The sequence below is a fragment of the Cinclus cinclus genome, chromosome 13, assembly GCF_963662255.1.
Source record: "Cinclus cinclus chromosome 13, bCinCin1.1, whole genome shotgun sequence".
Classification (NCBI taxonomy): domain Eukaryota; kingdom Metazoa; phylum Chordata; class Aves; order Passeriformes; family Cinclidae; genus Cinclus; species Cinclus cinclus.
This window is the reverse complement of record NC_085058.1, coordinates 830,723-1,075,339: the sequence shown is the minus strand read 5'-3', so window position 1 is coordinate 1,075,339 and position 244,617 is coordinate 830,723. Positions and strand designations below refer to the sequence as shown.

The 244,617-nt window shown below is 42.7% G+C and overlaps 4 protein-coding genes and 1 long non-coding RNA gene across 15 annotated transcripts; 3 read left to right on the top strand and 2 right to left on the bottom strand.

Annotated features, from left to right (window-relative positions):
- Positions 1-1,064: 1,064 nt before the first annotated feature.
- HERC1 (HECT and RLD domain containing E3 ubiquitin protein ligase family member 1) lies at positions 1,065-84,562 on the top strand. Of its 9 annotated transcripts, none has more exons than XM_062501617.1 (78): positions 1,065-1,194; positions 14,013-14,968; positions 16,185-16,280; positions 16,588-16,782; positions 18,361-18,672; positions 19,272-19,368; positions 20,956-21,099; positions 21,663-21,790; positions 22,617-22,761; positions 22,856-23,027; positions 24,067-24,201; positions 24,947-25,112; positions 25,657-25,782; positions 26,530-26,748; positions 27,911-28,063; positions 28,260-28,392; positions 29,633-29,824; positions 30,339-30,560; positions 31,453-31,626; positions 32,821-32,935; positions 33,030-33,150; positions 34,492-34,663; positions 36,535-36,817; positions 37,865-37,988; positions 38,244-38,295; positions 44,176-44,447; positions 44,791-45,006; positions 45,096-45,216; positions 45,744-45,981; positions 46,859-47,052; positions 47,880-48,035; positions 48,270-48,376; positions 48,611-48,721; positions 48,803-48,979; positions 49,622-49,861; positions 50,054-50,137; positions 50,588-51,108; positions 52,586-53,361; positions 54,066-54,264; positions 55,162-55,322; positions 56,453-56,569; positions 56,746-56,977; positions 57,682-57,806; positions 58,041-58,261; positions 59,441-59,709; positions 60,210-60,262; positions 61,489-61,689; positions 62,304-62,478; positions 62,663-62,933; positions 63,326-63,539; positions 64,249-64,505; positions 65,646-65,773; positions 66,794-66,921; positions 67,524-67,724; positions 68,622-68,752; positions 69,657-69,856; positions 70,344-70,458; positions 71,014-71,160; positions 71,673-71,774; positions 71,914-72,087; positions 72,372-72,665; positions 73,306-73,371; positions 73,488-73,613; positions 74,033-74,171; positions 74,619-74,800; positions 75,400-75,555; positions 76,072-76,194; positions 76,749-76,851; positions 77,531-77,700; positions 78,934-79,072; positions 79,361-79,530; positions 79,863-80,032; positions 80,199-80,364; positions 80,660-80,736; positions 81,150-81,402; positions 81,637-81,789; positions 82,694-82,999; positions 83,902-84,562. In XM_062501617.1, the coding sequence occupies exons 2-78, from the start codon at positions 14,039-14,041 to the stop codon at positions 84,085-84,087; spliced, it is 14,619 nt and encodes a 4,872-aa protein (XP_062357601.1). In that variant the 5' UTR covers positions 1,065-1,194; positions 14,013-14,038; the 3' UTR covers positions 84,088-84,562. The 9 variants fall into 9 exon arrangements, with proteins under 9 accessions (XP_062357601.1, XP_062357603.1, XP_062357595.1 ...); XM_062501619.1 differs by having other exon boundaries at positions 36,511-36,817; positions 37,868-37,988; positions 64,300-64,505; XM_062501611.1 differs by having other exon boundaries at positions 36,511-36,817; positions 37,868-37,988.
- Positions 84,563-89,824: 5,262 nt separating this feature from the next.
- Positions 89,825-97,695, bottom strand: FBXL22 (F-box and leucine rich repeat protein 22). Its single transcript, XM_062501625.1, has 2 exons — positions 96,048-97,695; positions 89,825-94,100 (listed from the first exon to the last, which is right to left on the bottom strand). The coding sequence occupies exons 1-2, from the start codon at positions 96,590-96,592 to the stop codon at positions 93,755-93,757; spliced, it is 891 nt and encodes a 296-aa protein (XP_062357609.1). The 5' UTR covers positions 96,593-97,695; the 3' UTR covers positions 89,825-93,754.
- LOC134049302 (uncharacterized) lies at positions 94,091-102,903 on the top strand. The gene is made up of 3 exons (XR_009933602.1): positions 94,091-94,508; positions 95,074-95,148; positions 102,779-102,903. It is a non-coding gene; the product is annotated as an uncharacterized LOC134049302 (long non-coding RNA).
- Positions 97,695-140,118, bottom strand: USP3 (ubiquitin specific peptidase 3). Of its 3 annotated transcripts, none has more exons than XM_062501621.1 (15): positions 140,013-140,118; positions 124,508-124,568; positions 122,634-122,765; positions 117,035-117,118; positions 115,373-115,454; positions 113,150-113,232; positions 112,476-112,589; positions 111,709-111,822; positions 106,283-106,429; positions 104,368-104,474; positions 104,117-104,197; positions 103,331-103,449; positions 103,060-103,173; positions 102,871-102,938; positions 97,695-102,085 (listed from the first exon to the last, which is right to left on the bottom strand). In XM_062501621.1, the coding sequence occupies exons 1-15, from the start codon at positions 140,101-140,103 to the stop codon at positions 101,920-101,922; spliced, it is 1,563 nt and encodes a 520-aa protein (XP_062357605.1). In that variant the 5' UTR covers positions 140,104-140,118; the 3' UTR covers positions 97,695-101,919. The 3 variants fall into 3 exon arrangements, with proteins under 3 accessions (XP_062357605.1, XP_062357608.1, XP_062357606.1); XM_062501624.1 differs by lacking the exon at positions 140,013-140,118 and adding an exon at positions 139,391-139,517; XM_062501622.1 differs by lacking the exon at positions 122,634-122,765.
- Positions 140,119-156,682: 16,564 nt separating this feature from the next.
- Positions 156,683-179,352, top strand: CA12 (carbonic anhydrase 12). Its single transcript, XM_062501350.1, has 10 exons — positions 156,683-156,773; positions 159,883-159,903; positions 166,006-166,185; positions 168,751-168,893; positions 169,765-169,860; positions 172,312-172,375; positions 172,834-172,991; positions 174,048-174,174; positions 178,520-178,604; positions 179,268-179,352. The coding sequence occupies exons 1-10, from the start codon at positions 156,683-156,685 to the stop codon at positions 179,350-179,352; spliced, it is 1,050 nt and encodes a 349-aa protein (XP_062357334.1).
- Positions 179,353-244,617: the final 65,265 nt, after the last annotated feature.

Here is a 244,617-nt window from a genome sequence, read left to right as displayed (position 1 = left end):
TTCTAGTCTCTTTTTCAGTCCATGTAAACTTCCACTACATTTTGTCCTGCATCAAGGTGTTCTACAGCTTAATTATATTGAATGAAGAAACAGTATTTTCCTTCTTCTGAATTTTTCATCTTTTTCATTTACTAGATCTTCCTGTTACCTTCTAGGTTTTCCACTGGAAGAGAGTAAACAATTATCCCCTGTTCACCTATTTCATATCACCAGTCTTTGTAAGCTTCCATATTCCTGTCTTAGGCTCATGTACTGAAAAATATGCAGTCCCTTCTTCCACAGTTTTCCTCTTGCTTCTTGTCAGTTTTCCCACTCACTTGGTTTATGAATGTTTACTGAATCAGCCATGATATTCCTAATATTGTATGGACTTTACCAACGTACGTGGGTAGAACGGAGATTTCTCATTGTGTTGTTTCTTGCCACTATGCCTCACTAATCTTGGTGTGCCATTGCTGCTGCCACTATCTAAGCCTGTAACAATGTTCACTGTATCCTTTGCCCTTCTTTAGACTTGGAATTTCGTTCCTCAGTGGAAAAATAGTTTTACTATTTGTTGTTATGTTGTTCATTTTGTTTAAGCAAACGCTTTAATATATTCCTGCTTGTCCACAGATACGATTCGTTCTGCCTTTTCGGCACTTTTTGTCCCTGCGCACAGCATCCATTTCTCTTCTTTTTCACTGACGGTCCAACACATCACTTCCATCAGGATCCCCACCTGAATCACCTGCTTCGTTTCCTTGACCCGTTTCTTCGGTTGTTTTTGTACAAAAGCGTTTGTCTGCTCTTCCTTGCGCCAGCAGAACACTGATGAACGGGGCCGTTCGGGCACAGCCTGCATTCCCAGAGCGACCAGACGCTTCCGTGAGCCATGCCGGGCTGTGCCGTGCCCAGCCTTTCCCAGCCGTGCGGGCCTTCCCCAGGTGTGCCCGCCGCGAGCTCCGCCCCGCTCCGCCCTGGGCGCGAGCCGCGCGTGCCCGCGCGCGGGGGTGGGCAGCGGCTGGCGCTCTCGCGAGAGCCGCGCGGTAGCCCCGCGAGATCGGCGGTTCCCCGCCCGCGTCATGTTTTCCCTGTGACGATCCGGGCCGGCAGGACGCGGCTCCCGGAGGGACCTCCGCGCCCGCGCTCTGCTCCCGCCGGCCCCGCGGGGCTCCCGGGCCCAGCGCCGCCGCCTGCCCCCTCTGCTGCCTGGTGAGAGCTCGGCCGCGTGGGGCTGAGGAACGCGGGCAGGGGAGGGAGGCCTGGGCGACTCCAGGCCCGGGGGGGGAGGGGGGCTTTCTCCGCGCCCTCCCCGCGCCTTCCCCGCCCGGCAGCACCGCGGGGCCGTGGCTGCAGCCGCGGGTGTCTGGGAGTGGGGGAAGGTGCGGGAGGCCGTGAGGGACAGGTGAGGCAGGTGGGGCCGGTCAGGTGTCACTGCCCTGTTGCTGAGTGTGGGAGAGAGAGGCACGTCCCCCGGCAGCTCTTCTCCTTTCGTAGGGGCTTTTTGTGCCTCTTCAAAGAGGTATAAACTGTGCCAGTTTTGCCTTGTGCTTCGGCTGAGGTCCTCGGAGCTTTTTGCCCATGAGCCTCATGAATGCGGTTGTAGTGTGGCTGTGCATTTTCCTCTCAGATATTAGATGCACCTCTGGCTACGTGCATCCCATGTGGACCCGGCAGGTGTCACAAAATTTAGTCTGAAATTTGTCATGTTTGCTTTCATCAACTGTGTGCATGACTGTGTTCCTTGTGTTTCCAGACCTGTCATCTGAATTGCATCGTCTTCCCATGGCATATTTGCTGGCTGTTGCTTGCAATACTGAAACATATGTATACTTAGAGATGATTTATATTGTATTTCAATGTGAAGTCCTAGTAGGTGTTTTGTTGTGTTTTAGGTTTTTTTTTTTTAGCTGCATATGGTTAATTTCATTGAGCTGTTGCCATACACAAGCTGCTTTTCATGTTTTTTTAAAGGGCAGAATCCTATTGTTGTGCTCTCTTCCTTTCACAGTGTGTGTAGGAGAGATTCAGTGCAGTTGAAACGTTTTCATATCTGTTGTCACATATCTAAGCAGACTTCTCCTCATGAATGGTGTAAATTGCTGTAGCTGGAACCATGTGCTCTGTATACATGTATACATATCCTGTATGTACCTGTATATGCACACATGTAGATTGTCTCGTGAGGTTGATCAGAGTTTTATAGTTGAGTGTTCTGTGCTGGTATTTCATATAAAACCTATGTGCTGAATTTAATGCTCCTTGTTAGAGACCCCATATAGACCCCATCTGCTCCATTGGGGTGTGGGACTGCGGAGGACTTGGATCTCAGGGTTAAGTCTCACATAGTTTTGGGGAAAAATGTAATAGGTATTCAATCGGGAAAGGTAGACTGTATACCTGGTCAGTCTACTACTGCTTCCCTGTTCTGAGAGGAATCTGTTTTTGGCATGAAAGATTAAACGCTGTGCAATGTTGTGCTATAGGACAGAAAGGCATTGCCAGTCTCCTGTACGCTTGCACCTATGAGGAATTTGTTAGGTGGCATTATCACAGTGGTTGTGCTTTAAAATGAAATATCTTAAAGCTTTTTGTCTCTCAGTGCAAACCTGTACTGAGGTTTTCCTCCCTGCTCCTGTGTTCTTATTTAAATATGTTGTATATGTTTTGTTCTTTGAACATTAAGACTAAACATGTTTTGTGGCTGAAAGTGTATGAGTTGAAGGGAAAGTGGGGGTGTTGAAATTTTCTTTTGGAAACTGTGTAAAGGCGGTGTTTATCTAATTATTAATTAAGTGTAGGGATGTAAGGTCCTTGACTTACTTTTGCTGAGAGACTGCTTGGCATAGTAAGAATGTGACACTGCATTTTTTTATTTATCTAATCCTTGAATTGAAAAATAGTTACCAGTGAAAACTTGTTGTTCTGCTGTTTCAGAACTGAATTCGATTGGTAGTAGTTGATTAGGAAATTGTTTGAGTGACTTGACTAAAGTAAGACCTTTGTTGGTTTTTCCCTTTAATTTACCAATCTGAGGTAGCCATAATCTTTATTTTTCAAAGAAGACAGTGCAGGGGTGGTCTGCATATTTTAATTTGTCAGTAATAGCTGGAGTAGGACAATTTTATAGATGGGGAAAACTACATGTGAAATTAGCAATAATATGTGTATTTGAGTAGTAAAATTATGTATGTTTAAGTACTTTAGTTTAAGATGCTAAGACACGCCTAATATTCCTTCTGTTTTTACTGTAATTATTCTTATAATATTTGTGGGGTAGAGATGCACTTATGCCCATTTTAAAAATAAGTAACGGAGACAGAAATTATATGTATTTCAGGTAGGCTCAGTGAAGCAGGCATTTGATTTCTGGTCATAGGTTGTTAGGAAGTCAGTAGCCTTTCAATACAACAGTCTTAGATCCTGTACAGATACTTAATCTTCCTCTGTTCATGCAGCTCAAGAGATTTTTATCTTGCACTGGTGTGTTTCAGTTTAAAGTAGGATGAAAATCTGTATGGCTGTTTTGACTTGCTGCTGTCGAAGTCATGGTAGTGAATGGTGAGTACTGTGCTGGTTGTGTTTGTGATTGGCTCTCAGAAGTACTCCAACCCTGAAATTGCTGCCAGGTTTTCTTTTTGTCTGTCTGCCTTGTAGTGACTGACACTCAAGTGGAACATTCAAATCTAGTAGGTGTTAGCTCTTTAAAAACATTTCAAGTACCCCTCAGAAATCGAAGCCGTGCTGTCACAGGGCTGCTTGAAATAACTGCCAGTGTGTTGCAGCTGCTTGCTGTGCACTAGTGTCATTCAGAGTAACCCTTGGATGTTTTTAATATCAAAACAAGAAAAGAAAGCCAGCCTGGAGCCCGGCAGATACAGGGTTTGCCCAAAAACAGCAAGCATGACTCTGACCTTGGAATGGGCCAGGTATGTTCCCAGGGCTGCCTGTTGTGATTGACCTGATGTCACCAAGCTCACTGGGAGGATGTTCAGGTGGCTCAAGCAATCATCTTCTCTGCTGGGAGCTGAAATTAATTTGCTGCTTAAAGAAGAGCCTGCAATTTGAGTCCTCCTTACTAGTAATATTTTTTCTTTTTGCTGTCAGGACTAGATAATACTGAAATTTCATCCTTAAAACATTTCCTTACAAATGCATGAATTTACACAACAGAAATTTCTTTTAAAATCAGTTGTAACAGGAATTCTGAGTCAAGAAATGCAGATATTAACAGGAAGTGTTAACAACAAAGGAACATCCACAACTTGGCTGGGCAACCTGCTCCAGTGTCCCACCACTCTCATTGAGATGTTTCTTCTTTATATCTAAGCTAAATATACCCATATTCAGTTCAAAACCATTTCCTGTTGTCCTGTCACCACAGGCCCTGTTAACAGCTATCTTTTCCATTGCTCTATACGTACCCTTTATATATATAAATGTATATATGCATATATACATATTGACATATATGCACATAGATATACATATATATACACACACATATATATATATATATATACATACACATATATCTAAAGGCAGTCCACCTTTCTGCTTACATACAGCTAAGTGGAATATGTTTGAATTTTGGCTGTCTGTGCATATTGCTCTGCTGTCCATCACTGAGTTTCTCAGTTTCAAGTCCTGATTTCTAGTGAATACATCTTCAAAATGTTTGTAGTTTATGTGTTGTGGTGGTTGAAAGTACTGTAACTATGCAGTAGAAGTGATTGTACCTTTTGGGGAGAGTGGTAGCATCAAAACCTCACCAGAGATTTTGTTCCTCTTCCAATGCAAGATCAGGCACCTTTCTTTGCTCAAACTGTTGGGGTATTTTGATGCATGGGGATTTTTGCTTCTCAGCTCCTTCACTAACTGCTTCTGATGATTGTGTATGTGGAGTGTCTTGCATTCTCAGCTTTTCTTTCAGTAACCTTAAAACATCGGAAGAGGTAATGGATTAAATTGATTTTTCTAAGTTTATCTGCTGAACAATAATAATAATTTTTATTTCTTCTCTGCTAGAGTAGATTTTGTACAGCTCCCAGAGGTTTACATTGACAAACCATGCTAAGGTTTTTGTATCACTTTCTTTTTAAACCCTAATGGCAAGTAGTTTTAGTTTTGTATTAACTTAAAAATAGCTTTGTCTTCCTTTAGTCTGTCTCCAAAAAGGTCTTTGGAGTGACCATCTGAAAGCACAGGGTTATATTGGTTTCAACACTATACCAGATAATGAATAAATAAGTAATCCCACAGGAACCTAAAATCATGTAGGAAGACTAAAACTGGAAGAATATCAAGTAGAACCTTACCATGGCTTACTTAACAAGTAGGTTAGGTGGAATTCAGTATTAGGGAAGAAACATTGTTTGCATAATTAGTCTTATTTTGAATGATTATGTCATTATTTGGTTTCCATATGCTGAGGAGCAGGTTGATGCAAGGAGGAAAGACAGTGGCCATTGTCCTCAATGGAAACAGATGTTCACATGAATTAATGCTGGTATTGCACTGCAGTGTTTCAGTGGTGAAGAACATTCTGCTGTAGCTGCTGTTCTTGCTTGCTTTTTTTGGATTAGTTCCTTGCTGTTGTTCCTCACTTCCAAGTTGTTCCTTGCTTCCCATTCCAGATTTGTAGGAGACCGCAACTCATTTTTTCTGCTGTTTTACACTCCATCTCCTGTTACCAGCACTGCTGCCTTTTTTCTTTTTTTTTGCTGCTTCTAATGACAGTTTTGTCTCTTTGCTTTCAATTCTTTGTGAATTTGTGGTAATTTTTCTGCAGTGACAGTATTTTCTAATTTGTGTTCTCTTTCCCATGACTGTTTTGGATGGAATCCATTCACCTTGCATCTTTCATGGCAGTGTGTCTAGAGTACATGGACAAACCAAAAAGAGCATTTGAAGATTCCTGCCTTGCATGGTGACCTACAGTGCTTTCTGGCACTAGTGAAACCTAAACAGATAACTCTTCTAGGCAATGTTATGTCCTGTTGGCTTCAATTGTCCCAGTGTCCCCTGGCCACGAGTCATATTAAACATCTTTGCATTTCTGTACATTTCGTATTTTCGGCATGTGGCAAGGCAGGATTTTAATTACTGTTACATTTTCTTGGTTTCTAAATCACCTTTCAAGTAAAACGCTTTAAATGTTGTTTGGAGCTCTGATACCTGCTGCTAAATCCTTTATATACAGTCCATTGCTTATGAAAAAGGGGATGCAAATCAGTTTGGTTTAGTTGTACTTTCAGATTGTAAAATTCTAATAAGGATTGCAAAAATTTCTTCATTCTACCAGCTGGCAGCATGTGAAGTGTGATTCTTACTGGGTCTTTGTGGCTTCTTTGTAAGTTGTATGAAAGACTGAAATGATAAAAATTTAAGGTAATCTGTCATTTTATGGAACGTTAGGAACTGTTACGAGTGGAGCTTGGCAAAACCAGAGAATGGGCCTTCTGTTGCACAGAATAAAGGTACAGCCATATCTTGGATTCCACATTCAGCTCTGGAGTCATGTAGGTTAGGAATTTGGCGGAATATTGAGATGATTTAGTAGGCTTGAATACAGACTGAAGACTTCGGTTTACTGGTAAGAATGTTACTTGTATTTGAATTAACCAATAATTTAGAAGGGTTCTAAGTGCATTTGCTAAGAAACTAAAATGTTGCAACTTTGGAGAGATTCCACTTGTATAATGCAGCTGTAATACTGTCATCACAGTGAGGCAGTAAATAGAAACCTATTGCATTAGATTTTCTGTCATATTTTAAGTAAATTAGCTTTTCCAGAGCAGTGATTTGCAATAAACTTGGAACGTCAACTTTATCAAAAATTGTCTGAAACAACATCCCAGAATAAAGTTCTTCAGTAGTCACTGTCACTTGCAGTGAATTAATTGAATTATATTCTTAATGAGCTCGTAGAATTATCTGAATATTCTGATTGTGAAATCTTTCCTGAGTTTTGGGTGAGCCACAAAATGCTTGATTTTTCTGGCCCATCACAGAAGTTAATCAAGAGCTGTAGTGTGATCTGGCTGCCATCTGTTTAAATACTGAATTTACTAATCCGTTTTAGAAACCACCCAGGTAACATCTTGCTGAATGGAGCCCAGGAGGTACTCTAGGAGCCCCTCCTGTTGAGAATAATAAATGGAACTGCTGTAGACCCCAGGAAGTTCACCGTCAGTGAACACCAGTGAAGAGCTCTCTATGTGTGTGTGGTACAGCACTGCAGGCAGGCTGTGAGTAGGATTCAGTTTCACAGCCAGGTGTTCATATTTAATTTTGGTCTTTCCTGCCTGTGATTTCACTGTACAGACGGACTTCTTGTGTTACAAGCTTTTCTAATTAGGTTCCCATAAAATAAATGGAGTCAGCATCTTACAAAGGTTGCTGAATTTGCTGATTGCAGAGAGGGAGAGAGTGAGTGTCTGTGAGGTTTATTTTTCCTCTGAGAAAGCTTTTGATTTTTAGTACATACAATATTTACAGCTTTATAGGTGCAGTTTTTCGAGAGCTTTGCAGAAAATAAAACTTTCAGCTACTTTTGTAGGAGTTTGAAGAGCCTGAGCCTTGGCTTCTGTCAGAATAATTGTTTTTGTGTGTGCTTGGTTTCTGCTGTAGTCAGGCTAGGTTAGAGAAAAATGTGGTAGTATGTAGCTTTGTTAAATTCCATCCTTGTTATATCTTCAATGTGGGTGCTAGTGTCGCTGATTTTAGAAAATGGATTTTCTTCATATTGATTGAAGATACTGTATATAATTTTATGTATTTTATATGTTTGAAAATCTGCATGGATTGTGAGAAGTTCTGCCTGACTTAAAGACTAGGTTAAAATACATACCCCTTGTTTGCTGTGTTCATTTGACAGCACTTTATCTAAGATCAGTTTTGCTTTTTATCCCTGTATTACCGTGTTTGCTTCCTTGGGCCTTGTACAGGGAGCAAAGCACAAAACAAGTAGGAGGATTCAGGTTTGTACAAGCAATGGGAAATCACTGTGCTTCAAGATTTACTTATATTTCTGAGCTGATTGTTCAGATTTTCCTTTTCACAACCATTGATTGCCTGCATTTGGCTGTGAGGTAGAGCCACTGTGTTGGAGATGATATTTTGGGGAAAAAAGAAAAAAAAGGCCTTAAAATCAGTTCCTCCCTTCCACATGTTTTGGTGGTTTCTGTCTGTTGATAAGTTGAGTGTATGTGCTAAGGACTGAAAAAGCAGAACTGTTTTGTGGTGAAACTGCAACTGTGCTGTTACACTCTCTGCTTAAAACAGCAAGATAATAATCCTGTCTTCTACTTTTTAAGGATCTTTTCTACAACTTTCTTCAAAACAAAACATGAACCTCTCATTTTTTTTCTTGTTGTGGCTTTCACACTTACATCCATTACTGCAGGAATTCAATGTTACCCCTCTGGCATTGCTTAGAGTTGTTCCTGATCTCCTCAAAAGGAGCTACAGAGTGTGATGTAGCTGCACTATAGAGCTTCTGCCCAATCTCTGCCTTTCTTTAAATTGTCCCAGCAATCTTTCTCTTAGATCAACACACAGCAACTTCTGAAGAGCTTTTTTAAATTCTAAGCATTTTTTAAATGTAAACCCTAGAAGGGAGCTTCCTGTTTACTTGTATTAGTTGTCTGCATGGACGTGGTTTTTGGGTGACAAATTAAAGTATCTCCCTTAATTTCCAAGCTGACATGGAAAGTGAAGACTATGGAAATTCCTTTGGGGAAGTTTGTATATTCTGTCCAGGACCTGTATTTCCTGCTGGTCTCAGAAACAGGATCTTTAGAACTTCACAGACTTTAACCTTCAACCCCATGCCAAAGTCCTTTGTGTATCATTGTCATTTCCCCCTGCCCTTGGAATGTAGGAGTATTTGGGGCAGTTTCTAAAGTCCTCGATCCTTTGACTGTGTAGAAGTTGAGAACTTCCCTTACTAACTTCTTTAGTAATGCTTTTTCTCCCTTCATGAGTTCTTATTCTCTTGCATTTGAAGATGATCAAAGCTGTCCCACTTACCTCAAAGTGAGAAGACCTAAAAAACTTGGTTTCCTGAAGCTGTAGTAAAAATCTGAAAAAAATATTTGCTCTTAGAGGTTTGACAATCTTCATGTCTGAGCCAACCAAGTGGATTTGTGAGAAATCTTTAGTGTTTGCTTTGTTCCCTTTCTAAAAAAATCTCTTTCCATAACTAATTTAGGAGATGGTGGTAAGTGGCTGGAAAATCTACTGTTGCTTCTCAGTCACATTTTACCTTCTGTATGTCACTTGATATAAACGCAAAAAAATTTCTACATAATTTTCTTGATAATTTCACTTTGATGTTAACTGAAATGCTTTGCAAGAATTATTCCCCATTTCAAAATAAATAATTGTTGCAGAAAGATTTGTGCTTCAGACACATATACATAAAACACAGATATTTTTAGTATCGAATATGAATACCAAAATACAAGTATATATTCATATATAATATAAATATATCTAAAATATCATAATGAAACATTTGTAGTGGAACACCTATTTTGTTCTGTCTTCTGGTTAGTTGTACATGAAGGTGTTAGTCATCCAGGCAGTCAGTGACTTGGTATGGTATATATAAAATAAGCAAGCTGGGATTAATGACTGGATCAAATTCCTCTTTCTTTTTCTGTTGATTAAATTGCTGTGGTGGCAGAGGAAGGAAGGAACAGCATCAATAGTTTATCTCCTCATAATTTATTTCTGCTTCATGGAAATAACTTGTAAATGTAGTTAGGTGCATCTCCAGTCTCTTATTTTATTTGTGTTTGAGATAGGGGAATCATTCTTTTTCCTTTAAAAACACGCGGTTTTTCTCAGTGAAAGAATTGTCTGTTTGGCCTATTTCATTAGTGATATAAACTTAATTTTAATATGCCCAATAGTCTGTTGTATTTAATTGTGACTTGCAACAGGCCATTCACACTTTTAATACCTATGATTTATTAGTTATTGTAGGCAAGCTTCCACCACAGGAATTAATATTTTAAGTGACCTGTAAAAATTAGCTGGTGGTTTCAGGCTGAACTGATTCCTGTTTAAGAAAAAAAAAACTCTTTAATAATGTAGTATATTTTAAGTTATTTAAAATTATTTGCTGGGCCACTGAAGACTGCCTGCTTTCCCTGAAATATGACAATTTTCCTTTTTTTCCCTATTTAAGTGTATCAGTTACTATGTTTACTCTGTCTTGGTGGCAAGCATTTGCAGGCTCTTGGTTTTGTGTTTATTTTTTTCCTTAGGTGCAGCAAACACATCTAACCCAAAACTTCTTAAAAATCATCATCTAACTAAATAGATGAAGAGAAATAAATAGATAAAAGGGTAATGAAATTTGTGATCAGCTTTCTTTCTGAGTTCTTGCCTGTGTGGAAGTGCATGCCAATAATTTAATTATTATGGTTTCACAATCATTAGGGCTGATTTCAAGTTGATTTCTTTAAATCTGAAATGCATCCTGTTGCCTCCTGTCTATGCTTATTAGTTATTGTGAGATGTGGAGACTTGCTTCATAGCTTAGAATTCCAGTAGTAGTTTGGCTGTGTAGTGTGTTTGTTTACATAATGGGGAAACCATGAACAGACCAGAAGTACCACCTGACTTTTGAGCCTGAGGAGACAGAATCTGAAACCCAGGGGATGCTTATTCAGTCTGCAGTGGGATTCAGCTTTGCAAGTTGTAGGTTCACCTTTGGGTGCATTTAAAGCAATAGACTGATAAAAGGAAAAAGAACCTTTGTCTCTGCTGCAGGTAATTTCCATGTTTCTTAGAACATTAAAAGACAGCTCTCTTAAGAATATTTTCTTCCATAATTTAAATGTTCTATTCCCCTCTTAGCTCAGGCAAAAGCCTTCTCTGTTTAAATTCCCCGTGTTTTCTGCAGGTTTACTTTTAAAATTCTTTTCCTCCCATTCCCTTTGATCTGATGTAAGGGGACAAGCAGCAGCTGGTGTCCAGTGCAGTGATGGGTAAGAGCAGCTCTGCCTGTGCTTCTGCTGTGTTCCAGTAGAGGATTCCATGAAGCTGAGCCTTCCCTTCAGGAAGCACTGAAGTTCAGTTCACCTGCGGCCCTGGCTGTGCTGCTCAGGGTGAACAAGCTCTGAAGGGAGGCTTGGTTGTCTTCACATCTCTTCCCCTGCAGCTCAAGTTACTGCCGCTGCTGTTGTGAAACAAGAATTCTGTATCCAGGATAAAAAGAACTTGACTGTTAGGGTTTGATACATACATTTCGTCCCCACTGTTCCCTGGAGCAAGCTTTTGAAATAGGTGTTACATTTGATAAGGCTGTTGGAATACTTGCTCAGCTGCGAGTTTTAGGCTCCATTTGAGTTGACTTACTGATAGGCGACAGTAAAATATATGTGAACGTTTACTCCCCCAAAATGGTGATTTCCTCAACAGGAACTGTGCTTCTAAAAGATATGACAGATGAGTTCTGTTGCACATTCTTGCTGTTTACTTTTTATTTTTTTTCCCTTGAGGATCATGAGGAGAAAGGGAGGAATAAGGGCAGGTGAGCTGTTTTTTTTTTTTTTTTTATTTGTTTGTGTGTTTTTAATGCAAATCCCAGACAGCTCTGTGTACTTTAGTTTGAAGTATTTTAAGTGTTCCAGTGTTGACATAATTTTATAAAGCTGTTGCTATACACTGATGAGGAAAGAAAAGTGGTTTTGTCCACTTGTCACATGCTTGTGGCTTCTCCCTTTGTGCTTGGCCGCATGATCAGCAGGTTCAGAAGGTGTCTGGGACTGGCCCACCCTGCACACTTGGTACTTCCACGTGTTCACCTGACCCTGCTGTAGTCAGATACAGTGAAACAGCAGTGAGTATTCACTTGAGTTTTCAAAGCTAAATGTATTTTCTTTTTGTCTGTCCTAAAAAGAACTGAGATGTCCATGTCCAGGCTCTGGAGCAATTATAAACCTTGTGTTTGTGGCAATGAACTGGAAGAAATAAACCCTACCTATACACTGTTACCTGGTTTCTGCTTAACTTCAGTGATCTGTAGCTCTTACCTGCAGAGAGAGAGAGAGAGATCATGTACATTTGTATTCAGAGAATACAGTATCAGCAGTGTCTGGTTAAAGCCTGCTGCCTGTCACATGAAACTGGATATTATTTTCAAGGTGGACCCCTGGATTTCTTCTGAAAGCTGTAGAAGGAGAATATGGCACTGCTGAGAACTCAGCTTCAAGCTTCAGTCTCTATTTTTAGAGATGCATACAAGGGCAGGAGGGAAAAAAATCTATCCGTTTTCAGGAAAAGCAGCAATATTTGCACCTTTGAAGTACATGAGCACATTTTGAAGTTTCTGAAAGATGTAGCTGGTGAAAGCATAAAGCCCATGAATGAGTCTGTTCAGGGAACATCCTAATGGAGCTACGTCCCCACGTTTTACCTCTTGAGAATGCACAAACTTCACCTAAGACCGGACTTGGGGCGTTTTCATTAGTTGGCCTTAGTTTATATTAGGATTAAGTGGTGGTTAGCAAATCCTTTCTGACAAGTGAGACAGTGTTGCCTTTCTCAGTAAACAGGGTCCTGGGTGTAAAGTACCTGTGTGTGTCACTTGGAGGCTGAGCTGCTGGGGAGCTCTGTGGTGTGAGTAGGCCAGAGGTGTGTCTATGAAATGCCAGGAATGCTTCCTGCTCTACATGGTACTTAGCAGCTGTGGCTGCAGTTTATGTGGGACAGACCTGGCTAAGGAGCTGCTGTAGTGCAGCAGAAGGTACTTGTGGAAGGCTGCTGGGGCTTACAGAAAGCTTTCTGTGAAGGTATTCATCTACCGTGGGAAAATTTGGCTGAAATAAAAGCAGGCACACAGTATGCTTTTTTGGCAGATATATTGGCAGAATAACTGTAGTAGTTTGTATTTTTAGTTTATGTTTTCTATGTGTGAAATATCAAGACAAAACAAGGAACAAGTTGCACTGCCTGCTAGCCGTTGCCCTACGAGCATGGCAGAGCAGCAGCAGCGACTTTCACTGCATGGCAGAGATTCCCTCTACCCCCAGGGCTTCAGTTTGAAATTACATCAAATAGGGCTTGCACTACCAAACAACACAAAACTCTCCTGCAGGAAATTATACTGCTTTTTGGTGAAATTGTAATGCATTAGGACTTAAAGGGTCAAAGAACAGAAAGTGATTGTTCAGAACCTATGTAACCCATGGTTAATGATTATAAAACAGGAGTTAGACAAATCTGTTTTGTACAATAGGTGGTAAAGCATTACTTGCAAGAAAATTCTTTTAAAATGAGCAGTTTGAAAACATTCACTTTGAGGAAGCCTCTTTGCATGTTAAGATATAAACTACCTTGGCAAAACTAGTCGACATCAAGAATCCTCATGAAGAAACTGAAGTTCTAAATGCTACCAGCATTCAAATTAGTAACTCAAGTGTCTCTTTGGGATCAGAATGTTCTTTTAATTTATTGATTTAAAAAAAATCTCTCAGGAGTAGACTTAGGGTTAAGTTAAGTTAACCCTAACCCTGACCCTGGACTTAACTATTTGTGGTCAGTCTGTGTGCTTGTATGGGAGAAATTTTTCAAAACTGGTATATGTTTTTGGAATTGTGATCCTTTATTCAGATAAAATAGCAAAATATCATATCATTACATGGGTGATCCTGCAGACATAAATCATCGTGGTGCTGAGGTATGCTTATCAGCCCTGCACCTTTGTGGTTCTTGAGATCTAAAGTTTAAATTGCCTTATCTGTTAAATGCTGTTTGTGTCACTTAGCAGAATTTAATTGGCTTTGTGTGAGTTTGTGTATATGGATTTAGAAAATGCAGACTGACTTACATGAAAATTCTTCTATCATGTTAAGTAAGTTGCATATACATATAGGTCAGAGTGTGAAACTGGTGATTATTGGTAGTTAATCTTTTGCTGCTTACGTTCTGCAAGGATTCTTTGGGTTTTGTCCTTCTGTAATAAGATCTGTATATAATACTGCATAACTGTTAACAGTTTTTTTCCTCATCAGGACTAATGGCAAAGAAGTAAACCAGCATGGCAGCTATGGTCCCACCTGTGAAACTGAAATGGCTTGAACACCTGAACAGCTCCTGGATCACAGAAGACAGTGAATCTATTGCCACAAGGGAGGGAGTTTCTATCTTGTATGCTAAGTTAGTTAGCAATAAAGAAGTAGTGCCATTGCCCCAGCAGGTTCTGTGCCTCAAAGGACCTCAGTTACCAGATTTTGAGCGGGAATCTCTATCTAGTGATGAGCAGGACCACTACTTGGATGCCCTTCTTAGCAGCCAGCTGGCACTGGCAAAGATGGTGTGCTCAGACTCTCCGTTTGCTGGAGCTCTTCGAAAGCGTCTCCTCGTGCTGCAGCGTGTGTTCTATGCACTTTCTAATAAATACCACGATAAGGGGAAGGTGAAGCAGCAGCAGCATTCCCCAGAAAGCAGTTCTGGATCCACAGATGTGCACTCTGTCAGCGAGCGCCCAAGGTCGAGCACAGATGCTCTGATCGAAATGGGAGTTCGGACTGGGCTGAGCTTGTTATTTGCACTGCTGAGACAGAGCTGGATGATGCCTGCAGCAGGACCTGGCCTCAGCCTCTGTAACGATGTTATCCACACTGCAATAGAAGTTGTGAGCTCTTTGCCACCTTTATCTCTAGCCAATGAAAGCAAGATTCCTCCAATGGGTTTGGATTGTTTGTCACAAGTAACAACTTTTCTTAAAGCAGTAACTATTCCAAACTCTGGGGCAGATACTCTAGGTCGTAGATTAGCTTCCGAGTTGCTTCTTGGTTTAGCTGCCCAGCGAGGTGCCTTGAGATACCTTCTTGAATGGATAGAAATGGCTTTGGGTGCTTCAGCTGTAGTGAACACCATGGAGAAAAGCAAGTTGCTGCAGAGTCCAGAAGGGATGATCAGCTTTGATTGCTTTATGAGTATATTGACCCAGATGCGACGATCTCTGGTAGGTGTAACCAGCTTTGTTTTTTCTGCACCGCACTGTAATTGCATTCTTAATGGAGTAGTTTCTCCACGTCCAATGCCAGTTTGATGGGTATGTTAGAAAGGGGGCTTTTTGTGTGAATTATTTCCCCCCACATTTCCTTTGTTACCCACCATCTCTTTCTCTCCCTTTGTGCCCACCTGTTCCCTCATAGGTAAAGATGAAACAGCAAAACAATCTCTGTGTTGTCTTTTTTGGTGTTATGCTGTAACTTCAGGGAAAGAATCAAGGACATGCTTGATCCATTTGGACTTGTACATTTAAGTTCATAGCAGAAGAAGTTAGAAAATTCAAAGTTCTGCAATACATCTTGTTTCCCGTTAGTTTCTTTAATTGCACATTGCTGTTCCCCCATTCACTTAGGCCTCTGCTTATACATCTTCAGGATGTTCATCAGTTTTGCTGATGCTCTTAATTAATGTGATAGAAAATTAGCTAAATTGGAAGTATGGCACACTGCTTTGTATATTGAGTGCTTGCTTACTGCTGGTCCTACATGAATATTGCTTTTAAAGGAAATAAGTGAAATTATTGCACCATATGCAGTTGGAAGCTGTGGCAAGCTTCTGCCTTGTGGTGCTCAGATAGAAACAGGGAATTACTTTTTCCCTCAAGTGGTCATTTTTTTTCTTTCATGCTTGTACTGCTTGTTAGTAAACAAACTTTAAAATCTAAAGAAGATTCTAATAGAGATCTGAAAAGTCTTTTCAAGAATGGGGCCCATGAGAAGAGCATGGCAGTAGCAGTATCTGAATTGGATTAAATGTTGTGATGGGCAACTTTATTTGTTGTTGGGTTTGGGATATATATACAATTAGAGACCAAGATATGAAAGATATGTAAACATAAAATTAATTATGATTAGTAGTTTTAAAATAATTATCACTTTAAACACAAATAACACTAATTTAATTACAAAATAGTATTGGAAGAAATTAACTTTGAACCCAGATAATTCACAAAACGGAATCAGTAAGAATGTTGGACTAGCACTTGTGGCAGTTTTGTTTTCCTGAAGTGTGTGCAGGTATCACAGCTCAGGAGAGAGGTGGTGTACTTCTGGAAAGAGCCATTACATTTTCCTTGGCAATAGGAACAAATCCCTGATGCATTTTGTTCAGGGCTGTTGCTGTACTGGGAGCATGTTTCTCCTAATAACAACATTTAAACCTTGTAGGGATCATCTGCTGATCGAAGTCAATGGAGAGAACCAACCAGAACATCTGATGGCTTATGTTCTCTGTATGAGGCAGCTCTGTGTTTATTTGAAGAGGTATGTCTTGACAAAAATGTGTAAGTTATTGTAGTTTACCTTCTCCTCACACATGATATTGATGTGCAGATGTGGGTGTAGTCCAGTCTGGGCCAAGTTATTCTGGGGTAGAGGAGGTGCAAAAAACATTGAAAAACTAAGATGTAGTGAGACAAAGTCCTTTGGGCAAGCTCATTATATGGTCGTGGTGATTTGTAATTTAGGCAGTTACCATGTTGAGGGGCAGTTAAGGCTGCATTAAGCATAGTGACTGTATAGGAAGAAATATAAAATTTACTACAGTGTAGTAAATCTCTGGTTGGAACAGGTTTGCCGAATGGCTTCAGACTACTCAAGGACATGTGCCAGCCCTGACAGCATTCAAACAGGAGATGCTCCCATCGTGTCAGAGACCTGTGAGGTGTATGTGTGGGGCAGTAACAGCAGCCACCAGCTGGTGGAAGGGACTCAGGAGAAAATACTGCAACCCAAGCTCGCTCCGAGCTTTTCTGATGCACAGACGGTGAGTGACATTTGGTAGTGGTACATTACGTAACATTCAGCAGCTTCCTAGTCACAGGATGAAGTTGGAAATAGTACTTGATTACTGAGTGCCAGGTTGGAATGAAGGGGTAATGCTCAGAGCTGGTTATTCCACTGAGAATATCTCACTGCTTTTACTGATGCCTCAGAAAAACATTCTGCTTTGTTTTTAATGACACACAGAGATAAATATCCATGTAACAAGAATGACTGACTGAATTATCTGACTTGCTCTGTGGAAACAAGGGAAGCTGCCTGTAGTTTTTTTTGGTGGGTTTTGGTTTTGGTGGTTTTGTTTTGTTTTTTAAAATTGTTGGTTAAAATGTGTCATAAGCACTCCATGTTATTTTCCATGGGTGGTTTTCACACCTAAGATTACAGAGTTTAAAGCTCCAGACTGGGCTAGCTCCTGACACAGCAACCTTGATTAGCTTTCTGAAAATCAGTGTACATGCTCTTTCTGCTCTCAGTCACAGATTGTGCAGTTGCAGCTGAGCACTTCTGTTGATGCGTGACCCAGACTATAATAGTTTACTTTTCTGGTACTATATTGGCTTTGCAGTGTTGACTTAAGTAAAAGCACTTTTTGGTCACTAGACAATTCAGGTGCTTTTCCTGGAATTGTTTCTATGGACATCACTGATGTATTTTATATTCCAATGGGCTGCAGGACTGGACATCATAAAACAAGTTTATGCATTCAGAAAACTTTCAAAACATTCAGAAGACTAATACACAAGAATGGAATGCATTGTCTGAATGAACAGATTACTCTTAATTGTACTGTATGCAGCTATACAACAATTTATGTGATTTTTCCACTTAGCCTTCATTGATGATTGTTGTAGAATTATCTGTAAGAAGACATTAATTCCTGTTAAATAGGGCTGTGGCCGCCTGTTTGGGGCTGTTCTATGATGTGCCTTTATGCTTCAGGTGGAGCCTGCTCTGCACTTCTGCTGTGTTAAGATTCCTATAGGGAATGATTTCTGATTTTCCTAACTGTTTGTTGGGTCATTCCTCAGCTGAGCACTGACTTCCCAACAGGGGCAAGTTCTTCTTTTCTTAAAAGCATTTAATCTATTTCTCTGATGTTCACATAGTGAGAGTTTATAGTCAAGTGAGTGAATTTTTAGTATTTGGTGTATTTCTGTAATGTTGTTGCTTGATACTGGTTAAAATAAAGCAGAACTTAGAGTGTTTTATCAAGCTGTTACTTTGTCTTTTTTGCTTTTAAAAAAATTAAGATTTCCAACTATGAGTTTTGGAGATCTGAATGCTGCACAAGTTCTGTAGTCTGTAGAGGAGATAGAAATAAATAAAATCATCACTGGTTACATGCTTTAGCCTATTATGAAAATAGATTAAATCATAACATATTTCCCAAGAATTTTAGTTTTACTGCTTACTGAAATCCAAATTATTGTTAGTTTGTACATCACATTATATGAAGAAACGTGAAATTCTGTTAAAAAATACAGACTTCTAGACCTATATGTAAATTCTGCATTTATCTCATCTCTGCATTTCTCCATTACATCCTTTTTTCTCTTTACAGATTGAAGCTGGACAGTACTGTACATTTGTCATTTCTACGGACGGCTCTGTTAGAGCCTGTGGGAAAGGCAGCTATGGGAGACTGGGACTGGGAGACTCCAACAATCAGTCCACATTGAAAAAATTGACTTTTGAGCCTCACAGGTCTATTAAAAAGGTGTCATCTTCAAAAGGATCTGATGGTCACACTTTAGCATTTACAACAGAAGGGGAAGTCTTCAGCTGGGGTGATGGTGACTATGGAAAACTGGGACATGGCAATAGTTCAACTCAGAAATATCCCAAACTTATCCAGGGTCCCCTGCAAGGGAAGGTATGTTTTGTACAGTAGAGCACCTGTTTTTCTTCTATTCAGCTGGGATGTTTCATAAAGTGTGAAATAGATAAAATCCTAAGAAAAAGTTCTGTGGGTTTTTTACAGAATTGTCTTTGAGACTGTGTATCCTTTCAGCAAAACACCAGAGCTTATAGTTGCCTGTAGTTTTGTGATTTAGGCAGTGGCTTTGTCAGGAAAGCTTCTCATAGTCTTGAGTCAGACTTGTTCAGGGGCTTTCACGGAATTGCAGTTTCAGTTTTGCTAGCTGCAGCATCAAGTCTTTCACATGTGTCTTGTTTAGTGTCTTAAGCATCTACTGATGCTGCTTTTTTCTCCTGTAAGGCTAGGATGTCATGATGCTAAAGCTGCTTAATAAATAAATCATTAGTAGTTTTACATATAAACTTTTTATGTACTTATTTTCCCTTATCAAATTAATAGAAAAGATTGGAAAGACTGTGTGTACTTGAACCATGTGAATGAACAAGTTAGCTTATGTAGACTCCTTCTGAAACTTAACTCTCCCAAGCCTTCAAACTTCCCACTTGATTGGTGTAAAAACTTCATCCATCTTTTTCCTTTTGCATGTACTGTAGGTGGTTGTGTGTGTGTCAGCAGGCTACAGACACAGTGCTGCTGTTACAGAAGATGGAGAGCTGTACACATGGGGAGAAGGAGATTTTGGAAGATTAGGTAATTTGAACATTTCATGAGATGCTTTTGGAAGAATTCCTGTGTCTAGTAAGGATTTTATACATCTCTTTTGCCTTGTTCTCTAACTGTTCCCTCCATGTACATGTACCCGTGTACTCAGATGTGTGTGTACAGCTGGCAAGGGCAGAGGCTCCTAGAGGTTTCTAATGCAGTTGATTTTACAAAGATTTTTTTTAAAAAGATTTTTCATTTCAAGGCAAGTTGCTTTTTATTCATTCATAAGACTATATGCTCGCTAATGCCACTGGAATGTAAACTGTAGACGTATTAAATAAACTGTAATTCCAGATGAACCTCATCTAGTATGATGGTAGAGTGAGTCTTTGAAGACAATAACTGGCTAATAATATCAAGGGTCTGATTCTAATAAGGATACTTCATGTTAGGTTTACCAGAATGGCTTAACATCCTTTTACCGTAATGCATCTAGAAAGTTAAATTTACCTGAAGTAAGGAATCCTCTATTATTATTTGCTTCAAGTTCACTTGGCCGTTTCATCATCTTTGCTGTAGAGCTGCTATGTCTGGTATAAAACTACCCTGCTGGTAGAAGCAGGTTCATTTGAACCAACAGGTTTTGCATAGAAAATTGTTTCAGTTGAGCTTTAGTTCCCTTCTGCTTTCTTTGGTTGTTCACAATCATGAAGCATAGAGGGGTAAAAGCAAGCAAATGGCAGGGGTGGAAGGGGATGACAGGGTTCGACAGTTACTGCTTTCAAGGGAATCAGTGGAAGTTTGGAGTGTATCCATCCCTGTTGTTAAGAGAAGAACTCTGTGTTAGAGGTTTAACTGGAATTTTGGGAACATTCTCCTTGAGTTTTAAATTATTGTGGAATTTTGATGTCCTTTGTGGGTCTGTGAGCATACAGTAGTGAGTTCCAGAAGGTAGTAACAAACAAGTAAAACATTAAAGTAACATAAAACAAGTAAACATAAAAGTAACATTTCATTATATAGGAAGTTGTTCATATTTTATCAGTTATGAATACCAGTGATACTAATTTTCCTCTCCATTTTTCTTCCATATCCACAGAATGTCTGGAGTTTAGCAGAAATGACACTTGTTGTAAAGTGTAGGTGATAGCTGTAGTGTCCCTGGCTTCTGTGGGAAGGAGCTGTAAGAGCTGTGGCTGCTGAAGGCAGCTGAGGGGCTGATGTGTTCAGTCTGTGCAGTGTGGCAGCAGTGACAGAGGGCCCCTACTGCAGCTCCCTCTGCTCTGCAGGATAACTGCTGCCCACTGCTGGTAGTCTGGCTGCCTCATCAGCTGGAATTGAAAGCACTTGTGGCAGTAGTTCATTTTACTTCTTTTCAGCTGGGTAGAGAATAATGGTGAGTTTTAGAGGCAGTGAGATAGGAACAGGTGTTCTGGAGTATGGTTTAAAGATTCAGTGTTTAACTTCACGGCAGGTATCTCCCAAACCTTATTACAAATCTTTCCAAGAAGTCAGCAGAAATCATTTGTGATGACTGCAGTGCATGCAGAATTTGCAAAATCTTAAGGTTGCAAAACAGAAATAGGACTTTAATCTTCTCAAAAAGGAAATATTTTTTCTTTTTTTCCTTAGGTCATGGTGACAGTAACAGCCGCAACATTCCAACTTTAGTAAAAGATATAAGCAATGTAGGAGAGGTTTCCTGTGGCAGCTCACACACAATAGCTCTGTCCAAAGATGGAAGAACAGTGTGGTCATTTGGAGGAGGAGACAATGGTGGGTAGAATAAATGTTTTGGTAGTAATTTTTGTCTTTTTCCATCTGCCTCATAGTTTCAGTACTCCTTGCAGTTTGGTTCTGGCTTTGATTTATTGTTTGATGGCTGTTTGAGGAAGGGATTCTTAAAAAATTTAAATAGAATATTTGAAGTTTACCTGCAAGATGATAGGGTTAAAAAAAGAGATTTTCAGCAGAGGGGGTTTCACAGAACAGTAAGGTCAGTGAATGGATGAACAATTCTGGAAAAAACGCTGTGCTGATGACTTTCAAATAAGCTCACTCATGAAACGACAGTAGCTATTTATGTCCTGCAATCTATTACATATAAACTGCCTGGGATTAGTATTTCAATTTTAAAGTAGACTATAATAAATATTTATTTCTTCAAGTCTGTAGTTACTGTAATTGAAATAGAATATGTTTTATAAAAATTATAAAATGTTTTAATTTTAAAAATCCGCTCTGACATTTTTAGAAATAATAAAAACCTCTTTTGGGATACTTTTAATTGTTGTCTGTCCATTGAAAATACCTTCCAGTTGTGTTTCCTCCTTTTGCAGGTAAACTTGGTCATGGTGATACAAATAGAGTATATAAACCTAAAGTTATAGAAGCCTTGCAAGGAATGTTTATTCGAAAGGTTTGTGCTGGAAGTCAGTCTTCGCTTGCCTTGACATCAACAGGGCAGGTAGGCAAAACCAAGTTTTCACTCAAATTGTGGGAGCTGGTGAAGAGTGTCTGGATTCACATTATCTCAGCATTTATTATTTTGACTGTTGAGAAAATGTTCAGCTAGTACTGAAGTAGAGGTGAAGTTCTTGATTAGAGGTTGAAGTACCTAATGCACAAGAGTATTTCAAAATGTGCTACGAGTCAGCTAAAACACACTCGAAGATTCTTGCTTAGTCATAGAAAACGTAGTATTTTTAGGTTAATAAATATAAGTGGCATAAAATCAAATTGGATTCAAGAAATAAACAGCAGTGAAATGCTTTTAATTTTTAATATCGTAACCAGCTCAGGTGATTGAGTGATTTAATAGTTTTTTTTAAAAGTGTATGTGTATATTAGAATATAGGCTAACTGCAAGTTTTATTTCTGATCTGAAAAATCTCAGAAGACTTTGGGGATAAATGTTGAGGTAGTAAAGGAGGGCCCTTCCTGGCATGATGGATACATGTTATGCAACAAACATTTCCACAGGTGTAACCCAGCTGGCCTCCCTACCTTCAGCTCTGTGACTCAGGAGCAGTGGGTTTTTCAGTAGGGGGTTAGGGATTTGGGCATTGTTTGTTTTCCTGCAGCAGCCTCCCTCCCCAGTGCTGTGCTCTGGGGGCACCTCCGTGGCTGGGGAAGGAGCACTGTAGGAAATGTGTGCTCAGTCAGGAGGATTCTGTGCCCGTGGTGCTGAAGGGATCGTTGCAGGAGTGTAGGTGGTTTGGTGGCATGCTTTTTGCTATGCTCAGCAGCAGCACAGCTGTGACCTGCAGCTCTTGTGTGTTGCTCTGTTCCAGGTGTACGCGTGGGGCTGTGGGGCTTGCCTTGGCTGTGGCTCCTCAGAGGCAACTGCTCTCAGACCCAAGCTCATTGAAGAGCTGGCTGCTACCAGGATTGTTGACATTTCCATTGGTGACAGTCACTGTTTGGCACTTTCTCATGGTAAGGAGAACAAGCTGTAAAAATAAACAATCCTCCTCTTGATCAAAAGCAGTTGTATTTGAGCTTTTGTTTTCTACTTTATTCGTGTTTATAGATAATGAAGTTTATGCTTGGGGTAACAATTCAATGGGGCAGTGTGGTCAGGGAAACTCTACTGGCCCCATTACTAAACCGAAGAAAGTCAGTGGTTTAGATGGAGTTGCAATTCAACAGATTTCAGCTGGAACATCCCATAGCCTTGCCTGGACAGCTCTTCCAAGGGACAGGTAACAATGACATTTGGAACAGGTATAATTTTATTCTTTTATAGAAGTCCACTATGGGATACGTTTAACTATTTCCTGAAGGTGGTCCCGCATAATGTGTGTCAGGCATTCTGGTTGTAACATTTTCTTCTGAAAAGTCTACTTCCTCTCATCTTTCCTCCCTCCTCTAATTGTGTTACAAGTGAAAATGTATCAGCACCAAAGATTTCAGTATTTCTTCTCTATATATGAATGTTTCTTACAGGTAGTTAGACGAAACCTACCTCTGTTTAAGATAATCAGTGAGAGGTGAAACAACTCAGTGTTTTTTATTTTTTTCTTCTGGGGATTTTTTATGGCTTAGGAAGTTTCTTTTAGTGTAGTAAGTAGTACACTACTCAGGAGACTTTGGGAAAGGGGAAGTTCAGGCCAATTACTGAGGTGCATTTAAAGATCTTAAAAAAAAATTTCTATATGGTTATGTGCTGAACTGAAAATAGGTACCTAAATAAGTAGTTTAGTTATTAATATACAGTAACTCAGACACCAAAGATGTTAGCAAGTGATTGAAGTGAACCAGTAAACTTCTATGTATGGACTAACAAAAGGAACAGAAAAATTTGGTATTTGGAAGACAAAGCAGGAAGAATTTCAAATGCCCTATTTCCAAGGGAGCTATCAACTAAGGAAATAGTGAGGCTCAAATAGGAGTGCTGCTTTCCCTTTTGAATTCTCCCTGCATTTGATCACTGTCTAGCCTGACATTGGTACTAAAACCAGCTTTGTGAGTACTGGTCAGAATCAGATTAAATGCATATGGCTTCAGATTTATGGTATTGAGGTGTTTTTGTCCATAAATGTGTAGTGTTTGACTGTCAAGAGTTTGACAGAAAAGAGCAGAAAATACCTGCATGGGTCAGGAGGGTGGTCTGCCATACTTGTATTAGTTTGCTCTAAGAAACTGGTGTAGTTAAGTGTGTATTCAACCTGTTTAAAGTATGAATTTCTTAAAGCAGTTAAAGATTTCCAGAAGGTAGTTTTCTTTGATGTTTGATTCCAGGCAAGTTGTGGCATGGCACAGACCCTACTGTGTCGACCTTGAAGAAAGCACCTTTTCACATCTTCGTTCTTTTCTGGAGCACTACTGTGACAAAATTAACAGTGAAATTCCTCCTCTTCCTTTTCCTTCATCAAGGTACAAACAGCACGTGCATGTTACAGGGTTTTATATTTGTTTTTTCTTTACAGCAGTGGTGCATGGCTTAGTTCTGGTTAGTCTGTTCTTTAACAAGCATAAGTTTGGTTTAGTTGCTCACTCAGACACCGTTTGTGTGGAATTGCTCTAATGCATTTGTATAACAGAGGAGCTTTACAGTGTCTCAAGTGTAGCAGGATCTTTACTCTGAAATGAAGTAAATGCTTTACTTCAGAGTTTTCCATTGAAACACATTTTTCTATGTAGTTGAAATGCATTTACTGTTTCCGTGTTGTCAGTTACTCCTGTAACCAGTGTTAAGAGGACTAGAAATTAATATCCTGACTTTTTTAACACAATTGTTGTACTTCTAAATCTTCTGAGAGAAGATTGCATTTATTGCTGCTTAAAAGTTTTTTTTTTCCTCTGTGTATCATATTATTGTTTATTTCTGTGTTTTGGGACAGTTTTGCGTCATAATTCATGGGACTACTAATCTAAAGTGAAAGCCTCTTGCAACCATTGTCCACAAAGATACTTCTTTATTTTAGTTTCAATTTTTGTTCTTTTAAGCAGGTTGGCAGTAAGTTTCTCAGAGACTTTCCTTAAACTCCCACTTGGAATTTACTTGCCTTTTTGGTATGAAAAAAATCAAAAGAGAGGTGTGAAAGCTTAGTGCACAAATAAGTGGAAGGGAGTGATGCTGGTAATAGGATAGGTTAACAGGTATTCGTTCCTTTTCTAGGGAACATCACAGTTTTCTTAAATTGTGTTTGAAGCTGCTGTCTAATCACCTTGCACTTGCACTGGCTGGAGGTGTAGCCACCAGCATTCTTGGCCGGCAGGCTGGTCCTCTTCGAAATCTCTTGTTCAGACTGATGGACTCTTCTGTCCCTGATGAAATTCAAGAAGTAAGTAATGCCTTGTTATTTACATATGAAAATTGTGCTACTCCCTTCTCTTTTTTTTTTCTGTGTACTTAGATATTTATCAGACTTGCTGAACAATTCTGACTTGCCTGTTTAACTCATGAAAATTAAAAAATATAGTCACCATCACTGTTTTATGATCTGAAAGCAGAGGAAAATGTTTGCATAAGAATTTCAAAAAACTGCTTTATTTTATAACTTTTAAATTATTCTTACCTGAAATAATGAGCCTAAAATGTTAATGTGGTGGATTGAGTAAGTAATTTTGTTGAGTATTTCTCCTAAGATGCACTGTTACAACAAATAGCAGCTTTTGTTGGTCTTGTTTTACTCCTTCGATGTTTGTGTCACAGCATGAAAGGTTAGCATGCTATTGTGTGCTAGAATTCTGATATTAAATGAAATTAAGCAGATATTTGGGATATATGATGTATACATCATACATACATGTGTGTTTCAAGGATACAGATGGGTTGATTATTTCCCTTCTCCACTGAAGAAGTATTTTTGGCTGCTCTAATTTTAGGTGGTAATTGAGACACTGTCAGTTGGAGCAACTATGCTCCTTCCTCCATTACGAGAGAGAATGGAATTGCTACATTCTCTTCTACCCCAAGGTCCTGATAGATGGGAAAGCTTATCAAAAGGACAGGTAAGATCAAGTGAAAATATGCCTGAGAGCAGCTGTGATTTGCTTTGGATTTTTCTGTGACAACGTTTTGAGCTATGAGGTGAACCTCATCTGCAGAGTGCTACCACATTTCTGGGGAGATGCAGTGCAAACCCCAGCATACCAGAATCTGTAGGGCAGCCTGGCTAGACCAGGAGGGAGTGAGGCAGGGAGCACTGCTTGTTTTCTCGAGTGAAGGTTGACTACAGAGAGTTTAGGAATTGTGTGGTAGGCAAGTTTAGAGATTTAGATAATTTAATAATTAGATTGAACAAGCCTTGGTAAGAGAAAATTAACTGTTTTCTGGGATGGATATTTGTATAATGCTTTCCCTACATGGATTTCACTCTACTTTGCAAAGATGACTGCAAGGTTCCTTTTGTACCCTTTTTCCTAGGTACAGTGTAAAGAAATTGTCTCCCAACCGTCTTCCCAAATAATCTGGTAACCAGGACATACTGGAGAAAGTGTTTGATTCAGTGTCTTACCCTCATTGCCCACCATGTGGACAATCTGGTTTCTGTCTGGTCAAGCTAATTCAATATATTTATCTAATAATACAAACCTTCAGGAAAACCTGGAGTGTTTTGGTAAAGCCCTCCATCTTATTTCTGTGTCCCATTAGCGTATTTGTATTGGTTAACTATGCCTAATGCTTCTTTTCTTCTTAGCTATTATTTTGTCTTTATTAACAAAGAGTGGTCTTTGTGTCTGAACGGTCTTCTTTAGAGAATGCAGTTGGACATCATTCTGACAAGCTTGCAGGATCACACCCATGTAGCTTCCCTGCTTGGCTATAGCTCCCCATCTGACAGCACAGAAATTTCCTCGTGCATCAGCTATGGAAACCTCTCTGATCAAGCATATGCTGTCCAGAGCAGTCATCCAGATACTCATCTAGCTGAAATCTTAATGAAGACTCTTCTAAGAAACTTGGGATTTTACACAGTACGTACAGGCTTCATATTAATTTATTTTTTAAAATTAGAATTAATTTTTGATACTATGAAGAGTCATTATTTCCCCCCCATCTTAAGGAAATGATGCTCATTTTGTTTATCTAAAGTAGCAGTGCCACATGTATTTGTCCTTAAGTGGACAAAAGTTCAGTTCAATCATCTCTAACAATATGGTTCTAATATTGCTATAGTGGTGTTTTTTATTTAAAGTGACTTACATAAATGCAGCTGGTTTCACATCAGACTATTTTATTGCTCTTGCTTTGGTTCAGAGTTTTTTGGAATAGAAAACGTAACACAAGAAGTAAATTGATTGCATGCAGTGTCTGTCAATATAGTCTCTGCCACCAGGGAGCAATAAGCAGACACCAGGAGCACTAATGTGTTGAACTTCACTGGGGTGGCAACTACCTTGTAATAGAGCAGCAAGAGCAGCTCTTGTTAAACACAGTGTATCAGCAGATTGTTGTTCTTAGAAAGCATTGGGGAGCATGAGGGCAAGTCACTGACTCAGCTTTGTATTCAACCAGCCAGCTGAATTCAACAGCCAGAAGAAGTGAGGGGTTTGTGCTTCCCTGGCATGGTGTAGAGCTACTCCATGTAGGGTGGCAGTGGTTTCAGTTCTCTCTAGACCTCCTTCAGACAGCAAGGTGGAGCTGTCTGCTTTGGATTGCCTGCTTGAAACTAACTCAGTTTTTCCAATGGATAGCAAAGGAAGTCAAGCAGCCATCTGTATTCTGCTTCTGTTGCCATCCTACATAGTGCAAGCAGGGGATTCTAGTGTGAGATATCTTATGCATCAGCCCACGACAAATCCTAAGGAATTATTCCTTATTTGAACACATTGTGCTTTGGGGGCTAGGTTAGGAAGTGAGTTTTTCTAGTTATCCTTGGTGAGGAATAAAAGCATTGCTGCACGTGACAGAAACATTTTAAGAAATGTTTGCCTGATAGCTACCATAATCACTCCTGTGACATTATAAATAATTGGAATTTCTAGTTTGGCTATCCCATGATCCACTTGACATTATCCAATTTCTCCAGTAATTACAAGTGTACATAGTAAAGATTAAAATGCTTCTTTTTAGGTGATAATAAAGTATTATAGCACTTGAAGCAGAGTTATCTTTTTCCCGCTTTTGTTTTAATAGGACCAAGCCTTTGGAGAACTGGAAAAAAACAGTGATAAATTTTTACTAGGTACATCATCATCAGAAAACAGCCAACCTGCTCATCTGCATGAGCTTTTGTGTTCCCTACAGAAACAATTGCTGGCTTATTGCCACATCAACAGTGTTACTGAGGTGTGTGTCCTTTTACTGAGGTGTGTGTCCTTCTATTTACCATTTAGGAGAGAAAAAATAATTCATTATTCATAAGCACCAGGATGTTGTAAGATTCCTTTTGAAAATCTTCAGAGTATTTGAGAACTGAAATGATTTGAATAGTGAACCCTTTAAATGTATTTACAGAGCTGTTCTTGCATTTGTTTCCTTCTAGAGTTCCAGTAGTGTGGCACTGCTTCACAAACACCTGCAACTTTTATTGCCTCATGCTACAGATATCTACTCCCGTTCTGCAGCACTGCTTAAGGAAAGCTCTTGGAATGGGAGTGTTGGGGAAAAACTGAGAGGTAACTGTCCATGGAAAAGTCAGTAATGATGGCTCTATAACCTTAGGGTACTTTTTTGCTTAGGTTTGAATTTTAAAATTCCTTATTTTTCTTATATCTGCATAACTAGGCATCCCAGGTCTCCCCCAAAGGAGGAGATGAGGTGTCTCCCCAGGAATGGCATCTGATTCATGTTTTTGATAGGATGTTTGGTGTGCGGGAATAGCACAGTTTGGAGAATGTGAATTCTCCATTCTGTTCACCTTCACTCCAGAATGTGAATGTGAACAGGATACAGAATGTGCATTATTGTTTCAGTTTCATTAGTTCTAGATTTCTCTTTTTAAAAATACAGTTATTGCCATTACTGAAAAATGTGTGACTAAAATAAGAGATGAATAATTATTAAACAAACTCATCAATTCAACCTTTATTGTTTAAGACATTCTGAGATAGCTGAGTGTCCTGGTTTGAAAGACAGGTATTTGCTAAGGAAAGGCAGAAGCCTCCCTCTGAATTGAAGAGTGTGATCCCTTCTCCCTACAAATTATTATAATTTTGGAATTAAGGGAGCTCTCAGGCAAAGATACAGGGATAGGAATAACAGTTCTTTACTAATATATCTAACAAGACAAACAAACAAACAAAAAACCCAGCAACTATGAAATAGCCACAAACAGAACAGTAACTCAGTCCCAGTCCTTTCTGGCTGCAGGCACCTTTTCCCTGAGCTGCAGTTCCCGGTGCTGGGGGCGGGCAGGTCCCGCAGAGCTGCAGGAGGGCTGGGGGTGATGGCAGAGCTGTCCCAGGGGGAGAGAGAGATGGAGAGAGAGCCCCCTGCTCACGGTGTGGGTCCTGGTGCTCAGCAGAGTGCTGGATGGTGGCAGGTTACAGCGAGAAGGCAGCAGGGCAGGGTCCCACAGCAGTGAGGATGGTCCCCAGCGCTGGGATGGCAGGGATGGGACAGAGGCGGCGATCGTCCTTCTCCTCCGAACTCCGCGGGGAAAATGGGGCCGAGCCAGAGCCTTTTGTTTTCTTTTCTGGCTGTTTGACTCTTGCGGGGTTTCCCTCTTCTCTCCCCTCTCCCCTTCCCTGTGCCACCAGGCCTTAATCAACAGGTATCTTGGCATGACAATTGAGAAAATTCCACAGAGAGAAAAGGGAAAAAACCAACCCCCAACACTGAGGTGCAATTCTTGTTAAATCGTACTTGGACAATTCCATAACTGTAACTAATTCAAATGTGTTTTTTTCTCTGCAGATGTGATTTATGTGTCAGCTGCTGGCAGTATGCTATCTCAGATCATCAACTCCCTGTTGCTGCTGCCAGTGTCAGTGGCTCGGCCTTTGCTGAGTTACCTGCTGGATCTGCTGCCACCTTTAGATCGTCTCAACAGACTCCTGCCTGCTGCAGCCCTTTTGGAAGATCAGGAATTACAGTGGCCTCTTCATGGTAAGTGTCATAACAAACGTGCTTTTAATCTGAAAAATAAACAGTGGCACCTCTTGTAGTAGAATTTAGCTCTCCCTTTTAAGATGGCTGTGTTTTTAAACTGTGTGTCTTGCTGCATCTCCTTTTCAATTTCCTTAATGCATTAATATCCCTTGCTGTGTAATACTGTTTGCTGCTCGGAGAGCTGTTTCCAGTCGTATCCTTAATCTATACATGTTTATCAGAACACAGAAGAATGTGTATTAGACAAAGAAGGTTCTTGGGCAGAGTTTAAAAGAACTTTTACTTAATGAACAGCTGTGCCAGGAATGGTGGTGGCCTCTGCTGTGCTGTAGTTTCAGTGTTCAGCGGTGGGTTTGTCCCAGCTGCTGTTTCTTCAGTCGAAAGGTTGCCGATTGAGGGGCAAATCCGCCATTAACTGGGAAATGTTAACAAGATCTGCCATAAGCTGTGGAGTTGTGGAATTGTTTGTTCCACTGGCCACGGGTGCCTAACCTGGCAATGACTATTGCAGGTGGCGCTGAGCTGGTGGAGCCTGTGGGCGTGCCCCTGCCGCAGCCAGCGCAGTCGTGGGTGTGGCTGGTGGACCTGGAGAGGACGGTGGCGCTGCTCATCGGCCGCTGCCTCGGGGGGATGCTGCAGGGACCTGCTGTGTCCTCCGAGGAGCAGGACACGGCCTACTGGCTCAAAACCCCTCTGTTCAGCGATGGGGTGGAGATGGACATTCCTCATTTGGGTGAGCTGCTCAGTGCCACTGCCTGGTGCTCCGTGTAAATGTGTCAGGGGTGGAATTTCTGATGGTCTTTGAATAAGGCTCTGCACTTAGGGTTTGTCTTTCAGCATTCTTGTCTGTTTGTGTTGTAATACTGAAAATTCCAAAATTATATTTAAGATTATGATGTAGTTTATAAAGGGTCTTGGAAATGTGTTCAGGAGAAAAAAAAAAATCGCAATTTCTCAGTGAAAGACTACAGACTTCACACAGTTAATTGGAAGCGTGTTACTCTTAGATGGTCAGCATTTAACAGGCACTCCAGGAAGGCAATTTTTCATATTAATTATTGGAAAATCTCTACTATTTTATTCTACTTGCTAAACTATTTTTTTTATTAATTAGAAACAATACTATTAATAGCAAACTTCATTCTTTGCGATCTACCAGAATTATCAACAGCTCAGCAATGGTGTTCCAGTCATCTCTTCCTATCTGAATTGGGCACTTGCTTCTTTGTGCCTTTTTCCTCTTAGTTCCCATCTCCTCCTCTCTCTAGTTCTGAGTAGGTTACTTCAAGACTTATGAGACAGGGTTTTTTGAAATGGGTCCAGGCAGTAGTTGCAAGTGTAAGCTGTGCAGTTGAGTTAGAACTAATGATACAGATTTATGCTCTTGAAGAAGAGTTGGATAATGCTTCTAAATTTCCATAGGTTTTATGTAGGTTGTCTTTAGGTCACTCCCCTATGTAAGGTGAATTTGTGGAAGGACAATGACATGACCTTTTTTTTTTTTAATGATAATGTTATGACTTTTTTTTTTTTTAAACTAAGAGTAAGATGAAAAGTTTTTAGATAGATGGTGTAATCCTCAAAATTTTCAGAGTTTAATTTCTTTGGTATTTCCCTTCTGTTAGACAAATGCATGAGCTCCTTGTTAGAAGTGGCCCTGTCTGGAAACGAGGAGCAGAAGCCCTTTGATTATAAGCTGAGACCAGAGATCACAGTCTATGTTGATTTGGCCTTGGGTTGTACAAAAGAGCCAGCAAGGAGCCTCTGGATCAGCATGCAGGACTATGCTGTCAGTAAAGGTGAGGTGTTGAAAGCAAGTTTGATGCTCCAGCTATGCTCCTAGCATAATCCTGTGTTTTCTTTGGCAAGGAGTTTTAATTCTACATGATAAACTTAATTTATTACTATGTTTTGTGATCTTTCTTTTGCTTTTTCTGTTACTTACTTTTGACACTGATTTAAGTGCTTGGCAAACATGTAGCTCTGTGTTGTTTTTCCCCTCTGAACTGGTAAGAAGAAACTCTTGTTTGCTTACTCAGTTGTTGTTTATTCTGTTTTCTGAGTAGAGCAGGGTGAAACTTACAATTAAAAAGAAAAATTAAAGGGGAGGAGATGGGGGAAGGCAAAGTAACTTGCAAAATATGTTAGGAATGGAATGAAGGGGTAACTCATCTTTTTGTTTTTCAAGTCCCTGGGAGGCTGGTCTTACAGCAGTAATAGTTTTTCATGCTTATTGCCTAAAATCTTGGTTTCCTGCTCAAGCTTCCCAGGTTCCTTTTAGTGAGATCCACTGAACATTGTGATTGTACTGTAACTGCTGTATCCAGAGATAATGTTCTGTAGCTCTGGCCGAGCTGAGGCAAATGAAGAAAAGAGCAAATGGTATTTATTGTGTGCCTGTTGAGAACAACACAGGGAGTTCTGTTACAGTATTCCCCAGAAGTGGGAGTTCCAGTTTGCAAAATCTCAGTTGGATGGACTGATCTGTATAATTTAGGCTGTGGAGCTGGGTTCCTTAGAAGTTGATATGGGTCTGCTCTGTGCAGCTGGCTGAAATTTGTGTGGTCATGTCAGCATGGCATCACAGGCAAAGTCATGGAACTTGCTGAGGAGCAGGTGTGTTAGACTAGACCTGACTCTGGCCAGGTACGTTTTGTCATTCCTACAGCAGTTCACAAGAATTTATAGATAACATGCAACAGACAAATGTATTATAAATGTATTTGTAAAGAAGGAGGACAGTAATTTTATATTTCCCTGTGGAAAATTATGGTGCTTTGTGAAGGTTTGCTTGGTAGTTCAGTTATTTCATAGTGGAGCAATGTTATTTTCCTAATGTTTCTTTTTTAAGTGGGGAAGAGTTTTTGAAATCAAAAAGTCAGTTTCTTAAAAAAAAAAGGGACTTAAATGGCTCAAGATACTGAATACAACATTGAAAAAACAAATGTTTTTGGGAGCAGTAGCCAGTCTTGATGAATCGTTTATATTTTCAGATTGGGATACTGCAACTTTAAGTAATGAATCACTCCTAGACACCGTGTCCAGATTTGTCCTTGCAGCTCTTCTGAAGCATACGAGTTTACTTAGTCAAGCTTGTGGTGAGAGCAGGCAAGTAACTTGAAGCTGCTTTTAGAAGTTCAGCTGGACTTTTTGAAAGGAAGTTTGTGTGATTGTTTTGTGGCTTGGGTGTGATTTTGTGCAGGTACCAGCCTGGCAAGGCTTTGGCAGAAGTTTACCGCTGTGTGTATAAAGTCCGGAGTCGCTTGCTTGCTTGCAAGAACATGGAGCTTATTCAGACCAGGTCATCTTCCAGAGACAGATGGGTAAGGTTCTGCATCTCTCTGCAGTTCTGCTGCCTGTACTGGCTAGTAAGAAAATGTTACCTAATTGCCAGTATTTTTTTCTATCCCATTGAAAAGCCTTAATGAGTTTCCAAATGAAAATGGACAGGGTGTAATTAGTAGTCCATTAATCTGGAGTATGTGATATAAATCAATTAAAGCAAATTATTTAGCATAAGATGATGGCATCTTTTGTCCCAAGGCCAGCCTCGAGCCTGGTTTTCCCTCTCCCCATCTCTAGAATGCTGGGCCATAGGAGCCCTACAGCTTAGCTGTAGATGGCTTAGCTGTCCTGGGCAGGCCACAGCTTTGTCTGGCTGCCATTCCTGAATCTACCTGCATTACCTGGGCCTCTGATCTCTGAACCTCTCTCTTCCCCTTCCTTGCCTACCCCTTCTTCTTTCCTTCATTGGCCACATTATCTTCTTAGTCCTAGCATTACTTTAGGACAACTTATCCTTGTCAGCCCTATGTGAATGTCTGATATGAGAGCACTAGGCCTGAAACTGGCAGCTTCTGAAAAACTTTATTAAGCCACATCAGCATTAATGATGGAAGCACTCAGTGAATTGCAGGGTTGGGGCCTGTTTGGCAATACAAAGTGGTCCTTAAAGCAGGTTTCTCTGATGGGATTTTTAATTGTGGTTTACAGTCAATAAACAAGTTAATTTTAATGAAGAAAATTCTGTTGTAACATCAGGATTAAGAGGCTTTTTCGCTCTATTGTAAAGCAGTAGTGGTGCTCTTGAAAACAGTGTAGGTATGTCTCCTGCTTCTGATTAATATTACAGGAATGTGTGTCTTGCCCACTTCCTTTCTCAGGGTAGGGGCTAACATAGCTGCAAGAGACTCAGCACTTCAGAAAGCATTGGCTGTGCATGCAGTAAGTTCTGTTACTCCCAGAAATCCTCAAAGTTACAGATGCAATACAGAAAATCTGATATATATAGTAGACTGGTTGCTTCTGATTCAATGCCATTGGGAAAAAGTACCTGGTTTGCTTTTGCAGACTATACCCAGGCTTATGGTTTTTAAGGCTTTGGTGCTGAAGTGCCAAAGTTTGACTGTAGTGTCTAAGCATTACAAAGAGACATTCTTCTGCAGATCGTCTGGGTCACAGTTACAAAAGAAAAATTACATTTTCCAACTTAAGTATGTAAAGCCTTAAATGTAAACAACTGTATTTGTTGTTTATTTCACACTCTATCAGAAGTATGTTTTGATAGGAAGAAACCTCTTATTAAATACCTGTGTCCTTGAACATTCATCTTTCATTTTGGTGCAAATTAATTTCACTTCATGTGTGTATTTTTTTAAATCAAGATGCTAGATAACCAAGAATCTGCTGATGCTGATACTCAAGAACATTCTTTTACTCGTACAATTGATGAAGAAGCAGAAATGGAGGAACAGGCAGAACGTGACAGGGAGGAAGGACACCCAGAACAAGAAGATGAAGAGGAGGAAAGAGAACATGAAATTATGACGGCTGGTAGTAAGTACTGCTTATGTGTGTCAATAATGCCATGTCCTTTGGAAGGACAGTGTCTTTTTCTCTCTGAGGTAAAATTGAAAACTATTTAAAAGATTAATGAAGATCTGTCTGCACGAACATTTTGAGAAGTTTATTTTTATACAATGATGTAGTGGTTTTTTATGGTTCAGGAAAGCTTTTAGATACAAAGGAATGTGAAAACTAAGAGAGTTCACTGCAATTCAGGGCATCTGACATATTCCAGCACTTCTATGTGCACTCTCTACAAAACTACTTGGCTTCATTTTGTTTTCTCTGAAGTTCTTGTCATTAGATCTCTGAGATTTCATCAGTATTTAGGTACAGAATTTTGGCTGTGTTTGTATGTGTTATTATATTATGTAATGAGCTTTGAAGGGTAATGTTACCCTGAACTGTTGATAATAATGGACTGTGTTGGAATTCACTTCTGTCTTTTGATATCTCTGCTCTTAAAAATGTGGAGGTTTTAGTCAGAGTTTGGTATTTTTTACACTATTTGCCATGTTTTCTCCCCGGCTTTCTAAACATCTTGTTTAATTCTTCAGAAGATAGCTTGAAGAAGGTGAATTTCACAAACTATTGTTACACTGATTGGGGCTTGCAGTCTAGCTGGATGGGGTACTGAATCCTTAATTTTTGCAGTTTCAGTAAAGCAACAGTCAGTCACGCAAGGTTGGCTTTTTTCGCTGTTGTGAATTGAGTGTTCTTCAAGACAGCATTTGTGTTAGCCTTGGAACACTTTTGTAGAATGCATGTAGCTTAAAAAATTAAATTGGCTGACTTGAGATATTTTCATTAGCTGCACAGTTTTCTTTTTCTTTTCCAAATATTGTTGCTCTCAGTACTGTTAGAATGTTAATCTTTTTCCAGTCTCTGCTGTCATCTCTTGTTTTGCTGACAGTTTCCTGTTAGGACTCCTGCATTTCTCTTTGGGACCTTATTGACCATAATGCGTGTTACACCTTTAGTTTTATAGGATGGGACAGTCCATGGACAGTGCAGTGCAGCAGAGCTGCAGAGCTGTCAAATTCCACCTGGACATGGCTTCTGGGTACAATAAAGGAAATGTATCCAGAAGGATCCAGCCAGACAGTACTGTTACATGCACAGATAAGCAGGAAGATGATGAGAAGACTCTCACTTGTGTTCTTAAGGGGTGCTGAGCCTGACATGGGGAGTTCTATTCATATCGGTAAAGGAAGTATTTAGTTTTACCTTTGCCTTTCCAAAGGAGACCTGAATCTTTCAAATTAAAACTATTAAATCAAGAGAACTTGAGTTCTTTGGACATAGATGAGAAAGTGTCTCACACATACTCTTTAGAATAATCTGACCCTTTAGACTACAGCAGAATTAAGTAAAGTGTAGGCTAAGAAATTTGATAGGATGTTCATTGAACTGCCTGAAGCTAATGAATGCCTGAAACTGTTCCAGTATTAAATTGCAGATGCTCTGGTGTCTGCAATACAGAGTTACACAAGCATTATTTTATATACATCTGCTAAAAGGCAAACATGAAATAATCTCTTCCTCTTTGATGCTATTCAGACAGGAGTTGGGTTGCAGTAAGACACTGAAAGAGTTTTGATGTTCTGTCAAAGTGCATTGTGCTTAATTTTAAAATTGATGTTGTGTAAATGCTTCATTTAACTTGTTTGCATGACCTCTCTTATAGCACTGTATTATTCTTGTAATCTTTTACTGTTAGAGAAGTATTCGTTGTTTTTTGTAGTGGGGCATGTTTTGGCCCAATATGTAGATGAATATATTATTCTCTGTAGCTGTGTCTAGAAGTTAAGATCTTCTCTTTGTGTTGCATGTTACAGAAATCTTTCAATGTTTCCTATCAGCCCGTGAAGTAGCGCGCAGTCGGGACCGGGATAGAATGAACTCGGGCACGGGGCCTAGGCTTGATGATGGCCCTGCTCAGTCCCAGCAGGAGAGAAGGATCAGCACGGATCTGACAGATGGGCAGGACGTATACACTGCTGCCTGCAACTCTGTCATCCACAGATGTGCCCTGCTGATTCTGGGCGTGAGCCCTATCATTGAGCAGCTGCAGAAGCCGAGGGAGGAGGGGCAGCTGCAGCAGCCTCCCTCTGCTGCTCCTGAGGGCATCGGGCTAATGACCAGGTGGGCTTTGCTGACTGTACCCTGCTGATTAACTCTTCTCTGCTCCTTTACAAACACCCCCAGGTTTCCTCTGAGCATTATTGCAGTTATTTTAGAAGAAGATTTCTACTGACAGCACTGTTACAATTCTGTTGAAAATAGTGATTTTTCTCAATTTTCCTTGGCCATGCTAACTAAACCTGAAGAGTTTTTGTGTGGACTCCAAGTTTCAAAGTTGGGCTTAGTGGTGAATAGTTCAGATCATGAGGTGTACGGATAGCATTGAGATACTTGGAACAATTGTTTATTTTTCCTGTAATTTGTGTGTGGATTTTTTTTTTACTGTATTTGTGGCTTTTTGAACTGCACTTATGTCCTATATAGTAGTGTTAAAAAAAGGATATGTTTTAAAAAAAAAGATTCAAAGCCTATTATGACAAAAGTGTTGTTCATGATTGATTTTTACAAATTCCTATCCTAGGCATGGATAAGACTTGCTGTTAGGTGTCCTGTTTTGATATTTTAAATTAAGATATTGATGGGAAAGATATTAAGATATTGGAGAGGAAAATTATATATATTCAGTACCCTTTTATTCTTTTTGCCTCTTTTTGGAAATCTAGTCCTTAAAGCGTGGGTGGCTGCCTCTGTCATTGTCAAAGTGGCTTTCATCTCCAACATATCAACTTTAGGATGCCTTTTATGGGTGGGTTTTTGATAAGTTCAGTGATTTTTCACCCACTTACTCTGTCTCTGTTTCTTGTCTCTCAGCTCAAAGTGTTTCTGTTTACTCTGTGTAATAGTCACCAAGGCTCTAGAGCAATCACTCATTTGAGGTTGACACTTGTTCAGTTGACCAGTAAGGCTGTTAAGAAGTAACAGAGTTTACTAATACCCTTTATAAACATAATTGAGACCATCAGACCACTATTTTCCTTTTTAATGTGGTCTTGTGATGTTCTGTGATAGCCTCCTCCCAAATGAAACTGTGGCACCTCTTAAATTTGGGTATACCTTTGTATAATATCAGCTGTTGTTTTTTTTTTCTGTGTGTGTGCGCACCTGAAGCAGGAGTGAAAGTCTTACAGCAGAAAGTCGCTCAATCCATGCCAACTCAAGCTACAGACTGATGAAGTCAAGAAGTGAATCTGATTTGTCTCAGCCAGAATCAGATGAGGAAGGTTATTCGCTGGTAAGTAAACCAGCATGATGTATTTAGGGATTGTCAGTAGAAAATTTAGATGGGAAGTACATTTGTTTAGGACTGTGTTCTGGTGCATTGATTCATCATTGATAAGAGAAAGCACTAATGGTAAAGACATGTTTGAACTAATTACAGATTTGTTAATTGTCTCACTTTTATGGGTGAGGAGTGAAATATAAATAATGTTACGTACCATGTATGACCACCTGAGGAAATGAGGCTTTTATTAATCTTTTAATATAGAGTGGAAGACGAAATGTTGATTTGGATTTGGCAGCATCGCACAGGAAAAGGGGTAAGTTCTGTTGTTTACCTAGTGAATACTAACCTGATGAATGTTAGAGTTTCTTAAGCTGAGCTATGTTTGCACTTGCATATGATTTACAGTTACATAACAGATGTTAAAACAGAGCATTTAAAAATAGCATTTAAAATAATTGTTACCTACTCTGTGTTGTGTGAGGTTTTCTTGCTTTGTGGCTTGGTTATAGTGTTTCCTTGGTTATAACTCTTCATTCTGGTTTCTGGAACTGTAGGATTGCTCTTTTGAAACAAGTAAGGTTTTCTGTTAAGTGAATCAGAAACATGCATTCTGTTGTCATTCATGTGACTTCAGAAATGAATCATTGTGAAAGAAGTTTATGTGGAACATTCTATTCTTGAGCTGACAATGAACTTTTACCATAAAATGTGCTTGAGCCCGGAGAACTTGCATTCAGAAGACACTGCTTTACTTTGCATCCTTTGAACACCAGCACATCTGCAGAACCAAACAACCACATCTTCTGTGGCTCTTTGTTGCTGCTTCATCCTGGGGAATCCCAGTGAGCTCCTTGGTAGAAGGTGCTGGAGGGACTAAAAAGTCTCACTTCCATCTGAATGATGCAGAGTCTGTCTGAGAATCACAGGTCAGGTCTGCTGTATCTGTAAAAATGTAGGACTATGCAAACAGGAATTAGGTTGAGTTATGACATGCCTCAGTGACAGAAGCCTTGATACTGTTGGATAAGGTAAGAGTTCTGGTTTAAAAGGCTTCATCATTGAGCAGAGTACTCAGAGGTTTCATGCCTTTTAAAGTCTCTTGGAATTGCAAAGGGTGCTATCAGTGGCAGCACCCATTAGATTTCAATATTTCAGTATTTAAGTGATGTGGGAAGAGATGCCTTGTCCATGCATTGAAACAGTTGAACAAATAAAGAAATGCACTAGAGCTGCTTTTACTGTGACAGCAGATGGATCATGACATTCTCAGGGTTAGAAGATCTGTCAGAAAGCCTCTGTCAGCTCCCTGATCTGTAGCACATTCTTTCAAGTTAACATTTTTAGCTTTGCCATTACTCTGACACAATTTTGTACTTGACATCCTCTGTGTCCTAAAAGTAACCTGGGCAATGATCTTGGATTAGGTCTCAGCTACAATATGTCTCATGGATTGTGGTTCCTGGGCTGTTGCTTAGGCCCATATTGCTTTGGTCACAAACCCCGTAAGTGAGGAATAGTGCAAGAGTAGACTTCATCAAGACTTTCATTACAGCAAGAAGCTTTTCTATCAGGTCTGAACACTGAGGAGAAATGGGTGAATGCGGTGAATCTGCCCAGAACTAAAAAGAAGCTCAAGCAGCTCATTTGCAAACTGAGCACTGTCACAACATGTAGAAATGCCTGTGTTTTGGTACTGGAAGACTTTCTTGGGAGTTAGCACACAGAAATGCAAGCTTGTCTGCTTGTGCTGGGTGATATATATACTAGTTTTGGTTGGTAAGGAATGCCAGAGTCAGAGAATGTAGAGTGCACCTGCAGGGAAACATTCCTCAAATGTCAAGGTCGGGAAAATATCTACAAATACTGGTGTGATAAATGGATGGACTGTTCAGCTCAGTGCTTTTTATGGTCTTTCGTCTCTTGTGACATGTCTGTTTTGTGAATCCTGGTTATCTCCTAGAACTGAACCGTGTCCCAGTGTTTGGTGAGGGTGTAGCTTGCAGCTTTTTTGGATTATCCACCCTTTGTCACATGGCCAGCACAGTGCAGTGCCAGCTGTGGATGTTTGGTGAATCCCCTTCAGTTTTATCTTTGTTCTTTTGATGTGCTGTGACTAATAGAGAAGGTAGTACTATGAATTCCTGTGGTCTTGCAGATGAGTATGGAAGGAAAAACATTCTCTTTCAAGTTAATTAACATCTTAGCCACTCAGTCCAATCTTTATTCTAATTGCCTTTTTAATTGATTCTATCTATTCAGAAAGAGGACTAGGCTACTCCTACTTCAGCCTAAGGATCCTTTGAGTATCTTGTTCCTTGCTATTACTCAGTTATTTCTGTATTAGTAAACTTTTCCTTCCATCCCTACAGAAAAAGTCTTTTTGAGGAATTTTGCAGTAAGGGATGATGAGCAGCACTGTTGTTTTCCCTTTGTATCTAAGCCCTTTGCTTTTTCTGTTGCTTAGATGAATTTTTCAGTTTTGGAGGTGCAGAGAGTGTGCCTGCAGATGTTGTAGGTGCTGTGTGCAGTGCCTGTGGGGTGCTGTGCACCATGTTAGGTACACAACAGTAAGGAAAGCACAGCCAGCAAGGCAGTCACAAACAGTTGCACATCAGTGAGAGTCCTCACTCAGGGCTTCTCATCACCTCCAGATGAACTCCCTGAGTTCCAGTATGCTTGTGTGTACTGCTGTGCCTTACTAACACAACTGGGCTACTCCAAAAAAAGCAGCAACTTAACTGAAATCCAAATGGAATTTAAGTGTTTTAGCGTACCTGCAAGAATGAATTCTGCCTTTGAAAATTGACAAATTATGCTTAAGGAAGGGACTTGAACATACAAGAATACACACATGAGTGCATGCAGCTGTGCTACAGGGGATTATTTCTTTCTTCCTTGAAGCTGGAGAGTTTAAAAAGACTGTTATCCAGGCTGTATTCATGCCAAACTAGAGTAAATATTTTTTTCCACATACCTTGCTGCTTGGTATATTGTATTGATTGAGATGAGACTGATTGTTTAAATCAGAATAATATGAGACAGAGATTTTATGAGTATGTTACCGTCTGTTTCAAATCTCTGCTTTTGTCTTATGATTCTTGTGTGGTGTAGTGTATTTACTCCTTTTTGGCCAGTTGAGCCCCAGAAAAAAGAAGAGCTTCAAGCAAGTAACTGATGGCATGTTTATTTTTTGTCTCTATAGCTTCCCTACATTTTTTTGTTTTATAAAGTGTGCATTGCAGCTGTGCCACATTCATTTAGAAAACTCATTATTACAAGCTGGCTTATAAAGACAAGTAAACTTCTTGTTTTACTGTAAACTTCAGGTTTATTGGTCCGTGCAGCTGTTCATGTGATTGTAGAGGCTTCTAGAAACGCTGTGCTGCAATCACTTCTGTGTGATTGGTGTTACACAGAACCAGGCTGAGCTCCAGTATAGTACAGATCATACGTTGGATGCTTCTGCTGGTTTGTAATATCTTCAAGTGGGAAAAAATTCCTTTCAGATCTCTGTGCCCTAATGGTTAAACATTTCTAGTTCTGAGGTATGCTCCTTTGATTTCTGACATAGTTGTGTTTAAGCTCTCTCCTTTCAATTATAACTTCTATTGTTTTACATTTAATCTGTAACTCTTAATCACTGCACTTTTCTCCAAATCAGAAACAATTCTACATTGGTCTTATATTTAAACATCCTTGCATTTTGTACTGAAACAATTAGCTGAGACCTCATTGTCTCTTCAAAAACAAAATAATTTAGGTTTTCATTAATACGTGGTTGGGTTTCTTAAAAGGTTTGTTGCCTATCAAAACTAAATTTTCTCCTGATGTTCTGTAAACCTGTGAAAGGTTTCCTTTAGCTTGTGATTTAAGGCACTGGAATTGGATTTTGTTTCTTTCCAAGTACTTTGATTGTGTGCAGTGGCATGGTGCAGTGTGGGGCGGTGGAGGGGAAGAAGCTCAAGTCCCTGTGGGCTGTGTTGAGCTCTCCTGCTGTACAAAGGCTGGAGGGCTCTTGGGGCTTTTGGGGCTTTGGAAAGACCTGTTTTGTGCACTTGGAAATGGTTTAGCTGTGCTTCATGTGACTAATCTGAAGCTTCATTTGTCCTCTCCCCTGGGCTCTGTTCACCATGCACTTGCCAGGAAACAGAATTCTAGCACCTATTTTGTTCTGTTCTGTCTTATTTATCTTATGTTTCTCACCAGCCACTTCCCCATGTAACTTGGATTTTAAAGGAAAGATTTAAAGCAACTAATCTAAGACTTGACGTTAAAATTAGAGTAAGGTGATCTGTTGTTTGTTTTAAATATTGCCAGGTATGAATTGTAAAATTGAGTAACAGAATTTCTTTAAATTTTTTCATAGTAAACGTGACCAAATGGGTTGATCTCCGTAAACCATGTAGTCTTCTGTGTTACATAAAGGAGCAGAGATTAGGAAATTAGATTGCACTTTGAAAAGAAGTGTTTTAATATGATCTTTGCATTATCCAAAATAAACTTGAGTCTGTATGCCCTAGGTACTATGATGGTTCTTTCTAAGGCCATAGCAGTCTGCTTAGTAGCAAGTGTAAGGAATACTATGGAAATGCACATTAACACTATTTACTGAAAACAAAATGGGATATGAACAGGCTTTCATAATTAATACCCCTGACAATTAAGTTTTTGGCAACTAAGTGAAGGTAACCTGGTTGAAAAAAGAGAAACAAAATTTCACAGTATTTTGAATTTTTAAATTGCACGAAGGTGCAAATTGTGAACTGCAGGTGCTGACTCGTTGTCAGAGTAATAGCATTTTACCTTTACATCAAGACAAAAGTTATGTAGGCTGCTAGGAAAGTTAGCCCAAGTTCAAAATCTGTGTCTGTCTTTGCTTGTTCCCATGAGCAGCAGGTGTAGGCAGTGTTTAAGGGAAGTCCTGAAATTTGGATCTGGCTGTTACGGTTGGAGCTCAGCCCTACTTAGGAATGCAAGCTTTGGAGAGATGAATTCCTGTGAATTTGTGTGACTTGTTGCTGAAAATGCACATGTTTAATAATGTTTGAAGCTGATAGCCTGTAGAAAGATGTTTAAAACCAAAATAATATACATATGTGCGTGTACTGTGAACAGGTTGTGATTCTCCAAATTATAACTTACTGTACACAAGGTAGATAAGTATTTAGACATTTTTTGTACATTACGTAAATAATCCAAACTAAAATTTCAAAGCAAGTTTAAGCAGATTTTAGGTTTCCACAGAGGTCTCCAGACACTGTCTGTACAGATGGGAAGTTACTCTGAGCAGGATGTGCTCTCTTGTAATCCTTTGCATGGCTCCAAGTGGTCAAACAGCACTTACAAAAGGAGGAAAATACTGACTGATGCCTATCAATTAACTGCTAATGAAGTTATGACTTGAGTGGCATGGCACTTATTTGTCCAGGGAGTGAGTTCTAGCAAAACTCTTGGAAATGAGATCAAACCCATGGTGATAAATTCCAGTGCTGAAGATTGATGCCTGATGCTCATTTGAAGAAGTCCATTTATTAGTGGCAGTAAAGTTTCAGGTAATGACATGCTGATGATAGGAAATACTTGAAAATAGACTTGTGAAACTGCCAGATGACAGAGATGTAACACTCTAGATAGTGTTTAATACACATGTATCTATCTTGAGTTGGAATAAATGTTCTCTGTCAGTCTAAAAAATTTACTGTTCTCTTCTGCAGTCATGAATTCTGTAAATATTTCATTCAAAATAACATCGTGCTTTTTCAAAATTATGAAATACAGTGGATTAAAAACACAACCCTTTTTGCTTTATGTTTAAACGTCGAAGTGAATATCCAACTGCCTAAGTTGTGTTGGTAGAAAATATTTTCTTTACCGTTTTGTCATTTAGCTGCAAAGCATTTTTATTCAGTGTTCTAGCTTTAAGCTGAGCAGTTTGAGTGGCTTCTTTTTGATTTTTTTCATGTGGCAGTTTGTTGCAATAGTGCTTAACATTTAAAAGAAATACAGCCTTTTCTTTAAGGAAATTGCTGTAAATTTAAAGCAAGTGTTTTGCTCTAAGTTGCTTAATGCATGGTATAATTAACATGAATATTCATTTTCCACCTGTGTCACTAGCAGCAGCTCAGCCTTTACCTACTGCCAAAATGTGTTACCTGAGTTGGAGTTTATGAGACTTCCCTGTGTGTATCTTTAGGAGCAATGCACAGTCAGATGGAATCTCTGAGTGACTCATGGGTTCGACTGAAATACAGCAGAGATTGGTTGTACACATCCTCCTACTCGTTTGTTGAGTCTGATTTCAATCTCTCAAGATCCCTTGGAGTTCATACTCTGATTGAAAATGCTGTCAGTTTTGTAAGTGGAGATGTGGGAAACTCCCCAGGATTTAAGGAACCAGAGGAAAGTATGTCCACCAGTCCACAAGCATCAATAATTGCAATGGAGCAGCAGCAGTTGAGGGCTGAGGTAAACTTCAGTTTAACAGCTCTTTTTAGTCCTCAGACATTATGTTTATTATAGGAATTTTTTTTGAAAGGGTATCCAAATTCTATCTATTAAAGTAATTTTTCCTTCTTTTCTGTTAAATATCTTAGCTGGAACTGGGAACGTTATGTAAATAAACTCTAAAACAAAACTGGAAGTGTTCCCTTTTTTAAAAAAATATGTGAAGGAGTAAACAGTGACCTCCTTCATCCTTGCTTACAGTTTAGTGTGATCTAATTTTAATTTCTAGGGGTACTGGCTACTTAGTTAGATAATAATATCAAGCAATTACTTAATACTGTCTTTTGACTGCCTTTATTTTTAGCTTCGTCTGGAAGCACTTCATCAGATTCTGGTGCTTCTGTCAGGAATGGAGGAGAAAGGCTGTGTGCCATTAATGGGGAGCCGCCAAGTGCCAGGATTTCAGTCTTCTTCACTGCTCACTTCTGTTAGACTGCAGTTTCTTGCGGGCTGCTTTGGCCTGGGCACTGTAGGGCATGCAGGGGCCAAGGGAGAGAGTGTAAGATTGCATCACTACCAGGTGTGTACTGCAGCACTTTCTGCTGTTTCAATAAGCCAGTGATAAAAATGTTTCAGTTTTTGTAATATTTATTTGTTTGTTTGGCCCAGGATGGTATCAGAGCAGCCAAGAGGAGTATTCAAATTGAAATCCAGGTGGCTGTGCACAAGATTTACCAGCAATTATCTGCTACATTAGAAAGAGCTCTGCAAGCTAATAAGCATCATATAGGTAAGTGAAAAGCAGATTTGCAAACCAGATGTTCTTTAATATACAGTTGAACAGCTTGTATATTTTTCAAGGCAGACTTTGATATTGGTGACCAGAATTCACTGAATTACCTATCTGACTTTTCCTATAAGACAGAAATCTTCATTTGTTGGTAGAACCCAGTGGCCATTCTTATCTGGGTCATTTTGGTATTTTACTTTGAGAAACAAGTACAAAATGAAGTATTTCACCCAGTTATCCTTACCTTAGAGAAAAGATTTTGGTTTGAGATTTAACCTCAGAACCTTTATATCACAAACTAGATCTGTGTGCTACTCTTTCTTGGACAGTTTTGACACAGTTACATCTTGAGTTAAAGAAGAATACAGTGGTTCATCAGAAAGACTACTTCCAAGTTTCTGACAAGGCTCACTTTTCTTTGATAATTTAATTACTTAAATTATATTTAAAAATAATCTGCTGATCTGGTGTCTTAATATTCTTACTCTGAACATTTTATTAATTAAAAGTGACTATTTTAATCTTAGAGGCACAGCAGCGTCTCCTGTTGGTGACAGTCTTTGCTCTCAGTGTGCACTACCAGCCCGTTGATGTCTCCTTGGCCATTTCCACGGGGCTGCTGAATGTGCTGTCTCAGCTATGTGGCACAGACACCATGTTGGGACAGCCACTGCAGCTGCTGCCCAAAACTGGCATTTCTCAGCTCAGCACGGCTTTGAAAGTAGCCAGCACGAGGCTGCTGCAGATCCTGGCTATCACCACAGGGTGAGTGTCCCTTGCTTTTGGGGAACTTTATCACTGAGCTTATCAACCACCCTTGAAAAATGCTGTCTCAGCTTTCATTAGGACAATAAATGTTGCTCAGAAATACAGAAGTGAAGGGAGGAGAAGTTGTCACCTTATTCATAGGAAAGATGCATATAAGGCTAACAAGTATTTTTCAGCTGTGAGTGTTTGAACTTGAACAGTCACAGCTTTGTGATCTATAAATGCTGTATTCTGGTAATCCCCTCTTTGCTGCTTCATCTTGGTGTGGAGGTGTGTTCAGTTGATGTGACTTTCTTTTGCTGTGTGAAAACAATACTGATAATGTGGGAGTTCCTCAGAGCAGGACATTGTGCTTCTTTCCAGAATATGAAATAATTTACTGAGCAATAGTGGTCTCTGCTAGACCATGGGACAGCATGCAAAGTCCTAGCAATACTTAAATGTTTAGTCTTACTCAGTAGAAAACACACCAGTGCAGAAAGTATTTTCTAGTTGAAGTGAGAGTATGGTTTGATATTCAGTACATGTATCTTCCTTTCAGTCTTTGTACAACACGATGCATTTACCTTCCAAATCTGTTATGGAAAAAAGCCCAATAATCCTACACCAAAAAAATCCCCTGTAGAAACAGCACTTTATCTTTAGAAATGACAGTGGAATTAGGATTAAGAGAGTTGTTCCTTTTTTCCCTAGAAAGTACTGAAAACTTATCCTTCGACTCCAAAGATTAGACCATTTTAATTTGTTTTAAAAACAGGCTTAAAGTAATAAAAATAATCTAAGCCTATAGTGAGGGATGGGGAATAGTAACTTGCTGCAATTATTGTTTGGATCAGCTCTCAAGTACTGTTACTTTGTGTGTGTGTGTGTACAGAACCTATGCAGATAAACTGAGCCCAAAGGTGGTACAGTCCTTGCTGGATTTATTATGCAGCCAGCTGAAGAACTTGCTATCACAAGCTGGTGTGATGCTGATGGCTTCCTTTGGAGAAGGGGAATGTGAGGAAGGTGAAGTGGAATCAAAAAAGGCAGATTCTAATGGGGATAATGAGAAGAGAGACTTCAGAGGTAATCATTTTACGTAATTTCTGTTACAATTCTAAAATACCAGGGAACACAATGGAAGAAACCACTGAATGCTGAGGTCTTCATCCATTCTATTGTGTATTGTTTTTTGTTGGGTCATTTTTAATTCTGTAAATTAGAGTAAAGTCATCAAATGATTTTGTGCTCAATTCAGATTTATATATAATTGATCCACAAAGCTGTAAGGATAGGACCAAGCTGAGAATAGGAATTACTTCACTGGGTTTGGAATTAGGAAGAGAATACAGTTTTCCTTGAAAAATGAGTTGGTGCTCGTCGTGTTTTTCTTATATGTGGTGATAGGAATTACGGAAATTTCAAACTACAAATAAACACAGATGTATTTAATTTATTTAAAATCTGCAACAAAAGATTTTCTGCAATACTGGTATCCTCACGTAGCTTGCAATCCCTTGGTGAGCATTTTGAATTTTGGTGGAAATTGTGTGTGAAGAACTTTTAATTGTAACTTTAAGAGTGCATATGGTTTTGTTTATGCTTTTAACTGTCGTCAGTTATAAATAATGTAGTGTCTGATGAATTGAGATAATTTATCAGGAATTAGAATATGAGGTCTTCCCACAGAGGTCTCCCTCCCTTACTCACAGAAGTTTAATGTCATTTTCTCTTGGTGTCTTGCTGAGGAGCAGGAGTGAGAGCGCACCTTGGTGGGCACCTGCCAGCCTGCCGCCATGTAATAACTGATCACTGTGCTTTGACCTGCAGTACAGGTTGTTCCCAGTAACCAGGACTGATAGTCATGGTGTAATTTAAGGCTGTAAATGAAAACTTTTGCTTTCACTTCCCAGCTGCCCTCCGAAAGCAACATGCAGCAGAATTGCACCTGGGGGACTTCCTTGTTTTCCTGCGTAGAGTTGTGTCTTCAAAAGCAATTCAGTCCAAGATGGCATCTCCAAAGTGGACAGAAGTCCTTCTAAACATTGCTTCCCAGAAGTGTTGCTCAGGTACGATCATGTCAGAATGTGCTCTGTGGTTACTTTGCATTTCTGAAGTGCAGTTCCAAACACTGAGCCCTGTTAGAACATGTTAGAACATTGGGGGTGTTCCTACTGAACAGTTCAAACCAACTGCAGTACAGGTGTACAGGGGTTAGGTCTGGGGCACTGGGGGCATGGCGCCAGGGGCAGGCCTGAGGCAGAAGACATTTTAAGATTATTGACATGTTGTTCCATCTTCAGGAGTTCCCTTGGTTGGCAATCTGAGAACTAGACTGCTCGCACTTCATGTACTAGAAGCTGTGTTACCTGCTTGTGAATCTGGCGTTGAAGATGATCAGATGGCTCAGGTCTTCATATTTTGTTATAAACTTAACACATTTTCTCACAAAAGTCTCTTAAACTTCTAAATGTTTCATAGGTTTCAAAATCCAAATCAAGCAAGGGTCAGTGTAGTTATTTTTTAATCTAAGAACACTAAATATTTTCATGTGGATACCTACAAAGCAAAGTAAAACTATATAATGTTGCTGTTGTCTTCATGTTGGAGTTACAGTGTTCTCAATTGTGTCCCAATGTATCAGGTTGTTGAACGATTGTTCTCACTTCTGTCTGACTGCATGTGGGAGACTCCCATAGCCCAGGCCAAACATGCAATTCAAATAAAGGAGAGAGAACAAGAAATGAAGCTCCAGGTAACAGTGCTTGTGCTTTGTCTCGTGACTGAATGCAGCTGAATTGCGTTTACCACAAATGTTTTGTCCTGTTTCTGGTAGAAGCAAGGAGAGTCTGAAGATGAAGATGAGAATCTTCCCATCCAGGAAGTGTCCTTTGATCCTGAGAAAGCTCAGTGCTGCATAGTGGAGAATGGGCAGATTCTGACTCATGGAAGTGGAGGCAAAGGATATGGATTGGCATCCACTGGAGTTACTTCTGGGTGTTACCAGTGGAAGGTAGGTTTTATAAAAGTGTATTTTTCACCTTCTCTCACATTTTTTTCGAAATGTGCTGTGATTTATTCACAGCAGCTGCCTGTGCTGCATGGTTTTTGAGTAAATGGCAATATGACATTTGTGGTTGGACTCAATGATCGTAAGGATCTTCTCCAACCTAAATCATTATGTGATTTTCAGTCCCAAAGGAAGAGTTTGTGGCTGCTCTAGAGTGGTGGGATTTGAGTATTTCAACACGCAGATTGGAGGCTCTGAATGTGTATTATGTATTGTTAGAGGTAATGGTACTTGTCCCTGAGGTCCATAGTCAGCCTGCATGTGCAGTTTTGCAAAACTTACCTACTGAATTACGTAGTTTAGGGGTTTTGGGTTTTTTTTTTTTTTTTGTAGAAGAGCATTTCACAAAGCATGTTGTTTTCCTGCAAAAGCCTCATCAGCCTGACTGACAACAATGGTGTTTAATACACATTTGGAGGGATTTTTAAATGGTTTTACCACTTAAATTTACTGTTTTTCTCTTTGAAACCTTCTGTGAAAACCAGTTAAAAGCAGACATATGTGTGTAAGGAAGATTTTCAGTGCTCTGCTGTGTTACAGTGTACATTCCTGGTGTTTTTCCCTGTATGTTTGTTTTGCTGCCAGTTCTACATTGTGAAGGAGAACCGGGGAAATGAAGGCACCTGTGTGGGAGTGTCTCGCTGGCCTGTGCATGACTTCAACCATCGCACTACCTCAGACATGTGGCTCTACAGAGCCTACAGTGGCAACCTCTACCACAATGGAGAGCAGACTCTGACTCTATCAAGCTTTACCCAAGGAGATTTCATCACATGTGTGTTAGATATGGAAGCAAGAACTATTTCCTTTGGGAAAAATGGAGAGGTATTAAACATCAGTTGGTGTACTGATGTTTTTTTTCAATGGTAGTATGACTTGGATAAGCATGAGAGTTAAAACATGTGGCAGTTTCAGTACTTGGAAGGTTTATAATGCAGAAATAACTTCTTCATGTTTCATATTTTTCTTGTTAAGGTTTTTTAAGATTGAGGGGATTTTGTTTTGTTTCTTCCCTAGGAGCCAAAACTAGCTTTTGAAGATGTGGATGCAGCTGAGTTATATCCTTGTGTTATGTTCTATAGCAGTAACCCAGGAGAGAAGGTAATTTAGGTGTTCATCATGTGGCTGTGTCTTGGTTTAGGCTGGTGTAAAGTCAATATTCATCATAGCAGCTTGTATGATGGTGCTTTGAATTACTGACCAAAACACTGTTGCTAATACACAGTGGTTTAAATATTGTAATCTATTGTAAATTTAAAATGCATTTTACTGTTTAGAATAGATTTAAAGGCTTGATACACAAGAAATTATATTCCCCAGAAACCAAGGAGAACATAATACTAGTATTTCTAGTCTTGTGTGAGAAACCATGAAGTACATTATGAGTCTGAAGGAGATTTTGTTCAGTGTTAAGCTGGATTTTCCAGGGATTCCAAGAGAAAAAAAAAAGGTAGTGCTAGTAATTATTTCTGCACAGCTGGCAACTCCAGTATTAATAAGCTTGTTGAGGTATGCTGAGAAGATAACTTGTAACGTGCTCTCTTCACACAGGTGAAGATCTGTGACATGCAGATGCGTGGGACACCCAGAGATTTGCTGCCTGGTGACCCCATCTGCAGCCCTGTTGCTGCAGTGCTGGCAGAAGCCACCATCCAGCTCATCCGGATCCTGCATCGCACAGACCGCTGGACACACTGCATCAATAAAAAAATGATGGAAAGGCTGAATAAAATCAAAACATGTCTTAAGGAAGCAGGTCAGAAACTGAAGAAAAGTCGTTCTGTTCAAAGCCGAGAAGAGAACGAGGTGAGAGAGGAGAAGGAAAGCAAAGAGGAGGAGAAGAGCAAGCAGAGCCGGCATGGCCTGGCGGAGCTGTCCGAGCTGCAGCTGAAGATGCTCTGTGTGGAGGTGTGGCCTGTCCTGGCAGTGATTGGTGGGGTGGATGCTGGGCTCAGAGTTGGAGGTCGATGTGTCCACAAGCAAACGGGCCGACCTGCCACCCTGCTGGGAGTGGTGAAGGAGGGCAGTACCTCTGCCAAGGTACAGTGGGATGAGGCAGAGATTACCATCAGGTATGCACATTTCCTACACTTTTCACTGTCTGCTGGTAGTGGCTTGTGGTGGAAAACCTCAGAACTAACAATCCTTTATATTGGAGTCATGCTGATTAATTACTTTCAGTGTAGACTTGCGTGGTATTGAAATGAATGTTGCCTTGAAATAGTGTTCATTCATTCTCCCACCTGCCTTCAAGGCTGGAAGGAGATGCTTCTTTTCCTACCCATCTTGCAGACAAGCCTTCAAAGGGAAAGCACCTTGGAGGGAACTGAAATGAAGCTTCTCTGAGCTTTTTGGTGCTCTCACAGCAATTGCCTGTATTTTTGTGTGGAAAAGATTGGATTAACTTAGTTTCTTGAACTCCTTCTGCCTATAGCTGAAGAAGCCTCTTGAAGAAATTGAGCAGTGATTTTTAAAATATTTTTCTTTGCCAGTTACAATTATGTTTTGAAATAGCCAAGGTCACATTACTTTTCTTCAGCAGCATTGTCTGTTTTGCCCTCACTTTGAGTAAATATGCTGAAGTGCAATTGATTAGGTCCAGATAGAAATTCTTTCAAGTATGCCTATGCGACAGCATAGCCTTAAAGTAAGAATGCCCTTAAAATAATTGGAAGCTTTATTTGTGTGATGTGGAACAGCACTTGAACATAAGCAAGCTTTTGGTAAAGCATTTAGTTAGGTTCATTTTATACCATTTTAATTAAAACCAGGCTAAAGCTTGCTTTCACATTTAGGTAGAAGCTTACATTGTAAGATGGAACAACTTTTTTAGATAATGAAATAAAAGGGAGATTTAAAAGTCATTTGTCTTCTAGATGTATGGAAAAATACAAGGTGTATGGAAATACAACCTGGTGAATTTTTGTCCTGCTTCAAGTGAAACAGTCCTAAACAGTCCCAGAAAATATCACTGAATTTAGATGGACAGACAGATAAATGTGTCTGTTAGGTTTTCTGACCTGTGCTTTTCAAAGGTCTCTGTCCTCTCCAGCTGATCTGTCCTGACCCACCAGAGATAAGAATTGTCCTGAGCTCTCAGTTGTGTGCTCGTTGTGATGAATAGCTGAGGTCAATCTAAGCTTTTCCTTAATGTTTGAAAGTTTCCTTTATAAGCTTTTATACCTGCTAAGATTTGGGTATGATGATAATATTTACCTTGAGATAATTTTTCTTAATAAAAGTCTGTTACATATTTCTGATAAATAATATATCCAGAGCCTGTGTCAGCACAGAGTGGATAACTTTTGTGGGGCTTCTGGATATCACTGCTTGTTGAAAACCTATGTATGCTTTGTTGCATTTGCTTTGAAACCATATCTCCCCGTTTTCTGATCATAACCTCATTTTCCCCTGTTTGCATTTAATTTTTAGAATCAGTTTGTTTTATTAAATATATTTTACATCTTATTTGCCTACATTATTTCATGTACTTTCCTCCTGTCTCTCCCTCACTTGCTTTTTCCTGTGTCATTCTGGTCTTTATTAAAGCTTCCCAACTTTTTGGTCGCCTAGTGATACTCCACTGTATAATCTGGAGCCCTGTGAACCACTGCCTTTTGATGTTGCAAGATTTCGTGGGCTGACAGCTACTGTGTTGCTGGACCTTACCTATCTGACTGGCATTCATGAAGATACGGGAAAGCAAAGCACCAAGAGACATGAGAAGAAACACAGACACGAATCTGAAGATAAAGGGGAAACGGACCAGAAAATGGAGGGTGACGTTGAATCAGATACACGACTGGGCCAAAGTACTGATGATAACAAAGGACACAGTGCTACAACCTCTAAGTCGGAAAATGAAATTGTTTCCTTTTCTTTAGAGCCATCAACACTAGGTATGGAATCCCAGCACCAGCCTGCTGAAGGTAGAAAAAAGAATCACGAGCACACCCCACGAAGTCACGATATAGCGCAGTCAGAAATCCGAGCCGTGCAGCTGTCTTACCTTTACCTTGGTGCCATGAAGTCGCTGAGTGTTCTTCTCAGCTGCAGCAAGTATGCTGAGCTGCTGCTGATCCCTAAGGTGCTGGCAGAGAACGGGCACAACTCGGACTGCGCGGGGTCTCCGGCAGTGGCCGAGGACGTGGAGCTGCGTGCGGCGCTGCAGTTCCTCATGCGCCACATGGTCAAACGCGCTGTCATGCGCTCGCCCATCAAGAGGGCGCTGGGGCTGCCAGACCTGGAGCGGGCACAGGCCATCATCTACAAACTGGTGGTCCATGGGCTGCTGGAGGAGCAGTTTGGCAGTAGGCTTAAACAGGGTATGTTTTCAAAATGAGATGGAAATAAACAGGAGCAATGAGAATACAATTAATATGGTCTTGTGGGTTTATAGTGGTTATACTGCAGGGGAATCTTAATCCAACAGAGGAATTTTGTAAGACTTCCTTTACTGCTCTATAGATATAACACTGATTTTTTTTTTTTTCCTTTTTCCTCATTCCTTAATTAAAAGTGAATGCGTATCAATCAGAAATAAGAGTTTTTAATGTCTTTAATACTTTTAGAAATGAGGAATACTGTATGTACTTGTCAGAAGGATTTGCACCAGTTCTAAACCAACAAAAAAACGCCTTTAAAAATACTACTTGCACACCTGAGCTAAAAATAGCTTTATAGTTAATTGGCTGTATTTTTATTTCTAAGACATCTTCCCCTTTTGTCTGTTTTGAGAATAACCCAAGCTGTTACAACCATAAATCTGAATATCATAAACTTTGGCGTAAGTAAATGGTTTGTTTGCCATTTACCTTGCATGGCTTTAAGAACAGTGAGAGCTCCTGGACTGATCTCTTTACTCAGGTCCGTGAGTTAGTGGCAGAATCTGCATACTCCTTTCTTTCTCTGGGGTGAAGTCTAATGATAGTTATTTTTGAAAGTTGGAAGTTTAGCTATAGCTACTGTTTTGTATTCTACACAATTATATTAATGTTGCTGTAACATCCTTATTTTTCCTCTGTTGCAGAAGTGGAGCAGCAAGTAGAAGAAGGTGATCAGTCTCAGCAAGCCCAAACACCAGTTACCACCAGCCCTTCTGCTTCCAGCACAACGTCTTTCATGAGCAGCTCTCTGGAGGATACCACCACTGCTACTACTCCAGTAACTGATACAGAAACAGTTCCAGCATCAGAATCACCTGGTGTTATGCCTCTCAGTCTCCTGAGGTAAAATACCCTCTCAGCATGTGTGATTCTGGAAGTGTAGTGAGCCAGCTGTGTGCTTGATGTACAATATATATCTTTAGCTGCCTAAGCCTTTGAAAATGCTGCCAGGAACTTCCCCTGCAGAGGGACACAGTTTAAATGTTACTTTGCCTTGCAGGGTTTGTGTTTTTATTAGAAAGTTGTTAAGCTTTTATTACACACTGTATATAAATGTAGTACCTGAATTCTTTAAGAAGGAGAAAATGTTCTCCCGAAGTTGTCCTTCAGTTCTGATGTTTATTTGGTATAGCTCATATTGCAAATCTCTGAAATACTGTATTTTTAATGACTGCTTGGTTCTCAAACTAGACTAGATCTTAGTAGGTAACATCCTGTAAAGTTAAGATGTTGTTTCAGCTTATCCTGACATACTGAAATGGAAGATAAACTACTGAATTTGCAGAGGCAATTTGTGCTGTTGAAGGAAATTTGCTTTACCTTGCATAGAATACTTCTTTAAGTTCATTGTTTTATAGAAGTTTTGCAAACATCTTTTGATAGAAGCCAGTGTCTTCATACTAGGACAGTGAAAGTAAAAGACTTACCTGATTTATTAGTCATCTCGAGTTCTGAACAAACCATGGAAATGAGGAAAGTGTTTATTTATCTTTTATCTCCTAGGAGAGCTCCTGGTCTCTGAGGGTTTTGTGGTTTTTTTAATGTCATGCTTACAATTTAACTGTACAGATAAAGTTGGTAGGAATGAGCTGTTGCCTCAAAGTATGTTGTGTCTTACCCTTACTAAACTCAATTGCATCAAGTGGAATTTGCCAAGTGCCCTCCAATTGGATGTTCTTGTATCAGACATCTTTTGGCATGATTCTGTTCAACATAAATGTATATTCTTCTTTTTTCTAGGCAAATGTTCTCCAGTTATCCTACTACAACTGTACTTCCCGCACGACGTGCTCAGACTCCTCCAATATCTTCTTTACCAACATCTCCTTCAGATGAAGTTGGAAGGAGACAAAGTTTGACCTCTCCAGATTCCCAGTCTGCAAGGCCTGCCAATCGCACAGGTAAACTCATCTGGGAATACAAATGGGACGAGTTAGCAAAGTCACAGGAGCTCAGGGGCTGTGTTTTAAGAGATGGAAACCCAACAGAGTTTATTCTTGAGGCAAACTAACATGCAAAGCATTGTTGAAAACCTTTTAGTCACTATCTTAGGAAAAAAAGACACAGATTATATAGCTGTAGGCTTCATCAAGCAAACAGAGGGAATTCTTAAAAGCTGTGCATTGGATACAAAAACAAAGTGTAATTGGTAGCTGCTTCAAAGTGTTCATCTTATTTGGGTTTGTTTCCTTGGTTATGTGCTGCTGGATAAGTGCAGTAATTTTCCAGCTTTTGTTAGATCACATACCACAGAAAACAAGAATTGATGTATTTTTTGGTACATTCACCAGTACTTTTTATTCTTGCCCTTATAGCTGTGCTATTTGTTGGGGGGTTTAGTGGTTTGTGTGTTGTGTAGCAACTGGTCTCCTCAGTTTCACGTCTACTTTTTCTTTCCTTTTGATTTAGTAATGAGATGACTTGCTTCTAGTCATGATAGTGTTTTCACAACAGTGTTTGATTGTTAGTGCATTTTCCTTCACTGATTAGCCATCACCTTTATGGCAAGACATAAAGAAACTGTGGATTTGGGGCAGTAACTGACATCTTTTGAGTCCCTTGAATGACTCTCTGCTCAGAAATACAGCTGTCCTCCACATAGAGGTTTTTCAGATCTGTTCTCAGCAGAGCTCTCTTTCTGTACCTTGAGAGGAATGTATAATGATCTCACCATTTGGGAATCTCAATGATTTTGACAAGGATCACTTTATCTAGGCTACCTAAATATAGATCGAGTAGATAATTTGATATAGTTCAAAATGAAAGCAATAGCAATTGCTTAAATAGTTCTTTGAATATCATCAGTATCCTACTTGATTAAACAGTCAGTTAGCACAATCTGTGTTACAAAGAAGAATGAGCTAGCTCTATCTGGTTTTGTTACAGAAACTATCTTTGTGGAAAGTAATTGAGAGAAGAGTTGAGACTAATTATTTCCTTGTTCAAACTGATAAATCAAAGTAAGCTGTAACAAAGTAACATTAGAGAAAGATTCATGTGCTTTACCGTTTATTGTTTTCTGTCTTTTAAGCTTTGTCTGATCCAAGCAGCCGACTTTCAACATCCCCTCCTCCTCCTGCCATCGCTGTTCCCTTGCTAGAAATGGGGTTCTCCCTCAGGCAAATTGCAAAAGCTATGGAAGCTACAGGTAATCTATAGCTGTAATATCAGTTTAACTGAAAGACTGGATACGCATGAAATATTTGTTTTCCAGCAGAATACTAAATTTTTAAGTTCTGTAACCATTTCTGTGGAAAAACAGAGTGCTTTTTTTGTAACCATCAATGTTAGAATAGTTCCAAAGTGTGGTTTTCCTGCTGTCAGGTGCCAGAGGAGAAGCAGATGCACAGAACATCACAGTGCTGGCCATGTGGATGATTGAGCACCCTGGAAATGAAGATGATGAGGAGCCTCAGTCAGAGGGGACTGCAGAACCACGGCACGGGACAGTCGTCCCTGGCAGTAGTGGGAAATCTGGGGATCACTGCTATTTGCAGTCTCCAGGTGATATCCCTTCTGCTGATGCCGCTGAAATGGAGGAAGGCTTTAGTGAGAGGTAAAAGAATATTCTTGTAATTGCTTGCAATCTGTTCTTGAAACTGGAAATCTCACAAATTCATTGTTGCTGACAGAGAGGTACTTTGTAATGCAGCTTTTGAACTTTGTTACAGCTTGAGGAGAAGCAAAGATACAATTAAATTATATGCACATGGGGCATTTATTTTCCAGTGCTGTTTGTATGCAGAACTGGGGAAGAATGTAACTGAGCATGTTTTCTTCACAGTAAAAAAAAAAGAAGATAATGAGGGCTTAAAGACCAAGTAGAAAAGCAAAATTCCATTAAATTCATGTTTTGCCAAATTCATGTGTAAGACCAAAGATGAATTGACTCAGCCAGGAGCAAGAGAGATTATTTTATTTCTTTGAAAGAAGAGAAAAAGCTAATTCAAGGTGATTAATTAACTATTCAAGCTACTAATTAACCTAGTATAGAATGAGTGCTCTGTCAAAATTTCTGCTGTATTTCAGCGCTCTGGAAGATCAAGTAGGTGTTGACTTTGGTGCATCTTATTTTGTTTGAAGTAACTCACAGTCAAAACAGTGTACATGCACTCCTTGAAACTGAAGATTCTTGAATTCCAAATTACTTTCTTTCCTTCCATTAAAGAAAGAAAGAAAAGCTAATAAATATGACTTAGTTACTGTATGTGGCTGTTTAAGACTCACTGTGACTGACCTGTGAGTTCTGGATTGCTGTAGCCCAGATAACCTGGACCATGCGGACAATGCAGCTGCAGCGAGCTGCCCTCCCTCCCGAAGTCGCTCGACTGTCACAAGGAGGCACAAGTTTGATTTGGCTGCCCGGACGTTGCTGGCACGTGCTGGTAAGGGAATGGAAGAATTCCAAGGGCTTTGCTTATCCAGGAAATGAATGGGAGGGAGACTGGGACTTTGAACGATATTTAGAAAACGCCTTCTTGAATGTGTGCCAATGTATATTTAAGAGTTGTATGTGGTGATAAGCAGGTTGCTTAGCAGAAGAATTGAAAACAAAAAGGAAATTGGAAGTACAGCTATGGAAAATAAAAGAATTCTTTCCTGTTTCTTCCCACCTTGAGCGGGATTGTACCGCTCAGTGCAGGCACACAGGAACCAGAGCCGCAGGGAAGGCATCTCCTTGCAGCAAGATCCTGGGGCACTCTATGACTTCAACTTGGATGAGGAGCTGGAGATTGACCTTGATGATGAAGCAATGGAAGCTATGTTTGGGCAAGACCTGGCTAGTGATAATGATATTCTGGGAATGTGGATCCCAGAGGTACTGGATTGGCCTACCTGGGTGTGTGTGACTGCAGCAGGGGCTGCTTTAACTTACTGCTTTTTGCATGCTTGGAATTTTAAATTCATAGTAACACATGTGTGCTTAAAGCCTGTTTGAAAATACCTTACTAAGTGCCAGAAGTGCTTAAAGTCATCTTGTATTCTGTTGCAGCACTTCTAGATTAAGAATAGCGATTCCTTGTGTTTCTTGCTCTGCACTTCTACATGTAGTTTTCTTGTCCCTCCCTAAAAGATGAGAACAGAGCTCATGTAGTTTTTCTGATACCAATTAGAAATCAAGTCATTTTTCCAGATGGCTTAACTGTGTGAGATAGCACATACAGTTGTAAATGTTCTTCTGCTACTGCTAATAGTATCCACTCTGTAGCAACATAATTTACACTTAAATCAGTTTTTCTTAATTTAATCATGCCATGTATTCCATTCTTTGGGAAGGATGTGGTGACAGCTCTCACTGAACCGTTGTATAGAGCACTAAAAAAAACTATTGAAGTGGAAAACAAATATAATAACAGCACTTTATTTATCTTTGGATTATCCATGTCAAATTAGACAGTCAACCCATAAGACTCAGCTTTTTGTCTCCTAATTATGATGCTGCCTAGCTCTGATATGGAAGCAAGTTGCAGGATACATGTTGAATTTTTCAGAGCACTTGTTTCACTGAAACACCTCAATAAAATAACTCACTTAGGACAGGAGTATAATTATGAGAAATGGACTTAATATTGAGATAAAACCTTGGTACTTGCTGACACAAATGGTAATTCTTGTGGCTCAGTAAATGTAAAACCTGATTGTAAGCAAAATAGGATTCTTCTCCTTTGTTAGGTCTAGTTTTAGACAAGTTCAGAGGAGATCCATATAGAGACGGGTTTGAATGTGACAGGGTTACAAATGAAAAGTTACACCATCGAGAATTTTCGAGTCAATCTAACGTGAAACAGGAAATTGTCTCCTCTGAAACTTTACTTTCAAATGTTTTTCCTGTTCTGAGATGGTCTTCATGATGTCATAAATTGCATGTTTCTGCTTTGCTTTTGTACAAGCCAACTGTATAAATACCACTGAGTGACAGAGGCATGCAGGGACACCCACCTGAGGATACTGGCATGTTCTATTATCCAAGGCACAGACATGTATTCTGTACAAATAATGTGCAAATCTTGCTGTGCAGCACGTCTGTGAATCCGAGGACAGAGAAGAGGTGGTGGTCTGTGAGCTGTGCGAATCCAGTGTGGTGAGCTTCAACCAGCACATGAAGAGGAACCACCCTGGCTGTGGGCGCAGTGCCAACCGCCAGGGCTACCGCAGCAACGGCTCCTACGTGGATGGCTGGTTCGGCGGCGAGTGTGGCAGTGGCAACCCCTACTACCTGCTGTGCGGGCTATGCAGGGACAAGTACCTAGCCCTCAAGAGCAAGTCCAAAACAGCTGCCTCCGAAAGGTGCAGGGACGGGAAACCCAACAGCTTTATAAGGCTTTGATTGAAGAGATGAGAATCCCCAGCAGGGTTTTCTGATCCTTAAAGTCATTCTCTGGTATTCGACAAATGCGTATTTAGATAAAAAAGTTGATTTGATACTTCTGGTTTTTAAATTAAGAGCAAGGAATAATTTCTTGGGATCTTGTCTCCTTCTTAGTGACTTTTGAAAACTCTTATCAGTTTTGTCTGACAATTCCAGTATTTTTTCTGTGGACCTTCTACGCATTAGTGAAGTACTTTCCCCCTCCACACACACACACACACACACACACACACACACACACACACACACTTTCATTTTACCTGTTTCTCTGTTACCAGGCTTTTCTGGAATCTTTCATAAATGCATGTAGACCTGACAGTAAAGTTAGACTAAAGAGGGAACTAAATTTAAAATTGCTGCATATATTTATCAAATATTAGAGCCACTCTGTAATTTTCTTTGTTATTTTTTCATACAGGTACAAAGGCCAAGCTCCTGATCTGATAGGTAAACAAGACAGTGTCTACGAAGGTATGTTTTTATGTTGCACAGGGTTTTGTTTTTTCTGAGAGGTACTTTCATGCAAATAAACCTGAAGGTGTATTTTAGAATCTCTTCCAGTTAGATACAGGTATTTTAATTTTGGGGATTTATTTAGTTCAAATCAGAAAAAAAAAAAAAAGCAGTGACTTCTTTCCCCTGTCTTTCATGTAAGGAGCTGAAAGGGCAAGCACCTAACTTGGGCTTGATAATGTCTTGTAAGGAGATGTTACATCCAGAACTGTACATACAAAATCTTGTGTTCAAATGTCTTTCTTCAGTTGCTTTTGTGGAAGAAATTAATTACTAAGTTAGTGTCCCATTAGTCTTGTTCTTAATTTTTCTCCCTTTGCCCAAGCTCAGAGCATCCTGAGGGTGGTTTCACTTTAAACAGATTATTTCTGATGTGTGTAGAAAACCTTTCCTGGGTTGTTCTATGATTCTGGTTCTTTCTGTAGCTCCTCCCACCACAAGTGTGTGATTTACCACATTGGTCTGAGACTAAATGAGTGCTTCAGTACTTAGGGCAAGTCTGTCTGCTGTAGATCAAAGGTTCTCTGATTCTGCTGTGTGTGGAGTGAGAAAGAGCAGACAGATCAGTCAATATAAGCTGACTTGTGTGTCAGTGGTTGGCAAGTGAAGGAAGTGTCTCACTGCATTGCAGTTAGTGTTTTCTCCTTGTTGTTTGGGGTTTTTTTTTATTCCTTGGGAATGAAAAGCAGAAGCCTAGGTGTTCAATTATAACCCATGGACTAATGCATGTTTTTTTGATAAATAGAAAGATCAGAAATTTCTGACATCTTTCTTTACCATTCAGTGCTTTGGAGTACACACTTGTTTCCATGATTTAAAGCACAGCTGTGTGCCTGCACTCTTCACTGTACTCCAGGTTTTGGGGCTGTCTTGTGCTGTATGTGGTGACCCCTAATGTCTGTGTTTTTAAAGAGCAGCTAGTTTGATACTTCAGAGAACCTTCCAGAAAACTTCCATGCAGTCTAAAGATCAAGGTGAATAGAGAGGGGCAAGAACAGGACTTTGTTTTTCTGATTTACTTCTTTGTGTCTATGTCAATATTGGGAGATGAGTTTTTAATGCTGCTGTGCTGTAGATTATAGTACACGTTTCATGCCTTCTACTGTTTGGTTTTTTTAATCAACTGAAATGATTTCATAATTGAGCTTTTGTAACCAAGTCTAATTATGTTTCTCCAATTCTAGAAGACTGGGACATGTTAGATGTGGACGAAGATGAGAAGCTGACGGGAGAAGAGGAATTTGAGCTGCTGGCTGGACCTCTGGGGTTAAACGATCGACGCATAGTACCGGAACCCGTTCAGTTCCCTGACAGTGACCCCCTGGGTGCTTCAGTTGCAATGGTGACAGCCACCAACAGTATGGAAGAAACATTGATGCAAATAGGTGCATTTGAAATCCATTTCATTTAAAGAAAGAATGATGATAGGAACAGCAGTGGCAACAACAATAATGGCAACAACCATCACCACCTCCTCCCCTTTGTAGTGGGGTTTCTCTAGAGGCAAGGCAGGAACATCCTGACAGTATTTCCCGTCTGCCACCATGAGGAAGTGGAGACCAGCTCTGAATTGTCCTTTTATTATAGGGAAACTGGGGGGGGGAAGGGGGGTGTGAGGCATTATGCATTGACAGAGTTGAATTTTCCCAATAAAACTTGTGATGGTAGTCAAACAGTAGATGCCAGTAACATGTTTTGCAGAACCCAATGAATGGATTTCAGTTGGGACTTAAAAATAGTCCCCTCTGATGAAAAAGGGAATAAGAGGAATTAAGATTGTCAGACTGTGTTCATGTCTATTTGAAAGTAAGGAATAATTAAATTATGTGGCGTATTTCAGGAGTGTATTTTCCTCTCAGTCATTATTATGGTGGTTCTGTAAGTATGAAATGCTGAAAAATGAGTGAGTAACTTAGGCTGATTTTGCTTCTGTGCTTACTGCTATACGATGTTTTGTTTTTCTTTAAACACTAATGCGCAAATCAACATTATTTCCAAGGCTGTCACGGCTCAATAGAAAAAAGTTCTTCTGGCAGGATAACCTTAGGAGAACAAGCAGCTGCCCTGGTAAATCCACATGACCGTGTCATGGCTCTCAGAAGAGTGACAGCTGCTGCCCAAGTGCTCCTGGCAAGAACAATGGTTATGAGAGCGCTCTCACTTCTGTCTGTCAGGTTTGTGCCGTCTTTGGCAGCACTTCCACCTTTCCTTTTGTAACCAGTTCTGTTTGACAAGGATGCAATTTCACACTAACCGGGGAAGAGATTCTCATGTCCGTACGTACATAATACTGCTAAGAGAAAAAGTTCTGTCAGCTCTCTTCTTTTGAACTGAGGGCTTTGATATCTGTTTCCACAGTGGTTCCAGTTGCAGCCTGGCAGCTGGCCTTGAGTCCCTGGGATTGACAGACATCCGCACTTTGGTCCGTCTGATGTGCCTGGCGGCTGCAGGCAGGGCAGGCTTGTCCACCAGCCCTTCCACAGTGTCCAGCCCCACAGAGAGATCCAGGGGCATCCACAGCAAAACCAACAAGCCCATCTCTTGCCTTGCCTACCTGAGCACTGCAGTTGGCTGCTTGGCATCAAACACTCCCAGTGCTGCAAAGCTGCTGGTGCAGTTATGTACGCAGGTAGGACTTCAGACTTACTTGAGACTTCTTGGATTATTTGTGCTTTTACATTCTCAACTGGGGTGAGACTGCCCTCAGTTTGAGAATCTCCTTAGAGTCATTTTTTATGGCTTTGTACAGGGATATGTTTGATTGTTGTTAAAAATCCAGTAACTGTATGTGTCTTTGTGGAGTATTCTTTTCAAGTGGGGAAAATGGATGTGCTTCTTCTTCTGTTCATAGGGTTTTTCTGTTAAGGTTTTGGTTTTTTTAATTGAGTCAATTCTGTGTAAAGAACAGGAAAAAAAACCTGAAAACCTGTAAAACTCTGCACAATTTCTGCTACTGAAAATGTTTCTAAATTTGATAGTTCTGTTTGTTCTGATTATTTACCATCAATTATTTCTTTTCAGAATTTGATTTCTGCAGCAACTGGTGTGAACTTGACAACAGTTGATGATCCAATTCAGAGAAAATTTTTGCCAAGTTTTTTAAGAGGAATTGCAGAAGAAAACAAACTTGTCACATCTCCAAATTTTGTGGTCACTCAAGCACTTGTAGCATTGTTGGCCGACAAAGGGGCCAAGCTGAGGCCAAGCTATGATAAAGCTGAAATTGAAAAGAAAGGTATGATACAGCTTTGTTTTAGAATATTAGTCATTAGGGTCATTAGTTCCTCATTTGTATGTAAGGGAGAGACTTGATAGAATAAAGTATAAATAGACACACTTTTAAAAATGTACAAAACTTGCTTTTATCAAAGAAATGTTATGGCTTATGACACACGGTTCACTTAAAAATACAGTTGTATTGTGTAATTGCATCTTTCACTACTTAAAAATGTAGTCTGAATGTGCATGTATTCAAAGCCATAGAGCTGAGACATTGAGCCTGTGTGTGCCTCCTGATGAAATCAAGGAACATAAGAGCTGATTGCCACTATCCAAATGCTGTCTTGTGTCTGAGGCAGAAATCTGTGCTGCCTCTGCTCTGAGAGGTCAGGGAGTCACAAAGCAGCTGTGCCTCCCCCCAGGCTGCTGCTGGGATAGGGAGGGTGACAGTGGCAGGTCTCTGTCAGAGGAGGCTTTTCCTGTTTAGAAAGCACTCACTCTTTGACCAACCATTTCTATACGGTGGGATTAAGGCTATTTGGAATTCTATTCTTTTTGTGAAAATGGAAGTGGGGTTATTTTGCTCTTAGTATCAGATGGGTGTTTTTACTGTAGTTCACATGATTGCAAGGTTCTGCTAAGATGCTCGTTGATATTTCTGGAAACGCTGGCTGTGTTCACGTGTGTACTCATGTAGGCATCATCTCACTGTTTTGTCTGAGCAGGTTTAATTGCCCATTTGTATGCCCATCCTTGCTATGATCCTTCTGCTGTAGGCCCTCTGGAGCTGGCGAACGCGCTGGCTGCGTGCTGCCTGTCATCGCGCCTGTCGTCGCAGCACCGGCAGTGGGCGGCGCAGCAGCTGGTGCGGGCGCTGGCCGCACACGACCGCGACAACCGGAGTGCGCCGCAGACCCTTGCCGACATGGGCGGCGACCTGCGCAAGTGCTCCTTCATCAAACTCGAGGCCCACCAGAACAGGGTAAGCACGGCTCCCCCCGCGTCCCAGCATAGGGCAAGGAAAACAGTATTGGTTTGCAATTCCTCTGATGTAACGGTGGTGGTGTTTTGCATCACTTAATTAGTGGTTTGTCTGGAGTCTCTTCTGTTTTTGCTCAAAGCCAGGATTCAAAAATACATGAAGGAAGAGGATTTTTTTTGTGTTCGGGCTTGGTTGTTCATTAAATCTTACCTAAAGTACAGAAAGTTCAGTAGCACTTCTATCTACCTCCTAAAAGCGAGCAAAATGGAAGTGAATCCATCTATACAGCTATATGGTCTTTTAAAGCTAAACAGTTCAATAGAAAAATAGCACCTATATTATTTATACTTTTAACCAAATAACCATGACTCTCAGTGTGACACTGACTAACCAACCAGAAACTACTGCCTGAAATCATGAAGAAGAAGACAGAAAGGAGACAACACCCAAAATCCTCCATCATGTCCCGTATCTATTACTATATTAGAAAAACCTCAAATTTAAAACCTTTCACCATGTGCAATCACACAATTCTATTTAATTACACACCTATGACTTTAACACCCAAATTTGGAAGCCTTCTCCAAGGCTTCAGGTCAAAAAGCAGTGTTCTCCAGTGGGTCAGTGTCAGAAAGCACAGAAAGCTCAAAAACCCCAAGTTTTTGGGATCCAACACACTGGCTGAAATGATTTCCAATTGAAAGTAATTTTTTGGAGAAAAAGTTATTGCTTGATTTAAGTTATGGCATTGCTGATGCACAAAAACATTCAGCTTCTTCAAGGCTTCAGCTAAAGGGGTTGTGAAAATATTCTCATGGTATACAAAGTCAGCAGGATCACTCTGAATATTTCCTTAGATCTTTATTTGCATTTACATTTCTGTCATAGTAGTTAAAATATTTGTGCAGTATTCTGTGCAATAGCTGCCTGTGGAGTATGGGGACGTATAAAATGTTACATCCCTATCAACCCTACTTACTTGCAGTAAATAATGCTGTAAAAGTAGAGAAATAAATATAGTTTGGTTTTTACAGGGTATTTCAATCACAATTTCATTGGTTAGTGTTTGATTAATATTAATGAGCAAACATACCTGAGTTCTAAATTCCAGTTTTGCAATTATTATTTTGGTATTTGTAGGTCATGACATGTGTTTGGTGCAATAGAAAGGGACTTTTGGCAACAAGTGGGAATGATGGCACCATCCGAGTGTGGAATGTGACAAAGAAACAATATTCATTGCAACAAACCTGTGTGCTCAACAAGCTGTAAGTTGATTCTTTACAACAGCCAAGTATTTAATTTAAGCTGTAATTGTGCAAGATAGTGCAGGGTTGGCTTGTTCTCATTCTCCCCTTAAAATCTCCCATTTGTTTTCTGTTGCTATGTTTATTGCATGCAAAATAGATTAAATAGCTTAGAACTGAAAAGAGAACTTAAATGCCAACCTGGTAAGAGTCTCTATAAAGAGATCATGTTAATGCTGTTTAAAAGCATTCTTAATTAGTTGATATAAGGAGACATGGGTGAATTTAAAAATTGTATGGAATTGTCATGTAGCAGAAAGGTGTCTGTCCCTTCAGTGGGCTTCAGTGAACAGCTCCAGCATATAACATGATCACTGCAAGTCTGGTCATTTGATTAGAGTGTGAAAAAATAATTTTGACTTCTGAGATACAGGAACTAAATGTAATTATGCATGAATGTCTTGGAAGTACTTTTTTTTTGGTGGTGTTTGGGTGTGTCCAAAAAACAAGAAAAAAAAGCAAAAGGAAAGAATAAAATGGAATTCTTTAGTGCAGCATAGGTGAGTTGAACTTTGAAGAATAAAGAAACAATAGTGAACTACCAGGTGGTTCTGTGACAATTTTTTTAGTGGTTGGCTTAGTTCTTGTTTGCAGGCTGCTGTTACATGTGGCCTTAAAAGTAACAACCAGAATGATATAACAATTTTATAGCCTTCATTTTTCTGGTACTAAAGGCAGTAAAAAATGAGGTTGTTGTGTATTATCTTAAGGACAATTAAAGGTATCTGCAGCCCTGTTAGAGTTAGGCAAAGCAGACTTTAAAATGGAGTTTTAGAACAGTGTAACAGGATTGTAACAGGAGGAAGAGTTTAAAGTAGAACTGATAGCAGGATGTGCCTCTTCTGTTTTTTATCCAAGCTATTGTTTCATTTCATGACTTCCCAGAAAATTTTGCCATTGCTGAAGATGTTCTGAGTTCCAGACTTTCATGTCTGCTTAAAGGAAGTGTCCTCTTAATTCCATTCTTTTATTCTATTACAGAGAAGGGGACTCTGAAGAAAGTCTGGGCTCACCCAGTGACCTTAGTTTATCTCTTGTCTGTTGGAGCATCAGTGGCAAGTACCTGGCTGGAGCTACTGAAAAGATGGTGAACATCTGGCAGGTCAATGGTATGTCCTGAGCTGCCCTGGGTGCTTCCTGCTCCAGCAGATTTCTAGGAGAGCTGCCAAGCCACTGCATGTTTGTTTGCCCTGGACAGTGGACAGTACCTAAACACTGGACAGTTTTTAACTGTCCAGTTTAAATTCCAGCTCCCACACTGTCTTGTGAACCTGTTTACTTTGAGAAAGGCACTAACCCCAAGTGGATGTGTGCTATACATCTTGGAGAGGAAGACTTTTAATTCCTGTAATTTGTAATACTGGGAGCTTCATTCTGTTGCTTTGCATTACCAAAGTCTCCAGTTACCATGCCTATGGTAATAGACAGTCCCCAAGAAAAGTATAAATGCACTGGGTACTGAAGAATTCAGCTTCCTTCCTTAAGAAAACTACCTAAATACAATGATTATTGAGATTTGTTATATAGGTTTTGTGTCTGCATAGATTAGTGAACCATTGCTTTGTGTTCTTGTAACTTAGATGAATTTGTAGTATGCCCTACCTCTCAATAAGATCTCTTGATTTTTATTTTTTTTCCCCATGGAAAGCATTTTTTCTTTTCTCTTCTTTACAAAGATGAAGTAGTTTTATCAGACTTTTTGATCTCCTAGGAGGAAAAGGCTTATTAGATCTTCAGCCTCATTGGGTGTCTGCTCTAGCCTGGCCAGAAGAAGGGCCAGCTGCAGCATGGACAGGAGATGCTCCAGAATTATTGTTAATTGGGCGCATGGATGGGTCTCTGGCTCTTATTGAAGTTGTGGATATTTCAGCCATGCACCGGCTGGAACTGGAGCACTGCTACAGAAAGGATGGTAAGATCTGCATCAGGATTTGAAATCAAAACTGTGAACACGCTCCCACTTTTCATTAAAGTAGTATATAATAATTTTTGATTACTGTTCATGGGATATGATTTCTGGTTCATGGAGGAGAAAAGTCTGTCTGAAAGGAATCTCTGTCTGCACCTTGATTCCCCCTCAGCAGAGGCAAACAGTTTGTAGTAACCTGGTAAAATCCTGCCATTCCTTGCCGTTGTGGACAGTCAGTAGAGATCCACTGCAGCGTCTCCTCTGTCTGCAGGCAGCAGGCACAGTGTCATTTAAATTTCTCAATGATTGCCATTTTTCCTTCATAGTTCCTGTCTCACAGGACATCAAGTAGCAAGTTTTCAGTGGTATTGTGTGGTTTTGCATATTGCTTCTTCAGGAAGCCTACAGTTGTGTTTGGTTTTTTTTGGTTGTTTTTTTTTTTTTTTTTTTTGGGGGGCGGGGGGGGTGGTGTTTGTTTTTTTTTTTTTTTGGCAGAATCAAGTGAAGTGATATCTACTTGCTAAGGAAGGCAAGTTGTTTTCAGAGCATTTTTTAGAGGCCTGTCTTGGATACATGTATAAGATTCAGTCTACCCTTTTTCTTTGACCTGGTATAGTTCTTCTCACTTTGCCAGGAATATAAATTCAATTATTCTCATAAACAGATGAATGAGAAAACTAGTACAAAATAATCTCAACAGCTGTCATTACAGTGACACTCAGTTTTATCTCTACTGTAGGTATTCAAGAAAATTTCCAGACCAGAATATGTTAAGTGACCTTGGTGGGGGTGGACATTGTGATGCACTTCGTAGTTTAGACAGCTGCACTGCAAAAACCTCTTTGATAGGAGTGAAGTTCAGTTTAGTTTAATGAATGTTTGTGTTGTCTGTTCACACAGTGTCTGTCACATGCCTGGCCTGGTTCAGTGAAGACAGACCATTTGCTGTTGGCTATTCAGATGGAAAATTGCTCCTGGGAACAAAGGAGCCAACTGAGAAAGGAGGAGTTGTTCTCATTGATGCACATAAGGTAGAGCTGGTCTTAAACTAATGCAGAATTTTTATAGTTAAAATCTGTTTAAGCTGTTCTCTCTTTTAAAAGCTGTTTATAAAGATAAGTGCAGATCATTTTAAAACCTCACACCTATTTCTGATATACATATTAACATAATGTACTCTAAAGGAACAGTCTACCAAGTGTAAAAATAGAAGATAAACTTGATGCCCTCTTTGCTATCAGTGACTTTGAAGTCTATGTACCTGCAATGACAGAATTGAATTAAGCAGACAGTTGTGCATTGACTGGATTTAAGACTAATTGTTTTACTTGGTAAAAATTTTCATAATAAATTTTAATTTTGATCATGTCACATGTTTTTGTTTAGCTTCCTGATTTCTGAATATGCAGTTTCAAAGGTTTAGCACCTTTGCTTGGCCAGTATGTACTTATGAGTCATTAATAGTCCATGAATTGTTAGGCTAAGAGCAGAATTCCTCAAATGTAGGTCTAGTAAGAGCATCTTGAGTGCTTCCAAGGGCTGCTCTTGGTGTGTGAGGCAGGGCAAGCACAGAAGGGAGCACTCTGTGGCAATAAATTTCTACTTGCCTTCTTACTGCAGGCTGTCTTCCTTTCCTACCTCAAACTCAAAGGTACATCTGGGGAGAAATGATCAAGAAGGGTTTGCAGTGGAAAAAAAACATCTTCTATGTTTCCCTTTTAGTTTGTTTCAGCAAACTTTTTAAAGTCTTTTTAATTTGGTAGTTCTGAAATGTATCACTGTGACTTCGTAATTGCAGCTCCCTATCTGTGATTTATGTGAGAATGAAATGTTTTTGTTACTAGTAATTAAAAGTTCCATTAGCTCTGAGAGTTAGATTTCCTCCTTGTTACTGTCTTACTTCGTACCAGCTTTTCATTTTTTGCAATCCAACAGGATATGGTTGTTAGTATGAAGTGGGATCCCAATGGTAAGATCCTCCTGACCTGTGCCAAAGAGGAAACCGTGAAGCTCTGGGGGTGTCTGGGGGGCTGCTGGAGGCGCCTGCACTCCCTGGCCCACCCAGCCCTGGTGAATGGCATTGCCTGGTGTGCTCTGCCAGGGAAAGGAGCCAAGGCTCAGCTGCTGTTGGCTACGTGAGTCATTGCTTCCTTGCTCTTTCTGAAGTTCTTTTGCAGGTCTTTTCTACCAGTCTGTAGCGTCTGTAGTAAGGAAAAGGGTTTGTTTGTTTTTTTTTTTTTTAAAGGACTATTCCTTCAGTAAGTCAGTTGTCATGAGATTCCAGAAGTTCCAGAATTCAGATAAACAGAGTGACCCTTGTTGTGTTACCAGCTGTGTTCTCCATGTCCAGTGGGTGCTGGTCCTATTGGAATTTTTTTTGCTTCATCCAAATAAGTTTTCTGAGAACATGTTGTTAGTAGAAATAGAAAAGCTACAAGGTGTGAAAAATAGGAAAAAAATGAATTTACTCATTGGGAACAGGCCTTTCTACTTTAGATTAATTGATGCCATGTAGTTTTATAGGAAGGTAGTGAAGACTATTGGTATGTAAGTTAATACACCTATATTTTGTTAAGTGAATATCTTTATTTTATTTCTCTGATGTCACCTGACATACTTTAGGGGATGCCACAATGGTTTGGTGTGTGTCTGGACTGTTCCCCAGGACATAGTGATCACACTGCAGTCCAGCTCAGCTTGCTCAGAAGGATGGTGGGAGCAAGAAACAAGTGCCAAGGTAAAAGGAGGAAACTTGGTGCATAAGAAATTCTCTTTGCTCATTGTGAAGTTGAGAGGAGAAGAATGTGAGCAAGTTACTTGAATCTCAACATTTCCTGAGAGAAGAAGTTTGCTAAAAAAAGTTTACATTGCATTTGTGTATGCATAGGCATTTTCAGAACAGGAAGTTGAAACATTGATTTAGGATTAAGGTTGAATATTATATTTTGATCTGCTTTTCTTTCCTTTAAAAGTTGATCAGTTTGTACTAAAATTTAGTGAGAGTTCAAAGTTTTTTGTAGATAAAGAGTGAAGATTATTTTCATCTATGTAAATTGTATTGCAATCTTTGATATTGATGGCATTTTGTATGGGGAGGAAAGCTGATAATGTAATCAAGATATCTATAAAATATTGTCATGGTCCTGGGGGTTTTTACACGATTTAGTGGCACTTTAGTGGCCATATGTGTGGATGCTCAGTATTTATTGCAGAATACAGACCATGCATTCTGTCATGCTGCTCCATTTCCTGGAGGTAGTGCAGTGTTCCCTGAGTGTGCAATTGGTTGCAGGATGGCTACAGGACAGCTCTGGAGGTGAAGTGTGTGTTCCAGCTGAGAGGACACATCACGCCTGTCCGCACTGTTGCCTTCAGTCCTGATGGGCTGGCACTGGTGTCTGGGGGCCTCGGGGGCCTCATGAACATCTGGTCTTTACGGGTAAGATCATCTTTGGTGTGCCTTGATTCTCCTTGGTAAGAGTATCTGAAATGGTCAGGGTATCAGACCAGCCTCCACCCCATCACGTGTTAGATACTTTAGAGAAAGCATGGTGAAAAATGATGTTATAACTTCATAAATAATAAAAAGTAGAAATTGAAATAGTACTTAGCATTGAAATGCTTTATGGTTGAGTATTGATTGACTCTATAGGTTTAGCCATGTTAGTAGTTAGGCTTTGCAGAAGCAGCCACTTCCTTTGTAGTTAAGAACAGTATTCTTTTATGTTGAGGACCCTTTAAAGAGCCAGGTAATGTGGATTATTAAACACTTCTAAATAGTTAGTTATATTATCTCCTTAATATGATAAAAGATTCTGCTTTTAGGTTAAGCAGTTCAGTTTTTCAGTAGTTACTGAAAGCTTGGGAGAGTATCATCCCTTAGGAATGTGTATGCACTTGAACAGAACTGTAGCTGTGTCTGCACCTGACTCCAAGCCCTTCTCTCCCTAGGATGGCTCAGTGTTGCAGAGTGTTGTGATAGGGTCTGGAGCTATCCAGACTGCAGTGTGGATCCCTGAGGTTGGAGTAGCTGCCTGCTCTAACAGATCAAAGGTGAGACAGAAATGTTTGGACCTGTGTGTTTTCTGGCCCCTATGGAAACCGGGATGGTTGGTGATAAATCAGTGGAGCTGAATAATCCTGCTTTGTGAATTTTGAGTTTCTAATGTGTCATGTGGCTGCTGTTGCACAGGACGTGCTGGTGGTGAACTGTACTTCGGAGTGGATCTCTTCCAACCACGTGCTGGCCACGTGCAGGACAGCGCTGAGGCAGCAGGGAGTGCTGGGGCTGAACATGGCCCCATGCATGCGCGCGTTCCTGGAGCGCCTGCCCATCATGCTGCAGGAGCAGTACGCCTACGAGAAGGTATCAGCACACCTTCAGTCTCCTGGCTGGCATGGGCTCATTCTGTACAGCTCAGCTGCTTGCAGGCTTTCACCACAGGGCCCAGAAGGCTTCCCTCCATTCTACCTGAAATATCTTTCACTATTCTGAAAGCTGGTAATCTCCTAATTTGGAAATACTTAAAAATATTAGGAAAACTTTGATTAAGCATGGAAGAACGTATTAGCTTTTAAGGACTTGTATTTTGAAGTGCTTGATGTGAGTTTCTAACTGGGTGTTGCCTTTCTCTCCCTGCTGCCCTGTAGCCCCACGTGGTGTGTGGGGACCAGCTGGTTCACAGCCCCTACATGCAGTGCTTGGCATCCCTGGCCGTGGGCCTCCACCTGGACCAGCTCCTCTGCAACCCCCCCGTGCCCCCTCACCACCAGAGCTGCCTCCCTGACCCCTCTGCCTGGAACCCCATGGAATGGGCCTGGCTCGAGTGCTTCTCCACTACCATCAAAGCTGCTGAAGCCCTGGCAAAGGGAGCTCAGTTCCCGGACTCCTTCACTGTCCCAGACCTGGAGCCTGTTCCAGAGGATGAGCTTACACTTCTGATGGTAAAAGTTGATATGCTGTGCACGTGGTATGATGCAGTGAACATCTTTGAACTGTAAACATTTCTATTTATTAACATAAGCACCAGCAGTAAGTGTTAGTTTATTTTTAAATTAACTGGCCAGAATATTCTGTCAAGATTGATCTGTGCGTGTGCGTGTAATGAGTGCAAGTCAGTTGCATATTAAAATACAAAACAACCCAAAACTGTGGCTATGAGTAATTCTCATATGTGATAGGAAGACAGGTAGAGCTTTTGTGGTGCTGTTTTAAGAGTAGCATTTTGTCACATTCCCACATCAAATTATTTTGTTAGTGCCAATCCAAAATACAAATTTTTTGATTAGGAATTTTTAATAAGCAAGCTTCTAGCCTTTCAAGCCAGTGTTTGCGATTGAAACTTCAAAAAGCCCTATGCACCAGTAAGTAGAAAAAGATGACTTCATCATGAATTTAGTTTTTCTTTCATTGATTTGGATCTCGGGTTGTGGATAACAGTGTCATTGCTACTCTGCACACATTTGCTCTTATTGCTAAATTGTTTAGAATAGTTAAAATATTGTTCTTAGGAAAACATGTATAACAGAAAAATAATGTGCATCTCTTGAGCTGAATGTGGTAAATGTGGCTTTTGCTGTGTAGGATAACAGCAAGTGGATCAATAGCATGGATGAGCAGATCATGTCTTGGGCAACATCAAGGCCAGAGGTCAGTAAAATTGACAGTTTGAAGGGTTCGGGGTGTTTTGGAGGGGTTTTTATTCTTTTGAAATACAGCAAGCTGTTGAAAGTGCTCTTTTTGTAAAGTTTCATGCTCTTCCCTAGGACTGGCACTTGGGAGGCAAATGCGAGGTGTACCTATGGGGAGCAGGGCGGCACGGGCAGCTGGCAGAGGCTGGCAGGAATGTCATGATCCCTGTGGCAGCACCCTCATTCTCCCAGGCCCAGCAGGTGATCACTTAGAGCCAGTCATAATTTCATCATTTGCCATCTATTGTTTGTACAGCTTGTCAAAATCCCTCTCTAATGTCTTTTCAACTTGTTGGTTGAATTTACTCTTACCTCAAAATGTGTGTTTCACTAGAAAGGAAATCTTAAATTACTTGACAAATTCAAACCCAGAAGCCACTGAAATCTGACAACAAAGAATTATTTTATATGAGCATGATTTGAAAATACATACACAACTTTAACATAATATATGTGGCAGTTTTGCTTCCTGAAATAACATTGACTTGGTAGAATATTGTCTTCCTATAAATGCAAAGAAAACAAATTAAAAGGAGATGATGCACTGTAATGCAAGTATTGCAGCAGTGCTGCATTTAGCTTACAACTTATTAACATTCCTTCATGTTTTTCTGACTTAGGTGGTTTGTGGCCAGAATTGTACTTTTGTCATCCAAGCCAATGGCACAGTTTTGGCTTGTGGTGAAGGGAGCTATGGGCGCCTGGGACAAGGGAATTCTGATGATCTTCATGTCTTAACTGTCATTTCAGCACTGCAAGGTAAAACTGCTGGGTTTGAGAGGAATCCAGTGATGAAGCACTAATAAGCAGTTTAGTAGTTAATATAATTGTTTCTACTGATGCTCTTGTTGCAGATTTACTCATTAAAATATTGTAGTTTTTAATTAAAAATGTGAACAGCTAAACAAGATCTTCATATTTCCTTAAGATTTAAATAGCAGTGTGTTAAAATTCCTTTTAGAAGGCTTCAGGGAGAACGGCTCAGATTAGGAACATTTAATTTCAAAGCTAATGGCAGGATAGAAGCCCAAGTTCTCCATAAGAAAACAAAGTAAAAGTAAATTGATTGCTGTAAAAAGAGGCCTTACTGTGGTTTGTTCCTTTTCCCAGACCTAATTGGCTGCCACAAGGCACCTATGGATAAATATGTTTAAGAGTCTATTCTAAGTGATGCTGAGCTTTGTTTTCTCTCTTGACTTTTGGCAGGCTTTGTAGTGACTCAGTTGGTGACCTCGTGTGGGTCCGACGGACACTCCATGGCTTTGACAGAAAGCGGGGAAGTGTTCAGCTGGGGAGATGGAGACTATGGCAAGCTGGGCCACGGGAACAGCGACCGGCAGCGTCGGCCCCGGCAGATCGAGGCTCTGCAGGGAGAGGAAGTCGTGCAGGTCTCAGACTATTCCTGTCTCCTTCCAGCTGCAGGCCTGGCAGCCCTGTGCTGTACAGTTGCATGGAAACAGCAATTGCTGCTGCTCTGGGCTTTATGAACCAGGGTGGTCATCTCCAGTGGGAGGATGTCAGTACTACACAGATACACATCCACAGCTGGAGCTACAGAGGACTGAAAATAAAGCATAGAGGAAAGGGGGAGATTTAAAGATGATCAAAGTACAGACATGATTTATAAGTTCCCCTTTGTCCTTGTCAGGACCATAACTGGCCACCAAGACCTCCTCCTAAGTACTAATGATGCAGAAAACTGTATTTGCTTTTTCTGGAGGTTTATTCATTAAAAAATTAAATAATCACACACAAAATTCTTCATACAGATATCCTCCAGTCCCCCTCCATAACATTACTGTTGAAAAGAGGTAAGAGATGAGTTTCTGGAGGAATCATTAATACTAAAATGTCTGTACTTTAGCACTTTAAAAAGGAATACGGTTTAGGGTCAAGGAAGGGGCTACATATGTACGTGTAATAGTCAATATAAACTTTGATCCAAATCTAAAATGTGTGTAAAAATTAACACTTATTTTACTTCCAGATGTCATGTGGCTTCAAACACTCAGCTGTGGTGACAGCAGATGGCAAGCTTTTTACATTTGGAAATGGTGATTATGGTCGATTGGGGCTTGGAAATACTTCCAATAAGAAACTTCCAGAAAGAGTGACAGCGCTGGAAGGTTACCAGATTGGCCAGGCATGGTTTATCTAAAATTAGCAATGTATCTTAATTTAAAGCTTGTGTTTTTACCATATTTAAGTGTTCAGTTGTGGTTTTTAACCTTGGCTTTTATTTTGATTATGATGGCAGAAGTTGACTGTGCATGATTTTTAAAATAATTATTTTTCTGACTCTTTTGATCCTCTTTGTACAAAACTGCCTAAGTTTTTAACATTCTAACATTTCAAGATGTAGGCATTTTTAAGCATGAATTAATGAGTTTTTCTGTCTTTTTAAGAAGGGAGCACGTGTGCCAAAGGATAATTTATCCTTTGGTTCTGTGAGCTGAGAGAATGCAAGTGTTGAAAACATATTGCTGTATTTTTGCAGCCCTTAGTGTCTTTAAGACACTCTAATAAGCAGTGGAAGTTTCAGTGATTTTACAGGGATAGTTCATTTTTAAAACACAGTTTTTCTTCTTCAAGGTAGTTGGTATGTTTGAGTTAGTAAGTCAGCAAAGGCAGTGGTAGTAACATTATTTCTCTCACCCAGGTGGCCTGTGGCCTCAATCACACTGTGGCTGTGTCAACAGATGGCTCAATGGTTTGGGCTTTTGGAGATGGAGATTATGGTAAACTTGGTTTGGGAAACTCCACTGCAAAGTCCTCACCACAGGTGAGATTCCAGGGGAAATTATTATTTGCTTAAACTTTCAGTGCTTTTAAAGATGTTGCACAGTATTAGGAGTGTGATTTCCAGACATTATTAATTCCATGTTGCTCTTTACACAGTCTGGCACAAATAATTCTGATGGCACGTTATGCTGAGCCTGCTGCTCTCAAGAATTTCGTGCACATCATAGTGGCTGTGTCCCAGTAGAAGTACAAACAGTGAAAATCTGAGGCTTATCTTAGAGGAGAGAGATTTTGGAAAGTGGGGAGAAGGTTGTTTATACACCCAGCTACTTCTTCCCATGTCACTCCCCCTTACTCCCTGAAAAAAAAGAGTCATCATACATAGAATAAGGTGTTCATTCCATTGGGGAAAAAAAATAGCATTTGTGTTTCCTGTATTAATTGAAGTAATCCTACAATGTGTGTGCTGCATAGTGAGAATAAAAAATTTTTTTCTTGGAAGCAGGAGTTACAGATTAAATTTGTGTTTGCTTTCTGTTCATATCCCTGTAATACTATACCTTTCACTTTTTTTCCTTTCACTTTACCCCATAGAAAGTGGATATTCTTTGTGGAATTGGAATAAAAAAAGTTGCCTGTGGAACTCAATTCTCTGTTGCATTGACAAAAGATGGTCATGTGTATACTTTTGGCCAAGGTAAGACAAACTGCTCTTTGGACATTTCCATGTATAGGCTTGTCCAGGTGAAAATGAAGAACATTAAGATATATTTCTAAGGCTGGCATAATGCTACTTCTTAGAAACACGCTGCCCTAATCTAAACTTCAAAGCTTGAACAAAGCAATTTTAACATATGCCTGAAATCCAGATTTGTAGCTCTGTCTAGTTTGATCTCGGAATAACCTTTCATTTGGGAAGCTCCAAATTTCGGAAAAACTCCCAAATTTACTTTTTGAAGAGCATTTTCCTAAAACTTCATTGAATTTCACACATCCAAAACCATTAGGTTACTTCAAAGTTTACATTGTCTAATTACATACTTGCACACCTTCAACAATCTGGGCAGGAGGATTTCAACTGAATGGGGAAAAATCTAAAGTCAGCTAATTCATGTTTGCTATAAAGCCATGCGTTTAAATCTAGAGGCCTCGGTTTGGTAGACTTTGGCCTTGTTTCAGACAGAGCATGGACACGACAGCTTTAGCGGGGTAATGAGCGCTGTAGGCAGCACAGGCTTGCAGGGAGCACCCAGCCCTTTGTGCCTTCAGGGTCCTGTCCTGTCGCAGCCCCAGGACTACAGCACAGACCTGCTTTGTGTCCCTGCACTGCAATCTGCCGGTCCTGGTGCCCCTGCAGCCTGTGCTTGCCCTTGCAGATCGGCTAATCGGGCTGCCCGAGGGCCGCGCCCGGAACCACAACCGGCCGCAGCAGGTGCCTCTGCTGGCCGGGGTGTTCATCGAGGACATCGCCGTGGGCGCTGAGCACACGCTGGCCCTGTCCTCCACGGGGGATGTCTACGCCTGGGGCAGCAACTCTGAAGGCCAGGTATGCACTTCTCTGCTCTGCCCTTTGGGGAGGAGACAGCTTTGATCTTCTTCCCTCCCTTCCTCCTTCCATTCCCCCCCCGCCCCCCCCATGATCATGTTTTAGGCAATTTCCAATATTTTCTTGTTTGCTCTCTCTGCTCTTCCGTGGTAGCAGTGTGGGAAAACACTGAAGACATGCTACCCAAATTACTATAGTCCAAGCTTTTTGAAAAAAATGCGGATTTTCTCCTAATTCTTAAGCTGTCATCAGTCTTTTCAAAGAAGTAAAATTAATGGTTGGTGTCAGTCAGAGTTTTGAACTCTTTAGATGCTTCTCATAATGGAAATATAAATGAACCTTTTTAAAGGAGTGGGTTTTTTTTTAAATCTGAAAAAAATTTAGTAAATGAGAAATTCTCCTCCTTCACCACATATATTACTCAAATTCTTCAACTGCAGGCTGCAAATTTAAGAAAGAACCTCTCGATGTATTAGCTACTGGTGTTTTAGGAAGTTTGGGCAAACTTCATTCTGTGCTGTTCTAGGATTGAGTTTTTTGAGAAGGCTGGTTGAGCAAGGTTTTTGGAATAATTTTTGAGGAACGTCTTCGAGGTGTTTTTTTTTAAATTGTTTTTATTTGGCTTTTTTTAGGATGGTACTTCATATTTTTGGAAGAGAAAAAACAGTGTTAAAATGTGGAGAAATTCATTGCTGTTTTATATGATTTTCCTTGTTCGAAATACTGGTTTTATACGAAGTGGGGAAAAAGACGCTTTGGTGATAAAAAATTTTTAACTCACACAATATGAAGTTAGGATATAAAACTCAGTGAAAAGCCACAGCAGCTTCAGTGAACGTCCTCTTTGCGCAGACTGTTTTTATAAACCAGGATTTACATTGTAGAGCAAAAATGCTGTATAAATAGCACAGAGGAGATGCAGGAGCTTTGTTGTCCATTTTTGAGAGACTGCATACAGGACTTAGCAGCATGGATCAGATACTCAGTCTGGGAAAGATTTTTCAAGAAGTCTCCAGCTGTTTTCAGGGCTCTCTTGACACCTAGATATCTTACTCCTGTTGGGTGCAGGTGCAGTATTTTGTCAAAAATGAAAGGTTAAAATATATATATATGGCAATTTATTTTTTTTTAATATATGCTGTAAACAAATAGGTTTTTTTCCCCATCTGCTCTGAATTGTTGCTTGGAGAGTTGTAGCAGTCTTATTATTTGTTGATTGTTGGCTCTTGGCAGCTGGGGCTGGGCCACACGAACCATGTGCGGGAGCCCACGCTGGTGACAGTGCTGCAGGGCAAGAACGTGCGGCAGATCTCAGCCGGGCGCTGTCACAGCGCAGCCTGGACAGCCCCGCCCGTGCCCCCTCGGGCTCCAGGTGAGCACTGAGCTTTTCTGCCTTTTTCTTCCATCCTGGGGTCTCCTGGGCTGCCAGTACCGCAAGAATTTCTGAATGTTTGGGACAAAATTGGTTTAGTTTTATGTCCGTACCTTATTTTGTTTGATATCAAAATTATCTTGCTCTCAGTTTGGCTTCTGTTGTGGTTCAAATCCAGTAGGCAGCAAAGCACCGTTGAAGCTACTGCAAGGAAAATCAGTTTCATCGCAGCCAAAGCAATACAGCTGTCCTTTCTCAAACAGTGCTTGGTTTCTGTTTCTGTGGCAGGTGTTTCAGTGCCTTTGCAGCTTGGTTTACCTGATGCCATTCCACCCCAGTATGGGGCACTGAAAGAAGTGAGCATTCATACCGTTAGAGCCAGGCTGAGGCTGCTGTATCATTTCTCTGACCTCATGTACTCTTCATGGCGATTACTCAACCTCAGTCCCAATAACCAGGTAAAATTCCATTTGAAAAACTGACTTGGCTGTGTTGTTCTGCTAGAGAGTTTCTGACGAGATCTAGATGGACCTTACTAATTTTTTGGTTAAAAAAAATTAAAAATAATTCCAGAATAAAGCCAACTTTGTGAAGGTATTGCTTTACATTTTCACTTACGCTGTCACTGGCAAGCTGATGTTCTGGTTTCCAAAAGCTTACTAGCCTCAGAACTGAAACCAGTAAGTGCTGACCTGTTTCCTGGAACACTGAAGTGACAGGTTTTTATTCTGTAAAGAATTGAATTATATCCTTTATTGATACATTGATTCTCCCTCTTGCTCTATTGCAGAACAGCACATCTCATTACAATGCTGGCATGTGGGGGATTGTGCAGGGCCAGCTGAGGCCCCTGCTGGCTCCACGGGTGTACACCCTGCCCATGGTGCGCTCCATCGGCAAAACCATGGTGCAGGGCAAGAACTACGGGCCCCAGATCACTGTGAAAAGGATCTCCACCAGGTCAGTGCTGCTCTCACAGGCCTGGGTTATACCTTGTGTGCATGCTGACATCCATACATTGCCTTCTGCTGGGCATTCTGAGCTCTCTCTGGGCAGCTTCGGTGACCGAGTGGCTCTGAGCCTCTCTGTGTGAGTTACATTTGTGGCTGTGTCTCTTTCACCAAAGGGGTCGGAAGTGCAAGCCCATTTTTGTCCAGATTGCAAGGCAAGTGGTGAAGCTGAATGCATCAGACCTTCGCTTACCCTCCCGTGCCTGGAAAGTGAAGCTGGTTGGAGAAGGAGCTGATGATGCCGGTGGAGTGTTTGATGACACCATTACAGAAATGTGTCAGGTAGGTCTGTGAATATTTTGGAAACATGTTATAGGAATGTACCACCGTACAGTCGCAGGAAAAAAACACATTGTGGCTTTATTGACATAAAGGCAGGTCCTGAAATAAACATTTCTTTTCTACTTAAAATCATCCTGCCTTATTTGCTTTCTCTCAGTGTTTTATCTTAATTTGTAAGGAGTAATCATCACTGTAGTGAAATACTCTGTTTTGTAATGCTGTAATATCTTAATAGTTCTGCCATAAGTTTGCTTTCCCTCTTTCTAAGAAGGCTGTTTTGTTGTTGAATTTTAAGGAACTGGAAACTGGAATAGTAGACCTGCTTATTCCTTCCCCAAATGCTACAGCTGAAGTAGGCTACAATAGGGATAGGTAAGTTGTCCAGGAACTTGCTTTTATTGCAGACAGTAGTGGGTGAAAATCCAAATCTTCTATTGACTGTTTTAATACCGAATGATGAGACTTCATGGCTGCCTCTAGTACATTTTTTCCTTCAGGGTAGGTGGTTACTTTGTTGTGGAGGCAGGGCATGGCTTTAACAGGGGCATGTTGGGTTGCTGATGGCAGAATTCAGAGTAACATTAAGATGCCAGGCTTTGTGCTCAGAAGTTCTGCCTCCCTCAGCTTCCACGGTTTTAACAGCTAAAGAGAACAATGATCTTATTTGGACAGCTGTTGCTGATAAGTGTGCTGGCAGTTACTGTGCTGTGCTCAGAAGTGTTTCCCATTTGCTTTTAATGAAGTAGCATAGAAATAATGGTCTTTTCACTCCTTTGTCCTTTCAGGTTTCTCTTTAACCCTTCAGCATGTTTAGATGAACATCTGATGCAGTTTAAGTTCTTGGGCATTCTCATGGGTGTAGCTATTCGTACGAAAAAGCCATTAGATCTTCATTTGGCTCCAATGGTCTGGAAGCAACTTTGTTGTATCCCACTCATCTTGGAGGATTTGGAGGAGGTAGATCTGCTCTATGTGCAGACCCTCAACAGCATTCTTCACATTGAAGACAGTGGGATTACCGAAGAGAATTTCCATGAGGTAAGATAAGAAAGCTGGCACTTTTAGATTTATTCTGAAAGCAGTTACTTACTTTATCAGATTGATCTTCATGTCACTATTTCTGTAATTTCAATCTCCATTCTTGTGATAACAAGCACTTTGTATGCATTTAGAATAGTTTGTGATCTTACTGCAACTCATCTACAACTACATATAGTAAAACGCTGTACTTGGATCACTGGAGTGACTTACTTTTCCTGTTTTGCATAACAGATGATTCCTTTAGATTCTTTTGTTGGCCAAAGTGCTGATGGCAAAATGGTTCCCATAATCCCTGGAGGGAACAGTATCCCACTTACCTTTTCAAACAGGAAAGAGTATGTGGAGAGAGCAATTGAGTACAGACTCCATGAAATGGACCGGCAGGTAAGAACCTCATTGTGACCCAGCCTTGTTAGCGGGAACGGGGTGATTTGTGCCTATTTCCATTACAGTTTAGTCAGTGATAAGGAAAGATTGGCTTTCTGCATATTTATGGGTCTCTGTGTTTTTTTATTCACCACAAACTGTTTTGGCCCTTTGTTAAAATTTAGTCTTGTTTTTTTTCTCAGTAATTGCTCAGATGGCAGAAGAGCGTTAGAAATCAGAGCTGGTCTTCCATTTCAGTAGCCCCCCTTAAGACAAAAAACCTGCAATTTTACATGCTGGGTACTCTAACTGGAATTGTGAACAGCACGGAGACTGGCTAAAGTAAATATTATTGACAAACATGTGTTTAACTTGAAACTGTTTCTCTTTTGTTATAACACAAATCCTGCAAATATTTCACGTGATGTTTTGGAAAGCGCTCATTAACTATTTGTATAGGGACCCTTGTGAAAGCAGTGTTCTATTTATAAAGTAAGGATGCCTGTGTGATATTACCTGCATTAGAGAACAGCTTCCTCATCAGAGATACCAAATACTAAGTCTTGCAGAACAACTACAGCATTCTCACCGTACATCTGAGCTGGAATAAAGTATTTTTCCTGTTAACAGTTGCTTGGTTTAGCCATTGTTATTTGTGCTGCAGACTTGTAATTTTTTTAAATAATTGTTTTGGACCAGAACGTGTTCTTTAGCGTGCAATTGCAATTAAAAACATCTGTAATATTCTCCAGGATTTTGAGAAACAGTACAGCCCTTGCAGGATCTATGTTTGGCAGACATTGGTAATTCTGTCTCTTGATGCCATTTTTCAGCTGAGAAGTCACTTTTGTCTTTGGATAGTGCAGGAAGTGGCAGAGTTTACAGCTGCACTTCAAACTTCTCTCCTGTTTTTGGCCAATAGGTGGCTGCTGTCAGGGAAGGAATGTCTTGGATTGTTCCTGTTCCTTTGCTGTCCCTTCTGACTGCTAAGCAGTTGGAGCAGATGGTCTGTGGAATGCCAGAAATATCAGTTGAGGTTCTGAAAAAAGTTGTGCGATACAGAGAAGTTGATGAGCAGCATCAGCTGGTGCAGTGGTTCTGGCACACCCTGGAAGAATTCTCAAATGAGGAGAGAGTCCTTTTCATGAGGTTTGTGTCAGGAAGATCTCGACTGCCAGCCAACACAGCTGATATCTCTCAGCGATTCCAAATAATGAAGGTTGATAGGGTAAGATACTGGTGGTATTATTATTATTATTATTATTATTATTATTATTATTATTATTATTATTTCTTCTCCAGTATACTCTAGTGCTTTGGCACTAGGAGACAATTTCCATCATTGTAAATTTACAGAAAAGGGATGGGATGCGATGCGATGGGATGTGCTCTGAGTTAATAAACTCAGGCATTTTGGTTGTGTAGAAGGACATAGACTATGTGAATTGCATCTTAATTTAAGTGGTGAAATTGGTGATTGGAGAGGAAGACAAAAACAAACCTTTGTCTACTGTAACTGTTCCAATCTCTTTTCATTTAGTAATTTTCTTTCTAAGTTTTAATTTTGTGTAAGTGGCAACATATGACCACTAGTGAGCTCTTAATGTTTTAAAACCACTGCAGTGAGTTTACGGTGTATTGTTTTACATACAGGGTGCATTCATTTGGAATTACTTGGGGTTTTGTGCAGTGAAAGCACATTCTCTGTGAACAACATGAACCAAAAACTTGAGTAAATCTCAGCTAATGGAGTTTGTGTGTCACCTTTGGTTAGGTGTCTCTCAGACTGCCTCGTGCTAAGGCACACTGTGGTATGTAATTTGAACATTGGTATCTTGCAGTGGGCTGCTGAGCAGCAGTGTGATCAGCTTTTCAAAAGGCTGAATTCAGAGGTGGGGTGAATTACTTGCAGAGTAATTCCACAGTTCTACAGAGTAATACTACAGTGGTTTTGGACATACTTAAGGATGGAACAAATGCTGTAAACAAAGGAAATCAGTCTGCTTCTTAAAAGGATTTTGAGATAGAATATGAAAATGGTAAAGGCACGGAGCAATGAAATGTGGATATGTTGCAATTTTAACTTCATTCAGAACTTACCAGTGTCCCACCTTTTATCCATTTCCACAGCCTTACGACAGCTTGCCTACCTCACAGACTTGTTTCTTTCAACTGAGGCTCCCACCTTACTCCAGTCAACTAATCATGGCAGAGCGTTTGCGCTATGCAATCAATAATTGCAGGTCTATAGACATGGACAATTACATGCTTTCCCGGAATGTGGACAATGCAGAGGGCTCAGACACAGATTATTAACATTCTGTGAACAAAATCATCTTCCTTTTACTACAAATAGTGCCCTAAGTCCGGTTCATCGTTGACATAATTTTACAGTAACCATAGATGTTTTAGGAGCATAAAACCAGATCTTAATAGACGGTGGCCACATTTTAGTTATTCTAAATGTAACAAAAAATTAGATGTTTTTATTTTTTTGTGATTGTAAAAAAGAAAAAAACGAAAAACATAACAAAAACTGTATGATTGGTAGGTTTTTTCTCCTTTTTTGGTCACTTTTGATAAGTTTGCATGGAGACATTTTGGTGCATTTTTGTTGGGAATAGTACATTTGTAAGCCCTCCCAGTGAACATGAAGAGGTGTACATTGTGTATAATTGTTCATTAGCCAGGACAGTTTTACATGAATATTCACATATTTATTTTGTTTTGAGTTGCCTGTGCAGGGTTCCTTCTGAACAGAAAAATAAAGCAAATTCAAGACTTGGTTGTATGCATTTGTGAACTGTGGTTGGTTTACTCAGGCTTCATACTTTTATATTTTGTCTCAAGAAATTACAGTGTTACTATGTTGAGACAGGGTGTGCCATATGAAGCATCTGAAAATGTTTACCCTGCTGGACTGTGCTGTGTAGCTCCCTGCTCTGTCTGCTCCTGGCCTGAGGCCCTGGCTGCTCAGGTGTTCTGCTCCTCATTCCTCGTGCTGCAGTACAACTTCATGCTTTTTGTTTAAACATTTTGCTCCTCCAGAGCAGTTGTTAACAGTAACAGCATGCTGCCACCTTGATTCAGATTTTGGGCAAAATAATAATAATTTTTAATGGACACATTGATGTAGTTGTTTCCTGCTTGGAGTACACAAAAATTAAAATAGAAGGGACAGGGTAGTACTGGAGGCTGTGGATTTTATTCACATTTTTAGTTCTGCCTTTGGTCTCATTGTTTTGCAGCTGTAATTATTAAGATCAGCATGGTTTGGCTTACACGGTGATTGATGCTTCTGTTCGGTTAGGACAGCAGTGTGCTGCACAAGGAGATCTCTGCTCTGTGCCTTAGCAAGGTGCTGGACAAGGGAGAATTGCCTATTGTCTCCATGAAGGACATGGCTGATGCCAAGCTCCAAACACTACTTGGTGCTCAGAGCAGGATGTGCCTGGGGGAGGAACAGGGGAGAGGCTGTCCCCAGGTGAGTCAGGGCAGCTCTGCCCACATTTCCTCCAGCCTCTTCCTCCCTAAGCTCCTTGGGAAGAGGCGGTGGGGACTGAAGGCTGGTGAAAATGTTCATTAGTGTCATCTCACCTGGAGCAAGACTGGTCCATCTGAGTCTGGAGTATAGGGTAGAAAATCCTGTTGTTTTCTCTCACGTGTCTGTTGTACATTGGTGAGGATTGAAGGAGAGCTTGGTGAGCTGTAAAAATTTGTAAATCTGGGTTTTGTCTGGTGAAGTTCTCTTGATTAGGAGTATTTGTTGGCTCTTGAAAAAGGCAATAGCTGTGATCAAAGACCACACTGCAGTGTGAAACATTTGAGGGGGATCAGGAGTTGCATCTCAGAGCTCTGAAATCATGCAGACTTGATATCCTGTCTCATTGTGTATTAGGTTTCAAACTGGACTGAGATGTTGGTGTCCCATCACTGTTTTGTGAGGATGTATAGTCACATCTTGGCCTAAATGCGTAGCTTTAATAGGTAAAAAATATAGTATTTAAATAAATGGGGAAACTGCAGTGTTCAATCCTGTATTATGGCCTTCTACACCTCATGGATGTGTCTGACTTAGTGGCACTGATTTGTCAGCCTGTTTTAATCAGCACAGAAAGTAACAGAACTGTGCCTGAAAATGGCAGTTCTTTATGGACTGTGTAGTTGGCTGTCCTGGTTTGAAAGACAGGTGTTTGCTAAGGAAATGATCCTTCCTTCCTACAGATTATTATGATTTTGAAATTAAGGGAGCTCTCAGGCAAAGATATGGGGATAGGAATAACAGTTCTTTACTAGTATATCTAACAAGACAAGCTAGAACAACAACAGCTATGAAATAGCCACAAACAGAACAGTAACTCAGTCCCAGTCCTTTCTGGCTACAGGCACCTTTTCCCTGAGCTGCAGTTCCCGGTGCTGGGGGCGGGCAGGTCCCGCAGAGCTGCAGGAGGGCTGGGGGTGATGGCAGCGCTGTCCCAGGGGAGAGAGAGATGGAGAGAGAGCTCTCCGCTCACGGTGTGGGTCCTGGTGCTCAGCAGAGTGCTGGATGGTGGCAGGTTACAGTGAGAAGGTAGCAGGGCAGGGTCCCACAGCAGTGAGGATGGTCCCCAGCGCTGGGATGGCAAGGATGGGACAGAGGCAGCAATCGTCCTTCTCCTCCGAACTCCGCGGGGGAAATGGGGCGAACCAGAGCCTTCCGCTTCCTCTTCTGGCTGTTTGAATCTCGCAGGGCTTCCCTCTTCCCTCTCCTCCCCCTTGTCACCAGGGCCCAGTCAACAGGTATCTTAGCATGACAGTGAGAAAAATTCCACAGAAGGAAAAGGGAAAGAACCAACCCCCAACATTATCCACCCTGAATTTTCCCCTACCATCATGCTACATCAAATTAAAATCTTCAAATTCTAGACATCCATACAGTTACAGATACAGGCACAGTATTGTAGGTAGTTCACCCTAAAACAAGGTCTCCTTGGGGTATGCATCGGGTCTTTCCATCCTTTTGCATCACCCACCAGGTACAACCTGGCCCTTGAGCGAAAACCACCCCACGAATTGGATTGTCTTTGCTGGAAGCAGAGTTCACCCAAACAGTTTTTCCCAGAATACCTCTCATATGCACCACTGGAACCTTGTCCCCATCTGGTGTTCTCAAGGGCTCAGACTGGGCAGGGCCTGCTCGATTAGTGGAACCTCGGGTGTTCACTAACCATGTGGCCTTTGGTAGATTAATCTCCCAGTTTTTGAAAGTCCCCCCACCCAGTGCCTTCAAGGTGGTTTTAAGCAGTCCATTGCACCGTTCCACATTCCCAGCCGCTGGTGCGTGATAAGGAATGTGGTACACCCACTCGATGCCATGTTCTCTGGCCCAGGTGCTTATGAGGCTGTTCTTGAAATGAGTCCCATTGTCTGACTCAATTCTCTCAGGGGTACCATGCCTCCAAAGGACTTGTTTTTCCAGGCCCAGGGTGGTGTTGCGGGCAGTGGCATGAGGCACAGGGTAGGTCTCCAACCATCCAGTGGTGGCTTCCACCATGGTCAGCACGTAGCGCTTGCCTTGGCGTGTCTGAGGCAGTGTGATGTAGTCAATCTGCCAGGCCTCCCCATACTTATATTTGGACCACCGCCCCCCATACCAGAGGGGCTTCACTCGCTTGGCTTGCTTGATGGCAGCACACGTCTCACAGTCATGGATAACCTGGGAGATACTGTCCATGGTGAGATCCACCCCTCGGTCTCGTGCCCACTTATAGGTAGCATCTCTGCCTTGATGACCTGAGGCATCGTGGGCCCATCGAGCCAGGAACAATTCTTCCTTGTGTTGCCAATCTAAGTCTATCTGTGACACCTCTATCCTTGCAGCCTGATCTACTTGCTCATTGTGTTGGTGCTCCTCATTAGCCCGACTCTTGGGGACATGGGCATCTACATGATGGACCTTTACGGGTAGCTTCTCTACCCAACTGGCAATGTCTTTCCACTCAGCAGCAGCCCAGATTGGTTTTCCCCTACGTTTCCAGTTAGCTTTTTTCCATCTTTCCAGCCAGCCCCACAGAGCATTGGCTACCATCCATGAATCAGTGTAAAGGTAGAGCTTTGGCCACTTCTCTCTTTCAGCAATGTCCAGGGTCAGCTGAATGGCTTTGAGTTCAGCAAGTTGACTTGATCCACCTTCTCCTTTAGTAGCTTGTGCAACCTGTCGTGTGGGGCTCCATACGGCTGCTTTCCACTTCCGGTTCATCCCCACAATACAACAGGAACCGTCAGTGAAAAGAGCGTAGCGAATTTCATCTGCTGGCAGTTGGTTGTATGGCGGGGCTTCATCAGCCCGGGTCACTTGTTCTTGCTCCTCTTCATCGGCAAGACCAAAATTTTCACCTTCTGGCCAGTTTGTAATTATTTCCAAAATCCCAGGGCGATTTGGGTTTCCGATACGGGCGCGCTGTGTGATGAGGGCAATCCACTTGCTCCATGTGGCACCGGTGGCGTGGTGGGTAGAGGGGACCTTCCCTTTAAACATTCACCCCAGCACTGGTAGTCGGGGTGCCAGGAGGAGCTGTGCTTCTGTGCCAATCACTTCTGAGGCAGCTTGAACTCCTTCATAAGCAGCCAAGATCTCCTTCTCTGCTGGGGTGTAGTTGGCTTCAGACCCTCTGTAACTTCGGCTCCAGAATCCCAGAGGTCGGCCTCGGGTCTCACCAGGTACCTTCTGCCAAAGGCTCCAGGACAAGCCCTTGTTCCCGGCTGCAGAGTAGAGCACATTCTTCACCTCTGGTCCCATCCTGACTGGGCCGAGGGCTACAGCATGAGCGATCTCCTGCTTGATCTGGGCAAAGGCTTGCTGCTGCTCAGGGCCCCAGTGGAATTCGTTCTTCTTCCGGGTGACCAGGTAGAGAGGGCTCACGATCTGGCTGTACTCAGGAATGTGCATTCTCCAAAAGCCTATGGCACCTAGGAAAGCTTGTGTTTCCTTCTTGTTGGTTGGTGGAGACATCGCGGTGATCTTATTGATGACCTCAGTGGGGATTTGGCGCCGCCCGTCTTGCCACTTTACTCCCAGGAACTGGATCTCTCGGGCAGGACCTTTGACTTTGCTCCTCTTGATGGCGAAACCGGCTCCCAGCAGAATCTGGATGATCTTCTCTCCTTGCTCAAATACTTCCATTGCCGTGTTCCCCCACACAATGATGTCATCAATGTATTGCAGGTGTTCTGGAGCTTCACCCTTTTCCAGTGCAGCCTGGATCAGTCCATGGCAGATGGTGGGGCTGTGTTTCCACCCCTGGGGCAATCGGTTCCAGGTGTACTGCACGCCCCTCCAGGTGAAAGCAAACTGAGGCCTGCACTCTGCTGCCAGAGGAATGGAGAAAAATGCATTGGCAATGTCAATGGTGGCGTACCACTTTGCTGCCTTGGACTCCAGCTCGTACTGGAGTTCCAGCATGTCCGGCACGGCAGCGCTCAGCGGTGGAGTCACTTCATTCAATGCACGATAGTCCACAGTCAATCTCCATTCTCCGTCAGACTTGCGCACAGGCCAGATGGGGCTGTTGAAGGGTGAGTGGGTTCTGCTGACCACCCCTTGGCCCTCCAGCTCACGGATCATCTTGTGGATGGGGATCACGGCATCTCCATTTGTCCTGTACTGCCGGTGGTGCACTGTCGAGGTGGCAATTGGCACTTGCTGCTCCTTCACCTTCAGGAGTCCCACTACAGATGGGCTCTCTGACAGTCCAAGCAAGGTGTTGAATTGCTTAATGCCTTCTGCCACTACAGCAGCTATTCCAAAAGCCCACCTGAGTCCCTTTGGGTCTTTGGAATAGCCATTCCTGAGGAAGTCTATGCCTAGAATACATGGTGCCTCTGGGCCAGTCACAATTGGAAGCTTCTGCCACTCCTTCCCAGTCAGGCTCACCTCAGCCTCCAGCAAAGTCAATTCCTGTGATCCCCCCGTCACCCCAGCAATAGAAACAGGCTCTTCCCCCACATGTTCTGATGGTATTAGGGTGCACTGTGAACCAGTATCAACTAATGCCCTATGTTTCTGTGGCTCTGATGTGCCAGGCCATCGGATCCACACCGTCCAAAAGACCCGGTTTTCCCGTGCCTCTCCCTGGCTAGAGGCAGGGCCCCTCTAGCACTGGTTATTATTTCCTTCCTGGGCATACATGTTGGAGGTTCCCTCAAGGGGATCTGACAAATCATCCTCCCTTTTGTAATACCCTGCATCTTGGTTATGGGAAGTCGAGGTTACCTTCACTTTAGTGGAGCTCCCTTGGTTAGTGTTTCCCTCCCTGAGTTGACGCACCCGTGCTGCCAGGGCAGAAGTGGGTTTCCCATCCCACCTTCTCATGTCTGGATGGTTCCTTTCTGAGGTGAGTTCTGGGGCAGAATCCTTAGTCTCTGGGGCAGAATCCGTAGTGTCTGGGGCAGGGGCAGGGTCAGGCTCTGGGGCAGAATCCCTACTTCTTGGGGGACGTATCAGGGTTGTCATCCAAGTCAATCTCCCCTCATCTCGGAATGTTAAATAGAACACGTTTACAAAGCCTATTAGCAATGTCAGCCACTGTATGATATCATTACTACTTAGAAGAGATTTGAACCCTTCAAAAGCTGGTGGAGCAGACCCAAAAAACTGTGTAAGGGGTTGGGACAAAATTTTTCCTGGTGTCATATCCTCACAGTATGTACCATTATTAAAGTAGCTCCAAAAACATACAGTTAAGAGTGTGATAGCTCTGAATCCATGTGCCCACCTTCCAGAGGAAGTTAAAAATCCATGAATTTCTCACGTTATCAGCCCACAAAAGGAACTGGATAATAGTTACAGCAGCCTGAGTGATAGGACCCATGTTCAAGTAAGGGATTGCAAATGGGAGAGATAAAGCTGTGGCCACATGGAGCCCAAACCACGGTAAGCTGGACAACATGATGCCACCTAACACAAAACTGAGGTAACTCAAGAACTATTATTCCTCTTTTACCCTTTCCTCTCAATGGTCTTGGGGCCTCACGTTGGGTGGCCAAAATCTGTCCTGGTTTGAAAGACAGTTGTTTGCTAAGGAAGTGATCCTTCCTTACTGCAGATTATTATGATTCTGAAATTAAGGGAGCTCTCAGGCAAAGATATGGGGGTAAGAATAACAGTTCTTTACTAGTATATCTAACAAGACAAGCTAGAACAACAACAGCTATGAAATTACCCACAAAGAGAACAGTAACTCAGTCCCAGTCCCTTTCTGGCTGCAGGCACCTTTTCCCTGAGCTGCAGTTCCCGGTGCTGGGGGCGGGCGGGTCCCGCAGAGCTGCAGGAGGGCTGGGGGTGATGGCAGCGCTGTCCCAGGGGGAGAGAGAGATGGAGAGAGAGCTCTCCGCTCACGGTGTGGGTCCTGGTGCTCAGCAGAGTGCTGGATGGTGGCAGGTTACAGTGAGAAGGCAGCAGGGCAGGGTCCCACAGCAGTGAGGATGGCTCCCGGCACTGGGATGGCAGGGATGGGACAGAGACAGCGATCGTCCTTCTTGTCCAAACTCCTCAGGGGAAATGGGGCGAGCCAGAGCCTTCCGCTTCCTCTTCTGGCTGTTTGAATCTTGCAGGGTTTCCCTCTTCTCTCTCCTCCCCCTTGTCACCAGGGCCCAGTCAACAGGTATCTTAGCATGACAATGGGGAAAATTCCACAGAAGGAAAAGGGAAAGAACCAACCCCCAACATTGGCTTTCTGGATAGTGAAGATCTTTTTGGAGGCAGTTTACAGTAAAATCAGGGGTGATGTTGATTAAAGGTTGGTGCTTGATTGAACTTTAATGGCTTGGAACTAAAGAAAACTATAGACCTGTTTCCATCCTTCCATAATACCCTAAGTAGTGTCATCAGTTTTCAAATTGGATTGTGAAGTAAAAAAATTAATTATTGATGCTGAAAACATGGATCAATATAATTGTGTTCAGATTTTACCATGTCATGAACAAACATCACCATTTAAGAAGGGGAAGAACGAAGTAGTAAGTTAGAGCATTGTTATACAAATAGGCAAAGAAACCAAGTGGAGAGTGTTTGAAGCCCCTTTTTAGCTCTGTAAAAGAAAATAAAAAACAAACCAAACCACAAACCTCACAAAATACCCTGGCCCACCACCCCCCAGTCCTGGTAGAAAATTGGCAAAAAGTCTTAAGTAATATGTAGACAGATGCAATTTTGCTTTCATAGCTTGTAGCTACTTGAGCTGTATTCCTGTTATTCATGCAGACTCATCTTTCAACACAGAGTGCTGGCAGAGCTGATGACACCAGGAGGGCTTTGCTTGCTGCAGTAACTGTACAAACCCCTACTTTGTGTTGGCTTATCATCAGTGTGTGGAACTGCTGTTGTGTATCCAAGGTACGGGTTGTGTCAGCTTCCCAGTTTCCACAGCACAGTAAATTTGTTCAGCTCAGCAGTCTCCTTTTGTAGCTGTCAGTGCTGCCTGAGGATTGCTGTCCTTGTCTGTACTTCCAGTTTTCTTCCTTATCTTGTGGTGCCCAAGGGCCCTACTTGAACTTTAGGAAGGAGTTAATGAAATACCGGTTTCATAGTGTCATGCTGTTAAATATCTCTAAGTAATGAAGATGCAACAAATTATTTTCCTCATTGGTTTTCTGGGCAACTGTTTCTTGCAGATGCTCATACTGATAAAGAGTTTCTCTAGAATTGCAGCATTGATTGACTGAAGTTGCTGTAATGCTTTGATTTATTTCTTATCTCAGCCAATTTAGAGAGCACCAAGGATATCTGTGGATCAATTAACCAGGATCAAAAGAAGTAAGTATATTCAGTTGTGTTGAGAACTGTAAAGTCCTCTTTGGTGTTCAGATTTTTTAGATGTAGATAGCATCAAAAACATCTAATACAAAGGTTTTACTTCCAGGTAGCAGAGCAGTGTGCAGGAAAGGGACAGCCTTGTGCTTTGGGATGAAAATAGCTGCTGGTTTTGTACTTTGCAGTGAGAAATGGGTGTCTATATAGAGCTGGTCTGTAGTGTATTCCTAATTTAGCATGTAAAGCTGAAGGCTGTCAGCCACAGTCTTTTCTTGTGGGTTTGTACTCTGGACTAGCACTTGTTTGTATTGCATTTCCTTTAATGTCTGCTTTAAAAAATAACTTGGTGCATCTTACATGATGTAAGTACATCATGCAGAGGGTCAAACTGTGTTTTGTTTGCCTTGAATCCATGCTTCCCTCATTAAATAAAAAAGCCTGGTAAATTAACTGCCACTCTCAATCACTGAGGAAGTGCTGGTGGTCAGTACTCTGCTTTTGCTTGAAAGACTTTCAGGGAGTGGTTCTCCTCCTTAGTGGATGGAATGACTCTCTGGATAACACCTTTAACAGAAATTTGTTAATCACTCTTGCCTTGAAATTTCTGAAAATCCTACAGTGACTACAGTGGCTCTCTCTGCTGTGGCTTTGTGCCCATGGCATAAAGAGTTTTGAGAGTGAAGGTCCAGTCTGAACCTCGTGACCCAGTGGGATGAAAACATTCCTTAATGTTTGTGTTCTCAGGTCCCTGTGTGATTCATTCTGCCTCAGTTCACTCTGTGTTTCTTCCATGCAGTCAGTGAACCTTGCCATCAGACTGACTGCACCATGTCAAGCTACTGTTAAACTTTCTTAAAAGTCCATAAAATTTATTGAACTCCATTTGGCCTCAATAAAGACACTACTGCACTTTCTCCTGAGTGAGAAGCATCTATAGCTGGAGGGCACCAGAATTGCCATTTTCAGCAGGTCTGGAACTTTGTGACAGCAGTGCAAGGTTTTCCAGTTTCAAGGAACAACAGAGAGCAAGTGTTTTTTTCCTGAAGCCCATCCAGGAGGAAATGCATGCCTTTTCCCAGTACACACTTCACAAAACAACCATTTGTTTTGGCCTTGACCAGAACCCATGGAACTAGCCACAGTTCATTGCTACCTCAGTGATGTAAAATACTCACAGTGATTATTTTGCTGCATTTAAAGCTGAACCAATTTTCTTGATTCTTTTTCAAGCATTAGCTTTTTTTGTGGCTTACTGTCTGGGATCATGTTAGCACTTCTGTCTGCTCTCAGCATTACTGAAGGACACTTTGCCCTGACTCTGTCCAGCCCAGCCTGTGTGATGTTGCGGCAGAAATCCACGTGGAGCGTTCGCAGCGATGCCCCGTGGAGGGTCACTGCCTCCAGGGTGAAGTCACTGATGCGCACACAGTTCTCCAGTTTGAGGCTCCTCAGGTTTGGGCAGTTCTTGAGAAGCTGTAAAATGCAGTCGTCTGTAACATGGCCACATCCAGAGAGGGTCAGAGACAGCAGATTTGGACATCTGAAAGCAGGATGGTGACAGGTGAGATGGGAGAAATAAAATCACAGAGCTTGCAGAAGCAAATAGCATCAAGAATAAATATGAAGGCTGAAAAAATGTCTCTTCTTCATCAGGAGGGGCAAGGAGGCACAAGTAGGTAAGCACACATCCTAATGTTCATCTTAACTAAAGGCAAATCTTAATCTCCTTTGCTCTTCGTGTGGTAGCAACATCTCCAGCTCAGCTGGCACAGGGCCATGTGGAGGCCTATTTAAGCTGCAGCTGCACCATTTTTTCTTAAGGAGTTGGGCGGTGGTGTGCTTCTCCAGACACAGAGTGGAGACCCAGTGAAGAGGAGATTGATTTCAGGATGAAGTGGAGGACAATAGAGAGAAGAGACTGCTGTGCAAACATGCTGAGCATAAGCAAGTAAGGCACTCCCACTCTTGGTTTTCAGTAATTACGGATATATTTTATCTCCTTGGATTTACTGAATAGGTGCCAGCTGCCTCCTGAAGAGTATTAATGTCGACCCCCACACAGCTCTTAAACTTTCTTTTGAGTCACTGAAACTGGTAGCTATTATAAACAGTGGTGCAGCAAATGAAGAAACTTTTTCTTGCTGCTTGAGTAGGCCTGGGGAAGTGCAGGAAAGGCCTGTGCCCAGTGGGGTGTTGATGATGTACAGGAGCTGTCCTAGAGCAGCTGCTGTGCTGAGCAGGGCCCTATGCAGCAGCCTGCAAACCTGTGCCATGTCTGACTCAGCCCCCTTTCAGCATCCACTTGTTCAGCTAAACAGCATCACGCACAGCTCTGTGTTCATGTTACTCTTGTGAGACCTCGAGACAGATTTTTTTTTTCTTTTAACTCTTTTCTGAGCAGTTGGAGGAAACAGCTGGCAACAAGTAGTCAAGAAAGGCTCTAACAGAATAAAATTACTTCAAACTTAGGGAGAAAAGCTGGATATTTCATTTGCATTTTTCTTTTTACACAGTACTAGGAATTTTGACTGGGAATGCTTTCAATGGGTTGCAGCAACAAGTCGCAGTACTAGCCTTTCTAGGAAAAGGTATGCTGATTCCTCCTTAATCGAGATTTTTTTATCAATTGTTCTAGAACATTTACATCAGAATTATGGAACTTGCAATTTAATCCCTGTTTTGAAGCTGCCTTTCAGTCCTTGTTTTGAGATTGCACTGCTGGTGGCTCTCACCACGACACTCTGTCCTGTCACTATCACATAATTTGTTGGATTTTTCAGTAGCTGTTCCAGAGCTGAGGGCTGGCTGTGGCACAGGGGAGGCACTGCCAGGGCCCCTTGGCTCTGCTTTGGTTCTGAGCCAGCCCTGGTATCACCCACACACAGGACTGGTTCTGCCCCGTGAGCTGCCTCCTGTCACTGCTCTGCTCCTTCCTTAGAGCTGCCTTGAAGCAGCAAAGCTGTGAAGGAAAAACTGTGCATCCAGAGCTGCTTTTTCATGGCAGCATTTCTCTTCCCTCACTGTAGTTTAGAAGCAGCTAGGAGTTTAAACTTTAGTATAATAGCAGTATTTATTTCTTAGACTGAACTAAAGCTGGCACTTAGAAACATGTTAATTGAACTTGTTTGGAATGAGGTGTGTTCACTGCTTGAAATCAGGGCTTTGCTCCAGGCACCCCCCAGACACTCCCAGAATGGTCCAATTCAGCTGAGCAGCAATGTGAGATGCAGGAGTGCATTTTCCCATACTAATAAACTAATTCTTAGAGGAAAAATAACCAAAAAAAGAAAAAAGGAAAAAAACAGGCTTAGAGGAAAATCTATATTAAGTGTACTGTAAAACAAACTTACATTACACTAAAATAGTAAAGGCAAAGGAGTCATGTGCTTCATACTCCATTTCAGGAAGGGGCTATGGAGTACTTGAAATAACTCTCACTTCACTCATCTCAAGGCAATTACTGCACACTCATACCCACAGAACATACCTGGTGCAAACGTCTAGTAAAAAATCACTGACCGTGTTCTCATGCCTCTTACAGAAGTCTTTCTGGAAACTGTTTTTCATCCAGTCCTCAGTGTTACACACCTTGACTCTCTCTGAATACCAGCAGATGGATAAGTGTTTTAAAGCAGGTCCCAGGAGAAAATTATCCTTCTTTAGTTCCGCTGGAGAATGAAACTTCAGCAAAGACCACAGTAAGGGATCCTGAAACACTTCTAGCAACTTGTGACATGTTTTTGCTAGATTTTTCCTACTGTTTTTGTCCAGAAAAGAGAAGAGATGTAGAAGGCATTCCCGGTTGAGCTGGGTTATGTGCATTGCCCAGCAGCAGTGACAGAGTCTCTTGGCCTGGTGGAGTAGCAGCAGTGCTGGAGGAGGCTGTTGCACATATAAGGTTGTGGAATGGGGTTTATTTTTGGCTAACAAATGGTGGAGGAGCTCAGAACAGGGAAAGGAAAAGAAGCATGTATGCAGTTTGTGCTTCCTTTGTCCAAGGGAATGGAATGGGCATATACAACTGACTGTCATAAAATGCTTCCTTAAAAGGGACTTTTTTTTTTTTTCCTTATAGACTCTCCTGAAGTTTAGCAAAGTTTTTGTGCTGAGTTACTGGAGTGGGGCGGGGTTGTAGCTACAGCTGCCAGGCATATCTTTCTCAGTGTTTCCCATTCAGATCTGGCTGAGCAGCACTTTGGTTTTGCAGTGTACAACACTTCTACTCTCATTGACTTTTCTGAGCTTGCATGAGTTCATGTTCAAGGACTGTTACATGGATAACAACTTTCCTAAGCAGTTCTTTATAAAGAGCTGAAATAGTCTCTGGGTGCCTTGAAGCACACAAACAGTGTGCAGTTTAGTTTACAAGCCTCAGAGGTAGGGGCAGTTTCCTGCCCACAGTTATTTGAGGCTGAGCTGTGATTCTATAAACAAAGCTGGCTGTGTCCCCACCATCTGTAGGAGGGAAGCAATGACACAGAGGCAGCATGCATGGGAACAGCAAGCCTATATTTAGTTCCTTGTGGGCTTGTGCTTTTAATAGATGTCTTCTGTTGGCTCAGGTTTTACAAGTTTGGCTGTTCTGGTTTTGTAGGTTTAGTTCTGTTACCGTAGAAACCTTTTTTCCCACCCTTTGGGGGAAAAAGGAGATATGAGAGTGCTTTTCCAGGTATAAATATTTGTACAGTAACCTGAGAAAGTGCATCAGAAAGTTGTTCCTAGAAGAAAAATAAAGCTACAGCAGGGCCAGGCTGGAATTAAAAGCAGTAAGCATCCCTTTAACTTTCCTGCTTGTGAATAAAAAATGCTTGAGATGAAGGTATTTTATAGTCATCTTCTGCCTGGTGTTAATACAAGCGAATAAGTATATTCAAACTATCCATAAAAAAGTTACAGCAAACAGCACTGGGGGAGTTTTTGAAGTGGCCTGCATGCAAATAGCAGCTGGGAGACATTAGGTACCTATGGCATTTTAATTAGGAGTGTTTTAATGCAGGAAAAGGTTGAGGTTTTACCTCTTCATTTTTACCCTGAGAATGCAGTTCAAAATTCAATTCTGACAAACAAGACCTGAAATTTGTTTATAGTCTGCAACACTCCTGGCTTGAGGAAGTGCCTGTGTTAGTGTGTGTGTGTGTGTGTGTGTGTGTGTGAACACAGCTGGCATATACAGAAATGGCAGCTCTTCCTGCTGCAGGCTTTACTTAGGAACTTTCTATTATATACAGTAAGCTGTGTTTAACAACTACTGATCTTTTTGGATTTATAACCTTTGTCATTTAATCTTTTCTTTAAAATAAGGAGATTGCTGTTCTCCCTTCCCCTTCAGTAACAGCTCTGGTCAGTGCCACAAAAAGTACAAGATGATTTCACATGCCAGATAATGCAGTCAATGGAAAACTGCAGCTTAAAAGGTGTGCCTGCAGGTGTTGTTCTTCATTCTCATATGAGCATTTACAACTCCCAAGAACTTCCCCTTTGGTTTTGAGCAGATTTAAACAGTTGAGACTTCTCAGAGTTATACACACAGGGATACTATTTAAAAAAATATTAATTAAAAAAACGCCCAAATTAACAACAAATCAACAATCCAGCAAAGTTGAATGACAAGGATTTCAGAATGCACTCTTGCCAGACTGAGGGGACACATCACAATCTAACATAAAAATTAACAGCAGTTGGATGAAAAGGCATTTAAAATGGAATGGCAGGTCCTCTTTGGGTTTAGGTGCTAAGTTTGGCAGAGGTGTTACAGAGTTAGGAGCACTGGAATTGCTTCTTTTTTTTTTTCCCCAGAACAAGGTACAGTACTCTGCCATTTCTGTTCAGAGGACTGACACCAATGTTCTGCAAGCCTCTAGAGGGACAAGAGAAGTTTCATTTTCTAAGGAAAGGAGACACTTTAATGGCACATTTTTCATAAACATACTGTGTGATGAAATATAATTCACATTCATCCTGGAAATGCTCCAGAAACACACAAGATGAGCACAGTCAGTAATCCTCACTGAAAATTACACACAAGATTTTAATGGTAAACAGTTACAACTCTGGCACTACAGTACTTGAGAATATCCTAAAGCAGGTTGGAATCAGCTCTCAGGGTGCCCATTACTTCATCAGTAAGACACAGACATATCAGTAATGAAACACTGCTGGGGGAACTTCTGAACACCATGTGTTACACTTCCCAATTATTTAACAAAATCTTCATAAATGGTCTCCTGATTTTGATATAAGTTCACTGTCCCTGCCTGTCTCAAACTTTTAAATTCTCCTTTCTTGCTGACATTAAGGAGCTGGACATGTTGCAGTTTTGATTGACATAAATGTTGGCTCTACTTGTATATGTGGCTAAACAATCACTAACAAAAGGATAACCTTTTGATTGGACACATTTTGGTGAAAAAGATGCAAGTCTTTGAACTGTAGAGAGCAGTTGCTGCTTGCAGAGTGGTCTCAAGCAAGAAAAAAATTCTTGCCAGCTAGTGTGTACTATGATGAGTAGTAAGTAGAAAAAATTTGGCTTAAATGAAAGAGATAATCCCCCCCCCCCACAAGCTAGTAGATAAATATAGGATATATAAGCTAGGTTAAAAAGGTAAAATACTAGGCCAGGTGCAGTATATGTTACTGGTTCAGTGCTCAGTTACTTTTTTTTTTTTTTTGACACCACACTGAATAGAATACAGTGGATAAGCAAAGTTCTCCACCAGGAAGAGAAATACTTGTGTTTCCACAACAAACTGTTCATACTGTCCATCTGGGTTTGCAGTGGGAGAGAGTTAAATTAGGAAAGGATTTACAATGTACTTGTTCCAGCAAAGCATATGGCTAAGTGCTGAGCAGCACCTCCTGCAAGGCCAGCCTGCTGTGATTGCATTGTGTTCCCAGCCAGCCCCACATGGCCCTGCTGGAAACACCACTGCCCAGGAGCTGTGTGGGACACAGCAAATGGGACTGAAAGAAAATGTTCAAGTGAGAATGTAACTGTAACCCAAACAATTGCTGACAAGTAGAAACTGATTGAAGTAAGTGAATGTTGCTGAAGATGACAAATTTAAATTTCTAAAAATGCAGAAAGGCACATTTACATCACTGGTTTGCAAGAACACTGCATACACCTGACTACCGTAAGTTGAAAGTGTTGCTGGCCTAGAGATAGTTGTTTATTTTAAGCTTGGCATTCTTAAAGGTAAATTCTAAAGCAATCCAGTCCAAGCACCATGCAGAGAAAACACAGCTAGAGGTGGCATCTGTGCTGCTCCCTGTGAGCAGCAGGAAGAGCAGCAATGTGGTACAATACTTTTCCTGTCCTGTTTTCTGCTGGTGTTAAGTATCAGCAACCTATTCTTGTTAATTAGAAGAAAGGCTCTTCCTGTAGGGAAGGGAAAGTGACAAACTATCTACAGTTTAAAGCAATGACATATTCTATTTACTATTCAACCTAAGTAAAAGACAACATCCTTTTAACTATGTCACTAAATCAAATACTAACTTTATAGCCTTAACCTGTGTACATGTTCAAAACCCTATTCGCTATGCTGAACAATTTCTGAAGCTTTAGATTAAGCCAGTTTCCTGGCTTAAGATGCTGTGACAAAGCACTGAAGAATGGCCCTGTACCAAAGATGTGACTGTGCTTTTCCTTACCCTGGGCTGTGCACACCCAGCAGGAACCCAGGGCAAGGCACTGCTGTGCACTCACTGTGCCCCTGGCTGCTCTGGGCTCCACTCCAGCCCTCCCCCTGTCCTTTGGGGGCATTATGGGACTCACAGCTGGAGTTCAACTGCATTTTCTGTTAACACAACTAAGAGCTGCTGTTTTGGTGGTGGGACTCTCAATGAACTGCATTCTCCTCTTAGTGAACTTTCAAGAGCCTGTCCAGCTCCTTGCTTGGCACAAGGGAGCCAGCTAGAAAGGACTGACTGGGGACACAGATATGAAATGCAACATTTCTCCAAGTTCACATTTTCTGTCAGATTCCTGGCTTTTGCAGTATTTTCCTGTCTGCCTTTCCCATCATACTAAAGTGGAAGTCAGAGACTTCCACTCAGCAGAAGCAGAGCTAAAAGTGGCTTGGGTTTTCATTAGCATAGTCTTTCTCCATGATATAGCCGGGTTTTAGAAACTGCACCACGGCCCCAGTGGTCACCTAGAGACTGAACAAAAATACAACCCTAGGCCAGCATGTAAATGCCACAGGTGGTCCCTGAGTTAAGGCTCCCTGAGCCTGCTCCAGTCACAAGCACGCTTGGCTTAGCACCTCCCCTCTGAGGGCTCTGCTGTGAGAGACTGAGCATCCTCCCTTGAGTTTGCATTTGAACTGACAGAACAATTCCATGCAGAGCACCTGCAACACCATCTGTCTTCTCCTGCTTCCAAGTGAGCTGTAAGCCATGGAGCAGAGCTGCATTTGTTCTCACAAACCCCAGCCCTTGGGGCTGTACTTCCAACTCCCCGCAGGAACTAAGGAGTTCTACTTAGGATTCTACTGCCAGTAAGGCCCCCACCCCCCAGTTTTCAAGTATGTAAATGTTCATGATCAAATTTTAGCATGACAGTCTAAACCAAGAGATGTCTAATGCAATTTAGGTTCAGTTAAAAAACCATAAAGTTCAATGTAATTTAGATAGGTAATTTAAAGATAATTGTTTTAAATCTGAAGGGGGCAGGGGGCAGAGCATATCTTAAATTAAACTGCAGTATTGATAGACTTGAACCAACTGTTTATTTACAATGATTCCTGAAAGTCACCAGCCTGAACACACCAACATAGCAGCAATTACCTGGTCTATTTAATGATGCCACATCACCTCTCTTCAGCAGACAAAGGATAATTGGTCAGAGGTCACTGTTTAAGTTTCCTGCATAAGGGAAAATAGTACGTGCAAACAATTCCTTGATAGAGAGAGATTAAATCATATCTACATAACAGGACTGAGAACAGCACAAAGTTGTATTGCTCTTCATGATCAAAAGCACATTTATCTTGCTTGTAAGGAGGGCAGACAGAGTTTCTATGATGTAAATGTGCCTTTAGAAAGTGAGAACTGAAAAAATTAATATAAAAAAGTCAAATAACTATTTCATGGAACTATATATATAAAAATTGAGTTATCACAACTAAAGCAGCAAATCAAAATCTGCTGAGGTTTTCTGGTACAACTAAAAAAAAAAAGTTAGTTTGTGTCCAAGTTCAATAAGTCAAATGCTACCATTGACACAACAAAACAAAAACCCACAAGAGGAAATTGCAAAGTGCACAATGAAATTAATAAGTCTTGGATCAAGTATTTATGGAAAAAATGGAAATGTCTGTCCGGTGGACTTGGTAAGTAAGAATGCAAAGGAGGTATTAAAGTTTCTCTGCTCCAGGCTTGGCTTGGCGCTCCACGTAGAAGAGGATGTAGGCCTTGGCCTTGCCCACGGTCTCCTCATCGGTCAGGGTTACAGTACTGTCGTTGAAGTGGAACCAGCGGCCCTCGTGCGCCGCATACGCCGTGTAGTGGCCAGAGCCAACGCTGTGGGGCAGGCAGAGGGACAAGTCAGGGACACACCTTGCTGGGGGACCTTCTCCTGGGGCTAAGGGACTGCCAGCAGCTTGAGGGAGGCAGGCACTGACACCCCTACACAGCAGATGCTTCTCTTTTTGAGCTGTGGGGCTCAAAGGTCTCCAAATTAAAGTTCTACAAGAACACACTGGTTTGTCCCTTCTCAACAGCTCTGTCCAGGGCTGGGAAAAGTTAAAAGACTCCCAGTAACTTTACTTCAAAATATACACAGCACCAGCCCTGGGGTGTGCCTGTGAGCCTTCACTGTGTGGCAGGCAAGGCAATAGTGATGATCTCTTTCACCATACACATCTTTGGGCTGCAGCTGTTCCAAGCATGCTCACACACTGCTTGAGCATAAATGCAAATATACCTTCCAGCAGGAATAAAAGAGGAAAAAATAGTCCTGCGTTGTAGTAAGAATTTCAAAATGAGGTATTAATTTCTGGAAGATCCCCTGACTCCTCCTCTCAGTTTAGGGTTTTTCATTAGTAGAGGCACTAGACTATTTTCATTTCATCTCATCTCACACAGGTAGTCATTAACCCCAAAGCTTCCAGGGGGCATTCACAGGCCCAACGCTCTTGGATCTATTGAAATTAATTCATCTTAGCTCCCTGCCAGTTTATAAACTACAGCTTATTTCCCCCAATTAAAATACAGGCCCTAGAGACAGAAACCCCTTCATGAACTCTGCATGTACCTGAGTGGGAGAAGGTGTGTGCCAGGAGGACAAGCTGGATCCATGTACTCACCCTGAGCCGTGATGCACAACCACAGCCACGAGGTCATACAGGCAGCTCTCCGGGCCACTGTTTTCAGGCTGTGGTAGGAAAAAAACGGAAAACTCTTCAAATCTCAGTAGCACCCACTGCAATTTGCAATAAAGACATATGTCATGGAACAAATTCCCACAGGAGGCATCGGTGGGTTTTCTTTCTTACCTCTAACAAGTAGCATTTCATGTCTAGGCCTCGCAAGGGAAACTCAACATATGTATCAACCTTGTTTCTCAGATATGCTGTCCAGTGAAAGCGTTTCAAGTGTAAGCATAGCACCTGCACGGGGACATCACAAAAGGTGTCTTAGAGGAGGGGGCTGAACTGCTGAACTTGGTGCTGGACACTGCAGTAGCCATGGGGAAGGAGGAGTCTTGGTTGAACCATTATTTCCTTTGACATTTTGTCACACTGTTATTTCCATGCTTATACAAACCTTTGGTAGTTTCTGAATCCAGAATTTTTTGGTGGACTTCTGTTTCTTTTTGCATTTGTGACACATGTACAGCTCTGTCTCATCAAGTTCTTCCAGGTCCGTAAAACTGCGAAGACAATCTAGGAAAAGCAGATACATCAAGTGATTTTTTGTAACATGAAATACAACAAATACATTAATAAGCTGTGCTCATCTGCTGTTGTATCCATCTGAGCAGCAAAAAAAAAAAGCAGTGTAATAATGTTTTAATACAATAGCATGTTGTAACATGCAAACCTTCCTTGTTCCCGAAAGCAGCTAGAAGTAGTTTGAAAGAAAAAAAACAGGCATTCACAAAATCTCCATTTTCCAAACAAGACTCCATCCAACATTCAGCACAACTGCTTTCCAACAAAGACAAATTGCTTTCTAACACAGACTATTCAACTTTTAAAGCTTGTTTGGCTTTAGATACAAAGAGACCAGATACAACAACAGGGTTTTGTTGAGTATTTCATGATTTTCAGCAAGTCTGTTCACAGATCTGTAAAAACTAACATCCTGTAAAAACCAACATCAGTAACAGCACTGCTGCCTGACCTGTATGGATGTGTTTTAAATGCAGAACCCCCAAGAACCATCCTCACTGTGGGCATGGCCCAAACTTCCAAGGACAGAGCCCCAGCAAACACCCACAGGCAACACTGCAGATCAGTGGCTGGGAAGAGTGAACTATGTTAGACATGCTCTGACTAGAAAGAAAATCCTCCTAGGCCCAGTGTGATTTCCTCAGCCAGGCACTCTTACCTCGTAGCGTGCACACTGGTCCACTCTCTTGGTTTTTAGTACGTTTATTTCTGAACTGACTTGGAATATCTAGCGAAAGGTCTAGAAAAGCAATGATTTAAAAAACAAAATTAGGGCTGAATAGAACAATGCCTGGTCTTTTCAGGCTGAAACTCTGGGTCTGTCATGTGACATCTAAATATGTCAGGCTTCAGATTTAATTTTCTCCTCTAAGTCACACGGTATTTGGAACACAACAGGCATCATCTTACCTAGGAATGGGTCAAACTTTCTAGATTCAGTCCCACATATTAGGCAGTTGACTTCATTTTGAAGAATGCCTCCAAAAATGGCAGTGACAACAGTTGATGCTCCATTTCTAGACAAAGCACATCAGAGAAGTACAGTTAGCCAGGTTCCCAACACCTGTCCCATGTTTGGTGCTCCCACCTGCTGATGAACTGGGACTGGGTGCTCCAGGCAGAACAGGCACTGCAGCTGCCCAGGGGCACATCACACCTGTGGTGTCTACACTGCTTTGTCTTGGACCTAAATAAAAGGTGGACTGGGGGGATCTAAGCAGATTCTCAAACTGTCAGTGCTGTGGTACGGTTGGGTGCATTTCTATAGTGGAGCTGTCCCTCATGCTTACACAGCTGTAATTAAGCCTTTATCTGAAACAAACCTTCTCAGCTAGGTCAAGCATATTTTTCTTTCAACTCTACACCCTTTCTTACACGTGCTTCTGACTACTTTGAGCACGTTTCTGCACTTCACTGCAAACGACAGCTTAAGCTGCATTAAGACATGATAAACAATGTTCAAGACCAGCATTTGTTCTCTAAGCTTTCATTTCTCTCCGACTTAATTTTTTTAGCAGATTATGTAATGGGCCTGCTTCTCACAGTCCAGTTTAAAAAACACAGGAAAAAAATTTAAGTTAAGTTACTATACAACACTAAAGCTTGCAGAAACCTGTGTTACTTGCCTGCACTCCACCCACCTCTTTACAGCTCATCTGACTGCTTCCTGAGCAGGAGGAAATAGCCGTTCAACTGAAGTGGTGCATAAGAAGAGAGCATTCACAGACTATTTATTACTTCACTGGAAGCAGTAAAGTGCCCTGGCCAGAAGTGCAGCTTACCCCACCTCACTGTGCATTTGAACAGCCCTTCTTCTCAAGACAAATTTACAGCAGATAAGAGAACAAAAGTTAAATTCTCCTTGGATTTTGAATTCAAAATACTGACAAAACAAAATTGGTTTAGATTTCAAATACATGTCAATTCTACAAATATTTTAAGATTCTTCTGGGGGATTTTTATGCATCAGCAACACAACATAAATGCAGTAAAAAGCACAGTCTGAACTCTAGGCTTTCCCTAACGAAGCGTCTATAAAACCCTGCATCTCTGGCCTGCTCACTCTCTGTCCTAATCAGTATAGAAGGAAAAATTCAAGTTTTCTGTAGGGAATCGAGGACTTAGGGACTAAATGTGCAGGCTAATCTGACAACTTTCCTTCCTGCAGCAAATAGTAGGTTTTCTCTCTCTAAGAATTTCAATCTGAGAAAAAACACAGCTAGGACAGAGGTCAGAAAAAACAGCATTTTGAGAAGTACAGAAAGAGTGAAACACCCAAATTACACCTCTTTCAAGGCACACAGTAGCATGAAAAGAAAAAAAAAAGCACCAACTGTAACTGTCAAGTGATACACAAGATCATTGCAAGAAAACTGACTCCAAGCTATAACCGCACTACTCAGTCATTAATCCAGGAGGTCTGCTGACAATTTAAATATCAAAAATCCTTGTCCATCATTTTCACTCCTGCAGCATTCAGGCTATCTATCACCCTAAGACAATGACATTGTCTGGTGAGAAGAAAGAATTCTACTGGGTATAGAAAATACAGTTTTTTATTTCTGAAAGACAAGTGAATTAAAATGTCTTTACAATGTAGCCTGTATTCTCACTCACACCTGTGAAAACTGCTGATCTAAGTAAGACACTTCATTTTGAAGGCACACAGAGCCTATAGAATGCTTATCTTTATAACCTGCAGTTTTGCACTGCCTAATGTTAGAAGCACTGAAGAAAACTCAAAACCATGCATCCTGAACCTGAAATTTCAGAGCCACCATACAAAGGCATGAAGACTCTGAAGAAATTAAAAACCACTTCTTACATGCAACATTTGTTGCTTGCAGACAGGTTAGAATTTTCTTGCAAGATTACTGAACGTGAAACACCATTGAAGCCACTCTGGAGTTCCAGGTGTAGATGGTCCAAAAGGTAACGCATGAACTCATGGGCATCCTGTTGCTGGTATCCCCTTAAGAGAAAAGGAAACAACAAAAATATTGCTTTAGTGGCAACACACAGCAAGCACCAGGGTCACAGGAAAAAAACCTTTTGCTTGTTTAATCATACTGAGAAGACTTTCCATTTGCACTTATTAGCTAGAAAGTTTTCCAAGTAGCCTCTGGAAAGGCACAGCAACATCCTGACAAATTCAGTGATTCTGATCCTTTGCAGCTTGTGCTCTCTGCATGCCTCTTGTGAGAATGGAGAAGCCTTTCATATATAGTTCAGACAGGAAGAGAAAACAGCAGGGAGCAGCAGACACCTGCCATGTGCTCACAGCCAGGTGTACCAGAGTAGCCATGCTGTTACCTGGCCTCAGCGGGTCCCCCTGTGCCAGGGGCACCCCAGGACTGTGTCCTAGGTAACTGAAATACACAGGGGATGGCAGCAGTGGCTTCTTCATCTCTTTTGGTACTGACTATGTTTGATTTGTGCTTCAGCAGAACTGCTTTGAATCTCATTCAGATATTTGTCCCTACTTTGAATCTGCCAGAGGTTAGGGTCAATATATTGTAATCTCAAACCCGGCAAGATTCAAAAGAAAGACACCACAAAATATATTGTTCATATGGGGTGCAGAGTCAGTATTTCTCAGTGGTTCTCAATCAGTCACTGATCCCAGTCACTTTGGCAGGTACCAGTGTTTGTCTATTTAGTCCCTTCCTTAAAAAAGGCAGGAATTTAGTCTCTAGGTTTGTTTTCCACATGTATGTTCCAGCATCAATATGAAATCTGAAATAATTAGGATGAGAGCACCATTTTGTCTAGAACAAGATCCATGCTCGGAATTGCATACCTTCCCTGCATAACTCATTTTTCTGACAGAGGGAGGTCATGGTGGGGTATCCAGAGCATCACTTGAGCATTTGGATTTGGTAGGCCAGGGCTCCAGTCTCACATGTGCTGTGCCATCAGCAGCAATGCTACTCAATCACCATTATTATTTCACCACTAACAAACCTTACCAAAAGGAACAGAGAAGCAATCATGGTAAAACGTGCCTTTTAAGTTATTTAAGCTAAATCATGCATCAAATTCAACAAACAATTGCTGTTCACTTGCCATTAAGCTACACACTGAGACAAAGCAGGACAGGATACGCAGTGAAACACTGAAAGCTTTGTGCAACACTGACATAAGTATGTGCAGGTAACTGTAGGCCTAAGCTACAGAAATCCCTACACAGCAAAAGCTGGCTTCCCCTCCACCTCCTGTCCATTCTCACAAGCTGTTTCATCAGGCCTCCTCTTTTCCATCTCACTACCCCCAAGTGCTGGCAATAACTGTCAGGTAGGAATGTCTGGGAGATAAATAAATGGGTTTTTAATGCGAGTGCTGAAAGAAAAGAAAATCCTGTAACACTGAGTACCCAGAGGCGGAGAGAAATGCTAATGGACTCACTGCAACAGAAATATGCAACGTGAGGAACACAGATGCATCCTATCAGAGTATTGATAAGAGATAACAGAATAAAAATTAAAATTTTCACCTTGTAGGATTACAGTAATGCTTTTTTCCCAAAACAACAGCTTTAAAATAAATCAAGGAGTCTCTATATAGACATATGGGCAGCACTGCCTACCTTTTACAACAGAAAACCCAGCACACAGAAACTGCTGTGCTTCAACAGGCCACAGTCCTGTACAGCCAAGAATTGGACTTGCTGTCCCAAAGTTGCAAAGTAATTACACATTTGTTAAAACAAAGTAGTAAAACCAAACTCTGTTTCAAAGCTGCACATTAATTGTGCACGGCTTTGAAGTTGCTAAGGTAACAGAGGATTTGCTTACTTTACTGAATACAGATTTCTTCAGTAACCACTAAGCAACCACATTAAACAGACAAAGATTAAATTTATGGAAAGTCTTTCCTTCAGACACCTTTTTGACATGAAAAAAGAGCTTGGCACACTTGCTCTGCAACAAATAAACCTCTGGAATTGTTCCACATTGTTGGCTAATCTCCCGGTGCATGTATTTATACTTGCATATAGGCATGCTAATTATAGATGGAAAATTCTTTGGATTTGTTAAGAAGCATAATTATAGACACAGATCTTTAAAAGGACATATGATATGGACAATGCACTATTTAAAATAAATTACGATGTTAAAGCCCTTCAGCAAAAAGCAGAGATGCTCTGACAGTCTGCTTGTGCAACAAAACTGATGTCAAGTCCACCTGAAGCAATTCAATTCAAGCCCACCCCCAACACTCTTTTTTCCAGTGGCAAGAGGATAGGATAAAAAGAGGATCACTCACCAGGAAAATAGAGCACACTATTTACACAGCAGTAAATCAGCAAAACACACATCCTGCAACTTGGCCTGAGGCTGCAGAACTGCCCTGGCATGCAGCACAACAGCAGCAGGAAGCAGGCCTTGTACAGCAGCTGGAGAGCCCAGAGGCTCTGCAGTTGTACCTGCAGTAACTACAAATGGCATTCTCTGCTCCCTGTTGCAGTGAGAGGCAGAGGGGCACCGAGGGCAGCAGCAGCTTCTTCTATAACCCTCCTCAGGGAGAGCAGCACTCACAGTCCTTCACTTTAACAACCGCAATCTCCTTGGACTAAAAAAACTGAACCCATTTCCAGCTCCTCCTCTCCTGCCCCATCACTTCAGGCTACACAAGCACCCAAAGTGGCTGCTGTGCTGCTAGCCAGCTGCTCTTCCACACATCCATCCATCTGCCTCCTCCTCATCTCCCAGAAGCACACAGGACACAGCTAGAATTTCAGCACTGTTAGCTTTTACAAGGTTCAACTAAGCACTGAACAAATTCCAATCTCCCTGGTTCGTGTGGGAGTGGAGACCTGTTAAAAGCAGCCGACTATTCTCCATTTGATTTTATGAGTTCCCTTATCCATTAAAAGCAGACATGGTCCCAGAAAACTAGGAATAAAAAGGGAAGAGGGAGAACCCCAACAAACAGCACTTTTTCTTTTAAAAACTGTGATAGAATCCAGAGTGCTGAAAACTTACTTGAGAAACTTCAAGGAATAGGATCCTCAGTTGGTCTAACAAGACTTACAGAGAAAACTCTAATAGGGAAATTGGCCAAAGTCATAAGGGATGATGTTTGTTTGCCTATAATGTTTTGGTCACTGCTTCCAACTACTGGCGTAAAACTTCCTTGATTCTCATAAACCAAATGAAACATAACTAGCAGTATGAAGAACAGAATAAAAAGATTTGTGTCCTTTGGGTTATTCATTGAGCAGATGTGTTCACAGCATTGCTTCAGCACTGCTGGAGATGTAACAGACAAGAGAACATCTTTACTATCTGAAAACACGGAGCAACTGTAGTGTTTTTGGTTTGCCAACCTGAGTTTTTAATTTAATACATGAATTAATGTAGTGGGCTTAGTACTGCCCAAATGCCAGAATTATTCATTTTTTGTTGTGACATAAGGATTAGTAGGAGAGCGAAGCAGGCTCAAAACTTTAAAGGGTATAAAGGAAACTTTATTAACAGAACTAAAAGAAGAATAGTAAGAAATCAGAATAAGCCTTCAGAACACTTTCCTTGCAGCTCTTCTTTCTTTTCTCTCTGACAACATAAAGAGACAAAATTCGGTATTTCAGTCAGTTTATTACTTTTAAAATAATCTTTCTTCGGTCCACTTAGGGAGAGGAGTGTTTCTTGCCATGCCATGTAGACATTTTCACAAGAAACAGTTTTCATGCTTTTAATTTTCATGAATAGCAGCCACCAGGAAATTTACAATCCTGAAGTCTCTCCTATGTTTGGTATTTTTTTCACAACTCCTACCATTTCAGTTTATTGTCATTTCAATTTATTGGGGAGCAGTTTCAAGGATGAGCTATTCTAGTATAGAGACAAAAGTTTTCGTCATCTATTTTTGGGAATCAGAAGTCTTCTTCCTCTTCTATCCCTAGGGCTAGGTTTTTCACCACTTTCATTTCTCTCTATTTAAGCTTTTCATCAAATCAAAGCTTCTTCGACATCTGCTTGCTTTAGTAGTAGAGCTCCTGCTCATGGCTGTGATTAGAACACTCCAATGCATTTTATGAGTTATAGGGAAAAAGAGTCTGATACAGTAATTATATCTTCATCATAGCTTTTTAAGAGCATTTCAGCTTAAGACTAAGGCATTTTTTCTCATTTGGTTTTTGGCACTTTTTTTAATTGATGTTGGGGTCTTTATGTTGTTCTTTTTCCGTGCTTTCACTTTTTTGAATTGGGAAAAGTGGTGCTCGCACGTTTGTCTTTAAGTAGAATTTTATGGCAGTGAAAGAGTTAATATTATTTGGGCTTTGCATTAGGAAATGGCTTTTTGTTGTTGGTCACATGGTTTCTGTCAGGCAGTAGCTGCAGAGGCTCATGGCATTGATTTCAGCTGTTTCTGCACTTCTGAACGGGATTATGTTGTTTGCAGTGATTTCACAGAGGCATATGTAGTTTTTTAAAGGAGTTTAACAGGGTGTCAATATTTAAAGTTAGCTAGTGATTGGTTTTGTCAGGTTTGAAGGAAGCTGTTAAGGTTTTTATAGGGAATTACTTAAGTAGTTGGTGGATTTTTTCCTTAACTAACAACCAAATTATATTAAACTATGACATCAACTTACCTGCATCACAATATATCCTAACAGGTTTCAGTGCTCCTTTGAAAGAGGTTCGGGAGCCAGGACAGGGAGACCTTGGAGAGGAACAATACTTGGGTTTACTTGGGTAACCTTTTTCCCTTTCTCTTTATTATCTGTTTTCTCAGTATGGGCCCAAAATGCTTATTATGCACAGGATTTTTCTCTTATAGTCCTTATATCACATCCAGCTGGTGACTACTGTATTTTGAGAGAATCAAGGAAGTTTCAGCCAGTATGTTTGCATTTAAGCCTGCAGGTGCTGTATCTTTTTTAATCTGACTACATAATTTTCTTACTGTAGAGCCAAGCCTGGGTTCTGTCAACACACCACACTTGGCACTTACCTACCACTCAACAGGTTGATTCTTCTGGAGCACTAGCTCAAAGGTACAACTACCACTGTTTCTCATTTGAGATCGCTGTCCTCTCTGATACTGCTACCATGTGGTAGAAGAAAAAAGCAAGCAGTACCGATGAACAGAAAACTGTTGATCAAAGCAAAGATTCTTTTCAAAGCACATCTGAAGGCATATGGAAAGCTGTATAGAGTGCATCCTATTTTAGAGTAGGACCCCAGCAATATGTGGTTGCAATCAAGAATTGTTATTAAAAAAAAACAAAAAAAACCCAACACTTACCTAAAATTTGGCATTATTTTCCAAACAACGTAAAATAAAGACTCTGGACTAAATGCTGTTTGGCTTCCTTGCCATAAAGCACAGAGTGTCTTTCTGAATTCTTCCACAAGTGAACTGTAAAGAAAGTAAGAGCTGGTGTTTAATGTGGGTTTGTGTTACAACCCTTAGAGCTTTACTTGTTCAATGGTACAAGTATCAGAAATTAGCAGGGTTAAGACTGTAGTGACTGGGTAAATATCCTTTCCAGTATCTTCAAACATCTTACATCCAAAATGCTACCCATAATGTTGAAGACATACATCTTAGAAAAATTACATTTCAGATGTTCAGGACTCATGCAAACACTTGTGCACTGTTTGCCATTTTAGTGCAGACTCTGCTAACATTATCCCTTTAACACTTGCTCTAACAACCTACAGATCATGAATCTCTTACTCCTGCATTTTTAGCAGCAGTAGATTGACTTGCAGTCACATCCCCATGACGCTGTTTTAGCTGGAATTCAGTAGCATGTCTGCAGCACGTATCAAGAGACTTTTTAACATGATTTAACAAGTCACACTCCAGCACTACCTGACTGCCTCTCCCTGCAGCATCAGACCTGTAACAGCAAGCTGCAAGCAATACAAGTTTCCTTCTTTGAGGCAATTCTTCTTCTGTGCCCCTGTCCCCTGTGAATTGTGCAGTATCAAGTGCCCAGTGTCCCCAGCAGCCCACACTTGCTGTTTCCAGCACAGCTCAGAGCTCACAAGGCACACACAGCTTACACATTGTTATCCCCCTGGCTCCTGGTGTGGTAAGTTCGCCGCCCGGCCGTCTTCCCATTCCTCAGCTCCACCGCAGGCAACTCCTTGAAGTAACAGCAAAACTGCTGAATGTTACTAGGAAAAAGGAAATAAGAATGAAATCCTTAAAGGGCAGAGAAAAAGAATATTATGTACTCTAGAGCTTGTTCTTTGAAGTGCATGAACACCACTTCATGCACTGATACAGGATGGCAATCACAAACAGTTCAAGAGACAAGAAACACTACGGCAAATACTTTGTCAGTTACTAAGCAGACCTGCAAATACCACTGTCATCCCAGCTTCCTAAAGTCGTCATATTTTGGCTCTGCTTTGACTAAGAGATACCCTGCCAGACTGACCTATCATTTCCTAACAACCCAGACTTGCATCTGCTGAGGAAGGGAACGTATTTCACCAGCCTCAGCAGTGAAGGGGCAATCTCCTGTTCTGCCCAAGACATGGCAGATTTCCTCTGGAATGCTGTATCACAGAATCACGTGCCTCACACCATCAAACACAACTTTATCAACCCATGCACACTCACTCCTGCAAATCTAGGTGCACTTCTGTCCAGTGGAAACTTGCCAAATCCCCCTGCCCAATGCTCCAGCACATGAGCCCCCCAAGAGGGGTGGGAGAGCTGCAGAAGGTACCTGAGTGACTGAAGGATTGCGTTCATGAAACAAGTGTTCCCCAGGTTCCGAAGGCCTGTGGCACAAAGGGCAGTGGTGCTTCCCTAGAATAAAAACAGGTAGGTTAAAGAAAGATTTATCATTGCTCCACCACTTCTCCCCCTCCAAAGTCATCACTGTTGGATCAGCACAGAGCTGAACAACAATGAACAACACTGAGTGCAGCTGCAAAGCCAAAGCAACCACCTTGACAACTCAAACTGCCCTGAAACTCCATCTTGACATGAAAACTATTTGTTACTCATTCCTGTCACGGGAAGACTATACGTCTTCCTGTGCAAATAAAATTAGAATAGGACAACACAGAGTTAGTCACAAGCTCTTATTGCCAAGGATTTGTGTGTATGTATGTTAAATATTCAAACTCCAGTAGTGTCCAGTGAGAACTGGACAGCCATTTCCCTACAGTGCCTTTGAAAAATGAAAGTACTAATCCTCATCCATCTTTTCCCCATGGCTAATATGCACGGTGTGGCCACCTCCAGGCTCTTTTTAAGTCACCAAGTCACTAACACTAGTCTGAGTCTCAGTGGGGTTCTGTGGTGGCCAGAAGGGTTTTTGAAAGACAAGACAACAGCATTTATTTATCAAATAAATAGTCAAGTTAGACTGTGCAAAGAAAAGGGAAAGAGTTGAAAAAGAAGCATTTACACACCATTTACGGCCTAGAACAATGAACCCACAGATGAGCTTGCTTTTTGTCAAAATTATCTCCAGGGTGGGTGGGGAGGAAAGGGAAGAAAAATGTGGACAATGTTGTATTTATGATTCTAGAATCTGCAACACTTGGACAAATTCCACAGTCCACAAAATACCACACTGGAAGTTAATCAAATTTCTGGGCATTCTTCATTGTTCTAACAGAATGCAAAAGCTGAGCTATCTTTTAGTATCCCGAAGTGCAAACACCACAATGTCCTGAGCACATTCTTCTCTCACTCTTGCCCCAAGTGCCACAGAACAGCACTAATGCACACAGCATTGCCACTGCAGTTCAAGATAATGTTTCAACATGCCAACAATTAGAAGATAATATGTTGTTAGAGGCAATACTGAAGTATTAATAAGACTGACAAAACAGCACATAGCAGGAAGAATAAAATAAGCATTTAGTTCATGCTTTCTAATTCTGTCTTGTCCTTATCTAAACGTTGCCTGGAATTTTTCTTCTGGTTTTTACTGGCTTTGAGCTTGCCAGACAATGATGCTGTGTACTGCCATAGCAAGAAAGCCCCACTATTTCTCCCAGGCTTCATCAGTCTCTGTGAGATTGGGACAGTATAGCAGCACATTCAGACAACACTAAACTGAGTACAGTAGTGCATTTTTAAAGTAATGAAACCTCTCCAGACTTTGCCAAACAGCAACCAATTGCTTTGCTCCGCCCCAGGCTCTTATTTCATGTCCTCTCATTCCTATGGATGAAGGAGCTGCTGCTCTAGCTCCCTTTGGTGACACTGCTGTCCCACAGCCCAGAAGCTCTGCTCCATCTCTCCCCCATTTTCCCAAGGGTGAAAATGAAGCAGATGAATACAGCTGGGTCAGTATCTCACCGCCCTCAAATTCTGGGAGAAATTAAAAATAAGAAACTCCCTTAATCCAATCTGTGCAAAGGAGACATCTGACTTGGAACATTCTTTGTCTGGAAGAAAAGATGCAGCCCTTCAGCCATCTAGCCAGGGCTGGATCCTTCTCTACTGGGTGCTGCCCTGCAGATCTGAAGTTAAAATATCAGGAAGATGAAATGGGGAGAAGAAAATCTTAAAAATAGTCCATAGTTCCTCCTGAAAGCAAGTTTTACTATGGTTTTTCAAAAATACTGGTAACATGTTTTACTTTTTCCTAACAATTACTCTTAGCCTCCCCTCAAAAGAGTGTACCTCCTCCTTTGCCTTCTGCACATGGGAGAATAAAAAAAAACAAAAAAAGACTAAAGCCACTTTCCTGCTTAGAAAAGCAAAGCTCCATCTTGAAACTCTTCTAAAGCCCAGGAAAGCTCACAGTCTACATCAACAGAAATACAGCAGTGTATGAGCCATGCTTGTGTGTGAAGGGGCTTTTTTTGGATGTGTGGTCAGAAGATGCTAAAGTGCACCAAGCAGAATCTGGGTCTAGGCCAACTGTAAACCTCAGTAGGTTTACAAAAACCCTTTGAACTGACTGTACCAGATCTATTATACTTACATTTACTTTCAATAACTTGCTGTTCAGAGATGAGTTTTCCAATAGTTTTCTTTTCCTATGTCTGTCTGATGTAAAGGCTGAACTGTTGGAAAGCAATTAAAAGCTGTTATTTACCACAAAAAGAATGCGTTGTGTGGAATGGACCAGAGAAAATCAACTCATGTTCCACAGAGTGATTCCATCTGTCACCAGCTGTCACCGACAGCAAACAAACTCCCCATTGCTGCAAAGTCTGAAATTGGCTGCACCTCCCTCTGGGCACAGCCCCACAAACCACCCAGGGAGTTAATGCAGGACATTCTGCCCAGGGATGTGTGGCCTCAAGAGTGGCCTTATTAGCAGTCATAGTGGCCTTAGTCACAGTCATTAGTGGCCTTATTAAAATAGTCATCATTTTCCTAGGTCAAAGAAATTAAATACTTCTGTCAGGAGAATCATCTAAGCCTTTAAGAATTCAACTTCAAAAAAATCCAGACGAAGTTACCAAAAAATGAAGAATATGTGGAATTTTAGCACTTATGTATCATAACTGACTTCTCTTACTTAAATAAAAATACATGAAATTGTAACATTTGTGTAATTCTAAGTTACAAAAACAACCACTTAGTCTTTTGCACATCAATAGAAATTAATGGCCCCTCCAATAAACCAGTTGATGATTTCTCTCTAATTTGATTATGACATCATAGCTCATTTCAGGGTTTGGTCGGTAGGTTCCCCACCCGCCTTTTTTTTTTTTTTAATTAAAAAGCCCTCCAAGCATTCAAAAACCACCATTACACAGAATGGAAGCCTGCACTGTATCTTTCACCTCCTAAGAAGTTATATCACTTGGATGTTTCCAATTTGCTTCTCATGTACAAGGCCATGACAAGGCCATCAAAAGAGGATGGAAAATAATGAAAACATTAATATAACCTACCAAGTAATCCATACACTGCTTAACTCAGGGAGGAACCAGAAATTTCCCCAGATCACAGCAATTTCTTAGAAGGAGTCCTGTGTGGACTCGGGGATATTCTGATGTATTTGGAGGCACTGAATGCACACGTATTTCCCCCTGGCATTAGGTAAGATTTCCAGGATGACTGTGCAAGCACTCTTTGCTCTCAGGCCTGGCCACAGCACACAGATCACCCAGACCAGATTATCTGCTTTCCAGTGGAACAGCACCAGACAAAGGAAAAAATGTTTCTTCTGTGCAGTTCCAAGTTCATAAGACTTCTTAATCTTTTTGTCAGCACATCAAACTATACAATTAATATGAAGACTACTTCCACCTACACTTCTTGAATTTCACTGATAAAAAAAGCTAATTCTGTTTTTTTGACAAAGCTCTGACAACACTATTTGCTTCATTCTGAAAAATCTCTCTCATTTATATGGAAAAAGACAGGAATTATTGTTTAGGTAGAAATACTAGCATCATCATATGCTGCTTCTGCAAGATTCACTGTGTAAGAAACAAGATCATGATCAATCAAGTCCATTTGTTCTGCACCTCTGCTTCTCAGTGATGAAAAGATTTTTAAACACAGTGTCAGACATAGAAGGATTAAGACATGTAATTAGATACACATACACAGATGAAACAAATACTACTTAAATGATGCACTATTACAAGTCTGCCCAAGGCAGTCTGGATGCAAACAAATTACTTACTTTTCCAAGTTCTGTAGGTGCTCTCTGACCTTCTGTACCAGGCCCAGCTTGGTATCATTGACTACAAAATCATCACAGCGATAACTGCAAGAAAAACATTTTTCAGAATATGCAAAACACCCCAGTGAAGCAGATCAAACCACATAAACCTACCTGTGGAAAACAACAAAGGGATCCCGTGAAAGTCTGTGAGGAGAACCGGGGAGCACAACACCTCCCACTGAGAATCCCTCTCCAGCAAAAGAGGGTACAGGAACCATCTAGTTACCTTCTAATGGGTTTTCTTACAGTTTAGTTCTTTATTAGAAATCAAAAGCATGAGGTACTGCCTGACCCAAGGCAGAATTCCAGTACAACAAAAACTGAAACAGTATAACCAAAAGCAGACTAAGTAGTCTATCCACATATTCATCTGAAAAGACCAACTGTCCCCCTGATAAACAGAATACCAAGCTTTATTAATCTTCAAACTATTTTAACATTGTAAAGTTATCGCCTATACCTGAAGTGCTGAACAGATACAGATAAAAGTCTGTGCTACTGAAAAAACACCAGTGAAGATGGACTAAGAAATCACTTGAGTTTTCCAAAGTCATGTCAGAAGTCTGTGGCAACTTGCACCTTGTGCTTAACCACAAATATTATTCCATCACTCATCAGTTTCTGTATATAATGTGAAGTGTCAAATTACAGCTTCAAATTTGGGCAGGCAAGTGAACATGTCCTGTGAGGAAAACTAACTTTGGATATGTTTAATATCGGACTGCAGCTACATCTCTCCTTTCCCTTTGGCACAAGAGTGACTCAAATGCAGAATACATTATCACCACCTCAGGCTATTCCTCTGCTGGAGCAGATCCACATTTGCTTCTTAATTTAATGAAGCTACTGACTTCAGGCACAACTGGAATTCACAACACTCTTTGCTGTCATAAATCTGCAGTATTGTCAGTGTTACTTCGAACGCTACATTCTTGAAAAGGCTACAGAGTTGAGAAAGTAAAGGTCCTTGCCACTGAATGGTGTCCCTAAGGTCAGTGTTTTCTGATTTTTGCCACTGAGAAATTTATGTGACCCTCAAGACATCCAAACAATGCACACAGCAGCTATGGGTACTTACAGAAGATCTAGAAATTAGTAAGATTACCAGGTTTTTTTTAGTTTGGAAGGGGCAAGAAGTCTGTTAATGTGCTTCTTTTTCAGCCGTATCTTAGGTAGTCCTTGTCAGCTTTTTCAGCCACCATCTACAAAGACCTAATGAGGTGCTCCTGTATTTGCCACTCCCATGGCACATGAGCCCAGACACCTAAATCCACACTGTGGGACTCCTGAGCAGGGGCACCCTGGCTGCACCAGCACAGTCAAGTCTGCTACTAATGCTGGATTAGCTACTGTTGAAAAAGCAGGGCATGGAAGCAGATACAAGCTCACAGAAAGCCTCTATGAGATACTATTGCTGAAAGATGATTTCACTGCTCCCATGTCTAGAAGATCAGATTAACCTTATTTTTACATACCAATTTAGCACTTGCCCCAAGATGGAAGAATAAAACCAAATACATCAGTAAATGTCAGGGTCCTTCCAACACTGGAAAAGTAATTGTAAATTCACTGAGAATCAAGACAAACTTCTCTTTTTAATGGGTAGTTTTTTTTAAACCACCTCTCTTGCAACACTGAGGATTCAGCACTACTATTAGAAGTACCTGCATTACCTCCAATCTTTTTTTGGATAAACCAAGTAAACAGATTTAGAAGTAGTTTATGTTTTAGGAACTCCAATTTGCTAAGCCCACACACCTTAAGGGTAAACTGCTGAGAAAGTATATCCTATATGTCAAGATGGCATTCAAAACAGCTGCTTAATTTGTGATCCTTAGTATTAATGCAAATTAACAAACAGCTTTTTTGGGTACAGCAGCTCTACAAGATGCTTTAAGAGCAGCAACACAGAACAAATTCTGTTCTTGCAGAGGGTCTGTTATATGGCTTAGCACAGCATTTTCCTCTATATGCTCTATTTTTAGTACCTCTGCTACCTCCAAGGCCTGGCCTCATTTGCATCTAAAGTGGCACTGAGCCAGTGAATGTATGCACTGCTCTGGGAACAGGAGCACTTAGTGCTGTTACAGGGCTTAGAAGAGAGAGAACTTCATGCTGTGTCTAAAAGCCCTGACTATATCTGAAGAATTTGAAGGACACAAAAAATTAAGAAAAGTCAGGTTTCCATAGTTATGCCAACACCTTGTATGAGTAAACAAAAATGTCAAGTTCTACTCTCTGAATAAAAGGCCTTTTTAATTTTTACTCTTCTTATTTTCACTGACGGTAGAATGCAAAATAATAGTACTAAGCAATCTCATTTTCTAATGCTCATGGCACCAGCACAGTAAAGTCTGGTTTGTTTTTTAAAGAGAACCATCTTCACAGATACTACAAAAGGATTTTTCTAAGTCCTTGACAGTTGGCTATTTTTACACCACCCACGAACACACACACACCCCTGACACAACTGTACCCCTTTAAGGGATAACAAGGAGGGCAATGGGTGAGAAATCTGAGCTGCAAACTGTGTCTGGGATTAAATGAATACAGGAAACATATTACACAAATATATAAACAGGGGAGCCTTTCTTCTTCTGTGCCAGCTGTCTGTGCACTAGCAGAGAAAATCAATTTACAGGAGTCCTCTTTCAGGAAAGCAGGGTTCTTATATGTATCATTTTACTTCTCGTGCACAAAAAACCAACTAACATAGAATGAGAAAGCATCCTATCATAGTTTCAAGACAAAAAAGATCGGCACTTCTGGCTAACTCTGTATGTATTACTTTAGAACTAACTGAAAGGCTGATTACCTCCAAAAAAGTGGGACTCTCTTTTTCTCAGCAGTTAAGGACAAAAACGTAATTTAGCCTAAGGGTTTAGTATTGCATCTATTGTCTCAAAAGTGACAGAAGACTCAAGAAGAGAGTTGTACTCTCATAATAAATAAAATATTAAAAAATTCTCTCAACTCTTCCACTGGTAAGACTGAGCAGTTGAATAGGAGGACTGAGTAAGCAAACAACAAAACCCTCTGGAAAGACTGCATGACATGTTATGGTGTAGCCAAAGGAAGGCAAAGGATCAAATGCTCCATTCTCAGAGAGCCTATACTGGCCAGTTCACTGCTGCTATCTTGCAATCCAAGGAACACAGTAAATCGGGATCCACAAGATAAAAATGGAGGAAGAGTATCCTACCCAACTTTGTGCAGTAAATAGAGCAAATAAGAGTACAAAAGCCAGCACTGCATCAAAGTATCTGCATTATTTTTACAGTAGAAGTAAAATTCAATTAAGTCTTAGGATGGTATTTTATTGACTTTCAAATTACTGAGGCAGCCCAGACTAGTAGCATAAAATATTAATCTTTACATAGAAAGTTCACTTAAAAGAAACATCATGGCATAACCTTAGCACTGTCTACTGGATTCATGTCTATACTGCAGCTCACAAATAGCCTTTCAAAGCTATTGAAAGCTCATTCACCCTCCACAATAGTTAATTATATCTCAAATTTACCCAACTATTTGCTTTAACCAGTAGTCTCCACAGCACTGCTCAAAATAAAGGGGGGAAAGTTGATCTGGATGCCTTCTGCTTCATCTTTAAACTTCTGTGCTTACTTCAATTGGGTGCAGTAACAAATTGCAGTATCTTTCCCTGATAATCATGTGGGAAAAACCTGAAATATCCTAAATGAAAGCAAAGATAAACTGCTTTTTAAACTTGTTCAGCTTCACATTAGCACAAAGTTGTAATTTGCTGGTGAATTACCCACAACAGGAACTCCCCAAGGCAAAGCTGGCTACAATTAGTTCCAGCTCATCCATAGATGACTCAGCCCTTGACTACAGCAGAAAGGACATCACATGCTGAACTGCTTCCCTTCTGTGCTCCCACAAACACACACCTCTGCAGGTGCAGGTCTGCCTGCCCTCCCAGCACAGCTGGGGTCACTAACAGATCCCACAGCCCCCAGTCTGGCTGTTGGTATTTTGCAATGCCCATGCAGGGGTTTGGGATAAGGTCAGCAGGATGCTCAGACTTGCTGCTGTAACTCATCAAGCCTCAGCAAGTTGGGAACACTATGTGTCACAATGGAGATATAATAAAAAAATCAAACACCCTGCTAAAATTCCTCCACAGATTATTACCTTCAGAATGACTGGAAGACAGAGCATAATTCAAACAAAACAGAAAACCACAACATAGAACTCAGCTGTTCAGTATAATACTCAGTATTATTTAGGAAAGTGAAACTAGCTTCCCACAGCTGTTGTAATGCTGATAACTTGTGCATAAGTATCCCTCAGAAAACTTGACTGTTTTCTCATGTATTCACATGGGGCAGATAAAAATGCTGGTCATTAAAATAAAATGCAAATAAAAGCAAAATTCCTCTACATCACTGTCATGGTTAAACCATGACAATCACAAAGCTACTCAAACCCTTCTTCTATGCTTAAATGCCTAGAGCTGCTTCCACCATCATCTGAGTAGTTTCTGAGTTGCTCCAACAACATTTCTTCAGTGAAATCACCTAACTGGGGTTTTACTTGCAGGGGATAAAAAAATACTTGTTACAGAAGCACTCCTCATAAAACTGGATACCCAAATTCAACAAACAGATTTTTTTTCCCTGATGAACTATCCAAAAGACACCCAATTATTTTAACAAAATATCAATTAGAGAAGCCACATGTCCAATAACTTTACAAGACCATAACAGGGATTTCCCTGAGATTTACACTGCTCAAATCTTGCACTGTCACACTGCACAAGTAATAACACACATGAGAAACTGTGGAGCACCTGCAAATGCAGAAGCACAGGTTTGCTTACAGGGGAAGAGGATGGAGGATGCTGAGGCAAACAGCAGTGCTTTCCATTGCCTCCAGTCTTTGCCCTCTGGGGAACAAGGACAGTGAGGAACCCAACATTAGCAGCATCAACATCAAGCTTCCCTAAACAGTGCTTATCACACTGCAAGAGCCCCACAGAAGGAATTAGCCCAGGCCATTGTGCTGTTTGAAGAAACATTTCTGATTCTTTTCCTTACTCTTGCCAGAGACTTGATGCTGCTTCCCAACAGGATCCGTCACTTTCCCAGACTCACAGAAGGTACACATGCAAACACAATTGAGTTCAGAGCTCCTGGGCAGGAATTACAGTGTAATAGTTTGCTTTCTGAATCCTAACAAATAAAGGATATGTGAAAGGCTCTCCAGCTTGATGGAAGGAATAAGGACAATCAAACAGCTTTTGCAATTAAGAGGTTTGGGTTTCCACATACCCCAACGCAAACAGAAGCAACTCCAAACATTGTAACACTTATTTCAGAAAGTTTCTTCTGTTTAAGACATTTGACATGTGAGAGTTTAGTTACAGCCAGTGCTACAATACACATGAAAAAGCAGTGTTCCAAAAAGACAGGTCTGAAAATCAAAAGATGAAATGCTCCAAAATGTGTGTAACATAATGCTGCACAAGAGTCTGATGTTTTCACCTTCTAATATACAAATGGTTGTCAAATTACAGTGTTTAAACCCTTACCAGTATGTACTGTAACTACTGCAATCCATACACACAGTATGCTGAATTTTCTCCTGCTTTTCTGTTTTCTTATGATTGGTCATAGGAATCTGTGCATCTTCATAATGCTTTTTTGCATGGCCGTTCACATATCTAAAATAAATGTAAAAGAAAGAAGTTTATACTTCTAAACATCTGATCAACATTCATTTAAAAAATAGGAAGAGGCACCCAACATTTACATCAGCATTAAAAAGGACAATTCACGTGTGTGAAAACACTGCCTAAATTTTCCAACATTTTCCCCCTTTACTCTCTCCTACGGTCCAAATTAGCCCCTCTACCTCCTTGACCAAACCCCAGGATGTGTGCTCTAAACAGACTAATGCACTTCCACAATGGAAAAAAATCCTTAACTCTCTTTTCCCATATCTGCAGTGCAGTTGGTTCCCTGTACTGCTTTCCCATATACTCTTCTTACAGCTCTACTTTTTTTTCCCCCTGCACTTGTGTTTGGGATCCCTTTGACAGACTGCTGACCCCCATTTTCAGCTTTCCCATTCTGCAGCATGTTACAGTCATTGAGTTCATGAACTTGAAGGGCTCTGGAGCTTGTGGTTACATAACAGAATAAGAAATGTAAAATCCTGCAGCTCTGCTGCTGACACAATGAGCATTTTCATGCTCAAAGTTTGAGATATAGGAAATTAAGCACCTTCGATTAAAAAAAAAAGAATTTCCATTATAAATGCAAGAGCCCTAAGGTATATTTTATCTTCTTATTCAATTATTTTCCATTCTAAGGATAGGAGCAGTTTGGAAAGACAAAACAAACTGCATACATAACTGACTCAATGTCTACCAACTACAGATAACAAAGGCCATTTGTGGACAGTAGTAATTTTTTTTAAGATTAATAATAATTAAAATACTTCATGGTATGCAATGGTGTACAATAAACAATTGAAATATCTCCCCCTCTCTTAGCTCTCACCAAGTATAAATTTATTAAATAAATCAATAGAGAGAAAAAAGGGTTGGTGTCAAAAACTGAGTAAGACACATTAGCACTTAGTGCTACCCAGATCAAACAAACAAAACCTGGAATTCATTCAATCCACTTTAAAAGACAAAGTCACTAAGCATAATGATGCTTTCCCAGAATAACAGCACACCAGCACAGATGTTACCAACAGATGAAAACATGTTCACATCTCAGAAACTGTCTGAATGGCAACAGGTAACTGCATTCCACTAATATGTGCATCTCAAACATTTATGTAGCAACACATTTTCTACAACTGTCCTGACACATAAATAAGAGCATTTGACTATATAATTCCTCTACAATTTATTTGGTGTACTTCAACTAATACAGACATCAAGGTGAAGCTTGAAGGAATTCTGATGGCAGCTGCCTTCTTACATGCTGTGGCAATAACTTTAGGTCTGAAACTACACTGCAGTACATTCAAGCTATTTACAGTCTCAGCTGAATAGTTGCTGCTTCTCTCAAAATAAGCTGTGCCAACTTGTGGCTTTGCCACAATTTTTATTGTATTTGTCTTATCACACAAGAAACATCTTCCACTGAATGGAACTTTACGATAACCCACTAACTTATCAGTTCTTCACACAATTTTTGAACTGAACAATCACATTTACTGTCCACTTTACTTTAAAAACCCAATTAAATAAAACCCCCATATCTTGAGTGTAATCTCTGGACTCTCATAAAGTAGCAAGGAACCATGTTAAGCATAAACACACAATATTAAATAAGAAAATGAAAGGTCTATTTCAGGGAAATTTTGAATGAACTGCCTCAGAGTCAAACAATAAAGGAGAAAGATAAAGGTCTGATTAAAAGATTTGCACACTAACACTGTACCCACCTTCCACAATGGACACTCGAACACGTCAGACAGACCCAGGGACTTTTATTTGACCGGCACACTATAAAAAATTTTTTAAAAAAACGTGTCAAATGAATGAAGTCTACTTGATTTTAAAATACAATACAAAATATCAGGACAAAAACACTGGCAAACCTTCCAATTCTTTCTTTTGGCTTTTAATAACAGTCCAGTGAACACAGGATAAAAAGCTACAGCACTTCTTGTTTCATAAAACTTGTTCTACAAGAAACCATTTTAAAGAAGGTGTTGCAAGAAAGCCTGGCAATCTGATAAGAAGCACACAGAATAAATTACTGTGCAATGCACAGTATGATAATACTCACCACCTATACAATGTGCATTCCTATGTTGCAGTGTTGGTAAAGAACTTAACCATAATGACTTCAGCCTCAGTCCTGCACAAGCAGCTGGAAAGTTAAAATGTAACACCAGTGCTGTGCCTCACAATCTACTAAAAGGCATCAGATGTTATCTAAATTTTTCACTGTCAGATTTCAAGTCAAGAAAATTTAAAACATGGATGTTTTAAGGTAAAGGGCTTAAACAAAAAATAATGTGGCAAACACTAAAAATAAGATGAAACACCATCCCAGGACAGAGCCACAGAAATGGGATAATGCAACTCTAACTCCAGCCCAGCATCAGGTCACTGAAAGAGGGATGCTATAAAATACAACGCTTAGATTTGAATGACATAAAATTGTTAATAACTATCCATTAACACAGAATCTACAAAAATAATATTACACTTTCAAATACTCAACTAATATGATAAGAAAATGAAAATAAAATGCTAAGGGCACTGCTACAAGGGCAGAAAACAAAAATAAAATGCAACTTCAATTATCCCCAAAATACAGAAAGGTATGATACCAGACCCATAAATTTTACACACCTTAAATTTCTGCTGCTTGGAGCAGCCAGTGAAGAGTCAGTGGAAAGAAAAGGCATTGGGAACATGAGGGTCTGTGAGGCCAGGGGGGTAGAAAGACAAAGAGAAGAGTGCTGACCCTGGTTGTACATGTAAATGGCTTGTATTGTTATTTATTGTGGGAAAGCTTGAGAACAGCCCTCCCCTTCTGGAGTCACACCTTAAAACAAGAAATGAAGCAGTACAGAAGCTGCTCCAGGGTAGGACCGTCTGAGCAGGCTAATTCAGGATTTGCAGCAAAACTCAAAATACTGTTCACCAAGCTACAAACCGTGGTACATAGCAAACTGTTAAGATCCAAGACTATTAGAGAAAACCAAGATAAAAGTAGTTTCTTTATCAAATTAAATGTTCATTAAAAAGGGGTCCATTTTGATTCAGCAGAGAACTGACAAGCTTAGCTATTTAGAAGAGCTAATATATTTTTCCACTACCAGGTTTTACCTTTTTGATTTAAATTGGGTGGGAAAAAAAAAAAGTACACTGATTTTTAAACAACTGGGTTTTTTTTGCATTTGAATTCATTATTACAAACAGCTGCTGTATTTCAATTCAAAAGCTAAATCCAAGGCATGTTTAAAATGAGAATATTACTGTGTTATGTGGGGGGGTAAAAAGACACGTTCTCCAGAAATATTCTATGAAGTAATTTCTTCAAACTCTTTAGTCAAGACTCCAGAACTGCTTCATTCATTTACTTGAGAAACAGATTTTCTCACACATCTCAGTTACCTGGCATTGGTTCAGCAAAACCCAATTTTTCTGTTTGTAAAGCTGCTTATTCCCACTGCTGTGATAGTCATCTTGCAATAGACAGAGGGCAGCCAGGTAGACCTGCTTTGGTTTACATTTTAACTCAGGAAGGGTGAAGAAGTTTGTCTAATTTGACCAAAATGTTACCAAGAATCCCCAAATTTAACACTGGCAAACAGAAGAGAAAGGGAAGATCTTAAACACCCATTGTCAATTAAAAATGGGCTAAAGGAACCACTGGTCTACCCAGATACAATATTATTTGCTTGAATTAACAAACTGCAATGTAAAAAACTAACCAGAAGGGAAGAAAAATAAGCCAAAACCATTCATACACTTAATCTGTGTTTAAGTGCTGTGTGAAGAAAGCCCTATCCTACACTTTCCATGAAAAGGTCTTCCTAGCATTAAAATCCTAGCAGACATCTCCCACTGTGCAACAACGTGTCTGCATTCACTATGTTTTCATCTATGCTTGGAACTGGTTCTTAACCAGGAGGTCAAAGAATTATGATGGAAACTACTACTTCTGCTTTCCACCCCAATGAGACAATTACAATTTCACATTCAGGTACTTTAAATACCTCTACTGCTTGTTTGTCAAGTGTTAAATTATACTGAAGGAGTGCTCACTCTACAGGTTTAAATGTTCCATGCAAAGCCAGCAAATAAGTCCAACCTCTGCACAATGCCAAAAAAATAAAATCACATATACTAAAAGTTTCCATCTTTTATATCAGGGACTAGGAATAGATGGCTCATTTGTTGCCTTTAACTTTTAGGAAGAACTTTGCTCCAATTGCATCACATCAGAAATGTGTCGTTTATCTTCTGCACAAACATCTCCACCCACAAAGAGCTCACACCACATGGAAATGACTCCCACTAAGATTAAACACAGAATCCAGTGTTACATCTGTGACTTCCAATTCTGTCTGTTCTCCGATAATTACAAAACTGATTTTTTTAACACATTGCTGGAGATCGCATTCTATATTTTCTGAGGTTGGCTTGGCAGCTGGCTGCATTAAAGCCTGGCTCTCCAGGCATTCCTCAGTTCAGATCCTGAAGCAGTTATTATCTTGCTACTTTATAAATTAGACTGGAAGTTTCCGGCATTAGTCAGGACTGTATCAAGACAGGCACCATGGAATGTACAGCAAAACCACAGTCACTGTCCAGAACTGCTTATAATCTAAACTAGAGGTCAACAGTTTGGCTTCATGTGTAAAGACACTGCACATTATTCCTTTGAGATGGGGTACTGACATGAATGCTTCATGTAAGTAAGCTTCAAAGTGGACCAGAAGTGAGAGGCAGAGCAAATCCCTTCTCAATGTGAAGAACATTACACAGCCCCAGAAGCTGACCCCTAAAACAGACTTGGATGTTCTGGACTTTCAGGTCAGACACACTAAATAATGAGAAATGGCTTTCAAACCCATTTGTATAGGTACAGATTTATTCATTCCCCAATCAGTTTCCCAGCTGGGATTTGGGGGTTTGGCTTGTTTTTCTTTTATCACTGCTTTAAAAAGGGAGGGCAGCATTACATTAGCATCCCTTATTTTGGGTTAAAATTAAGGTCAAACATTGTAACTGCATTAAAAAAAAAATTACCTGTCTTATTTAGTGGTATACAGACCAAGGAACACTGGCTGCTTTCTCAGCTTTAACGGAAGTTTGGCTACTGAAACAGCCATCAACTGCCTCAATTTGCTGAATTTTTAGAATAGATTCAAATGGTTGGGCAAAGATGACACTAACATGTCAAAAGAAAAGGGAAAGCAAAGCTGTAATGCCACAATCTTATCTGAGGCCATTTGCCACCTTACATCAATATTATCTTAATTCAGAAGCTTAGCAACACAATTTTTTCATCATGTAATAGGAAGAATTCTTTTACAGAATTATTTCTCTAAGTAAAACCTGAATACTGACGTGCTACACAGTCTGCAAAGGCCTCTCTAAATGAAGAGAAACATCAACCCATCCCCAGGAGAGCAAAGACTCACATGTAACTTTGGAAACACTCAAGAGATGTCCACGCAGCTTCCACTTTTTGCAAATCACCTGGATAAGGTTCACTGAGTTATGCCAAGTAGAATGAGTAAGACAGGGCTAATCTATTTGGTGTTCTTACCACAGGGTCCCTACCCCATCCTACCCCCATGATCATGCAAATATGAACTTCTCGTGCATGACTTTTCCTTATTGGAAACTGACTTGGAGTCAGTTTTCAATAAGGAAAAAAACTGAAAACTGACTCCAAGTCAGTTTTCATGTGAAGCACAACTGCTCCTGGCAAACAGTGCATTTCTTACACAGCAAAGATGCAAACTGCCACTGAGGGAAAGTTACAGCTATGTAAAAGTATATAACCAACCTGTGGAACAAATGGGTTTGTTTAAACAGCATATTGCATAGCTGAGAAACTGGTAATAGAAAAAATCAGCAGGAAGAGGAAGAGACAAACAGGAAACAGTTTTTGTACAGCAGCCAGGTTCAGAAACCTGCAAGATGCAGTCTCTGCCAGAGATCTGGCAGCAGCACAGCCATGTGATCAACACAGCACAAGTGACCCCAGGCCAGAGTTGCTACAGAACTGTGCTTACAGCCAGGGTTTAAAATAGCCCTTCATTGTTACACTAAAGTAAAGGTCACCAAATATCAGCATATTAAGTGCAATACTTTGGTCTTTCTGTTGAAAGGACATTGAACAGAAACAAGATTAGGGTCACTAAACTATTTCAGTCAGTCTCCAAGCCTTTACCAGACAGCCTGTGCTTAGCTCTAAGAAGGAGCTGTAGCAGCACTCCTATGTTAACTGGCCCAATTATACACCTCAATAACACAGTGACCTGCACAGAAACATCTCCAAACTAACTGACCTCTGGTCAGCACACTTCATATTCACACAATGGGTCACCTATATTGAAACAAGCTAAACTGAGTAAAAAAACACCACTTTTGCTCCATTCAGGAAGAAGGAACAGTATTTACATATTTATGGTGTCAGTGGTACACTGACACTGAACTGAGGAAATCATCCCACAAACACGAGCACTTGGCGACAAACACATACATATGCTACATAAGCACAGCATGCTATATCATGTGACACACATGTGCCTGTCCAAAAAACCCACAAAAGTACCGTTACAAGAAATTGACTACTTTTCCCTTCCCATACTTTTACCTTAATTTTGCCTTAAAAATCTCTCATTGTCCTGTTTAATTGCGATTTAGTAGCGGGACTCCCATTTTGCTCCTTACAGAACCTGACAATTGCAGCAAAAGAGCTGGGCAGTCTCCACTAGCAACATGCAAAGAAAAAATGCAACAATCCACACGACGAAATGAGAAACCCTTTCTCTGTAAAACACGACCCTTCTGCTGTGACACATCAGGCCTAAGGAATCAGACTGAAAGCTACCTTTTCCAAGAATCTGGAAGTAAGGGTGGGAGAAATTTGCAAGCAAAAATCCTGGCGACAGTACAAAATTCTGTACAAGTATTTAGCCAAATTTATACAAACCCCTCCAGTAATAGCATTTCAAATGCAAAGATTTTCAGTCACGGGATTCAGAGCATGTCTCAGGAAGCCCATTTCTATTTTATAGATGAGAATGAGAGATTGAGTAATTTACCAAAAGAATTTTACCAGCATAGATCAGAACTGAACCTATTAGCCCATACACATTAGTCCTTTAATTCATTTTAACTGCAGCCAATGGGGAGATATCCAAAAGCCATCACTCTATGCAAAATTTTTAAGGTGATTTGACAAAACAGCTCAGAATTCAGCACATAAAACGTCCCATTCACAATACACAAGAGGCATCAGGTGTCTGAGAGTCACCCATGAAAGCTGTTATTTTAAGTAGGCAATCACTCAAGTTACTAACCTATGAGAAACATCAAGGAGACAAATGCACTGGATGTGGCCCCTCCTCTGGTCTTACACGCTAGAGCTGCAAAAAGGCTCTGCCCACTGCTGGAATTCACAGCTCTGGAACTCCCTCTGGATGCAGGCATAAGTCTTTTCAAAGACTGAATAAATCAGTGGAGGAGTTTGCTCCACAAAATCCCTATTCATATTCAAGATGTGAACATCTCAAGTTTAATGCACGAACCTCCCCCTTGAAAGACCTTCTTTACAGACAACTTCTAAATGCTAAGGGAGGACTGACAACTCCTTCCCATGACTAAGTACTTCTTCAGAGGAATGGTGAGACAAAGCAAGAGACAGAGTGAAACTTTCACCCAGCTTAGCAGTTACAGCTTTCACCTAGGCTGCAGGCTCCACAGCAAGGAATATGCATGCACTCCACAATCCATCACATGAAACACTCAGTTGTTAAAATTGAGACTGGAACCAAGGATCTTCCACCAAGATGAATGGACCAAATCACAACATTAGAGAGCCATGTGCACTCTTTCTTCCTGGCCCACAAACTCAGTTATAAACCAGCATATACAATAAGCAGCATCTCAGGACAAAAATTGCAAGTCTTCCTCATCGCAGAACATCAGTCAAGACTGCAGGGTATGTGGATATGCGCAGAATCAAACACTCTGGCATTGAAAAAACACTTTATTGCCAGAAACAAAGAAGCCCTAAAGAACATTAGTATTTTTACCAGCAGCATGCAAAAATCCCTAACAGGGAGTGTAAGTTCCTTACTACTAAGTACACATATACCAACACAATTGATGAGGTTCCCAGCTTCTGACATTCATTTGTGTATTTGAAAATGTAGTTCCTCCAAGTGTACACACAAGCTTTATTATTACCTGACCCTACTGTATGTTTATATTCAGGAGGAATCAAAAGTACTGAAAACACAGGCCAGGCCTTAACTTACCCAGAAGTGCAGTAAGAATGCTAACACTATCTTATAATCTAGGAATAGGTTCTTAGAAGTTCAAGACAGAGTTAAATGTGCATAGTTGTGGACTGTGGGTTTTTTTTGTTTGGGTGGGGAATGTTTAAAGCATATTTGCATTTGGGAAAAGCATCTGCTCCACATTTAAGAAGGCCAGTCAATTCCAGGTGAATAACTGCAATAAAAGTCAGGTGACTGAAAAAGTAAATGTTGCAAGAGCATTTTTGTAACCTCTGAGCGGATGAAAACCCCATTCTAAACAGAATGCAGGAAAAAGGAACATTAGCGGCTTTGAAAACTAGAGACATGGTTCTACACTTAGAAGCCAGCTGATTTTATGTCCAGGTTCTAAAGAATACTCCCATTTGTTTCCAAACTTAATTTTGAAGTTTTTCTTTCTCTCTTTCCCTCTACCCCATTAAAAGAAGTTCATACATGCACTGAATTTGCTCTAAGCTCTTAACTGTTACCAAAAAAAATATATTCTATTTAACAATATGTTACATAGATTTTTAAGACATCTTTACTGCATATTTAAGAAAAACAGCCAAAATTAAAACAGAGAGAAGGGGAAAAGCTTTTCAATTATACTATTTAAAGTGCTTTGTTTTAAAACGAGCTAACATACACGTAACTGAAGTAAAATTTGAGAAAATATTAAGGAAATTCCAATTACATTTATATCAAAGCAAGAGAATTCACAAGGAAGCAAGTCTCCTGATAAGCATATAAAAATTTTAAAGCCTTCTTTAACAATCAAGAAAAGTCTCAACAGTATCGAATCATAGCCTTATTCAAATCACATTCAAATAAGAGTCCAAAGAACTTTTAAAGAAAGAAACAAACAACCCTCGCAGCTATGCAAAAAACCTGAAGTTACTTCCTGTCTTTATCTATCAGCCAAAATCAGAAAGATTGGGTTTTAGGTAAGAAGACAAGTCATTTAGGGATAGTTCATGAACTACTATTTGTGTTCATGCATACCTGTACATATAGATTCTTCCTCCTTGCGCTAAATAAAAGCATTGCTCAGTCTCATAAAAGAAATTTCACAGATGGTTACAGCGAACCATTCCCATTTACAGTGGAAAACCATACACAATCTAGATATACTAAACACCACCGGTCCCTGAAGTGCCCAACACATTCCTAACGCTGAAGAATGCCAGAGAACAACTCGATCAGCTTCATCTGCCTGGAGTTCCCCTCCCCTACACTCCACCACACTGGCTTCAATTCGGCACTCGGATTACGCAATCACAATTCCACTCGGAGAAACTGGGATGTTGCAAAAATGCAGGAGTTTCTATTTGCCCGTATTCACAGTGCCGTGATGGAAAAGCAGACAGGGAGGTCAGAATAACAACTTCTAAGCAGTGTGAACAGGTCCCCAGGAAGTGGCTGAACAAACTGTGGGGAGGAGGTGCCAAAGCACAGTCAGGTCACTGCCAGCATTGCTCCAGAGACAGCCGAGCTCGCTGCACCGCTGCCCTGGGGAAGGGAGGACACAGAAAGCAGCGACGCTGCCAGGCACACACAGACACTCAGCTCCTAGGCTACACCACCTTCTTCCGACAATCTATCTCATCTTTCCACATGCCCGGCCAAACTTCAGGACAACGCAGAGGTGTCAGCAGTTCATCTTCCTGCATATACCACAAAAATCACATCCCACCTGAAAGCAAAGTGAAAAGTATGGAAAGCCAGCCAGACAAAGAAAACACTGGGGCAGTCTGATCTTAACGAACAAGCAGGCACAAAAGCATTTTTTTTAAAAATTACTGCCTCTATTTATCCTTTACACTCTAAAAACATTTTTTAGTTGTTTGGCAACTTTGATAACTAATTAGCATACACATTTAAATACATGTATTTTAAAACTGAATGTTTTTAGACTTCACAGAGAAACAGATATTGTTCCTCACTGTAAGAGTAACATCAACAAAAAAAGGTCAATCTTTATGTTAGAGAGAGACACATAAATGCTCATTTTCAGACAGCAGCCAGAAAAAACACAGCAAAGCCAACAGTATAATGTCATTTTGACTAAGTCAGTAATTAATAGCACATCAAAATATTCAAGCAGGGAATAGGAGGGAAAAGACAGAAAGACGTCTTCTTGCTTTCTTTATATAATTTAATCTGTTTGTAGTTGCCACTATTAAATCCCTACTTACCCAATACCAGCAAAAGACACATTAAACCATCCCTGTGATGAAAAAGAAAGAAGGAAGGGGGAAAGGGAGAAAAGGGGGAGAGGGAAAAGGGGGAGGGGAAAGGGAAAAGACGTGGATGAAAACATTAAAAAAAAAATCAAAGCATGAACTGAAAGGTAAAACCCACCAAAATTAAAATAATCAAGGCTATTTTGAGAAAATACACGTATTTTGACACAGACAAGCAGATGCTCCTATTCCCACCTATGAATTGCCTAGAAAAATCACTATTTCCCTGTTTGATATAAATAAGGACCTTCAACCCCCGTCCCCAAACTTCATGGACAAAAAGCTGTCTGCTTGCACCACCGGGGCAGGTCAACTTGCAGAACCACCACCCTGTTCTGCCAGGCTGCCTGGGGGTATTGGGATTAGATTCACCAGGGTAATTACATCTGCCACAGAAATCTGTGTTTACAAGACCCAAAATTATGCAAGATATTCCAAAGGGGGTAACCCCAGAGGACTGCTTTGACATACAAGATAAGACTGCTAAATACCAAGTGTACTACTCATCATGTCAAGTACCATTTAACACACCCTCTTATAATCGAGGAAAAGGATTCTTAAGGACAAAATCTTACACTACTCCCATAACAAGGGCACCATAAAGCAATTCCAACTTACTCTACAATAAAATCTGTTTCCTCCAACGATACTGAAGTATAAATCTAAACAGCCTTAACTAGTTTTCAGATCCAATGTTTTTTTTAAATTGCACTTTCTAAATGTCATGGAATATTTGAATTAATGGCCTTTAATCACTTTTTTCCTACATAAGGAATGTTAGTTAAAACAGAAAGCAAAGCATGAACTGGTTAATGAATTAAGTGACTGATCAAACGAGAAACGGCTCAAAGCTTAATTTAATTCCAAACACTGGGTCTGAAATGTTCACTCTGTCAACTTTAGACACTCATGTACAAAAAAAAAAATTAGCAAGTCTAAATGTGTCAGCCTCAGCACCTTGACACAATCAGACAAACAAAGCATAATGCAATACTGTTTTAACACCTGCATACCCTGACGAGCTTGGGAAAGGCAGGTAAAAATCATCCTGCTTACACTGAAACCATCTGTAATGAGATCTTCCCTAATCTGAGGTAAATCAAGAGTCTGCCATATGCAATGAGTGTCTCATCCTGCTTCCACAATTCCTCATCTGAGATCCTGTCTCCTTACCTGCCACACTTTGAAGAGTCATTTCAAAACACTGGATACTTAGAACAGTCAGTAGTAAAATTTGTCCTTCAAAGTTGATCTTCAAAATCATCATAAGATTAGATCTAGTTTCTCAAAGGCAACTAAATGTCTACTTCTTTCCTCTGAAGCACTTCTTCTCCAAGTTAAGTTCAATTTCTGATAGATTATGATTGTTGAGTAGAGTATAAACAAAATTTTGAAAAGAAAATCTAGAAAATATTTATCACCACCAGTTTAAGTTTACTGACTTTTGAAAGCTATTAAGCATCTGAAAATAAAGACTCACTTTTCTTTTTGAAATGAAAATTTCTGTCTCATCTGAAACTATGACTTATCTCAATAAACATGCGTCTTTTAACAGAACTGGTTCCAAAGCAGTGTGCTCTGTCTCACAGGCCAAGGTAGCCCCTGACCCCATGGTCAGTTCACACATCAGTAACCAATTCAAATGGGTAAAAAACCAACCAAACCAATTTTAAGGAAACAAGACTGAGCCTGAAAAAACCCAAATCTAACAGGCTAACTTAAAACAATAGCCAGGGAATTAACCTAAGGAGATAAAACAACACACAGAGTTACTAACAAGCATTCCTGCATAGCAGTGACCCAGATTAATGAAAAGGTGAAAGAGTACCCTGAACTCTGAAATTAAAGTGACTGAATAAAAAGGGTTAATTTGTTTTTTATATTCACTTTGTCATTTACTTTTCAAAATAAATCTGCCAATTTCCAGGCCAAATTATTTTTCCAGGTGTAGGCTGACAAATAATCCTCACACACAAAATACAGACCATTAGGTCCACACACTGCCCATAACCTTACCTCGAGTTTACATGCAGAGATCTGAAGTTTTCTTAGGAATAAGGTCCTACCTACTCCTCTCCAATTACAGCAAATTTTCCCTTCTCCTAAACTACAGTAATCATGACAAGACAGAAGAAATCAGGACCTCTAGTAATAAAACTGGAAAAGCAGACAGAGACACAAATACTTATGGAAATGGAGAAGCAACAATAAGAAGCAGCTGGGATGAAAAGGAAAGCCAAGAGGGTAAAGTCTGTACCTGTGCTTTTACACTATACTTGTTTTGGCACTAACTGGAACAGTTCAAAGCCAAAAATCACAGTGTTGTAGAATGGCATTACTTACCCCAGTGAAAGCAGAACAGTGGGACTAATTTAACTGAGAAAACAAAACCTGATGGGGGCAGGCAGGGAAGTGGCAAACAAAAAACAAACAAAAAACAAACAAAAAAAAAATCAAAAAGCAGCCTGACCCAGTGCAGTCACATTCTACTCAGCCCAAAACATTTGTTCTCAAATCTAAATAAGCACTCAGGGATATCTGGGGTTATTCTGAACAAACTGAATTTACCAAATATTTTGGTAACTTTAACACATACAAAAAAACTCGTTAACTCAGCATGTAGATTTCCCCCATAATCACTGTTCACTAGGCCTCAAACACCTTGCTCAAGCTGACTCTCCTGTCTTTCATATTCCCAGTATCATTTCCAAATCCCACAACGTATGTTTCTGACCACTGGTGCAATTACCACTCTTATACAGCAGAAATCAGAATGCAAAAACTGATGCCAGGCAAATACATATTCAGCTTTTGCAGGAAATACCAGTCTACAGCCAGAACTGCTCTTCAATACCTAACTAAACTATGCTATTTAAGGGGTTGGGGGGGAAGTATTCAACTGACTGTGATCTGAAAAACAAGTTTTAAGCATCCTTCACAAGCACAATTCCTTTTTAAAAAAAAAAAAAAAGTTCATCACAGAATCTCTACTTCAGCAGACACAATCCTATCAGTCTGCAGTTGTTCTTCTAAAGACAGAACTTCAAATTCTACACTGAACAACCAATGAGCCCAGTGAGAACAATTAATGAATCCTTAACCACACAGAAAAAAGTTGGAGAACCTCTCCAGACTTCCACAGGTGTGCTTAGAAGATTGCAATCTCACTAAGGTGAGGCAGGACTCCCTGTGGTTTGATGAGTCTATGAAAAGCAGTTGAGAAATACCACATCTGAGCTGCTCCAGAGCACTTTTCATAATTATGTGATTGGCAGAACAGTGCTGAAGGTATGGCACATCATACAAATGCAACACCTTCAGTCTGTGACACAGTACTGCCAATGCCTCCAGCTACTGTGCTTCCAACTTCAGCAATAAGTTTCAGAAATAAAAGTGTGTGGAAAGACTGCACTCCAATTGGAATTAGTAGATATCTGCCCACATTATTTCACATGACAGCACTGATTAAAAGCCATTTTCAGTTTCTGTACCATTTCTTCTTTACATATACATCTCCTCCTAAATGCCCAATTACAACAACAACAACCTGCCTATAGATCTGCAAAAAACCCCAAAACATTCTGTGCTCTCTTTTTGATAATCTTGAGGCTTCTCAAAGCAAATACATGCTGCTTTCTGCACTGCTTACTGTACAGAACAGGTCTGACTGGATTAAATACTAAACTCTCTGACTTTCAAACTACCTAACAGGAACATAACAGAAGATGTAGACAGTTAAAAATGAACATATTGCATTACTTATTAACTGTGAGCAAACCCACTGATATTTGGATCCCACCCTCACTTGTCAATGCTTCCTCTCAGTGCTTTTAAAAGAATCTTCCCTCACCACAAGACCTCCAAAGCAACTCTGGCAGGAAGCTTTCAAGGGAAACTCATTTAGGGCAAGGGAGGAGCTCAGGCTGATGCACACACTCCTCTAATCTACTCACTACCTTCAGTAAGGCCGGCTTCCAAATACCAGCACCAAATGTAACACCCCTCCACTATACAGTTATAGTCAATATTCACGGTCAAGTACCAATATTCAAAAGTACCTCCCCCTATTACCTTGTGAAGTTATTACTGAAATCGAGTGTTTTTGTGGAGAGACAAGAAAAAAATACTTCCCTAGTGTACATTGCTCAGCATGGCAACTACAGCTCCACAAATCTCTTGAACACCAGATAATGATAAAAATAGTCACTGGCAGCCTGAACTAAAACTCACTCTCCAACCTATTCTGCAACATTTTGCTATCACTGGCACATCAGGTGGCTGCCAGAAAGTTTCCTGGATCGCTATCCTTTTCTGGATAGGTCAGCAGCAACTAGGAACAGGACTGACAAGTTCTGAGTTCGTTTAAGACAACGGACTTGATGAGAGATGCCCTGTAATTACAGACTGCAGGAAACTGCCTTCCAAATATTTTTCTACAACTGGAACACCACCACCACCAAACAGAACTAAAGCCACAAAATCTTAGAAAACAGCATCAAAAGTAATAGGAAATGCATTAAATGTTGACAAGGTATTAATTTACATGCACCATTTTCTGTTTAATTTTGTATTACAAAGTTACATCAAACCCAGCAAATAAGACATAGTATCTACTGTGACTTGACATAAACCAGGATTAGGTATCTTTAAAAAACTTAGTATCACCAAAAATGAGTACAAACAAGACTAAGACAGTACTCTACATACTATTAGAGAGTTAATGTGACAATAATCACATATTACTAGCTGGAAGTGAGAACTGAGGCACTACAGCTTTACTAGCAGAAATACAACATTTATTTTAAAAAAGCCACAATTTCATTTGCTTTAAATTAATAAGAGCTTGCTGTTCAATGGACTGTTTTAAGTTCAATGTACCTAGCTTTTTTCTCTAGCCACTTGCTTAGACTTCTACAATTATCTATTTGAATACTGTGTGACTTACCTTTATTTTCTTAAAAACCATTACAAACAAAAAACCTCCCCTAGAAAACAGTGCCATCATTATTCAGTTCCCAAAGAGCCCTCACACCTTCCTCCTGCCTCAGTGCTGTAAAATAACTCGGGTGATTTGCCCAGCAGCTGGCTCTCCCTGTGAATGCTGGTTTGTGAGAAACTCCTCTGAACAACAAAGAAAAATTTGTTCTAACTGCTCAACTTCTTTATTGAGAAGCAGAATGCATAAGAGAGCAACCATAAACTGGCTATTATTTTAAGCTAGGAAGTTATATTAATACCTCAGCATATATTTTTAGTTTTCATACTTTTATCTTTTTTAAGTTCTCTGAAGGGTGGTTCCCTACTGCCATATGCTTCTTGTTGACAACTCCACTTATCCTTGATATTCTGAAGATAACAGATTGACTTACAGAGTTAAACTCCTTGTCAATATTTTTTTTCTTTTTTTCGGTAAAAAACCATTAGGACAACAATTTTTCCTGTACTTCTCCTTTCCTTCTAATCATTTCTCCACACAACTCCACTGTAAAGTGTACACCCTCTAAATCAACAGAGAACAACTGGTTTGGCAAAAGGAAGCAGAAACACTACCACACCTTGGTTCCCGGAAACTGCAGTCAGAGAAGAAGTAAAGTAAACAGCAGCCTTCCCACACGAAGGCACTGACACTATGAGACAAAGGAGAAGCATCTCTCCTTAAAAAAGAAAAAAAAAAGAAAAGAAAAAAAACACCTTAGAATACATCCAGCCCTTCAGCGCTCCCCGGTCACTCATTCCCAAAAGAGGCTCTCTCTCTTTCTCTCCAGTGCCCACAGGCAGAGTCCCACTGCTACCCTAAGCGGGGCCTACTTCCCCTACTTTAAACCAATGTGGTTGTGTCCGCTTTCGTACAGAGCACAACTATACAACTACAGCAAACAAACAACGACAGCAAACATCGGGGGTTATCTGTGTAGAAAGCTAAATTTAAAACACCTGGCGCACGGCATGTTTAAAGGGAATGTCCCTGAAAAGATCACGCGACGGACAACAATGACGACGGGATATTTGCATTATTAAATCAAAGAACTAAAAGACGACCACTACATTCCTACCGACTCACAGGCAGGTGAGCGTGACTCCTAAACCCCCACAGGCCACCTCCAATGAGATGCTCCTTGGCTTGAAGGAGGGTCCCAAGCGACGCCTTCAGCCGCAAGAGTCTTATTGAAACTACACTCTCTAAAGTCCTTCCGAAAACGTGTATTAAAAACAAAAGGAAAATAATCAGCCCCATTTGAAGAACACACTGACCCTGCGGCTCCTCTTCCCCTCAGCCGCGGTCCCGGGGCAGAGCCGAGCACGCAGCTCCTCTGGCAGACAAAAGGAGCGCGGAGCGCGGCCCCTCAGAGCTCCGCGGCGCCGGGGCGGGGGGAGCGGGCGCTGATCCCACCGGGACAAAGTCTGCTGCCCGCGCCGGGCCGGACAGCGCTGCGCTGGGAGCCCGGGGCAGGGCCGGAGCTGGGAGGGAAGTCCCCGCTCCCGCCTCGACACACGGCTCTGCTGCGGGCTCAGCGGCAGCTGAAAGGCGCAGCGCCCATCAGAGGGTCCCGCCAGACAGCGCCGGAGGGTGCGGGCCGGGGTAGCCGCCCTCCCCCGCGCCCTCCCGCCGCCAGGCAGCGAGGACAAAGGAACGGCCGGGCCACCTCGGCCGGGGAGGGCCGCGCAGCGCAGGCCGTACTCACCGCTGCAGCACCAGGAGGAGGGCGAACCCTGCGGGAACTTGGCCGAGTCGGGCGCGATACAGACGCTGGAGCTGAGATGCGGGCACTCCATGGCGGGCGCGGCGGAGCGGGGCGGGCGCGGCGGAGCGGGGCGGGCGGCTCCTCGCGGCGCTACAGCGGCGGCGACCCGCGCACAACAGCCATCTTAAGGACGATCTCCTGCTCCGCGTGCGGCCGGGCCGGGCTTTGCGGGCAGCCGCCCTCCCTCCCGTCCGTTCCGCGCGCCGCTCCCCTACCTCCTGGCTTTCCGGGCCGCCTGCCGCGCCAGGGCCCGGCCCGGCGAGGAGCTCGGAGTGCTGAGGGGAGCAAGGGCCTGTGGGAGCATCCGCTCCCAACCCCTGCCACCGGAACAGTGCAACTGCTCCAGCCAGTGCCCCATCCAACCTGGCCTTGAGCACTTCCGGGGATCGGGCATCCTCTGCTTCTAGGGGCAAGCCGTGAGAGTGCTTCACCACCCTCACAGTAAAGAATATCCTAATAGCTAATCTAAACCTGCTCTCTCTCAATCTGAACCCGCTCCCGCTTGTCCTCTATCACTTCATGCTCTGCCATATAGTCATGCCCCATCTGTCCTGCAGGGTCCCTTCAGGAACTGCAAGGCCACAGTTAGATCTCCCTTGAAGCCTGTCTTCTGGCTGAACAATCCCAATTCTCTCAGCCTTGCCTCACAGCAGAGCTGCTCCACTCCTCTGATCGCCTTGGTCGCCTCCTCCGGACTCGCTCCGGCAGCTGCAGGTCCTTGATGTGCTGGGCCCCCAGAGCTGGAGGCAGCTCTGCAGGTGGGGTCTCAACTGAGCCGGGCAGAATCCCCCTCCCCTGCAACCCAGGTCACCGTCGGCTTTGGGCTGAGTGCACTGATCGCCAGCTCGTGTCCAACCAATGTTCTGTTCTGTAAGATGCACGGCCTGAGGCGTGTGCCAGCCTTTTTTTAAAGAGTTACCTGGCCTCAAATTTAGCTTGCTACTGAATTTCCTACTCTATGACTGTAACTTTTAAGTGGTGATAAAAGTACAGGTGTTGTGTTACAGCTTTGCCAGACAACACAGGTTACAGTTTTGTCACCCAGCAATTTGCAATACCAATGTGCAGTTCCTTTTCAAATAGAGCATAAAAGTGTTTTTTTAGTCTAAGGAACTGTGACAAACGCTGCATATTAGGAGTTTTAGACCTTTTCTCTTACCATAACTAATGTGAGAAACAATTTTGCCACTGGTTTTGCCTGTTGTGTGCCCTGTGTGTAGACACGGAAAGCATCTATCTCAATGTATTTTATGTGGCACTGCACTATTTCATAGAAGACTATTTTAGAAACTGACATTCTATATGGATTTTCAGATGAGATACTTTAAATATTCATATCAAAGATGTCTTGGTGGTTACTAATCTCCTTGGCAGAATGCCATTCTTTATCCTTTGTTCTTTTCCACCCTGTTTACACAAGGGGGAAAAATTCAAAGCATGAAAGATCCAATTCTTCACAGCATCAGGAACTACTTTGACTACACTGCATGGAATTAGTTTGCATTTCTAGATGTGTCGCTGGAAGCAGCATTAGGTCATAGATACCAAAATGTGAATGAAATGGCTGCAAATTTTACCTTGACACAAACCCATAGATCTTCCTCACATATCCCCCATCCTTCAAACTTGTAATATTTGATCCATTAGGGAAGTAACATTCGCACCATATACTTCACAGGTTATACAGAAAGCATATATGTATGTAATTTTCTAACAAGCAAATACAAATAGAGAAAAAATTCACTGGGAAAATAATATTTAAATTTGCTTCATACAACATACAAATCTTGATACACATCTAATAATTACTTGCACAAATTTAAGGAGCTTTTAAAACGGTGGTCATGTTAGCATGCTTTACATTAGCCAAAGGGTCCTTTTGTTTACTCTGCACCCTCTGCCACAATGTATAATGAAGTCAAGACATTAAATTAAAGCAGCAGTTTGACTGCAGTTGCTGTCTTTTCTAACTAATGCATAGATGTAATGCTCATGTTGTTCCCCACCTATCCTTGCACACAAACAACAAGTAAGAAACCTCAATTAGATCTGCTCTTCTCACTGTCCCATTGTTACAGCATCACTTGGCCTTCTCCAAGCAGTATAAACCAGAGTTTAACCAAAACAGTCCATTCTTACCTCTGTGTGGATTATGCGAGAAGTATATTTAGTCTATCAAAGTAAGGAAACAATGTATTTACAAGATATAATATGGTAAAATAAACATGTTTATATGCTTTTGGTTGTCTGCTTTCACTTTAGCACTGCTCTTAGTGACTTTATGCCTTGTTCCTTTGCAATGTAATAATGGATTTTTCTTTTTTTTCATTTGTGGGTTGACAGCCATTCATTGAATTTTTGAACAGTGTCATTCTGTTAAAAAATGTGCTCATTTCTTTGTTTTAGTTGCCATGCCCACAGCAACTATGGTAGCCTGTAATTTTTTTTATCTCTAGCTGCCAAGTACTTAAGTAAGGATGGTTTTATCTGTGAGGGAGTCGTGATGCATAGAAGTTATCACATATGTGACGATGCATAAAGACCAGTATAAGCATGTTCGTAATGCAGCCTCTTTGCCTACTGAAAAATAACTGATCACTAATGCAACTCTCAGCACTCAGATCTCAAAAGCTTTGCTTACAACAAGGGTGTTGTAATGTACGTTTATGGTTTTGTGTCGCACTGAGGATGGTTTGTTCTGTTTCCCCTCTTGGTTTGTGACGTGGTTCTCCCCTTCCCTTAACCCCTCCCTTTCCCCCGGCCAGCCCTGAGTGGCTGTGATCCGGGGTTCCTCCGCCCCAGCTGCCGGGGTTCCCCTGGTCTTTCTGACCTGCCTCGGCCAGCTGGGGTCAAAGAGATAGGGGATTTTTATCCGGCATGGTCAAAGGCAAAAGATTAGAGGAGGCTCTCCTTCCTGGGATGATCCAAGTTTATTGTCCTGAAGAGTTCCAGGAAGAAGAGAGAGAGCATGGGAAACGGGGGGGTATTTTCAATCCCAACTAGGGGTCAGAGGAACCCCAGATCACAGCCACTCAGGGCTGGCCAGGGGAAAAAGGGAGGGGTTAAGGGAAGGGGAGAACCACGCTACAAACCGAGAGGGGAAACAGAACAAACCAGCCTCAGTGCAACACAAAACCATAAACGTACAACACAAGGGTAGTTTTAAGTGGCTTGCAGTGAGGTGTGCATGTTGAACGCAGAGGAAGACTAGAGTAGAAGCTCTGAGTATAATTTTCCTTTTTTGTTAGCTTTTTTTGGTAAGATTTCTTCAGTACAAATGACTTGGTTTGGAACCAGAGTCTGACATCTTGCTCCCAACCTTCCTTGGATCGGAGTACTTTAGATTGTAGCTAATACAAATCTTACAGGTATGCTCATAATAGGTTCAGTCCGTGCAGAACGGGACCTTGTGATTTAGCACCGTATATTAGAAATTTCTATTTAATATAGCACATAATCTCTACTACAACAGAGATATTTCATACAACATCCTCTTCTGGGATATATGTAGCCATCCATCTATGCTATAGGCTCCACCTGAGAGCACTTTTTAGAATTTGGTCCTCAATTGATATCTTGCATATATACTAAGAATTTACAGTGGGAGTGGGGAAGTTTGCATGGAGACTTCTTTCATTCTGCTGTATTCCTCAGAAATAAAATTGGTGACATTAAATATTTGAAAACAATGAAAACATTGCCTGCCATGAGTATGTATTATCATATGGTCTAATGATGCAGTAGCAGCATTTTTCCTTGTGCTTTTGGCTTCCTTTAAAGCCACTAGATGAACATCCCTCAGTGGATCAAGTGAAGCAGATTGTTGATTAACTGACTTGCACATTTGCTGTGGAAATTGGAGTGCATGGAATGAAGAAGGGATGATGCTGTACAAGTGGAATGAATGCTGACTTGAAGGACTACAGTTCAGCCTTTGCCAGACAGCTCTTGCATATCACCTGGCAAATTATTTAAACCAATTGCTTTACAAAGTAGACCTGTTTGCTTATTTGATGTCCTTCTCAACTGCAGCTGTGAAAAGAGGCCAGCTCTGTTCAAAGGACACACATTGGGCTTTTCCTATCTCTATGGATGCACATCTATCCTCCACTTCTAGATAAATGCATAAAGATAGAAAGAATATCATCTCCCATGGCATGTTTCTTCTCATTCAGAATGACTGAATTGGCCGATTCTCTGAACACTCAGCTGAAATGAGTATTAGCAAGCCTTTTGCTCTGAGCACTGGGTTTAGCCCCAAATGGCAGCTCAGGTCCACACAGCCTCTCACAGTGAACGCTCTGAACACACTACATGCCAAACCAGACTTAGTAGCAACTTGATAGATTGGGCTTTCACCTCTGATTTCCCAAAGGTGTGTCACTGAAACATTTGGGTATGATGGCAATAGTGATGGAGACCACAGAAGCCTAACACAAGGAAGTGAATCCTTTACTCGGTGCAGATGCAGCTCTGAGGCAGATGCTGGCAGGCAAAATATCAGTAGAATGCATCAGAATATAGGTAAGTTGCAACACAAGGTCTCAGCTTAATAAAACCTCTACTGAAGTTGGCCAAGGAGTTCTGTGAGTTCTATGCCATCTGCAGTGGACAGAAGCTTAGCTGCAGGCAGCTGGGTATGAAACTACATTAAAGCATGTTAAATACCACAAACACATTTCTGCTGGCATGTTGTCTCATTAACGAATCTATTTCCATTTCCTATATAGCCTCTGAAAATAAAGCTCACGCACTTTTTCAGTGTTTGACCATAAGAACACAAGCACCTCCCTTTACAAGGTTCAAGATTCTTCTCTAAAGTGCAAGATCTTCAAGGTGAAGGACAAAGAATTTAAGAGTAGGCAAGTGCCCAGAGCAAGCATCTGTGACAGAATGTGGAGCTTGGGACTGAAGCGTGTAAAGGGGCAGGACTGAGTTCCCACCACGGCCGGGACACTGCCGAGCACACCCCTTGGGGGCGGTGTGACACCAGGCATGGAGCAAAGAAAGGCTGCAGGGCCGAAGGACCGGTCCTGCGCTCTCCCAGTTTACACCGGCACTGCAAGAAATTCCCAGCACATCTACTGCCACGGAATTTATGGTTCTCTCCAGTAATATGGAGGCATCCCTAATTTTTTGATGAGCTGCTTCCTGAGGGAAATAAGGTTGACTTGGGAAGTGCAAATGGCATTGGGCTTATACAGATTCCATCAGAACAGAAGATTGTGTTTGTTTTTTGAAGTATAACTCAAATATGTATCTGAGTTCTAATTTCTTTAATTTCTAAGAGCCTATATGAATTTTATGGCACTTTTCCAAGGCTTCCAGAAGCAACTCATTGAACAAGAAAAGGCAGTGCTTTAATTCTGCCCCAGACTTTGCCTGTTCTGCAACATCCCAGCTCAGGCACAATGTAAGGGGACACGAAAAGGTGAATGTGAGTAATCTCTCTGGTGGGTTTTTTTGAACAAACCGATGAAGATGTGACAAATGAATGGTACAAATAAACGGAATGGTTTTCATAAGGTATTCATACAGACAAAGAGTGATTTTAATTCATACTTTAAACAAATGCCTGAAAGTTCTTCTATGTCTGGCAGCTTTCAACACTAGCTTCATCAATTGTTTACTGTTCTCCAGAGCCTGCTCAATAATGCAAGTGCATCAGGGTGACATCCAGCAGTATTAATTAATGTCACTGGCATTTAGCTTTTACTCTATTTGTTATGTAAGCTTTATATTACATTGTTCCCAAAGGCAGTCTTGAAAATAATGATTCTGTACTTCTGCTTAAGTTTCTTTAAAGATCAGCAGACTTTATTTCATCCCATCACGATAGAAAGTTTTATAGCCATTATAACTAATTTCTCTTCATCACAACTGAACATGGCTTACTCAATAATTTTTGGCAAATGAGAGAAGCACAGGTATATTAAAAAAAAATAATAGGCATCTCATCTTACATACTGTATCAGAGCACAGAAAAGAACTTCCAAGCATCCTGTTCAAAGAAATCCTAGTAGTACCTATTTGCCTGGAAAACATCATAGTTGGAACCAGCTGATCCATTTGATCAAGGAAGGGAAAATTGTTCAAAAGTGCTCAAGTAACTCCAGAACTTAAAACTCACTGGTACTATTTCTTGTGTCACAAGGGGCAAACCCATAGCTGTTTCTAAGCCACAAGTACTGCATGTCTCAATGACATTCAGGTTTTCAATTTCACTGCTGTGATTACTTAATTAACAAATCTAAGGACAACAGACAATAATCCAGACACCAAAAAAAAGGTAAGAAATATTACTCTGGTAATAATCTGGGAGGATAAGGAAGATAATGAAATGGCACAGAATTATACTATTTCAGATAAAATTTAGGAATCAGAATGCAAAATCTACTTGCCAGTGAAAAGAACATGTAAAGAAATCACTGTAAAATAAATTATTTAAATGAATTTCTGAACTCCCATCTCAAACACTTACAAATGGAAAGTCCCAGGATGAACTGGGTGATCGAAAATTATTTTTTCACCTCTAACCTCTGTTATAGTATCTAATTGCATATACTAATTATATCTGTACAATATTACTACAGTGGAAGTATCATATGAATCTATGAACTGTAATTCTACACAAATGATACCACTTTTCTGCTATATTTAACAGGATGGTTGATAGTCAAAACACTGTACAAGCTATTTCTGCTTCTTTGTTTGCTGTAAGCTACAAAGGCATCCCACCTGTCTCTCTCCTGCATGCACTTGCTTCCTGTTTTGTACAAGGAATTTTGTACTGTACTACACACAGGTCTTGGTTCTACTTCATTGTCCACAAAGAACTGTAAATGCTAACACAAAAGGTGTCAGCATCTCAGAGCATTTTGGTTCTGATATGTTTTGACTCCCAAGCAAAGTACCCCTGGAAAAACTTGCCATTATACACAAAGACAGTATACACACTTCAGTGATAACTAAGTAGACTGAGACTTGTGTTAGCAAAATGGCACATTTTATCCTGTTTGGAGATCAGCTCATTACAAGGGAAAAAGGAATTTTCTTGCCATGTCACTAGGATTAAGTTACTCTGCAGGCCCAGTTATTCACAATGTTGAGTAGCAATCTGAACTGTGAAACAGGAGACCATTGGCCCAGATTTCTTTTCCTCACTGCCTTCACTTAACATTTGTTAATTCAACAACTGAACAAGGCCTTCTGAAATGTTTCTGCTCTAGCTGGAACCTGAAACTTGAGATGGCAAAGTCTCGAGGGAGAGGGAGATGTTCAGCTGGTCCTGAAATAAGAAGCTGTCAGGACGTCCTGCAAGCAGAACTAAATCTTTGAAAGCAGTCTTGCCACACTCCGAACACTCCAAGTTACTGGGGTGCTGATCAGGCTGACCCCAAACTTTGCCATACCCATCCTGCCATATATCCCTCCTTCTGCCTGAACACCACTCATTGCCAGAACAAGCCTGGCTGGCTGTAGTTGGGGCACTGGCACTTGTGCTGCCAGCAGCCTGCTGTTCCAGGCAGCTCTTCTGCCAATGCCCAGTTACCCCTGGCTACTCCTACAGAGAGAATTGTCCATCACCTGTCATGGGAAAAGGAGTAGGGACTGTTGATGGTGCTGCATAAGCATTAACAGTATTAAACCACGAGGTATCTATGTACAAGGAACACAGGACTACCTGCAAACTTCTTCCTGAAGCATGTGCACTGTGTACCTTTTGCATCTGTTGTTGGCACCTGCTGCTTACAGTGTTTACAAATTATTCTGTTCTCAGAGACACCTACAAACATTTCAGTAGTTTGAGATTATATTTACTCAGCTGACTACAGATTGTCAGGGGTTGTGAAGATGAATCACTAAGGGTTGAAATGAGAAGTGAAATTAAAGAATCCATCTGACTTGCCATCATCTGGACAGATTTGTGGAAAATGTGGAAATGCAGATAATGTGGAAAAACTTCAAGGATTGCCTGTCAGTGAAGAAGTCATTCACATTCACCTCTGTAAGCAAACAGTTGCAGCATTTCTTGGCTCTCTGATATAAAAGGCTGTTCAGGAATGTTCTCACTCTATAGTGCTGGACTATGCTGGTCCCTTTGACCCTATTTGCTATGATAATGTGATATTATCAGTGTGCATGAAATACCACATTTCAGCTCTGGACACAAGACTGCTGCAGCAAACAAGCTGGTGGGACAACTCCAACAACTCCATGTTCCAGGGCTGCCTGAAAAATCCCTTGTGGGGAGGTTTCAATCCAACAGCTGCTAACTGGTGCACTGCCTTCCCACAGGGAACACAGATCAGCAGATGGGGACTCCCTGCATTTCTGGATGCCAATTAATATTTTGAAAGATTTTGGGGACATATTGTTACAAAGTAAGCAGAATACATTTAATTTAAAACTTTTTCATGGCTTCATGCAAAAAAACTGGCTGACATTTCTCTCTCTCCGCACTCCTAACTCCCTGGCTTTTGCAGTCACTATGAAGGATTTACATTTCTGGAAAACTGCAACACTGATTTCTTTCACATTGGCTTTTAAACTGGCAAAATGTTTACGTATATGACTGGCAAAGTGTTTACCAGCCAACCAAACCAAGCAAGCTTTTTATGTCTCCAAAGATAACTTTGCGTCTGCATGAAGCTCCACAAAAGGAGAAGGCTATTTTAATCATCCTGTAGTTTCTTAAGCATAGGTTCTCCTGTTGATTTAGAACAGGCTCAACCCAGAACACTAACATTTGGAGCTGAGGCTGAAGCAGAATTAATATTCATCTCTCTAGTTTTGTTTCAAAATATACCTTTAGGTCTCTTGATGTGTAGCAGAGCCAGTGAGTCACTCCAGACAATTTAAAGATATTTTGGAAAAAGCTGTAGAGGGAAGTTTTGGGTTTGTTTTTCTTTCTTCCTTTTTTTTTTTTTTTCCTTTTCTTCCAGTCACAAGCAGACTTGGCTTTGTTATTTTGTTTTTTTGTTTGTTTTTGTTTGTTGGTTTTTTAAATAGAAAACTAGAGTTGCATAGGAGTTAATGAGCACATAATCTCTCTCAGTGACACAGACACTCCGAGAGAAATGGAAGGATGTCTGGTTGGACTCTAGCCAGCCACCTTGTGTTGATGGAGTTGGTGGAGTAGTGACAAGGGGTCTCTGCATCCTCTGCAGCAGCCACTGTGGTGAACCTCAATGCTCAGAGCAAAGGGCACAACTGGAAAGAGAAAAGTGGTCATTTTTCCACATTTCCCCAGTTCATATTGCCTTATGGGTCTGTCTGGCTGCAATGTGGAAAGTATGCAGCACCTACAGATATTTACAGAGGTGTATGGATAGAAATGAAGCAGAAGGAAGTCATTCCCAGAGTCAGAAAGTGACAGCCAGCATGGGGACTGCCAGCACCCTGCCCCACTCACTCTTCTGGCTTGCCAGCTTAGAACCCAGACCAGTGCAAAGGCCAGTGAAATGCCTCTGTCTTCTCTATAGCAAGGCTTTAGTCTGGCTGCTCCTAGCTCGAGCCAACACCATGACCATGTGTGGTGAGTAAAGCAGACAGCAGAGGCCAACAACAAAAATGATCCTGTTATTCTGAGGAGTATTTCTGGCAGGATCCAGGGGTGCAAAGCAGTGAGGAGAAAGCTGTGTTCCACCTTTAGTGGAATGCCTCACTTTGCTGTACTCTATTTTGTGACTTGTTTGCTTGAGCCTTTTTTTAACCATGCTTTTGGGCTTTTCAATGTGTGCAGACAGGACAAATATAGTGACTTACAAGCATATACCTATTATTTAGTTGTTATATAAAGCCCACCTGAGCACACCATGAATTCACATTTTAGGTTTGCTGGAAACTTCTGCTGGAAATTTGTCCTGGGCTCTTGCTACCTTGCAAGGATCCGTTCTCATATCCTCCCCCTCTCCCTCCCCCAAGCAAATCCTAATCTTGTTTTAAAATTACTACATAGAAGCCCTGTTAGTCACAGCAGTGATCACAAGAAAACATTTTGCCTTTGAAATTCTTATTTCATGCAACTCTCCTAGGTAACCTTTCATAACAGAGGGTACCATTTGTGCTTGTCATGTGGTGCCAGGGTCACCATCCTGTTGGTGACAAGGAAATTTGTTGGAGCCTATTTTAGATAGCAGATCTTCTTGCACAGCATTCATAGCCATCCCAGTGAACAACACAGCCCACTCCCCTGCATAGGCCCCAGGAGCACACTCCCATCTGAGGTGACTCCTGCCCTCATCCACAGAATGAGCCATGTCCTTGCAGAGTGTGCAGCAACCATGCCCTACAGGCCAAAGCAGCATATCCACCTCTGAGAACCTCTGTGAAGTCATATTATCTATTACCACAAAGAAACTTCATTACCTTTGTTACATAATCAGTTTGTTATTCACTACATACATTCCCCACGTGCAACTAAGCAGATACTTAACACGTCTTTTTCTCAGAAACTGAATGCAGTGCCTTGAATTTACCTGGCAATATATTTGTCCTTTGGATTCACCTGCATGCCAAGTTTAGTAATATTTCTAGCTGGTTACAGTAACAGACACTGTAAACACAGCATTCAGTCTGCTTCTTTTATGGGTGCTGTCTAACCTATTCTAAGCATCATAGTTTAGTCTTCTGTTTAAACACAAGTTGGGTTTTCCCAACAGCTGGGACCTGAAGTCAAGTTGCTTTACAGTCGTGTTTTACTGTAATAGGTTAATTTCAGTCCAGAAATTCAAGAGAAACTAATCCTTCTGAAGACATACACTGTACAAAATCAATACATGCACTCAGAGGGAGCTTTCGATTTGTGCCTGATGTGATCTTACATGCTCCTATAAATCTGTTTGAAAGCTGACTTCAGGGAAGACAAGCACTAAATCTGAATATGAGTTTGAATAGAAAAAAATTAATTGGAGAAATTGATTTGAATTTGTGCAAGGTCACACAACAGTGCCTGACCTTCTCTTACAGGAAATCCTGGAGTGTTGCTCTGCTCAGTCTGCCAGCTCCCAGCTTATTTAGTATCTTCTTCAGAACGTGCAAGAACTCTTGAATATGGCTTCATTGGGCTACTCTTCCATACCAGAAATTTCTTTCATAAGGGCATAATATTTTGGGGAGGCCAGATGGGAAATTGCTAACATATAGGGAATTTCAAAAGGCAGAATAATTTAGAAGGTGGAGCACTGGCTTTATGAATTCCTGCTCTAACTCTATAGCTTGCAATGATCAGGGATCAGGATCTTGGTTTTGTGCATCATCTGTAGTATGGAAGGGTTTTTTAAAAAGCAGTTCTTACCTTGAAAACTTGCAGAGGTAATGAAAATGAGGCAAAACCAAAATGAAAACACAGCAGAAAAATATCTACCATTATGCACTGTGCCTCTGGATGCACATTCAGATGTGATATAAGCAAAGATACTGGACAATTTCCTGAATTTCACAGTAACTTAGAAATGTTGTTTTGAAAGACTGAAAGGCTTGAAGGAAGATTATGTCAAGGGATAAAGGAACTTGCTTGTGATACAAATCATAAAATCCTATAATTTGGAAACAGCCGGTTTAACAATAGAGTGGCCTTTCTAAGTGAATCAGAGTCAAAAAGAAGACAACAAATACTGCAGCTCTGAACAATGTATTTATCTACACAATTAAAGAATCTGAGAGAATGGACTAAATGGCAGCATGCACTAACATTTCAAACATGGACATCAAGGTTTATAATCCAGCACAGTTCAGTGTGAAAGCAGGCTCAATGTCAAGGCTGTCTAGTGTCCCTCATGCAAACTGCCTGACACCCAAGACTCCTCAAGCAGTGTTATGGTTTCTGAGACAACTGTGCTACATCTGTCTGTCAGTGCTCTGACCTTCCTCAGACAGCTCTGGGGTTAAACTTTTTTCTTACAGACAGCAATTACATGGATTTGTATTTGAGCCTTGCGTCCAGGCACTCTTACTGGGCCCCATGGCCAGGAGTTCCCCCAGCACCCACCAGCCTCCCAAACTGGGGAGTTGGTGCAACCCCATGAGATGGCCCTAGGACCCAGACTGGTTTTAGTTACTGCAGATAGTAATTGCTTCTTTTGGATCCAACTGACCCTCTTTGCTTTCTGTTTACAGCATGCAAGGGGGTCCATAGTCTTTTGTTATAGTCATTTGTCCACATGTTTGCTAAAAGGCTTTTCAAATAAATGCAGTTTCAGCATCTCCTCCAACTTTTGGCACTGGTCACATCAGAACAGAATCACAGAATCACAGAATGAACTAGGCTGGAAAAGACCTTTGAGATTATCAAGTCCAACCTATGACCTAACACCTGCTCATCAACTAAACCATGACACTGAGTGCTACATCCAGTCTTTTTTTAAAGTCACATCCAGGAATGGTGAATCCACCGTCTCCTTGGGCAGATGGTTCCATTGCCCAATCACTCTTTTAGTGAAGAATTTTCTTCTAACATCTAACCTTAACTTCCTTGGTGCAGCTTAAGGCTGTCCTCTTGTTCTGTCAGTGGTTGTCTGGGAGAGGAGCCTGACCCCCACCTTTCAGGGACTACAACCACCTTTCAGGGAGTTATAGACAGTGATGAGGTCTTCCCTGAGCCTCCTTTTCTCCAGGCTAAACAACCCCAGCTCCCTCAGTCATTCCTCACAGGGCTTGTGTTCCAAGCCCCTCACCAGCCTTGTTGCCCTCATCTGGATGTGCTCAAGCATCTCAACATCCTTCCTAAACTGAGTGGCCCAGAACTGGACACAACACTCAAGGTGCAGCCTTTGTAACCCACGCTGAGTACATTAGTGTACAAGCACTTCAGCTAGGCTTCTGATTACACCCTTGACTCTGGCTTACCACCCTTGGGTTTGCTTGTGGAGAGCCCAGTTTGCATCCTTTTCCCACTTTGAACCTAGTTTAAAGCCCTCTCACGGAGTTGGACCAATTCATGGGCTAGAATCCTTTTGCCCTTAACAGAGAGCTGGAGTCCATCTGGCTCCAGCAGGTCAGATGCCATAAAAGTTACCCCATGATCAAAGAACCTAAAAGTCTGCTGATGGCACCAGGCCTTAAGCCACTTGTTGATAATGCGGATTCTCCTGTTCCTTTCATCATTTGCCCTGCCACTGAAGGCACCGATGAGAACACTACCTGTGCTCCTGCCCCATCAACCAACTGACTCAGAGCCCTGAAGTCCCTTTTAATTACCCTGGTGCCATGCCCAGGGTAGCCAGCCTGGAGTACCAGCAATGGGTAATAATCAGAGGGCTGCATCAGCCCACGAAGTCTCTCAATGCTATCCCATACCCAGGCCCCAGGGAGGCAGCACACCTCCCTGTAGGATGGGTCCAGTTGACATATGGGGCTCTCTGTTCCCCTCAGAAGGGAGTCACCCACTACAACTGCCCTTCTTTTCTTTTTAATGCCAGAGGTAATGGTCCATCTGACAGATGGAGTGTAATTGGGAGGCTCTTTGAGCAGGTTATTTTCTTCTGTGTCATCTGGCTGACCCTCTGGATCCAGGGCCTCATACCTATTCTGTAGTGGCACCTAGGTAGTTGATTTGGGTTGTGAGGAATTTTCATTACCTCTTCAAGGAGGGACCCATTTCTACTCGCCTTAATCAGCTAGATCTCCTGCCTAATGGTGGGAGGCATGGGAGTCCTCTGACTTCTGGTGGACTTCTCTCAGGGATAGAAGGGTGACACTCCACCAGTATATTTCCCTTTCACTTTCCCTAAAAGACCTTAGTCTTTCTACCTCCTCCTTAAGCTTGGCCACCAGACAGAAGAGATCATTCACCTGTTCACAGCATAGGCAGGAGTCTTTTGCACCATTCCCCTGGTGCTAGTGACAGGCTCAAACACTTCTTACAGGAAGGGGTGTGGACAGATGCATACTCCTTGGAGGGTTCTGCTTGGGTTGGTACACTTTTACTAGCTATAGCAATAGCTTTCAGTCATGTGGAGATCATTGCTGAAAAAAACACAAAACCCACCAACCAAGCAACCAAACCCCAACACAAAATAAAAAGCCCTCTAGCAGGAGGGTGACTGTAACACTGGCTGCACAAACTGCCACACAAGATGCCATGCCATGCTCTCAAAGATGTGCCATGCCTTCAAAGATGTGCCATGCCCTCAAAGACGTGCTCCAGGTCACAGCACTCCCTAGAGCGTTCTTTGAATTGCACTACTGAAGGCCACAGGACACCTCACCCAGTGCCTGAATGGCTGGCGAGAGGACCTTATTTTCTGTTTTATTACAGCTTCATCTCTGAAGTTAAACACACCAGGAAGAGGGAGGGAGTGTAGTCAGTCAAATGCTCATAGAATTTCCAAGTGAAAACTCCAAATATACTCCCTAATGAGAATGCCTCATCTCACCCATTTTCTTTGAACTTGTCCTGTACACTTTCTGCTATCACATCAGTCTTTGCATTACTACTGCCTTGGCTAAACACCACTAAGTTTAGGGGACAGTGCAAGTTAGAGACTGATAAACATACACTGCAGATTTTCAGCCTGACTTTTCACTCTTGGGATGCAAATCTACTACTTCTCATGAGCCCCCTCCCCAGTCCATGAAAACACTGCTCTGTCTCTGCCTTGGCCTGGTGCAGAAATGAAAACTGACTGCTAGCAACCTAAAATTTCTTAAAACCAGCATAAATGCAATCCCTGTGTGGTTTGTGCAGAACACACACACTGTGTCAGGGAGCTTTTTTCCTCTTTTTCCATGGCTTATATTTGGGAAGCAAAGAGCTTTCTCCCTGGCCAGCCTTGAAAGCATAGCACTGCATGAAATTCCTCTTATAGATGCCAAAAGGGCTTGGGCTGTAGCAGGAACTTGGGGAGGAGAGGTACAGATATTGTGAAAATGCAAAAATGGTCTGAGAGAGATACTAAAAATCAGAGCATACTTCACCATGGTCAATTTTCAAGAACACTGGCAGAAAATATGAAGGAAGGAGATAAGAAAGCACTGTTTGGCAGATAGTTCAGTCCATACACTCCTACACAACAGTGTCGTTTTGTAGAGCAGGTAATTTTCAGCTCTTGATACTAACCTTAGCAACTTGTCAGACAGGCTGCTAGCTATGTGAAGGCTGATGAGAAAACCACTTATCCTACAGAAACCTACAAAATGGTGTTTCCAAATTTCTGTCAGGTTAGGAAGGTCCTGCATGCAGCAACAGATGTGCGCTGATACCCCTCATGCTGAACAAACTCAGCATGCCTTTTGTACCAATGTGGTAGACAGTGTCCCTCTGCTTTGGACAATGGCACTTGCAAAGTCATGTTAAAAACATTTTCTCTATGGCTTACACCCTCTTCCTCTTGATTACAGCTGTCTGAACTGAAACACTCAGAATTACAATCTAGTTTACAAAATGCTAAGGAGAAGTATGAGAGGAAGTGTTCTCAACAACAGCTGCTTTCTAAAAGGCTACAGGACATTAATTAGTTGCTGCTGCTCCCTGCAGACTTACCGAGACTGCATTGAGGACTGGGCTATGTGTAAACAGCAGCAATAGACCAGAACCATGCTTTACAGCAGACCCCTGCCTGGGATCTAGATAGAAGCGAGCCATGCTCCAGTCAACTTTCCTTCCTCTTATCAGCCTCATAAATGGTAGGACAAAATAAGCACATCTAATAACATTGAGCAATTACACAGTAGTTGATCAATAAAAATGGTGCAAATCAAGTTTGACCAGTCAATGCTAATACATGATAAAGTTGTAACTGGTATGTAGCAAGCTGCTAGTAACAATTATAAATAATAAGGTACTCAAAACCAATAGTCTCTTCAATCCCACCTTTTTCTCCTCAGCTATCCTCACTTTAAGAGTTTATTCCTCAGTCACTGACAGGAGAGGACATTACCTTATACCCTGTGCTCCTCTTTACCCCTCTCCATATATGTCCTGAATATTATCAGATTCTGGAACTGTTGCTACATGAATTTTCAGTCCTCCTTACTTCATGTGTCCTTCTGGTTCCAGGAGCCTTCAGCTCAAAAAAAAAAGTAAGTTCCTGACAAGTTGTATGGTTTTTGTGGGAAGTGTCCATGGTCCCTTTGAGTTATTACTAGTCCCACACAGAGCCTCACTTCTCCTCCCTTCCTTCCAGTCCTCACAGTGGGCCATTATACTACATCCAACTGATCAAAAAATGGAAGCTGTGGGAGACTCTCTGAAACAGGCTAGAAAACCTCTACTGTGGTACAGCCCATAGGAGTACAGCTTTTTTAAGTGTTTTTGTCTCTGCTAAATAATTTCTCAAGTTCCATGTTTAAATTCCCTCTGTAAGTAAGTGCTGGAGTCTGCACTGTGAGGACCTCGCTAAAACTGAGGTAATGAAGGATATGATCTGAGGGTGTTGTGACATAGAGGCAGGTCTGATTACATCATTTGTTTTGGGTTGAGTCTCAGGAGCTTTACAAAAAGCAGTCCTAAAGGCAAGGAGAGAGAAAAGTGGAGAGGAGGGCAATAACTCATCAGCAGAAGCTCTGCATATGTGCATTCTGCTATTTGCCACATGTCTACAAGGGAATTTCTTCAGAGTGCAAAGAAACCTGTGAACTGCTGGAATATTTATAAGTCTTTCCTTGAGATGTCAGCCAAGAGCTTCAATACACTAACAGTGGCTACTGTGCTTATTTTCTTCCAAAAGATACAGCTCTCAGTGCAAGCACCGTTGAATGGTAAAGTCTCTCAGCTTTCTATTTTATTGTCTCTTGTGCCTTAGGACAACTATTTATGCATAAAAATGGCATTCTTTCATTATTGTTGTTTAATATCATGCTCGAAGTTGTTTATTGTTGGAGTCTGCCATTGTTTCTAGTTAGTATCCTTATTTAAATTTCTCAAAATAGGTATTCTGACATATACAGGGAAGAGGAATTTTTCCTCTGATTTAGTTGGCATTACAGACTTCTTGCATGCTCTGTATGCTTTGCTTTGTGATCTTATTATTTCTCATAAAATGAAGCAGAAACTGGCACTTTCAGAGTTAGTGGAAGCATCACACTTCTCCCTCTCCCTCTTTATTTTTAAACCAGAGAGAAAAAAAGCAATCCCTACAAAGCACCCCATATACTAGAGGTTGTTCTTTTCTATTGAAGCAAGAGTAGTTTCAGGAGGTTGGCACTACTCACTCTCTTTTTAGGAGTCAGTGCTCATCTATTCAAGCTGATTATAACCAATTTCCATTTTTTCAAACTAATTATAATCTATCTGGTGTTATTATAGGATGTGAGGGGAATTGTTTTGTGTGAGAGCACTCAGCACATATATTCATGGGACAGAAATCCAGGAGGTTCAAACATAATCCAGAGCTGTTGGTTCATGCAGAGCTCTGCCAGGACAAGCATTTTACCATATTTTTTGCATGAGCAGTAAAAGGTGTGGAATTCAAACTTTTAAGGTAATCTTCTTATTTTGTGCATATGTCCTCTGAAAAATGCCTATATTCTACAGCAGAATCTCCTACCCAAAAGACAGAGGTTCCTAGAGCCTGATGCTTTTGAGAACAACAGAATAAATAAAGCTTGATGCTTTACAGGTACTTTTGCTGACCATATAGTAGGTTTAGAGTAGAAAGGATGTGTTGAAAATGTATGTCTTATGATACATGTTGAAGGGAATTATGGAAAGGGAAGGGAAATGGAAAGGGAAATTATGGAAATTATCCTCAGACTTAGGAACCTAGTACCAAGAAATGGCAAGAACTAGAGTATCTGCCTGTCTCAGATATCTTTCCAAGGAGATTATCACACCTACAGCAATTCACAACTTCCTAGCTCTCAAGTGACACTGGAAATGTATTTTTTTCCCTGGCTGTTGATAAGTTTAATGTACACTGGCTCTAGGAACCTCCTCTGCTGTGCATGGGCATGTAACTGTGTTACTCATCAGTACTCATCCCAACATAAACAAAGAACCAGGAGAGTGTTCACAGACACAGAGCTGTTGAATGTTCACTTCTAGATGTGAATCCTCCAACTTGACACTGTGTGACAGTCTGCTTGACTCTCATTTCATTATCAGGCAGAATAAAAGCAACCTTGCTCAGGGTCTGAGGTTGGCAGCTCTCTGAGTTCACTCAGATAAAATCAACAAGGTTCTGCCATCTGGTAATCAATTAATCTCCTCATCCAAGATGAAATGAGCATAAATGTGCCTCGGCCCTATCCACAGCAGTTCTACGGCTGTGCTCACCATAAAGTCATAATGGTAGCGAGTTGCAGATGATCAAAATGCTCACCAGTTAAGGAACACTTCACTTGGCAAAAGACTTGAAGCTTTCATTTACTTTTGTGTCAAGTGGCATAACTGACCAAAATATTGTAAATGCTTAAAAGTGATTTGTTTAAGGTTGCTGTAGATTATAAAAATCATAGTTTTGACATCTTGTGCACATTTTAATGGTCAATAAGAGCATGAACACAGTAGCAATTGTAGTTAATCCAACATTTCTTCAAACCCTGCTCAAATTAGGACATTTCTAAAACCTACGGTGAGTTGTTTTTATTTTTATGCAAGTTTTGCCTACAGAATGAACAAAGGACACAAGCAACCCCCAAAAAACCCAGTAAGAGATAATCCCCTGCAGAGAGAAGGCAAGAGGAGAATGAGGTTTCTCATCTTGAAATACAAAACATTAATTCTTCTGCCAGAGAAACCTGAGGACTTGAGCCAGGATGACCACACAGACCTTGCTTTGAAAGTTCCAATGCAAAAGAACAAGGCACACTGGTCCTAACAAACTGAAAGCAGAGTTTCGTGTTCCCAGCACATATCAATACAAAGTGCAGTGGGTTTGCATAGCCTTACAAATTAATCCCAAACATTTCAACACAATGTTCTTAGGGAAGAACTGTATGTGTGACCACACTTCAGAGCACAAGAAATGCTGCCAAGAACTGTGTGTTGAGCAGACAAGTGCATGTAATGATAAATATTTGCCTGCTTATGTGCAGACACACTCAGAGGCACACTGAGTGTTTGCAAGATTTGTATTTTAGGACTGTTTACTAAGCAGAAATAAAATTAAATTTGTAAAGATCAGCATTAGCCTGATAACCCAAACTGTTCAGGTCTGTCAAGATGAGCACCTCTAATTATGCAGCAAGCTGAATGATTTTAAGTAGGTTCCAGGATCAGAAAAAAAATATTAAAAAGAGTATTTAGTAAGTAAAGACATTTCCAAAAACATGCAGAGATACTGTCCCAAGTTCAGTTCCTTAAGCAGTGGATGAGTATTGATCATTTTAACACTCACTCACCCTTCCTTTGGATTCTCTGAGTTATATGGGTTCATGTGTCATACTCCCTTTTTTCAAAGTCCATCTATTCATTTCTGTCCATTGCTTCTCACTGTAGCAAGTGTCAATCCATTGATGTTTGTCAAATTCCTCAACAAGGCACTGGGGGGCTTGTTGTAGTTACATTCCACTTATATTCCTTAGCTTCCTAACCAGAGAAAAATCCCAGGAGAGTACCTACAAAATCTGTGGATATTCCAATTAAAAAAAAAAAAGTCACTGAGATCGGTCTTGCCCCAAAATTTAAGTGACCGCAAGAAATTCACCCCTATGGGCAGGATCACAGGGCAATTATAGCTACAATTTGAGTGAGAAAAGTTCATAAAGTGTCAGAAAGTTTGAAAGTGTCTATGTTCTGCTCAACAGCTGGGACTAGAAAGAGACAAAAGTACTGCAACATTCAATATGTGGGTTTAGGTAGCAATTTGTTTCTTTACAGAGTAAGATCAATTTCAAAACCAGTAATATGTCCTTTGTCTTTAAACAGGGTCCAAATGGTCTTATATTGGTAAGTACTAACTAATACATACAAAATTATGGCTTTCTTCTGTACCTTAAGAACAACCTGCCAAATGTATTCTGGTGAGTACTTACTGGGATCCTTACCCAGGTTTGAATCTGGTCAATTTTTTTGAAATCTGTTATTCATCCATCAGGTTTTATATCTAGGTGACTGAGAATCAGCTATTGAGTTCTAAATTTCCTTGTGGAATGACAGGAGTTTCACCAGACTGAAGCTCACCCTACAGCTGCAGAGGGTCCCTGAAGCCCTCTGTTTCCTCAGCAGTCACAGGTCAGCAGCACACTCCAGCCTAGTTCTGCAAAGAGCATTCTCTTGCCACCCACATGAGTCTTCTTTTTCAAGTAAAATCTGAGTTCACATGATTATTCTGTATTCTCCAGTATTCTGTTACTGGAGGCTCAGGTCCCCAAAGATCCCAGCAGCGGCAAAGCAGAATAAATAATCTTTAGGAAAGCAGTGTTAATTTGTAACTAATCCTTTTAGTCATCTACTAACTCAGAAGGACCTGGTGGCTGCTCAGGAAAAAGAATTATCTAGTGTTTTTCTTCTAATTGATCAAATCCTCTAGCCAGGTATTTCTTCATTCAGAATAGCATTTTACATCCCAAGTACCCTCGCAGAAGTAGGCAGTATGGAGAATCTCGGGAAAAAAAGCTTGTTCTTAAGCTTTTGGTGCTGCTCCAAGACAGCACAAAGAACCTCTGAGACTGAACGTGCTGCTAGGAACTCCTTCCTTTGGCTGTGCTCCAGTTTACCTGACTGGCTTCACATAAGCAGAAGGAGAACTGTCAGCTGCTTGTCTGTCTGCCAGTGTCCATACACAGACCTCACATTCTCAGTAGGGAAAAAGCTTGACACAGCTTTGACAAAACCCTGGGATTTCCACCTTGACAGCAGCCATCAGATAAATTTAACCCTGCTGGGTAGTCAGGAAAACAAGACTTTTTTTTTTACTACCGTGAAAGCAGAAGTTTTGCCCTCATTCCCAGGGTAATCCTTGTTTAAATTAATTACTTCTCCCTTCCTAGGAAGTTGGGTATCATGTTGATTTCAAAGTGTGTTATTCTCAGTGCCCAACTTCATCAATTCCTGTTGAACTCTTTCAAACTGCATTCTTTCATACTGCATAATGATTTCTACATTCCAAATGTATGGAGGATAGACAGAAGGTTCACAAAACAGATTATCTTTTTCCTTCAACTACTGATTTCAAAACAAATCTAGAAAACATATAAAAGCAAATATATAAAAGCAACTTCAAAAAACTGAAGTGGTAACTGAACTTGTAAAGAATAGTACAGAAAAGCAGAGTTAGAGCATTGATCCCCACAGAATAAAACAGCTATTAGAGAGACTGTGCTGAGCCAGGAAAGATCTTCTACTGATCCTGGTTCCTTTCGGCATCCTAAATCTTCCACTGTTTAACTTTGTCCCTGAAACACCCTGCAGTGCCTCTCACTGAAATTAAGAATAGAAATGGGAAGGAAATCAAGCCATTATAAACATAGTGCAGACTGATGTCAAGATGAGGGTCAAGGTACAAGATTAAGGGTGGAGGAGAAACCTGAGTGCTCATTGTCAGATTTCTATTTGTTGAGTATTTTACATATTTTACAATATGTAAAACTGAATGTTGTTGCAGTGTTAGTACTTCAGGCCATAGTGGCAAAGCAAGATGACACCATATGTGATCAGGCCTTATCTATTCAGCACAGGCTTTCCAAAGAAATGCGAGTTTGCCTTCTGTGTAATGAAAATTACTGCATTAGATAAATCAAATATAAAGGCTAAACCTCTCCTCTGTTTGCTTCTTCCTTACCCAAACTTCAGCAATGCTGTTTGTTGTTCCTGTTTTCACTACCCTTGTACATAGTGGAAAAGCCACAGAGCAGTGAGGCTTGAGCCCTTCACCCCCGGTGACACAGGCTTGCTTTGTGTTCTCCATCATCTGGGCAGCTCCACCTTCTGTAACATGCACAAAATAGATCGAGTGTATAATAGGAAAGTGTTTTCAGTTAAAGAACTGAAAGAGCGGTTCCAATGCCTTGCAGCTCAGGGCAGCATGTGCAGGCAGCTTTTGGCAATGCTGCTGTGTGGCTGTGAGGTACAGGCTGAAATTTTCTGCTCCAGAAAAAAAAACAGTACAAGTGGATGTTAGGCTTCAGTGCTTTGGATTCTGGCTCTGATTCTGTAGTGTAAGTGAGCTGGAAGGAAATCAGAGAACCAAAATCATCCCTTCAGAGTGGACAAGCATCTACAATGGAGAAAACTAGCTTTGCAGACAGGTTTAAGGTAATAGTGCAAACAGAATTACTAACATACCTTAGCAGAAATAGTGCCAACAGAATTATTAATGTACTTTAGCATGTGAAGAGACAACTTCATGGTGCAATGCAGACACAAGAACTGTTGGTAACAGACATCAGGCTAACTGTACTTGGAACCTCTTTGATTCTGCTGTTGCCGAATACTCCAATTCAGTGAGGTGCTGAGAACCTGTGCTAAGACCCTTTCATTTCCCCTTCAGAAATGCCATCTTTAGTGAACACACTAGAACATGCCCCAGATTTCTCATACAGCATCTGAATTCAGCAATGGCAACAGCTACAGCCCTTGGCAATTCCTCCATCTCACAAGCTTCCCTCTGGGCACATGTGTGGATGATACACACATATTGGCCCTGTGTACAGAGAATGGTATTACTGAGCACTGAGCAAAATGGAAACCACGTGGTCATGTCACCATGGCATGGAGTCTGCACTCTCAGACTTCACCACCACCTCAGGCCTGGGCAAACAGCAGCTTTACAGCTTCCAGCTGGCTGAAAACAGGGCAAAGTGCTCTGCCTGGCTGAAAAAATACCACAGGCATTCCCTGTGTCAATGACCCAATGCATTTTACTACATTACTTCAGATCAAGAGAACTTGCACAGACTGTGGGAAGCTGGAGCAGCACAAATATTAATTGGTCATCAGAGCAACAGTCTGTTGGTAGCACTGGTGTCTCACAAGGCGGTTTTCTCCTTATTTTAAATGGGTCAATGTATGCATCCCGGGAGCAGACACCACTGTCCATGAAGGAAAACTTGCTCTGCATTGCCCAGCAGTACCAGTGCTGTGGGGCTGGCTGGAAAGCACAAAGCTGTCAAAGGAGATGGTACGATGGACACGTGCAGCCTTGGTGCTGAGAGGGTTTTGCTCATCTCACTGGGAGGTAGGCATCCAGACAATCCAGAGAATTATTCCTGCCTTATTTACAGATATCTTTTATGAAATAGCTGTGAGGGCACAGTCGGGCTCGGGCTACTTTCAGTAGGGTAAGGGAACATGGTCTGCAAACTTGTGTCAAGCAAAGCAGTCCACAAGCTGGATTTAAGCAGCCTGAGTTGGCACTCCCTAGGCAAGGAAGTGCTCTTGGTAGCACTGGGAGCAGTGGTAGCAGGAAGCATCCTACTTCCAGTGACACCAGCAGCTCCCTACCTTAATATGCTGACTCCAACAGCTGAATTATAGTGTTGAGGGGGTAGAACAGGCCCATGGCACAGTAAGTGCCCTGCTGACATAGTCCTGGTGGGATCCTTATAGCAGCAAACACTTCTGAAATGCCAGGTCATGAATATGTCCCACAGAAAGGAAATTAACTTTGAAGATAATTTTGCAATCCTTCTTATGTTAATGTCTTCTGGGACTTGTAGCACAGGCCAATCTTACATGCAAATGGTGTTCTTTCTTCAGTAGTGATCGGACAAAGCCTTTTTAAACGCAATGTGATTTCCACTGAATTTATCTGAGTGTACTGGCACAGAAAAGGGAAAATCTGGTTGACAATCAATCATTCATCTTCAGCAGACCAAGCGGAGAAATGCCTTCCAGCTGTGTGGTTTATCTGCCTCAGAAATCTCAATTTCACATATGCAAAACTAAGTTGCAGTGAGCTCAGCTCTTGAAGACAGGAGTTTTGACGTACTGCAATTAGACAGACTACATGCCAAAAGTGCATGCTTTCTATAAAAACTGGGTTTGTACCAAAAAAGAGGTTGTGTTTGGGTTTGTTGGGTTTTTTTAATTGAACAGGAATGAGAAACAAGCAAAATCTTCTGAAGCTTAAAGGCCTGTGAGTGGAGTTGCAGATTTATGTGAAGAAAAGGATAACTGCTAGTGAAGGTCAAGGTACATAAAGACTGTGATAACTGCATCATTTTACAGAAAAGAAAAAAGTTTGCCTTCTGAACTGGTGATGTAGAAGTGAAGCTCCCATATTCTGTTGCCAACTCTTCCAGACATTCAAGTCACCCAAATACAGTACTGAAAAAATTATTTCTACTTCATGACTCCCTGGCTAAGACTAGACTTCTATTTTATACATCAATCACCTATTTAATAATTCAAGTCTCCAAAGCTATGATATGTAATACATAAAAATCTTGCAAACTCACTACCTTATCAAACCTTTTAAAATTATTGAAGCATTTTTAAAATAAAGTCTTCTCACCAATTTTCTGGCATTGCTATAATCTTAGCTCCTTGTAAAGTGTTAAATTTCGGTGTCATTGTCTTGCATAGCAAGTTTGAACTTAAGAAACTGTCATTTCTTGGTATATCCTAATTTTTCTGGGAATATTCTTCAGTATGGATTCCATAGTATGGAATTTATGCTCTCCTGGATGTATTTGTTATTTGCCAAAAGTAGGTAGAGGAGAAGCTTCTATAATGTCAGCATAATATTTATTAGCTTTTGAAAACAATTTCAGCAACTTTAAGATAGTATCACAAAGATGTAAGAAGAAAGAAATTGATATGATTATCAGTGAAGTGGAGTCAAAAATTTAAGTTACAGCAACAGCAAGGCCTATTTATACTTAAAAGCACTGAGTCTGAGTATCCACACTGCAAACAACATCACCTGCTAACCTATGCCTTGATTAATGTTAAACAGCTTTACCAAGGAAGTCTGTCTTGAAGCACCAGAATTGATTTTGCTGATTCTGTCATATGCACTATGTTTACGTCAGATTCACCCCCCCTGGCCATTTACTTGGCAATTGTCTTTCATGTAAATAAAGTTAACTAATAGTATCCTCCTGCCTGCTAATTCCCTTCAGAAAATATCTGAACTTGCTTTGCCACTGATAACCTGATCTTCAAAGTGGGAATATCATGGGTTTGGAAAAGAAGCCTTCTAATCAAAGACTCAAGGGACTTGATATACATAGTAAGAGAAGTGAGAAACTATATCCTCCGTATTATAAGTACTTCAGTGAGGAACAAAAGTGTAGGAACAGCAGGGTCACAGTGAAAAGCAAGCTGCCAAGGATAGCAATTATCCATTGGGCACTAATGATATATCTTTTATCTGCAATGCTTAAAGGAAGAATAGATGTTTATTCCCTTCTGAAAGAAATGGCCTCATGGAAGCAGAAATTGATCCAGGGAGACCCAATGTCCTCTGCTACACAGACCAAGCTGGGTGATCCCTAAGGACCTTCCTGCCATGGAAAGAAGGCAGGAATGATGAATATTCAGAGATGAGGAGAAATGCAAGTTGCAAGTACCTCTTCTGGTATTTAAATCCAAATCATCACATCTTATGGTCTGCAAACAGCTGCTAGCTGTTAATGTGCAATTAAATCACAGGCACAATTAAAATTCTCTTGTTATTATCTATTCTTTGTAGATCTTACCTCCTGCAAAAGGCTGTGATGAAGAAAAGTTTCACCAGAGTTTGAGCAAGTTATTGCAGGTCAAATTGCCATAACACCTTCCATTTTTGCAAGTTAGCTTTTTCCTGTGGGTTATGCAATCCTGTTATGTAGTGCCAGACAGTTTGTACAGTAAGGAAAAGTCTGAGGCTCTGATATAATCAGGCCTGTCTCTAGGTCACAACATCCTCAGAAAAATGATCATCTCCTTCATTACCTCCATTTAATAAGGTCCTGGTTTTTTGTTTTGTTTTTTTTTTTAAAGTCTTAAAAATTCAGAAAAGGCTTCTTTTCCACATTTTGTGTGAAGCCTGACATGACACTGAATAATTTCTTTGTTAATTGCATGGTGAAGGTTTGATAAATGTATCTCTGTTAATTCACACAGGTCCTGATGGAGAGAAGGCCTGGCCAAAGAAATATCCATTTTGTGCAGGAGTATTCCAATCACCAATTGATTTCCACGAAGATATTCTCCAGTATGATTCTAACCTCTTGCCTTTAGAATTCATAGGCTATAACCTGCCCTCCACTGACCAGTTTACATTGATCAATAATGGCCATTCAGGTAAGGGAGCTCATGGACAGCAAGGAATGATAAAAGAAAGAGTTGCAGAAACGCAGTTCTTTTTTTACTTCGTGGGTGGATTACCTTAATATAATATATAGACTTCTATATAGTATATACTGTTATATAATATTAGATGAAATTAAGCTGCTAATCAGATGAGAAAGCCTTCATATCAGCATATCTACATCCACAGAACCAGCTAGAGAAATCTGGGAATGTACTAAGTACAAATAGATTCCCAGGAAGTCGTATTTTAAATAAAGAAATTTAAAATAAACTCCAGGCATGTCAGAATTAATGCCCAAGGTTTTCTTATTACTTTAGTTGTGGTGCACCAAAACAGAAACAGACTTTGTGATTCTGCTAAAAAGAGATCAACTAATAACATATGAGCAATGGGTCCCTTCCATTCATCAGAGCAACTCAACTGAATTATGTGGGGGTGTGGGGAAGAGGAAGAAAATGTAGGAGCACCATTCTGTTCTTTCGACTTGAGACAGAAACCTCTTTAATATAAGGTAAGATAGACAATGATAGGGAAGAAGATGAAAAATAATTAGAAGTAGTGTATAAACAGGCCCTCCCCACAGTACCAATAAATGAGTGTCAGTACAGTAGGTAAAGGCAGAGATTATGCTGTCTCATAAAGGTCTCCTATAATGACACAATACACTATACCAGTGAGTCAGCCCCACCATTTTTCATTCCTTTCTGAAACACTTGGATACACAGAAATGAGAATAATTATAAAACCCTCCTTCTTTATGTCCTCCTTTATTGCATAAGTATCAAAATAACCTGCATTATAAAATGGCCTCTGGTCTCACACTTTTGGTTATGAGTTGACCAACATGAAAAAAATCTCTATTTTTGTAATTCTTTCAGTGAAGTTGACCTGCTCAATTGAACATCATAAGCCCATTCCTCAGTAAGGGCCAACCTCTTGGGACAGATTCCTGGTTTTCCTCTTGATCAATTTCTCCTTTAAAACCAGGTTGCTTTAAACTAAGAATGGCTGGAACATCCTTTCCTTGTGAGCCTTCTTTTCCTAAAAGTGCTTCTCAGTCCTGAGTGAAAGACTGGACTGTCACAGTTGGCTGCACTGGGCTGATGTGAGTGACAGGCAATACGCAGAGAAAGAAATATTGTCATTGTGCACTTGAAGGGTGCCAGACGGCAGAAGGAGCTAAAAGAACAGCACTAAAAGCCCGTCCCTCCCAAAACAATTGCACAGGTAAAAGCAAATTCATTGGAGAATCTAAGTCACTACCACTGTCAGATCTCACCCCTAAAATATGAGGTTTGATTATTTCCTAAAGAAAGCGTGATGAAAATAAAACCTCCTCAAGATAATGGGAATTTATTTTCAAGGTCAGTGGCCTCCTAGAAAGCAGAGGAGATGCATCCTACACTAGAAAGCTCACTTAGAAACAAATTAAATTACCTCTGAGTAACAAAAAATTAGCCTCTGTTTGACTGATCATCATACCATCTGCTGCTAACTTTTCTTTCAGCTAGAGAAAACCAGTAGGATGCTTAGTATTGTGCTGTCAAGTCATTCCTATATATAATGTTCTTCACCAGCCAGCTCATCCAGACACAATTACCTACTGCAGCTAGACTGGAAACAGTAGAACTCAAAAAAACCCTCTTCAGTAGGAGCCTAAAAATAGGGTCACAGCTGTTACATCACTACAGTGTTGAGCCTTGTTTCCCCTGAAAAACATATCCAGGGCAGTCCAGAAACAAACTGTATCCACTCTGGAAAATACAGAAAAATTGCAAAGAAACTGATCTGGTCTTGACATAAGCTGTTGCTTTATGAGGTAACAAATGCTCCAAGTGAACAAATGAGAAATTTCTGCTGGATTGAGAAGCAGTACAGTAATTTTTACATCAAAATATGCCCAAACAAGCCAGCCTGCCTCCCCCACTGGAGAGCATTAGTGAGCAGAAGGGAAGCTCATGCATACAAAGGTTTCTCTCCAGCACATCAAGAGAGGAAATGCTTGTTCTTAAAGCCTGGTATTATCTTGTTGCTCGACATCAGTATTCTGGGTTTGGGGAGCAGCAAGGAAAGGGGGGGAGTTTATTTGGTTTTGTCATGTGCTCCTAAAAGAAGATTGAGAGGCAGCAGAGTTCAATATAATAGAAGCTATAAATTAGCACAGAAATATTAATTAAGCCATTTTCAACCACTATTAAAGGGATTGAAAGAAGGTACATGAACCTAAATTTTGCTTCAACGTATAAATAATTGTCTCTTCAATGTCTGAGATACATCCACATTCTTCAGGGAGAAGAAAGATTTCCAGTAGCAACAATTGTCATATTCAATCCATGTATTTAGGAAAATAGAAATAGGTATGTTCTAAATACTGATCTACCAAGAAAGGCTTAAAGAGAACAGAAGTGTTTATTTCCTACTGCAGACCAACATGGTTTTGAGTTAAGAATCTGCTTTTTTCATGCTCCATGTATAACAGACACAGTATTTTTATTTGCCCTGTTCTTGAGAGCTATGGTATCATTTGTTCCTGTCTGGTTTTGGTCTGCTTACAGTGAAAATGTATCTGTCACCTGCTATGTCTATCAGAAACCTCCCGTTTGAATACACTGCATCTCAGCTTCACCTGCACTGGGGAAACCGAAACAAGTCTGAGGGGTCTGAGCACACAATCAGTGGGAAGCATTTTGCAGCAGAGGTAAGGCAGGCCAGCTCAGATCAGGGAAAGACGCAAAAAGGGCCGGGCAGGCCCCATTGTTTCAAAGTGGTATCTGTCTCTTGCATAAACGACTGTTAAAGGCTGTGAGGGTTTAAGCCGAGCATTTATGATCTGGGGATGTACTAAAAAAAAAAAAAAAAAAAAAAAAAAAAAAAAAAAAAAAGCAAAAAAAAAAAAAAAAAAAAAAAAAAAAAAGCGTTGCACATCACAAAATAAGATGAATTCAGATACACTAAGTCAGGGAGCTGGAATTCAGATTTTAAACTCAGAACTGGCATCAGGTCACTTGAGGTAACCTTTAGCTGCACAACACTGCTGCTCTGTTTACCTTTACTCACCTTCCTCTATACAGTGACTAACTTCATCTTTTCTGATTTCTAAACTATGGATTTGGGAATAGATTTTGATAAGCAGTACCAATCAGATATTTACCCCCAAATTATTTAAAAATTAGGATAATTTGCTTGCATAACAACACTTTAGGAAGTGCTTCTCTAGTTATATTTAGCACTGAGGTTTGCATTTCAAATATTGGAATGCTAAGGTGCTATTTTTCTAGAAAAGTTTACTAGTACTCCAGTCAAGATGCCTGGAAGCTGAAGTAATGAATCCTCTTTCTCCCCTCATTATTGGTGGGGGTGGGCTGTGTGTAACCCAGCTACAGCAGGGCTGTGAGTCCCAGGACCTTCTGCCTTTCTCTAAAAAGATCTTACTATTGCACCCAGAAATCACTGAACCACCCTCCTACATTGTCTTACCCTGAGATGGCTGCACGGTCTTCTTTAACTGTGAAGCATAAATGTGAGCATAACCCAGATGTTATTGTAACAAAATATCTCCTCCTTTGTAGCTGCATATTGTACATTACAACTCTGAGAAATACCCAGCTATAACAGCAGCAATGGACAAAGCTGATGGGCTGGCTGTTTTGGCGGTTCTCCTCGAGGTAGGATGCAGGATCTTTTTTCTGTTTAGAATATGCTTTCAATCATTCAGTTATGAGAGACCGTTAACATACAAAATTACCTACATCATGTAACAATATGGTGGCTGAATAATGGTTCTTCCTTTCCTCTTAAAAAAAAAAAAAAAAAAAAATCAGAGTCTGGCAGCATATACCAAACCAGGAGCAAATGTTACAAAAATAAGAATTCTGAGTATTTTCTCGTGTTTTTTAGTAAATTAAATTCAGCTATGTTAAATCCATTTTTGCATTCATTTACAAACCAATGACTTATAGCATTTATCAAACAAGAAACAACAGTGAATTTCAAGCTCATTTACTCAAAGCTGCCTGCTGTAGCATCAAAGTTTGAACACAGCAGAGAGGCACAGGCAGGCACAACCCTGCCTTAGATCACTGTATGGAACTAGGATTTAACCATAGTCTTCTCACTGCTAACTTCCCAGATCCTTTTAATCACATCATACAGTAAACTAGTACATACAGTGACGTTTTAAGATGTCAGGACAGTTTTCCATTTTTTTTTCTCTTAAAACCCACGTATGAAGAAAATAACGATCTTAAAAAAAAGGGGGGGAAATAGTAGCTTTTACATATATAAGTCTTCTTTTTCTTGAGGATTAAAACTACTTGGTAAGATAACAGCGAGGATTAAATGTGAGGATTTTCTGCAGCATAACAAACCAAAACCACAAGTTTTCATATTTCCATCAAAAAGTAAAATGTTCCAGTTGGCACACAAAGCTCTCACCCCTCCCTCCGAATTATTATAATTTAGAAAATTAAAGGGGCTTTCAGGCAGAGATATGGGGATAGGAATAACAGTTTACTAATATGTATAGCAAGACAAATAAACAACAATAATAATTACAGCATTAAAAGTAAACATAACTAGGGACCTCGAGGGGCTTTCCTTTACAAAACCTGGGGCAGTCTGATTCTGGTGCGGAGCTCCGCGAGCACCAAGCTGGAACGGTGGAAAATCCTGGGCTGGTGGGTGAGATGAGAAGCTCTGTCGGTGATAGCTGGAAAAGCAGGGATGTCCTGGCCAGGCAGGTGGGTGCAGGGCCACAGCGCAGTGAAAAGCCCCAAAGCAGCGGCGGTGGGACAGCGCCGGCCCAGCTCCAGCAGGGCAGGAGGAGGCAGCTCAGAGTTCCGAGGCACACGAGGAGATGATGGCAGATTCCTCAGGACCAGGCCCAGTGGTGATGATGAACGCTTCCTGACACCCTGGTAGGGTGGTGGTAGCAGTCCAGATGAAGCAGTGATCTCATAGAGAACGTCTGGTAGCCTTTCTCTTCTGCGAAAAATCTAGCGGGAAAGGGCCCAAATCCCACATTATATCCAGGTGAGAATCCTTGGCTCCTCCCTCTGGGTGGAGCATATCACAATAGGATGATATCATTCTATGAGTGCTGCAGCCGGTCCTTGATGGCCCATGAACAGAGATAGCTCCTGGAGGGAGTTATCTTTGAGTCATGGGGCAAGGCATTGATGGGCCCATTAACAGTTCGTGAAGGTGGTGATAGAATAGATTTTGGGCATATCCTGGATTGTAACCTAGGACATTACCCAAGCTCACTTCCTAGCACCTCTAAGATTCTGAGAGTAATTTTGTGTTCAATTTTGGTTCATTTGGAAGTTGTAGCTGTGAAAAGTGTCAGAGTATTATGCATTACACTAGGGAATAATACTGGAATTCTGGTAATTTCTAAGAAATAGTGTTTGAAAATCAAATTAGTGAACAATGGAGATTAGGTCTTGGAAATCCTTTCAGACAGCTGGTGGCTGTTACAGTTAATGTAAGGACACCAGTTTACTATGTCTGGTTGTCAGAGGAGTTGCTAAGCACCAGCTCTGAAGAATTCATAAAAAAACCCATGGATTATTAGACTGAAGGGCTGCTGGTAAATGTTGAAAACTGTATTCTTGTGTGATAGTTGAGTTATAGCCTTTGTCAGATAGTTGAGCTGTAGCTTTGTGGTACCAGTGTTATTCTTTACCTACCTGGACTGTGAGGAGCAGCAGATTAAAAATGTTTGTGGGTGGAAAAATGTGGCTTTGACTGGAAACCAGGAGATGGTCTGAGAAGCCTGGCAACTGAGAACTTCTGTCGGCGATCCTCTCAGAAGAAAGGGCTTCTCTTCCCTTGCACAGCACTCTGAGCAGGCAAGGGAAATAGGGCCGGTTCACACAAAGGTCTGCACTTCAGCTGTATTGCTGCAATACAACACAGCAGCTCTAATAGCCCTGGAGCAGGAATATTATCGTGGCTCTGAAGACAGAGGGGATGTTTCGAGTTATAAAATACTTATGCCATTCTTGTACATGAATATCTGGACAGTAGAGGCATTTGCCTTAGGACAGGCCAGAAGCACAGACTCATATTCAGGCTGGTGATTTGCATAGCTGTTGATAATGTGATCATTGCAGATTGGACCCTTCAACCCATCCTATGAAAAGATCTTCAGGCACTTCTGGAATGTGAAATACAAGGGTGAGTGGCTAAATCAGATTGAGAATGGCTAAGAGTATCAGATGTCACCCTGAGAGGGATTGAACTGGCTGAAGAAACAGTCCAGAGATTTCAGGCAAATCTGTCATAAACTGAAAGGCTTCCAAATGCAGTGCATTCCTGGGAAGAGCGTATGGCTAGCATGCCCCACGTGAATCTGACTGGGCCTTATTTCTTCCATGTGGTGTTTTTTAGCTAATATGGCCACAGTTTATCTTAGAGGACTCTGATCTGGTGTCTCAGACAAGATTTGTACACAGGAAACTTAAAAAGCTGTAGTCCTTTTTAAACTGGGATAATCTCTGCTAAAAGATATTGTTCTTATCCTAGTGACATGACATTGAAAATACTCTACTTATTGAAAGCAAATTCACTTCACTGATACGCTACACTGCTTGAGTAATCATGACACAATATTTAACACGAACCGCCTTTTTTAGATCAGAAGGTCCTGGTCCCTGGTTTCAATATTCAAGAACTGCTTCCTGACAGACTGGATGAGTATTATCGCTACAAAGGATCCCTGACTACTCCTCCCTGCTACCCGAGCGTTCTCTGGACAGTTTTCCGACACCCTGTCAAAATTTCTCAAGAGCAGGCAAGTTCCAAAAGAGCACATTTCTCTGACTGGTGTCTGCTAAAGAGCAGTAAATACATATTCTCATTGCCTGGATTTCCCTTATGTTCCTGTAAAACTGAAAGGTGACCATTGCTTAAATCCTTTAAGGGGGAAGAACAACACAGAACTGACATAAATCAATATACCATTCTGTTTGTTGTTAGCATATTCTCAGTTGACCAGAACAAAAGACAGCCAGCTCCACAGCAATTGGTATGGTATCATCTTGAAAAAATCCCAGGCAAGTGACATTAATTTTGATTTTCATCAGGTACTTACACCCTGCTCTACATCTTTCCATGAGCTACCTACGGATCATTGTTCAGGCTCCATGTCTGAACATTGTTCACAAAGTATTTCAGTGCTACTTTGATTCTGATGGACTTGGGTGGGTTGCAAGGTTTCTAAAAAGCTTGTGTTCTGTTATTTATCCATCTTGAATTCCCTAACTTTTGTCCCAACTTACATTTCTTGTGATCATCTAATTAACTTCTTCTGCTCTTGGGTGGCTGCTTACCCAGACTATAAACTCACAATCTTCTGATTCTGAATCTTCTGATCCACCTAATTATAGACATGGTGAAAATATTATCAACATCTCAGATCAAATTACTGCAAGCTCCTCATTTTGAAAATACATTCTTGCCTTTGTCCATTATGCCAGACCATGTATCTAAAAAAAATAGAGTTCTTTCAAAAATTAGCCTTTAATACTACTTAGGAGTTAGACTGTGCTAGGTAGAACATGCGGGGAAAGTCTACCATATTTTCTCCCATCCAGTTTTCCTGGAAGATGATCTGATAGTAAGCAGTAGTTTTATCAGGATGTAAACAAAATACAAGTATGGACTTGGAGATGTCACATTGTTAACACATTATTCTGTATTTGGGTTCACAGGCCACATGAGAATTATTACTTAATGCATTCCCTTCCCTTTGACTACACTTTTTTTTTTTTCCAAACACTCTCAGTGATCACACACTGGCACTGCTTTCTCTGTATTCTGGGAGCTGAACAGGTGCTTCCCTTTCTAGTTACTGGCACTGGAAACAGCCATGTACTGCACAGAGAGTGATGACCCAGAACCCCTGGAAATGGTTGATAACTTCAGAAATGTCCAGGAATTCCATGAAAGACTGGTTTTTGTCTCCTTCCATGAAGGTGAGTTGCATGAATGCCTCTGCGCAAATAAACAGTGCGCAGTGATTTGTGTAAATGTGAAGTATTAGAATGGCAGTCCTGCTGCACTGTACCACTACAAAACCACAGCTATCTCCTTTCCCTGTAGTTAATTTTGCTGCCTTCTCACATTGCATTGGTGCATGGGCAACTGTACAAGCATAAGGTATTCCCAGGGTAGGTAAGAATTTTTTTTTTTTGTAGTGGGTATCAGGCAAGTGCTTCAACCCTTCTGATCAAAGGCAAGGAGATAAAAGAAGGAAGGCACAATTGTCCTTGTCATGAATGGCAGAAGTATTTGCTGTCACTCCAAATAATAAACAGCTCCACAGTTGAGCTGTTTCAGCCAGTGTAAATGCTTAAGATGGCCTTGTCTCACCAATGACATTTGCTGATTCTCAGCAAGGTCAGGATTGATCTTATGCAGACCACACATTTAAAAGGAGTCACACTTTTGGGGATGCTGTGAACAGTGTCCCCAAATCAGAAGAAGTCCTTGAGGAATTCAAACTTGTCAAATAAATATAATTTGTAACACTGGATTGTATTATTCAGTGTTATAAATTAAAAAAACAAACAAACAAAACAAAACAGGAAACCCTCCCCCCCCCCCCATTTTACGAGAAAGAACTGACTCAAAAGCTTAACTCTGCAGTGTTACACAATGCCAACACGTCAGTTTGGTGGGGGGGATTTGTACAAAAGTCTGCATCTGCTATGGTGAGAAGCTGAGCTGTACCCCACAAAAAGGCCTTTGAGTACACATTTGTGCAAAATGTATTGCTCCAACTTCTTTGTTGCCTTGTAAACAAATACTCTGAAAGATCTGTGAAACTGGCACGTACACTCCAGGCAGATGAATCTGGGCAAGCCAATGCACTACTTGAAATTCAGAGCAGATTTCTAAAAGAAAAAGCAGACTCCACCAAAAAGATTAGCCAAGCTGTAAACTTTCAATTTAATAAAATGTGTTAGCACATCATTTCAACTTTGCCTGCCATTTTCTTCACTGTTTAGATGAAAGAACAGAAAACACAGGAGATGTCTGTTTTGGATACTTTCACACAACAGAAATGGTTCCCTGCAGGCCCACTGCAGTAGCTGCTTCCGCTGTTCCCCCCTGCAGAGAGACCCTTTCATAAGGTATCTCTTCTAATAGAAGGCTATAAAGGAGAAAAGTGAAAATTAGAGATCAGCCAAAACAAACCCCAGGCAAAACATTTCTCTGAAATCAGAAATTATTTTGATTAGTCATCAAAAGTTGGTTGATCTCTTAAAATGAGAATTGCACTAGAAGTTCTCTTGTTGCTAGATTCTAAACATAATACCTAAGAAGATTGCAAGTTTACCAAATTATCAACAGTCCTTAACTCTCTGTTATTAATATACGAACTGATACTACTTGCACAAACAATATTTTGAGTAAAAGAAAAGATAACAATAGTGAAAGAGGGAAAGAACTGGAATATGTCAGACTTTTTTCTGCTTTTATGGATTGGCCAACCAGAAGAATGCCCCCATGGCATTCTTGTATGACCACAAACAGGTTAAAACTTTCTTCCACAATCTCCTATCTCAAACACTGGCTGCTCACTTAGAGAGCTAGTTGGGTCCTGAATACCTATTTTAATAATCCTCTTCAAATCTCTGCTCAAGTCAGATTATGTGCAATGATTTCAACCAGAATTATTCCGCAGAATTTGAAATACAGCTTCCACATTTCTAAGGCTAAGGCTTCCTCTGCAGGTCTTAAGTCCCTGCACAAACAATCTACTATACCACTTCAGAAACGCTTCCTGAGGTACCAGAAATTCCAGACTGAGAAGCTCCCTTGTGATTATGACAGGTGCACCACAGAATTCTAGCGATCCAACTTTTACATTTTCTATCCTTGTCCTTTATTTATCAAAATTCACCACCTGGTGGGCTTGGCAAGGGTATGTTGTCAGTTCCTAACCACACCTGTGAGCCATTGATCTGCTGAGTCCGAGTAGTCAGTCAGAAATGAGAAATGAAGTTTTCCATCTGTTTCTTAAGCTGACCTTTCAGCACCTGACTATATTCTATCTATTAATCACACTCAGTACTTAATAGTAGAGGTAGAGAGTTATAACCCATGATCCCAGTAACTGAAAATCAGATACTGTACTTTTCATCCAGGAATCTCCAAACACTTCACAGAAATAGTGTAAAGCATTATTATTTCCATTTATGGGGGAAAATTTGACCCAGATGTGACTTTTTCAAAATGGTTGCTGGAACCAGAGCCAAACCAAATAGCAACATTTGGTTCTCCCTCTGCTAAGCCACATTTCTGGCTCCCATGCAGACATGACACCAGCCATAAAAGCATTTTCAATGTATCTCTAAAGCTGGCATGATTTAACAGAGTTAAACTGTAGGGGTTATTGCCCATCCTGTCATTCACACCCCAGAACCATTCTCTATGGCTATGAAAGACATTGCTCAGCACTACTCTGATAGAAATCCCATTCAGTCTAAGTACATTTAATTACAAAAGCTCATTGACTGTATTAGTGAACCATAGAAAAAAATGTTCAACCCATTTCAAAAAGGGTATTTGCCCCTGTAATCTCACATTCCACTTACTGCAGTCACTAAAGCTCCCTTACAGGTGCAGCTCCTCACCTAAAGGGAAAAAAAAAAAAAAAAAAGGAAAGAAAGAAAAAAGAAAAGAAAAAAAGGCCCAATGAAGTACACCTGGCTGCTGCAAGTGCCCAGCCTGGTGGTTCAGTCAGCTGAACCTCAAATAGGAACAGAGTACACCTACTAAGAAAGGAAAGAGAGGCTATGTACAGAGTCAAGGACTGGGCCAGGCAACCACTGAAATTTGTAAAAGAAATCCTGTTGTGCACACCTAGGCCCCTACTAAGCAGGTTTTCAGAGCAACTTTTCTACCTGATCACTGACAAGTCTGAGAGCTGTCACCTTCACCTGAGCACAGACACTACGAGATGGGGCCACCGGCCTGTGTTTTGTATCAAAATTAAAAACAACTGAGGTGTTCAGTCATCCACATTTTTGATGCCAGTAATGAGTATCTAAACTCATGCTCACTATTTATAAGAACCACATTTCAAAAAGCCTCTAATCTTTAAGGATTACGCAGCAAAACTCACGTGTTTATAATATATTTTGTCTATCAGCAATTTATTCCAATAAAATCACTTTCACATGCATGCAACTGGAATTTGACAGGATGTTCAAACCACCCTCTATCCACAAGTTAAACAAGAACTCCTGTCTAGTTTTGTTTAGGGTACCATGCTGAAATACTATCTAACTAAATTTTCTAAGAAGATCCTCTCATCAGACAGAAGTGCTTCCTACTCCTTCCTCTTGAAAATACAAGTTCTTTTTCTACAGTTATTCTTTTGTGTTATATTTTTATGTCCATTTGACACACCTTTACTATAGCAAAACTCACTTTTTGTAAAACAGCTCTTCTTCAATTCTTCTTCCATTCAGCTGGACTTCAAATTAATAAGTCAAATGCAGTTAAACTCCATGTTTTACATTTGTGTTTTATCAACAGTTGATTTAATAGGAGAATATATTTAGATGGAATATATGAAACCTGTCAGCTTGACTCTAAAAGAGCTGTGCTGTTGCTTAGAGAGAAACAATAATTTGATAAAATATATATTTAAAAAGTGCAAATAAATAAGGAAAATGCACTTAAGAGCTCCAGGATCCTTGTGGAAGCCAGAATGAATAAAAAATACTTCCATTGCCAAAAATGTACATGAAGCTCACTAACCAACACAGCATTATGATAATCATTAAAACTTTATGCAAACAAGAGATCACTTAGTCCTTAATACTAATACCCTGAATTAGTTTTTACATTCTTTCATGCCTTTAAGCAATGTTCTCAAAAGCAAAGGGTATCATTCTTCAGCTGCCCACAGTCAGTGGTGCTCTCTGTGAGAAAACAAAAGGCTTTGAATTTAACATCCTTGATTGCCAGTGTTTAATTCTTTGGGTTTGCTTATGATCTCTAATTTATTATAGGATAAAAATCATGCTCCTGCTATGACATGCTGTGCTGGTGCCTCATTGTGGGCATTGTGACTTTAGCACGTGTCTCTTGTCACAGCACTGTGAGCTGTGGACCCAGCTGTGGGACTGGGACATTCCAGGGAGCATCTGTGCAAATTTACCCATTCATAGTCACAAAGTGGTGTGACCACGCTGTAGAAAGGTTGCAGATGCAGAATGCAAACATTATGACAGACCGGAGACTCACTTTCACCACTCAAGACAATGATATTAACAGTTGTGCATGTTCTCCCTCTTTTCCTAGGTTTTGTGGTTTCTGTTGTGATAGCCTGCATTCTGGGAGCTCTCATCATTCTTGCAGTAGCCTTCTGGCTACTGAAGAAGAAAAGGTAAGATGTCTGGCTATCGCATCAGATTAAAAAAACTCAAACCATATTTTTCCTCTGACACATAGAACTGTTTGCAAAAAAAGTGTCCAAAACTTTGCACATTTTTTTAGTGGTCTTTTATAAGACATGATCTCTTCCTACAAACTACGATTTGTTTTTATTACTGTAGACATTATTTCCCCTGTGTGATATCAGGCTGGGTCAATAACAGACCCAGTTTTTCCGTTTCTTATATGCCATTTGTTCTTTCCTTTTTCTTTTTGCTGCTCCTAATTGCTTTTTGGATCCTTCAATTTTTTCCTGAAACAGTAAGCGTAACAAGGAGAATGGCATTCTAGGAAAGCCTCTCCCAATGGGCACAACATTTTAGAGGAAGAAATATGTACAGCCAAAAGATAATTAAGCCACTGTTTGCCAACAAAGCCAAATCCTAGAAAAAAATCTAAGGTTGCAAGTTTTCCTACCGCCTGATTCCCTTTCCATTCAGCATTGACCTTGCATACAAAATGTGTTTTACTGAAATATTTGAAACAATAAGATACTGTGACATTTGCATGAGTACAGAGAAAAATAATCTCATCATGCATAATGGAAAACTTTAAGTAACTAGCAGTGCTTTTCCTTCATTGACATTACAATTATTCAATAATTTGTTTTTTTTAGCTGCAAAAATGGAGGTGAAGACAACAGAGGAGTCATCTACAAACCAGGCATGTACAGGGAGGAAGAAGACATCTCCAAAATTTGATACCCTGCACTGTCACAAAAGCCCCTTTTCATCCGTAGCACTGATTTATTTTGGATTGGTGAAACGCATCTCTTGTTCTTGGCTAATGATAACCCTCAAGAGAGCTCTAAAAACACATACCAGGCAAAAGTTTTCTGTAACCGTTGTTCTCTTGTTTTACAGAGAGATATGATCAGTGAATCCCCCTGAGCTGAATTCCTCGCCGCATTTTTTTCATGTCTACTGCTTACTGAATCTGGGTGTTTTAACTGATTTTACAATTAATCCCAAACTCCAGTTTTATGGTTTGTTTAGCACAGGTTTTCCAACAGGTATTCAAATCCGAAGACATGCATCAAGCTACAAACACTCTTCCCTGCTAAAACAAGGTATTGGTTTTAGCAGCATGAATATAAACAAGATAAAGGGCAAACTCTATTTGACATCACTATTTAAACTGGGTTGTTCAGCAGATACAGTTTTGAAAAGCACAGGATATTATGTGTTTTATGTGACATTATCAGTGTGTTCACCAGTGGAATTGTAATATTAGAGGAAAAGACAAGTGTAAATGCAATGAAAGCCACATGGATTATTAATGAGGTTCAACCTCAGGAACTCAGTGCTGAGAAAACAAAACTGCTAGAGGAACAGCTCACTTTCCAGCTATTACACAGCCTCAAAAATCTGTTAGGGAAGTCAGTCCCTCACTGTCACAGGAATTAGAGAAGCAGATTGTCTTCTTAACCTGCTCTTAGCTATAGTGTATGTATGAATGATTTGAAGATAATGTAGTTGCTGCTGCTTTTAAGCAACTTGTCATTTAACCACAAAATCCTGATAGATTTTACAGAATATATTACAACTGCAATTACACAGTAGACTATTTTCTGATTTAGTTCTCTTAGTAATCTAATTCCTAGAAAGAAAGCTAAATTATCTTTTCAAATCTCATAAACTAGATACTCAGAGTTTCATTATACATTTTTGGAAGTGAGAAGCATGAACCTGATTTCACTGCAGACAATGTGGAATGTCATTGACTTCACACTGAACAGGGTGTATCCAGCCTACCCCAATGCATACAGAATTCCTCTGACATCTACAGTGCAGATCTGAAATGCTTATACTTCAACAGGCACACATGAAGTGACAGACCACAGGATTATAATTAAAATAACTTCAGGTCTGAATAAATACTAAAAAATAGTAAAATAAATAAATACTAAAGAAATAAACTCTTACTGTACGTGTTCTCTCCTTTCAAGATGGCAGATTCAGACTGTTTCAGCATAGAGTGTTTTAGATTCTTCCTCTTCAATCCCCAAGAAAACTGTGATGTCAAAAAACAGGCTTCTGAGTGCAGGGATTAATACTAATTGCACATGAATTTTAGAGCTCAGTCAGCTGAGTACACTGCATATGCCAGCATTTCAATCCCACATAAACAAGTACATAAAGATCATTCAGTTGAAATGCTTGAAATTACTTAAAAAACAGCATTTGTGTGCTACAGGGAACATCCATCAATCACTCTCTCTTGTGCATGTAACATCCTCGATACCTGTAAAAAGAAGCATAAAAACCTCAGTCAAGTACTACATGCTTACTGTTAAGAAAACCTCACAGTACCAGCAAACATATTAAACATATTACACATTCAGTAGAAAATGTCTGCTTCGGAATTATTTCCTAAGAAAAAGGACAAACTGAAGAGGAATTCACACAAATCATATTCCTGCTACTCCCACTTATAACACTCTCTAATTGCATAGAGGCCTCCTATAAAATTCATTCTGCTGGAATTACTGTTTTTCTTTAATATTGCATTACCAGTTTGCACTGCCAGTGGTCCATAAAATGAAATAATCTAAGCCCATATGTTTTCTGGCTTCTGCAGCCACTGTCATTTAAGAAACCTATTGAAAGATCAAAGATCACATTTTTAAAATAGTTTCCAGCAGACTTCTTTTATCACTCTTACACGCAGATGTCCAGGAAAAAATCAGGCATGATCAGAAAGACAGACGTAGCTAACATGCTACTATAATAAATTAAACTGAGTTTAAAAAAATCTCAATTCACTTATTTTTTAAATGAAATGACCCATTTCTGAGATTCCCGTAGCAGAAATGAAGCCCAAATAACTTGAGCCAGTGAAGTGGATGAATAAGATGCCACAAGGGATGTAAAGCTCTCCTTCCATTTCCTGTGTGATAACACCCTCACAGCATGACTGTAATTTCACAGTATTCACTTCTTGTCAGCAAATACAAATATCCTCTCAGAGGTTCTTTACCGACTGTTCCAATTCCTCATTCATGCAAGAATTCCTCCTCTCAGGAAGAGGCTATCAAAACAGCAGCCACCAGGCTTTATTTTTTTAGTTCAGAAAGGAGAGTTTAGTCCAGGACACCCTATCATAGTTTATATAACAAAGTTTGGAGTCAACTTGATAGAACTTTGTCAGAACTGGCTGACCAGTCACAAGGCTACTCTGCTAAAAGTGTGCAGTGGGATAGTGATAAATAGCTTATTTTCACACTTTCTACACTAAGAAAAGTGTAAGGGTACAACACATCTTGGATAACAAAATGTTTTTCAAAATCTGCCAAGGAAATACTGAGTCACAAAAAATTCCTCATATATCATCTCTAATGTATGAAAACAAACCCCAGAGGATTACTTTTATTATATACACCTAAAAGGTAATGCCCAGCAAAAGCAAATTTTGAAAAAGCATATTCGATATAGAAGCTTCAGGGGACAAAAAGTCTTCTTGACTTCAGCTAAAATGATGGAAACAAAAGAGAGTAGCATGCGTTGAAGTAAAATGTTATTTTCATTAATTCTGTAGCAAGAGCAATACACTAATTCTTATCTAAGACCTAGTCATCCTTTTTACATCTGTTACCCTTATCAAACACATAAATGTATTGAATCATTTGTCTTATTATTGGAGAAAGCTACAACTGAACTATTAAGATGCCCGTATGTGTGGTACCCATGAGAAGGTTTGAACTGTGCGTTTCAAAGTGCTGCCTGACAAAAGCCAAGTTAAAAAGCAAAAAAAATACTGATATTTAAAAAATAATATAGCTCCATCAAGTACTAGGAATGTAAGTAACATCCAAAGCTCTTCACATGAGAAGAGATGGCTGCTGTCAAAGAGCTGGAGGGACGAAATGAAAAGGAATAATTTTAAAGACTCTTTGTGATAGAGACCCACGTGCTGGATTTTCTGAGAGACAAAGTGCTAAGATAAAATTCACTCCAGAGCTCCAATGACTCTGCAGCTACAAAATGAATGCCAAGGGGAACACAGGACTGCCACAAGATGGCTCCCTCCACTCCTTCTTGGCATCTGCAGTCTTAACTGCTCTTCCTAGTGTTAGGGTTCACCTAGGGTGAGGGTTACACCTAGGATTAGGTAGGCTTCCGAAAACCACAATGCCCAGAGATCCAATGACTCAGCAGCAAAAAATGGAATGCCAATGGGAGCACTGGAGTGCAACAACATTACTTCCTAAACCATATTTTATTTGGAACCACCACGGCTCCCATTAAATTTTAACAGTGTTTCTAGAGTTCAGGTTATGCATAGGGTTAGGGTACAGAAAACCAGAAAGCCCAGAGATCCAAAGGCTCTGCAGCACAAAAAAAGGAATGTCCAAGAGGACACAGGAATGCCACAACTTGTCTCCCTGCACAACTTTTGCTTGGAACCACCACTACCTCCATGAAGCTTTAAATTCTCTGCTCGGGTTAGGGTTATGCCTAGGGTTACACCTTGGGTTACCCATGTGGATAAGCAGAGGGTTTGGGTTAGGCTTAGTTTTAGGCTTAGGGTTAGAGTTAGGGTTAGGGTTACACCTAGGGTTAGTTAGGGTTCAGAAAACCACTAAACCCAGAACTCCAATGACTCTGCTGCTACAAAATGCATGCCTAGTGGAACACAGGACTGCTACAACATGGTTCTCTCCTTGCCTTCCTGCCTGGCATCTGCTTCAACCCCATGAATCGCATTAAACTGCTCTGCATTTTGTTAGGGTTATGTCTCAGTTTAGGGTTACACCTAAAGTTATGTGGGATTCAAGAAACCAGAAAGCCCAGATGTCCATAGGCTCTGCAGTACAAACAGGAATGCCAAGAGAGCACAGGAGTGCCACGACATCTCTCCCTACACAACCTTTTGCTTGGCACCACTGCTCCGCACATGTAGCTTTAAATTCTCTGCTAGGGATAGGGTTATGCATAGGGTTGGGGTTATGCCTAGGATTAGAGTTAGGGCTTAGGGTTTAGCGTTCCAATAAAATGCTGTGCTGCTGTCCAGGGCAGCTGGAGTCGTTCTCTGCTTTCTTTGGTGGTGAGGAAAAAAGGCTGAGGGGGAGGGGATGGAGACTGGGGGCTCCGATGTGGTTTGGGGCAGCCCCAGGTCCCTGGGAGAGGGAGCCACGCTGCGGCGCAGGAGCAGGGGAGTGGGGAATGGGGGGGTCATGCTGGGTGCCCTCCCGAGGGACACACAGGTACCAGAACATTCCCAGAGAGGGGTGAGTGTAGAACACATGAAAAATAGATACATGTAAAAGACCTAAATATAGTTTAAAATAATGGTTTTATTGTTTTTTATTTGGTTAGAGGCAGGGTTTTTTTGTAGATAATATAAATCTAGAATATAGAGAATATAAAAAGAAAAAATATATTTGTATAAATATAAAATAAAACCAAATATAAGTAACAAATCTATATAAACTATATAGTATATAATATTAATAATGCAAATATCATAATATGTAATGCAGAAATATAAATTATAAAATATGGAAATATAGATATAAAAATACTTAAATATTGTTTAAAAGAAATGTTTTATTGTCTTTTATTTGGTTAGAGGCTGGGTTTTTTAGAAATAATACACATATAAATAATAGGAAGAAAATATAAATATACAAACATACAATAAATATATAAAGGTATAAATTATAAATATATATGCATATAAAAAATATATGCATACAAATATATAAATATAAATAAATAAAAGTAGAAATGTAGTATTTAATAGAAATAAGATAGTATATATCCTTATAAACTATTATAATATATACATAATATAGATATATAAATTACATATAAAAATATGAAAAATATAAACAGAAAAATATATTTAGGTACAGTTTAAAATAAAGGGGTTTTTGTTTATATCTGGTTAGGGGAAGGGCTTTTAAATAAATAACATTAAAAATATAAACATACAAATATATAATATATAAAGATACAGATATACATGAAAAATAAATATTAGTACTATAAATATATATAGTAAAAAATAGACAATATTATATATATTGCAATATATTAGAATATAAATTAAATGGAATATATAAAAATGTGTAGATTATTAATATGAATATGAATATAAATGAAATATTAACACACACATATATATATTGGGGTTTTTTTAATATCTAAGGGGGGGGTTGTTTTCATTTGGTTAGAGGCAGGGTTTTCTAATTTTTGGTAAGGTTTTTTGGGGCATTCAGTTAGGAGGATTTTTTGAAGGGATGGACCTCGTTGCTTTTTGTCCCCCCTTGTCCGTCTGTCCCCAAAGCGCTGCAGCCCCCTGGCTGAGCTCGGCCGCAGTGCTGCTACCTTGTGGACACAGAGCGGTACTGCAGCCGTGCCCCGAGTCAGTGTCCTGCTCCTCGCTGCTGCTGGGTGGCCGGGGCGGGGGTCGGGGGGAGTTCCTGTCGGGCCAGGCAGGCCTGCTTTTTCTTGCTGACTTTTCAGTTTTCAGAGGACGAGGGTTTTTTGAGTTCTGGTGTCTGCTGTCGTGTTCCTCAGCACTGCCTTGGTGATGCAATCGTGGAAGTTCCCCGGAAAGCCTTTGCCAGTATTGCTAGATATCAGTCCCAGGACGTACGTCAGCTTTGTGCTGAACAGTTTCACGTGGCAAATGCAGAAGAAAGCCTGGTTCTTTTTGCTGATGACACCTGTATTGGTGTTCCTTTCTTGTCCTGTATGTTCCCCCTCCTGTTCCTCATCACTACTTCAGTGCCTCTTGTCCTTCTTTTTCTTTTAATGAATAAATCCTCACTAATATTTATTTAACAAACGTTGACCAGTCCCTCTCCCTGTTGCATCCTGCTTTTTGTCTCCCTCCCTGCCTGCATCTTTATCTTTCTTTCTCCCCCTCCTCTTCCCTTTGTCCTGCACCATGACTGCGTTTTTATCCCTTTCAGTGTCCCTTTGCCTGTACCTGTGTGCACCTGCTGCCCAGTGCTCCTCCCTTACTGTACCCTCTTTTGGTAAGCCTCTCTTCACCCTGAGTTCACGGCGGTGCCGACAGTGCTGTGCCAGTCCATCCACCCAGCCGTGATATGACGCCGGCCCGCCCCGCACGTCAGCACATCGGCCCGCCACTCCACATAATCACACTGGCCCGCCTGCCTGCATGGCTGCGTCCCCTCACGTCGCCCCACCGAAACCATGGGGACCACCATATTTGTCTGGAAGCATGTGGCCGCATAGGGGCTGCCATATTTGTTAGGGTTAAGGTTAGGCCATTAGGATTAGGGGAGAAAAGATCTGTACAAGATAAAATCACTAGCACTTTTACCAACTTCCTTCATACTGTGATGGCCTCATCCACTTCTAAACCCCTACCAGTCCCCTTCAGGGTCAGTTCACGGATGTGCAGAAAATTAAGAACTTGATTCTGCTTGACTCAGAGACATTGTCCCATGATTTATCCTCCAGACAGATTTCCACCAGTGAAAAGAAGAATGATAGATATCATTCCCTAAAATTAATTTTTCAAAATGTAGTGGGTAGAAATAACTTGTACTGCAGAGTTTTCAAAAGAATTATCTAAAGTACTTTCTTGACCACTTGTTTACTTCAGAATAAATCTTGGAAAAATTAGGAAGGTATAACTGCCCAAAAGAAAGTTTTGCAAGAGCTATTATTTTAAAAGAAGGTCACCCAAACACATATAAATATATATCAACAGTGGTGAATAAGGGAAGAACTTACATCTTACAATAATGATTACCTTTTCCATTTCAAATATTGCCATAATAAGTTTTTAACATGACTCACCTACATTTACTTGGCATTTCTGTTAGGAAGACCCTCTTCAGATGTCTTATTTTGGTTCCATTTGAGTTGCTCATTGGAAATATTTTTTCCATGATTGTAGACATTCATAAAGAAGTTAGGCAATTAGAGAGACTTTATGTAGCAGACAGAAATTTTAAACATCAGATGGGTATAATAAACTTCTCAGCTCAGGTTTGATTTTACTGCTGAAGAGGCTGAGACTCCTGTCACAGGGCTTATAATACAGGCAAAAAGTTGCCAGGCACTCAAAAGAGCAGCACACTGTGGTGGCCTACAGCTGGCCTGAAGGCCTCACAGTTATAATTAATATCCATTTTATAACTGAAAGGTAAACACTTTATATAAGTACCTTGATTATGGAACCTGGCCAGTACGGACAATTGCAGAGCAGGCCTAGACCGTTGGGGACAAGAGTTGCTATTGGCTGGTTGACTGAGTGATAACTGGTTCAGCCAATGGGATTTGACCACGCCACCCTTCTCATCTATATAAGCAGAACTGTACTTCATAATAAAGTCAGCTGTTGTGCAGGAACCCAGTGTGCCTTGTCACGTACCTTGTTACGTGCCTGTCTCCCCAACTGAGCAGCACACAAATTCAAAGAAAACACTAGTGAGCTGTTGGATACCAAGAGGTTCTCTGTGGCTGACAAAACCATTAAGCCACACCTTTTGAAAGCTTGGAAAATACTCCCATTCCTACGCTCTGCTGCTGATCTCTGTTGGATACTGTGGGTAGGACACTGGGCAGAGCTTTTATCCCACCTCACGTTTCTTACATTTTGGAACCATCCAGGTCACTGGGAGCTGTAACCCTGCCTGAATGTGAACATCCAGCTCACCTGTTGTGCACTGAGTCCAAAGTGCTGAGAATCCATGACAAAATCTCACTGCTTCTTTAATCTAAGAGAAGTTCTTGGAGCACTGATTCCTGCATTGTTAGTTTGCATTGCCTCATGGCACTCAAAAATTTCTTTGTAAAGTTGTTTTCTGGATGGTTGGGTGTTCTTATGACCCCACCATGGCTTCTCACCTTCAGATAGACTGTTGGGAGAACAAGAGTTAACCCATTCAGAGCTGTCTGTGAAAATCAAGTGCCAGAGTTCCCCTGGTCTTTCTGACTTGCTTCGGCTAGTTCGGAAGTCAGAGAGATAGGGGATTTTTATCCGGCATAGACAAAGGCAAAAGATTAGAGGAGGCTCTCCTTCCCGAGATGATCCAAGTTTATTGTCTTGAAGAGTTCCAGGGGAAAAAGAGAGAGAGAGCATGGGAAACGTGGGGTATTTTCAATCCCAACTCAGGGGCGGAGGAACCCCAGATCACAGCCACTCAGGGCTGGACAGGGGGAAAGGGAGAGGTTAAGGGAAGGGGAGAACCACGTCACAAACCAAGAAGGGAAACAGAACAAACCAGCCTCATTGCAACACAAAACCATAAACATGCATTACAACATCTCCCCCTTTTTTGTTTAATATGTTAGAAGAAAGGCATCGGTTTCATTCTGATTCAGAATATGGCAATATTGGATAAGGTTCATCACTGGGATGAGTGGGAGGTAGGTTTTTCTAAAAGGAAAAAGCAAACCTATTTTAAAGCATATTAAATGTTGCTGTCCTTGCTAGAGGTAAACCAAATTCCAAGGAGATGTTTTCTTCTTGGCAGTGTCTTCTTTTTGAAGCAACTGAAACTTGCTTTTTGTCCCCTCCTGCTGGAGCTGGATGTTTGGGGGAAAAAGGTTTCACCTGCTTTTGTGGAATCCACCGAGGGCCTGAGGGGGTGGATACACATGCACAACCACGCCCCCAGGTAACAAGCTCATAGGGACCTTTGGTTTCCCAAGTTTCTGGATCACTGATTAAAACTGGTGGATGCTGGGACAGTTTGAATTGATTACCACTGTTAAAGTGATGAACCAGAGGTGGACTCATATTTTCAAAAGAACAGTTTAGAAAATTGATAGTAAACATGGCTTTACAGAGCTTTTACTGTGGAGACATCCACACAGTTGAACTGCTCTGTCTAGCCAGGACCTGTTTGAGCATCTGGTGGGCACGCTCGATCACACCTCGGCCTGTGGGGGAGTGGGGGATGCCAGTTTTATGTTCCACTCCCAACTGCTGGACAAACTCTAGGAACTCCTTGGATGTATATGCTGGGCCATTATCTGTTTTGATGTTTTAGGGATCCCCAGCACCAAAAAGGCTTGCACTAGGTGTTGTTTGGCATGCACAGCCTTTTCTCCTGCATGGGCAGAGGCATAAACTGCACCCGAATATGTATCAATGCTTACATGTACATATTTGAGGCAACCAAAACGGGGAATGTGTGTGATGTCTGTCTGCCACACCTCACAGCTGCCAAGGCCTTGGGGGTTAATCCCTACACCCAGCGAAGGCATGGCCTGGAGCTGGCAGCTGGGACAGGTGGCCACAATGGCTCGAGCCTGACTCCGTGTTAGCTGGAACTGACGGATCAGACCTGGCACATTTTGATGGTACTGCTGGTGGCTCAGCTTTGCCTGTTGGAAAATGTCAGGGAGGAGTGCTTTCTCAGCTGGGGCAGCAAGGGAGTCTGCCTTATGATTCCCTTCTGCAATTTCACCTGGCAGATCAGTGTGTGACCTTAAATGCATCACATAGAATGGGTGTTCTCTATGAGAAACTAAATAGATTAGTCTGGAGAGCAACCTGAAGAGCTGCTCGTTCTCGATGTCCTTGAGAACTGCCTGCTCTGCTCTGGATACCACCCCTGCTACATAGGCTGAGTCAGTTACCAAGTTAATTTGCTCCGAGAACTTCTCAAAGGCTCTCACAGCTGCAGCCAGTTCTGCTATCTGGGGTGAACCCGCCACAGACTCAACCTCAGCTTCCCAATTTTGAGTTTGTGGATTTCTCCAAGTCATCACCAACTTGTGGGATGCTCCAGACACATCAGTGAACACTGTGAGAGCTTTGAGTGGCCTACGGCTCCTTTTATCACAAGGAACGAGGTGGAATTCCTCATTAAACAGCTTTTGAGATGGGGCGTGGACTGATATTTGTCCACTGTAGCTATCCAGAGACAGTTGCAGGTTGGCATTGCTCTGAAGCAGGTGCTCAAACATTTCTTTGGTAAGTTTCTCAGGAGAGTTCTTTCCTTCCTTTGAAAGCTTAACCGGGAGGTGAATACATGTAAAGTCACAACCAGCCAGCTCACGCAGTCTTACTCTTGCCTTACAAATCAGCTAAGCTATCAGCTCCTGTGGCTTAGTGATGGTTTTGGGTCTTGCACGTGAAAGGCAAATCCACTCTATGATCGAAAGTGAATCTTTATGCCCTTTGATCCACTAGAATATCAAACTGTGCAGGTGTGGCAGCTTTCCCAGGACAGTAAATTTAAAGGGCAGCTCGGGGTGATACCGGTGAGCTTGCCTTGAGGCCAAAGCCTTTTCTGCTTTTTCTGTGACTGTTTTTGCCTCTGGGGTCAGTTCTCTGGGAGAATCCAGCTCTCTCTCCCCCTTTAATAAATTGAGGAGGGGGCTTAGGTCCTCATTGGTGAGGCCTAGCCAGGGCCTGACCCAGTTTAAAGACCCACACAAGGAATGGAGATCTGCCAGGGTTTTTGGATTGTTATTAATTGCCAATCTTTGCGGCACAATGGTGCGCGCAGTTATTTCCAAGCCCAGGTACCTCCAAAGTGGCATCCTTTGGACCTTGTCCTCCTGCAATTGAAATCCAGCAGAGGTTAAAACTTTAACCACTAGGTCAAGTGTGTCTTGGAGTATAGTGTCATTGGGGGCACACACAAGTACATCATCCATGTAGTGTAGGATAATGGCCTCCCCCTTTTCAGCATGCACTGGGGAAAGCAACGAGGTTACATACCACTGGCAGATGGAGGGACTGCACTTCATTCCCTGGGGAAGGACTTTCCAGTGGTACCTCTTCACTGGGGCTTCTCGACTGGTGGTGGGGACCGAGAAGGCAAACCATGGGGCATCCTTTGAGTGGAGGGGAATTTGGAAGAAACAGTCCTTGATGTCCAGGACAGCCAATTGCCAATTCTGGGGAAGCATTGTTGGAGAAAGCATCCCAGGTTGGAGTGACCCCATGTCCTCAATTACTTTGTTTATCTCCCGGAGATCATGGAGAAGACGCCCCTTGTCTTTCCCTGGTTTCTTTTTTAAACAAACATTCATTTTGCATCCCCACACCCTGTTTCCCTTCCTCCCCCTTTTTGGTCAAGAGAGAGGCTTCTGCCAGTGTGGAGCCCGCTGCATTTATATCTTTGCACACAGTTATGTCAGTTGAGGGTATGTGCTTTAAATTTAGTTTTTTTGTTGGTTGAGTTTGTTTTGCTGTTGGCTTTGTGGATAGTCTTTGGTGAAGTGTCCTGGGTTTCTGCAGTGGAAGCAGATGATGTGCTGAAGCTGCTCTGGTGTCATGGGCTGCTTCTTTACTCCTGATGTTACAGCTGCTGCAGTTCTTGGGTTTGGCAGTCCAAGCCTTCTTTCTGGTCCACTAAAGAGCTCGGCATTCCTGGTGCATGCCTCTATAATCTCTGGGAAAGTAGGTGGGGGCATTGGAGGCAGGCCCAGGATTACTCTGCGACAGGCCACATGCGCATTTCTCTGGGCCAACTCCTTAATGAATTCCTCTTGTGCTCAGGGATTCTGCACTTGTCTCTGGATCTGTTCTCGAAGGCGATCAACAAACTGTAAAAAGGGCTCAGAAGCAAACTGTTTAACATTAGTGTAACTACTCATGGTCTCTGAAGTAGGCAGCTGGTTAAAAACCTTTTCTGCTACTTCACAGATTTTTGTTAGAATACATTTTGTTAGTACTCTGACTTGATCGTCAGGGTTAGACCACTTCCCTTCCCCACATAAATGTTCTAAAGTTATGGGATTTCCATCTGTGTCTACTGCGTTTTGGCTATGTTGTAGCAGTTCCTTTAGCAGTCCCTTCAGAGATCTCTTCCAAATGTTTTCCCACATATCAAACTCTGAGGGGCTCAGGAGACACTTGAAAAGATCTCCATGATCAGCTGGAACTAATTCATTGGATGTTAGGGTAGCTTTCAACATCCCTTTAAAGATTTCACTATTACGGCCAAATTCTTTTTGAATTTTGCAAAGTTCCCTAAAAGTTCGATATGAAAAATGTTGGAATTGTCTAATTTCACTTCTCCTTCCTGTATATATAACAGGAGCAACCGATGGTATGTTTTTTTGTTCCAGTTCTGATCCCCGGGTTCCAGATTCCCAGGGTTTCCCCCCACTCCCCCACCCCCGGGAGGGCTGGGAGGTGGGACACGGCCCCCGCTGCCCCCCCCGAGGCAGCCGGGAGCAGGGCCAGCCCTTCCCCCGCAGGGGCCGGCAGGGTGGGCATGGCCAGTGCCGGCACCCCCGGGGCGGCCCGGAGCAGGGCTGCTCCCTGCCCCGCAGCCGCGGCAATCCAGGGAGGAGAGGATTCCCCTCGGGAACCGGGAAGGGTTTCACCCCACCCCGCATGGCAGCCGGGGAGTGGGAACCCCCCTCGCCTGTCCCCACACTCGCGGCAGCTCGGAGGAGGACCCGTTCCCCCCCCCACCCCCGTAGGGTTCCGGGAGCTGCTGGCCATCCCCCCCCCCCCTCCACGCCGGACTCAGGAGGCTGCCGAACCCCGCCTGACGCGGGGACCGGGAATGTGTTTATTTTCTTCGCTTGGGAATCCGGAGGGACAATTCTCCCCGCCCCTCAGGGTGACGCCATGCAGGGCGGGCACTTGGAGGAGGGAGGGGGCGGGTCGGAGGGATGGAAAGGGTTATTGGAGGAGAAAAGGTTAGGGGCAGGTACAAGCGGGAAATAGGAATTTTGGGAAGAAGGAAGGTAACTTGGGGGATCAAACACGTGGCCGCCACCATGGTGGACTCCCCCCTGGTATTCAGAGACCCCCCAGGGGATCGGCCACGTGGCCTGGATACTGTTCTGGGAAACCGAGAGGGGAAACAGAACAACTGTTATAAGTGTTTGTCACACACACTGACTCAGAGCCAATTGAACATCAACAAGTGGAATTTATTAAGCAAGCGGTAACAAGCAAAAGCAGCGCTGGGCGGCCGGGAGTTAGCGCTCCACCAACGGCGCGCACTTTCCTCTCTCAGTCCTTTGGGTTTTATACCCCTTGTTTCTGCTATACGTGTCCTTTTTGCAATCGTGTCTGCGCTGGCGCTGCCTGTTGATAGGTGGTCGTGCTTTGCTGTCCGGTGGTCGTTGGAATGAAGAAGACTCCTCTTCCTGGCAGACGTATCTTGACCTATGAACCTCTGCCTTATCAGCAGATCCTTTTTACACATTGAACAATGGATACTTAAGTATGGTTAACTAGCTCAGCTAAAACTAATCGTATCAAGACATTCTTGTGGGCTACGGGTGCATGACTTGTGCCCTCTCAAATCCGGTTCTATTTTCTGTTATTTTATTGAACTCCTGGTAGTCCTTTTATTTTAATGAACAATTCTTATGTTGTTTTTATTACATGTCCACACTCTCCTTTACCTGCCCCCCTGATCTCTCTCTGTCCCCCCATTTCCCTCCCACCCTGCGAGATAAACTCCAAAAAGGCACAGGGAGGTCACTCTTCCCCTGTACGTGGCACTGGTGAGGCTGCACCTTGAGTGCTGTGTCCAGCTCTGGGCCTCTCAGTTTAGGAAGGACATTGAGATGCTTGAGCGTTCTTGGAACACAAGCCCTGTGAGGAGCAGCTGAGGGAGCTGGGGTTGTTTAGCCTGGAGAAAATGAGACTCATAGGTGATCTTAATCACTGTGTACAAGTCCCTGAAAGGTGTTTGTAGTCAGGTGGGATTGTTCTTTTTCACCAGGCAGCACTGACAGAATGAGAGGACCCACTCTCAAGCTGCGCTAAGGGAGATATAGGTTGGATATTAAGAAGTTTTGCATTGATAGAATAATGAAGTATTGGAATGCTTTGCCTGGGGAATTAGTGGAGTTACCATCCCGGGATGTATTTAAAAAAAGACTGGATGTGGCACTTGGTGCTATGGTCTAATTGAGGTGTTAGGGCATGGGTTGGACTTGATGATCTTGCAGGTCTCTTTCAACCTAGTTATTCCGTGATACTGTGACATTTTAACTTTAGAAGAAGTTTTAAAGGTTGAAGGAAAGGTCACCAGATTTACCATTTTTTTCCATTTAAAATGGAGAATTTTGGGACCTGGATGGCAGGGGTGCTGCATCAGTCATTGACAGGTGATGAATAGTACCTACTTATTGGGGTAGGTTTAAGGCTGGCTGTAGAATTTGTTGAATACCAGTCATGAAAATAAATTATTCAATGAACTGTACAAAAAATTTATCAATCACTTATATGAGTAATATTTTTGCAGATATTTTCCAGCTGTACTGGATATGGCGCCACTCCTCTGCAGGTCAGCAGTATGAATCCAAACTACGCTGCCTGTGTCAGGAAATGGTTAATGCTTGATAACCCTGGGAAAATATTTAAGCAGAATCCTGAATATAGCACAAAAATGGTGGGAAACTTGAATACTGGGATATTCTAACGAGTTCCCATGACTGCCTTTGGATATATAAAAGAAATATGTGTTTTGCCCAAAATCATTGGCAATCATTTAAATCCTGATAATAAAATATATTTAAGGGGAAAATAAACAAATATTTTCAGTAGATTAGATTCAAAATGTTTTCAAGCCCTGAAGTATTTCCAAAATAATTTCAGAAATTTGTACAAATACTTATATTTTGAATTTTAAAATATTGGACAAGGTTTATTTTCTATAGGTACTTTAGAGTTTGCTATTTGAGTATTCAAAATCAGTAGTAGTACTTGAAAAACAACATTTTCATGCCATAGGAAAAAATTTATTGTATTAATATCAGGTTTACATTTGAATTAGAGTATTTTTAGTTCAATTAAAGAAGCCAGGGGAAAAAAAGTCTTATCTATCAATCAGAGAGCCAAAAGCATTCCACAAACCTGATTGAAGAACATGTACAAGTCTGAGTGCATATAAGTCATATTGAAGCTCATGGAACTTTCATATTTAAGTGCTTTCCTGAAGTGAGAGGAAGAAATTCTACAGTATTACCTTATTATTCAAAACATTTACTTAGAACTGAAGCCCAAGATAACCAAATTATCTAAAGCATCACTAATCTTTATTTTAGATCCAAATCCTTGTTAATTTCAAAAGTTTCATTCAAATGGTCTCCTAAACCTTCTTCAGATTTCTTGAAGTGTGAAAAACACGGATTCTTTTCCTTCCTATATTCAAGATGGATGGCTGTTGGGGGTTGGTCCTTTCCTTTCCTTTCCTTTCCTTTCCTTTCCTTTCCTTTCCTTTCCTTTCCTTTCCTTTCCTTTCCTTTCCTTTCCTTTCCTTTCCTTTCCTTTCCTTTCCTTTCCTTTCCTTTCCTTTCCTTTCCTTTCCTTTCCTTTCCTTTCCTTTCCTTTCCTTTCCTAAACTTTCCTAAACTTTCCTAAACTTTCCTAAACTTTCCTTTCCTAAACTTTCCTTTCCTAAACTTTCCTTTCCTAAACTTTCCTTTCCTTTCCTTTCCTTTCCTTTCCTTTCCTTTCCTTTCCTTTCCTTTCCTTTCCTTTCCTTTCCTGAAACTTTCCTGAAACTTTCCTGAAACTTTCCTGAAACTTTCCTTTCCTGAAACTTTCCTTTCCTGAAACTTTCCTTTCCTTTCCTGAAACTTTCCTTTCCTTTCCTGAAACTTTCCTTTCCTGAAACTTTCCTTTCCTTTCCTGAAACTTTCCTTTCCTGAAACTTTCCTTTCCTTTCCTTTCCTGAAACTTTCCTTTCCTTTCCTGAAACTTTCCTTTCCTGAAACTTTCCTTTCCTGAAACTTTCCTTTCCTGAAACTTTCCTTTCCTTTCCTTTCCTGAAACTTTCCTTTCCTGAAACTTTCCTTTCCTGAAACTTTCCTGAAACTTTCCTTTCCTGAAACTTTCCTTTCCTGAAACTTTCCTTTCCTTTCCTTTCCTGAAACTTTCCTTTCCTGAAACTTTCCTTTCCTTTCCTGAAACTTTCCTTTCCTGAAACTTTCCTTTCCTGAAACTTTCCTGAAACTTTCCTGAAACTTTCCTTTCCTTTCCTGAAACTTTCCTTTCCTTTCCTGAAACTTTCCTTTCCTGAAACTTTCCTTTCCTGAAACTTTCCTTTCCTGAAACTTTCCTGAAACTTTCCTTTCCTTTCCTGAAACTTTCCTTTCCTTTCCTTTCCTTTCCTTTCCTTTCCTTTCCTTTCCTTTCCTTTCCTTTCCTTTCCTTTCCTTTCCTTTCCTTTCCTTTCCTTTCCTTTCCTTTCCTTTCCTTTCCTTTCCTTTCCTTTCCTTTCCTTTCCTTTCCTTTCCTTTCCTTTCCTTTCCTTTCCTTTCCTTTCCTTTCCTTTCCTTTCCTTTCCTAAACTTTCCTTTCCTTTCCTTTCCTTTCCTAAACTTTCCTTTCCTTTCCTAAACTTTCCTTTCCTAAACTTTCCTTTCCTAAACTTTCCTAAACTTTCCTAAACTTTCCTAAACTTTCCTAAACTTTCCTAAACTTTCCTTTCCTAAACTTTCCTAAACTTTCCTAAACTTTCCTTTCCTAAACTTTCCTTTCCTAAACTTTCCTTTCCTAAACTTTCCTTTCCTTTCCTAAACTTTCCTTTCCTTTCCCCCTTCCTCCTTTCCCCCTTCCTCCTTTCCCCCTTCCTCCTTTCCCCCTTCCATTCCCTGGAATTTTTTCCCATTGACATGCTAAGGGACACTGATGGCTGGGTCCTTGAGACCTAGAGATCGGGGAAGGGAAAGCCTCCCTGTTTTTTGGGAGTGTCTCTCAGAGCGTAGGGGGAAGAGGGAGTTAGAAGATTAGAAACAGGTAAAGGAGGCTGGAAGGCAGTTGCTTGCTCGCTCGCTCTTGAAGTTGGAAGGAGGAAGGTCGCTGCTGCTGCTAGCTCCCCTGGCCATCCCAACGCCGGGAGCTGCCTTTTCTCTTGCTGGACCCCACACTGCTGCCCTGCTTGGATGCCTTCTTGCTTCAGCTTTCTATCTCCAAGCATCCTGTTGGTGCACCGGGACCAACGCTGTGAGTTAAGCCTTCCCATCTGGGACACTACTGCCATCAGCCCCAGCACCTCTGCGGCTGCACAGGACCTGCCCCTGTCCACCACCCGTAACTGCAACACAGGGAGAGGGTGCCTCCAGCCAATAAAGGTTTGGAACTGGGTTATTGTTCTGTTTGTTTTAATTCCAGAGTTGTTGTTATTTTGTTTGTCTTGTTAGATATACTAGTAAAGAACTGTTATTCCTATCCCTGTAATAAAAACAACATAAAAATTGTTCATTAAAATAGAAGGACTACCAAGAGTTCAATAAAATTACAAAGAATAGAACCGGATCTGAGAGGGCACAAGTCATGCACCCGTAGTCCACAAGAATGTCTTGATTAGTTTGAGCTGAGTTAATTAACCATATTTAAGTATCCATTGTTCAACGTGTAAAAAGGATCTGCTGATAAGGCAGAGGTTCTGCCGGGAAGAGGAGTCTTCTTCATTCCAACGACCACCGGACAGCAAAGCACGACCACCTATCAACAGGCAGTGCCAGCGCAGACACGATTGCAAAAAGGACACGTATAGCAGAAACAAGGGGTATAAAACCCAAAGGACTGAGAGAGGAAAGTGCGCGCCGTTGGTGGAGCGCTAACTCCCGGCCGCCCAGCGCTGCTTTTGCTTTTTACTGCTTGCTTAATAAATTCCACTTGTTGATGTACAATTGGCTCTGAGTCAGTGTGTGTATCAAACACTTATAACATCCCCATACCTTTGCCTGAGAGCCCCTTAATTTCAAAATTATAATAATTCAGAGGGAGGGATTTACTTTCAAGGAAAGGCCCTGCTTTCCCTAGCACACACCTCTCCTTTTCAAACCAAGACAATGGCCAAGTTTGTAGAGTATGCTTAGTAGGCACAACACGGTTCAGCCCTAGCAGCCTTTCGGTACACATGGTGCTCAGGCACACGCTGATTTCTCAGATTAGTGAATTCTGGATTAGGGAAACCTCCCGGGCTCCTCCTGTGAGGATAAAGTTCTGTAGGGCCTTTGTTCTGGCACAGGACTTCTCCGTCCTCTAACCATTGGCTTGGAGAGTCCTGTTCATGTTTGTTCACTCTCAGGCAGTGACTCTTGGACTGCTTAATTGAAGGTGAAATAGGTGTGATGGCTGGGAATAGACTTTCTATTTCCTTCACACATCCCTGAGTGGTGTTTTAAGCATCAAGCTACTGATCATTATCTTAGTTATAACTAAGTGGCAAACTGAAAGTGAGAGGATCAATCTGCAGTCTAAAGGGTTGGGCACTAGCCACAGCAGTGGACTTCACTGCAGACCAAATATTCTCCTGCTTCCTTCAGCCTCACAGCAGGGCGTTAATTACCTGTTTTGGGATGCCTATCCCTGCACCCAGAAATAGCTTAGATGTTCACATACACTTGGTACACATTTTATAGCAAAGCTTTATTTTAAAGCAAATAACAGGCAAAAACCTTGAGGTTTTTTTCCCTCCTCCTTTGCTTCCTTGCCTCTCAATCCCCATAGCAGACTGCTCATGTGAATAGGACCTTTCATTTAATTGTATGTGCAGTTCATGAGAAACAACATGCAGGTTTAAAAGTGAGGACAAGATTGTGACGAGTCAGAATCGAGAATGTTCTGGTTCTTAGTTCAGTGCTTACTCCAACAGGTAACAATGAGAAAAATCTTAGTTCTTTTCAAAAAGTTAACAATTTTTGCTACTGATTTTCATGAAGCCAGGATTCTACCTTTACCTCTTAGGACTGAGATTTTCCAATTTTACCTCTAAAAGGGATTTCTGCCCCTGTAAAGACAAAATTCCCTGTGCAACGCTTTCATAAAAATTCACTCTTACTTCTTAGTCAGTGTCTTCTCCCAGAAAAAAATCTCAAATTATGAATGCTAACTTGCCTAGAAAACAGTTCGTTTTCCCTCGCTCCTTTCGTAACTTCTGAGTTCAGTGAATTTTGTCCTTCTTTGTTTGCACTTACTTAACATAGTTCATTCATGAAAAAAATAATTTCTCTCATAATCTTCTAAATGCAGATGAGCTTTCTAACTGTGGGCACTATTGCTGTGTATGACATTTACATTTCATATGTAAATGATTGCTCGTCCTCCCTTTCAAACAAGTTCAGTTCAGATATTCTCAAATGATTGCTTTTGAAACAATAACACTCAGCTATTTTCCGTCTTACACTGCCATGTACTGCACTTTTTGCCGTTTTAAGTAAGCAAGAGGAATTAACAACTGTACCGAAATTTTCCTTTTGATTGTTGTATATTTGTTATAGAAGTTTAACAGTGTATCAGTTGGCTAAAAGATGTTGCAAAGAAAATTAAAGCACTTCACCAGTCTTGATTAAGACTTACTACTTTTTCTAAATGGCTCTTCACAGATCAAGGTTTAAAGTAATTTGCATTAATAAAAAGAATTAGAACAAAGAAAAGACAGACATTATATTTCATTATCAAGCATGTTAGCCTTATTTCAAGCATTTCCCAGACCAATTTTTAAAGGAACTAGGCAGAAATTGGATCAGTACTGCACCATTACAGGAACAGAGGGGGAGAGGGAAGGACAGTCCAAGTTACCGTTAATATCACTGAGATGTGTTACTCCACATAAGCCTGTAAGCCCCTCCCCCTGCTGCTGTGCCCTGTGTTGTTGCAGGTTTGTCAAGAGATGAATAAATTCTATAAAGACTTTTTTTTAACAGTCCTTTTCTCAGAAAAGCTGAGAATTTCCACAACAAACAGAAGAGCATTTCAGGACAAAAAAGAGTAGCGTCAGGGAACAGAAGAGGATGACAGAATACGTTGCTATTTAAAGAATGATCATTAAATACCACAGGGGACCATATAAAATCCCAGAAAAGTGGCTGAATTCCCAAGTGAGCCAAGCTGTGAGAGGATGGAGATTTCCTTTTTACAGTGAACACTGCAGAAAAGACCAAAACCCTTTCAATTAATAAAAGATAAATTTTAATACATGACTCATGAAAATATCCACTTTTTAAGCAGTGAAAACTGAAAGCATTCAGAGAAGAGAGAACTCTGAATAGGGAGATTAATTATTTCAGGTCTAAAAAGGGAAGAGAAAGGTCTTTAGAAGATAATGTGCTTTAATTAGTATATCTCTCTATTACTAGGCTCCTTCCAGTACCAGAATAAAGGCTTTAAAAATGGAGAGAAGAGAAAAAACATACTGAAAGAAGAAAAATCTCCATCACTGGGGAAAGAGGCAGCATTTATAAATGACATTAGTGGTGTTAGATTGTCTTTGCTCAATCCACCCCTGCAAATTATTCCTTGGCAGCCTGAGCAAGACTTTTATACACTGGCTTATTTTGGTACATAAGGGCATAAATAAATACTATGTAATTGCCTTATAAATACTTGCTAAAGATAGGCATCTTATGAAGCTAGAATACATGAATAAAATCTTTTCATGTGCAATAAATAATGTCTTCCTGCTGACAAATCACCTCCAGGCCAATTTAAGAATTATTTAGTGAAAATTATCCAAACAAATAATGCAGGAAGAAACCTATTGAAAAATTAAACTTTCTACACACTAGTTAAAGTATAAACTAATAACTGACGAGTAGTAACAGAACAATTATTTATTATTAGTTTGGTGAAAAGAATAAACTTGATGAATGTGTGATTTACACCAAATCCACTATGACTTACTAAAGTAATGTTTGCCCTTCCAGCATCATATATAATACTGTTCATGAGCTTGTTAATCAGAAGAAAATGATAATATTAAATATTTAATTGTGTAATGTTTTATTAATCTCTGCTCATGAAATGTTAGCAAAGTTTGGCTAATATAATATGGAACTCTTGGTAAATGTAGCACTTTGTTTCTTGATGCATTTTGGTGCTGTATATTTTGTGATGGTCATGGAGTAACAGAATCAAAAACACAATACCATGAGGATTAAATGCACACTTACTAGCACCAGAAAAAAAAAATGCAGACTACACTCTGAAAAAGAGTTAAAGGAGTATAACTTTTCTCATGGCTCTCCAAGGATCTGGAGGACAAAATTATTAACTTTCCGCTACAAACAGTCCAGCATTAACATTAGCTTAATGACGTGTCCTGGTTTGAAAGACAGGTGTTTGCTAAGGAGATGATCCTTCCTTCCTACAGATTATTATGATTCTGAAATTAAGGGAGCTCTCAGGCACAGATATGGGGGTAGGAATAACAGTTCTTTACTAGTATAACTAACAAGACAAACTAGAACAACAACAGCTATGAAATTACCCACAAACAGAACAGTAACTCAGTCCCAGTCCCTTTCTGGCTGCAGGCACCTTTTCCCTGAGCTGCAGTTCCCGGTGCTGGGGGCGGGCAGGTCCCGCAGAGCTGCAGGAGGGCTGGGGGTGATGGCAGCGCTGTCCCAGGGGGAGAGAGAGATGGAGAGAGCCCCCTGCTCACGGTGTGGGTCCTGATGCTCAGCAGAGTGCTGGATGGTGGCAGGTTACAGCGAGAAGGCAGCAGGGCAGGGTCCCACAGCAGTGAGGATGGTCCCCAGCGCTGGGATGGCAGGGATGAGGCACAGGCGGCGATCGTCCTTCTCATCAGAACTCCGCAGGGGAAATGGGCCGAGCCAGAGCCTTCCGCCTCCTCTTCTGGAAGTTTGAATCTCGCGGTGTTTCCTTCCTCTCTCTCTCCTCCCCCTTGTCACCAGGGCCCAGTCAACAGGTATCTTAGCATGACAAAGGGGAAAATTCCACAGAGGGAAAAGAGAACCAACCCCCAATACCATCCCTTGAGCCGCTGCCATGGCACTGCTGCCACCTTGTGGGCACAGCACGGTACTGCAGTCGTGCCTCGAGCCGATGCCGTGGCAGTGCTGCCACCTCGGGGGCACAGAGCGGTGCTGCAGCCACTGCTCAAAAAGTTTCCGTGGCAGTGCTGCCACCTTGTGGGCACAGCACGGTTCTGCAGCCCTGCCTCGAGGCGGTGCCAGGGGAGTGCTGCCGACTTGCGGACACAGCCCGGTACTGCAGCCATGGCTTGACCGATGCCGTGCAGTGCTGCAGCTATGCCTCGAGCCATTGCTGGGGCACTGCTGCCTCGTTGCGGGCACAGGGCGGTACTGCAGCCATGCCTCCAGCCCTTGCCCTGGTAGTGCTGTCCCCTTGTGGGCACAGCCCAGTACTGCAGTCATGCCTTCAGCTGGTGCTGTGGCAGAGCTGACGCCTTGTGGGCACAGAGCAGTACTGCAGCCATGCATCCTGCGGTTGCCCTGGAAGTCGTGCCACCATCTGGGGACAGTGTGGTGCGGCAGCCATGGCTTGACCGATGCCGTGGCAGTACAGCCACCTTGTGTGAACAGGGCGGTACTACAGCCATGGTTTCGACCCTATGCCCTGGCAGTGCTGCCCCCTTCTAGACAGAGCCCAGTACTGCAGCCATGCTTCGGCTGATGCAGTGGCAGCGCTTCCCCCTTGTGGGCACCGCCAAGTACTGCAGCCATGCCTAAATCTGGAGCCGTGGCTGTTCTGCCACCTTGTGAATCGAGCCTGGTGCTGCAGCCGTGCTTCGCAGCAGACCCTGGCAGTGCTGCTTCCTTGTGGGTCCAGCCCAGTACTGCAGCCCTGCCTTGAGCGAGGCCCTGGCAGTGCTGCCCCCTTCTGGACACAGCCCGGTCCTGCAGCCATGCTCTGGCCGATGCAGCGCAGCCCCACTGTGGGCACAGCCCAGTACTGCAGTCATGCCTTCAGCTGTTGTTGAGGCAGTGCTGCCACCTTGTGGGCACAGAGCAGTAAAGCATCCATGCCTCGAGCTTTTGCCCTGGTAGCGCTGCGACCATCTGGGTATAGGGCAGTATTGCCGCCCTGCCTTGTCCGATGGGGGGCCAGTGCTGCCACCTTGTGGGCACAGGCTGGTACTGCAGCCGTGGCTTCGACCCTATGCCCTGGCAGCTCTGCCAGCTTGTGGGCACTGCCCAGAACTGCAGCCATGTCTTCAGCTGGTGCCATCGCAGTGCTGCCACCTGGTGGACAGAGCCCGGTGCTGCAGCTATGCTTAGAACCAGGGCCGTGGCACTGCTGCCTCCTTGTGAGCACAGAGCAGTACTGCAGCCATGCCTCAAGCTGTTGCCCTGGTTGTGCTGCCACCTTCTTGTCAAAGCCCGGTCTTGCAGCCATGCTTTGGTCGATCCAGTGGTAGTGCTGCTCCCTTGTGGGCACAGCCCAGTACTGCCCCCATGCCTTCAGCCGGTACCAGCGGCAGAACTGCCACCTTGAGGACAGAGCCCGGTGCTGCAGCCATGCTTCGAACCAGTGTCGTGGCACAGCTGCGTCCTTGTGGGCACAGAACAGTACTGCAGCCATGCCTCCTGCCATTGCCATGGTAGTGCTGCCACGTTCAGGGCAGAGGGTGGTGCTGCAGGTCTGCCTTGACTGATACCTTGCTAGTGCAGCCACCTTGTGGGCACAGGGTGGTACTGCACCCGTGGCTTCAAGCCTAGGCCCTAGCGGCTCTGCCGCCTTGTGGGCACTGCCCAGTACTGCAGCCATGCTTCAGCTGGTGCCGTGGCAATGCTGCCACCTTGTGGACAGAGCCCGGTGCTGCAGCTCTGCTTCGAACCAGTGCTGTGGCACTGCTGCCTCCTTGTGGGCACAGAGCAGTACTGCAGCCATGCATCCTGCCATTGCCCTGGTAGTGCTGCCAACTTCAGGGCAGAGGGTGGTACTGCATCCCTTCCTTGTCCCAAGCGGTGCTAGTGATGCCACGTTGTGGGCGCAGAGCAGTACTGCAGCCATGGCTCGAGCCGTTACCCTCGTGGTGCTGCCACCTTCTGGGCACAGAGCGGTACTGCAGCCATGCTTTGGCCGATGCCGTGGCAGCTCTGCCCCCTGGTGGGCACAGCCCAGTACTACAGCCATGCCTTCAGCTGGTGCCATCACAGTCCTGCCACCTTGTGGAAAGAGCCAGGTGCTGCAGCCATGCTTGGAACCAGGGCCGTGGCACTGCTGCCTCCTTGTGGGCACAGCCCAGTACTGCAGCCATGCCTTCAGCTGGTGCAGTGGCAGTGGGGCCACCTTGTGGACAGAGCCGAGTGCTTCAGCCATGCTTCAAACCAGTGCCCTGGCAGTTCTGCCTCCTTGTGGGCAGAGAGCAGTACTGCAGCCATGCCTCCAGCCATTGCCCTGGCATCGCTGCCCCCTTCTGGACACAGCCCGGTACTTCCTCCATGCTTTGGCCAATGCAGTGTCAGCCCTGCCCCCTTGTGAGCACAGCCCAGTACTGCAGCCATGCCTTCAGCTGGTGCCTTGGCAGAGCTGCCACCTTGTGGACAGAAGCCCGTGCTTCAACCATTCTTCGAACCAGTGCCATGGCAGTGCTGCATCCTTGTGGGCACAGAGCAATACTGCAGCCATGGCTCGAGCCCTTGCCCTGGTAGTGCTGCCGCCTTGTGGGCACAAGGTGGTACCGCAGCCCTGCCTTGACCAATACCCTCGCATTGCTGCCCCCTGGTGGACAAAGCCGGGTACTGCAGCCAAGCTTTGGCCGATGCCCTGACGGTGCTGACGTCTTTTGGGCAGAGACCAGTACTGCAGCCAAGCCTTCAGCTGTTGCAGTGGCAGTGCTGCCACCTTGTGGACAGAACCCGGTGCTGTAGGCATACTTCGAACAAGTGCCATGGTACTGCTGTTGCCTTGTGGGCATACAGCAGTACTGCAGCCATGCCTCCAGCCGTTGTCCTGGTAGTGTTGCCACCTTGTAAGCACAGGGTGGTACTGCAGCCATGCCTTGACCGATACCCTCTCAGTGCTGCCACCTTGTGAACAGAGCCCGGTGCTGCAGCCATGCTTCGAACCAGAGCCTTGGCACTTGTGTCTCCTTGTGGCACACAGCAGTACTGCAGCCATGCCTCGAGCCCTTGCCCTGGTAGTGCTGCCCCCTTGTGGGCACAGAGCTGTTCTGCAGCCATGCCTCCTGCCGTTGCCCTGGCAGTGCTGCCACGTTCAGGGCAGACTGTGCTACTACAGCCCTGCCTTTTCCGATGTGGTGCTAGTGCTGCCACCTTGTGGGCACAGGGCTGTACTGCAGCCGTGGCTTCGAGCCTATGCCCTGGCATCGCTGCCACGTTCTGGACACAGCCCGGTACTGCAGCCATGCCTTCAGCTTGGGCTGTTGCAGTGCTGCCTCCTTGTGGACTGAGCCTGGTGCTGCAGCCATGCTTCGAACCAGTGGCGAGGCACTGCTGCCTCCTTGTGGGCACAGGGCAGTACTAAAACCATGCCTCCAGCCGTTGCCCTGGTATTGCTACCACCTTCCTGTCACTGCCCGGTACTGCAGCAATGCTTTGGATGATGCTGTGGCAGCGCTGATCCCTTTTGGGAACAGCCCAGTGCTGCCCCAATGCCTTCCACTGGCGCCATCGCAGTGGTGCCACGTTGTGGATAGAGCCCCATAGTGCAGGCATGCTTCGAACCAGTGCCGAAGCACTGCGGCCTCCTTGTGGGCAGAGAGCAGTACTGCACCCATGTGTCGATCCGTTGCCCTAGTAATGCTGCCACCTTCTGGGCACATTGCGGTACTGCAGCTATGCCTTGACCAATGCCCTGGTGGTGCTGCCACCTTCTGGACAAAGACCAGTACTGCAGCCATGCTTTGGCCGATGCCATGGCAGCGCTAACCTCTTGTTGGCACAGCCCAGTACTGCAGCCATGCCTTCAGCTGGTGCCGGGGCAGTGCTGCCACCTTGTGAATCGAGCCTGGTGCTGCAGCCATGCTTCGAACCAGTGCCGTGGCACTGCTGCCTCCTGTGGGCACAGAGAAATACTGCAGCCATGCCTCCTGCCGTTGCCATGGTAGTGCAGCCCCATTCTGGGCACAGTGTGGTACTGCAGCCCTGCCTTGCCCGATGAGGTACTAGTGCTGCCACCTTGTGGTCAAAGGGCGGAACTTCAGCCGTGGCTTTGAGCCTTTGCCCTGGCATCACTGCCCCTTTCTGGACACAGCCCGGTACTGCAGCCACGGTTTGGAGGATGCTGTGGCAGCGCTGACAACTTGTGGGCACAGACCAATACTGCAGCCATGCCTTCAGGTGCTGCCGTGGCAGTGCTGCCACCTTGTGGACAGTGCCCAGTGCTGCAGACATGCTTCGAACCAGAGCCTTGGCACAGCTGCCACCTTATGACATCTGCCAAGTGGGCTCTTGAGTTTGGCTTCCTGGGGAAAAGTGCCACCATTCGGAGAAAACTTGCCTAAATTACCTGTGGCACATCCTGGGCTTTTGCACACAAAAATTTCCTGAAGGACGAGGATTTCTCGCAGACCAAAGCTGCCCCCTCCTCCAAACCTGGCTGCAATTGGAAAGCCAAATGCGCCCGACAAAAACACATCTGCCAAGTGGGTTCTTGAGTTTGGCTTCCTAGGGAAAAGTGCCACCTTTCCCAGACAACTTGCCTAAATTGCCTGCAGCACGTCCTGGGCCTTTGCTTAGAAAAAGTCCGGAAGGACGAGGATTTCTCCCAGACCAAAGCTGCCCCCTCCTCCAAACCTGGCTGCCATCAGAGGCCGAAACGTGCCCGACAAAATCACATCTGCCAAGTGGGTTCTTGAGTTTGGCTTCCTAGGGAAAAATACCACCTTTCCCAGACAACTTACCTAAATTGCCTTTGGCCTGTCCAGGGCCTTTGCCTAGAAAAATTCCCAGAAGGACGAGGATTTCTCCCAGACCAAAGCTGCCCCCTCCACCAAACCTGGCTGCCATCGGAGTCCGAAAGGTGACCGACAAAATGACATCTGCCTAGTGGGCTCTTGAGATTGGGTTCCTGGGGAAAAGTGCCACCTTTCCCAGACAACTTGCCTAAATTGCCTGTGGCCCGTCCTGGGCCTTTGCCTAGAAAAATTCCAGAAGGACGAGGATTTCTCCCAGACCAAAGCTGCCCCCTCCTCCAAACCTGGCTGCCATCAGAAGGCCAAACGTGCCCAACAAAATGACATCTGCCAAGTGGGTTCTTGAGTTTGGCTTCCTAGGGAAAAGTGCCACCTTTCCCAGCCAACTTGCCTAAATTGCCTTTGGCCCGTCCTGGGCCTTTGCTTAGAAAAATTCCAGAAGAACGAGGATTTCTGCCAGACAAAAGCTGCCCCCTCCTCCAAACCTGGCTGCCATCGGAGGCCCAAACATGCCCGACAAAATCACATCTGCCAAGTGGGCTCTTGAGTTTGGCTTCCTAGGCAAAAGTGCCACCTTTCCCAGACAACTAGCCTATATTGCCTGTGGCCCGTCCTGGGCCTTTGCCTAAAAAAATTCCAGAAGAACGAGGATTTCTCCCAGACCAAAGCTGCCCCCTCATCCAAACCTGGCTGCCATCGGAGGCCCAAACGTGCCTGACAAAATCACATCTGCCAAGTGGGCTCTTGAGTTTGGCTTCCTAGGGAAAAGTGCCACCTTTCCCAGACAACTTGCCTAAATTGCCTGCGGCATGTCCTGGGCCTTTGCTTAGAAAAATTCCCAGAAGAACGAGGATTTCTCCCAGACCAAAGCTGCCCAATCCTCCAAACCTGGCTGCAATCGGAGGCCCAAACGTGCCCGACAAAATGACATCTGCCTAGTGGGCTCTTGAGTTTGGCTTCCTGGGGAATGTATCACCTTTCCCAGCCAATTTGCCTAAATTGCCTTTGGCCCGTCCTGGGCCTTTGCCTATAAAAATTCCCAGAAGGACGAGGATTTCTCCCAGACCAAAGCTGCCCCCTCCTCCAAACCTGGCTGCCATCAGAGGCTCAAAAGTGCCCGACAAAATCACATCATCCAAGTGGGCTCTTGAGATTGGGTTCCTGGGGAAAAGTGCCACCTTTCCCAGACAACTTGCCTAAATTGCCTGTGGCCGGTCCTGGGCCTTTGCCTAGAAAAATTCCAGAAGGACGAGGATTTCTCCCAGACCAAAGCTGCCCCCTCCTCCAAACCTGGCTGCCATCAGAAGGCCAAACGTGCCCAACAAAATGACATCTGCCAAGTGGGTTCTTGAGTTTGGCTTCCTAGGGAAAAGTGCCACCTTTCCCAGCCAACTTGCCTAAATTGCCTTTGGCCCGTCCTGGGCCTTTGCTTAGAAAAATTCCAGAAGGACGAGGATTTCTGCCAGACCAAAGCTGCCACCCTCCTCCAAACCTGGCTGCCATCGGAGGCCCAAACGTGCCCGACAAAATCACATCTGCCAAGTGGGCTCTTGAGTTTGGCTTCGTAGGGAAAAGTGCCACCTTTCTCAGACAACTTGCCTAAATTGCCTTTGGCCCGTCCTTAGCCTTTGCCTAGAAAAATTCCCAGAAGGTCGAGGATTTCTCGCAGACCAAAGCTGCCGCCTCCTCCAAACCTGGCTGCCATTGGAGGCCGAAACGTGCCCTACAAAAACACATCTGCCAAGTTGGTTCTTGAGTTTGGCTTCCTAGGCAAAAGTGCCACCTTTCCCAGACAACTAGCCTATATTGCCTGCGGCCCGTCCTGGGCCTTTGCCTAAAAAAATTCCAGAAGAACGAGGATTTCGCCCAGACCAAAGCTGCCCCCTCCTCCAAACCTGGCTGCCATCGAAGGCCCAAACGTTCCCGACAAAATCACATCATCCAAGTGGGCTCTTGAGTTTGGCTTCCTAGGCAAAAGTGCCACCTTTCCCAGACAACTTGCCTAAATTGCCTGTGGCCCGTCCTGGGCCTTTGCCTAGAAAAATTCCAGAAGGACGAGGATTTCTCCCAGACCAAAGCTGCCGCCTCCTCCAAACCTGGCTGCCATCGGAGGCTCAAACATGCCCGACAGAATCACATCTGCCAAGTGGGCACTTGAGATTGGCTTCCTAGGCAAATGTGCCACCTTTCCCAGCCAACTTGCCTATATTGCCTGCGGCACGTCCTGGGCCTTTTCTTAGAACAATTCCCACAAGGACGAGGATTTCTCCCAGACCAAAGCTGCCGCCTCCTCCAAACCTGGCTGCCATCGGAGGCTCAAACATGCCCGACAGAATCACATCTGCCAAGTGGGCTCTTGAATTTGGCTTCCTAGGCAAAAGTGCCGCCTTAACCAGACAACTTGCCTAAATTGCCTTTGGCCCGTCCTGGGCCTTTGCTTAGAAAAATTCCCAGAAGGACGAGGATTTCACCCAGACCAAAGCTGCCCAATCCTCTAAACCTGTCTGCAAACGGAGGTCCAAAAGTGCCCGACAAAATGACATCTGCCAAGTGGGCTCTTGAGTTTGGCTTCCTGGGTAAAAGTGCCACTTTTCCCAGCCAACATGCCTAAATTGCCTGCGGCACGTCCTGGGCCTTTGCTTAGAAAAATTCCCAGAAGGACGAGGATTTCTCCCAGACCAAAGGTGCCCCCTCCTCCAAACCTGGCTGCCATCGGAGGCTCAGAAGGGCCCGACAAAATCACATCTGCCAAGTGGGCTCTTGAGTTTGGCTTCATAGGGCAAAGTGCCACCTTTCCCAGACAACTAGCCTAAATTGCCTGCGGCACGTCCTGAGCCTTTGCCTAGAAAAATTCCCAGAAGGACGAGGATTTCTCCCAGACCTAAGCTGCCCAATCCGCCAAACGTGGCTGCCATCAGAAGGCCAAACGTACCTGACAAAATGACATCAGCCAAGTGGGCCCTTGAGTTTGGTTTCCTGGGGGAAAGTGCCACCTTTCCCAGACAACTTGCCTAACCTACTTGTGGCCCGTCCTGGGCCTTTGCCTAGAAAAATTCCAGAAGGACGAGGATTTCTCCCAGACCAAAGCTGCCCCCTCCTCCAAACCTGGCTGCCATCGGAGGCCCAAACGTGCCCGACAAAATGACATCTGCCTAGTGGGCTCATGAGATTGGGTTCCTGGGGAAAAGTGCCACCTTTCCCAGACAACTTGCCTGCTTGTGGCCAGTCCTGGGCCTTTGCCTAGAAAAATTCCAGAAGGACGAGGATTTCTCCCAGACCAAAGCTGCCCCCTCCACCAAACCTGGCTGCCATCAGAAGGCCAAAAGTGCCCGACAAAATGACATATGCTAAGTGGGCTCTTGAATTTGGCTTCCTGGGGAAAAGGGCCACCTTTCCCAGCCAACTTACCTAACATACTTGTGGCCCATCCTGGGCCTTTGCCTAGAAAAATTCCAGAAGGACGAGGAGTTCTCCCAGACCAAAGCTGCCCCCTCCTCCAAACCTGGCTGCCATCGGAGGCCGAAACATGCCCTACAAAATCACATCTGCCAAGTGGGCTCATGAGTTTGGCTTCGTAGGGAAAAGTGTCAACTTTCCCAGCCAACTTGCCTAAATTGCCTGCGGCCCGTCCTGGGCCTTTGCCTAAAAAAATTCCAGAAGAACGAGGATTTCTCCCAGACCAAAATGCCCCCTCTTCCAAACCTGGCTGACATGGGAGGCCCAAACGTGCCCAACAAAATCACATCTGCCAAGTGGGTTCTTGAGTTTGGCTTCCTGGGCAACAGTGCCACCTTTCCCAGACAACTTGACTAAATTGCCTGCGGCACGTCCTGGGCCTTTGCTTAGAAAAAGTCTAGAAGGACGAGGATTTCTCCCAGACCAAAGCTGCCGCCTCCTCCAAACCTGGCTGCCATCGGAGGCACAAACGCACCCGACAAAATCACATCTGCCAAGTGGGCTCTTGAGTTTGGCTTCCTAGGCAAAAGTGCCACCTTTCCCAGCCAACTTGCCTAAATTGCCTGTGGCCCGTCCTGGGCCTTTGCCTAGAAAAATTCCCAGAAGGACGAGGATTTCTCCCAGACCAAAGCTGTCCCGTCCTACAAACCTGGCAGCCATCGGAGGGCCAAACGTACCCCACAAAATGACATCTGCCAAGTGGGCTCTTGAGTTTGGTTTCCAGGGGAAAAGTGACGCCTTTCCCAGCCAACTTGCCTAAATTGCCTGCGGCTCATCCTGGTCTTTCACCTAAAAAAATCCAGAAAAACGAGGATTTCTCCCAGACCAAAGCTGCCCCCTCCTCCAAACCTGGCTGCCATCAGAAGGCCAAACGTGCCCGTTGCAATCACGTCTCCCAAGAGTGCTCTTGAGTATGGCTTCATGGAGAAAAATGCCACCTTTCCCAGCCAACTTGCCTGCTTGTGGCTCATCCTAGGGCTTTGCCTAGAAAAATTCCAGAAGGACGAGGATTTCTGCCAGACCAAAGCTGCCACCCTCCTCCAAACCTGGCTGCAATCGGAGGCCCAAACGTGCCCGACAAAATGACATCTGCCAAGTGGGCTCATGAGTTTGGCTTCCTGGGTAAAAGTGCCACCTTTCCCAGCCAACTTGCCTAAATTGCCTTTGGCCCGTCCTGGGCCTTTGCTTAGAAAAATTCCCAGAAGGACGAGGATTTCTGCCAGACAAAAGCTGCCCCCTCCTCCAAACCTGGCTGCCATCGGAGGCCCAAACGTGCCCGACAAAATGACATCTGCCAAGTGGGCTCTTGAGTTTGGCTTCCTGGGGAATGTGCCACCTTTCCCAGACAACTTGCCTATATTGCCTTTGGCCTGTCCTGGGCCTTTGCCTAGAAAAATTCCCAGAAGGACGAGGATTTCTCCCAGACCAAAGCTGCCCCCTCCTCCAAACCTGGCTGCCATCGGAGGCTCAATAGTGCCCGACAAAATCACATCATCCAAGTTGCCTCTTGAGTTTGGCTTCCTGGGGAAAAGTGTCAACTTTCCCAGCCAACTTGCCTAAATTGCCTGTGGCCCGTCCTGGGCCTTTGCCTCGAAAAATTCCCAGAAGGACGAGGATTTCTCCCAGACCAAAGCTGCCCAATCCTCTAAACCTGGCTGTAATCGGAGGCTCAAACGTGCCCAACTAAATCACATCTGCCAAGTGGGCACTTGAGATTGGCTTCCTAGGCAAAAGTGCCACCTTTCCCAGCCAACTTGCCTATATTGCCTGCGGCACGTCCTGGGCCTTTTCTTAGAACAATTCCCAGAAGGACGAGGATTTCTCCCATACCAATGCTGCCGCCTCCTCCAAACCTGGCTGCCATCGGAGGCTCAAACATGCCCGACAGAATCACATCTGCCAAGTGGGCTCTTGAATTTGGCTTCCTAGGCAAAAGTGCCGCCTTAACCAGACAACTTGCCTAAATTGCCTTTGGCCCGTCCTGGGCCTTTGCTTAGAAAAATTCCCAGAAGGACGAGGATTTCTCCCAGACCAAAGCTGCCCAATCCTCTAAACCTGTCTGCAAACGGAGGTCCAAAAGTGCCCGACAAAATGACATCTGCCAAGTGGGCTCTTGAGTTTGGCTTCCTGGGTAAAAGTGCCACTTTTCCCAGCCAACATGCCTAAATTGCCTGCGGCACGTCCTGGGCCTTTGCTTAGAAAAATTCCCAGAAGGACGAGGATTTCTCCCAGACCAAAGGTGCCCCCTCCTCCAAACCTGGCTGCCATCGGAGGCTCAGAAGGGCCCGACAAAATCACATCTGCCAAGTGGGCTCTTGAGTTTGGCTTCATAGGGCAAAGTGCCACCTTTCCCAGACAACTAGCCTAAATTGCCTGCGGCACGTCCTGGGCCTTTGCCTAGAAAAATTCCCAGAAGGACGAGGATTTCTCCCAGACCTAAGCTGCCCAATCCGCCAAACGAGGCTGCCATCAGAAGGCCAAACGTACCTGACAAAATGACATCAGCCAAGTGGGCCCTTGAATTTGGTTTCCTGGGGGAAAGTGCCACCTTTCCCAGACAACTTGCCTAACCTACTTGTGGCCCGTCCTGGGCCTTTGCATAGAAAAATTCCAGAAGGACGAGGATTTCTCCCAGACCAAAGCTACCCCCTCCTCCAAACCTGGCTGCCATCGGAGGCCCAAACGTGCCCGACAAAATGACATCTGCCTAGTGGGCTCATGAGATTGGGTTCCTGGGGAAAAGTGCCACCTTTCCCAGCCAACTTGCCTGCTTGTGGCCAGTCCTGGGCCTTTGCCTAGAAAAATTCCAGAAGGACGAGGATTTCTCCCAGACCAAAGCTGCCCCCTCCACCAAACCTGGCTGCCATCAGAAGGCCAAAAGTGCCCGACAAAATGACATATGCTAAGTGGGCTCTTGAATTTGGCTTCCTGGGGAAAAGGGCCACCTTTCCCAGCCAACTTACCTAACATACTTGAGGCCCATCCTGGGCCTTTGCCTAGAAAAATTCCAGAAGGACGAGGAGTTCTCCCAGACCAAAGCTGCCCCCTCCTCCAAACCTGGCTGCCATCGGAGGCCCAAACGTGCCCGACAAAATGACATCTGCCTAGTGGGCTCATGAGATTGGGTTCCTGGGGAAAAGTGCCACCTTTCCCAGCCAACTTGCCTGCTTGTGGCCAGTCCTGGGCCTTTGCCTAGAAAAATTCCAGAAGGACGAGGATTTCTCCCAGACCAAAGCTGCCCCCTCCACCAAACCTGGCTGCCATCAGAAGGCCAAAAGTGCCCGACAAAATGACATATGCTAAGTGGGCTCTTGAATTTGGCTTCCTGGGGAAAAGGGCCACCTTTCCCAGCCAACTTACCTAACATACTTGAGGCCCATCCTGGGCCTTTGCCTAGAAAAATTCCAGAAGGACGAGGAGTTCTCCCAGACCAAAGCTGCCCCCTCCTCCAAACCTGGCTGCCATCGGAGGCCGAAACATGCCCTACAAAATCACATCTGCCAAGTGGGCTCATGAGTTTGGCTTCGTAGGGAAAAGTGTCAACTTTCCCAGCCAACTTGCCTAAATTGCCTGCGGCCCGTCCTGGGCCTTTGCCTAAAAAAATTCCAGAAGGATGAGGATTTCTCCCAGACCAAAATGCCCCCTCTTCCAAACCTGGCTGACATGGGAGGCCCAAACGTGCCCAACAAAATCACATCTGCCAAGTGGGTTCTTGAGTTTGGCTTCCTGGGCAACAGTGCCACCTTTCCCAGACAACTTGACTAAATTGCCTGCGGCACGTCCTGGGCCTTTGCTTAGAAAAAGTCTAGAAGGACGAGGATTTCTCCCAGACCAAAGCTGCCCCCTCCTCCAAACCTGGCTGCCATCGGAGGCACAAACGCACCCGACAAAATCACATCTGCCAAGTGGGCTCTTGAGTTTGGCTTCGTATGGAAAAGTGCCACCTTTCCCAGACAACTTGCCGAAATTGCCTGTGGCCCGTCCAGGGCCTTTGCTTAGAAAAATTCCAGAAGGACGAGGATTTCTCCCAGACCAAAGCTGTCCCCTCCTCCAAACCTGGCAGCCATCGGAGGGCCAAACGTACCCCACAAAATGACATCTGCCAAGTGGGCTCTTGAGTTTGGTTTCCTGGGGAAAAGTGACGCCTTTCCCAGCCAACTTGCCTAAATTACCTGCGGCTCATCCTGGTCTTTCACCTAAAAAAATCCAGAAAAACGAGGATTTCTCCCAGACCAAAGCTGCCCCCTCCTCCAAACCTGGCTGCCATCAGAAGGCCAAACGTGCCCGTTGCAATCACGTCTCCCAAGAGTGCTCTTGAGTATGGCTTCATGGAGAAAAATGCCACCTTTCCCAGCCAACTTGCCTGCTTGTGGCTCATCCTAGGGCTTTGCCTAGAAAAATTCCAGAAGGACGAGGATTTCTGCCAGACCAAAGCTGCCACCCTCCTCCAAACCTGGCTGCAATCGGAGGCCCAAACGTGCCCGACAAAATGACATCTGCCAAGTGGGCTCTTGAGTTTGGCTTCCTGGGTAAAAGTGCCACCTTTCCCAGCCAACTTGCCTAACTTGCCTGTGGCCCGTCCTGGGCCTTTGTCTAGAAAAATTCCAGAAGGACGAGGATTTCTCCCAGACCAAAGCTGCCCCCTCCTCCAAACCTGGCTGCAATCGGAGGCACAAACGTGCCCTACAAAATCACATCTGCCAAGTGGGCTCATGAGTTTGGCTTCCGAGGCAAAAGTGCCACCTTTCCCAGACAACTTGCCTAAATTGCCTGCGGCCCGTCCTGGGCCTTTGCCTAGAAAAATTCCAGAAGAACGAGGATTTCGCCCAGACCAAAGCTGCCCCCTCCTCCAAACCTGGCTGCCATGGGTGGCCCTAACGTGCCCGACAGAATCACATCTGCCAAGTTGCCTCTTGAGTTTGGCTTCCTGGGGAAAAGTGCCACCTTTCCCAGACAACTTGCCTAAATTGCCTTTGGCCCGTCCTGGGCCTTTGCTTAGAAAAATTCCCAGAAGGACGAGGATTTCTCCCAGACCAAAGCTGCCCAATCCTCTAAACCTGTCTGCAAACGGAGGTCCAAAAGTGCCCGACAAAATGACATCTGCCAAGTGGGCTCTTGAGTTTGGCTTCCTGGGTAAAAGTGCCACTTTTCCCAGCCAACATGCCTAAATTGCCTGCGGCACGTCCTGGGCCTTTGCCTCGAAAAATTCCCAGAAGGACGAGGATTTCTCGCAGACCAAAGGTGCCCCCTCCTCCAAACCTGGCTGCCATCGGAGGCTCAAAAGTGCCCGACAAAATGACATCATCCAAGTGGGCTCTTGAGTTTGGCTTCCTAGGCAAAAGTGCCACCTTTCCCAGCCAACTTGCCTATATTGCCTGCGGCACGTCCTGGGCCTTTTCTTAGAACAATTCCCAGAAGGACGAGGATTTCTCCCAGACCAAAGCTGCCGCCTCCTCCAAACCTGGCTGCCATCGGAGGCTCAAACATGCCCGACTGAATCACATCTGCCAAGTGGGCTCTTGAATTTGGCTTCCTAGGCAAAAGTGCCGCCTTAACCAGACAACTTGCCTAAATTGCCTTTGGCCCATCCTGGGCCTTTGCTTAGAAAAATTCCCAGAAGGACGAGGATTTCACCCAGACCAAAGCTGCCCAATCCTCTAAACCTGTCTGCAAACGGAGGTCCAAAAGTGCCCGACAAAATGACATCTGCCAAGTGGGCTCTTGAGTTTGGCTTCCTGGGTAAAAGTGCCACTTTTCCCAGCCAACATGCCTAAATTGCCTGCGGCACGTCCTGGGCCTTTGCTTAGAAAAATTCCCAGAAGGACGAGGATTTCTCCCAGACCAAAGGTGCCCCCTCCTCCAAACCTGGCTGCCATCGGAGGCTCAGAAGGGCCCGACAAAATCACATCTGCCAAGTGGGCTCTTGAGTTTGGCTTCATAGGGCAAAGTGCCACCTTTCCCAGCCAACTTGCCTAAATTGCCTTTGGCCCGTCCTGGGCCTTTGCCTAGAAAAATTCCCAGAAGGACGAGGATTTCTCCCAGACCTAAGCTGCCCAATCCGCCAAACGTGGCTGCCATCAGAAGGCCAAACGTACCTGACAAAATGACATCAGCCAAGTGGGCCCTTGAGTTTGGTTTCCTGGGGGAAAGTGCCACCTTTCCCAGCCAACTTACCTAACATACTTGAGGCCCATCCTGGGCCTTTGCCTAGAAATATTCCAGAAGGACGAGGAGTTCTCCCAGACCAAAGCTGCCCCCTCCTCCAAACCTGGCTGCCATCGGAGGCCGAAACATGCCCTACAAAATCACATCTGCCAAGTGGGCTCATGAGTTTGGCTTCGTAGGGAAAAGTGTCAACTTTCCCAGCCAACTTGCCTAAATTGCCTGCGGCCCGTCCTGGGCCTTTGCCTAAAAAAATTCCAGAAGAACGAGGATTTCTCCCAGACCAAAATGCCCCCTCTTCCAAACCTGGCTGACATGGGAGGCCCAAACGTGCCCAACAAAATCACATCTGCCAAGTGGGTTCTTGAGTTTGGCTTCCTGGGCAACAGTGCCACCTTTCCCAGACAACTTGACTAAATTGCCTGCGGCACGTCCTGGGCCTTTGCTTAGAAAAAGTCTAGAAGGACGAGGATTTCTCCCAGACCAAAGCTGCCGCCTCCTCCAAACCTGGCTGCTATCGGAGGCACAAACGCACCCGACAAAATCACATCTGCCAAGTGGGCTCTTGAGTTTGGCTTCGTATGGAAAAGTGCCACCTTTCCCAGACAACTTGCCGAAATTGCCTGTGGCCCGTCCAGGGCCTTTGCTTAGAAAAATTCCAGAAGGACGAGGATTTCTCCCAGACCAAAGCTGTCCCCTCCTCCAAACCTGGCAGCCATCGGAGGGCCAAACGTACCCCACAAAATGACATCTGCCAAGTGGGCTCTTGAGTTTGGTTTCCAGGGGAAAAGTGACGCCTTTCCCAGCCAACTTGCCTAAATTACCTGCGGCTCATCCTGGTCTTTCACCTAAAAAATCCAGAAAAACGAGGATTTCTCCCAGACCAAAGCTGCCCCCTCCTCCAAACCTGGCTGCCATCAGAAGACCAACCGTGCCCGTTGCAATCACGTCTCCCAAGAGTGCTCTTGAGTATGGCTTCATGGAGAAAAATGCCACCTTTCCCAGCCAACTTGCCTGCTTGTGGCTCATCCTAGGGCTTTGCCTAGAAAAATTCCAGAAGGACGAGGATTTCTGCCAGACCAAAGCTGCCACCCTCCTCCAAACCTGGCTGCAATCGGAGGCCCACATGTGCCCGACAAAATGACATCTGCCAAGTGGGCTCTTGAGTTTGGCTTCCTGGGTAAAAGTGCCACCTTTCCCAGCCAACTTGCCTAACTTGCCTGTGGCCCGTCCTGGGCCTTTGCCTAGAAAAATTCCAGAAAAACGAGGATTTCTCCCAGACCAAAGCTGCCCAATCCTCCAAACCTGGCTGCAATCGGAGGCACAAACGTGCCCTACAAAATCACATCTGCCAAGTGGGCTCATGAGTTTGGCTTCCTAGGCAAAAGTGCCACCTTTCCCAGACAACTTGCCTAAATTGCCTGCGGCCCGTCCTGGGCGTTTGCCTAGAAAAATTCCAGAATGACGAGGATTTCTCCCAGACCAAAGCTGCCCCCTCCTACAAACCTGGCTGCCATCGGAGAGCCAAACGTGCCCGACAAAATGACATCTGCCAAGTGGGCACTTGAGTATGCCTTCCTGGGGAAAAGTGCCACCATTCCGAACAATTTCCCGAACTTGCCTGCAGCCTGGCCTGGGTTTTGGACTGCAAAAATACCAGAAGAACGAGGATTTCTCCCAGACCAAAGCTGTCCCCTCCTACGAACCTGGCTGCCATCGGAGGGCCAAACATGCCCCACAAAATGACATCTGCCAAGTGGGCTCTTGAGTTTGGTTTCCTAGGGAAATGTTACGCCTTTCCCAGCCAACTTGCCTAAATTACCTGCGGCTCATCCTGGTCTTTCACCTAAAAAAATCCAGAAAAACGAGGATATCTCCCAGACCAAAGCTGCCCCCTCCTCCAAACCTGGCTGCCATCAGAAGGCCAAACGTGCCCGTTGCAATCACGTCTCTCAAGAGGGCTCTTGAGTATGGCTTCATGGAGAAAAATGCCACCTTTCCCAGCCAACTTGCCTGCTTGTGGCCCGTCCTGGGGCTTTGCCTAGAAAAATTCCAGAAGGACGAGGATTTCTGCCAGACCAAAGCTGCCCCCTCCTCCAAACCTGGCTGCCATCGGAGGCCCAAACGTGCCCGACAAAATCACATCTGCCAAGTGGGCACTTGAGTATGACTTCCTGGGGAAAAGTGCCACCGTTCCAAATAATTTCCCGAACTTGCCTGCGGCACGTCCTGGGCGTTTGCCTAGAAAAATTCCAGAATGACGAGGATTTCTCCCAGACCAAAGCTGCCCCCTCCTCCAAACCTGGCTGCCATCGGAGGCCCAAACGTGCCCCACAAAATGACATCTGCCAAGTGGGCTCTTGATTTTGGTTTCCTGGGGAAAAGTGACACCTTTCCCAGCCAACTTACCTAAATTACCTGTTGCTCGTCCTGGTCTTTCGCCTAAAAAAATATCCAGGAGAACTCGGTTTTCTCCCAGACCAAAGCTGTCCCCTCCTCGAAACATGGCTGCCATCGCATGGCGAAATGTGCCCGACAAAATGACATCTGCCAAGTGGGCTCTTGAGTTTGGCTTCCTGGGGAAAAGTGCCGCCTATATCTAGCTCTAGGTTTAGGGTTAAATTTAGGTTTATATTATTATTAAGCTTAGCCTTAGGGTTAGAGTTAGTGTTCGTGGTTAGGTTTAGGGATGAGGTTTAGGTTTAGGGTAAGGATAAGTATTTGTGTTAATATTACTCTTAGTGTTAGTGTTGGGTTTAGCATTAGGGTTAGCGTTGTGGTTGGGGTTAGTGTTCGGGTTCGGGTACAGGTACGGGATAGGGAGAGGGATAGGTATAGGGTTAGGGTTAGGCTTTGGCTTAGGCTTAGGCTTAGGGTTAGGGTTATGGTTCGGGTTAGGGTTCTGGTTGGGGTTGGGGTTAGGGTTAGGGTTCATGTACGGGTTTGGGTTAGGGGTTAGGGTGACGGTTATGACCTGGCAGAGCTTAGCAAGAAAAGTTGTCCTAGAGTGGGCTTTACATAGGATAGTTGCCCAGTACCTGAAATTCTCTCCATTCCTTGGACAGAATGGAGACGCCACAGCAAACTAGCACGGAAGTTAGTTATTAGAACCTGGAAGTAAAAGGCAGGATGCATTGTGACACCACAGGGGTTAAGAGAAGCAAGGAACCATTGTGACCCAATGCAGGCTAACAATCTAAAGATCCCTTGTGGCACCAATGGGCCTAAAAGGGCCAGGGATGAATTGTGAAAGCATAGGGCCTAAAAGAATCAAGGAACTATTATGTCACCATGGAGGCCAACCATCAAATGAGTCATTGCGACATCAAATGGCCTAAAAGGGCACGGGATGCATTGTGACGGCCCAGGGGTTAAGTGAAGCAAGGAACCATTGTGACCCAATGGAGGCTAACAATCTAAAGATCCCTTGTGACACCAGGGGGCGTAAAAGGGCATGGGATGAGTTGTGACAGCATGGGGCCCAATAGATACAAGGAACCATTATGCCACCATGAAGGCCAAGAATCAAATGATTCATTGTGACATCAAGTGGGCTAAAAGGGCATGGGATGCATTGTGACAAAGCAGAGGTTAGGAGAAGCAAGGAAACATTGTGACCCAATGGAGGTTAACAATCTAATGATCCCTTGTGACACCAGGGGTTGTAAAAGGTCCAGTGATGGATTGTTACAGCACGGGGACCAATAGAAGCAAGGATCTATTATGCCACCATGAAGGGCAAGAATCAAATGATTCATGGTGACATCAAGTGGCCTAAAAGGGCATGGAATGCATTGTGACACCACAGAGGTTAAGAGAAGCAAGGAACCAATGTGACCCAATGCAGGCTTACAATCTCATGATCCATTGTGACACCAGGGGTTGTAATAGGGCCAGGGATGAATTGTGAAAGCATGGGGCACAATAAAAACCTGGAAATATTATGCCACCATGGAGGCCAAGAATCAAATGATTCATGGTGACATCAAGTGGCCTAAAAGGGCATGGAATGCATTGTGACACCACAGAGGTTAAGAGAAGCAAGGATCCATTGTGACCCAATGCAGGCTAACAATCTAATGATCCATTGTGACACCAGAGGGCGTAAAAGGGCCAGGGATGGATTGTTACAGCATGGGGCCCAATAAAAACATGGAAACATTATGGCACCATAGAGGCCAAGAATCAAATAATACATTGTGACATCAAGTGGCCTAAAAGGGCATGGGATGCATTGTGACACCACAGGGGTTAAGAGAAGCAAGGAACCATTGTGACCCCATGCAGGCTAACAATCTAATGATCCCTTGTAAGACCAATGGGCCTAAAAGGGCCAGGGATGAATTGTGAAAGCATGGGGCCGAATTAAAACCTGGTACAATTATGCCACTATCCTGGTTTGAAGGACAGGTGTTTGCCAAAGAAAGCAGAAGCTTCCCCTTGGACTGAAAGAAAATGTGATTCTTCCGATTATTATAATTTTGGAATTAAGAGAGCTCTCAGGCAAAGATATGGGGGTAGGAATAACAGTTCTTTACTAGTATATTTAACAAGACAAACAAGAACAACAACAGCTATGAAATTACCCACAAACAGAACAGTGACTCAGTCCCAGCGTTTTTTGGCTGCAGGCACCTTTTCCCTGAGCTGCAGTTCCCGGTGCTGGGGGCGGGCGGGTCCCGCAGAGCCGCAGGAGGGCTGGGGGTGATGGCAGCGCTGTCCCAGGGGGAGAGAGAGATGGAGAGAGAGCTCTCCGCTCACGGTGTCGGTCCCGGTGATCAGTAGAGTGCTGGATGGTGGTAGTTCACAGCGAGAAGACAGCCGGGCAGGGTCCGATGGTTTCCCGACGCTGGGATGGCGGAGATAGAGGAGAGGCAGCGATCGTCCTTCTCGTCCGAACTCCGCGGGGGAAATGGACCGAGACCCAGACTTCCGCTTCCTCTTCTGGCTGTTTGAATCTCGCGGGGCTTGCTTCTTCCCTCCCGTCCCCTCCCCCTTGTCACCAGGGCCCAGTCATCAGGAATCTTAGCATGACAATGGGGAAAATTCCACAGAGGGAGAAAAAAAAAAAAAAAGAAAGAACTAACCCTCAACATTATCCACCCCGAATTTTCCCCTACCATCATGCCAAATCAAATTAAAAATCTTCAAATTATAGACATCCATACAGTTACAGATACAGGCTCAGTATTGAAGGTAGTTCACCCTAAAACAAGGTCTCCTTGGGGTATGCATCTGGTCTTTCCATCCCTTTGCATGATCCACCAGGTACACCCTGGCCCTTGAGCAAAAACCACCCCCCAAATTGGATTGTCTTTGCTGGAGGCAAGGTTCACCCAATCAGTTTTTCCTAGCATACCTCTCATATGCACCACTGGAACCTTGTCCCCATCTGGTGTTCTCAAGGGCTCAGACTGGGCAGGGCCTGCTCGATTAGTGGAACCTCGGGTGTTCACTAACCATGTGGCCTTTGGTAGATTAATCTCCCAGTTTTTGAAAGTCCCCCCACCCAGTGCCTTCAAGGTGGTTTTAAGCAGTCCATTGCACCGTTCCACATTCCCAGCCGCTGGTGCGTGATAAGGAATGTGGTACACCCACTCGATGCCGTGTTCTCTGGCCCAGGTGTTTATGAGGCTGTTCTTGAAATGAGTCCCATTGTCTGACTCAATTCTCTCAGGGGTACCATGTCTCCAAAGGACTTGTTTTTCCAGGCCCAGGATGGTGTTCTGGGCAGTGGCATGAGGCACAGGGTAGGTCTCCAACCATCCAGTGGTGGCTTCCACCATGGTCAGCACGTAGCGCTTGCCTTGGCGTGTCTGAGGCAGTGTGATGTAGTCAATCTGCCAGGCCTCCCCATACTTATATTTGGACCACCGCCCCCCATACCAGAGGGGCTTCACTCGCTTGGCTTGCTTGATGGCAGCACACGTCTCACAGTCATGGATAACCTGGGAAATACTGTCCATGGTGAGATCCACCCCTCGGTCTCGTGCTCACTTATAGGTAGCATCTCTGCCTTGGTGACCTGAGGCATCATGGGCCCATCGAGCCAGAAACAACTCTCCCTTGTGTTGCCAGTCTAAGTCTATCTGTGACACCTCTATCCTTGCAGCCTGATCTACTTGCTCATTGTGTTGGTGCTCCTCATTAGCCCGACTCTTGGGGACATGGGCATCTACATGATGGACCTTTACGGGTAGCTTCTCTACCCAACTGGCAATGTCTTTCCACTCAGCAGCAGCCCAGATTGGTTTTCCCCTACGTTTCCAGTTAGCTTTTTTCCATCTTTCCAGCCAGCCCCACAGAGCATTGGCTACCATCCATGAATCAGTGTAAAGGTAAAGCTTTGGCCACTTCTCTCTTTCAGCAATGTCCAGGGCCAGCTGAACGGCTTTGAGTTCAGCAAGTTGACTTGATCCACCTTCTCCTTCAGTAGCTTGTGCAACCTGTCGTGTGGGGCTCCATACGGCTGCTTTCCACTTCCGGTTCATCCCCACGATACAACAGGAACCATCAGTGAAAAGAGCGTAGCGAATTTCATCTGCTGGCAGTTGGTTGTATGGCGGGGCTTCATCAGCCCGGGTCACTTGTTCTTGCTCCTCTTCATCGGCAAGACCAAAATTTTCACCTTCTGGCCAGTTTGTAATTATTTCCAAAATCCCAGGGCGATTTGGGTTTCCGATACGGGCGCGCTGTGTGATGAGGGCAATCCACTTGCTCCATGTGGCACCGGTGGCGTGGTGGGTAGAGGGGACCTTCCCTTTAAACATCCACCCCATCACTGGTAGTCGGGGTGCCAGGAGGAGCTGTGCTTCTGTGCCAATCACTTCTGAGGCAGCTTGAACTCCTTCATAAGCAGCCAAGATCTCCTTCTCTGCTGGGGTGTAGTTGGCTTCAGACCCTCTGTAACTTCGGCTCCAGAATCCCAGAGGTCGGCCTCGGGTCTCACCAGGTACCTTCTGCCAAAGGCTCCAGGACAAGCCTTTGTTCCCGGCTGCAGAGTAGAGCACATTCTTCACCTCTGGTCCCGTCCTGACTGGGCCGAGGGCTACAGCATGAGCGATCTCCTGCTTGATCTGGGCAAAGGCTTGCTGCTGCTCAGGGCCCCAGTGGAATTCGTTCTTCTTCCGGGTGACCAGGTAGAGAGGGCTCACGATCTGGCTGTACTCAGGAATGTGCATTCTCCAAAAGCCTATGGCACCTAGGAAAGCTTGTGTTTCCTTCTTGTTGGTTGGTGGAGACATCGCGGTGATCTTATTGATGACCTCAGTGGGGATTTGGCGCCGCCCGTCTTGCCACTTTACTCCCAGGAACTGGATCTCTCGGGCAGGACCTTTGACTTTGCTCCTCTTGATGGCAAAACCGGCTCCCAGCAGAACCTGGATGATCTTTTCTCCTTTCTCAAATACTTCCATTGCCGTGTTCCCCCACACAATGATGTCATCAATGTATTGCAGGTGTTCTGGAGCTTCACCCTTTTCCAGTGCAGCCTGGATCAGTCCATGGCAGATGGTGGGGCTGTTTCGACCCCTGGGGCAGTCGGTTCCAGGTGTACTGCACGCCCCTCCAGGTGAAAGCAAACTGAGGCCTGCACTCTGCTGCCAGAGGAATGGAGAAAAATGCATTGGCAATGTCAATGGTGGCGTACCACTTTGCTGCCTTGGACTCCAGCTCGTACTGGAGTTCCAGCATGTCCGGCACGGCAGCGCTCAGCGGTGGAGTCACTTCATTCAATGCACGATAGTCCACAGTCAATCTCCATTCTCCGTCAGACTTGCGCACAGGCCAGATGGGGCTGTTGAAGGGTGAGTGGGTTTTGCTGACCACCCCTTGGCCCTCCAGCTCACGGATCATCTTGTGGATGGGGATCACGGCATCTCCATTTGTCCTGTACTGCCTGTGGTGCACTGTGGAGGTGGCAATTGGCACTTGCTGCTCCTTCACCTTCAGGAGTCCCACTACAGATGGGCTCTCTGACAGTCCAAGCAAGGTGTTCAATTGCTTAATGTTTTCTGCCTCTACAGCAGCTATTCCAAAAGCCCACCTGAGTCCCTTTGGGTCTTTGGAATAGCCATTCCTCAGGAAGTCTATGCCTAGAATACACGGTGCCTCTGGGCCAGTCACAATTGGAAGCTTCTGCCACTCCTTCCCAGTCAGGCTCACCTCAGCCTCCAGCAAAGTCAATTCCTGTGATCCCCCCGTCACCCCAGCAATAGAAACAGGCTCTTCCCCCACATGTTCTGATGGTATTAGGGTGACCTGTGAACCAGTGTCAACTAATGCCCTATGTTTTTGTGGCTCTGATGTGCCAGGCCATCGGATCCACACCGTCCAAAAGACCTGGTTTTCCCGTGCCTCTCCCTGGCTAGAGGCAGGGCCCCTCTAGCACTGGTTATTATTTCCTTCCTGGGCATACATGTTGGAGGTTCCCTCAAGGGGATCTGACAAATCATCCTCCCTTTTGTAATACCCTGCATCTTGGTTATGGGAAGTTGAGGCTACCTTCACTTTAGTGGAGCTCCTTTGGTTAGTGTTTCCCTCCCTGAGTTGACGCACCCGTGCTGCCAGGGCAGAAGTGGGTTTCCCATCCCACCTCCTCATGTCTTCCCCATGGTCACGCAGAAAGAACCACAGGTCAGCTCGTGGGGTGTATCCTCTCTCTTTAGCTGGGGGGCGTTGGGCTCTAACTCTGGCATCTGTGACTCGCACTGGTGCTGTACTGACCTTCTTCATCTCCTCCCTCATCTCTCTCATCTCCTCTTTGAGTTCCCTAATCACAGCAGAGACCTGAGCCTGCATTGGGCCGTTCATTATACTCTCAAAATTCCTGAGCCTATTGGCAACAGAACCCACTGTCTCGTGGTTGGTGTCAGCATTAATGGCTGCAATGAATGTAGTGTATTGAGATGGCCCCAGGTGCGCCAGATTCCACAACATCTGCCCTGTGCACCTGACCTTGTCGGGGTCATTGTCATGTTGTCCACCCCTCCCAAAGAGTATCTCCAGTATTGCCACTTCTCTCAGCTGTTGGATCCCCTCCTCAGCGGTCTTCCAGCGCATTCTATGGTGGTGCTCCTGCATTCTCTCTCTATGGACAAACCTCTCTCTTACACTCATTAAAAGCCGCTCCCAGAGGGAAAGGGGGCCTCGTTCCCTTACGAATATGTGAACCACACCTGAGTCCTGGGTCAGGGGTCCCAAATTCCTTGCCTCAGTACCATCCAGCTGCACACCTGTACCCATAAGGTCCCAGACCCGCAGTAACCACGTTGTAAAAGCCTCACGGCCCCTTCGTACAACATCTTTACGAAGATTACGGAGACTCTCGTATGACAGGGACTCTGTGACGATCTCAACCTCTGGCTCCCCTGCTGGTTTTGAGGGCCCTGCTTTCTGGTCCTTATTATCCAGGTGCTTTGTTTTCACCTTAGACTTTCTAGTTTCCACAGGAGCAACTACTGCTGGCTGTGAGTTCCCTTGCAGTTCAACTGGAACCTGGTGAGATGTAACATCTGTGGGTTCCACTGCTGCACCATCAGGTTCTCCCTCTTTAAGGCAGAGGGAGAGTTTCTCAAGAGCTGGGGAAAGGTACTCCTTCAGCATTTGGCCTATCTCCTTCACTAGAAACCCCACCCACTCTGGATGGTTCCTTTCTGAGGTGAGCTCTGGGGCAGAATCAGGCTCAGGGGCAACATCCTTAGCCTCTGGGGCAGAATCCTTAGTCTCTGTGGCAGGGGCAGGGTCAGGCTCTGGGGCAGAATCCTTAGTCTCTAGGGCAGAATCCTTAGTCTCTGGGGGAGAATCCTTAGTCTCTGGGGCAGGGGCAGGGTCAGGCTCTGGGGCAGAGTCCTTAGTCTCTGGGGCAGAGCCAGGCTCTGGGGCAGGGCCAGGCTCTGGGGCAGGATCCCTATTCCTTGGGGGACGTATCAGGGTTGTCATCCAAGTCAATCTCCCCTCATCTCGGAATGTTAAATAGAACAGGTTTACAAGGCCTATTAGCAATGTCAGCCACTGTATGACATCATTACTGCTTAGAAGAGATTTGAACCCCTCAAAAGCTGGTGGAGCAGACCCAAAAAACTGAGTAAGGGGTTGGGACAAAATTTTTCCTAGTGTCATATCCTCACAGTATGTACCATTATTAAAGTAGCCCCAAAAACATACAGTTAAGAGTGTGATAGCTCTGAATCCATGTGCCCACCTTCCAGAGGAAGTTAAAAATCCATGAATTTCTCACGTTATCAGCCCACAAAAGGAACTGGATAATAGTTACAGCAGCCTGAGTTATAGGACCCATGTTCAAGTAAGGGATTGCAAATGGGAGAGATAAAGCTGGGGCCACATGGAGCCCAAACCACGGTAAGCTGGACAACATGATGCCACCTAACACAAAACTGAGGTAACTCAAGAACTGTTATTCCTTTTTCACCCTTTTCTCTCAATGCCCTCGGGCCCCACGTTGGGTGGCCACAATCTGTCCTGGTTTGAAGGACAGGTGTTTGCCAAAGAAAGCAGAAGCTTCCCCTTGGACTGAAAGAAAATGTGATTCTTCCGATTATTATAATTTTGGAATTAAGAGAGCTCTCAGGCAAAGATATGGGGGTAGGAATAACAGTTCTTTACTAGTATATTTAACAAGACAAACAAGAACAACAACAGCTATGAAATTACCCACAAACAGAACAGTGACTCAGTCCCAGCGTTTTTTGGCTGCAGGCACCTTTTCCCTGAGCTGCAGTTCCCGGTGCTGGGGGCGGGCGGGTCCCGCAGAGCCGCAGGAGGGCTGGGGGTGATGGCAGCGCTGTCCCAGGGGGAGAGAGAGATGGAGAGAGAGCTCTCCGCTCACGGTGTCGGTCCCGGTGCTCAGTAGAATGCTGGATGGTGGTAGTTCACAGCGAGAAGACAGCCGGGCAGGGTCCGATGATGGTTTCCCGACGCTGGAATGGCGGAGATGGAGGAGAGGCAGCGATCGTCCTTCTCGTCCGAACTCCGCGGGGGAAATGGACCGAGACCCAGACTTCCGCTTCCTCTTCTGGCTGTTTGAATCTCGCGGGGCTTGCTTCTTCCCTCCCGTCCCCTCCCCCTTGTCACCAGGGCCCAGTCATCAGGAATCTTAGCATGACAATGGGGAAAATTCCACAGAGGGAGAAAAAAAAAAAAAGAAAGAACTAACTCTCAACAGCCACCATGGAGGCCAAGAATCAAATGATTCATTGTGACATCAAGTGGCCTAAAAGGGCATGGGATGCATTGTGACACCACAGAGGTTAAGAGAAGCAAGGAAACATTGTGACCCATTGCAGGCTAACAATCTAATGATCAATTGTGACACCAGGGGTTGTAATAGGGCCAGGGATGAATTGTGAAAGCATGGGGAACAATAAAAACATGGAAATACTATGACACCATAGAGGCCAAGAATCAAATGATTCATTGCAAGATCAAGTGGCCTAAAAGGGCATGGGATGCATTGTGACACCACAGAGGTTAAGAGAAGCAAGGAACCATTGTGACCCAATGCAGGCTAACAATCTAAGAATCCCTTTTGACACCAGGGGGCGCAAAAGGACCACGGATGAACTCTGACAGCATGGGGACCTATAGAAGCAAGGAACCATTATGACACCAAGAAGGCCAAGAATCAAATGGTTCATTGTAAGACCAAGTGGCCTAAAAGGGCTTGGAATGCATTGTGACACCACAGAGGTTAAGAGAAGCAAGGAACCATTGTGACCCAATGGAGGCTAACAATCTAATGATCCCTTGTGACACCAGGGGGTATAAAAAGGACAACGGATGAACTGTGACAGCATGGGGCCCAATAGAAACAAGGAACCATTATGTCACCATGGATGCCAAGAATCAAATGATTCATTGTGACATCAAGTGGCCTAAAAGGGCTTGGAATGCATTGTGACACCACAGAGGTTAAGAGAAGAAAGGAACCATTGTGACCCAATGCAGGCTAACAATCTAATGATCCATTGTGGCACCAGGGGATATAAAAAGTGCCAGGGATGAATTGTGACAGCATGGGTCACAATAGAAACAAGGAACCATTATGACACCATGGAGGCCAAGAATCAAATGATTCATTGTGACATCAAGTGGGCTAAAAGGGCATGGGATGCATTTTGACACCACGGGGGTTAAGAGAAGCAAGGAACCATTGTGACCCAATGCAGGCTAACAATCTAATGATCCATTGTGGCACCAGGGGGTAAAAAACTGGGCCAGGGATGAATTGTGACAGCATGGGGCCCAATAGATACAAGGAACTATTATGTCACCATGGAGGCCAAGAATCAAATGATTCATTGTGACATCAAGTGGCCTAAAAGGGCGTGGAATGCATTGTGACACCACAGAAGTTAAGAGAAGCAAGGAACCATTGTGACCCAATGCAGGCTAACAATCTAATGATCCATTGTGGCACCAGGGGATATAAAAAGTGCCAGGGATGAATTGTGACAGCATGGGTCCCAATAGAAACAAGGAACCATTATGACACCATGGAGGCCAAGAATCAAATGATTCATTGTGACATCATGTGGCCTAAAAGGGCATGGGATGCATTGTGACACCACAGAGGTTAAGAGAAGCAAGGAACCATTGTGACCCAAAGGAGGCTAACAATCTAATGATCCCTTGTGACACCAATGGGCCTAAAAGGGCCAGGGATGAATTGTGAAAGCATGGGGCCCAATTAAAACCTGGTACAATTATGCCACCATGGAGGCCAAGAATCAAATGATTCATTGTGACATCAAGGGGCCTAAAAAGACATGGGATGCATTGTGACACCACAGGGGTTAAGAGAAGCATGGAACCATTGTGACCCTATGCAGGCTAACAATCTAAGAATCCCTTTTGACACCAGGGGGCACAAAAGGACCACGGATAAACTGTGACAGCATGGGGACCTATAGAAGCAAGGAACCATTATGACACCATGAAGGCCAAGAATCAAATGGTTCATTGTGACATCAAGTGGCCTAAAAGGGCTTGGAATGCATTGTGACACCACAGAGGTTAAGAGAAGCAAGGAACCATTGTGACCCAATGCACGCTAACAATCTAATGATCCATTGTGACACCAGGGGTTATAAAAAGGACCGCGGATGAACTGTGACAGCATGGGGCCCAATAGAAACAAGGAACCATTATGACACCATGGAGGCCAAGAATCAAATGATTCATTGTGACATCATGTGGCCTAAAAGGGCATGGGATGCATTGTGACAGCACAGGGGTTAAGAGAAGCAAGGATCCATTGTGACCCAATGGAGGCTAATAATCCCAGGATCCCTTTTGACACCACGGGGCGTAAAAGGGCCAGGAATGGATTGTGACAGAATGGGGCCCAATAGATACAAGGAACTATTATGCCACCATGGATGCCAAGAATGAAATGATTCATTGTGACATCATGTGGCCTAAAAGGGCATGGGATGCATTGTGACACCACAGGGGTTAAGAGAAGCAAGGAACCATTGTGACCCAATGCAGGCTAACAATCTAAGAATCCCTTTTGACACCAGGGGGCGCAAAAGGACCACAGATGAACTCTGATAGCATGGGGACCTATAGAAGCAAGGAACCATTATGACACCATGAAGGCCAAGAATCAAATGGTTCATTGTAAGACCAAGTGGCCTAAAAGGGCTTGGAATGCATTGTGACAGCACAGAGGTTAAGAGAAGCAAGGAACCATTGTGACCCAATGCAGGCTAACAATCTAATGATCCCTTGTGACACCAGGGGGTATAAAAAAGGACCACGGTTGAACTGTGACAGCATGGGGCCCAATAGAAACAAGGAATCATTATGACACCATGGAGGCCAAGAATCAAATGATTCATTGTGACATCAAGTGGGCTAAAAGGGCATGGGATGCATTGTGACACCACAGAGGTTAAGAGAAGCAAGGAACCATTGTGACCCAATGCAGGCTAACAATCTAAGAATCCCTTTTGACACCAGGGGGTATAAAAAGGACCACGGATGAACTGTGACATCATGGGGCCCAATAGAAACAAGGAACCATTATGACACCATGGAGGCCAAGAATCAAATGATTCATTGTGACGTCAAGTGGGCTAAAAGTGCATGGGATGCATTGTGACACCACAGAGGTTAAGAGAAGCAAGGAACCATTGTGACCCAATGGAGGCTAACAATCTAATGATGCCTTGTCTCACAAGGTGTTTTATAAGGGCCAGGGATGAATTGTGAAATCATGAGGCTCAAAAAAAACATGGAAACATTATGTCACCATAGAGGCCAAGAATCAAATGATTCATTGTGACATCATGTGGCCTAAAAGGGCATGGGATGCATTGTGACACCACGGAGGTTAAGAGAAGCAAGGAACCATTTTGACCCAATGCAGGCTAACAATCTAATGATCCATTGTGGCACCAGGGGGTATAAAAAGGGCCAGGGTTGGATTGTTACAGCACCAGGACCAATAGAAGCAAGGATCTATTATGCCACCGCGGAGGCCGGGAATCATATAATTCATGGTGACATCATGTGGCCTAAAAGGGCATGAGATGCATTGTGACAGCACAGGGGTTAAGAGAAGCAAGGATCCATTGTGACCCTCTGGAGGCTAATAATTCCAGGATCCCTTTTGACACCACGGGGCGTAAAAGGTCCAGGAATGGATTGTGACCGCATGGGGCCCAATAGATACAAGGAACTATTATGCCACCATGGAGGCCAAGACTCAAATGATTCATTGTGACATCAAGTGTCCTAAAAGGGCATGGGATGCATTGTGACACCACAGAGGTTAAGAGAAGCAAGGAGCCATTGTGACCCATTGGAGGCTAACAATCTAATGATCCCTTGTGACACCAGGGGGTATAAAAAGGACCACGGATGAACTGTGACAGCATGGGGCCCAATAGAAACAAGGAACCATTATGACACCATGGAGGCCAAGAATCAAATGATTCATTGTGACATCAAGTGGGCTAAAAGTGCATGGGATGCATTGTGACACCACAGAGGTGAAGAGAAGCAACGAACCATTGTGACCCAATGCAGGCTAACAATCTAATGATCCCTTGTGACCCCAGGGGTTGTAATAGGGCCAGGGATGAATTGTGAAAGCATGGGGCACAATAAAATCATGGAAATATTATGCCACCGTGGAGGCCAAGAATCAAATGATTCATTGTGACATCAAGTGGCCTAAAAGGGCATGGGATGCATTGTGACACCACAGAGGTTAAGAGAAGCAAGGAACCATTGTGACCCAATGCAGGCTAACCATCTAATGATCCCTTGTGGCACCAGGGGGTATAAAAAGGGCCAGGGATGGATTGTTACAGCACGGGGACCAATAGAAGCAAGGATCTATTATGCCACCATGGAGGCCAAGGATCAAATGATTCATTGTGACATCAAGTGGCCTAAAAGGGCATGGGATGCACTGTGACAGCACAGGGGTTAAGAGAAGCAAGGAACCATGGTGACCCAATGCAGGCTAACAATCTAATGATCCCTTGTCACACAAGGTGTTGTAAATGGGCCAGGGATGAATTGTTACAGCATGTGGCCCAATAAAAACATGGAAACATTATGACACCATAGAGGCCAAGACTCAAATGATTCATTGTAACACCAAGTGGCCTAAAAGGGCATGGGATGCATTGTGACACCACAGGGGTTAAGAGAAGCAAGGAACCATTGTGACCCAATGCAGGCTAACAATCTAATGATCCCTTGTGACACCAGGGGGCCTAAAATGGCCAGGGATGGATTGTTGCAGCACGGGGACCAATTGAAACAAGGATCTATTATGTCACCATGGAGGCCAAGAATAAAATGATTCATTGTGACATCAAGTGGCCTAAAATGGCATGGAATGCATTGTGACACTACGGAGGTTAAGAGAAGCAAGGAACCATTGTGACCCAATGCAGGCTAACAATCTAATGATCCATTGTGGAACCAGGGGTTGTAATAGGGGCAGGGATGAATTGTGAAAGCATGGGGCACAATAAAAACAAGGAAATATTATGCCACGATAGAGGCCAAGGATCAAATGATTCATTGTAACACCAAGTGGCCTAAAAGGGCATGGGATGCATTGTGACACCACAGGGGCTAAGAGAAGTAAGGAAACATTGTGACCCAATGCAGGCTAACAATCTAATGATCCCTTGTGGCACCAGGGGGTATAAAAAGTGCCAGGGATGGATTGTTACAGCACGGGGACCAATAGAAGCAAGGATCTATTATGCCACTATGGAGGCCAAGAATCAAATGATTCATTGTGACATCAAGTGGGCTAAAAGGGCATGGGATGCATTGTGACACCACAGGGGTTAAGAGAAGCAAGGAACCATTGTGACCCAATGCAGGCTAACAATCTAATGACCCATTGTGACACCAGGGGTTGTAATAGGGCCAGGGATGAATTGTGAAAGCATGGGGCACAATAAAAACATGGAAATATTATGACACCATAGAGGCCAAGACTCAAATGATTCATTGTGACATCAAGTGGTCTAAAAGGGCATGGGATGCATTGTGACACCACAGGGGCTAAGAGAAGCAAGGAACCATTGTGACCCAATGCAGGCTAACAATCTAATGATCCATTGTGACACCAGGGGTTGCAATAGGGCCAGGGATGAATTGTGAAAGCATGGGGCACAATAAAATCATGGAAATATTATGACACATAGAGGACAAGACTCAAATTATTCATTGTAACACCAAGTGGCCTAAAAGGGCATGGGATGCCTTGTGACACCACAGGGGCTAAGAGAAGCAAGGAACCATTGTGACCCAATGTAGACTAACAATCTATATGATCCATTGTGACACCAGGGGGCCTAAAATGGCCAGGGATGGATTGTTGCAGCACGGGGAGCAATAGAAGCAAGGATCTATTATGCCACCATGGAGGCCAAGGATCAAATGATTCATTGTGACATCAAGTGGCCTAAAAGGGCATGGGATGCATTGTGACACCACTGGGGTTAAGAGAAGCAAGGAACCATTGTGACCCAATGCAGGCTAACAATCTAAGAATCCCTTTTGACACCAGGGGGCGCAAAAAGACCACGGATGAAGTGTGACAGCGTGGGGACCTATAGAAGCAAGGAACCATTATGACACCATGAAGGCCAAGAATCAAATGGTTCATTGTAAGACCAAGTGGCCTAAAAGGGCTTGGAATGCATTGTGACGCCACAGGGGTTAAGAGAAGCAAGGAAGCATTGTGACCCAATGCAGGCTAACAATCTAACGATCCATTGTGACACCAGGGGTTGCAATAGGGCAAGGGATGAATTGTGAAAGCATGGGGCACAATAAAAACATGGAAATATTATGACACATAGAGGCCAAGACTCAAATTATTCATTGTAACAGCAAGTGGCCTAAAAAGGCATGGGATGCATTGTGACACCACAGGGGCTAAGAGAAGCAAGGAACCATTGTGACCCAATGCAGGCTAACAATCTAATGATCCCTTGTGACACCAGGGGGCCTAAAATGGCCAGGGATGGATTGTTACAGCACAGGGATCAATAGAAGCAAGGATCTATTATGCCACCATGGAGGCCAAGAATCAAATGATTCATTGTGACATGAAGTGGCCTAAAAGGGCATGGGATGCATTGTGACAGCACAGGGGTTAAGAGAAGCAAAGATCCATTGTGACCCAATGGAGGCTAATAATCCCAGGATCCCATTTGACACCAGGGGGCGTAAAAGGGCCAGGGATGAATTGTGACAGCATGGGGCCCAATAGAAACAAGGAACCATTATGACACCATGAAGGCCAAGAATCAAATGGTGCATTGTAAGACCAAGTGGCCTAAAAGATCTTGGAATGCATTGTGACACCACAGAGGTTAAGAGAAGCAAGGAACCATTGTGACCCAATGCAGGCTAACAATCTAAGTATCCCTTTTGACACCAGGGGGCGCAAAAAGACCACGGATGAACTGTGACAGCATGGGGACCTATAGAAGCAAGGAACCATTATGACACCATGAAGGCCAAGAATCATATGGTTCATTGTAAGACCAAGTGGCCAAAAAGGGCTTGGAATGCATTGTGACACCACAGAGGTTAAGAGAAGCAAGGATCCATTGTTACCCAATGGAGGCTAATAATCCCAGGATCCCATTTGACACCAGGAGACGTAAAAGGGCCAGGGATGCATTGTGACAGCATGGGGCCCAATTAAAACCTGGTACAATTACGCCACCATGGAGGCCAAGATTTAAATGATTCAGTGATATCAAGTGGCCTAAAAGGGCATGGGATGCATTGTGACACCACAGGGGTTAAGAGAAGCAAGGATCCATTGTGACCCAATGCAGGCTAACAATCTAATGATCCCTTGTGGCACCAGGGGGTATAAAAAGGGCCAGGGATGGATTGTTACAGCACGGGGACCAATAGAAGCAAGGATCTATTATGCCACCGTGGAGGCCAAGAATCAAATGATTCATTGTGACATCAAGTGGCCTAAAAGGGCTTGGAATGCATTGTGACACCACAGAGGTTAAGAGAAGCCAGGAACCATTGTGACCCAATGCAGGCTAACAATGTAATGATCCCTTGTGACACCAATGGGCCTAAAAGGGGCAGGGATGAATTGTGAAATCATGGGTCCCAAGTAAAACCTGGTACAATTACGCCACCATGGAGGCCAAGAATCAAATGATTCATTGTGACATCAAGTGGCCTAAAAGGGCATGGGATGCATTGTGACATCACAGGGGTTAAGAGAAGCAAGGAACCATTGTGACCCAATGCAGGCTAACAATCTAATGATCCCTTGTGTCACCAGGGGGTATAAAAAGGGCCAGGGATGGATTGTTACAGCACGGGGACCAATAGAAGCAAGGATCTATTATGCCACCATGGAGGCCAAGAATCAAATGATTCATTGTGACATCATGTGGCCTAAAAGGGCATGGGATGCATTGTGACACCACAGGGGTTAAGAGAAGCAAGGATCCATTGTGACCCAATGCAGGCTAACAATCTAATGATCCCTTTTGACACCAATGGGCCTAAAAGGGGCAGGGATGTATTGTGAAAGCATGGGGCCCAATTAAAACCTGGTACAATTACGCCACCATGGAGGCCAAGATTTAAATGATTCATTGTGACATCAAGTGGCCTAAAAGGGCATGGGATGCATTGTGACAGCACAGGGGTTAAGAGAAGCAAGGATCCATTGTGACCCAATGGAGGCTAATAATCCCAGGATCCCATTTGACACCAGGGGGCGTAAAAGGGCCATGGATGAATTGTGACAGCATGGGGCCCAATAGAAACAAGCAACCATTATGACACCATGGAGGCCAAGAATCAAATGATTCATTGTGACATCAAGTGGCCTAAAAGGGCATGGGATGCATTGTGACACCACAGAGGTTAAGAGAAGCAAGGATCCATTGTGACCCAATGCAGGCTAACAATCTAATGATCCCTTGTGACACCAATGGGCCTAAAAGGGGCAGGGATGAATTTTGAAAGCATGGGGTCCAAGTAAATCCTGGTACAATCATGCCACCATGGATGCCAAGAATCAAATGATTCATTGTGACATCAAGTGGCCTAAAAGGGCATGGGATGCATTGTGACAGCACAGGGGTTAAGAGAAGCAAGGATCCATTGTGACCCAATGCAGGCTAACAATCTAATGATCCCTTGTGTCACCAGGGGGTATAAAAAGGGCCAGGGATGGATTGATACAGCACGGGGACCAATAGAAGCAAGGATCTATTATGCCACTGTGGAGACCAAGAATCAAATGATTCATTGTGACATCATGTGGCCTAAAAGGGCATGGGATGCACTGTGACAGCACAGGGGTTAAGAGAAGCACGGAACCATTGTGACCCAATGCAGGCTAACAATCTAAAGATCCCTTTTGACACCAGGGGGCGAAATAGGACCACGGATGAACTCTGACAGCATGGGGACCTATAGAAGCAAGGAACCATTATGGCACCATGAAGGCCAAGAATCAAATGGTTCATTGTGACATCAATTGGCCTAAAAGGGCTTGGAATGCATTGTGACACCACAGAGGTTAAGAGAAGCAAGGAACCATTGTGACCCAATGCAGGCTAACAATCTAATGATCCCTTGTGGCACCAGGGGGTATAAAAAGGGCCAGGGATGGATTGTTACAGCACGGGGACCAATAGAAGCAAGGATCTATTATGCCACCGTGGAGGCCAAGAATCAAATGATTCATTGTGACATCAAGTGGCCTAAAAGGGCATGGGATGCATTGTGACAGCACAGGGGTTAAGAGAAGCAAGGATCCATTGTGACCCAATGGAGGCTAATAATCCCAGGATCCCATTTGACACCAGGGGGCGTAAAAGGGCCAGGGATGAATTGTGAAAGCATGGGGCCCAATAGAAACAAGGAACGATTATGACACCATGGAGGCCAAGAATCAAATGATTAATTGTGACATCAAGTGGCCTAAAAGGGCATGGGATGCATTGTGACACCACAGAGGTTAAGAGAAGCAAGGAACCATTGTGACCCAATGCAGGCTAACAATCTAATGATCCCTTGTGGCACCAGGGGGCATAAAAAGAGCCCGGGATGGATTGTTACAGCACGGGGACCAATAGAAACAAGGATCTACTATGCCACCATGGAGGCCAAGAATCAAATGATTCATTGTGACATCATGTGGCCTAAAAGGGCATGGGATGCATTGTGACCGCACAGGGGTTAAGAGAAGCAAGGAACCATTGTGACCCAATGCAGGCTAACAATCTAATGATCCCTTGTGACACCAATGGGCCTAAAAGGGGCAGGCATGTATTGTGAAAGCATGGGGCCCAAGTAAAACCTGGTACAATTATGCCACCATGGATGCCAAGAATCAAATGATTCATTGTGACATCAAGTGGCCTAAAAGGGCATGGGATGCATTGTGACAGCACAGGGGTTAAGAGAAGCAAGGAACCATTGTGACCCAATCGAGGCTAACAATCTAAGAATCCCTTTTGACACCAGGGGGCGTAAAAGGGCCAGGGATGAATTGTGACAGCATGGGGCCCAATAGAAACAAGGAACCCTTATGACACCATGGAGGCCAAGAATCAAATGGTTCATTGTAAGACCAAGTGGCCTAAAAGGGCTTGGAATGCATTGTGACAGCACAGAGGTTAAGAGAAGCAAGGATCCATTGTGACCCAATGGAGGCTAACAATCTAATGATCCCTTTTGACACCAATGGGCCTAAAAGGGGCAGGGATGTATTGTTACAGCACGGGGACCAATAGAAGCAAGGATCTATTATGCCACCATGGAGGCCAAGAATCAAATAATTCATTGTGACATCATGTGGCCTAAAAGGGCATGGGATGCATTGTGACAGCACAGGGGTTAAGAGAAGCAAGGAACCATTGTGATCCAATGCAGGCTAACAATCTAATGATCCCTTGTGACACCAATGGGCCTAAAAGGGGCAGGGATGTATTGTGAAAGCATGGGGCCCAATTAAAACCTGGTAGAATTACACCACCATGGAGGCCAAGAATCAAATGATTCATTGTGACATCAAGTGGCCTAAAAGGGCATGGGATGCATTGTGACACCACAGAGGTTAAGAGAAGCAAGGAACCATTGTGACCCAATGCAGGCTAACAATCTAATGATCCCTTGTGACACCAATGGGCCTAAAAGGGGCAGTGATGTATTGTGAAAGCATGGGTCCCAATTAAAACCTGGTAGAATTACACCACCATGGAGGCCAAGAATCAAATTATTCATTGTGTCATCAAGTGGCATAAAAGGGCATGGGATGCATTGTGACACCACAGGGGTTAAGAGAAGCAAGGAACCATTGTGACCCAATGCAGGCTAACAATCTAATGATCCCTTGTGGCACCAGGGGGTATAAAAAGGGCCAGGGATGGATTGTTACAGCACGGGGACCAATAGAAGCAAGGATCTATTATGCCACCGTGGCGGCCAAGAATCAAATGATTCATTGTGACATCAAGTGGCCTAAAAGGGCATGGGATGCATTGTGACAGCACAGGGGTTAAGAGAAGCAATGATCCATTGTGACCCAATGGAGGCTAATAATCCCAGGATCCCATTTGACACCAGGGGGCGTAAAAGGGCCAGGGATGAATTGTGACAGCATGGGGCCCAATAGAAACAAGGAACCATTATGCCACCATGGAGGCCAAGAATCAAATGATTCATTGTGACATCAAGTGGCCTAAAAGGGCATGGGATGCATTGTGACACCACAGGGGTTAAGAGAAGCAAGGAACCATTGTGACCCAATGCAGGCTAACAATCTAAGAATCCCTTTTGACACCAGGGGGCGCAAAAGGACCACGGATGGACTCTGACAGCATGGGGACCTATAGAAGCAAGGAACCATTATGACACCATGAAGGCCAAGAATCAAATGGTTCATTGTAAGACCAAGTGGCCTAAAAGGGCTTGGAATGCATTGTGACACCACAGAGGTTAAGAGAAGCAAGGAACCATTGTGACCCAATGCAGGCTAACAATCTAATGATCCCTTGTGACACCAATGGGCCTAAAAGGGGCAGGGATATATTGTGAAAGCATGGGGCCCAAGTAAAACCTGGTACAATTATGCCACCATGGAGGCCAAAAATCAAATGATTCATTGTGACATCATGTGGCCTAAAAGGGCATGGGATGCATTGTGACAGCACAGAGGTTAAGAGAAGCAAGGAACCATTGTGACCCAATGCAGGCTAACAATCTAATGATCCCTTTTGACACCAATGGGCCTAAAAGGGGCAGGGATATATTGTGAAAGCATGGGGCCCAATTAAAACCTGGTACAATTACACCACCATGGAGGCCAAGAATTAAATGATTCATTGTGACATCAAGTGGCCTAAAAGGGCATGGGATGCATTGTGACAGCACAGGGGTTAAGAGAAGCAAGGAACCATTGTGAACCAATGCAGGCTAACAATCTAAGAATCCCTTTTGACACCAGGGGGCGCAAAAGGACCACGTATGAACTCTGACAGCATGGGGATCTATAGAAGCAAGGAACCCTTATGACACCATGAAGGCCAAGAATCAAATGGTTCATTGTAAGACCAAGTGGCCTAAAAGGGCTTGGAATGCATTGTGACACCACAGAGGTTAAGAGAAGCAAGGAACCATTGTGACCCAATGCAGGCTAACAATCTAATGATCCCTTGTGGCACCAGGGGGTATAAAAAGCGCCAGGGATGGATTGTTACAGCACGGGGACCAATAGAAGCAAGGATCTATTATGCCACCATGGAGGCCAAGAATCAAATAATTCATTGTGACATCATGTGGCCTAAAAAGGCATGGGATGCATTGTGACAGCACAGGGGTTAAGAGAAGCAAGGATGCATTGTGACCCAATGGAGGCTAATAATCCCAGGATCCCATTTGACACCAGGGGGCGTAAAAGGGCCAGGGATGAATTGTGACAGCATGGGGCCCAATAGAAACAAGGAACCATTATGACACCATGGAGGCCAAGAATCAAATGATTCATTGTGACATCAAGTGGCCTAAAAGGGCATGGGATGCATTGTGACACCACAGAGGTTAAGAGAAGCAAGGAACCATTGTGACCCAATGCAGGCTAACAATCTAATGATCCCTTGTGGCACCAGGCGGTATAAAAAGGGCCAGGGATGGATTTTTACAGCACGGGGAGCAATAGAAGCAAGGATCTATTATGCCACCATGGAGGCCAAGAATCAAATGATTCATTGTGACATCAAGTGGCCTAAAAGGGCATGGGATGCAATGTGACAGCACAGGGGTTAAGAGAAGCAAGGATCCATTGTGACCCAAAGGAGGCTAATAATCTCAGGGTCCCATTTGACACCAGGGGGCGTAAAAGGGCCAGGGATGAATTGTGACAGCATGGGGCCCTATAGAAACAAGGAACCATTATGACACCATGGAGGCCAAGAATCAAATGATTCATTGTGACATCAAGTGGCCTAAAAGGGCATGGGATGCATTGTGACACCACAGAGGTTAAGAGAAGCAAGGAACCATTGTGACCCAATGCAGGCTAACAATCTAATGATCCGTTGTGACACCAATGGGCCTAAAAGGGCCAGGGATGAATTGTTACAGCACGGGGACCAATAGAAGCAAGGATTTATTATGCCGCCATGGAGGCCAAGAATCAAATAATTCATTGTGACATCATGTGGCCTAAAAGGGCATGGGATGCATTGTGACAGCACAATGGTTAAGAGAAGCAAGGATCCATTGTGACCCAATGCAGGCTAACAATCTAATGATCCCTTTTGACACCAATGGGCCTAAAAGGGTCAGGGATGTATTGTGAAAGCATGGGGCCCAATTAAAACCTGGTACAATTACGCCACCCTGGAGGCCAAGAATCAAATGATTCATTGTGACATCAAGCGGCCTAAAAGGGCATGGGATGCATTGTGACAGCACAGGGGTTAAGAGAAGCAAGGAACCATTGTGACCCAATGCAGGCTAACAATCTAATGATCCCTTTTGACACCAATGGGCCTAAAAGGGGCAGGGATGTATTGCGAAAGCATGGGGCCCAATTAAAACCTGGTACAATTACGCCACCATGGAGGCCAAGATTTAAATGATTCATTGTGACATCAAGTGGCCTAAAAGGGCATGGGATGCATTGTGACACCACAGGGGTTAAGAGAAGCAAGGAACCATTGTGACCCAATCGAGGCTAAGAATCTAAGAATCCCTTTTGACACCAGGGGGCGCAAAAGGACCACGGATGGACTCTGACAGCATGGGGACCTATAGAAGCAAGGAACCCTTATGACACCATGAAGGCCAAGAATCAAATGGTTCATTGTAAGACCAAGTGGCCTAAAAGGGCTTGGAATGCATTGTGACACCACAGAGGTTAAGAGAAGCAAGGAACCATTGTGACCCAATGCAGGCTAACAATCTAATGATCCGTTGTGACACCAATGGGCCTAAAAGGGGCAGGGATATATTGTGAAAGCATGGGGCCCAAGTAAAACCTGGTACAATTATGCCACCATGGAGGCCAAAAATCAAATGATTCATTGTGACATCATGTGGCCTAAAAGGGCATGGGATGCATTGTGACACCACAGAGGTTAAGAGAAGCAAGGAACCATTGTGACCCAATGCAGGCTAACAATCTAATGATCCCTTGTGGCACCAGGGGGTATAAAAAGGGCCAGGGATGGATTGTTACAGCACGGGGACCAATAGAAGCAAGGATCTATTATGCCACCATGGAGGCCAAGAATCAAATGATTCATTGTGACATCAAGTGGCCTAAAAGGCATGGGATGCATTGTGACAGCACAGGGGTTAAGAGAAGCAAGGATCCATTGTGACCCAATGGAGGCTAATAATCCCAGGATCCCATTTGACACCAGGGGGCGTAAAAGGGCCAGGGATGAATTGTGACAGCATGGGGCCCAATAGAAACAAGGAACCATTATGACACGATGGAGGCCAAGAATCAAATGATTCATTGTGACATCAAGTGGCATAAAAGGGCATGGGATGCATTGTGACACCACAGAGGTTAAGAGAAGCAAGGAACCATTGTGACCCAATGCAGGCTAACAATCTAATGATCCCTTTTGACACCAATGGGCCTAAAAGGGGCAGGGATATATTGTGAAAGCATGGGGCCCAATTAAAACCTGGTACAATTACACCACCATGGAGGCCAAGAATTAAATGATTCATTGTGACATCAAGTGGCCTAAAAGGGCATGGGATGCATTGTGACAGCACAGGGGTTAAGAGAAGCAAGGAACCATTGTGAACCAATGCAGGCTAACAATCTAAGAATCCCTTTTGACACCAGGGGGCGCAAAAGGACCACGGATGAACTCTGACAGCATGGGGATCTATAGAAGCAAGGAACCATTATGACACCATGAAGGCCAAGAATCAAATGATTCATTGTGACATCAAGTGGCCTAAAAGGGCATGGGATGCATTGTGACACCACAGAGGTTAAGAGAAGCAAGGAACCATTGTGACCCAATGCAGGCTAACAATCTAATGATCCCTTGTGGCACCAGGCGGTATAAAAAGGGCCAGGGATGGATTTTTACAGCACGGGGAGCAATAGAAGCAAGGATCTATTATGCCACCATGGACGCCAAGAATCAAATGATTCATTGTGACATCAAGTGGCCTAAAAGGGCATGGGATGCATTGTGACAGCACAGGGGTTAAGAGAAGCAAGGATCCATTGTGACCCAAAGAAGGCTAATAATCCCAGGGTCCCATTTGACACCAGGGGGCGTAAAAGGGCCAGGGATGAATTGTGACAGCATGGGGCCCAATAGAAACAAGGAACCATTATGACACCATGGAGGCCAAGAATCAAATGATTCATTGTGACATCAAGTGGCCTAAAAGGGCATGGGATGCATTGTGACACCACAGAGGTTAAGAGAAGCAAGGAACCATTGTGACCCAATGCAGGCTAACAATCTAATGATCCGTTGTGACACCAATGGGCCTAAAAGGGCCAGGGATGAATTGTTACAGCACGGGGACCAATAGAAGCAAGGATTTATTATGCCGCCATGGAGGCCAAGAATCAAATGATTCATTGTGACATCAAGTGGCCTAAAAGGGCATGGGATGCATTGTGACAGCACAGGGATTAAGAGAAGCAAGGATCCATTGTGACCCAATGGAGGCTAACAATCTAATGATCCCTTTTGACACCAATGGGCCTAAAAGGGGCAGGGATGTATTGCGAAAGCATGGGGCCCAATTAAAACCTGGTACAATTACGCCACCATGGAGGCCAAGATTTAAATGATTCATTGTGACATCAAGTGGCCTAAAAGGGCATGGGATGCATTGTGACACCACAGGGGTTAAGAGAAGCAAGGAACCATTGTGACCCAATGCAGGCTAACAATCTAAGAATCCCTTTTGACACCAGGGGGCGCAAAAGGACCACGGATGGACTCTGACAGCATGGGGACCTATAGAAGCAAGGAACCCTTATTGCACCATGAAGGCCAAGAATCAAATGATTCATTGTGACATCAAGTGGCCTAAAAGGGCATGGGATGCATTGTGACACCACAGAGGTTAAGAGAAGCAAGGATCCATTGTGACCCAATGCAGGCTAACAATCTAATGATCCCTTTTGACACCAATGGGCCTAAAAGGGTCAGGGATGTATTGTGAAAGCATGGGGCCCAATTAAAACCTGGTACAATTACGCCACCATGGAGGCCAAAAATCAAATGATTCATTGTGATATCAAGTGGCCTAAAAGGGCATGGGATGCATTGTGACAGCACAGGGGTTAAGAGAAGCAAGGAACCATTGTGACCCAATGGAGGCTAACAATCTAATGATCCCTTGTGACACCAATGGGCCTAAAAGGGCCAGGGATGAATTGTGACAGCATGGGGCCCAAGTAAAACCTGGTACATTTATGCCACCATGGAGGCCAAGAATCAAATGATTCATTGTGACATCAAGTGGCCTAAAAGGGCATGGGATGCATTGTGACACCACAGGGGTTACGAGAAGCAAGGAACCATTGTGACCCAATGCAGGCTAACAATCTAAGAATCCCTTTTGACACCAGGGGGCGCAAAAGGACCACGGATGAACTCTGACAGCATGGGGACCTATAGAAGCAAGGAACCCTTATGACACCATGAAGGCCAAGAATCAAATGGTTCATTGTAAGACCAAGTGGCCTAAAAGGGCTTGGAATGCATTGTGACACCACAGAGGTTAAGAGAAGCAAGGAACCATTGTGACCCAATGCAGGCTAACAATCTAATGATCCCTTGTGGCACCAGGGGGTATAAAAAGGGCCAGGGATGGATTGTTACAGCACGGGGACCAATAGAAGCAAGGATCTATTATGCCACCGTGGAGGCCAAGAATCAAATGATTCATTGTGACATCAAGTGGCCTAAAAGGGCATGGGATGCATTGTGACAGCACAGGGGTTAAGAGAAGCAAGGATCCATTGTGACCCAATGGAGGCTAATAATCCCAGGATCCCATTTGACACCAGGGGGCGTAAAAGGGCCAGGGATGAATTGTGACAGCATGGGGCCCAATAGAAACAAGGAACCATTATGCCACCATGGAGGCCAAGAATCAAATGATTCATTGTGACATCAAGTGGCCTAAAAGGGCATGGGATGCATTGTGACAGCACAGAGGTTAAGAGAAGCAAGGATCCATTGTGACCCAATGCAGGCTAACAATCTAATCATCCGTTGTGACACCAATGGGCCTAAAAGGGGCAGGGATGTATTGTGAAAGCATGGGGCCCAATTAAAACCTGGTACAATTACGCCACCATGGAGGCCAAGAATCAAATGATTCATTGTGACATCAAGGGGCCTAAAAGGGCATGGGATGCATTGTGACAGCACAGGGGTTAAGAGAAGCAAGGATCCATTGTGACCCAATGCAGGCTAACAATCTAATGATCCCTTGTGACACCAATGGGCCTAAAAGGGGCAGGGATGAATTGTGAAAGCATGGGGCCCAAGTAAAACCTGGTACAATTATGCCACCATGGAGGCCAAGAATCAAATAATTCATTGTGACATCAAGTGACCTAAAAGGGCATGGGATGCATTGTGTCACCACAGAGGTTAAGAGAAGCAAGGAACCATTGTGACCCAATGCAGGCTAACAATCTAATGATCTCTTGTGACACCAATGGGCCTAAAAGGGCCAGGGATGAATTGTTACAGCACGGGGACCAATAGAAGCAAGGATCTATTATGCCACCATTGAGGCCAAAATCACATAATTC

What these genes read in the sequence shown, in the direction of transcription:
- USP3 (XM_062501621.1), bottom strand. Translation starts at nt 140,103, where the DNA reads ATGGAGTGCCCGCATCTCAGCTCCAGCGTCTGTATCGCGCCCGACTCG. An exon ending in AGTAGTTACAGTACATACTG is followed by an intron (nt 117,119 to 122,633) that starts GTAAGGGTTTAA and finishes TTTTTCTTGCAG; the next exon opens with TTATCGCTGTGATGATTTTG. An exon ending in ACCAGTGTGCACGCTACGAG is followed by an intron (nt 103,450 to 104,116) that starts GTAAGAGTGCCT and finishes TGCTTTTCCTAG; the next exon opens with ATTGTCTTCGCAGTTTTACG.
- FBXL22 (XM_062501625.1), bottom strand. Translation starts at nt 96,592, where the DNA reads ATGACAGTCAGTTGTATATGCCCATTCCATTCCCTTGGACAAAGGAAG. An exon ending in TTACTAGACGTTTGCACCAG is followed by an intron (nt 94,101 to 96,047) that starts GTATGTTCTGTG and finishes TCCTGCTTTCAG; the next exon opens with ATGTCCAAATCTGCTGTCTC.
- CA12 (XM_062501350.1), top strand. Translation starts at nt 156,683, where the DNA reads ATGTCAGCCAAGAGCTTCAATACACTAACAGTGGCTACTGTGCTTATT. An exon ending in GTCCAAATGGTCTTATATTG is followed by an intron (nt 159,904 to 166,005) that starts GTAAGTACTAAC and finishes TAATTCACACAG; the next exon opens with GTCCTGATGGAGAGAAGGCC. An exon ending in GGAAGCATTTTGCAGCAGAG is followed by an intron (nt 168,894 to 169,764) that starts GTAAGGCAGGCC and finishes CCTCCTTTGTAG; the next exon opens with CTGCATATTGTACATTACAA.
- HERC1 (XM_062501611.1), top strand. Translation starts at nt 14,039, where the DNA reads ATGGCAGCTATGGTCCCACCTGTGAAACTGAAATGGCTTGAACACCTG. An exon ending in ACCTCAGTCCCAATAACCAG is followed by an intron (nt 79,531 to 79,862) that starts GTAAAATTCCAT and finishes GCTCTATTGCAG; the next exon opens with AACAGCACATCTCATTACAA. An exon ending in CCATTACAGAAATGTGTCAG is followed by an intron (nt 80,365 to 80,659) that starts GTAGGTCTGTGA and finishes TTGAATTTTAAG; the next exon opens with GAACTGGAAACTGGAATAGT.